Source organism: Petromyzon marinus, chromosome 46 (assembly GCF_048934315.1).
Source record: "Petromyzon marinus isolate PM22_M1 ecotype Great Lakes invasive population chromosome 46, UKy_Petmar_22M1.pri1.0, whole genome shotgun sequence".
In the NCBI taxonomy this organism is placed as follows: domain Eukaryota; kingdom Metazoa; phylum Chordata; class Hyperoartia; order Petromyzontiformes; family Petromyzontidae; genus Petromyzon; species Petromyzon marinus.
Window position 1 is genome coordinate 15,207,835 of NC_133712.1, and position 235,964 is coordinate 15,443,798.

Below are 235,964 nucleotides of genomic sequence, written 5' to 3' on the forward strand. Positions count from 1 at the left end.
AAAAAAACCTTTATTATGAATAACATTGGTCGCGAAAGCCTACGTGTTAAACTAACGTTGGTTATGCAATAGTTGCAGGTGAATAAACGCCGTCGTTTCGCGAACGCGGATGACGCGTGAGGCTGCTGGAACGCCAGCCAGTCAATGTGACCGCATGGACAAGTCCCCCCGTGATTTGTTTACATTGAGGCAGCTCTATGTCTGATGATGTCACACGAAACGGACCCATTCACGTGTTTAGCATCGACGTCGCTCGTTTATAGTATTTGGTTGCTGCTGTGAATTTCCACGCGATGATGATGATGATGTTGAGCTTATCAGTTGTGATAGCCAGGTCGCTTCTGGAAAAAAAGAGCTACATAGCTCTGTGGCGTCTTATTTGGGTAAAATGTGACAAAAAAAATAGTTATATAGCCGTTACAGGTTGAGGAAACGTCATCGTTACGCAACATTTACAATTCGAATACGACGTTTTGCCTGTAACTACAACTGCCACCATCAAGCGGCAGTCAGATTTTCACGAATCTTGTGGGCTTAAATGTTGCGGTTTTACTCTCCAACGCACCGGTGTGCTGCGCTAGTAAACGAATTGGCCACGTTTTGTTCACGTGACAAACCTTACTAATGGGCTGTGTCGGGTGGTGGCGGCGGCTTTAACGACGACACATTTTTATATTTACGCGATCTAACCCCCTAAAAAAACCCCTCTATTATAGATAATATTGGTCACGAAGCCCCTGCTGCTAGGTGTTCAAGCGAGTAGTTTCGACTTCGAGATCTCGACGTCTGATGACGTGCGACGAAGGGTGACCACTTCAACTTGTTCCATGAAGTCACGAGGAACCTGGCAGCGCTTTGATTATTATAATTATTGTTATATTTTTTTTATTGTGCCCTTCCCTTTTTAACGTCAAAACTGAAGCGATGCATCCTCCTGACGTTAAGGGGAAAATCGATACCTTCTGGAAATATATAAGCGTGAGCCGTGAAAGTGTTGTCACGTTGCAACCCGGCATTTAGAAACGTGCGTTGAGGTTATTTTCAGTTTCAGTTGATTTATTTTGGTATAGCCCTGTGAGCCATTCGGCTCTTGAATCGGGTGCAACCACAACAAACAAAAAAACCAAAACACGAACAAGAAAACATCTTAAAGTGACTGTGTGACTGTGCAAACAGAAATCCATGAAAAAATACAGCAAAATATTCCTGAAAAAAAGCACCGTACACCAACGCTGTGTGCAAAAAATCCCAGTGGGATGCAAGTCATACAAGAACAACAACAACAACAACCACAAGAAAACTTAGATTAAGGCCATCAGTCTAACTCCGTACTACAACAACAAACATGTCCAAACCAAAAAACGTTTTCCAAATCACCAAAAAATAAAGCCATAATTGCAACGTAACAGTGATCACAGGGACTGTGACCGAATTTTTACAATAAACTACATAAATAACATGTAACACCAAATCCTAGAGCCATAGCTGGCTGCATGAGTTACTCCACAACAACAGAAGCATCAGTCGGAGTATCACATTTTTATTGTTTTGGTGCTTTGAATGTCCAATCGATGGGCCACTTTGTTGAGCTATCGTTTGCGATTACCAGGTCGCTTTTGAAAAATAAGTTCATACCTCAGTTAGGCTTTGTCTGGTGGGTAGTTTATATTTTGTTTTTTCACATCGATTTATTGTATGGTAGTAGGGTATGTGTTGTTCTTTAGAAACTCCTTCTCTTTTGTTTTCCACATAATACACTAGCTTGATACGCGGTGGTTTGGGCTGTTGCAGTTTATTATTAGAATTTCCCTCCCTTTATTTCTTCTAATCCTACATAATACACGAGCATAATATGGCTTTGAGACCCCCCACCGCCTACACATTCCACAAGGAGTGACTAACCCCATATCTGCATTTGTCATCAATATGCTAAATTCCTCTGTTGATATGTAAACTCCTTTGTCAAGGCGCTCTCCTCCTTCCACTCAGCTTAAAAAAACTCTGCCAAGCTTAGCAGTGTTCATTAGGACACTGTCTTTCCGACAGCTCTGTTTCTTCACCTGAGGACGGCTGCTTGCGTTGTGGCCGAAACGTCGTGAAAATTTTATTATGTTTTATTTTTATTATTTTATTATTTCCCTTCTACGTGACTTTACCGAAAGAACCAAGAATATGATTTGTTTACCTTTCTAGTACTTTGCACTCCTGTGGTGTTTGTGTGCTGTTTGTTGTTGTAACGTTCTTACCCCGTGCACCTACTGGACATCTGTGAACAAAGAGCTTCATAGCTCATCGGATTCATCCTACAGTATAAATATTCTAATCTATATTTGTAGTTGTATAGTCAAGAATGGCACGGGTATTTATAGAGTATTATCTACGTCAAGTGGAATGCGGGATTTCCCGACATTGACTCGTGATGGTAAAACTAATTTATGATCATTGTGGTAGCCAAATAGGTGTGTTTGTTTATTTATTTCTGATTCAATCTGCGGCAACTATAGCACAGGAACGGAGTTTTCCATTGCAAGAGGCTGTCAACCCTGTTTGTGAAGAAACATTTATATCCCGTGAATTTGTGGTCTTTCTCTCCGTGCCAAAATGCTGCAAGCAAATACTTGGCATACGATGTGACAATAGTATAAAAAAATACATCCGAATTATAATATATAACTTATAATATTATAACTATATCATGATAATTAATTAATAAGGTTTTTGGGTTATATCGCGTACGTAGAAATGTGTCGTAACCCTCAACCCCCCGACACAGCCAGTAAGGGATTTGTCACGTAAACAAAACGTGCCAATGAGTGACTACTTCAGCCCACCGGTGTGTTGGAGAGCGAATCCACAACATTTACAATTTGAGAACGACGTTTCGCGAGTAATTACATCCAGCATCATCGGCCGATTTGCCCGATTATTATTATAGCATGCGTGCTTTGGCGCCACGATTAGCGTTCATTGTTATAAAGTGCGATTTTACCAGTTTACATTTGACCGAGGAGGGAAAACCAATAGCGCGTTTAGTCCGGGGGCTTTGTGTGTTGTGACTGTGCACTTTGTTGCTGTGGTTGTCCCACCTGATGACGATTGCTTGTGTTGCGATCGAAACGTAGTGATCTATTATTATTTTTTTCTACCCACGTGACTTTACCGAAAGAACCAAAGAGTATGGATTCCTGCAGTCACGAAAGCTTCAAATCAAGAGTAAACCCAACATTTTGTCCGTTAAAAGCGTTGCAAGGAAATGCGTGCGCAGACACAAACAGACAGAGACAGACAGACAAAAATGACGTTCATAAGGTAAGATTATGAAGCATTATAACATCGTCATATAATTTACATGCAATCTTCTTTCGTATGGCTGATGTAGACGCAGAGCAACAGCTACAATTTCACATCCAGGTAGTCATGCCCAGATAATATGCTATGAGGAAGGGCCATTGCATGTAATGTGACCTTTCATAAATATATATAAAGGCCACACACTCTTATTGATGAACGTATTGAGATTGTATATGACATATGGTGATGATAACATACTGAAATACCTCGCAGTATTTATACTCGGGGCGCCCTGGTGGCATGAAAATGTTATCTCCCTCGCCTGGTGCGCAGGAGGTCGTGGTTTCCATCGCGGACCCGGACGATGCCTGTTGTAAGTTTGGAGTCCACGTGTTCTCTTACTCTCCGTGGTGGTCACGTGGAATTTTTTCTCTCTCTCCGTCCTCCTCTATTGATCCCCTCCACGTTTAGGAATTCGCGCTTAGATTATTTGGCCGCTGCTATAAATTCCCACGCGTGATGATAATGTCAGCCACGGCGATGAGCTATCATCACGTGTGGCCAGGTCGCCTCTGGTAAAAGCGCTCGTAGCTCAGTGGGTAAAATAGAAATACTGCAAATAAAATATAATCATGGTTATGATCATTAATTATGGGGGGGGGGGGGGGGGAGGAGGGACAATGTGGTGATTGTTATAATGGTGCAGAGTGGTTGTTAAAGCGCCGTGAACACGGTGGTGTCAGCTTAATTACCAATGTTGTGGGCTGAAGTAGTAACTAATTGGTGCGTTTTGTTTACGTGACAAACCTTACTGGCTGTGTTGGGTGGTGGAGGGTTACGACACAACATTTGTACTTACGCGATCTATCCCAAAAGCCTTTATTATGGACGGTGATATCTGAACCCGTTATGATGATGCCCTCCCTCTCCAACATTCACCGACCACACTTCACCATCACGGTAAAGCATAGCCGAACAATCCCCATGACCGAAATGGGTCGTGGGGAAGCCTTCATCCAACAGTGAATTGACAAATGGTTGCACATTATACTGATTTAATAATAATAATGATGATGTTGATGTTCATATCAATGAAATACCAAACTCGGAATCGGGCAAGTATTTTTTTATTTATTTGTCTGATTTTGCAGGTAAGGCCCACTGAGCTATGGAGTTCTTTTTGAGAAACGACCTGGCCACAAATAATAGCTCAACGAAATTACTTATCACGTGGAAATGTATAGCAGCAGCCGAATACTCTAAACGCCGTGATGTTGATTCTAAATATGGATGGGAAAACTGGAGGACCCGGAGAAAAATCCACGCGACCATCACGGGGAGAGAGACACGCAAAGTCCAAATATACAGCAGCAGGCGTCAGAGCTGGTATCGAACCCACGACCTCCTGTATACCAGGCGAGGTAGTTAACATCTCCTAGCCACCATGATTATGAGAGAGACACCGCAAACTCCAAATACACAGCAGGCATCGTCAGGGTCGGCATCGAACCCATGACCTCCTGTATACCAGGCGAGGTAGTTAACATCTCCTAGCCATCGTGGTGATGAGAGAGAGACACGCAAACTCCAAATATACGGCAGGCATCGTCAGGGTTGGGATCGAACCCACGACCTCCTGAATACCAGGCGAGGTAGTTAACATCTCCTAGCCACCGTGATGATGAGAGAGAGACACCGCAAACTCCAAATATACAGCAGGCATCGTCAGGGTCGGCATCGAACCCACGACCTTCTGTACACTAGGCGAGGTAGTTAACATCTCCTAGCCACCATGATGAGAGAGAGAGAGACACCGCACACTCCAAATACACAGCAGGCATCGTCAGGGTCGGCATCGAACCCATGACCTCCTGTATACCAGGCGAGGTAGTTAACATCTCCTAGCCATCGTGGTGATGAGAGAGAGACACGCAAACTCCAAATATACGGCAGGCATCGTCAGGGTTGGGATCGAACCCACGACCTCCTGTATACCAGGCGAGGTAGTTAACATCTCCTAGCCACCGTGATGATGAGAGAGAGACACCGCAAACTCCAAATATACAGCAGGCATCGTCAGGGTCGGCATCGAACCCATGATCTCCTGCATACCAGGCGAGGTAGTTAACATCTCCTAGCCACCATGATGAGAGAGAGAGACACGCACACTACAAACATAGAGCAGGCATCGTCAGGGTTGGGATCGAACCCACGACCTCCTGTACACCAGGCGAGGAAGTTAACATCTCATAGCCACCGTGGCGCCTTTGCTCTTCACAAAAAGCATCCCGAGACTCACCAGCGCGTTCCTGGATAAGTAAGCAACCTCACTTACCAACAAGGCTTCATGAACTTACTTCGATTTGGTACACGGGTGGTTTCCGTCTCGCCAGTCACCCGGCTATTTCGCACGGGAGATCCGTGGTGCGTGAGCAGAGCCAGCAGCGTCAAGAAAACAAAAAAAGACAAAATCGTCGAGACATTGCAGAGAATGAGTACAGCAAGGTCCTTAAGGAATATTGCACGGCTAACAAACGATGTATTCGCCTGTTTCTCCATGCGAACCGCACTACATCCTAAAGATGGCCAGCGTCCCCCAAAAAAATCAAGACCTGGCGATGTACACTTTTTTGTAACTGCTTTACGCGTTTAGTGTTATTGTCCTTACCCCCGCACCTCCGATTAGCACGGTTTGCTACGTACGGTGCGAAAGAAGTTCAACGCACATACGTACATACAAAAGGGTGTTTTGTTGTTAAGCACAGTTATGAAATGAGTGAGCACACAAGAAGCCTCCTGAAAATATTTTCAGACGCGTGATCTGCTAATTTATCTTGTACTTTATATTCTCAACAATGATGGAAATTGTTACTATATATTTTTAAAAATCTTATTTTACCAACAATTAAGGCGCGTCGTTATTCAAGCCCGTTGATGTATAACTTTACATGATACATCGCAGGACTGAGAGTGACCATGAAGTTGGTTATTCAGCACTGGATCGACCGTAGTCAATACGATGGCGATCTACAATGGGAATGAAGCATTAATAATAAGTCCTGTTTGGATTTGTTTTTTAAATGTCAGGAAGCGTGTAGTGTATGCCGCATTACCCGCACTGCTGTTCATAAATTCTATATATTTAAGAAAACCCAGCCATCACAATTAGATGGAGTACCGTACTTGCTTTAATGTCATTCTGGTTGAATTTTTAAAATTATATTTCCATTTCCTTAACGAGAATGTAAGTAATCCGCTGCTGTGTGGAACAAAAGTGTGATTGAATACTTTGTGGGATTGACACAGGCACTAATTTGACTCGCCTAGGCCTCAATAAAGCCTCTTGCATTAATAATCCCGCTTAGGGTTTAATGTTACCGAGCACGTCGCTATATTCGTCCTCATCCAGAGTGTGATGGAGCACTCTGTTAGAACAAATGTCATAATTAGAATTCACGGGATTCTATTTTTTGGGGGGGGGATTCTTGTTACTAATGCCACAAAGCCCGGGTGGAAAAAAAGACTCACTCCACCTGGTCCAAGAATAATTACTTACTCTTTGGTTCTTTCGGTAAAGTCACGTAGGTAGAAAATAAAATAAATCACCACGTTTCTGGGGCAACACAAGCGTCCATCATCAGGTGGGAAAGCGATGGTCTGCTGCAACAGTCTGCCTCAGCAGCAGGCTATGGCTTTCCCACCTGATGATGGACGCTTGTGTTGCGCCCGAAACGTCGTGATTTATTTTATTTTACACCTACGTGACTTTACCGAAAGAAGCAAAGAGTATGGATTCCTGCAGTCACGAAAGCTTCAAATCAAGATTGTTACGTTTAATGTTTGCCCATTTACTACCTGGAATGAATTTTTATTCAATTTTAACCAGGTAGTTATTTTTCAGAAGCGACCTCGCCACAAATGATTTCTCAACGAAGAAGAGGCTTATCACGTGGAAATCTATAGTAGCAGGGGCCAAATACTCTGAACGCGTGATGCGTTCAGAGTATTCTAAATGTGGAGGGAATAAACCGGAGGACCCGGAGAAAAGATGACACGCGACCACGGGGAGAGAGAGAGAGAGATACACCCCAAATATACAGCAGCAGGCGTCATGGGTCGCGATCGAACCCACGACCTCCTGTATACCGGGCGAGCTCGTTAACATCTCACCACTGTGGCGCGCGACCTGAAGTGCAGTGCCATGTCATTCGCTCCGTGGTTCTCAACTATCTTGGTTTGGTGAACCCTCAGGGGCCGTCCATAAATGACGAGGGGGGGGGGGGGGTTGAGCACCCCCCCCCCCTTGGGGTGGTCAGACATTTGTGACGAGGGGGGGGGGGGTTGAGAAATGTGACGTCACATCAAAATGCGCAACTTTAAATAAATATAGACAACGCGTTCTACTTAATTAAATATACTTTTTAATAAATGTTTCCTCCTACAACATCAGAGTGCAGCGCCACATTAAATACGCACTACAATGACAATAGTTTAAAGCGATTTGAAGCATGTTTTATTTTCAAAATGGAAATATGGTTTTGGGGGGGGGGCAGAGCTTTGTGACGTCATATTTGAGCGGGGGGGTCTGACTTTTCGTGACGCCGTGTGACAAGGGGGGGGGGGTCAAAAATCGTCCAAAATCGCGTGACGTCATTTATGGACGGCCTCTCAGTCAAGACCCTCACTGATCCCTGCCCACCACTTGCCAAAACCCACAGCCCCCAACGTATCTCTCAATGGGCCCGCGCAAGTTCTCGAACGTATCAATAATAAATGTGCGCTTGAAAAATATTCCTAACGCGCGCGTGTGTGTGTTGTCGCTTCCTATGGCTGCCACGCCAGTGATAAGTGATACCTGAATCGGAACTACCCCACCCCCATCCATTCGACGAAATCCCACTCACCACCGTGGTGAAGTATGGCCGAACATCCACTCACAACTGGCACGGGTCTGGCCCGGGACGGTCTGAAAAAACGGGCAGCTGTTGTGTTCGTTCGGGCGGCGGCATGAGTTGATTTACACCGAGGTGACGTGGCGCAGCACCGGGATTGTGCCAGTGCTGTGTGGCAGCGATGCACTGCACGGCGTTGATAACAGAACCCCCGACGTCTATAACAGAGGGGGGATTTTTTTTTTTGGGGGGGGGGTGGTTAGATCGCGTAAATATATAAATGTTGTGTCGTTAAACCCCGCCACCACCCGACACAGCCAACGAGTGAGGGTTGTCACGTAAGCAGAACGTGGCCAATTCGTCCCGAGAACAGCTCACCGGTGATATTGTCGTTCATGCGAAACTGCATCTCACGACACTGTACAATACAAGAACAAATAGAAATATTGCCCCACACAAAAACAAACATCGCACCCAAACCAAGGTCAACTCAATTGAGTTGACTCATCGACCCAGGGCTTCATAAAAATATATATAGAGAGGGCTGCACCAAATATCACCTCGAATTCAAATCGAAACAACAACAAAAAGCGAATTAATCTCTCACTGGCTTATCTCGTCCTTGTCTCTCTCCTTCCATTCAGCCCCATCCCATGTCTCTCGATCTATACATCTATCCCGTCGTGACATCTCTGTCACCTGTATCTCCCTTCTTCTGTCATCTCTCGACAGTTCGATCTCTCGTTCAGCACTTCCTCTGAATTTCTCTTATCTCGCCAGGATAAAAAAAACAAAGACAAAGATCGCCCGTGTAGCCTTAACATTCTGTTGGGGCAAGTGCTGTTAGCGAGCACCTATGAAGGCCGGCAGGGCACACGAGGGGGGTGGGTGGCCAGCACCAAGCCCGGCCGCCTTTGTCTACCTAGTGACGATATTTACACAACGCACCAGGTACTCATTTGAGGCTGAGTCGACCTAGGGCGAGAGTAGAGGACCCTGACGCCTGTTGTATATTTGGAGTTTGCATCTCTCTCTCTCCGTGGTCTCGTGGATTTTTTTTTCTCCGGGTCCTCCGGTTTTTACTTCCACATTTATAAACATGCATTCAGATTATTTAGATTATTTAGGTGTGACAAATGTTCAAATGATGGGCCACTTTGTTGAGCTATCATGTTTGGACAGGCACGCTTCTGAACAATAAGTTAATACCTCGGTGGGCTTTGCCTGGTAGGATGGTGATATTTCGTTGTATTTGTATGTTGTTTGGGTGATTTGTTTACATCTCTTGTACTTTGCAATACAATCGTTGTTTGTGCACCGTTTGTTGTTGTAACGTTCGTACCCACCCCTTCTGGACACCTGTGGTAAAAAAAAAGCTTTTTAGCTAATCAGATTCCTCCAGTTTAAATATTACGATTCTGAATCTTAAGCGCGTGTTGTTTCTAAATGTGGAGGCGGGGGGGGGACACGTGGAATAGAACTATACAACGGGATATCACCAGGTCCATACTGAGTCCCATGGCAAGCCAGAAATATACAACGGGACATCACCAGGTCCATACTGAGTCCCATGGCAAGCCAGTTAGCATCTCGCCAGCATGGCTTTCGTGGGTAACATCTTTATCATAATCGTTAAGTGGCTCTTCAATCGAGCATGAAATGTAAACCGATTACAATATATCTGCAATTCATATTAAACATAATGTCCACCATCCTTGGCAATAAACACCACCGTGGCATAGGGCGCGCTGAGAACAACCGACTCTTTCATCCAGGATGGGATGGTGGCCGTGCCTTCAGGTGTGTGTTACGCGTCACACCACCGACTTAGCTCCATTGAACAATCCGTATATTTTGTTAAACTTCAGGGTGGTTACGTGGAAAGTCCCACCGCGCGTGGCTCTTCAGGATGATTTTGAAATGTTGCCTGTGAGGGTGGCTCAAGAAATGTAAAGAGTTATTGGGGCAGGGGGGAAAGCAGTGTACAGGGACTCCTCTACTTACAAGCACTCGACTTACGAACTTTCAGAGATACGAACAACCTGGTACGTATGTCCAGTTGCCTTTTTCGGACCCAGAGTCGTGAGTTCAACCGCTCCGCGCAATGGATGGCGGTGGTGGCATCTACATCTGCAGAGCATGAAGAACCGGTGGCATCTACATCTAGATGAGAGTTTACAACTTTTAAAGCCATTCCCCGTGTTTAGTGTGCAAGCTGTACGTGTTTGGAATCGACGGGAGTAAAATTGGGACTTACGGACAAACCGACTTACGAACAGACCTCTGGAACCTAACTCGTTCGTAAGTAGAGGAGTCCCTGTAATTACGTGTTATAATGGGGGTACAAAACTGAAAAATAGACACGGATGGGTAAACTTAGTACGTGAATTACGGAACAAAAAACGAAGGTAAAATAACGATGTTTAAACTAACGTTTAAAATAACAGGCTAGGTCCAGGGGTTGGCAGCAAGAGACATTTTTTTCGAATTATGTAAAAGAAACAAACCCGCGATTTCAAGAGCCCCGATACAGCAGTGGATTGATCATGGCTGGTGAGGATGATGTTGATGGAGACAAACACGACCTTTGCAACTTTAAATATCTCAAGAATTATTAGCATAACAAATGTTTTTTTTTACATTTACAATACGAATGCAACTCGCCACCACAGTTCATTACCTCCCAAGTGCCTGCGACATGGGCCTCGTCTCCACCTTGGTATCTCTCTGCATGCGGACGTGGGGGGCAGAATTACCGTAACCGCCGCTGTCATTTAGCCACTCGGAGGGATGATGATGATGGTGCTGCCACCTGTGGTCAGGATTTTTTTTTTTCAATGCCGTCAGCGAGGCTGGCTCCAGGAGCGATGTTATTTTTTTTTCTAAGGGCCAAGGGAGTCGGCAAATAAAATAATAAGAACCATTTAATTCAATAATTCGGTTTTGAAAGAAAAACCGAAATATTTCGAGAGCCGCAATGAATGTGAACACAGGACGGGTACTTGGTGAAGAACGTCAAACCATTAATTTATTTGTAGTAAATTTTAATAATAACAACGCTAAATTATAACGCGCAAAATGTTCACTTGCCGCCCGAGGCGCGGGGCCCATCCCAGAGAGATCCGCTCAAGTAAAAGTCAAAAAATATTTTTTTAAAAAGATGTAGTGTACTCTTTCGTTCTTTCGGTAAAGTCACGTAGGTAGAAAAATAACAGATGACGACGTTTCGATCGCAACACAAGCAATCGTCATCAGGTGGGACAAACCGCGACAAGAAAAAAGTATGCTGTGGTTGTCCCACCTGATGACGATTGCTTGTGTTGCGATCGAAACGTCGTGATTCATTTTACTTTTCCACCTATGTGACTTTACCGAAATAACCCACGAGTATGGATTCCTGCTGTCACGAAAGCTTCAAATCAAGATTAAAGATGTCGTGTTTGAGAAGGCGCTTCATGGCAGGTTGAATAATCAAACGCTGCGAGTGTGGAGGTGGTGGTGATGGCGGGGTTCCAGGTGGTGGAGGGGTCCGACGCCGTGGTGATCGTGGTCCTTGACTCTCTCTCTCTCTGTGTCTCGGGCGTCGAGATGAAACTCCTGGGCAGAGCTGCAAGGAGTTCTGGGTTTGGTGCGATTTGGGAGCGTTGCAGGAACCACCGTTGGGCTTTTAGACGCTCGCCGTTTGTCGAAAAGAATCAAGAGGCGGCGTCTGTTTTGTTGTTGTGCTGTTGGTCGATGTGCTCACTTTGCAATTCGTATCGTGGCGGGATACACGAAGCGGTCCTTAAAAAGAGAAACGCGTGAGGCTGCAGAGGTCGCAGACTTGCTCGACCCATCGTCTGAAGTCCGAAACAAGTAGCATGATTTGACCCTCGTTCTGTGCCGCAACCCTGGGTTCGATTCCCGTACCAGGCGCCGTTCGGCGTGGGGTTTGCATGTTATACCGCCCGGAATCTGCATGGCTCTCCTTCCATCGCTATACAGTCATACAATGTGAAGTGGTATTGGCCAAACATCCCAAATCCCCACAGCAAATCGCTCAATTCCCTGTCAATCCACTGCTGTATGAAGTCCTTCCCACCAGGGGCGTGGGGGTTAGTTTATATATTTTTAATTAATGAACTTACCTTTCCTATACTTTGCACTTTTGATAGTTTTTTTTGTATTGTTGTTGTAGTACATTTTAGACCCGCCCCTGCTTAGAGACATCTGTGTAAAAAAAAGAGAGCTTCGCAGCCCATTGGATTTCTCCAAGGATACAATAAAGACTGACTTTGGCCGACCCTTCACCAGGACGGCCAAGTGCGAGTTTCGTAAAGGCCGCTCGACGTTGTAGCCTCGCACCCTTCCAATTTATTTGGCTGTACTGCCCTCTGCCGACCAGCCGACTACATCGACACCATCGTCATCAGTCGAGTCGTTTGAACAATTCACAGAAGGCGGTGGGCTCCGCTCTACCGCACGTGGCTTTGCCCCTACTCCAGCGTGTGCGGAGGCAGCAGTCAGGGTTGGTGGATCACGCGAGCGTCGCAACGCGGTTCTCCGTGCCCCTGGCTTTCCATGAGAAATCGGCACGGCGAAGTTGTTACATCGTGGGTTCTCTCCCACATCTGAACACTCGTTCATTGGCCGATAACACCTTCACATATATACATTTTTTCGCGAGATATTAACTACTCCGTCTGGTATACAGGAGGTCGTGGGTTCGTTCCCGACCCTGACACCTGCTGTATTTTTAGAGTTGGCGTCTCTCTCACTCTCCCCGTGGTGGCCGCGTGGATTTTTCTCCGGTTCCTCCGTTTTTTTCCCCCACTCCACATTTAGAATCAGCGCCACGCGTTTTTTTTAAATTATGGTATTTGGCTGCTAAACATTTCCACGCGACGATTAAGCCACTTCGTCGAGCTATCGTTTGTGATAGCCAGGTCGCTTCTGAAAAAAAAGTCTCTCTATATATAGCTCGGTTGGGGGGCCTTACCTGATGAAATACAAGTAGGTGAAAATAAGACTCCAAGAGTTTGGGAAGAATTTGCCACCGGCTAATCCGCCTGGCTTGGTGCATTCACCTTCCGGCTGTCGTTCCCCCGTGCATCGCGAGCCATCCCCTCCTCCGAGTTGAGTGAATGCTGTGCCGACCAACTTGTGGTGAATCAAGCAAGTTGGGGAGGGAGGGAGGGGGGGCTTGGGACGATTGCGATGTGTATGTAAGGCAGCGTACGAATTTGACTCCACGCACACACACACGCACTGATGTTTCAATTGCTACACACACACACTGATGTTTCAATTGCCACACACACACCGGTGTTTCAATTGCCACACACACACACTGATGTTTCAATTGCCACACACACTCGGCAAAGTATTTAAATGGGATTTTTTTCTACCTTTAATACAAAGCCCTAAATGAATTAAAATGTCCAGACAACACAAATGTACTTTTTGTTAACGTGGATAACAAGTCTAAAAAAAAAAAGTATGATTCATTTCAAATCACACCTGGTAGCAGGCCTGCCTTAGCAAATAACACGCAAACCTTTGGGCAGTCAGAATATCTCAAGAGCACGGCAGTCTGCCGTCACCTACATTGATCAACGCAAAGGTGACCAGCGCTGCGCGTATCATCACAGCTCTCGGCCTCGTCCAGACCACCAGCTCAAAAGAACTGCCAACACGCGGCCTTTTTGTCGTTTACGGGCTGCGCTGACGAGGAGCCACATTTTCCGAGCTCCGAGTCGGTGGTTCTCAACGACGACGAGCATGGCCGCAGGTTTTAGTCCTTTGCGAAGCCGGTGGTTTGGACAAGGTCGAGAGATTTGTTCTGTCCGTACACGCAGTGCCACAACACCTTCGCGCGTCGCCAAAAAGTCTCCGTTGCGATGGTGGGGGGGGGGGGGCGGCGTTGTTTCTCATCATTCGCCCTTCCTCCCCACAACGGATTCCGCCTCACGGTGGGAATTGCTTTGCCGCGCCGCGGTCATTTCGTACTCTGCGCCAAACGTCCCGGGTCGAACGAATCTTCACACGGACTGCTACTACTACTACTACCCACGCTGCTACGCTTAGCGAACGCTCTCCGGCTACGTCGACCGAGCGCGGCGTCGTTTGACCGCCCCGCCGCCGCCCCGCTCGCCGCTCTGGCCCTCGCGACCTCGGACGTCGAGCGCCCGCCGACGACGGGGGCTCTGAGAGAATGAAAGGCTCCCGATGAAGCTAGCGGTAATTACTGGCGAAACGTCGTGCTCGGGTTGTAATTGTTGTGGTTTTGCTCTCCAACACACCGGCGCGCTGTACTAGTGACGAATTGGCCACGTTCTGTTTACGTGACAAACCTTACTGGTTGGCTGTGTCGGGCGGTGGTGGCGGGTTTAATGACACATTTTATATATTTACGCGATCTAACCCCCAAAAAAAAAACCTGTATTATGGACAACAACTGGAATAACAAGAAGCGTTGCACAGACCCCAAGCTGTTCTGTGCAACGTAAACCGCTCCCCCAAGGCGATGTTCACGTGCCCGCCCGCCCGCCCACCAGCCGCGGTGTTCGTTCCCGCGGCCGGCAAAACTCGACCATCAACCGCGACGTTGCCTCCTTCCCTGCCACGACACAATTGAGTTTTGCATTCACGGGGAGGACGGGCATTAACTCTCCACGTTGACGCCATCCGTGTGCGCCGTATGCCCCTTAGAAAAAAATTCGTATACAAAAATTGAGTCCGCGGTATTTTTGTTTGTTCCCTGTCGAGCGTTTCACGCGGGACCGGGGATTGGTCGATCGCCGCGCCTTTCCGCACACCGACGAGAACGGTCATTCGGTCGCAAGGCGAGTCACCTCCCTGCCGTGCACGATCAACTTGCCGGGACGGCCGCACGCCGCCTCTGCCCACGATCCCAAAGCGTGAACGGGAAAATGATGAAAACGACAACACGACGAGTGGCGGGGGGGGGGGGATCTCTGGGCGGGGAGAGATCTCCGCGTGAGGCCTCCCCGCCCCCGATGCTCAGAGCCAAGCGAGCGGACAATGGGATGAGCGTGCGACGCTGTGGGGGGGGGGCGGCAGCGCGAGTGGCTGCAGTGATGACCGGCGAGGAGGATGCGGGGAGAGTCTTGCGTAGAATGAGTGCGAGGGTTTGCTAAGAATGCACGTGTGTGTGTGTGCGTGCGTGCATTCCATGTATCCGGTGGGGAGCGGTGGTGTAGCGGATAGCGCGCTGCACTACCGAACCTGGCCACCAGAGTTCGATTCCCGCTCATGGCCAGCACCAGTGACGATTATCCAAACCAATCCTCGGTCGACTCGGCTTCAATTGAGCGCCTCGCACGACGTGTGGACATCGCCACTAGGGAGACAAAGGCGGCCGGGCGTGGTGCTGGCCACCCACCCCCTCGTGTGCCGTGCCGGCCTTCGCAGGTGCTCGCCAACAGCACTTGCCCCAACGGTCTGTTAAGGCTACACTGGGGGATCTTTGTGTGTAGGGTTTGGCCCAGGGCTCAGCAATCGGCGGTTCCAGAGCCGCGTGCGGTGGATCTTTAAAGGGACCGCTTTGTGACGTCATTTATCGAGGGCCGCCAGCGTCTCATGATCACCACCACAGTCGCATTGCGGCTCTTGCAATGTTGAGGGAGTCTTTACCGGATTCGAAAACAAGTGGCTCTTCTTGTTATTTTGTTAAGGCTGTAGGGGGGATCTTAGTCTGTGTGTGTTACGTACAGCGCCATCGGTCTATCAAGGCTATAGGGGGGATCTTTGTGTGTATAGGGTCAGGGGTTATGGAAGAGAATGGGGTTGCCAGTGCTGGGGGGGGGGGCGGGGGGGGGGGTACAGGGCTAGTGGATGATTGGGTTGAGAGGCTCCGCGCGGATGTTGCCCAAGTCCAGCGCCCCGTCTGTGTCGTCATCGATCTCTCCGATCACCGCTCTGCGCACACAGCACGGACGCAACCTCGTTCACTCCCTCGAACGCCCACTCTCACAATCGAACCTGCGTTTGCACAGAACGGGTCACGCGACAAGCTTGAGTGGTGACTGCAGCGGCAAGGATGACACGCCGTGACCTACGGGGAAGTGTTTTTCCAGCCAGCGTGAAAGAATGCTTTAAACTAAATACCCCGAAACGATTTTTTTTTATTTTACCAGGTAAGTTCCCGGACTGAGCTGTGCGGTTCTTTTTCAAGAAGGGACCTGGCCGCAAATGACAGCTCAAACCAAGCGGCTCATCGCGTGCACACTTATAGGCGCAGCCAAATACTCTAAAACGCACGCCGATTCTGAACGTGGAGGGGAAAACCGGAGGACCCGGAGAAAAAAATCCACGTGCCGTTTTAGGATGTTAACATCAATGAATGTTGGGACCATACGTAGCCAACCGTGCTCATCGCGTCGCGTACGTGCGTATTTTTGAAGGCCATTATAACGTCACATCGGTTAATGGCTCATAGCGTCTGATGATGAGTAGTAATCCAATGTTAACATCGCTGCCATTTTTATACAGACAAGCAATTGCCTCCCATTTGCGTGGAATCCACGGCCAGGGAGGGGGGGGGGAGAGGCGTGATGTCATCACGACACGCCAGCCAGCCACAGGCAGCCAACCAGCAAGCCAAAGCTTTCCCTATTATAGCGTGACATCACTTTCTTTTCTCATATTACTGGACACCTGTGACAAAAGAGCTTCATAGCTCATCGGATTTACTCCAGGATAAAGGAGATTCCAATTTTGATGGTACGCAAATTGGTTTCATGGCGGGCGTGTAAAACGGCGCTCTCGCTGGCACGACGTCAAACGGGGAGTGGCGTTGAGAGCAGGGGTCTGCGATTCCCTAGAAACGTTCCCGCTTCCAGCAGCGCCATCTTCTTCGCCACACCCCCCGCCAAAAATAAAAAAAATACATTGACAGCGTATTTTGCAAAACCGTTCAGAATCCCTGGAAGATTTCAGGATAACCTTTGAGAGCGACGAAAAGTTCACAAAATAGCGCTTCCTGCTGTGCCGAACGCGCGCGATGTTGGGCACTGCCGGGGGGGGGGGGGGGGGGTGGCGGGGGGGAGCCTCACCCCAACGCTCGTCACGCGAATCAAACCACCGCCTTTGTCGCAGCGCGACGCCCGTGCTTCTCGCTCGCCGTATAGGGAGTGGCAGCTGTGGGGGGTCGCGTGGCGTAACGACGTTCACTTTGCCTTTGTTTAACCGGGGTGAGAACTCAAGAGATCCTGGGTTAGGAGTCTCGTTTTGCAAGATTGAACCGAGTAAACCGACATGAGAAAATCTTTTTCCGTATTTTTTTTTTGACTAGAAATCAAAACGGTAGCGTAACGTGCGACCGACTCGAGACTTTGTGGAATTAATGTAAACAAAAAACATCAGTTACAGACACTTGGGAAAGAGGGGGGGGGGGGGGGTATTTCACAGTGCCCAATGAACCTGACAACAGGATGTACATTTTGCAATCAACTGCCAATATTGATTTCTGGATGAAGGCTTTCCTTTGTATGGCAGGTGTCCAGATCATCTTCAGATCTCCAATCTGAAACTCCTCCACAAAGGAAAGTAAATGATATGTTCGTTTAACACGTAGGCGTTCGTGTGTGTGTGTGTGTGGCATCGTTTGTGTGTGTATAAAGTGGCATCGTGTGTGTGGGGATCGGTAGTGTAGTGGCTAGCGCGCTGTGCTACGAACCTGACCACCCGGGTTCGATTCCCGCCCACGGTCAACACAAGTGACGATTATATAAACTGGTCCTGGGCCTCCCCTAGGTTGACTCAGCCTCAAATGAGTACCCGGTGCGATGTGTAAACATCGCCACTGGGGAGACAAAGGCAGCGACCGGGCGTGGTGTTGGCCACCCACCCCCTCGTGTGCCGTGCCGGCCTTCATAGGTGCTCGCTAACAGCACTTGCCCCTACAGCCCGTTAAGGCTATACGGGGGATCTTTGTCTTTGTGTGTATAAAAGTGGCTGCGTGTGTGCGCGCGGCGTTGCGGCTACTCACACGTTGTCTCCACGCACGATGTAGAGGCCCAGCACCACCTGCTCCACGCCCTGGCTCGAGCTGAACACGCGTTCGTGGCTCTCGTCCAGGATGAGGTTGATGGTCTGGTCAAAGCCCTTGAGGGTTCCCTGCCGCAGCCGCACACGAGCGCCGGTCGGTCACCCAGCAATCACCGCCCCACACTCACACCCGTCACTCGTGCACCATCGTCGCCGCCACCATCCTCACCCATCACCGCCGTCAGCCGTCCACACGCCGCTCGGCGGCGCTGCCCGGCATCATCGCCATCGCTCACGCACGCCACAATGGCGCCATCACCCAGCACCGCCCATCACCAAAGATCCCCCCCGTTCAGCACGAGCAGACTGTCGGGGCAAGTGCCGTTAGCGAGCACCTATGAAGGCCGGCACGGCACACGAAGGGGAGTTGGGTGGCCAGCACCACACCCGGCCGCATCTGTTTGCCGAGTGGCGATGTTCACACATCGCAAAAGATACTCGTTTAAGGCTGAGTCGACCCGAGGGAGGCCCAGGATCGGTTCAGATAATCGTCGCCGATGTCGGGCCACGAGCGGGAATCGAACTCGGTTCGCCGGGTTCGTAGCGCCACCACTCCCCAACCGTCACCAGCACCATCTGCACACACGCCACTCAGCATCACCACCGTCTTCACGCAAGCCATTCGGCACATCCACTACTACCTACACAGCCTCGTCACTGAGGCAGTGTAAAACACAATGGCCAGCGACAACTGGTGCACACAACACTCAACACGGCCACTAGCTTCAGCATGCACAACCACTCGGCTTACGCACTGCACAACCTATGAACACTCTCTCTCTCTCTTTGGCTTAAGTGCTGCTGCATCTTCCTTTGCTGCTGATCACTTCTCATAATGCATTATCCATTAGTCGCTGGCTTGCGGAATCCCATACAACGGATAGGGCTTTAGAAATGCTGGTGCGCACAGGCAAGGCAACCCCGCTTAGCGACTGTGTGACCATACCCAACGTGACCGCTGCCATCAGGTGAATTGTTTCGTCCATCTCCTCGCGATATCACGCACACCCCCGGCACCACATTATAATCTTCTATACAAGTAATAAAGACTTGAATCTGTATGTACGCTTCAAAAACCTCGAGGGTACTTCCCGACAATGTGGAACGCTGGAAATGTGGCACACACATGTAGCTGTTAGGACACCAACAACAGGAAAGATATGAAAATACAAGGTTTTTACATTTTCACGTCCTCAAATCCTGATTTTCAATGCCCCATGAACATGTTTGTGCACGTGGTGTCATTCAGAAACCGTTCAAAATATAAGATTGCGTTTTGTTTCGTTTGCTAGAGCGTTAAACCATTGTTCTATCTTTTATTGCTTTTCAGATATTTCGGTTTCAGGCGGTTTCAAAATAAAAAAAAAAATCGCATTTTACGATGTTCAAATCTGAATAATTCGAAAACGGTAAAAGATAGGAGAGCTTCCCCTTTTAGACTATTAAGTTGATAAATATGAGTTTTTTTATTATTAAAACGGAATCTAGAAATTGAGTGGTTTCCCATGGGTACGTCTTTAAATATAAGAAGTTAAATCAAGTTATCAACAATTTTTTTTTCTCACGGAAAAACACATTTTTGGAGTAGTTGTTCATGGTCTGATAGTAGATAAAAATTGCCAAAAAATCTTGTTTTTTGAAAACTTTTTGCCCGGCGAAGACAGGCTTTATGAACGAGTAATATATGAGCGATTGTTATACGAATTGGAGGAAACTGTAGCACCCCGAGAAAACCCACGCGCGCGTGCGAGGGGGCAACACTCTATACCCATACAGATGGAAACAGATGGCGATTATTCGACTCGCCGTACCGCCTTCTGCTGGCAAGCCACAATATGGGCTTCTCGACGACCATGGGGAGGGGGAGGGGGGGTTAAGCAACATTTGCGTGATCCACCAACCCTCCCCTCCTCCAGTGCCGGATCACACGCCACGTGCGTAACCACCGCCGCTGCACTCCAGAATTACATTTTAGTCGACGACAAAACTTGAGCACATTTTCATCAGATTTGTGCGCCCGCGCATTCTCCTCAGGCAGCGCAGACTCCTTAGCGGAGCGTTTGACGAGCGAGGTTAAAAAAAAAACAACTCAACGAGCACGAACTCCGCTTACCACGATCATCCTCCCGTCTGCAGTGATGACGGAGACCGTGTCTGTGGGAACCTAGAGTTAAGGACAAACTTGGCCGAGCCAGGGGTAAGTTTGTACATTTTTGACTTGACACCGAAGGGAAACCACGTGTCAACAAGAATGCATCAAGGCAGGACATAAACCGTCAAGCCAACTCCGGTCATCCTCAGCAGCAGCAGCGGCGGCGGCGGCGGCTTTTGGCTGACCATCGAACAAAGGCGGTCGCCGCATCGCGCACTTTCGGATGCGCTTCTGCGGCCGTCTGGAACGCTCTTCCTTCCAGATGTGAGGAAGCCACTGGGAGCTATGTGCTTTTAAATCTACATTGAAAACGAATTTCTTTAGAGCTGCTTTTTGTGTTTGGTTTGGCGTCCATTCCCCCGATTAGCACGGTTGGCTACGTACGGTGCGAAAGAAGTTAAAAATAGGCACGTTACATGAAACTGTGTAATCATACCGCCTATTTATCGTGTCGTGCCAATGCAGTTTCCAATAGCACAACACAATCGTGAAGGGCGGGTGAATAGGTACGGCAAGCCCTCGCTCAACGCCCGGTGTTGGACACAACGCGATTTCGCTACAACGCGGTTATTAAATGAGGGAACAATTTTCGTACAACGCGGAACAGCGCGTCGTTATAACGCGCTCCGTTACACAACGCGTAACGCGCTCCGTTACACAACGCGTAACGCGCTCCGTTACACAACGCGCCTACACAGTACTGAACTTGCTTTGCGCCCTCTTTTTTTCCTCCTGCAATCAAAACCAAGCACGCACACGCGCACACTCACACGGGGAGACCACAGGATCGTCCAACCTGTCCCTCTGCACCGTGCCTCTGCGCTAGATCGGATGATGCCAGGCTTCCTCGTGCCAACGTCCCCAGGGTCTGGAATGCCATTGCCAATAAACTGCAACTTGAATCACTACCTATGAGATCTTCACTCAAAACTGCTCGAGGAGTTGTACAACCCTCGCTGCCACTGCTATTCAGTGGCCTAAAATATGGCTCTAGATTTTGGTGTTATAATTTATTTATGTAGTTTATTGTTAAAAATTCGGTCACAGTCCCTATGATCACTGTTACATTGGATTTATGGCTTTATTTTGATTTCGAAAACGTTTTTTTTTGGCCATGTTTTTGTTTATTGTAGTACGGAGTTAGACTGATGGCCTTAATTTTAGTTGTCTTGTGGTTGTTGTTGTTGTTATTTGACCTGCATCCCACTGGGATTTTTGCACACAGCGTTGGTGTACGGTGCTATTTCAGGAATATTTTGATATTTTTTCCTGTATTTTATGTTTGCACAGTCACATAGTCACTTTAAAGATGTTTTTCTTGTTCATGTTTTTTTGTTTGTTGCGGTTGCACCCGATTCAAGAGCCGAATGGCTCACAGGGCTATACCAAATAAATTAACTATGAACTATGAACGTGGCTTGGCCATCAACCGTTCGCTCTACCGACGCGTCACAGCAAGGACGCTGCAGCGCCTCTGTGCCGGATGAAGATAGTGCGGGGCCTGTAGCACATGTTATAAAGTGGGCCCTAAATTAAAAAAAAACACACATAAATATCAAAACGCGCATTTTTTTTAACTTGCACAGTAAAGTAATTGTTTTTTTTTAACTAGCTATATAGTCAGATAATACGACAAATCGATAACCTTAAACACCCAGTCGTTCGTAAAAGTTTAAGGCAGTATAGTACTATAGTAATAAAGCAAGTGCGGAATCACTGAATCGGAATTGATAGCTTGAAAGCATTTAGCGCGGGGCCCTTGAAAGTGCGGGGCCCGTAGCTACTGCACGTGTAGTAGTAGCTACTACACGTGCTACTACATGTGTAGTAGCTACTACATGTGTAATAGCTATTACACATGTAGTAGCTACTACACATACTACCCGTAGCTACTACACATGTAGTAGTAACTACTACACGTGTAATAGCTATTACATGTATAGTAGCTACATGTGTAGTAGTAGCTACTGCATGTGTAGTAGCTATTACATGTGTACCACAATACACCACAACATACCACACCACAGTACACAACACACCACATCACACAACACAGTATACCACAACACACCACAGCACACCACAACATACCACACCTCAACACAGCATACCACAACACACCACACCACAATATACCACACCACAGCATACCACAACACAGCACACCACAACACACCACAGCTGCCCGACGTTTTTCGCATCCCCCCCGACTGCCAGGCCCACCCAGGTTCGAGCCACGGGACACGGCTGGCTATAGTCGCAGTATTGTTATTAGTATCCCCTCGCCACAACCCCCACCTACCCCCTCGCTGACCCCTGCCCGGTCAGCGAGGGGGTTCACGAATTATTTTGTGATGAACTCCGATGCGACCCGCGTCCTCCATCTCCCCCTCCCCCGTCACCCTCTCCATCCTCCCCGCGTTCCCTGTGGGGTCCCCCCCATGTCCCTCTGTCTCCCGCGTATCCCCTGCGTGGCGTGTTCCTCTAACTCTGTCTCTCTCGTGCGGTCCTGTCCCGTGTGTGACCCAGCCAGTAGCGGGTCTCTCCCGTGCTCCACGTGTCCCCACTCCTCTCCACCCTTGTCCCCCCCCGCCACGTGCACCCCCTGTCTCCCCGCGTGCTCCCTGCAAGAGGAGGGCGAGGAGGAGCAGCAGCAGCGACAAGCAAGAGGATACGGTTTACGTAAGTCTCCAGCGCGGAGGCCATTGTAGCTGCTCCCACCACCACGCGTCTCCCGGCACCGCGACCCCTGCGACCCCACGTGGCGTGACGCGCTGTGACGTCGGCCCGGTCGTGCGACGCACGTGCCGAGCGCCATATTGGTAAGGGATGAGAATTGTTTTTATTTAATTAATCAGAATCTTGTATTGCAGGAGGAATCCGATGAGCTATAAAGCTCTTTGTCACAGATTGTTTAGTAGGGGCACGGGGTGTAAGAACGTTACAACAACAAACATAATGCCATACCAGTCAACCTCCCTTACTAGTGCCCAATCTTATTACAGACCAATTCAGACCTTATTGGTGACCCCGTGCCCCTTATAAATCTCAAAGTTCATCCTACAAAGTCCCATCGCAAGGCAGTAACACAAACAAATACACAAAGATAAAATAAAAATGTTGCCCATATTGAAACGGTGCTTAAATACGCTCAAAACACGAGGAACACTTTATACTGTATTCAAATGTGTATATGGAAAGATAAAATTCTAGTTTTATTTCCATATATATTTTTAAGTGATTTGTCTACCTTTCCTATACTTTGCACTCCTATCGTGTTTTTGTATTGTTTGTTGTTGTTAACGGTCTGACCAACCCCTAACTGGACATCCGTGAAAGAATCTCTTTATAGCTCATCGGATTCTTCCTGCGGTATAAATATTCTGATTCGATATGTAGAACGAGCAGCTGCAATCGGTAGGGTTTGCGGATTCGAATGTTGGTTGGGGGGTTGACTCAGCCCATCATCCCACCGTCCCACGGGGGCGGATAAAATCGGCACCGCTGTGTGAGGAAGTCAAGTGTGGTAGTAGTTATATGGATATTACTGGGGACCGCCGTAGTAAGATGTAAATCCCACTGGCTAAAAAAACATAAAATTCGCGACGGTTTAGGCAATGGCCCTTTTTCAACAGCACATCATCGTGTGCTTTGACGAAGGGCATATTTCCCGAAACGTCGCATTATATTCATAATTTCCTCATAGGGCACGGTGTTATTATTGATGCACGTGGTGATGGTTGACGTTGTTGTTGTGCTTCTGCACGTGGCAGCTGCATCGGCATCACCGACAACTCTCGCGATATGACGTCACCGCGCCGGCGCAGGTTGCAAACAACGCGCGATGACGTCGCCGACATGACGTGAAACAAAAACTCGTGTGATGACGTCACCACGTCGCCGCGGTGCAAACCTCTGGCGTTGACGTCTGCGCGAGTTTTGATTTAAAGCTTTCGTGACTTGCAGGGATTCATATTCTTGGTTCTTTCGAGTGTTCATCACGCGCGATGACGTCATCGCAACCCCTGCGATAGCGACAAACTTCATCGCCGCGATGACGTCACTGCAACCCCCGCGTTAACGACAATCTTCATCGCCGCGGTGACGTCACCGCAACCCTCGTTTTAATGACAAAACCTCATCGCCGTGATGACGTCACCGCAACCCCCGCGTTAAAGACAACAAAACTCATCGCCGCTATGACGTCACCGCAACCACAATAAAACTCATCGCCTCGATGACTTCACCACAACCCCCCCCCCCCCAGCGTTAACGACAACAAAACCCCATCTCCGCCGCCGCCACGATGACGTCATTGCAACGACAACAAAACTTCATAGCCGCCGCGATGACGTCCCGCCGCCACCGCCGCGATGACGTCACCGCCGCGATGTGCAGCGGCGGTTAAGGATTCCCACAGTGCCGCGCGCCGCCCGCTGACATGGCGGAGGGCGCCGCGAGTCTGGTGGAGCGCGCCAAGGCGACGCTGGCGTGGTCCTGGAGCTACCTGTGGGCTCTCTGGTTCCTCATGGTGCTGCTGCTCGTCTACATCCTCAGAGCCCCGCTCAGGATCAACGAGAACATCAACACGGGTGGGTCGGGTGGCTCGTTGCCTCACGCGGTGTCGCTCGCTCGCTCGCTTGTTTCGCGCGTTGTCTTTCTCCGTCTCCTCCACGCGTGAGTGAGCAGAGAGCCGCACAGATAGACAGCCAGAGAGACAGAGAGACGCACAGATAGAGAGACAGAGAGACGCACAGATAGAGAGACAGAGAGATGCACAGATAGAGAGACAGAGAGACACACAGATAGAGAGACAGAGAGCCGCACAGACAGAGAGACGCACAGATAGAGAGACAGAGAGACACACAGATAGAGAGACAGAGAGACGCACAGATAGAGAGACAGAGAGCCGCACAGATAGAGAGACAGAGAGACGCACAGATAGAGAGACAGAGAGCCGCACAGATACAGAGACACGCACAGATAGAGAGACAGAGAGACAGAGACGCACAGATAGAGAGACAGAGAGACGCACAGATAGAGAGACAGAGAGACGCACAGATAGAGAGACGGAGAGACGCACAGATAGAGAGACAGAGAGACACACAGACCGAGAGACAGGGAGCCGCACAGACAGAGAGACAGAGAGCCCCACAGACAGAGAGACAGAGAGCCGCACAGATAGACAGAGAGCCGCACAGATAGACAGAGAGCCGCACAGATAGAGAGACAGAGAGCCGCACAGATAGAGAGACAGAGAGACAGAGACGCACAGATAGAGAGACAGAGAGCCGCACAGATAGAGACAGAGCCCCACAGATAGACAGAGAGCCGCACAGATAGAGAGACAGAGAGCCGCACAGATAGACAGAGAGACGCACAGATAGAGAGACAGAGACGCACAGATAGAGAGACAGAGCCGCACAGATAGAGAGACAGAGAGACACAGAGACAGAGAGCCGCACAGATAGAGAGACAGAGAGACACAGACAGAGAGACACACAGACAGAGAGCCGCACAGATAGCGAGAGAGACGGCGAGCGAGGGAGCGCGCACGAGGAGTTGAGAGACGCGGGCCGGGCAACACGGAGAGCTTGGCACACTCACAATCCCGACTCACTCTCACTCATGCACCACTCTCCCCGGCTCTCGCTCGTACACCGCTCTCCCTGGCTCTCATTCAACTCTCCCTGGCTCTCACTCATTGAACTCTCCCTGGCTCTCACTCATTCAACTCTCCCGGGCTCTCACTCATTCAACTCTGCCTTGCTCTCACTCATGCAACTGTCCCTTGCTCTCATTCAACTCTCCCTGGCTCTCACTCATGCAACTGTCCCTTGCTCTCATTCAACTCTCCCTGGCTCTCACTCATGCAACTGTCCCTTGCTCTCATTCAACTCTCCCTGGCTCTCACTCATGCAACTGTCCCTTGCTCTCATTCAACTCTCCCTGGCTCTCACTCATTCAACTCTCCCTGGCTCTCATTCAACTCTGCCTTGCTCTCACTCATGCACCGCTCTCTTCATGGGTCTCGCTCACGCGCCACTCTCCCTGACTCTCACGCATGCAAAACTTTCCCTGGCTAAAACTCACTCATACACCACTCTCACTGGCTCTAAACTATTCTTGTCATACACTGTCTAGTTCTCTCGCACTCACAACACTCTATCGAGCTCTCGTGTAACTCTCCCTGGCTGTCACTCATTCATACACTCACTCATTCACTCATACCTGCTGTCACTCATTCACCCACTCATTCACTCATACCTGCTCTCATTCCCTCACTCGTGTCTACTGTGACTCATTCACTCATACCCGCTGTCACTCATACACTCATTCATTCATTTACGCAAACTTGCTTCTTGGGGCAGGTGCTGTTAGCGAGCCCCGACTCATTTGAGGTTGGTATTGGCCGTGAGCGGGAATCGAACTCGAGGAGCCGAGGTTCGTAACCGCTGCACTACCGCGCATACAAATACAAAGATCCCCCGTGTAGGCTTTACAGACTGTAGGGGCAAGTGCTGTTAGCGAGCACCTATGAAGGCCGGTACGGCACACGAGGGGTGGGTGGCCAGCACCACGCCCCACCGCCTTTGTCTCCCCAGTGGCGATGTTTACACATCGCACCAGGTACTAATTTGAGGCTGAGTCGACGTAGGGGAGGCCCAGGACCAGAACCCGGGTCGCCAGGTTTGTAGCGCAGCGCGCTAACCGCTACACTACCGCTCCCCATACACATTCTCACACTCACTCTATCTCATATACTGTCACTCACATACTGTCACTCATGCACGACTTCACCCGTGTACCGGCGACTCCACGTGCTTCCTTAAGAGCTTCCACGAGCTTCGTACTCCCTCGGTATTCATTCTCGCTTCGCACGCTGTCATCATCACCACACAGACATCATCCCGCTGTGTATCATGCAAAGGCTGTTGGAGACCCCCCCCGAACTCCTGCTGCTGTATGAGAGAGAAATCCCTCCACGCGTTGTTGGTGTGGCCGCTTAACACGCGGGCGGTGTTATGCAACGCGCACGTTTAGGTCTTATTCGACCTCGGGGAGGTGATCCAGAATTATGCCCTGATCTCACATCCCAGATGTTGTGGGTTTTAAATTTGCTCCCATCACTACTGCCAACGTTTTGCCGTGTTTTTTTTGTTTTTATCCGCCCGGAGCTCTCTGCTCGTTGTTGTGAGCGTCGCTCACGCAATCCACCTTTGCTGCTTGGAGGCCGATTTAGCCTCCCGACTGCCATATGATTTTTTTTTTATGAGCCCGATCTTTGCCGAATACGGCAAAGGCAGCATCGGCATCTAGCAGTGAATAGATCCTGGATGAAGATGCGCTATTAGCGTCAACAATGTATTTGCGTAGTCCAACACTGATTAGCCACAATGCTTTGTGATCATCATTTGTAGTCCCCCCCCCCGTCTAGACCATTATTCACAGCATATATCACTTTAAACAATGCCTGGGGAGGCCATAGAAAGTATTTGAATGATCAGCTGTGAGCTGCACTGGGCGCCTATCTCTCGAGTCTAGGGCCGCCGGCACATTCTTACTTAGATTCAACCATCCATTCCCCCACCTACTCCTTCATTTTCCTCTTCATAGTTCGTCCCCTTGATAATTAAATGCTCGGTGTTTAAGGGGTTACCAGCCCATTAGAGACCCCCCCCCCCTCCCAGGTTTACCACTGCGGTGTTTGCTACGAGGAATAATCAGCCGGGTAACGTCAACCTCCCCCCACACGGCCCCACTCAACGCATCTTGAACCACGAGGGTGTGTGGTGTGGGGGGGTAACCGGTTTGCTGGTTGCCCGCGATAGGCCGACACCCGCGAACGATGAACCCGCGATATTCAAGGGTCTCCCGTAAAGTATATATTTACTTACAGTCAAAACATTCGAACGACCTCTCTCTCTGTCTCTCTCACTCTCTGCAAGACGAGCAGCAGGGACACATAACCCGATTGATGCAGCTAGCCCAGGCACATTGGATGGGGGTGGGTGGGGGGACGACACGTGGAAGCGTATTTGTCAACGAGTGGGAGGATTGAATATAATACATAGAGAGAGGTTTGCGAACGCTGATCACGTACGAAGACTCGAGATGTTTACGCTTCGCAATTGCAGGGCCCAAAACCAGCCAAGAATCCCTTTACTCAAGTAACGAGCAGCCTGCATCGTGGCGTTAAGCCAGCGGTTCTTAAAAGTTTGCTGGAGCCTTGCACCCGTTTTGGTTGTCAATCGTTAAAATGTAAGTTGTTCCGTGCCCGGTGCTTAATTTCCGTTTTCGATTATTTACCTTCAGAAAAATAAATCTGCCCACGTCTCGCACCCCACCCCCCAGAAACGGGCAGATCGCATCCAACCAGTGGGTGCGTGCACCCCAGGTTACGAAGAACCACTGCTTTAAACACTGCGCGTAATGCCGATTGTTTAAAAAAAATAATATCTACAAAATCACCACCCACCACCACCGTCATCTGGAGTTGAGTTGCTATTGTCAATTTCCACGGGAGGGTTTTTATAACGCTCACTACTCAAAGAAGCTGTTCTACTTTCGACTGTGCGACGTGTTTCGACTTTCAACTTGTTCTTGCCTGTTGCTGTATTTGGCACCGTCCGTGCACGTGGTATTGTCCGAGAGAAATGGGGCTAAGTTATAATCACCTCGATCTGGGCCTGCGTTCTGTGCGTTTCCCGCTATAACGAAATGCAATGCAATGTTAACAAAAAAACACTCTTGCTAAATCGTTCATTTACACCACTTGCTGCTTGTAACCCTTGCATCGCGAATACCTAGAAAATAACCTTTTACAGCAGAGGGTGTCTCATTGTTATGATTGTTTACAAATATAACATTTAGTTTTATTGTTTTGCTCAGCTCGAAATGTTACCGGGTTTCTTTTCTTGAGCACAGCTGACTTCTCAATTGAACGTGAGACCGTCCTTAATGCTACTACTCCACATGGGTTCGAATATTAAGCATGCATAATGCCCCTTCACTGCACCAGGAACGCTGCACTGATTGTCTTTCCACGTTTGGTGGACCCTTGCTCACATGAACATGTATGCAGCAGTTCCCTCGTTTAACGCGACAGTAGATGCGTTTCTAAAAAGTGCCGTGTTAAGCGAAAACCTCGTTCAGCGAGGAATTGCTGCGAGTTACTGAATCGCAAGCTTGCACCGTAAACTCGGCCTGCAAGTCAAAACGTGGCTGGGCAATGAACTGAGATGAGGGTAGGCCGCTGCGCTACTGTATCATTCCGCGTTACTGTGTCATTCCGTTCAGCCCCGCAACTCGAGAAAGTAGTTCCGTCGCCGACTGCGCAGAGAGGTCGCGTTATAACGGGATGCCTTCCGCGTTATAACGGGATGCCTTCCGTTACCACCAATGTTGATTCTTGTACAACTTGCGTTTCATTCTATTTACATATGAAGTGTTTGGCATCGACATGTCTTCACGAACAGTACATCTTTGCTATACAGTGAGGGAAAAAGGTATTTGATCCCCTGCTGATTTTGTACGTTTGCCCACTGACAAAGAAATGATCAGTCTATAATTTTAATGGTAGGTTTATTTGAACAGTGACAGACGTAAAAACAACAACAAAAATCCAGAAAAACGCATGTCAAAAATGTTATGAATTGATTTGCATTTTAATGAGGGAAATAAGTATTTTACCCCTCTGCAAAACATTACTTAGTACTTGGTGGCAAAACCCTTGTTGGTAATCACAGAGGTCAGACGTTTCTTGTAGTTGGCCACCAGGTTTGCACACATCTCAGGAGGGATTTTGTCCCACTCCTCTTTGCAGATCTTCTCCAAGTCATTAAGGTTTTGAGGCTGACGTTTGGCAACTCGAACCTTCAGCTCCCTCCACAGATTTTCTATGGGATTAAGGTCTGGAGACTGGCTAGGCCACTCCAGGACCTTAATTTGCTTCTTCTTGAGCTACTCCTTTGTTGCCTTGGCCATGTGTTTTGTGTCATTGTCATGCTGGAATACCCATCCACGACCCATTTTCAATGCCCTGGCTGAGGGAAGGAGGTTCTCACCCAAGATTTGACGGTACATGGCCCCGTCCATCGTCCCTTTGATGCGGTGAAGTTGTCCTGTCCCTTTAGCAGAAAAACACCCCCAAAGCATAATGTTTCCACCTCCATGTTTTGACGGTGGGGATGGTGTTCTTGGGGTCATAGGCAGCATTCCCCCTCCAAACACGGCGAGTTGAGTTGATGCCAAAGAGCTCTATTTTGGTCTCATCTGACCACAACACTTTCACCCAGTTGTCCTCTGAATCATTCAGATGTTCATTGGCAAACTTCATACGGGCATGTATATGTGCTCTCTTGAGCAGGGGGACCTTGCGGGCGCTGCAGGATTTCAGTCCTTCACGGCGTAGTGTGTTACCAATTGTTTTCTTGGTGACTATGGTCCCAGCTGCCTTGAGATCATTGACAAGATCCTCCCATGTAGTTCTGGGTTGATTCCTCACCGTTCTCATGATCATTGCAACTCCACGAGGTGAGATCTTGCATGGAGCCCCAGGCCGAGGGAGATTGACAGTTATTTTGTGTTTATTCCATTTGCGAATAATCGCACCAACTGTTGTCACCTTCTCACCAAGCTGCTTGGCAATGGTCTTGTAGCCCATTCCAGCCTTGTGTAGGTCTACAATCTTGTCCCTGACATCCTTGGAGAGCTCTTTAGTCTTGGCCATGGTGAAGAGTTTGGAATCTGATTGATTGATTGCTTCTGTGGACAGGTGTCTTTTATACAGATAACAAGCTGAGATTAGGAGCACTCTCTTTAAGAGTGTGCTCCTAATCTCAGCTCATTACCTGTATAAAAGACACCTGGGAGCCAGAAATCTTTCTGATTGAGAGGGGGTCAAGTACTTATTTCCCTCATTAAAATGCAAATCAATTTATAACATTTTTGACATGCGTTTTTCTGGATTTTTTGTTGTTATTCTGTCTCTCACTGTTCAAATAAACCTACCACTAATATTATAGACTGATCATTTATTTGTCAGTGGGCAAACGTACAAAATCAGCAGGGGATCAAATACTTTTTTTCCCTCGCTGTACATCTATTAAAACTTTAAAGTGTATTCGTTTGATTGAGCATGCGTCTCCGTTGACAGCTCTAAAACAGAAGTGAAAGTTCCACATTGCCATGGCAGGGCCATTTTATTTGCAAAGCAAACCTGCATCGACTTTCCACAAAAACAGCATACGTCTGTTCGACTGACCATCTCATTCAAGAATCACACCGTTTCGGCTTCGATAACCTTTGCCGTGATAATTTCCCTTGTAAGTACTCCTCTGACAGTCCGCGGAGGTTGGGGTTGAGTAAACATCCGTTGGTGAACTCCCAACGGGGAAAGCGTCCGCTCATCCATGGTGTTGCGGAAAGGAAGCCGTCGCCTCTGCGTGAGCATCTCACGATTGACCTCGCGAGGTCTCCACGCTTCCAGAATTACGTTTAGCGCGCCGGCGCATTGGTGTCGAATCCCCCATATCGTTCCAGGAGCTTGTAGCGCATTGTTGGCGAATGCACGTTGAACCTCTTTCCCACCGTACGTAGCCAACCGTGCTAATCGGAGGTGCATAGATGCCCTTCCACTGATTTAAAGGCCACCGTGCTTGTGATGCTAAGAGGTGGTGACGCCCATTAGAACGTGGCTGGAGCCGTTTCACGTTTCCCTACACGATCCATTCACGGTGCAGAAGGCTAACCAGCGGTCACGCCCGCGCGCCCACAACACTTCAGAAAGCCCCACATCGCAGACCAAAAGGGATTGTATCTCCACAGTTCTTACTACAATCAGCTGACCGAAGGTTGTCAGTCTCACAAGTAAAGAACGTCTGGTGGTCCTGTGCTGACAAGGTCATGTCATAGTAGGTCAGCGGCTCCCTGCCACCCATTGTATACCTGGGAAACGAATGCACAGCTGTGCAGGAAGCTCTACGGTGAAGGTGCTTGCAGACCTGTTTGGGCAGAATCCAGGAAGCAGCTGGGGGGGGGCACGCTACACACGTAGCTTTGTGTGTGTGTGTTTTGCCTGTGAGAGCCTGGAAATCTCTGTGCCATGCGCTCTGCACCAGAGGCATTAGGCTGTGAGAACCTGGCGATCTTTGCGCAATGCGCTCTGCACCAGGGAGGCTTTGGGCTATGATAAACTGGTGGTCTCTGCGCCACGCGCTCTTCACTGGTTAGTTATTGGGCTGTGATAACCTGGTGGTTTGCGCCATGCACTCTTCACCAGAGAGGCATTGGGTTCTGATAACCTGGTGGTCTCTGCACCATGCCCTCAAATACGGGGGAGGCACACGGTGCAGGGGGGGGGGGGTATGGGGAGCGTTTGACCCTTGCCTGTGGCGTGTTGCCGCGTGGTCTCTGCGTTGCTCTGCCCAACCCGTGTCATGAGTACGGGGCCGCGCTGACAGCACTCTTCCGTCCCCTGCCAGGGCTTCACTGTCGGTGTGAGTGCTGCTTCAGAATCGGAATATTTATTTGTTCTTCTCCGGAGGGATCTCGTGAGCTCTAAAGCTCTCGTTCACAGATGTCCAGTAGGGGCAGGTCATAAAGTTAGAACAACAAGCAATGCCAGTTTTTTTTTGATCGGAGTGCAAAATACAGGAAAGGAAAGCAAATCACAAAATATAAATATGTAAAAATAGATAAAGCATATGTTTAAATTGCATAAGTACACCAATTCCCAAGCTTTGGCAAGGCAGCAAATCAACAGCAACAGCGGTCCCAGACCACGCCAACGCAACACGCAGTAGTCACTCAGTAAAATTGCACGTAAAAATGTAACTATCGATACACGGGTAAGGATGAAACTTTACAAATCTCATTTGCAAATGCGGTCGTAATCAAGCAGTGTTAATCTTCTCTTTCAGGATATTTTTTTAAAGGAAGATTTACAATGCTAAGGGAGGACGCGTGGTTGTTCCAAAATGCTGGTGCTGCAACGGCAAAGGCTTTGTCACCCATTCCTATTCTTGTTCTTGGGATAGTAAAAAGGCAATTCGATGGACATCTGAGGTTTCTTGGGTTTGCCAATGGAGTTAATGATTTAGCTAATTCGAGCGCAGCTTTGCCAATAAGGATTTTATAGATGAACAGTGGCCCATGTAGATTTCTTCTTGCATCAAGTGATGTGAGATTGGATTTTAAGTAGAGGTCAAGATTTTAAGTAGAGGTCGCAATGGCAGGTCCTGTATGGTACATCCGCTGCAAATTGTAGAGGAGATGGTCGAAGCGGGTTCAGTTTGTTTAGGGTTTCATTGGTTGCTGATCTGGAAGCAGCGTCACAGTTGTCAAAAGAGTGGTATAATGAGGGGTTGGACAATTTGCAGGCGCAATGGAATGGGGGAAAACCAATGTTTTGTTTCTGTATAAAAATATTTTTTTAATTGATTTGTCTTTGGGGTGTGATCAATATGGGGTTGGCATGCAAGTTTTCACTTTCAGCACTTTAACGGTTCAGCCCTGCCATTTTTTTCTACGAACGTGTGTCCTTGACGTGGTGCATACCGGTTTACTTTTGGTGGCATTCGACCGTGCGAAGAAAGGTACGCGTGGCAGCACGGGCCCGTTATGACATGTCCTCTCACGCGTATGCTAATCGCGCAGGATAGCATAACATTCAATCTTGACTTAAAGCTTTTGTGACTGCAGGAATTAATATCTTTGGGTCTTTCGGTAAAGCCACGTAGATAGAAAAAATAATAAAATTAACCAAAATAATAGCAGTTCGATTGCAACACAAGCCACATGTATTTTCCTGCCTCAGCAGCTCTCCCGCTATATTTTTCACCTGATAACGATTGCTTGTGTTGCGATCGAAACGTCGTGATATTGTTATTATTTTATTAATTTTATAAATGTTCTATCTACGTGGCTTTACCGAAAGACCCAAAGAATAGCATAACATTATTTTTTTTGGAATAATATACGTTTTTGGAACCTATTTACAGGAATCAATGCTGCAAAAATACCAAGGAGGCGACACTGGTCGGCTGTCTGCTGTTTATTTTGTTGTAAATAATTTTTATTGATCCAACCACGGGGAAGGCAGCGGGGGGTATGTACAACTTCCACGACAGGTGATTGGTGCCTAACGGGATAGGCGGCTCGGACAGACAACCAACGCGGACGTGTAAGACCGTAGCGTTATGTGGTACGTGACTGTGTGCTGTTCTAATAGCATTTCGTCTTAAGTATTTTGTAGTTCTAGATTTGAAGCTTTCGTGACTGCAAGGATTCATGCTCTTTGGTTCTATTCGGTAAAGTCACGTAGGTGTTTTATTTTTTTACCTACGTGACTTTACCGAATAGAACCAAAGAGTATTTTGTAGTTATTTGAAAAAAATTGTGTCCTTTGGAAAGTGGTAATTCGTTTGTCTATCGCCTCTGAAAAGGAATCTGGGAAGGAGTTAATTTCGATGAAAATGGGCATAGCCACACAAATGAGCTCAGTACACGGGATTCGGAATTCATTATGTATCGCTGGAGAAATCCGATGAGCTATGAAGATCTTGGTCACAGATCGTCTGGTAAGGGGGGTTGGGGGGGGGCAGGTCAGAAAGTGACAGCAACAAACGATGCACAAAAACACGATAACATTGTGCGGGTGGTTTTTATTTGTGCACAAAGCGAGGAAAAAAAGCGTAAAACTGCACAACAATATGAAACAATGCATCGAATAAGAGCATTAGTTATTAGCCTGGAGGTGCGAGATGCCCTTTCTCTGGGGGTGCGAGACATGGCTAGATTTTTTAAAAAGGTTAATTAATCAGCGAAAAACACAAATTAAGCATGGGCACGTAAGTGACAACTTTGTTTCATCAAACCTACGTAGTTATCTCCATATATATAAAAGGCAATGTTGTGAATGTGTGTTTGTTCAAAATGTTTAGCGTACTTCCCGACATGTAACAAACTTGAAATTTGCTATGTGGGTACTTTCCAGACTGTACACCATGAAAAAATTCTAAAAATATAAATTTGGGGGGGAGGAGCTCAATAATGCATTTTTTTTGCACGGCAAGTGAGCTGTGACGTCAAATCTGTCATGTGACCTGCGCATGTGGAAGTGTAACGCATTGTAGTGTAGTGGTTAGCACGCTGCGCTACGAACCCGGTGACCCGAGTTCGATTCCCGCTCACGGCCACCACCGGTGACGATTATTTTTACCGGTCCTGGGCCTCCCCTAGGTCGACTCAGCATCAAACGAGTAACTGCTCTGCTGTGTGACCATCGCCACTGGGGAGACAAAGGCGGCGGGCGTGGTGAATCCAAGTCCCTGGCGAAGCCGGGTAGTACAGCTAGTTAACATATATTTTTTAACGATTGAGAACCGAAGGGGGGTGCAAGGCTTCAGTAAAGGTTAAGAACCACTAAATAAGAGCAATGGTCCAACCAGAAAGAGACAATGCACCTTCACATATCTGTCCCTGCCATCGGCCACATGGGCTTCTGGGAATGCATAATTTCATCAGCATTGGTTCAACGCACAATCAAGCTCTGAATCGATTTCAACATTCAGCTTCTCGTCTGGAGAGTCGGGCTTTCTTGAACCGATGCTGGTGAACTACCAGACGTTCTGGTTTAAGCAAGGTTGACTCCGCTGATGAGACATTGCATGTCTAAACCGGCCGACGGTTTGCATGCGCGTTGAATCAGTGCTGCAGAAATTATGCACTTTCCAGAAGACCATGTGATGGTGGCGAGATGTTAACTACCTCGCCAGGTATACAGGAGGTCGTGGGTTCGATTCCAATCCCTGACGCCTGCTGTAAATATGGAGTTTGCGTGTTTCTCTCCCTGTGGTCACATGGACTTTTCTCCGGGTCATCCGGTTCTTTCCTCTGCATTTGGCTGCTATAAATGTCCACGTGATGATGAGCCACTTCCTCGAGCTATCATTTGTAATGGCCAGGTCGCTTCTGAAAAAACAGCTCCAGTGGGCCTTACCTGGTAAAAAAAAAGTGCGGCCAATGAGATGTGTAATAGAAAACTCCACCTTCGTGGTGGCACGCTGTATTGTGCAGAACATGTATTGTCGACAGCTGTTTGCTGCACCAAAAGGGAGTCTGTTGACCCGCAACGCCTTGCACAGGACACCGTGTTTTAGGTGCTTGCATTCACCAGATCACCTTGGCAGGTAGCTTCTGTGTGTGTGTGTGGTATTGTGGACAGGATGTTTGGCAGAGCAGTTGGACTGCATTGTTGGATGTACTTCCTCGATCCGATTTTAGGTAGGAGTATAATATATATCACTTCATCTCATCGATTATTAGAGGTGTAAAGAATTGGAGAATGGACAGTTAATCCTCATTGATGGTAAAAGTGTCTTCCTTATCAGGAGAAACTAAAAATGTTTAGTATTACGTTTATCTTCAATGGGAACAGATGAGGAAAACATCAGAAGGTGTGGTGCAAATAGGATTTGCATGATACAGTTGCTGAAGGCCAATCTAACGCAGCACACGAATCTACTGAGGTGCAAATTCACGCCTGTCAACCCGTAGGGTTTACCCCATATTCTTGTACAGGGAAATTGAGTTTTGAGGTCCATATGGTATACAACCGTTTCAATACGGGCAAAAAACAATGTCTATTTGTTGGTGTTTCTCCCTTGTGATGGGTCTTTGTTGGATGAACATTGAGATTTACAAGGGGCACGGGGTGACCAATAAGGTCTGAATTGGTCTGTAATAAGGTAGGCGCTGATAAGGGGTTGACGGGTATGCAAATCCATGTCTCCCGGAGGGAAAAACCACAACACGCACAAATGACGCATTAAGTGGGCAATCCAGGCTCCTTCCCCCTTGTCCATTGGCCACGGCACAGTGCGGCACCCCCAGCCCTCTCCGCTGCCTCGGTTTGCGAATTCTCAGTTGGATAAACGAACCAGGGGGACCGCACACAGAGAGACGCGGACGCAAACACACAAGTAACACTCGCACACGGGCGCGGAGACGCGGACGCACACGAATGCACACGGACACATATGAATGCACACGGACACATATGAATGCACACGGACACATATGAATGCACACGGACACATACGAATGCACACGGACACATACGGACACACACAAGACACACACTCGGGTCGCCGGGTTCGTAGCGCAGCCAGCTAACCGCTTCACTCCCGCTCCCCATCAGTCAGGCTTGCTTGAACGAATGAATGTAGCATTGAGTACGGACACACACAAGCATTTTCCATTAGAACTCCGGTGTTATTCACATCCCCCGAGTTTACTGTATACCCAGAAGTCAGTAATGTTTATCGTTACACGTAAATAAATCAATTATAAAACTTTCACGCGCGTGGCATTGAAATGCCTTCTGTATATACTTAGAACATATTTAAGCAAAACGTGCCGGTGGTGCCTCTCGCCACCTAGCCGGCTTGGCGGTTCAACGGTGGAGCGAGCGGCTCCACATTGGAAAGGTTACGAGTTCACATGCTCCTGAGCCGATGAACGACAGTACATACCTGTCAACCCCTTATCAGTGTCCTACCTTCTTCCAGACCAATTCAGAGCTTATTGGTCACCCCGTGCCCCTTATTAATCTCAACATTCATCCTACAAAGTCCCATCACAAGGGAGAAACACAAGCAGACACATATTCTTGGTTCTTTCGGTAAAGTCACGTAGAAGGGAAATAATAGAATAAAAATAAAACAATAAAATCATCATCAGGTCTAAAAACCCACAGCAAGAAAATGTTCTTGTTTTATTTTTATTTTATTATTTCCCTTCTACGTGACTTACCGAAATAACCAAGAATATGAATACCTGCAGTCACGAAAGCTTTAAATCGAAAATACAAGCAGACACGTTATTGTTTTTTGCCCGTATTGAAACGGCTGTACGCCGTATGGACATGAAAACTCAATTACCCTGCACAAGAATACGGGTAAACTGCATGAGTTGTCAACTAGAACCTTCCTCTTAACGATGGTAATTGGTTCCCACGAAAACTGTCGTTAAGTGATGTTGGTCGTTAAGCGAGTATAGGAAATACACGTTAAAAGCTTAATTCGTTCTGATAGCATGGAAAATTACCCCTTTTTCACCCAAATAACTAACTTTATAATATTTAAATGATGGATATGAATACGTAAAGATACTAACAACATTATAAACACAAACTGTTACAAGAAACACGGTTAATCAATGCATTAATTTATAATTACTGGACAATACAACTCGTCGTTAACAGGGGAATGGTCGGTCAGCGAACACATTGGGCTCTATGGAGGCCCGTTTACTATACACTACACTATACACTACACTATACACTACACACTACTATGCACTACACTCTACTATACACTACTGTACACTACACCAGACATGGCAAAGTACGGCCCCCGGGCCGTATACGGCCCGTTGGGCTTTTTAATCCGGCCCGCCGAACTTTTCCAAATATTAATATTATTGCATAAAATTTTACCTTTCTCCTGTAATGCCCCCATTTCCACATTAGATGGCGCACTTTGACCGGGAGTGTGGTGTATAGGGCTCGAAAGGGCACATGATCTCGCAATGCATTGTGGGCCGTCAGCGCCATTTTCAGGGTTTGTTTACATTGCTGAGTTAGATACAGTGCTCCCTTCACTTTTTCGCTTTGCCCTGTGAGCCCTTCTGTAAAATGAGCGGATCAAGGAAACGAAAAGTGGACAATGAGTGCCGAGTGTTTAACACGGAGTGGACAACAAAATACTTTTTCACTGAAGTCCAATCGAAGGCTGTATGACTGATATGCCGAGAAACTGTCGCAGTTTTCAAGGAGTACAACATCAGCCGTCACTTTGCTACGAAGCATGCTAAATACGCTAGCAAGCAGTCAACGCAAGAACGGGCGGCTACGGCTCAGAGGTTGGCGGCTAATTTACAGACTCGGCAACATTTTTTTCACTGACAAACTGCGATTCAAGAGTCAACTACCAAGGCAAGTTTTTTGGTGGCATTCGAAATGGCAAAGGCTAGCAAGCCTTTCTCCAAAGGCGAGTTTGTAAAAGAATGCATGGTACAGACAGCAGACATCTTGTGTCCGCAGATCAAAAGCAAATTTGAAAAAGTCAGTTTATCACGCAGGACTGTGACTCGCTGTGTGGAACTGATTGATGAAAATATAGCCAGCCAATTAAACAAAAAGTCTGATTCCTTTGAGTTGTATTCACTAGCACTGGATGAAAATACGGACGTAAAAGACACTGCTCAGCTCCTCATTTTTATCCCAGGCATTGACGACAGTTTTGCGATAACAGAGGAGTTCTTCACCATGGAGTCCCTGAATGGAACAACGCGGGGAGAGGACTTGTATAACCGGGTGTCTGCTGTCATCGAAAGAATGAAGCTACCTTGGAGTAAACTTGTCAATGTCACAACCGGATGGATCGCCAAATTTAACTGGAAAAAATGTTGGGCTGCTGAAAAGAATCCAGAATAAAGTGAAAGAGGAAAACCCTGACCAGGATCTTATTTTCCTTCACTGCATCATCCATCAGGAATCCCTGTGTAAGTCTGTATTGCAGCTTAATCATGTCGTGAATCCAGCCATGAAACTTGTTAACTTTATACGAGCAAGGGGACTTCAGCACCGTCAGTTTATTACGTTCCTGGAGGAAACTAATGCGGATCATCAGGACTTGCTGTACTACTCTCGTGTCCGCTGGTTAAGTTTGGGAAAGTGTTACAACGAGTGTGGGAGCTGAAAGAGGACATCATCGCATTTTTGGAGTTGATGGGGAATTCTGACGAATTCCCTGAGCTAAGCGACAAGAACTGGCTTCGTGACTTTGCTTTTGCTGTGGACTTATTTTCACACATGAATGAGCTGAATGTGAAACTGCAGGGGAAAGATCAGTTTGTTCACGACATGTACAAACATGTGAAAGCCTTCAAATCCCAGCTCACTTTGTTCTCCAGACAAATTGCGAACAAATCTTTCGCTCATTTTCCCCCACGCTTGCCATGAGACACCGCGAAACGCAAAAAAAAATACAGCAAATCACTTGAGGACCTGCACGGAGAATTCTTCGGTAGGTTCTCTGATTTCGAAAACATTGAACGGTCACTTCAGCTGGTGTCCTGTCACCTGTCACAAGACTCTGAAACAGCACCACAAGAGCTGCAGTTGGAACTGATAGATCTTTAGTCTGACTCCGTCCTAAAGGAGAAGCTCAACTCTGTTAAACTGAATGACTTTTATGCTTCACTTAACAGAGCCACGTTTCCAAACCTCCGGAGGACTGCACAGAAGATGCTGACTTTGTTTGGCTCGACTTATGTGTGTGAGCAGACATTCAGCGTCATGAACGCCAACAAAGCCCGTCACAGATCAAAGATCTATCCTGAGAATTGCCATAACCAAAATAACTCCAGACTTGGATGCACTGGCAAAAATTGGAGATCAACAACACTTCCCACTGAAACTGAAAGTGATGATGTCTTGTTGCAGCGAGGTTGGAGCCAAATCTCCGACACACAGCCTGCCTGGCTGCTCTAACCTGTTAATGTAGACAATAAAGAAGTTCAAGTGAGGTCATTGGTTTGGGCGCAGGCCTCTGATGTTTTCGTGATGTTTGATCAGTCACATTACGACATGTTTTTGTATTGTTCATGTTCGTGCAATTTGTTAAATTGCCTTGCAAATAAATGCTTTGCTACCTGTTAAAGGCCAAATCCTTTCATGTAATGATTTTTACACGTCATTTATATTAGTTCACACAAACACTCCATCCATCTGTTCCTGGCCCGGCCCCTCTGTCAATTTTAGAACCCATTGTGGCCTGCGAGTCAAAAAATGTGCCCACCCCTGCACTATACACTACTATACACTACACTATACACTACTATACACTACACTATACGCTACTATACATTACACTCTACTATACACTACACTATACACTACACTATACTATACACTACACTATACACTACACTATACATTACACTCTACTATACACTACACAATACGCTACACTATACACTACTATACATTACACTCTACTATACACTACACTATACACTACACTATACACTACACTATACACTACTATACACTACACTACACACAACTATACATTACTATACACTACACTACACACAACTATACATTACACTATACACTACAACTTCTATACACTTCACTACTATATACTACACATTGGGCTCTATGGAAGCCCGTCGTTAAGCAATTAGTCATTAACAGGGGTGGTCGTTCAGAGGGGTTCTATTCTACACTACTATACACTACACTACTCTACACATTGGCCTCTATGGAAGCCCGTCGTTAAGCGATTAGTTGTTAACAGGGGTGGTCGTTGAGCGGGGTTCTACTATACATACCACTTTGTGGGGGAAGTCAACAGGAGTTGTCCTGGAGATAAGATGTAAACCTCACCGTCCACCATAGGACTGTGTAATTCCACCAACTGGCTCAAGTGTTGTAACCGTAAGGTAAGCACCGATTGCTTAATGCTCATTTGAGCAGGAAAATCGCTTGGACTCCGGTGTTTGCAGTTGGTGCGGCTGACGGCAATATTGGCAAAGGAGAGTTGTCCGTTTATTTCTGCCATCGGCAATTCCAGCAAAAGGTTGGTGGATCATTTTTGTTTTCAAGTTGCAGTGAAAAACACGATCACGGACAAAAACGTGGCAAATACACTCACGCGTGCTGTAGTAAATGTGACGTATTCCTCGTTAAACTTTTAATAATAATAACAATAATGTACGTTTGTAGGGCGCGTTTCATCTGTAGATCCCAAATGCGCCCATGCATGGAAAGCATTAAATTAACAGAGTCCCGTGGGTAAACGGGGCCCAGCGCGTGGGGGTTTAAAGGCCAGTTTAAAGAGGGGGAGTTTTCAAGACGCTCTTAAATGTAGCTCTGACGACCCTTGACTTAATTGGCAAGGGCAAAGCTTGGGATACTGCGCAGTGGCGAGAGTGCAATGAGCCCCGGTAGGATGGGGATGGTTTGGTTTTATTTGTATGTGTTTGGGTGATTTGTTTACCTTTCTTGTAATTTTTCACTACTATGACGTGTTGTTGTGCTTTTTGTTGTTGTGGTGTTCTTACCCCGTGCCCCTACTGGATATCTGTGAAAAAGAGCTTCATAGCCCATCGGATTCCTCCAGTCTTGAATCATGATTCTGATTCTCAGAGCTGCATGCGTCTCTGTTAAACTGTCGCGGTAACTCATCGCTGGTGGTCGTCTGATCATCATCGTTGTCGTCACCTCCTTTATCATCCCACTGATTTAGTGGTGCAGTCAAAAAAAAACCCTGAAGCTGGACTCATTAGGGAGCGAGCCTTTCCTGTTATGGGGGATGGGCAACAAAGTGTAAATAATTAAGTAATGTATAAAGCATCATCATCATCGTCAGCAGCAGAAGAAGCAACAGCCGCCACGATTAATCCATTACTGGATGAAGGCCTCGCTAAGCGTTCGTCGCCACCTCGTGATTTTGCGATGCAAAAATATCTATCGAGCGCCTGCGCATGAGCGGATTTCATTGCCTCCATCTGTTGGTGGACTTCCTGCTCCTTTTCTCATTTCTTTGAGGCCATTTTCCCGCAATTGAACACAACCTTGAATTCGGCGTCACGTCGTGAGATTAAAGTGTTTCGTTCGGACCTCTCGCAGTGCAGCGCAACGCTTTCGTGTTGGAGAACGATCCAACAAAGTAGATATCGTAGAGCCACCTCTGAGATCTCTCTTCAAGTGATCTCTGGTCCACACAGGAGAGAGGGGAACCACGTTCCCGCCCACTCTGCATGTGAGAGTGGCGTTCGTCTCTTGGCAGTCAAAGCGGCAGTTCATTTTTAGCGCTGCTATTTAGCCAAATGGCATGCAGAAACACATCTAATGTGATGAAAAATAAGAATGGATACTGGCCAAAAAAGGTCCCAAGGATGTAAATGTAATGTGATGGGTTTTTTTTGTGTGCAGTCATTGCTGACTGAGCTGAGACCATCAACCCAACTACCCTAGTTTAACCACAAGCGGAGAAGATCACGTTTCAGCGAAATGCACTCCTAACGCAAAAGTTGCGGTGGCTCGGTTTGTCTCACTGGGAGACGTATTTGCCGGAGCACTGCTCTACAGCAGCAGAGAACACGCCGGCAAATGGTTCCTGCTGCATTCTCTATAGGTTCTGGGACAGTGTGGTGGAAGGATAATACTTTAGATGATTGGAGAGCTTCACCGATGACCGTGCCCACAATTGACGGAATAATCGACGACGACTCCCAATTTACACGAATTTAATGTAAATGCAATCTGGTCTCGTTAAGATCCCTCCTACAATGCTGTCCGTGCTATGCGACGGGGGCGGTGGGGGTGGCAGTAATTCCAAAGGTGGCCTTGAGCTCGCGACGGAAATTCCACATTCCTGTCACGGCCCAGACCCTTGATAGGACAGCCAACGTTGACTTCACGCAAAGTTGTTTTGCTTTGTTTAATCGGGCGCGAGGACTCGTAGCGACCACGATGGGTTAATTTGTCATTTGCGAAGGGGCGATTGATTGCCACTGTGTGTAATCCCAATGGAGTAATTTGTGGGTAATTTTGCGAATTTTGGCAAAATTTGGACCCTGCCGCCGGCACACAGCGGCACCCCCGCACCCTTGCCAATGACGTCAGACGATGTTTATCGTCTGTGCTGTGAAGGAGACGGCGCGTCGTGGTGTTATCACCGTTATTGCACCGCAGTGTTAACCAGGGGGCAGCCGCTGGATTCGAACCTCTGTGACGAGCGGCGAACGCATCGCCACCGCCGGGGCCGCGTCGCCACCGTTGACTCAGCTGATGTTGAAGAGGCCACACTAGGTTAGGTGCAATGTCGATGAAATTATCTCGTCCTTTAAAATATATATACTGACACGGAATAGCTGTGCAGTGATGTGCTTTAAAAAAAACATATAGAGATTTGTAGTGATTTATACATATTTATACCTGTAATTTTTTTTATTTATTCTGTAATTGTGTACATTTAAATATCCAGTGCATACGTAAATGTCGATGATGCACTGGCGCAGCCGCTAGGCACGTACATCAATCTGATCTTTTTTTTATTTCGCAATTTAGGGTGGCATCAGAGCGATTGTTGGTAACCATGGAGAACCACACGTCAAAGGAAGGAGACCGTGCACCCAATTATTCCTTGCTACCTTTTTCAATCCTTCACCCCATTGGCCCGCGCTTTGTGAATCCAGCAAAAAATAATGATGACGGAAATTTGGATTCGCCAGTGATTAAAATCGCAGGTATTTATAAAATCACGCGGTGTGCCGTCGAGTCCGTAGGAATTATCCCAGCGCGTATAACCTTCAAAACACACGGTGCACGACGCACATGTGGTCATAAAGGAGGAGAAATCAATCTCGGCTGCACAGGCTCTGACGTCACGGCCTCTTTGAGGCACGGCCTCCATTGTGTGGCACCGCACAAACCCTCGGCAGCTGCCGCCGCCGCCGCCGCCGATACTGCCGCTACGCTCGGCGCGGGGGGTGTTCGGGGCGGGGTGGGTGGGTGCCTCCGTCTGCAGCGAGCGGCAACGACCGGCTCCCGGGCGCCGTCGTCGCCAGCACCCGACGCGTGGCACCAGCCGGTTGGAGCGCGGGCGGGTTTTTACTGTGAAGCCGCCGCTGGTCCGTCCGAAGAGGAGCTCTTGGTGGGGTTAAATCGTGGGCGTGTGCGCGCGCTATTCTGCTTTTGGCTGCTTCTTCTTCTTCTTCTGCTGCCGCTGCTGCTGCTGCTGCAGCCATGTTCAGCGCCGACTCGTCACGTCAGTATACTCTATTATTCCTCTCCTCCCGCAACACCCTTTTGTCCACGCCGCCGCCTTTGTCTGCGCCTAATGTGCCTTGCATGCACTCGCACTTTCTAGGTCGCTGCGGAGCGTACGGTGATTTTGTCCCGTTCTTGCGATTACGGAGGGAATATTTCGGTGACATTTTTTTTGCCGTGCCTGCTGCAATAGACCATTGATTATTTTGCTGTTGCAGGCAGTTCGCCGTGCTGCGCTGTCGTACCTTTGACGCCTTAGGAATATGATGTTTTGCTCCACGATGTCGAGCCGCAAGATTAATTTGTGCTGCTTGATTTTCGTATCCCTCGGTTGACGTTAAATTGGGCTTGGTTAAGGACGTGGCACGCGATGACAGCAGCCATGATCTTTTGATTACAAATGACCAAGTGGCTCTGCTATTCTTTGTGCTGTCAATGAAAGGGGCGCGTGCGCCATATTATAAATACTCGGCTGCACTGCTCACCGGTGGCTCCGTATCGTACCGTTGCTTTCTTCGTTTTACCCCTTCAGAGGTGAGTAAATGTCTCGTCAGATTGAACTGGGGCACACACACACACACACTGGCATTTGTGAACAGTCTCATGGTTATTACGCTACCGCACGCATTGGACAGAAATGTACGTGTTACGTGAACTGGACACGAATCTATTGATCATGGTAATATATTATTGATGTATTTGGATGTGATTTAGATGGAGGTGAAAGCAAGGTTCCTCTATGGTATTTTTGTTTTTAATAGAGCACATGGAGTCTGGCGGGGCGGAACAGCAGGTCCCGCTCGCTATTCTGAAGGTTGCAAATTCGAATTTTGGTTGGTGGTTCGACTCGGCTCATCATCATCCGACCGGGGTTGATAAAATAAGCACCACTTGATGAGGAAGCCATGAAGTGGCTGCCCTGTGGATAGACTCACCTCTGCCGTAAGAATGTTGAATTACCACCACCTGGCTCAGGGCTGTAAACAAAGAGCCGAGCTTTTTCCTCGGTGCTCATTCGATCAAGAACTCACTTGATATTTTTTGCTTTAAAACAAAAAAATCTATGGTTAAAAAAATAACACACTAACAGCAACGTTTTTCTACCGAAATATAAATTGTCACCAAAACCTTAATTATAAACTTATTCTGAAGTCCCTCGTTTTATAGCTTATTCTTAGAATAAGCCCATCAAGAGTACTCGAGTGTAGAGGAAAGTAAAGGATTTCACCTGAACAGGCATCCGTTTAGCATCGTATTCTCAAAAGCCATTGATGTGCTGTCGCGTGTTTGTGCATACGGCATCCTTGAAATGAAACCTAGACCACTTTCCCGTATGCAGTTTGAACAAATCAGCCGAGTTGCTGCTCTTACTATAGATGGCCTGGGCCCTTTTATTTCATCATCTTGGGCCACCTCTACGCGCCTCCAGGATGCTCCCTGCGTCTCCTCCGCAGTAACGCCGAAATAAAAACGTTGCCATTTTGTCGCCAGTCACCGTTTTACCAAGGGTCTTCATTTGTTTTAGCGACCACCAGCTTCGCGATCTCCCGGCAAGGTGTACCCCCTCGGCTTACTCCCTCATGACCTGCGGTCCCGTCTCTGGGCCCGGCGGTGTGCACGCTCACTCGCACCTCGCCCCACCCGCTCGCCCTTCCCCACCGGACGGCTAGGAGGGCCCCGACTACCGAGCTTAACGATCGTTGCCAACTGTTAACGGTGCCGGTGGGCGCGCGTTCGTGCTCGCACCCAGTGTGTGCGTTGTCTCACTGTTGGGGGTGCATTCTCAAGTGTTTTTTTTTGTTTGCCTAGCCGGTGGTTCTAGAAACGAGAGTAGTGCGCGCCGTGGTTCTGACGGAGGCTGTGACGGCGCTGCCCGGCTCGGGGATGCGGCACGGCGGGTGACCGCCGTGCCGCCGCTCGTTTGCGAAGGTTTCCGCGGTTCAAATCTGGCACGCCTCCCCCGATGAACACTGCTACGGTGTGCGTTAACCTTAAAAACATGCTCGGTCGGCTTCACAGTGGATGCTCAAAGATGCCGTGACGTAATTCAAAAAGATTAGGCCATTGTGAGATAGCGGTCATGGCCCAGATTTTGACAGATTTGAAAGATCTGCGAATTGCTCAATTGGGGATTGCACGTGGCTAAAACTCGCCCCCTGGTGTCAAAACTACCGCAGACCGTGTCTGTGAAACAGAGCCCTCGTGATAAGCCGTGCGCGTTTTAAGAACGGCACGAATAGCGAATGTCCTGAATTGTTATTCATTATTATGAGTGCGTTGTGGCCTCGTTTGGGTAGGCGTGCTGTGAGTGACACAGGCCAATCTTCCACGTCGGCTTACATTGCATGCAAAGATGTGGTACTCCGCTGACAGGCTCCTTTTTATACCGACGTGAATTCATGTTCTCGTTTGGGATCTCTGGACTCCACAGGGAGGCCTTCATCTACCTTTGATTGTAAATGCTCATTCGGTGCTGTTTTGGAGCATTCGAATAACAATTTACAGATTCAGTGCTCAATAGCAGGCGGCCGGAACTGTGTTGACCGTGTGGTATTGTTTTACTTTACTTTACCCACGATGGCCCGTGTGGGTTTGTGATGTCTGAATCGGTAAAGGTTCAAACACGTATGTATGTTGAGCTTCTTTCGCACCATGCGTAGGCAACCGTGCTAATCGGAGATGTGGGGGAAGAACAACAAACTAAACACAAAAATCGGTTCTAAAGAAATGAGTTTTCAATCTACAGTATTATTAAAGGGTGCATAGCTCCAGTCGCTTCTTAATATCTGAAGGAGCAGGGGCGGAGACAGGGGGGTGACAGGGTAGACAATTGTCACCCCCGAAAAAAAATAAAAAATCGAAAATCTGAAACATTCTGCTGTATAAGTGTACGACACTCGGTCTGGCGGACTCCGTGCAACTGCATTGTCAGAGTGTGTCGCCAACCGATGGCGTGGGGTATAGCCGATTTCTCATTCAATCATTCTTGAAATTAAAATTTGTTGAATGTCACCCCGGGCTGAAAATCCTGGCTCCGCCCCTGGGAAGGAAGAGCGTTCCAGAAGGCCGCAGAAGCGCGCCTGAAAGCGCGCGATGCCGGTGGCCGTCTTTGTTCAACGCCCAGCCAAAAATCCACCGCTGCGAGCATGACCGGATTTTTTGCGTGATGATTTTTACGCTGCTTGACGAGATTAGCAAGGTATTGCGGTTCATTCGTGGCAAGCACTTTGCGTGCAATGAAGCCAACACCAATCTCAGAGGGACAGTGGGGCAGTGTGGTGCTGTGAATGGCGGTAGGGCTTGTACGAGGGCGTGCGTCGGAGTGAGGGCAGCTCCCCCGCCTCCGTGGCTGCCCATCGTAATAGTGGTCGCACCGCACACCGTGGCGTTACCAAGCTAATGTACGGTAGCACCTCGGCATTGTCGCCGATACTTTCGGTCCCGCGGTTGACGGCCAGGCCCACGGCTCTCTCGGCTGCAATTTGTTCATAACCTATCGTACCTAATTTGTTACTCACGATATCGTAGTTTTTTGTCATTTTCTTTGAACCTATCTTCGTGACTTTACCGAAAGACCCAAGAATATGATATATTTTGGTGTTTGTCATGCAATTCATGTTTAATAAAATCAGGTTTATGAAGTTTAACACATAGGTTTTCACGACCAATATTATCCATAATAGAGGGGTTTTTTTGGGGGGTTGTATCGCGTACATATAAATGTGTCGTTAAAACCCCTGCCACCCGACACAGCCAATTAGTAAGGTTTGTCACGTTAACAAAACGTACCAGTTCGTGACTAGTACAGCACACACCCGGTGTGTTGTATTGTAAACCTACAACATTTACAATTCGAGTACAACGTTTCGCCAGTGATTACATGATGATTAAATGACAATGCTAGTTGTAATAACTGGCGAAACGTACTCAAATTGTAAATGTTGTGGGTTTACTCTCCCAAGACACTGGTGTGCTGTACTGGTAACGAATTGGCATGTTTTGTTAACGTTACAAACCTTACGAATTGGCGGTGTCCGGTGGTTATGGGTTTAGCGACACATTTATATTTACGCGATCTAACACAACCTCTTATGAAGATGATATTTGCTTACAGATGCGCTGACAGTGCAGCACAGCAGCGGTGCATCTGCAAAGGTATTTAGGCGTTATCGAAACGGCGACAATACCTTGCGCGCTGTCTGGAGCACCGTTCCAGGGTCTAATTCTCTTACCCACATCCCGGTGATGTAATCAACACATGCGTCTGTACGTTCTGTCGTTAAAATAGCCGGCGCGCAGCTCGTTTGATACGACAGCAGCGGCCCTCCCAGTCGCAGTCGTATGAGCGGAGACGTTGGTAAATGGCAAGCGTGGCTGTAATCTACGCCACGACTTGATGAAGTGGGCCCACTCCGGTGGGAAGTCGACAGTGATTTCCATTTAAAGAGACCGGTGGTAGGCCCCCGTAACAGCAATGCAGGTATTCCACCAATGGCACGCAGCGACCGACTGGGATGAGCATGCGCCGGGTGCTGACAAACATGCTAATTTGTTTGAGAGGAACAGTTATAATGACAGAAAATAAATCTTCTAAAATCTATCGGAAAGAGTCTGTTGTTTTTAGCTGAGTCCGCTGTCCCTCTGAGCTCGTATGCGCCTCTGTGGATATAAAATAAGTGAAAGTATTCACCAAATTTATATATATTTTAAACACGTTTTTTTTAATTAATTGGCATCTTGGCTTTAAAGAGCGGTATTTTCCAGTAAAGCTGCAACCTTGGCACTTTTGTTCAGTCGAATATTAAACCGAGAAGATGGTTTAATATTAAGCAATCATTGGAAAAATGTTCTAAATCATACCAAACATTCAACTAATTTTCAATGGTACAGTATATTTATCTAAGTACTGATATACCAAACTTTCACAGCAGCTTATTTTCCTTCAAAACAACGTTTGTAAACACCCCCCCCCCCCCCCCCCGTGCCGGTCCGTTATGTTGGTGTACGGTCATTACCTCTCACACCATCATTTGTACATTTGTAAACTCCCCTCCCCCGTTTAGGTGCTCTGAGCATTTTATGCTAATTCCTTTTGTCAGAGCGTTTTGTTTCCTCCCACACAGCTTAAAGGACGCATCCTGGTTTGACTTTCTTCATTTCAACGTTGTCCTCGTGACAGTACCTTAACCTGATGAAGGCCACTTGTGTTGTGGCCGAAACGTCGTGATTTTTTTGTTTTATTTGATTTTTTACCTACGTGACTTTACCGAATTGAACCAAAGAGTATTCTTTTTTTATCTGACGACGTGATTTGGTGGCTGGAAGCCATCCTCAAAGAGTGTGGGAATTTGAGGCATTATGTAGCATAACATAATTCGAATATATATTATTTTGCCGGTGTACAGTGAGGGAAAAAAAAGGTATTTGATCCCCTGCTGATTTTGTACGTTTGCCCTCTGACAAAGAAATGATCAGTCAATAATTTTAATGGTAGGTTTATTTGAACAGTGAGAGACAGAATAACAACAACAAAATCCAGAAAAACGCATGTCAAAAATGTAATAAATTGATTTGCATTGAAATGAGGGAAATAAGTATTTGACCCCTCTGCAAAACATGACTTAGTACTTGGTGGCAAAACCCTTGTTGGCAATCACAGAGGTCAGACGTTTCTTGTAGTTGGCCACCAGGTTTGCACACATCTCAGGAGGGATTTTGTCCCACTCCTCTTTGCAGATCTTCTCCAAGTCATTAAGGTTTCGAGGCTGACGTTTGGCAACTCGAACCTTCAGCTCCCTCCACAGATTTTCTATGGGATTAAGGTCTGGAGACTGGCTAGGCCACTCCAGGACCTTAATGTGCTTCTTCTTGAGCCACTCCTTTATTGCCTTGGCCGTGTGTTTTGGGTCATTGTCATGCTGGAATACCCATCCACGACCCATTTTCAATGCCCTAGCTGAGGGAAGGAGGTTCTCACCCAAGATTTAACGGTACATGGCCCCGTCCATCGTCCCTTTGATGCGATGAAGTTGTCCTGTCCCCTTAGCAGAAAAACACCCCCCAAAGCATAATGTTTCCACCTCCATGTTTTGACGGTGGGGATGGTGTTCTTGGGGTCATAGGCAGCATTCCTCCTCCTCCAAACACGGCGAGTTGAGTTGATGCCAAAGAGCTCCATTTTGGTCTCATCTGACCACAACACTTTCACCCAGTTGTCCTCTGAATCATTCAGATGTTCATTGGCAAACTTCAGACGGGCATGTATTTGTGCTTTCTTGAGCAGGGGGACCTTTGCTGGCGCTGCAGGATTTCAGTCCTTCACGGCGTAGTGTATTACCAATTGTTTTCTTGGTGACTGGTCCCAGCTGCCTTGGGATCATTGACAAGATCCTCCCGTGTAGTTTTGGGCTGATTCTTCACCGTTCTCATGATCATTGCAACTCCACGAGGTGAGATCTTGCATGGAGCCTCAGGCCGAGGGAGATTGACCATTATGAGACCTCCTTTGCCAGAAACAAGATATAAGAATAGGTTTTACCCTTTTAACTGGCACAAAAAAAACTGACACCTTTATTCAAGACATCATGTTTGCAATAACCACAACACAAGCAGTCAAAATGCAAACAAAAAAGACAACTCTGATAATAATATGCACTGTCCTTGAATTTGATTGGTCCACACCCGAGACAGCTTTTCTTAGAGCCTAGTCTCCATTGGTGTTGGACCAGAAGACGCCAAAAGACGTTGAATAAAGGTGTCAGTTTTTTTGTGCCAGTTAAAAGGGTAAAACCTATTCTCATGAGATTGACCATTCTTTTGTGTTTCTTCCATTTGCGAATAATCACACCAACTGTTGTCACCTTCTCACCAAGCTGCTTGGCAATGGTCTTGTAGCCCATTCCAGCCCTGTGTAGGTCTACAATCTTGTCCCTGACATCCTTGAAGAGCTCTTTGGTCTTGGCCATGGTGGAGAGTTTGGAATCTGATTGATTGATTGCTTCTGTGGACAGGTGTCTTTTATACAGGTAACAAGCTGAGATTAGGAGCACTCCCTTTAAGAGTGTGCTCCTAATCTCAGCTCGTTACCTGTATAAAAGACACCTGGGAGCCAGAAATCTCTCTGAGAGGGGGTCAATACTTATTTTCCTCATTAAAATGCAAATAAATGTATAACATTTTTGACATGCGTTTTTCTGGATTTTTTTTGTTGTTATTCTTTTTCTCACTGTTCAAATAAACCTACCATTAATATTATAGACTGATCATTTCTTTGTCAGTGGGCAAACGTACAAAATCAGCAGGGGATCAAATACTTTTTTCCCTCGCTGTAGATTCCGTGAAGGCAACAAGGGGGGGGGGGGGGGTGAGGCGGTCCAATGCGCCGACAGATGAAGTCTCTTGTCCATTGTGAGAAAGCTTCCCGATGTTCTAGGTTACCGTCGTTGGGTCAAGTTCCCAGGGGAGTGTACATCTTGTTGGCCCATCGAGTATCGTTTTTACTTCCAGATGCAGTCTTTTGTGACAAATATTACATTTCGAAAATGTGTTTCGGGATCCAATCGTCGTGTTGGTTTAATGTCGGCGTTCAACGGTAACCCTCTAACCACCCCACAGGGCCGATCAAATTAAGTTGTCGCTTGGGCAAACGTGGCAATCGCTTTGGATTCATTAGCACAACCGGAATGTGGAAAAGCGAGCGGAATTTGGCAATTTTGTACGACGATGTATCTCTTCAGATAACTACCGTACCATCGTCGGGTGTTGAAAATAATCCCCGCTGTCGCGCGATAATTTTGGGGCAAAAGCTTTGCTTGGATCTGCAGAAACGATATTTCCAGGCAAGCGCGATGCTGATTTGGACCTGCATCTTCGCTAAGCGAAGATGCAGAAACCCCCCCATGCAGCTGATGGCAATTGGGTTCCTGATGAACACCGCGTTGTGGAAAAATCGCGTTATAATAAATTATCTATAACATCGGGGGCAAAGCACAGTCCGCGATAACATCATGAGATGCGTACACAGGCAGAACAACGACTGAGGCGCGTGAGTAGCATCTGGAAGCAGCCATCAGCGCATCCCGCCTTTGCGTGTTACGACCGCTTATTCCTACTCGCGCTGCGACGTAGTCCCATTCGCCCGATCGCGTTATAAAAAAAAAAATACATCCATCGCGTTGTAACCAATTCACGCCACGAAAAACAACGGGGCGGCGTCACGCGGGAACCAACCGTACGCATGCATGCCGAGCTGCTTCCGTTAGAATACGCGCAGATATATTTGAACGTGGAGGGACGGACGTAAAGGAGGCAGATTGTGTCCTTGCGGCATTTCATGATTCGTTGCGCAAGGCGCTGCGCGGGCATCCAGGAGCACCGAGTCTCCTGGGTGAGTTCCTGGCGGTGAGGCTTTGCACTGTGACGCGCGCACACAGCGTGGTTTGTGTGTGTGTGTGTGCGTCACAGCCCGAGCCTCACCACTCGGGGGAATTGTTTGAATTGCCTACATCTCTCACACACGCTGTGCCCGTTATATACATGTAGGCAATACCCCCCTTCTAATAATTATAAAAAAGACATTGCTGAGAATAACGCATTTTACATTATAGAGATTTTTTTGGGTTAGATCGCGTAAACCCGTCACCACTCGACACAGCCAAAAAGTAAGGTTTGTCACGTAAACAAAACATACCAATGGGTTGCTAGTACAGCACACCGGTGTGTTGAAGAGTAAACCCTCACCATTTACAATTCAGCATGATCATCAGTAGTAACATCAATCGTCATCATAAATATGTATTATCCATAATAGAGGTTTTTTGGGTTGGATCGCATAAATATGTGTCGTTAAACCCGTCACCACCCGACACAGCCAATTAGTAAGGTGTGTCACGCAAACAGAACGTGCCAATTCGTTAGCAGTACAGCACACCGGTGTGTTGGAGAGTAAACCCACAACACTTACAATTCGGCTACGACGTTTCGCCAGGAGTTACAACTTAGCATCATCAGGCGATTAATTTATATCTACGCGATCTAACCCAAAAAAACCTCTTATCGATAATACCTGTCACGAAAGCCTACGTGTTAAAATCACGCATTTGTTTTAACTTCACCTGCTATCTCGGTGAGAGATATGAGGCCAAGCACTCAACATATTTAACATGTTAGAGAGTCCTCTGCATCGGGAGCCTGCGCGGGACATCTGCGGCTGTCTTGTGCCGCGTTGTTGCAGAAGCACAGGGGTCTGATCTTGTGTTGTTTGGGGCCAGACCTAAGCATTGCAGGCTGCGGGTGTGAGTCACATTGAAGCGTCGGCTCTCGGAATTTGCGAAGGGTTACGTTGCCGTTGGGAAACAGCAGAGCCCTGGGCGAGACATCGCAAAGTATGTAAGTGTATGTTGAACTTCTTTCGCACCATACGTAGCCAACCGTGCTTTTTGGAGGTGCGGGTGAATCGGAGGTGCAGTGTGTGTGTGTCAGAGGTGCGGTGCAGTGCGTGTGTGCGTCGAAGGTGCGGGCGAATCGGAGGTGCGGTGCAGTGTGTGTGTCGGAGGTGTGGGTGAGTAGGTGCATTTTGTGTGTGTGTCGGAGGTGCGGTGCAGTGTGTGTGTCGGAGGTGTGGGTGAGTAGGTGCAGTGTGTGTGTGTCGGAGGTGTGGTGCAGTGTGTGTCGGAGGTGTGGTGCAGTGTGTGTCGGAGGTGTGGGTGAATCGGAGATGCGGTGCAGTGTGTGTGTGTCGGAGGTGTGGGTGAGTAGGAGATGCGGTGCAGTGTGTGTGTGTGTATGTCGGAGGTGTGGGTGAATCGGAGGTGTGGTGCAGTGTGTGTGTATGTCGGAGGTGTGGGTGAATCGGAGGTGTGGTGCAGTGTGTGTGTTTTGGAGGTGCGGTGCAGTGTGTGTGTATCGGAGTTGCGGGTGAATCGGAGGTGCGGTGCAGTGTGTGTGTGTCTCGGCGTGAAGCCCCAGTGAGAGATGTGGTGTTTGCGTCAGCACGGTTGGCTACGTACGGGGCGAAATAAGTTCTCCATGCAGGCTGTTCTTCTATAACGCCGCGTGTTGTTTTAATAACACGAATTAGATAACAACGCGACAAATGCATTTGGGGGAAAGTTTATTTTTATCACGTGGATGCGAATTGGACGTAACGTGATCGAGTGAACAGAACTGCGTCGCGCGAGCAAGCGGTTGCGACGGCTACCTCGGCGTAGCATCATGCAGGGCGGGATGCCGCTGGATGCTTCTAGACGTTACCCACGGCGCCTCAGTGTTTGTTCGGCCTGCGTTAAGCATCTCACGTGTTTTCGCGGACCGTGCTTTACCCTCTACATTATTTATCGCAACGCGATTTTTTTTCCCCCCGTAACGTGGTGTCGTGCAGGAATGCGTAAACTTCCACCACGTTTATAGAGGAACAGATACCGTACACCGTACACGCGTACTTGCGGGGAAGTTAACGGAGGGGAGAGAGGGATAGTTTTGCTGGTCTTTTGGCGTGGACTTAACGTTTCCTCCTTTACCTATGACCCCCGTGGCCTTCCTTTAAGGGTCAAGGGGACCCACTCGTTGAGAACCGCCCGGGGGAATGTTGTTTTTACCAGTGTAGTGAATGTCGTGCTTCTGGTAGTCACAGGGGTCATGTGAATTGATTTCAACATACCAATCAAAATAATGTGTTTCTCACAGATACAAGCGGATGCCCGCGTATCACGAGTGCAAGAATGAATGTCATCAATAAATAGATGTCTCACCACATTTCTAATTGACTCCACCCGAGCATGCGGAATCAACTCTCTTGTCGTCGTCCGTGAATGCAGGTTGAGGATAACTATCCATACTTTAATGGGGGCTATCGGAGTGAATTATACGGCATGGTTTTTTTACTGCCCGCTTATTTATTGGCCTACTCGTTTCACTGTGCCTTTATTCACATTGGCCTCACATTTAGCTCTTGCCTTGTACGCGCCGGAATTAAGACCGGGAACTGGAGGACTGCTTCACTATTCTGGCAGATCGCCTGATGAAGCCCCGTTGTCGTGATCACCGGCGAAACGTCACAGTGCTCAAATGGTACATTTTGCAGCGGGTTTACTCTCCAACGCACCGGTGCGCCGAACTAGTAACTAATTGGCACGTTTTGTTTAAGTGACAAACATTACTAATTGGTTTAACACGTAGGCTTTCGCGACCAATATGCATAATAGAGGTTCTTGGGTTAGATGGCGTAAATATATAAATGTGTCGTTGAACCCCCCCACCACCCGACATAGCCAATTAGTAAGATTTGTCACGTAAACAGAACGTGGCAATTCGTTACCAGTACAGCACACCGGTGTGTTGGAGAGTAAATCCACAACATTGACTAATTTACCAACATTTACTACCTACTACTTGACTGTGTCGGGTGGTGGTGGTGGGTTAAAGACGCATTTATATTTACGCGATCTAACCCAATAAAACCTTTGTTATGGAGAGTTAAAGCAAATTGTTGTGTTAGTTTATATATGAATCATTTGCTCATGAAGGTTAAAACAGTCGCGCCGTGGACTAGTACGCAATATATAAAGGCAAGGAAATTACTATGAAATCCGCTGCTTACAGAGTTTTAAAAAGTAACACTGAAAAACATAAGCTTTGAAATTAATAATGATTAGATAATTTTATGTTTAGTTTAAATTTGTTCGGTTATGGAAATTCCTTTAATTTAGTGTTATAAAATTACTAATTCGTAACACTCGGCAATGACCGGTAACCTTTCCATTTGGTGTAATGTACAGTACATCAATTTATATTGTTTTCTGCTTAATCCGGTTACTTGTATTGAGTTTGTATTGATGAAGCATTTCATTTACAAGTGCAATGCATTGCTGCGGCGAATTTAACGTGATCTTTTACATTTGTCACTGTGGTGACCATTAGTCTATTAGCCTATGACAGGCCCATATACAGAGTGAGGGAGGCTTTGGTCTCCTGCGCGTGCTGGTAATGTTTGAAGCTGTCGGTGATTGTGATACTCACGTGGGGCAGCCGTCGGTGAACATGTGGCTGTGAATCGAGAGCATCGGCCATAATGTCTTAGCCACAGCGTCGGAGCAAACTCTGCTCCTTCCAGGACCGATCTTCCTTACACACAAGATGAAAGAACCGCCGCCGTGGAGCCTTAGCAGACTGTTTGGGCAAGTGCTGTTAGCGAGCACATATGAAGGCCGGCACGACACACCAGGGGGTGGGTGGCCCAAGCCCCACGTCCGACCGCCTTTTTTTGCCGAGTGCCGATGTTTACACATTGCACCGGGTACTCATTTGAGGCTGAGACTACCCCGGGGAGGCCCAGGACCGGTTCAGATAATCGTCACTGGTGTTGGCCGAAAGCGGGAATTGAACTCGGGCCTCCGGGTTCGTAGCGAAGCGCCTTAGCCGCTACACTACCAAAGAAAGACACGGAGATGCACGCATTTTCACAATAAGCATAATCCTCCAAGATTTGATGATATGATGCTTAGACTTTCTTTCTCTCTTTGTAGAAACATGAAAATCATAATCTTTATTAATCTTGGAGAAATCTGATGGCGCTTTCAAGCACCTTTTCACAGATGTCCATTAGGGGTTGCCCAGCAAGTTACAACAACAAAAACAATACAAAAAACGATTGGAGTGCATATTTTAGGAAAGGTAAACAAATCACAAAAAATGAAACTAAGCGATTTTTATTTTGAGTCTATAAAGCCCACTGAGCTGTTAGTTATGTTTTTCCGAAGCGACCTGGATGTCACAAATGATAGCTCAACGAAGCGGCTTATCACGTGGAAATTCAAAGCTGCTAAATAAAGAGATTATCTGGCAGCTCCTCACTCGGCTTGCCCGAACTCTGCTCGGCAGGCCGTTAGCCCGGGCTAGGGGCGTTTTGATCCCACCGGGGCCATGTGGCTTCCACCACGGGTGATGCCCCGGGCGCCGCGGTGGCGAGATGTCAACTGCCTCGCCTGGTATACAGGAGGTCGTGGGTTCGATCCCGACCCTGACGCCTGCTGCTGTATATTTGGAGTTTGCCTGTTCTCTCTCCCCCTGTCGTTGTGTGGAATTTTCTCCAGGTCCTCTGATTTTTCCCTGGACATTCAGAATCGTGAGTTTAGAGAATTTGGCTGCGATAAATTTCCAATTGATAAGCCACTTCCTTTGTGGCCAGGTCGCTTCTGAAAAAGAGCTATATAGCTCAGTGGGCCTTACCTGGTAAAAAAAAAAGTTGAGTTTAGAGCAGTGGTTCTTAACCTTGTTGGAGGTACCGAACCCCACCAGTTTCATATGCGCATTCACCGAACCCCTCTTTAGTGAAAAATAAAATGTGATTTTTTTTCAAATTCAAGACATAGATATGTTTTTTACTGGTACACAAAATGAGCCGTGCATGAACATTACCTTGTTCAAAGAATAAAACCAACACAATGCATAAACTCACAACAAATTACATACCTGGAAATCAATGTGACTTCTGCTGTTGCCTTTGAGAGATCAGTTCAGATATGCGTGGCTTCACCTTGGCAAGTGCCACTCTCATGTCATTTTCACAGCAAAGTCTGTTCCTTTTCTTCGTTTTTATGTCCAGCATACTCGAAAAGGATTGCTCACAAAGATATGTTGTAACAAATGGTATAAAAAATCCAGGGCTTTCTTAGCAATAACTGGATACTTGTTCATTTGTCGACACCAAAACGTTGAGAGCGTTGTTGTTTTGAAGAGTTGCTGTTGAACCTGGCTCTGCTGAATTTCAATGATTTCGTCGAGGAATTCATCATTGACATCTGCTGTTTCAACAGCAAACGTGAACGGCTGTCTCACCTATGCTGGATATGACTCTCTTGTAGGGAAATATCCGTCGAGAGACTTTGCAAGCTCATCTAAGTGCGTGGCAATTGTTTGCTTCAGTTCCGTGGATACAGAAATATCTCGGATTCCAGACACATCTTCGATCTTACTTGCACAGTCGTCCAGAAGCGGGAAGTTTGCGAAGTTATTGTTCTCTGTTCGTCGTTTCCATAACGGTAGCTTTTTTTGAAAAGCCTTCAGGTGTTCTTCCGCTTCCATGATATTGACTCCACCACCCTGCATCTGCTGATTGAGATGATTGAGAGCTGCGAATATATCAGCCATGTACGCTAAAATGAGAATGAACTCAGGATTTTTGAAGCAATCTGCATGGCAGTGTTGGTGCTCTTGCAAAAACAGGGCTAATTCCACACGCATGGCAAAAACACGATTCAGCACCTGTCCCCGGGATAACCACCGAATATTAGAATGGAGCAGAAGTACCTCAAATTCAGAGCCCATTTCTTTACACAGCTCACTGAAGATGCGGTGCCTCAGAGCACTTTTTCGCACATAGTTCACACATTCCACCACAGTTTTTAATACTTCTGCCATTTTTGGAGGTAAGGTTTTTGTTGCCAACGCATGCCTGTGCAGAATACAATGCGTCACAATGATGTGTGGTGCATCGGCCTTTACTAGCGCACCAAAACCAGACTTTCTTCCCAGCATAACTGGAGCTCCGTCCGTACAAACTGCAGAAACCATATCCCATGAAAGATTGTTGTCCCTGAAGAAGTCATCCACAAGCTTCTTCACATCGGCTGCCTTCGTTGTTGTTGTAAGAGGCTTACAAAATAAAAACTCTTCTTTTATCATGTCGTCTTTCACATAGCGTACAAAAACAGCAAGCTGGCTTAGATCAGAAACGTCTGTGGTTTCGTCGAGTTGAAGGCTGAATTTTGCCGGGCTTGAAATCAGATCCGCGACTACTTGAGCCAAGATGTCTTTACTCATGTCTTCTATTCTGTCACTGACGGTGTCATTTGAAAGGGGAATTTGGGATAATTTACCTTCGGCCGCTGTTCCGAGTATCAGATTCGCCATCTTTAATGCAGCTGGTTTCACAAGTGTTTCACCAATGGTGTGTGGCTTGCCCTGCTTTGCGATCAGGTAAGCAACTTCGTACGATGCTGTCAGGATCGGTTTGTTAACAGGTACAAATCCAAGAGCAGGCAGAGTGGCCCTTTCATCGAATCTGGCTCTCTTCACCCTGAATTCAGCAAGTGTTGTGTTCTTGTATTCCCCGTCTCCATGCAGCTTCAAGAAGTGTTCCTTTAGTTTTGCCGGTGCAAGACTAGAGTTGCTCAACTTGGCGTTGCAAATCATGCAGATAGGACGCTCACTCCCATCACGTTCCGTGATACATGAGAATCCATGTTGTACATATTCGTCCGACCACTTTCTTCTTTTGCCCGACATAGTTAGTATGGATAAAATATTAAAGAAATCACACGACGTACGACAACAACAGTCACACGTTGACTACTGAGTACGCACTAAATTACCCGCAGCGCTGATTGGCCAAGCAGTGTAGCATGATCATCTGCAGCCAGTGATGGCCAAGCGGGCCGTGTGTCATCACAAATTTACACAATAATTCAAGTATGTCCGGACCTCCGTGGCGGGGGCTCTGCCGAACCCCTGAGATCGACTCACCGAACCCCTGGGGTTCGATCGAACCCAGATTAAGAACCACTGGTTTAGAGGCTCCGTACGAGTTCACCTCGTTGCCACGGTGGGACCCGGATCACGGCCGCCTCTGGCCTGGCAGGCGGTGTCCGGTGTCTCTCATGGGCCAGGTGGTCGGCAACCGAAATAACAAGTAGAGATTATTTGTTTTGAATTCGGTCAAAGGAATTTCAAGAGCCGCAATGCGCGCAAGTGCAAAGAACAAAGGCAGTCGCAGCATCGCGCTTCTGGAACGTTCTTATTTACGATATTAGGAAGTCACTGGAGCTATGCACTTTTAAATAATCTTGATTGAAAACTCATTTCTTCAGAACTGCTTTTAGCGTTTAGATTGTTGCCCTTCCCCCGCACCTCTGATTATATTTTTTTCGGAAGAATTTTGGCTGTAGGCCAGTGTTAGCAAGGTTGGCGACGTACGGTGCGAAATAAGTTCAACATACACACATACACATAACAATAATACCAAGTTTTTTTTATTTAAAGCTTTCGTGACTGCAGGGATTCATATTCTTGGTTCTTTCAGTAAAGTCACGTAGAAGGGAAACAATAAAATAATAAAAATAAAAAACAATAAAATTTTCACGACGTTTCGACTGCAACACAAGCAATCATCATCAGGTGTGAAAACCTTTTTGTTGTTTCCCTTCTACGTGACTTTACCGAAAGAACCAAGAATAATAATACCAAGTGTTCAAACTGTCAAAGGACTTTAATTTGTTATGGAACATGTGAGATATAAATGGGCGAGAGATAATAATGGTGCGGCCGTATGGAACGCTCTTCCTTCCGATGTTAGGAAGCCACTAGAGATATGCACATTTAAATCTAGATTTGAAAGTAATTTCTTTAGAACTGCTTTTTGTGTTTAGTTTGTTGTCCTTCCCCCGCACCTCCGATTATAAATTATCACGGTTGGCTACGTACGGTGCGAAAGAAGTTCCAACATACGTACATACATGCAACACGACAGCGGAGGCAGTGGTGAATCGCCAGGGATCACCTGGGTTCCGCTCACTCATGACGGAAGTCGGGGATGTTCCGCGCTGGCCGGAATCGCCGCAGTAGTCTCTAACGTGACTCGGGTGCCAGCTTGCACGCAGGCATCAGTCTGTCCAGTTTGTTCGGGGGGGGGGGGGTAGCCACATTGCAACACACCCTATTTGTAGGGTGTGTAGGTATATATGCCTACACACCCTACACACAATAAAGTCATTAGTATCCGCACACATTAGGGGGGGGAAGAGGACTTGTGGCAATTTGAAAGGAGCGAATTATTGGTTATGACTGAGATGCGTAACATTGTAAAACTCTCCACTCTCCCATTGTGCAATGTTGTGGTTCTGTACGTATCGCCTGTGGGAATTCACTGCGTGCTCAACTTCAAGTCTGACATTCGAATGCATTGTACGTATTCTCCATGTGACCTCAGAATAGGCAACCAAAGGGCAGGGTTAGGGTCGAGATAGGATGGGGAATTGGAATTTTTGTTGTTGTTGCCAACTTCAAGCTGCCCTGGTGTAAATGGTGAGCGCGCTGCACTCGCAAGCCAAAGGGTTGCCGGTTCGATTCCATCTCCAGGCATGGCAGTTGGAAACAACGGTGCAGATATCAAATCCCACCCTTCACCCCCCCGCCTCTGTCCACCCAGCGGTATAAATAAGTACGACCGCAGCAGTTGGTCAATCGGCAAGTCACGTGTGGTGGGTTAAAATGTGGGCACGCCCATCTCTTCCATCACGTCGAGTCAGTGTGAAAGAGTAGGCCAAATTCCCTCTTTGAGTCCGCTGGAATGGAGGTGATTCCGCCGGTAGCGGCGTCCTATTGTGGTAAATAATATAACAATTATAATAAATTATATTGATATACAACCGCTTTAATTTCATCAAGCTAAGCTCTCGACAGGCTACTTTACTGTCGTTTTATGCTACCCATATTCGGCATTGGGCTGTTGTTGTTCTGCTTTGCGCAAACTATTGGTCAGCAACGAATCATGAATTGTGATTATGGCGGTGGTGGCGCTGCCGATGGTGGCGGCCGTGTTTCTGACGTGTCTTCTTACTTCTGTGTGTGCTGCAGTGGCCATGTTCCTCAATACGCTGACTCCCAAGTTCTACGTGGCTCTGACAGGCACATCCTCGTTAATATCAGGCCTCATCCTGGTGAGTAACTTCCTCCCCCCCCCCCCTCATAACACACATCTCCCATGCACCTCAACGAGTACACTGACTGTAAAAGGTGAAATGTGCAGCCCTGGAATTGCTCGCTCACGCCACGATCGGTGAAAGGGCCTCCACTAAATCGAACTTAGCTTACTCCTCCACGATGTCCAGACGTTGAATGCGGCTGACGTACACCACGCGTGACCTAGCGATCGGCTCAAGACGGTATCTGAATTTACGGGAAAAGAATATATTTTTATTATACCAGGTAAGGCCCACTGAGCTATGTAGGTCTTTTTCAGAGGTGACCTGGCCACAAATGATAGCTCGGCGAAGTTGGCTCATCACGTGGAATTTTATAGCAGCCAAATACTTTAATGTGTGGAGGGAAAAAACCAGAGGACCCAGAAAAAATCCACGCGACCACGGCGTGTGCATGCAAACTCCAAATGTACAGGCATCGTCAGGGTCGGGATGGAACCCACAACCTCCTGCATGCCAGGTGAGGTAGTTAACATCTCATAGCCACCGTGGCGCCATACTGCTGGGTGGACAGAGACTTGGCGGGGGGATTGAGCGTTGTGCTCTTGCCCTCTTGGCCAAGTTTTTCCTCCTTTAGCTCTGACTCTGTTATGAGTCTCGAGCACCAGCCAAGCCCCCACTTACTTTTCTCATCGGTCACCTTGACGCCTTTAGACTGAGCGTGTTCCGCGATGCACGTGTTCCTCTCTCCACGCACGCTTCTCTCCGGAAAAAAGGGTATTGAGACTCGGTGAGGATTTCCTGGGTAAACATGCCTAAGTCTTTAGTAATAACATGTTAATTTAACCTACGTACTGCATGAAACATACTACGCGTAAAGATGTGAGAATAGGCTGCTTTACCCTTTCTTGCAATAAAACAGGTGTTAAGATATTCCAACACCAAACGGATGCCTTTTGCAGGGTATCAAGTCTGCATTAACCGCACACAGTACTTGTGGCAAAACATGCAAACAAGCACGCTCTAATAATACAAGCATTGTCTCCGAAACTGATTGGCCTACACCAGAGACAGCCTTCTTTTTATGGCCTTGTCTGACCAGTGTCAGACCAGAGAACGCCAAAAGACGAACAGTGAAAAGACAATGCAAGTGTCAGAGCATTTATAACACGGGTTGAGCTCCTATATTATCAGAGAATGTTTGCATGTTTTGCCACAAGTCCGTGTGGTTAGTGCAGACTTGATGCCTAGCAAAAGGTGTTTGGTGTTTGAACATCTTGCCAGAAAGGGATAAGACCTATTCTTATATTTTTCATCATTTTGATGCTGGAAAAGCAACGGTCTCATAGATAAACTACACATATCGCATATATATACGCCAGCAAAAGTAGCAAACTCAATATTCTGAGTTCTATTGTCTTTGACTTTCTTACTCCCCCCCCCCCCCCCGGCGTTATCCCACAGATATTTGAGTGGTGGTACTTTCGCAAGTATGGCACTTCGTTCATTGAGCAGGTATCGGTCAACCACTTGGGCCCTCTTCTGGGCGGGGTGGAGAACAACAACTCCCCAGGGTCGTCATCGAGCAGCAACGGGGGCGATGCCGACTCCAGTCGGCAGAACGTGCCAGGTGCGTGCACCTATTGCGAGCGTGCCGTTGTCACGCACCGCACACAGAGAGGGTGGTGGTGGTGGGGGGTGTGTGGGGCCCTGCTGTGCATGTGGAGCCCCGCACCTCCGATTACCGTGGTCGGCTATGCACGATGCTAAAGAAGTTCAACATACATAACACGCGCAGGGTTGGTTGTGGAGCTTGCTTTTACATTCGTGTTTGAGTCTGTCTAAACTAACTAAACTAAAACTATTTTTATTTTACCAGGTAAGGCCCGCTGAGCAACGTAGTTCTTTTTCAGAAGCGACCTGGCTTTCGCAAATGACAGCTCAACGAAGTGGCTTATCATCGTATGAACGCGTGATGTCGTTTCTAAATGTGGAGGGAAAAACCGGAGGGCCCCCGAGAAAAACGCACGCGACCACGGCGAGAGAGACGCGCAAACTCCAAATATGCAGCAGGCGTCAGGGCCAGGATCGATCCCAACTTATCCTGTATACCAGGCGACGTAGTTAATATCTTGCCACCATGGCGCCCCTGATAACAAGTCTGTCGATGGAAGCTCACACTTGTACAACAGTTTTAAACGCATAAACTTGACTTTTTGGTGAGTAATGTCTGAGCCATCCTGGCCACCTTTTTTGCCAGCCCACGCTGACCTGCAACGTGGTGTTTGGGGGGGAGGCCTTCATACAGCAGTGATCGGCAAAATATGTAAATAATTTAATAAACAATTACACTCAATTGGAGTGAAATAATTTCACGCAATGTTTTTTTCTCCTGGTTTCTTTGCAAATAAAATGTCTAACTCGCACCAGAGGCCTGGCTGGTTTTGCCTAGTTAGGTTCGATACGTTCTGTTCAAATCATGTTTTTCTCTCGCATATCTCACTTGTCCGTCTTAACATTGTAACTTTGAAAATATGGTAATATCCTGTAACTGTTCTCTCCATACAATGAGAACAATTGGATAAACTTGAAGGCAGGGATGTGAGCGTCGCTCTTCCGCCCTCCTTTTGTTGCCGGAGGGCGGCTGGCACTAACTGCCCAGTAGCTTCCTTCACGAGCCTCCTCGACAGAAGCCGATTTCCATACTGCTGACTTTTATCACAAGAATGAATAATTTTCACCATTTGCTAATGGCTGTAACCAAAGATATCTACTTCTCTTTATTAACGGGCGCTCAAGCAAGGAGACCACTTTACTCGGCTTATTTTAATCCTGATTTGAAGCTTTCGTGACTGCAGGAATCTATACGTCATCAGGTGGGGCAAACACAGCAAGAAAAAGTACACGAGCAGTTTTTTTCTTGCTGTGGTTGTCCCACCTGATGGCGATTGCTTGTGTTGCGATCGAAACGTCGCGATGTATTCTTATTTTTCTACCTACGTGACATTACCGAAAGAACCAAAGTGTTTGGTTTATTTTCTTGTGGCTTTGTTCGCACGGTGGTCTTAGTAGTTTTCTTTAACAAAAAATCTACTTGTCATTACGTGTGTGTATGTTGAATTTATTTTGCACCGTGCTATTCGATGGTGCGGGGGAAGGACAACAAACTAAACACAAAAAGCAGTTCTAAGGAAATGAGTTTTCAATCTAGATTAAAATGTGCATATCTCTAGCGGCTTCCTAACATCAGAAGGAAGAGCGTTCCATACGGCAGCACTATTATTATCTCTCGCCCATTTATATCTGGCATGTTCCATAACGAAACAAAGTCCTTTGTATTCCAGCTGACCGTTTGAACACCTGGTATTATTGTTACATTTATTTGGCAGTGATTGGCGTATTAGGATGGGAGCACGATGTGTCTCCAGGTATACCTTTCACCATCCATACCTCGAAGGTCTCTCCGCGACCAATTGTCAAAAAAATGAATGAGAACTCTCGCGTAATTGTTTCATGTTTTTATTTCAGAATGCAAGGTCTGGAGAAATCCTCTGAATTTATTTAGAGGTGCAGAATATAACAGGTAAGCATATCGGCAGCGGTGGTTGTCCTGTAGCGTTTTACTGATTCCCCAGGCGTAATAAAATGTGTAATTTGCACCTTCGTTTCGGGGCCACGAACAGCACTGTCGCCACCCTTTCAACGCCGATGGAGCTGGCCCGCTTGCGCAGAGCGGAGGTGGATGCATTTGCCGCGCCATGGCGATGCTACTTAAGTTGACGCCCGATGCCGACTGAGGCCACGTTTCCCCGCCTCTTGCTTTGCGGCCGTGAATTTGCGAGTGTAATTATTTTTGCTCTCTTTGTGTTATTTTAAACTATTGCTGTAATGTGGATTTCTTTTTTTTTTAAGGACCCGAATCGGGCAGCTCGCTCTTTGATACGAGAGCCAAGCTTTCGCTAAAACTCCTGACCCCCTCTCACTGCCGCCCCCCCCCCTCTCACTGCCGCCCCCCCCTCACTGCCGCCCCCCCCCTCTCACTGCCACCCCCCCCTCACTGCCGCCCCCCCCTCTCACTGCCGCCCCCCCTCTCACTGCCGCCCCCCCTCTCACTGCCGCCCCCCCCTTTCACTGCCGCCCCCCCTCTCACTGCCGCCCCCCCTCTCACTGCCGCCCCCCCTCTCACTGCCGCCCCCCCTCTCACTGCCGCCCCCTCCCTCTCGCTGCCGCCCCCCCCTCTCACTGCCGCCCCCCCTCTCACTGCCGCCCCCCCTCTCACTGCCGCCCCCCCTCTCACTGCCGCCCCCCCCTCTCACTGCCGCCCCCCCTCTCACTGCCGCCCCCTCCCTCTCGCTGCCGCCCCCCCCTCTCACTGCCGCCCCCCCCTCTCACTGCCGCCCCCTCCCTCTCACTGCCGCCCCCTTCCTCTCGCTGCCGCCCCCCCCTCTCACTGCCGCCCCCCCCTCTCACTGCCGCCCCCCCCTCTCACTGCCGCCCCCCTTCTCACTGCCCCCCCCCTCTCACTGCCCCCTCCCTCTCACTGCCGCCCCCTCCCTCTCACTGCCGCCCCCCCCTCTCACTGCCGCCCCCCTTCTCACTGCCCCCCCCCTCTCACTGCCGCCCCCCCCTCTCACTGCCGCCCCCCCTCTCACTGCCGCCCCCCCCTCTCACTGCCGCCCCCCCCTCTCACTGCCGCCCCCCCTCTCACTGCCCCCCCCTCTCACTGCCGCCCCCCCCTCTCACTGTCGCCCCCCCCCCTCTCACTGCCGCCCCCCCTCTCACTGCCGCCCCCCCCTCTCACTGCCGCCCCCCCTCTCACTGCCGCCCCCCCTCTCACTTCGGCCCCCCCTCTCACTGCCGCCCCCCCTCTCGTTTCCCAGGTATACGTGGGTGACGGGGCGGGAGCCGCTGACCTACTATGACATGAACTTGTCAGCACAGGACCACCAGACGTTCTTTACCTGTGAGACTGACAACCTTCGGTCAGCCGATTGTAGTAAGTACTGTGGTGAGCATTCTTGATACAATCCCTTTTGGTCTGCGATGTGGGGCTCTTTCAAGTGTTGTGGGCGCGCGAGCGTGACCGCTGGTTTGCCTTCTGCGCCGTGAATGGGTCGTGTAGGGAAACGTGAAACAGCTCTTGGCCACGTTCTAATGGGCGTCGCCTTCGCCCCAGAGTCTCGCACGCATGGTGGCCTTAAATCATCGGATGGACATCTTTGACAATTATGTATTGATTTTAAAGTTCATAACATTGTAAGTATAATTATGTTGGGTAATTATGGTTTTTCGAAGATTTTGATGAAAATTCAAAGGCTTACAAACCGACGTGACGTTATGGTTCAGGGATTTTCTTTGATTTAAAATTTTGCTTTGATCTACAGTTACATCTTTTGAAGCAAGAATTGGGGGTAAGCCAGCATTTCTTACCCTCCAAATTAATAAGCAATTAAATACATATTTCGAAAAAAGGAATGCAATTTGACTGGAGCACACATTATACACCGATAATTAAACTGCCCAAGGTAGGGTGTTGCATTCTGTTGTCAATCCGCGTAGTAGTGAATGTATACGCTAATCATGTGTACAAAATCTGAGACGCGCCTGTCAGCACTCGGAAGTCTGAAAGAGTGTCGCATGCATCGTAATAAACACCAAACAATTGATAAGTGTCTGTGCAGTAGCAATTATAAGACTGCCTACTTGCCTATCGTATGGAATTCGGTGAGCACATGGATATCCCACGCTATGCTCATTATTGCACCTTTAACAAGGCAAACCGTTGCTTGGTGTTTCGCGTATCGACATCGATATTCGTCCAACATGTGTCACAGCAGCATACCTCATGTCCAATAGTGTAGAGTAGAAGCCCCCTCCTCCTCTTGACGACGGTAATTGGTTCCCACGAAACCGGCTGTTGAGCGATTTCATCGCGTTAAGCGAGTGTAGGAAATGCACGCTGAAGGTTTAATTCGTTCAGATAGCAGCGACAGTCACTCCCCTTTTTCACCGAAACAAACGTACTTCATTATATTTAAACAATGCATATTCTTACATAAAGACACTAACAACATTCTAAACACATACTGATTTGAAGCTCTCGTGACTGCAGGAATCCAGGCTCTTTGATTCTTTCGGTAACACATACGATTAAAAGAAAGACGGTTCATCAATGCATCAATTAATATTTGCTGTACCTGCAATATCACGTCTTTAACAGAGGGAACACATTGGGCTGTATGGAGGCCCGTCTACTATACACTACACACTACTATACATTACACATTGGGCTGTATGAAACTCGTTGTTAAGTGATTAGCCATTAACAAGGGTGGTCGTTCAGAAGGGTTCTACTCTACACTACTATACACTACACTACTATATTCTACACATTGGGCTCTATGGAGGCCCGTCGTTAAGTGATTAGTCGTTAACAGGGTTTCTACTGTAATTGTGAAGGCTGTCTGCTTAATTACAGCACAGCTAGTCTCGATGAGGCATCAGCTTGGGCAGGAGTGAGTCTCTAATTTGTAGGGTTGCCCATGATATGCTTGTACGGTGACACATTGCGCAATGTACGATCTGTGAAAAATCATATCGTCTGTCTTGCTAAATATTGCGATATCAAGACTTTAGTGGTTCATTTACTTTGTATGACATTTTCTACTCGCTGACACGTCTAATTAAAGTTGTCCAAGAATGGCACTTTCACCTATTCATTTGATGATTTGTAAAAAAAAAAAGCTAATATACACTGCACTACTATACACTACTACACTATAAACTACTGTACATAGACTTTAGCTCTTCCTGGGAATTCCCAAGCATTCCCAGGCCAGCAGAGCAACATAGTCCTGCCAGCGTGTCCTGTACCGGCCCCGGGGTCTTCGCCCAGTGTTGTAGATTGTAACAATAATAATAACATTTTACATAGCGTCATTCATGCAATTGCAATCCCACAATGCTGCAACATCGATTAGCCAGTCCCGTACACAGATGGTACAAAAACAAACCCGACACTCACTTGAAGTCATTTTTTTTTTAAGATGAATAGATAAATAACAAGGAAATGACGATCGCAGGTCGTAATGAATGGATAGACGGCAGGGGGTTAATGTTGAGTGAGCTCTAGTTGAAGAGATTTTAAGCGGTCTTTATTTGCACGGGGAGGCAGAGAATGGTACAAAAACCGTGCAATAAGCCCGCAATAAACAACAACACCGATACGGGAGACCGACGTTGCGATAATGATCCCGTCGTGAAAATTAATATCGCATCCCATCGATATCGCGTCAACCCTCGTACTTAGAACTCAATCTAGGTATCTTACAGCAGCAGTGGATGTCTCGGATACACCGATGCTGCCTGGTTGTGGCTGCTACTTTACAGAGGCTTTAGCGAACGCCAGATGCTGCTGTGCGTTCTCCCGTGACGGTTGACACCGCGACGCAGCGTTACTCTCCGCGGACGAGAAAACGCTCAGTTTCACGAGCAGAGAGACGCGCACCCCCCTCTACTCACCCCAATACACCACCCCCCTATACTCACCCCAATCCACCACCCCCCTCTACTCACCCCATACCACCACCCCCTCTACTCACCCCAATCCACCACCCCCCTCTACTCACCCCAATCCACCACCCCCCTCTACTCACCCCAATACACCACCCCCCTCTACTCACCCCAATACACCACCCCCCCCACTCACCCCAATCCACCACCCCCTCTACTCACCCCAATCCACCACCCCCCTCTACTCACCCCAATCCACCACCCCCCTCTACTCACCCCATACCACCACCCCCCTCTACTCACCCCATACCATCACCCCCCTCTACTCACCCCAATCCACCACCCCCCTCTACTCACCCCAATACACCCCCCCCACTCACCCCAATACACCACCCCCTCTACTCACCCCAATACACCACCCCCCTCTACTCACCCCAATACACCACCCCCCCCCCCCCACTTACCCCAATCCACCACCCCCTCTACTCACCCCAATCTACCACCCCCCTCTACTCACCCCAATCCACCACCCCCCTCTACTCACCCCAATCCACCACCCCCCTCTACTCACCCCATACCACCACCCCCCTCTACTCACCCCATACCACCACCCCCTTCTACTCACCCAAATACACCACCCCCCTATACTCACCCCAATCCACCACACCCCTCTACTCACCCCATACCACCACCCCCCTCTACTCACCCCAATCCACCACCCCCCTCTACTCACCCCATACCACCACCCCCCTCTACTCACCCCATACCATCACCCCCCTCTACTCACCCCAATCCACCACCCCCCTCTACTCACCCCAATACACCCCCCCCCACTCACCCCAATACACCACCCCCCTCTACTCACCCCAATCCACCCCCCCCCCCCACTCACCCAAATCCACCGCCCCACTCACCCCAATCCACCGCCCCCCCCCCACTCACCCCAATCCACCCCCCCCCCACTCACCTCAATCCACCGCCCCCCCCCACTCAACCCATTCCACTACCCCCCCCACTCACCTCAATCCACCGCGCCCGCCCACTCACTCACCCCAATCCACCCCCCCCCACTCACACACCCCAATCCACCGCCCCCCCCCCCACTCACTCACCCCAATCCACCGCCCCCCCACCACTCACCCCAATCCACCGCTTCTCCACGTGCAGTCCTATGCCTTGCAAACAAAAGAGGTGTGGCTCTCTTTGTTAGTGTTTGTAACAGACACCACCCCCACCCCCCCCCATTCACTTCATAGTGTAAATAAATCGTCTAGGACCACAACGCCACGGTGGCTGGGAGATGTTAGCTCCCTCGCCTGGTATACAGGAGGTCGTGGGTACGAGCACGATCCCGACCCCTGCTGTATATGCTGTAGTTTTCCTGTCTCTCTCCTCGTGGTCACGTGGAGGACTAGGCTGCTGTACATTTCCACGTTATAAGCCACTTCATTGAGCTGTCATTTGTGGCCAGGTCGCTTCTCAAAAGGAACTATATAGCTTAGATGCCTTTACCTGGTAAAATAAAAAAAAAATAGTTTAGTTTTTTGTGGTTCAGTTATACCAACACACGGCATTAAGTTGCCGGGCACAGGCCCGAAAGGCCCAAACTAGGCCCAAAATGTCAAGCGGCCGGCGACAAACGCAAGCGTGACGAAAGTTGCCATGGATACAAGTTGACCACGTGTCTTGAGTTGAGCACGGCAACTGGGAGAGAGCTCGGGAAGAGACGATGGGAGGGAGTTCCCACTCTCGAGCTGCGGCAAGGAGAGGAGGCAGAAGGAGCAGCGTCGATGGCCCACACAGCGTACGCCTGTGGTTGTGGAACACGGTGCGGATGAGACGATTGTCCGTCTGGTAGGCCGAGTACTCTGCATAGCGAGGAGGAGCCAGTGAGTGAAGTGCATTTGGAACGACGGTGACCGTGGTTGTGGCATCGATAGAAGAGTGACAAGGAGGCGACTGCGCATCCAGTGACTGAGTGACTCGGGTGAATTGGTGATCGCTGGATCCGTCGCTCAACCTGATTGCTTAACTTTGAACTCCATTAAATATGGTGAGGTTGGAGCCGAGAGGTCTGTTTATGTAACAGCATGATATGCAAGTAGCTATTTAGGGCAGAAGTCCAGTAAGAGGCATGGAATGCAGAACATGTTGACTGTCTTCAGAGAGAGCTTTTGTGACTTGCGATACCTTGAATACACCGGCAATTACCGACTTGAATTGATATGAGTAGTTCTCTACCGATTCATTTGGTTGCAGTGACAACAACAAAATAAATGCAATAAACATGATTTCAAGCTGCAGCACTGCACTAGATCAAACCACTGTTTTAGTCTTACCAGCCGGGGCCACTCTTCACCCTGCACGTGGTCACAAACAAACACAATCAGCGGTTTGCAAAAATCCTCCGTCTGTTAAGTACCGATCCTTCAGAATCACGTCGGGGGGGGGGGGGGGGGGTGGGGGGATCTTTAACGCCCACCGCTTTGCATTGTCACGGTTAATACACGCCGCAGCATTAATCGGGGCCAACCCGTTGGATGCGAACCTCAAACCTCTGCAGGAGAATCAAACCGTTGTTGTTTCAAAGAGCTTACAACGCGTGACTAGCGCGCATTCGTGATTGACTGGACTCGTAAGAGCGCGCGATGAGAAATGCTCAGACTTATTATACTTTGACGTCTATTTAAAATGTTGAATGTTACACTCTGGTTGTGGACAGCTGCGCTCCCCTCCCCCTTTTTTACACGCCCGTCTTGAACTTTGAACCCATATGTATGACCCTCAGGCTCTGGCAATGGACACAATCATTGTTCCTCGGACGCGAAGTCTTCAGTTGGCAGTTCTACCTCTTCCCCTGTCCCCAAGGGCGATTGGCAAGGTCAGACTGGACACGGCCTCGCTTGACTGCGTCTGGCCCGGATTGGCGATCGCCAGTCAACCACCGTTGTTACTCTCTAGTTGCATATAAACACAGCGCGGCCGGCGTAGACGTTCTGTTCACTCGTCGTTATTGAGCCACGTCCCTTGTTAATAAACATAAATGTCGCCACTGCTATTCGAGCCGTGACCCGCTCGGCCGATGCTTTTAATCAACTTCACTTAATGCCTTTGGGCCGATGGCGTGCCAAAGCACTGCGTTACTCGGTCCACACTTTTTGCGCGCGCACGGCAGTGATTAAGATGCAGAAGTGCGTGGTAAAAAAAACGACAAATCCGAATTAGAGGATTGGACTCTTCAGTGGCTTTTACCGGTGTATATTTGCGAATAGAGAGGAATGTGTCGAGCCTTCCGAGATTCAGATCTCAAAATGTTAGCGCCGTTTAGTATGTACAGTAACTGTGGTTTGCAACAAGGGGTTAGTTGCACACTTAATGTGATGTTTGCAAATCCGTAAGGAAACGAGGAAGTTGCGTTTGCATTCAGTGCACATGCCAATTGTTTTGAAGCATCTACTAGGGCATCTGCCAGTTTAATTGGGGCAGAACACAAATGCGGTTATTTCAATAATGAAACAACTGTAGGGGCATAGACAATTCTAAAAACGAGACCACATACTCCATTCACACTTTTAGTGGAGGTTACCGGTGTACATTTGTGAATATAGAGAAATTTTTCGAACCTTCCGAGATTCGGATCTCAAAATGTTAGCACCGTTTGCAGTGTTACTGTGGTTAGCAATAAGGGTTAGTTGCACGCTTAATGTGATGTTTGCAAATCCGTAAGGAAACGAGGAAGTTAATTTTGCTTTATTTTAGGGCATCTGCCAGTTTAATTTGGGCAGACCACAAATGCAGTTATTTCAGTAATGGAACAACTAAACAGGCATAGGCAATGAACAAAAAATGAGACCGCATGCTGCATTCACACTTTATAACGAAATGTTTTACATTTAAGTTGATAACATTTTTGACCTCCCTTACATAAGGATAACGGGCAAGGTTCATGTTGGCCAGTGGAAAGCCTGGTATAATGTATGAAATGTATTGATGTATATGAAGGATGTTCGAATAAGAAAAGAGAGACGTTTAAAACAAACATGTGTTTGTGGTGGCATGAATGGCAATGGAACGCCGCAAAGCGTTTTCATTTCTTGGGCCCCATTGCCATGACCCTATTAATTTCTGTGCCATGAAAGACAAATATCCCCCCGTATAGCCGAAACAGACAGGTGGGTCAAATGCTGTTCGCAAGCACCTATGAAAGCTCGCACGGCACACGAAGGGGTGGATGGCCAAAACCACGCCTGGCCGCCTTTGTCTCCCCAGTGGCGATGTTTACGCAACGCACCAGGTTTTCATTTGGAGCTCAGTCGACTTAGGGAAAGCCCAGGACCGGTTCAAATAATTGTCAATGGTGTTGGCCTTGAGCGAGAATCGAACTTGGGCTGCCGGGTTCGCAGCTCAGCGCGCGAACCGCTTACGCCACCGCTCCCCACAGGCACAGCATTTGCAACCATTCCACCCGTTCCACCAAGATTCATGCAGATGCCGTGATAGAACGTCATCTTCTATGAATGTCACTTGTATTGGCACGCTAAAAAAACTACGTTCGTGTCAGATTTCCGCACTTGTGGCTGCAAGGCTCGCGTGGTGAGAGACGCTTCTTCTCGCGCAATCTTCGGACTGCTGACCCAGCTCAAATACCGTTGGTGGGGGTCTACACTATTATTCTGGAAGAGGGTGCCCTGGCGAAATAATAGACGGTGTGTGAAGAAAAAAAGAAAGACTTACCAGTTTTTTTCTGGTCATCATCTTGCCTTCTTCTGAAAGTGATTGTGAGATCGGAAATATTGTTCTGGGAACGAGGGGATTCTGGAGAAGCAATTCGTGCCCTTAAGGGGAAACGTCAAAGGGCCTGTTATCAGTCGAGGCCATGGGCTGCTTCTGATGAATTTGACAATCATCTTGCCTGCCTTCTGCCTTTCCCTGATTCTCAAAGCGCAGCAGAAAGACCGAGGGATGTGAATTGGTCATTGTAGACGTTCCCGACAGGGCCCAGGAGCTATTGGATGTCAAACATTTTATTTTTTACCCCTGGTTTTGAGGACCAGCTTTGAGTAATCACCGATTCATTGAAAGTCTACTGACGCGAAAGGCGGGCTGCTTCTCATCTCCAGATAATAACCTGACACTTGAAAGCTTTGGACTTGCAAGGGCGGGTGAGGTGCTTCTTGCGTTTGGATCCAGGAGGCTCTGAGACGTCTTAATCGGAATTTACGCTGGCTCCCAACTTGGCACGTGTGTGTGTGCGTATATAAGGGCTGCTTGGGAGGTTTTTCATTTGTTGTTGTAGTCGTAGTGTGTCGGTAAGTGGATCCTACCCATTCCCCCAGCCCATCCGAAATGATTGAACATCCAGAGCAGGTTTTTTTTGGTTTGGGCGATGGAGCTCCTCCCCGGAGTTTTTATTTCACAACGATGTCGTCAGCAGTTCCCCGGTCCGCACTCATTTGTCTTGCAAGGGGCGGTCTCTTTGCAGATGGCCTCCTCTTTGATCTGTCTTGCCTTGTCCGTGCGATATTCGTCTTTTTTTTGGCTCGTTCCTTTTATGAGGCTCTGGTTTTGCCGTTGCCCGAGTTTTGTAAATGCACAACTCCATGTCGGGGGGTGGTCTCTGTGACTCGCCGAAGCTGTAATCACTTCTGTTATTGACTTGAGGCTAAGCTGTTGAGTCGGCTGCATGGCCACCGTTCGAACACGTTTGGCGAGGACTATTTCTCTCGCTGCGAACGCATGCGGATGCCCGAGGTGATTATCTTCTTTGGAAAGGCAGCTGTGTGTGGCCGCTGTGGCGCATATGGAGTGCGTGGTACCGGCAGCGACGCTAACAACAGCAAGCGCGGAGCGCCGGGCGGCTAAAATGCAGCGACTTGGCACAGCGGGGGAGTACAGGTGGTGCATCTGCCAGTCCATCTCGGTCAGGCGAGCCATAGCACTTGCGTCTCTCCCGTGTCCTCCTGCCAGCGAGGCCTTCCAACACTTTCACATGGCCTCAGTGTGCACCTAGGCTGGCACAAGCTCTATGGTGATGTCACCGCCGCTTAGGGTGGCTGCCGCTGTTTGTCCTGGTAGTGATTTTGTTTCTCTGTGGTCGAATGGGTGCTGCCTAAAGAATCAGAATGTTATTACACGTCGATGGCAGCCCAATAACAATAACAACTCTTTACGAACATATTCGTGGTACTTGAGAGGGGCACTCGACCCACGTGTTGGAACGATTTTGAGTGCATCGTTATGGCATCATGGGCTGCTGACTTTAAAGGTCGCTTTCCCCATGCGATGAAAGGAAAATAAACTTGAGCATACATTGTAATGTTTTTCTGTTTTTTTTGTTATTACAGTGTGTTGAAGTGTGTCACGCTACATTCTGCTGTGAGATTTTTTTTTACACTGACCTAGGACTGTGTGTCCAAATGTGGCTTTGCTTTGGAGATGGGGGCTCGGTGGGCTGCTTTGGCGTAGTTCAATATTGTCAGCATACAGCACAGGAGGTTGTGGGTTCGATCCCGACCTTAATGCCTGTATATTTGGAGTTTGCATGTTCTTCCTGTGGAGGCGTCGATTTTTCTCCTATTTCACCCCCCCCCCCCTGGGTTTTCCCCTCCACATTTAGAATCAACGTCACGCATTTAGACTATTTGCCTGCTTTGAATTTCCGCACGATAATAAAACATGTGGCTACGTCATTACGTGGCCTGATCCAGAAAGCAATTTTGATAACTCTGGGACAAGCTTGAGTTGGAGTCACATGGGGGTAGACTTGACCCGCTCTTTGCGATTGGCATTGGGTGGCGGGTGGATATCATCAACAGGGTTGGTTTGGGCGTTGAGATGATTATGTATGTATATTGAACGTCTTTCGCACACCATGCATAGCTAAACCGTGCTAATCAGAGGTGCGGCACTCCGGCTGCTGTGGCATAAATTCGGGGTGCACACGCCACCAAAATATGTTTATTTTCTTAATTTGTGGGGCTGGCATTATGCATTGTGGGCTAAGACTTATCGTGTATGCGTTTGCGTCATGAGCTTCTTGTTGCATTCTGGAGTGCGCATCATTGTATATAGACAAGCTGTTTGCACGCGGCGATTAAGCTATAGGATTGTCCCGATTATGCCGGGCCTTGCTAATGCAGAAACACCGTGCCCCCCCCACTCCGTCCTCCTCTTCCCCCCGTGTGCTGCAGCCATGCAGAAGGCGTGGCGCGAGAGGAACCCCCAGGCCCGGATTAAAGCCGCTCATCAGGCGCTGGAACTCAATAACGAGTAAGCCACGTGCACGCTCCACCCGCACCATGCCCGCGCTTGTGTAGGTGGGCGCAGGTGGACACACGTGGACACAGGTGTGGGCACAGGTGTGGGCACAGGTGGACGCAGGTGTGGGCACGTGGATGCAGGTGTGGGCACAGGTGGACGCAAGTGGTCGCACGTGGGCACACGTGAGTGCACGTGGGTGCCAAGTTGCTGCGTGCAAGCCAAAGTTTGAGTTTTATTTGGTAGTTCCCGTTTAGCCAGTTGCCCGGCTACGTTAAACAGCAGACCCGTGGCTCCGCGTGAGCAGAGCGGCGACAGCGAAGCCAGCAAAGACAAAAAGACGTCAACGTTTGCAGAGAACGAGTATACGGTACTTGAGGAATATTGGCAGAGATGCGTTAAAGTCACGAGATGGAGATGGGAGTGCGATGAGAGGTCAAGACTCTGGCGAGACATCGTTTGTAACACAAGGGGCCCGATGACAGAGGTGTAGTGAAATTAGAGGATAGAGAGTTATGGTGTGTTTTTATTTGTGCTACCCCGCTGTGAATTTGCCGAACAAACGCCTAAAGTTCTTGACAGCCCCGGGGCAGAAAGGGCTCTTGCCTGGACCGAGATGCCCTTGCCGCGCACGTTGCTTCTGCTAGGCAGCACGCGTGACAACGGTGGAGAGGCGCGCTGCCGGCAAGTGCTTGAGACGTTTGACCATTTCGGCAAAGCACCCTTTTCCCGTTCCAATGACGTACAGTTTTACTTCTGATGACGTACGTGTACGAACCGGAAGAAAAAATAACGTAACTTTATCGGTACCGAGGCTCCCACAAGGCCGTGCGGGACGGCGTGTGGCAGAGTTTGGTGTCAGCTGTCGCAGATTGCGGTAGCGTCGCCACGGTTCTCTGCGGTGAGTACAAGGTCTTTAAAAACAGCTACGCCTCTAAATAAAATGAACAGTGAACTGCTTTGCACGTTGCGAGATTCGGCGAAGAAGGGGACCCACCCACCTTGCAACTTGCAGACGTCTGACATCGGGAGAGGATTTAATGTAGCGGTCGGCAAACCAAAATAACACGAATAGCCATTGTTTTCATTCATCACAAAGCAGCAGTCCTTAAAGAGCCACTGCATGCGGTTTCGGAGCCGCAGGTTGCCGACCCCTGTTAATGTTTAATATTACATTGGTTTTTTTAACATACCTGACACTAGTCTTCAAATATCTTCATGGCCTTGCCTCACCTTATCTCGCCTATCATCTCTTTTCTTGTCTTCTCCTATCGTCCTCTTCATTCCCGATCTTCTCTCTCTCTGTCCCTCCGTCTCCTTGCGCCCCGTTTATGGTTCTTGGAATCCACTTCCCCTGCCCATAGACTCAACACTGCCCATAGACTCAACACTGCACTATAGACTCAACACTGCCCATAGACTCAACACTGCACCATAGACTCAACACTGCCCATAGACTCAACACTGCCCATCGACTCAACACTACACCACAGACTCAACACTGCCCATAGACTAACACTGACCATCGACTCAACACTGCCCATCGACTCAACACTGCCCATCGACTCAACACTGCCCATCGACTCAACACTGCCCATAGACTCAACACTGCCCATAGACTCAACACTGCCCATAGACTCGACACTGCCCATCGACTCAACACTGCCCATAGACTCAACACTGCCCATAGACTCAACACTGCCCCGTCGACTCAACACTGCCCATAGACTCAACACTGCCCATAGACTCAACACTGCCCATAGACTCAACACTGCCCATCGACTCAACACTGCCCATAGACTCAACACTGCACCACAGACTCAACACTGCCCATAGACTAACACTGACCATCGACTCAACACTGCACCATAGACTCAACACTGCCCATAGACTCAACACTGCCCATTGACTCAACACTGCCCATAGACTCAACACTGCACCAAAGACTCAACACTGCCCATAGACTCGACACTGCCCATAGACTCAACACTGCACCATAGACTCAACACTGCACCATAGACTCAACACTGCCCATAGACTCAACACTGCCCATTGACTCAACACTGCCCATAGACTCAACACTGCACTATAGACTCAACACTGCCCATAGACTCAACACTGCCCATAGACTCAACACTGCCCATAGACTCAACACTACCCATAGACTCAACACTGCCCATAGACTCAACACTGCCCATAGACTCAACACTGCCCATAGACTCAACACTGCCCATAGACTCAACACTGCCCATAGACTCAACACTGCCCATAGACTCAACACTGCACTATAGACTCGCCACTACCCATAGACTCAACACTGCCCATAGACTCAACACTGCACCATAGACTGAACACTGCTCATAGACTCAACACTGCCCATCGACTCAGCACTGCCCATAGACTCAACACTGCCCATAGACTCAACACTGCACCATAGACTCAACACTACACCATAGACTCAACACTGCCCATAGACTCAACACTGCACTATAGACTCAACACTGCCCATAGACTCCACTGCCCATAGATTCAACACTGCCCATAGACTTAACACTGCACCATAGACTGAACACTGCTCATAGACTCAACACTGCCCATAGACTCAACACTGCCCATCGACTCAACACTGCCCATAGACTCAACACTGCACCACAGACTCAACACTGCCCATAGACTAACACTGACCATCGACTCAACACTGCACCATAGACTCAACACTGCCCATAGACTCAACACTGCCCATTGACTCAACACTGCCCATAGACTCAACACTGCACCATAGACTCAACACTGCCCATAGACTCGACACTGCCCATAGACTCAACACTGCACCATAGACTCAACACTGCACCATAGACTCAACACTGCCCATAGACTCAACACTGCCCATTGACTCAACACTGCCCATAGACTCAACACTGCACTATAGACTCAACACTGCCCATAGACTCAACACTGCCCATATACTCAACACTGCCCATAGACTCAACACTGCCCATAGACTCAACACTACCCATAGACTCAACACTGCCCATAGACTCAACACTGCCCATAGACTCAACACTGCCCATAGACTCAACACTGCCCATAGACTCAACACTGCCCATAGACTCAACACTGCCCATAGACTCAACACTGCACTATAGACTCGCCACTACCCATAGACTCAACACTGCCCATAGACTCAACACTGCACCATAGACTGAACACTGCTCATAGACTCAACACTGCCCATCGACTCAGCACTGCCCATAGACTCAACACTGCCCATAGACTCAACACTGCACCATAGACTCAACACTACACCATAGACTCAACACTGCCCATAGACTCAACACTGCACTATAGACTCAACACTGCCCATAGACTCCACTGCCCATAGATTCAACACTGCCCATAGACTTAACACTGCACCATAGACTGAACACTGCTCATAGACTCAACACTGCCCATCGACTCAACACTGCCCATAGACTCAACACTGCCCATAGACTCAACACTGCACCATAGACTCAACACTACACCATAGACTCAACACTGCCCATAGACTCAACACTGCACTATAGACTCACCACTACCCATAGACTCAGCACTGCCCATAGATTCAACACTGCACCATAGACTGAACACTGCTCATAGACTCAACACTGCCCATCGACTCAACACTGCCCATAGACTCAACACTGCCCATAGACTCAACACTGCACCATAGATCCAACACTACACCATAGACTCAACACTGCCCATAGACTCAACACTGCACTATAGACTTAACACTGCCCATAGACTCCACTGCCCATAGACTCAACACTGCCCATAGACTCAACACTGCCCATCGACTCAACACTGCCCATAGACTCAACACTGCCCATAGACTCAACATTACCCATAGACTCAACACTGCACCATAGAGTCAACACTGCACCATAGACTCAACACTGCCCATAGACTCAACACTGCCCATAGACTCAACACTGCATCATAGACTCAACACTGCACCATAGACTCAACACTGCCCATAGACTCAACACTGCACTATAGACTCAACACTGCCCATAGACTCCACTGCCCATAGATTCAACACTGCCCATAGACTCTTCACTGCCCATCGACTCTTCACTGCCCATCGACTCAACACTGCACCATAGACTCAACAACACTGCACCATAGACTCAACACTGCCCATCGACTCAACACTGCCCATAGACTCAACACTGCACCATAGACTCAACACTGCACCATAGACTCAACACTGCCCATAGACTCAACACTGCACTATAGACTCAACACTGCCCATAGACTCCACTGCCCATAGATTCAACACTGCCCATAGACTTAACACTGCACCATAGACTGAACACTGCTCATAGACTCAACACTGCCCATCGACTCAACACTGCCCATAGACTCAACACTGCCCATAGACTCAACACTGCACCATAGACTCAACACTACACCATAGACTCAACACTGCCCATAGACTCAACACTGCACTATAGACTCACCACTACCCATAGACTCAGCACTGCCCATAGACTCAACACTGCACCATAGACTGAACACTGCTCATAGACTCAACACTGCCCATCGACTCAACACTGCCCATAGACTCAACACTGCCCATAGACTCAACACTGCACCATAGACTCAACACTACACCATAGACTCAACACTGCCCATAGACTCAACACTGCACTATAGACTTAACACTGCCCATAGACTCCACTGCCCATAGACTCAACACTGCCCATAGACTCAACACTGCCCATCGACTCAACACTGCCCATAGACTCAACACTGCCCATAGACTCAACATTGCCCATAGACTCAACACTGCACCATAGACTCAACACTGCACCATAGACTCAACACTGCCCATAGACTCAACACTGCCCATAGACTCAACACTGCATCATAGACTCAACACTGCACCACAGACTCAACACTGCCCATAGACTCAACACTGCACTATAGACTCAACACTGCCCATAGACTCCACTGCCCATAGATTCAACACTGCCCATAGACTCTTCACTGCCCATCGACTCTTCACTGCCCATCGACTCTTCACTGCCCATCGACTCAACACTGCACCATAGACTCAACAACACTGCACCATAGACTCAACACTGCCCATCGACTCAACACTGCCCATAGACTCACACTGCCCCTGTATATAAAGCAGTCTGCCTCCTTAATCTCCTTTTGTTCCTCCGTTAAAGCCTCACCCTCTTTTCTTTCGCCCATTCTCTTCTTATTCCCTCCCCTCGTCCCTCTGCCCCTTCCCATCCCTCCCCTACCCTTTCATAATCTCTAAGTTACCCCGCTATCTCTCATTCCTCAATCCTAGTTCCTGTCAACTACATAATTCCATTCTGCCATCATTGTGTAAGCTATGTCAAACGCCTTGAGCGCTTTATAAGTTAAAATCTCACGGTGGCGAGATCTTAACTACCTCGCCTGGTATGCAGGAGTACGTGGGTTCGATCCCGACCCCTGTATGTTTGGCATTTGCATGTTCTCCCTGAGGTCGCGTGGAATTTTTTCCTGGGTACTCCAGTATTTCCCTTCACATTTAGAATCAATGTGCGGTTAGGGTGTTTGGCTGCTGTCAAATTCAACATTGATTCGCCACTTTATTCGAGCTCTCTTTTGTGGCCAGGTCGCTTCTGAAGAAGAGCTATATATCTCATTGAGGGCCCTTACCTGGTCAAATACAAAAAAATAGTTAACAGTTAAATTTTGTATTCTTAGCTCTTTTCGGTAAAAATTACCGTTTGTGTTATGGCCGAAACGTCGTGAGAATTTTTTATTGTTTTATATATATTTTATTATTTTATTGTTTCCCTTCAACGTGACTTTACCGAAAGAGCTAAGAATATGAATTACTGCAGTCACGAAAGCTTTAAATCAAAAGTTAAATTTTGATTTAAAGCTTTTGTGACTGCAGGGATTCATATTCTTGGTTCTTTCGGTAAAGTCACGTAGAAGAGAATTTTATTGTTTTATATTTTTATTATTTTATTGTTTCACTTCTACGTGACTTTACCGAAAGAACCAAGAATATGGTTAACGGTTAATAAATATCATTTAGAATCGATTGACCAAAAAAAAATTTTGCGCGACTCTTTTTTTCAGGAGCGTGCCCACCAAGTTTTCACAGCAGGAGGGTTGGGGCCCAATGATCGCCGCTCTGTGTAACCACGATTGAGTGCACTTGCAGGGGGCTGTGTGTGACTCTTTCCAATTTTGTGACCGTGACGGTTTCAGTTTTCGGTTCGAGTTTACTTTGAAGTGTCCGGTGAGCTAAGAAGCTCTTGAGTGCGGGACATCGCCGATTAAAAACCACGCGCCGTTTCCGTGAAAGACGTAACACGTCGGATGAAGAAAACAATGAATTTTCAAAAATCGTATGATTTCAAATGTAAAATGTATCTTTGAAAAGTTTTAGCCAATTAAGGAATACAAAAAAAGTGAAAGGCTTAGACGTAAGAAGTGCCAGTGGTATAAAGCACACCATTGCCATCGAAACAAGTATAAAGTATAAACGTTGCAAATCGCCCGATGGTGCTGGATGTAGTTACCAGCGAAACGTCACGCTACTCAAATTGTAATTGCTGTGGATTTACTCTCCAACACACCGGTGGGCTGAAGTCGTAACTAATCGGCGTTTTGTTTACGTGACAAACCTTACTGGCTGTGTCGGGTGGTGGAGGGTTACAACACAACATTTATACTTAAGCAATCTAATCCAAAACCTTCATGTATAAATGTGACGCCCGACACACAGCCACCGCCGGGAGTGGTTGCTTTGCCCACTTTGCAGGTATTCAACGCTCGTGCGTTGAGCATCATCTCTGAATGGCCTCATTGAGTATCTTTGTCTTAAATTTTGATTTAAAGCTTTCGTGACTGCAGTAATTCATATTCTTAGTTTTTTCGGTAAAGTCACGTTGAAGAGAAACAACGTGACTTTACCGAAAAAAACTAAGAATATATCTTTGTCTTGTTCCACTTGCCATAGATCGGTGGGTGGAACAAAGGCAGCTGCCACTAAAACTGGACCAGAAAACACCAATTGGAGCAGGTAGGTTATTGATCGAGCATGTACACACTGGTAAGGTAAGGTCATGCATGTATGTGGGGCGCCACGGTTGCTAGATTTGAACAACTACGCCTCGTATGCAGGTGGTCGTGGGTTCGATCCAGACCCTGACGCCTGCTGTATATTTGGAGTTTGCGTGTCTCGCTCTCCTTGTGCTCGCGTGGATTTTTCTCCGGGTCCTCCGGTTTTTCCCTCCACATTTTAAAATCAACATGCCTTCAGAATATTTGGCTGCTCCACGTGATGATAAGCCACTACGTTGAGCTGTAATTTGTGGCCAGGTCGCTTCTGCAAAGGAGCTATATAGCTCATTGGGCCTTACCTGGTAAAATAAAACAATAATTTGCAGTTTAGTTTACTCTCAGGAACAAGACAGATAAGACTTCTCTTCCACGCTGGCCCGGACGTCGAGAAAAAGGTGGACGTACCCACACTTTGCCTCACCACACACGATCTGCTGATCGACCGACCGTGGTGTTACTCATTTATGCTGCCCGGTGGACAATGCCCCCTCCAATTGCTTGGATTGCCGCGTCCGGGCGATGAAGTTGGAACCGGCTTGCTCTCGACCGCGAGTGCCGGTGATGCTCTCCCGTTACTCCACTGTGGCAGCATCCTCTCTCAAGGAGAAAAATTGCGGGCTTCGGTTTCGCGTCATCTTCGGCAAGTGTCGGCAGAATGCACGCTGATTGTTGGTAAAGTGGCGCAGGGTCTGAAGCCTTTACCTTGGGCTAGAGTGGTAAAGCCTCTCCAGGAAAGCAAACGTTTGCGTCGTCTTTGCTTCGTCGAGTTAAGCGCTCTCCTGCCAGAAGTGGACGTGGCAATGATCGTAGCGAGATTGTTTGCTCTTGCTTAAGTACAATGATCGATCCACTGCTGGATGAATGCAGCATGCTGTCGGTTTTTGTTTAGATTACCCTCTTACAACTCGTGTGAGATTTTTGACCACATTCTAAAACACACTGAGCGCTTCGTAAACTTATCAGCACATTGTTGCTTCCTGTTCTGCTGCTGTTGCTGCTGAGAAAGCACACACTCGCAATTCCATATTGCAGTGAAACGCCTCTCATCCGTCTCTCCTCTAACCCACGGTTCATTCCCTTGGTCTGCGGATCACCGGGGACTTGCAGATCTTGTCCATGTCAAAGAAAACAGCTTAGCTACCTAGCTCGTTATCAGAGGCAATCTGGCCACACGTGATAGTGCATCATCACACGTGGCAATTTATAGAAGCAGCCAAATTATCTGAACGCGTGCTGCCAAATGTGGAGGAGGGGCAAAACCGCCGTCTTGTTTCCATCCGCATGGGGATCGAGCGTTGTTCCCTCGCGCGCTTTGGTTTTCTCCAGGTCCGTCCATTTTCTCCCACTTGTAAGATAAACGCTCATCATTAATTGTCTTGAAACGTCATCATATACAAAAACCAAACCCCAATGCTGCGTGACCCTACTGAGACAGTCCTGCGACCCGCCGTCACTTTCCTTGGATGACTAAGTAAATTATTGTTCATATTATAAACTAATGACTGCTCGAAGGACATGAGAGCGAGGGTCGCAAAGGCAAAAAGAGCAATGGCAGGATTCAATAGCTTCTGCAAGACTAAACGGAACATCTTAAGAAGGTGCGTGTTCAGTACAGCTTTGCCTGCGAGACTTGGCCGTTAAAAAAGACTGACGGAGATAATCAGAATCAGAATCAGAAAGGGGTTTTATTCGCCATGAAAGTTCACACCGACACGGAATTTACTTTGGCAGGATGATGCATACATTCAACATAAGGAATCTAAAATCTTAAATAAGTTTTAAACAAGTCTTACTATAATAATAAGGATTAAAAGTCTAACTAACACCAAGGGGCTGAAGTATATAAAATTGAATAAATATCGAATATAAAATAAGATATTGGCACTCTAAATGTATCGCTGGAGAAGGATGCTGCATCTAAGCTGGAGCCAAAGAGCGACCAACGTCGAAGTAATAAAATGGCAGCACGTAGCAGAAGACCCCCAATGATGATGATGATGCAGGCAGTGATGAGAAGATACCTGTCACTATTTGGACACACATGTTATTGGATTGACAGCAATGGGAAAATTAAAAGTCTGTCGTTCGGGAAAGATGTAAGGAACCGGAAAGCGAGCGAGACCTCGCAGAGAATGGCTTTGATCTCTTACGACGACATCGCAAGAGATCAGTGCCTGAAAGATGTTGCGCACTTGTTTGGGCATATTGGCGCAGGACGGAGAGGAAAGTGGAAACGAGAAATGTGCATGCATGCTCCATGCATGGATCGTGATGATGATGATGATGACATGAGAGATCCCCCCCCCCCCCCCATAGCCTTAACACTTATAACACATTCCTGCGGAGGGGGCTGTTAGGAAATTTTTAAGTAATTATGTACGGATATTTAAGTCAAACTTCTTAGGGTCGTGCGCAGAAGAAAGCAAAATGAAAAGTGAGCAGAATTATAAAACGACGCCAGAAAGTTGCAGTGTAAAAGAGGTCGCACCAGAAAGTGCAGTGTATCATCCCCTGCCTCCTGTGAATTAATCCCGGTTGGGCTTCCAGTCCATATAAGGGCACCACGGGGTGACCAGCCCCTCCCCACCCAGCCCCACCCAGCCCCTCCCTACCCTCCCCTCCCCTCTCCACCCAGCCCCACCCCTCCGACGTGGACAGACATACACAATTAATCCCCTGCCTCCTGTGAATTAATCCCGGTTGGGCTTCCAGTCCACTACGTTTCCTAGCAGTATTAGAAACACTCATTAATTGGCTTGGATCATCATAATAAAAAAACCCAGTGACTTTCCCGGATGAATAAGTAAATTAATATTACAGGGACTGCTCTACTTACAAACTTGTTAGGTTCCAGAGGTCTGTTCTTAAGTCGATTTGTGCGCGAGTCCAACTTTACCCCCGTCAATTCCAATCATGTTGTATGGCGTGTACACTAAACACAGGGAATGGCTTTAAAAGTTGTATCATCTCTTCTAGATGTAGATGCCACGGGTTCTTCATTGTTCTGCAGATGTAGATGCCACTGGGTCTTCACGATCTGCAGATGTAGATGCCACCACCGGGATCTATTGAGCGGCGGTTGAACTTACGACTCTCAGTTCGTAAGTCGATTGCGCGTAAGTCGAGGATTCCCCGCATGATACACGTGCTCCCACGTGTAGTGAGGCTGTGCTTCACAATGCGCCCACAAGGGGGCGGTGGTGGTCCATGGCAGCACCCGGGGCGGGGGGCGGGGCGGAGGTTGTTGGCAACGCGGCGCTTTCTTTGATATATACGCATCGGACTTTCGTAAGCCTGATTAGGTACTTTGTAAACGGATTAAGCATCCATAATATAGTTTTTTTTGGGGTTAGATCGCGTAAACGTTTACGTGACAACCCCTACTAGTTGGCTGTGTCCGGTGGTGGCGGGTTTTAACGACACATATTTACGCGATCTAACTGAAAATAAACTCTTATTATGTTCATAATAATTTATACATTTTATAAGTAAACGCGATCTAACCCAAAAACCTTTATTATGAATAATATTGGTCGCGAAAGCCTACATGTTAAACAAACTCTATTATGGATGATATTGGTCGCGAAAGCCTACGTGTTAAACGGATTAAGCATTCGTAAACGTTAATAATAAAGGTTTTTTTGGTTTATATTGCGTAAGTATAAATGTGTCGTAACTCTCCGACACAGCCGGTGAGGTTTGTCACGTAAACAAAACGCCCCAAATTAGTGTACTACTTCAGCCCACCGGTGTGTTGGAGAGTAAATCCACAACTTTTACAATTTGAGTAGTATGACGTTTGGCTGGTAATTACATCCAGCATCATCAGGCGATTTGCCCGACAATGCTGTCGGGTGGTTGGGAGGGTTACGACACATTTATACTTACGTGATCTGAATCAAAAACCTTAAATGTGAAAAATATTGGTCGCGAAAGCCGACTCCTTGTTTAATTCGTAAACGTGGTGTTGCTTTCCCGTTCTTCCGCCGTTGCTCGGAAGGCACAAAGGTTGTGTGCAGCTTCAACGTGGATATATTATACTCCAGTTTTGGGCTTACCTATTCATACACTCATACCAGTAACTCAGACGAGTGTCATGTAACGGTGAATCATAATTTGTTGAGTTGTCATTCCGTTAAGCGGGATCGTTTCCACCTATAAATGATATCAGTGGGCCGTTTTGGCTGGCCATCGAACAAAGACGGTCACCCCATCGCGCGCTTTCAAATGTACTTCTGCGGCCGTCTGGAATGCTCTTCCTTCCGATATTAAGAAGCCACTGGAGCGATGCACTTTTAAATCATCTATATTGAAAACGCATTTCTTTAGAACTGCTTTTTGTGTTTAGTTTTGGTGTGTTTCCCCCCACACTTCTGATTAGCAAGGTTGGCTACGAACATTGGGAAAGAAGTTCAACCTACGTACATAGACTACTCGTCCGGAGACCTATAAACTCACACGAGACCCATAGTTTTTTGTCACTCCCCCACACCTCCGATCAGCACGGTTGACTACGTACGACGCGAAAGAAGTCCTACGTAGATGCATTGTAAACGTGACAATCTTGTCAGTGTTGTGGGGGGTTCATGACTAGAATTTTTGGCATGAAACAACTACTATGTGTCCCGACCCAAAAAAACAAATACAATATTTATATCGACCGGAGGAATCCGACGAGCTATGAAGCTCCGTTTTTCGCAGATGTCCAGTTTTGGCGGGTCATGGATGGAGATGAGATTCCACTTAGTCCGAGTCAAACAATAACATCCTGGGTATTGAGGCGGATTCATGGGCACCGCCACACGGGAGTAATCGGTGGTTTTCATGACTCATGCGATTGCAAAACGCCGTTGCAACTTCATGCCAGTGGATGAGCATGGTGCGTTTTGTGAGGTTTGTTATTATTATTATCATTCCACTTTACCCAGCAATGCCTCGCTGAGTCTCTTGACTCTTATTCAGGAGGGTCCTGCCAAGTTTTCACAGTAGGGGGAAGATGATTGCTGTTTTTTTCCCTCCAATGAAGTTGCGGTAGTTTTTTTTTAAATGTAGGATTTTGAAAGTTGTGCCGACGCACAGCAGCCTCCTCTTGCGAATTATTTCCCGGGTTCTTCTTTAATGTCCACTGTAAAGTTGACGGCACGTAGTATTTTCAGGGTTAATCCACCCGCAGCATGAAACAGCGTGGCCTGCTGGATTCTCAACTGAACTTTTTTTTGTTTTACCAGGTAAGTCCCACTGAGCTGTATAGCTTTTTTTCAGAAGTGACCTGGCCACAAATGATAGCCCAACGAAGCGGCTTATCACGGGGACATTTACAGCAGCCCAATACTCTAAAACGCACGTTCATTCGAAATGTGGAGGGAAAAACCGGAGGACCCGGAGAAAAAATCCACGCGACCGCGAGGAGAGAGAGAGGCGCAAATTCAAAATATTACAGACGTCAGGGTTAGGATTGAACCCACGACCTCCTGCATACCAGGCGAGGTATATAACATCTCGTCCGCCGCACCGCCCAATTGGAGCCGCGGACACCTGCAACGAGCGATGGACGTCGCCGCCGCCGCCGCCGCCGCCACGTGACGAGGACGAGGCTCGGGCGTGGCGAATGTGACGGCAGTGGAAGCCCGCGGGTCATCCGAGGCCGTGGCGGGGTGATGGTAGAGGTGCGGTGCGTGGGACGCGGCGTCCCCAGCGCGGCGACGCTCTCTCCCGCTTCGGTCGGACCTTCAAATGCGCCGCGGTGAGGCGCCTTCACAAGGAAGGTGCTCGAGTATCACGAAGGAAGAAATCCCCCGCGTCGCCTGAACAGACTGCCGGGGGGCAAGTGCTGTTCGCGTGTCGCACCTAATTAAGGTGGCCACGGCACGGGAGAGGAGGTGGGTAGCCAGCGCCACGCCCGGCCACCTTTGTCTCCCGAGCGGCGATGTTTGCACACCGCACCAGGTGCTCATTTGAGGCCGAGTCGACCTAGGGTAGGGCCAGGACTGGTTCAGATGTTCGCCACCGTTGTTGGTAGTGAGCGGGAATCGAACTCGGGTCGCCGGGTTCATAGCGCAGCGCGCTAACCGCTTGAGGTGGGCACACAGAGACAAAGATCCCCCATATAGCCTTTGGTAGTAGGCTGCTGGGGCAAGTGCTGTGAGCGAGCACCGATGAAGGCCGGCACGGTACACGGGGTTGGTGGGCAGCACCACGCCCGGGGACCACCCTTGCCTCCTTAGCGGCGACGTTTTACACGCCGCACCAAGTACTAATTTGAGTCCGAGTCGACGTAGGGGAGGCCCAGGGCCGGTTCAGATATTCGTCGACCGGTGAATGGCCGCGAGCGGGAATCGAACTCAGGTCGCCGGGGGTCGTAGCGCGGTTCGCTGGGGTTGGAGGCTCACACACACAGCGCGACGTTGCCGCTCGCTTTGTCTCCACGAGAGTAAACGCCGAGCGCTCGTACGAAGCGAGAGGGGGGTGGCGGCTCTCCCGGTACCCTACACCGACAACCCCCACTCCGGCGATCCGCTGAGTCTTCGCCGCATCAAAGCAAAGTTTAGCGTGCGGGCCAAGTTGGGGGGGGAGTGGTGGGGGCGGGGGCATCAGTCATAAGAGCTCGAACATCCCTTTTGAGGAAGTTAAGTGATTGAGCTTTTGATTTATTTATTTTCAACAAGTACAACTCAAAAGTAGAAGTAACGGGGAGGAGAGCTGCCCGTCTCCCCGACCATGGCGAGCGTGGAGCATCGCCGACAGGGACGAGGCATGAGGTCACCCCAGGGCAATTCCTCCCCCCCCCCCCCTTATTTTTTGTGTGTGTGATGTTTGGATTTTCCAGTTGAGTACCAATACTTCCCGGCTTTGACATGCACCACGTAAGCCTCTGTGTAATATGCAATTACATCGATGCTATCGCTTCTCTCCTGTACACGCTTAAAGAATGTGCGTGCGTGTATGTGTGTTGTATGGGAGCGGTGGCTCAGCGGTTAGCGCGCTGCGCTACGAACCTGGCCATCCGAGTTCGTTCCTGCATCGCGGCCAACACCAGTGACGATTTTACGAACTGGTTCTGGGCCTCCCCTAGGTCGACTCAGCCTCAAATGAGTACCTGGTACGGTGTGTAGCCATCGCCACTCGGGAGAAAAAGGCGGCCGAGCGTGGTGCTGGCTTAACCGAACTTGCCCCAAAAGTTGATTAAGGCTATGGGGGGGGGGGAGGCGGAATCTTTGTCTTCATATATCCACTCCATTGCGCATTTGAAAGCTTGTGCCCTCCTCCACCACCCAACAACAAACCCATATCAATCCTTGATATCTCATTTTTCCATAATAACATTATCCATAATGATAAGAGGTTTTTTTTAGTTAGATCGCGTGAATCTATAAATGTGTCGTTAAACCCGCCACCACCCGACACAGCCAACTAGTAAGGGTTGTCTCGTAAACAGAACGTGGCCAATTCGTCACAAGTACAGCACTAGTGTATAGTGTAGTGTATAGTGTAGTGTATAGTAGTGTATAGTGTAGTATACTAGTACAGCACACCGGTTGTGTGTTGGAGAGCCAAGCCACAACATTTACAATCCGAGTACGACGTTTCGCCAGTAATTACAACTAGCTTCATCAGGCGACAGCCAGATTTGTGGAGAAGTCCTCCACCTGTTTCGTTCCTTATATAGAGGAGGCGTAGATGGGGTGACCACACTTTTCTTAAGTGAAAAATACCGCACTCATTCTTTCCTAAACTTAAAAATTGCATGCCCGAACCCCTGCCATGAAATTCCCACCAGCCTTTGTGTGCACTCAACAGTCTCAGGTGATCCACTTTTTGTTGTTGTTAATACTTCATTATAGCCCATCGTTTTTGGCCCATATTTTGACACCCGTCTCTCCAAAACAAAATCTCCTCCTCGTCTACTCTTCAAACGGTGCCTTTTGTGATGTGCATCAAATACCACGCTGCTACGACCCCGGTAACCGTGAAGCCAAAAGGTTCAATCGCGCTCAAAACCGTTGAGAAATGCCCCAAATGAAAACGCCCGCACAACACAGCGGCACGCGACTAAATCACTTCGGTCAATCGGAAAGCCCCCCCACGTTTTTTTGAGCTTGAAATGCAGAGGGGCGTCTCGGAGGGCCTGAGGCCGATCCTCCTGCCCATCTTATTTTACCGGGTGAGGCCCTGACTGAGCCTGCGTCGCTCTTCTTCAGAAGCGAACCTGGCTGTCACAAATGAGAGCTCGACGCGAGGGTGGCTTATCATCGCGTGGAAACGTACAGCTGCCGTATACTCGAAATGCATTTTGATTGTCAATGTGGGAGGAAGAACCGGAGGACCCCGGAGAAAAATCCACGCCACCACGGGGAGAGAGACACGCAAACTCCAAATATACAGCAGGCGTCAGGCTCGGGATCGAGCGACCTCCTGTGTACCAGGCGAGGGAGTGAACATCTGGCCACCGTGGCGGGATGTATGTTGCACACCTGTTATTTCATCACTGGGATCCAGATCCACCTTCATGGTGACTGCTCTAGGTACCCGTTCTCGGACATGTGTTTTACATTCGTAATCTACAACTCATTACTAGTTGTAGATTAGTAATCTACAACTCATTGCTAATCATAATCCTTGACTGATTACCAATCTATTATATAATTACAATACCCCCCCCTTCGCCTCAAATCACTGCACCTGAATGAGTTAAATGATGACGTCACCCTGCTGCTGCTCTATTTACGACCGGGAGCAAGTGAGGGCTTCACCATTCTGGCGAATTGCCCGATGATGCTGGATGTAATTACCAGCAAAACGTCGTACTCAAACTGAAAATGTTGTGGATTCACTCTTCAACACACCGGTGGGCTAAAGTAGTGAACTATTTGGCTTTTGTCAACGTGATTGGCTGTGTTGGGTGGTGGAGGGTTACGACACATTTATGAATAACGCGATCTAAACCAAAAACGTTTACTCTGAATAATATTGGTCGCGAAAGTCTACGTGTTAAACTGACAGGTGATTTTTGGAGAGCAAATCCTCAACATTCCACAACACAAATCCACAACACGCCGATGTGCTGTACTAGTAACGAATTGCCATATTCTGTTTACGTGACAAACCTTACCAATTGGCTGTGTCGGGTGGTGGCGGGTTGAACGACGCATTTATATTTACACGCTCTAACTCAACAAAACCTATATTATGGATGACATTGGTCGCGAAAGCATACGTGTTAAACTTAAAGAAGGCTGCCGAGCGGAGAGGTGAGCGACGCAAGCCGTGCGGTGGTGCCCATCGTGGCTGCCTGGCAGCTGTGAGCAGCATTGGCCTCCTCTGACCGGAATTCCCCCTGACAGTTGCCATACATACCTGTGCAAACACGCACGTTACCAGGGTCGTTATTTAGCGCACCGTGGCACGCACGGAGAGCTTGCCGCCGCAGAGCGCTGCGCGAGCCTTGTTGAGGGGCGGCTTCTGCGCGTGCACAGCCAGGTGTTGCAAATCCCACGGGCGTATGCGTTCCTGGCTTTCTGGTGTGTTTTGTAAATGATCGCCGTAAACGCGCCGCGTTGTTGGGGAGGAGGTTTCTGCTGCAGAGGCGCCCCATTCCCCCCACGCGGGCTTAAATGTAGCAATTACTGACGCGCGCACGCATTCGTGAGACGTTTGCCGGTGTCTGCGTGCGTGCGCTCGCCCGCTCATCCAACAGAAACGACCAATTATTGACGGCCAAAAAATAAAAATGCCCAACGCGTTCGTCAACAATGCTGTTTGGCCTTCAAAGGAAAAGGTAAACGCTACGAAGGAGGGACCCGTTGCCTCACAAGCGTCACCGATTATATCATTCTCCTTTTGAAGGCCACAGCGTTATTGACGACCGTGCAGAGATCGTATTTAAATTTTATTTTTTTCTTAGCCGTGCTTTGCGCACCACTGCCGAGGCAGCAGCGTCGCCAAGAAACCGCCCCTCATGAATTGGACGTTCCGCAGCTCGGAGAACTTGCTGACATACATGTCACTTGCCATGGCGTTCAAGTCACTGCTATTGTGTCGCAAATATTTCCCTCGCGACGTTCAGTTGGTGGCTCTCACGGTATTTTCAATTAAAGAATGGTACGAATAATATAATAATGATGCTTACTAATAGCAGTAATCTGGTTGGGGCACTCGAACAGTGTCCCGGATAGTTTGAGATTTTAAGTTTATACATTACTTTAAGTTTAATAATGAATCATTATTATTTATAGTCTGTATATGTTGATTTTAAGCTTCGTGACTGCAGGAATCCATGCTCTTTGGTTCTTTCGGTAAAGTCACGTCATCAGGACGCTTGTGTTGTGCCCGAAACGTCGTGATTCATTTTATTTGATACCTACGTGACTTAACGGAAAGAACCAAAGAGTGAAGAGTATGTCTGTATATGTTGTTCGTCTCTTTAGTTGTGATTCTTAAATACGTAATTTGTTAGTGTTCATGTTCGATTACTAATCACTTAGTCTGTGCTCTCCAATTTCCTGCGTGAAAAGTGAGCTAGCTTTTGCCCAATCCTGGCCAGCTGTTTCAAAAACTTGTTGAATTAATGCCCAAAATCTGTGTATAATCAGAAGCCAACTTATACAATACCCGAGGCATTTGTGTTGGGTCACCTCGGTGGCATTTCCTCGACGTTGCACGATGCGGTACGATGCGTAGGAGGCTCCGTAACGGACTACTGGCTTACCCTGCGCACTTATCCTTTACAAATCACTTGTCAGCGTAGGCGAGTGTACCAAAGTATTGTCAACATCGCTTTTATAATTGCCATAATGCTGTTGGATGTGTAAAAACAATTCACATCTTCACAGGGGGAGGGGCGGGCAGGCGGGCGTGTGGGTGGACGAGGGGGTGCGGTTGCAGGGCGTGGGTTGGGAATGACAAATTGAAAATACCGCTGTTACGTGCGGACGTACGTATGTTGAACTTCTTCTGCACCGTACGTAGCCAGCGAACGAATTGGAGGTGCGGGGGAAGGACATCAAACTAAACATAAAAAGCAGTTTTAAGCAATGAGTTTTCAATCTAGCTTATTTAATAGTGCACAGTTCAAGTGGCTTCCTATTATCGGAAGGAAGAGCATTCCAGACGGCCACAGAAGTGCATCTCAAAGCGCGCGACACAGTGACCGTCTTTGTTCGACCAGCCAAAAGCCGCTGCGAGCATGACCGGAGTTCGCTATTTTTTATGCTCCTGGACGAGACCGGAAAGTTATTGTGGTTCATTTGTGGCGAGCGCTTTGTGTGTAATGAGTGCCATCTCGCAAACGTATTCATTCGGCAAACCGTGAGCCAGTGCACACCTGGATCGGAGTGACATTTGCCCCGTATTAGCGCGAGCTTTCACTCGTCTGAGCGTGACACCTCGATCGGCCTTTGGGGCTCGCGTTAAGTAGCGCTGTCTGTCGGAGCCCTGCCTCTTAAGCCGGTGGCGTTGTCACCGTCTCTCATTCCTCCAAATGACTCGTGACCACCGCACCACTCGCAAATAAGCACAGTGGTGGCTAATTTAACTCGTATTTTTTTTATACGTGTCCGTCTATATAAAGAGCGGAAGTGGAGCCGTTTTGCGCGCTGCGATTCAAATCCAGCAATCTGGGTTCGATTTCCGCTCATGGCCAATGCCAATTACGATTATCTAAACCGATCGTGGGCCTCCCCTAGGTCGACTGAACCTCACTTGTGCAGTGTGCAAACATCGTCACTGGGGAGACAGGCAGCCTGGCGTGGTGCTGGCCACCCATTTACTCATGTGCCGTGCCGGCCTTCATAGGTGCTCGCGAACAGCATTTGCCCCTACAGTCTGTTAAGGCTATACAGGGGGTCTTTGTCTTTTTTATATAGTAGATAATTGATTATAATTTCAGTGGCTTTGGGGGAGGGAAGGGGACGCTGGATTTTAAAAAAAGCCGCATAATCACGACATTATTATAAATAGCTTATTTTTTTACACATCTTGTAAGACATGTTTTTAGGTGTTGTGTTTACCAAGTGAATTTGGTATAAATAAACATACAAATAGACAACAATAATCATCCTATTATAAAAAGTTACGGTATTTACTGTACCGTACTTACCACTCCAATCCTGAAGACTCTGCAAGGGGCGATGTCCGTAGCACTTCTACTACGCTCTTGTTTCAACGACATGAGTTTGACGATCGCCGTACTGATGCAGCCTTTAGACTGGTGCTCCGGCGAATGCCAAATTACACAAGGCAACTTTCCCTGGATAGCAGTGTATTTTTTGTTTTTATTACCGTCGTTATTAGTCATGAAAATGTATAAATACGTGCAGTATTTTCATTGTTTGTTGTATGTAGTGTATAATGTACTGATTATAATATTTGACACCCACACGGATCCGATCGCCAGACTGGTTACAGCCTATTCATATTCTTGGTTCTTTCGGTAAAGTCACGTTGAAGGGAAACAATAAAATAATAATATATATTAACAATATGAATCACTGCAGTCACGAAAGCTTTCAATCAAAATGGTTACAGCCTTTGAAGTGATTTTGCCGGTTATGCCGGATAGGCCCAGACCTGCTGGATAATGTCGGAAGCCGGATATATCGCGCGCCGGATAATCGATTGCTCGACCGTAAGTTCGAATTTCTTTGCAACCCCGTGAACGTATCGGAACGTCGTGGCGCCGCGGCCACGGCACGGTTGCGTGTGCGCGCGGGCTACGTGACCCGCCTCCTCATAGCCGCGTTCACTTAAAAAAAAAAACGGCCTTCCCTCGTCCTTCAAGTACAGAGAGCGACGTTGGCAGCCCTCGGCGCGATGCTTCGCCTCGTCCACTGTGTGCGCAGCGTGCGACGCGGACGTGCCGCGGATATGAAACGCGGAGCGGCGTCGTGGTCTCGAAGGGGGAGAACGTGCAACGGGCGACGTTGTGGGCAATGGCCGGCCGGCCGGCCGGCCCTTCTCCGTCGCACGTCACTGGAGAGGCTAGAGAAGGAGTGGACTTCATTCGGAGGCTGCGCTTGTTTACGCCAAGTTTAAGTGGGTTCTGAATTGTTGCTCGTTCTAGAATGGGTTCCCATAATATAGGGGTTTTTTTTGGGGGGGGTTAGATCGCATAAAATAGATCGTGTAAATTTACACGTTCTAACCCAATAAACCTATATGGATGGCATTGGTCGCGAAAGCCTATGTGTTAAACGGAATGGGTTCCGTTGGATTAAATGAAAAATGTATCTACAAGCGTTTTTATTCTCTCATGGTGTATCGCTTCTTCCTGAATGCCACAGAAGGGCCATTGCCCCAAATGTCTTACTGTTTATGTATATTTTATTTTTAAGGTCAAAGCGTTATTGATGTATACAGCACAAGAGTTGTGGGTATCACGGCACAAGTCACGGAGAGGAGTTTGTGTAATTGTTGGATTTTTAATTGGGTTAGGTCGTGTAAAAAAGAAACGTGCGTCGTTAAGCCTCCTCCAACCCGACACGGTTGATTAATAAGCGCCTCGCGTGAATCCAGCGTGGCCAGATTTGTTAGTGCTTCAGCAGCACCCTGCGTTTTTACATGGGTCGGTACGATCTCGAGATCTGAAGCTCCTGTTGTTAACAACCGGAGGATTCTGGATGTAACCTACAGCGAAACATCATTACCCATTTTAAGCGTTTGTGAGATCGCTGTCCAACACCAACAACACCGAGTGCTGCTGAAGCGGACGTACTATTGGCCACGTTTGATTCACGTGTGACACTTTTATTTCGGTGGCCGTGTCGGGTCGGAGGAGGGTATTCCGACACTTTTTTGTTTAGACGACCTAACCAAATGACCAAAAAAAAAATCCCCCATTACGAATCGTAATATTGTTTCGCGAAAGCCTGATATATATATTTTTTTTAAAAATGGTGCGATTTTGTTTTTTCACGTCGTATTACCGGACTTCAACTGGCGAGCTCCACTGAGCTGAGCAGCTCTCTTTACAAGCCGCGTGCTGTCACGAGGCTGCGGGGGTAATTGTTGTGGGACCGCGATCGTTGATGCCCTTTCAGTTGACGGAGTCACGTAAGCAGCGGCGGAGTCGATGTCGGGAAAGCAAACATTCACCTTCTCCCCATGGGAACATTGAAACAGGGGATGGCTTTATTCATAGGGCATTCGACATGCGGTTGCCATTACCGCTGGCACGGTTGCGCGTAGTCCACATGCACATTCTATCCCCGCCAAAACGTTTAAGGTTAATACAAGTTGTCGTCAGAATTGTTATTTATTTTTTACCTTAATTTGACAGAATGGCTTTTGCATGCACAAATTCATCCCGCTGCTCATTCAACTTCATTGTCCACGTTGCGACGATGATTGTTAAACACAAGATAATAGATTTTTACAAAAGACAATAACTAAGTTGGCGCATTCCTTGTCTTTTTTAAGCTCGTTTGGCATGTTAACCATTGCTCTGGTTTTCCTACTTCCATTGGCTGGATCCACGCAATCGTACAGAGACGATGTGGTGCTTGATACTTGGCGATAAGTTGGCTTCGCCTATAATTTATTTTAAATTGCTGAACATATTCCACCGTTTTGTGCGTTTAAAGTTGGCCGTGCGCCGGTTGAACGAGAAGCGTCGAATCGTCGACCCCATCTTTCCCGATGACGTTTCCTCCAACCGCAATGCTCTGTAATGAATTGCTCAGCGGCTCGTACGTGTGACGGAGCGACCAAGGGCGGCACGTATCCTTCGCACGTTTAACCGGCAACACCTCGAGTGTTCGGGCGGAGGCTCCGATGCATGGTTGCCGCGGAGTTACGAAGAGGGCGCATCTCCATTGCAACAGTGTTATAGTGACGTATAGTTCTGTCGGTAACGCATCTTTATTGGAACCATGTTATAGTGACCTATAGTTCTGTCGGTAATGCATCTCCATTGCAACCGTGTTATAGTGACCTATAGTTCTGTCGGTAACGCATCTTTATTGGAACCATGTTATAGTGACCTCCTATAGCGCTGTTTCCTATAGCGCTGTCGGTAATGCATCTCCATTGGAACCATGTTATAGTGACCTATAGCACCGTTTCCTATAGCGCCTTCGGTAATGCATCTCCATTGGAACCATGTTATAGTGACCTATAGCGCTGTTTCCTATAGCATTGTCAGTAACGCATCTCCATTGGAACCATGTTATAGTGACCTATAGCACCGTTTCCTATAGCGCCTTCGGTAATGCATCTCCATTGGAACCATGTTATAGTGACCTATAGCGCTGTTTCCTATAGCGTTGTCAGTAACGCATCTCCATTGGAACCATGTGATAGTGACCTATAGCACCGTTTCCTATAGCGCCTTCGGTAATGCATCTCCATTGGAACCATATTGTAGTGACCTATAGCGCTGTTTCCTATAGCGTTGTCAGTAACGCATCTCCATTGGAACCATATTTTAGTGACCTATAGCGCTGTTTCGTGTAGCGCTCCGTTTACCAAGAGCCCTTCCTGAGCGCTGTAAGAGGGTACGCCTGTAGGTGTAGCTAAACTATTTGGTGATGCTGTTGCTGCTGCTGTGTTGGCATCGGTGCTCAAGCACAAATAGCAACAACTCAACACACTCGTCAATAACAGCGGTGTGTGGCCTTGAAAGGAAAAGGCAGTGCTATTGTAGAATGTGTTCAATAAAATCGCTCCAACATTTTTTAGAAATGGTTCCAGTTTTACTCCCGACTGTTGAACGGTTTTAATCAGCCCCACACTACATGTGACGCGGCCTTCAAGTGATCATCTCCGGCATTTCGAGAAGAAGCGTGCCGCGGTTATTCATTTCGCGCGGGCGGCCGGGCGAGCTGCAGTGCGTGGGTTGGCAATGACAATTGGAAATGGCTGCAATCACTTACGTACGCACGTTGAACTTATTTCGCACCGTACGTAGCCAACCAAACGTTGCTAATCGGAGGTGAGGCGGGAGGGAAGGACCACAAACTAAACACAAAAAGCAGTTAAAAAGAGTGAAGATGAGAAAAGGAGGGAGGTCGGGGGTGGGGGGGTGGTGGCGGTTGGGGTAGGGCGGGACGAAGAGCAAGTGGCGTGGTGAGGTGCGTGGCGTGCTGGTGGGGGTGAGTGGGGTGGTGGTGGGGTGCTTGGCGTGGTGGTGGGGTGCGTGGTGGTGGGGTGCTTGGCGTGGTGGTGGGGTGCTCGGCGTGGTGGTGGGGTGCTTGGCGTGGTAATGGGTTGAGTGGGGGTGGTGGGGGGGGTAATTGTGGATGGTGGTGGGGTGCGTGGCGTGGTGGTGGTGGGGTGCTTGGCGTGGTAAGGGGTTGAGTGGGGGGGTGATAGTGGATGGTGGTGGGGTGCTTGGCGTGGTGGTGGTGGGGTGCTTGGCGTGGTAAGGGGGTGAGTGGGCGTGGTAGGGGGGGTAATTGTGGATGGTGGTGGGGTGCGTGGCGTGGTGGTGGTGGGGTGCGTGCTGTCCGTCTCTCCACGGTGGAGAGAGCCGGTCGTTGCTCTGGCTCAGTGGCTGCGGCGCGCACCAGGTCGTCGAGGCCTCTCGCCGTGGCGGTGGCAGTGAGCTGTGGCAGCCGGCCCCTGGAGCCGTGGCCTGACCACACCGGTACCTCTTTGTTGACTGATTTGGGGGGGGGGGGGGTGCCGGTAAGGATTGGCGTTGGGTTGGGAGTCGGTGAGCGTTTCATAAATGTAGCGCACGCCTATTCTCACGGGAATGTCTCTGTTGTGAAGTCGCCCGGAACAGGAATGAACATTATTCGCCGTTTGTGCCACGTCACGGCGCGGTACCGCGCACGTTGGATCCATTTGGCGTGCCGTGCGCACATTTCCGACGGGGGGGGGGGGGGGCGGGGGGGGGAGTTTTTTGACGACGTTTTTGCGGCCTCCCTCGCGGGATGGGACAGAGACACTTTTGAGTGCTTGTTGCTCTGGAGGCAGATGAGTGTGTGTTATGATTTTCTTGCTCATGGGGCATGCTGGAGATGACAGGTGGGGTATACTGTTTGCTGACAGACAGCACATGCTTTGCGGCGTTCAGGATGTTCCCGGGTGATGCCGCAGAGATGAGAACCTCGCCGACGCCATGTAGAGACATCGCCTCCGCTGGCTACCTTATTTTGTGTCCACGTTGGGAAAACATTGAGTAAGTTTTGTCACATTCGGAAGTGGCTTTATATATACACAATGAGAAACAGAATGTACGCTCGGATCGTCTCTGCATTTTTCTTTCGTTTGAGCCAATGTAAACCATTATTGAACCGGCAACACTTCATTACCCACGTGAACATTAACCGGTAAATCGTTTAAATTTTACCGGTTAAGGCTCACGCGGCTCGATAGCTATTTTTCAGAAGTGACCTGGCCACAAATGATAGCTCGACGTAGTGGCTTATCGCGTGAAAATCTTCTTTCGTACGGCTGATGTAGATGCAGAGCAACGACTACAATGTCACACTTAGGTGGTCAAGCCAGATAACTTCGTCAAGAGCAGCAGAGTCAAACTTAATTTGACGCTTTCGTGACTGCAGGAATTACTCTTTGTTTTTTTCGGTAAAGTCACGTAGAAATAAGAAATAATAAAATTACATAATAGCGTACGACGTTTCGATTGCAACACAAGCAATCATCATCAGGTACAGAAGAGCTAAATTTAAGAGAGAGGAAACACATAACCGCAGATATATAGACGGAGGAGCACACTAAATTGAACAGGGTTTAGCAAAATTTGGAAACCATATAAAGCAACACAGACGGTCGGTCAAAACACAATTAATGCATGGTCTGGTTGATTACGCTATTTCAAAGATTGTTAAATTGCAAGTTAAGTATGAAATTTAAGAGAGTGATAGAATACAGACCGCATACACATATATAGAAGACATCCAAGCAGAACGAGTTAGCACAGAGACACATGAGGAGAGACACGCACACAGTGAAGCAGCATCTCTGTGTCAAGGCCTTAAATAGAGACGGCGGGGCTTGGACTAAGAGACAATCCCCGTATAGTCTGTATATACTTTTGGGACAAGTGCTGTTATCGGGCACCGATGAAAGCCAGCACGGCCCACGAGTGGGAATATATACGAATCGTCTTCTCTGAGCGTTCTTACTCGGCGATGGGTGTTGAAAACAGATCTGGCAGTGCTACCCAGGGCCCCGTCCATTGCGTTGTTCCACCCAGAGCACCGTCCATCGCAACACTGGCAGGCGTAGCCGGAGCAAGGTCACCCGTGCTGCCAACCCTCAGTTCACCTTTGGCCACCCGTTGCCCAGGGCCCTATTATCCAATAGGCCACAGTAGGCACTGTGCCAGGGCCTAGTAAAAAAAAAGTGTTGACCTTGTTTTTTGTATGATATATAAATGTATTTTTATATATATAGCAAGGATAGGCACAATGTATTTCCAAAACGCTTTTTTTTTGTTCATAAGGTGCAAGAAATTAACAACCGGAGATGAACTTTTCGAGATTTGTTTTAACTGCAAAATTAGCAGCAACATCTTCAAACGGTTGCGTGAAGATGGACGACATCTGTCCAGCGGCTGGGCGAAGTTCCGCGTGGGACAAGCGGAGTGACAGCGACGGCGGTAGTGACATGGGGGCGGCAGTCCCAATTGTAGAAAGTTGCCACCTGAAGGCCTCACGAAACAGAAGTGCCTAGGGCCTGCAAGAACCTTAATCCGGGCCCTGTCATTGCCCCGGGTTCTCCGGCGGCTCTGCCAAGTTCCGCGTCGTTGTCCCTGCTGTCAAAAAAACAAAGCGGCGCAAATGTGGCATTTCGGGAAGTTTCCAAAAAAAAAAAGAATTTGTGGGGGGGAGGGGGGAAAAATTTGAATCATGTTTATTCTGTAACACGGAGAAAAAAAATAATAATCCGTGGCACGTTTTAACACGGTTCAAATGTGTTTGTACTTTACGCATTGTTGTGCGTGTTGTGCGCGGTTGGTTTTTGGATCTGACCTTGCTCAGGGTAGTTTTGACTTTTGCGATGCCCTGGCTCCCAGAACAAATGTGCGCCTCGCTTGGCTGCCGATGAGGAATGGATGTAGATAGGCTTGCGCCCTCTTCCCACCTCTTCATTATACCAGAAACGCTGAGGCTTACTTGCACCTGCACCTCACTGGCGCCCGTTGCTCCCACGCGTTTGCGCCACCTCCTTCGACCCGCGTGCGTCGTGTCACCGTTTATAAGACAACAAAAAGCGGCGCTTGCTTGCACCTGCGCCTAACGTTTGCTGGCGCCTCTCGCGATGCCTTTGCGCCGTCTGTATCCGATTCGCTTTCGTCTTGTTTTGCGGCCATTAAATACCTCATTAGTTCGTTGTTACGCAGCCCAGTGTCGCAGGGAATGCTTACAGGGCCCTCAAGGAAGATTGCACAAATGGGATCAACTTAAACCGTTGTTGCTGCCGCAAGCCCTGCGGCCTTCACCTCGTCATCCGTCTCGCGGGTTTCTGGAGGTCCTCGGAGAAGCCGAACGGAGTTGACAATGTCGATCGGTATAAAAGCGAATACATTCGAACAAGTGTCACCGTTTGGAACTCCATCTCCCCGTTTTCTAAATCGGAAACATTTTTCTCCGGACGCCGGAGAAGAGTTTGGAGAAACCGGGAGATGTTGGTCGGGCAAGAGGGAGTAAGGGAGGTTTTTTTTTTGTAACTTGGAGAAAAGTTTCTCGAGCAGGGCAGAGTTGACGTCCGTTCATTAGGGCAGAGGGGCAGAGGGGAAAGGAAGTCTCAATCCTGGACTTGAAAATAATTGAAGAAGCTGGGACTGTGAATCGCCAGAGACGAGGAGTTCCAAACTTTTGGAGGCAGAGGTTGACCGAAGGTTGCCCTGGTTGCTGGGACAGAGGGCATGGAAGGGGACGACTCTAAACACGTGATGTTGATTCTAAATGTGAAATCAAAATTCCACGCGAGCACGAGGAGAGAGACACGCAAACTCCAAATATACAGCAGGCGTCAGGGTCGGGATCGAACCCACGACCTCCTGCATACCAGGCGAGGTAGTCGACATCTCGCCACCGTAATGATGGGCTGAAAAATGTGTACCAGCGATGCGTGGTTGGAGGTCTTCGTGCTGGAGTCGATGGCGTGTGGTTGTGCTGTGATCGCCAGGTGCGCCTCCGCCTACATCCTGTTGGCGGAGGAAGAAGCCACGACCATCGTCGAGGCGGAGCGGCTCTTCAAGCTGGCGCTCAAGGCCGGAGAATCGTGCTACAGGCGCAGCCAGCAACTCCAGCACCACAGCACGCAGCACGAAGCGCAGCACAGTGAGCGCACGCCGCACACAGCGCACCGCACAGAGCACGTGGCACAGAGCACGTGGCACACAGAGCACGTGGCACAGAGCACGTGGCACACAGAGCACGTGGCACACAGAGCACGTGGCACAGAGCACGTGGCACAGAGAGCACGTGGCACACAGAGCACGTGGCACACAGAGCACGTGGCACACAGAGCACGTGGCACACAGAGCACATGGCACAGAGAGTGTGGCACAGAGCACGTGGCACAGAGCACGTGGCACAGAGCACGTGGCACACAGAGCACGTGGCACACAGAGCACGTGGCACAGAGCACGTGGCACAGAGCACGTGGCACAGAGCGCACCGCTCAGAGGGCGTGGTATAGGGTGAACCCCACAGAGGGCGTGGTATAGGGTGAACCCCACAGAGGGCGTGGTATAGGGTGAACCCCACAGAGGGCGTGGTATAGGGTGAACCCCACAGAGGGCGTGGTATAGGGTGAACCCCACAGAGGGCGTGGTATAGGGTGAACCCCACAGAGGGCGTGGTATAGGGTGAACCCCACAGAGGGCGTGGTATAGGGTGAACCCCACAGAGGGCGTGGTATAGGGTGAACCCCACAGAGGGCGTGGTATAGGGTGAACCCCACAGAGGGCGTGGTATAGGGTGAACCCCACAGAGGGTGTCGTATAGGGTGAACCCCACAGAGGGCGTGGTATAGGGTGAACCCCACAGAGGGCGTGGTATAGGGTGAACCCCACAGAGGGCGTGGTATAGGGTGAACCCCACAGAGGGCGTGGTATAGGGTGAACCCCACAGAGAGCGTGGTATAGGGTGAACCCCACAGAGGACGTGGTATAGGGTGAACCCCACAAAGGACGTGGTATAGGGTGAACCCCACAGAGGGCGTGGTATAGGGTGAACCCCACAGAGGGCGTGGTATAGGGTGAACCCCACAGAGGGCGTGGTATAGGGTGAACCCCACAGAGGGCGTGGTATAGGGTGAACCCCACAGAGGACGTGGTATAGGGTGAACCCCACAGAGGGCGTGGTATAGGGTGAACCCCACAGAGAGCGTGGTATAGGGTGAACCCCACAAAGGGCGTGGTATAGGGTGAACCCCACAGAGAGCGTGGTATAGGGTGAACCCCACAGAGGACGTGGTATAGGGTGAACCCCACAAAGGACGTGGTATAGGGTGAACCTCACAGAGGGCGTGGTATAGGGTGAACCCCACAGAGGGCGTGGTATAGGGTGAACCCCACAGAGGGCGTGGTATAGGGTGAACCCCACAGAGGGCGTGGTATAGGGTGAACCCCACAGAAGACGTGATATAGGGTGAACCCCACAGAGGACGTGCTATAGGGTGAACCCCACAGAGAGCGTGGTATAGGGTGAACCCCACAAAGGGCGTGGTATAGGGTGAACCCCACAGAGAGCGTGGTATAGGGTGAACCCCACAGAGGACGTGGTATAGGGTGAACCCCACAAAGGACGTGGTATAGGGTGAACCCCACAGAGGGCGTGGTATAGGGTGAACCCCACAAAGGACGTGGTATAGGGTGAACCCCACAGAGAGCGTGGTATAGGGTGAACCCCACAAAGGGCGTGGTATAGGGTGAACCCCACAGAGGGCGTGGTATAGGGTGAACCACTCAGAGGGCGTGGTATAGGGTGAACCCCACAGAGGGCGTGGTATAGGGTGAACCCCACAGAACGCACCGCACAGCACTCCGCACTGAGCGTGGAGCGGCACAGCGAGCGTGGTGGTTTACCCTCGTTACAAAGGAGGAGCGCTGCCAGGACTACGCAGGGTTGCGCTGCTCCCCGGCTGTCCAGCGCCCTGCACAGCGTTGTTTGCGGTTCTGAGACAAAGGGCCATGTGGTTTGAACCCCACCTCAAGACGCATTGATTCTCTCTCGCTGTCGGTTCTCTTAATTCGCTTCTAAACGTCTTTGTCTTCCCTCCCCTTGGCGGACACGTTTTGGTATTCTTTGTGATGTACAGCGCCGTGAGCAACTTTGTGGAAAGGCACTCTATAAACGCACCTTTATTAGAATAATCAGATTAAATTTGTTTAAGCGGGCGATAGGCGCTGACGATGATTCCCTGTGCGCGCGTGCCGTGGCAGGACGGGACACCAACGTGCTGGTGTACATTAAACGGCGGCTCGCCATGTGCGCTCGCAAGCTGGGCCGCACGAGGGAGGCCGTCAAAATGATGAGAGACGTAAGTGACGCGGGCGGGCGGGCGGGCGCGCGCCTCTTCCTCCGCGCGCGGATGTTCATCGCCGCGTCGCTCGAACCACGCGTCAAATGGACCCACCGACTCCCCCGGCACCTCCGAGTTAGCGCAGTTTAGATGCGTGCGGCGCGAGGAAGAAGTTCGGCGCGAGGCGTGCTTTTGCGAGGCCTTCACCCGGCATCGGTGCGCCTCGCCACGTCGATGCCGTCGATCTCAGTCCTGCGATGCCACATTCAGTCTCCCTCGGCCAGTCGGTCTGCCTCCCGAACTTGTCCATCGTCTCCCATGCGTCGGCCAGTCGGTCCGCCTCCCGGCACGGCGCTCCGGTTCTTAACCTCTGCGTGCATTGCTCGTGATTTCGAAGCACATTTCATTTTTGTCCCGCTATCAAGAAGCGTCTCTCCTGGGGAAAGTCCTGGTGCCGTAATTCAATCAAGTGAAGTGAAAAAAAACAAAAAATCCGTGCCCCCCGCCCCCCCCCCCCCCCCCCCGGCTTCCCCACCAAATATTTCAGGACGACATTTGGGAACTTTTTGTTTTTTGAAACCAGTTCGACAACAGTTTGCATTTGTAGGCTTTTGAAGAGTGCTGAAGCCAAACTTGACTTCGGACTTAACACGTACAGTGTAACCCACCACTCCTCTTAACGAAGGTTATTGGTTAACCACGAAACCAGTCGTTACACGATGTTGCTCGTTACACGAGTTAACGCAATATACACGTTAAAGGATTAATTCTTTCCGATAGCATCGAAAGTTACCTTTTTGGCCCGAAAAACGTACTTAATAATATTTAAACAATGGATATCAAACATTATAAACACAATATTAAAAGAAACATGGTTAATCAATGCATTGATACATATTCACTGGGACTACAACAGCCCTTCGTTAAGAGGGGAATGGTTGGTATGTGAACACATTGGGCTCTATGGAGGCACGACACTACTAGACACTACACTGTACACTACACTATACACTACTAGACACTACACTACTTTACACTACACTATACTACTATACACTACACTACTGTACACTACACTATACACTACACTTGCGTACACTACACATTGGGCTATATGGAGGCACGACACTACTAGATACTACACATCTTTACACTACACTATACACTACACTATACACTACACTACTATACACTACACTACTTTACATTACACTATACACTACACTACTAGACACTACACATTGGACTCCATGGAGGCACGACACGACTATACAATACACTGCTATACACTACACTATCCACGACACTTCTATACACTACACTTCTATCCACGGCACTTCTATACACTTCACGTCTGTACACTACAGATTGGACTGCATGGAGGCCCGTCGTTAAGTGATTAGTCGTGGACAGGGGTGGTCGTTAAAAGGGGTTGTGCTGTATTTTTGAAGCCAATAGGCAGCTAATAGACCTTCCTTTCAGTTACTTTTCAGTTATTGGTGTGTGTGTGTGCGCGTGCTTAGTAGCGGGCAAGGATTATTCAGCATCGCCTTGCCAGGCACGCTGAGGAGAGGCTTGCGGAGCCCCAATGCGGTTTCAGGAAAGGGCGGTCCTGCACAGATGCCATATTTTCTGTCCGTCTGCTACAGCAGAGGTGTAGGGAATTCCAACAAGACCTACATCTCTGCTTTATTGACCTGGTCAAGGCCTATGATACCATCAGTAGGCCTGGGCTCTGGGTCGTTCTTCGTGCTTTTGGAGTACCTGACCCTCTGCTCACGATCATTAAGGACCTTCATGATGGTGAGCGGGCCCGGGTAAAACTACGTGGCCGGGAGTCAGAGCCATTCCCTGTACACCTTGGGGTGCGACAGGGATGTCCTCTGGCTCCCACATTATTTAACATCTATTTTGACCACGTAGTTCGTGAAGCCTTCAATAGCTGTACCGGGGGAATCTCCATATGGTACAGATATAATGGGAGGCTAATCGATGCCCGGGTGCGGTCAAGGGATGGCTCCCTATTGCTCAACCACGTTATGTATGCTGATGACTTGGTAATAGCTGCTCAGTCAGAGGAGGAGTTGGAGACGCTGCTGCTGAGACTGGAGCGTGCCACTAAGAGGTGGGGCCTTACCATCAGCCCCACCAAAACTAAGCACCTGCCTGGGTATTTTGTACCATCGGACACTCCACCCCCACAACTCCCAATCGGTGATGGGGCAGTTGTGGAGAGAGTGGAGAGTTTCCCATACCTGGGCAGTGTGCTTATGACTGGCTCCAGTTTAACAGCAGAGGTCTCACTCCGAATCAGTCGAGCGGCAATATCTTTTCATCGGTTGCGTAACGCTGTGTGGAAGCTACCTGGTCTGTCGCTCCGCACTAAGCTTCAGGTCTTCTCGGCCACGGTCATTCCCTCCCTTCTCTACGCTTGCGAAACGTGGACCCCCCTAATGGAACATCTTCGCCGGTTAGAAACATTTAGGCTGGCCTGCCTACGATCCATCCTGGGTTTAACCAGACTGGATTGTGTGAGGAGCTCACAAATCCTTGAAAGATCTGGGCAGGGTCCCATCGGTGAGCTCCTCCGGCAGGCAAGGCTGCGATGGCTGGGTCATGTAGCCCGCATGCCCAGCCACCGCATGCCGAAACAGCTTTTGTTTGGCCGGATTGAGGGGGCTAAGCGGGCGCGGCACGGGCTAGAGAAGAGATGGAGTGATGTGGTACAGGAGGACGTGGAGCTGAGTGGACTTGCCGATGACTGGTACCAGCGGTGTCAAGATCGGCCTCTGTGGAGGAGGCTCGTGAAGGATGCTACTGGGCAGTTGGAGGCAGTCGCCCTCCAACAACAACGGAGGGCGGAGGAGCGACGCTCACAACAGCGAGCGGAGCGCCGGGTGGCTAAAGCACAGCAGGTTGGCACAGTAGGGGGCACAGGTGGTGCATCAGCCAGTCATCTCAGTCAGTCGACCCGTGGCACCTGGGTCTGCCCCGTGACCTCCTGCCAGCGGGCGTTCGACACTTCACGTGGCCTCAGGGTGCACATAGCCTGGCACAAGCGTCGTGGTGACGTCACCGCCACTTAGTGGCGGATGGCAGTTGTTGTTGTTGTTGTTAGTAGCGGGCACAGGTGGTGCATCAGCCAGTCATCTTAGTCAGTCGACCCGTGGCACCTGGGTCTGCCCCATGACCTCCTGTCAGCGGGCGTTCGACACTTTACGTGGCCTCAAGGTGCACATGTCTTGGCACAAGCGTCGTGGTGACATCACCGCCACTTAGTGGCGAATGGCCGTTGTTGTTATATTCACACGGCAGTGTAGCAGGCAGCACGCTGCGCTTACGAACCCGAGCGACCTCGGCACCAGTGACGATTATTTGAACTGGTCCTGGGCTTCTCCTAGGTCGGTTAAGCCTCAAATTAGTACCCGCTGTGGCGTATAAACATCTCCACTAGGGAGACAAAGGCGGCCTGGCATGGTGCTGGCCACCCACCTGCTCGAGTGCCGTGCCAGCCTTCATAGGTGCTCGCTAACAGCACTTGCCCCTACAGTCTGAAAAGGCTTTACGAGGGATATTTGTCTTTGTATTCACACTGTATATCTGCGTATATATATACAGATATACAGTGTGTGTATATATGTGTATATATGGGGAGCGGTAGTGTAGCGGTTAGCGTGCTGCGCTATGAACCTGGCGACCCGGGTTCGATTCCTGCTCACGGCCAACACCAGTGACGATTATCTGAACCGGTCCCGGGCCTCCCTTAGGTCGACTCAGCCTCAAATGAGTACCTGGTGCGGTGAATAAAAACATTGCCACTAGGGAGACAAAGGCGGTCGGGCGTGGTGCTGGCCACCCACCCCCTCGTGTACCGTTCCGGCCTTCATAGGTGCTCGCTAACAGCACTTGCCCCTACAGTCTGTTAAGGCTATATGGGGGATCTTTATCTTTTTATATATATACACAGGGTATCCATGAAGATCTCATCCATTATTATTAAAGAATCATAATTCGACAGCAGTTTGGAACGGCGTTGGGTGAATGTTGTGGCTTATGTGACGGAAAAGTTTGCCAAGAAATGAGAAGCTTGAGTGATTTTCAAGAGCACGTAACGAGAGGCATTTGAAACGACCGCACGCTCGCGAGGTGTCTGGCGAACACACCTGCGATCGCGTGAAACGTCGATGTCCGCCGCTCGCGCCGCCGGCAGGGCCGCACGACGGCGGGCTCGGAGGAACCAGACTCGCGCGAACAGACAACTGACCGAGCGCGTGAGCCGTGAGCGGGAATCGAACTCGGGTCGCCGGGTTCGTAGCCTGGCAGCGCGCTCACCGCTACGCTCCCACAAGCGAGCGCCTAACAACCAAAGACAAAAGATGCCCCCCCCCCGTACCGCCTGATCTTTTGCCTTTGCTTGTCTGGCGCTCGCGAACAGCACTTGCCCCAACAGTCTGTACGGGGGATCTTTGTCTCTGTTCCATTCCAGTTTTACCGACCGCTCTCTCGTTATAATGCCTGCCTCCTGTAATGGGCTGTACCTTCGCGGACGCCCTGGAACGTCGGCGCAGACACGTTGCATTGTCTACGCCGACTTTGCGTCGTTTACGTTGAACCTGGGAGGGCAGGGTGAGGCTCGTGACCTCATTGCGTGATTGGTAGTTGATTAAATATGCAGTTTGTGTTCATGTCGGGAACTTAACGCCCTATTATATCATTGTTTCTCAGCGTCGTTCCGACGTACGGCACTTTTTCTAGGAGGGTGACCTGACTTCGGTTCGAGGGCCGCCTGTATTACATTACATAGACGGCAAGCAGTTAATGCGTGCACACACTTATTTCTGAGTGCGTGTGCACATCTGCGCTCACCCACAATTGTACACCCGCACAGCCCACACACCCGCACACCCACGACCAGACCGACCGCCCCGTCTCATCCACAGCGCGTTCAGCCACCACACTGCAGCTCACAACAACTCACCCACCCACTCACTCGCCACTCACTCACAACACCGCAGGTCTCGGCAAGACAACGATAAAGATCCCCTCCTGTAGCCTTAACAGACTGTTGGCGCTAGTGCTCGTAGCGAGTAGCACCGCTGAAGGCCGGCACAGCACACGGGTGGGTGGCCAGCACCACGTTCGGCCGCCTTTGTCTCTCCAGGGGCGATGTTTACACACAGCATCAAGGTGCTCATTTGAGGCTCAGTCGACCTAGGGGAGGCCCAGGACTGGTTCGGATAATCGTCACTGGTGTCGACCGTGAGCAGGAATCGAACCCGGGTGGCCGGGTTCGTAGCGCAGCCCACTAACCGCTAGGCTACCGTTCTCAACAACCCACTCACCCACTCAACACACCCACTCCACCACACTGCAGGTCTCAACACTTTCTGCTTCTTCTCCTGCACTGCTCCGCTTCGGAATTCCCTCCCATCTTTCCATCCCCACGCTCGTAGACTAACCTTGCTCAATGTCAAGAAAACAACATTTATTCATGATGTTAAGTTGCTGACCGTTTAACATTCTGGGCCCTTTGGGGTCTGCGTTCGGCAATTGTGTTACACAAAAAGAAACATGCATTACAATAATTGAATAAAACGTTTATAAACAAATGGGAGGTGTTCTTTAACGATCGTTGTTTATAATTTACGTTTCTAATTGCATATTTGCTTCTTTTTTTGCAGCTCATGAAAGAGTTCCCTCTACCAAATGTGTTAAATATTCATGAAAATTTACTGGAAGCTCTCCTGGAGCTACAGGCCTACGCAGATGTGCAAGCCGTGCTGGCCAAGTATGACGGTAATGACGGCTGATGGTGGTGATGCCGGCTGTGATGGTGATGGTGGTGATGGCAGTTGTGATGGTGGTGGTGATGGCGGTTGTGATGGTGATGGTGGTAGGTGGTGATGATGGCTGTGATGGTGGTGGTGGTGGTGATGATGGCTGTGATGGTGATGTTGGTGGTAGTGATGATGCCGGCTGTGATGATGGCTGTGATGGTGATGTTGGTGGTAGTGATGATGCTGGCTGTGATGATGGTGGTGGTGATGCTGGCTGTGATGATGGTGGTGGTGATGATGGCTGTGATGGTGGTGATACCAGCTGTGATGGTGATGGTGGTGATGGCGGCTGTGATGGTGGTGGTGGTGGTGGTGCTGGCTGTGATGGTGATGTTTTGTGGTAGTGATGATGCTGGTTGTGATGATGGTGGTGGTGATGCAGGCTGTGATGGTGGTGGTGATGCTGGCTGTGATGGTAGTGATGATGCTGGCTGTGATGATGATAGTGGTGATGCTGGCTGTGATGGTGATGTTTGGTGGTAGTGATGATGCTGGTTGTTATGATGGTGGTGGTGATGCTGTCTGTGATGGTAGTGGTGATACCGGCTGTGATGGTGATGTTGGTGGTAGTGATGAGGCTGGCTGTGATGGTGGTGGTGGTGATGCTGGCTGTGATGGTGGTGATGATGCTGGCTGTGATGATGATGGTGGTGATGCCGGCTGTGATGGTGATGTTGGTGGTAGTGATGCCAGCTGTGATGATGGTGGTGGTGATGCCGGCTGTGATGATGGTGGTGGTGATGATGCTGGCTGTGATTATGATGGTGGTGATGCCGGCTGTGATGATGGTGATTATGTCGCCTGTGTTAATGCCTGTGCCTCTGCCACCGTGTCGCTCACTCATCTGCCACTGCATCCTCAACCTGAGACTGAGGCCAGTGTGGGCAGCAGTGAGGGTGGCACTGGAACTGAGGGCAGTGAGGGGGTCGCTCACCGGGTGAGGGAGCCGCTCTCCGAGCCCTCACTACCATCTCAGGAATGGTTGCGTGATGGCCGGACCAAGCGTCCACCAACGCCTCTCTCGTCGATTCTCCCTCTTGCCACACGGATCTCTGTCGCACCTTTCGCTATTGAAGGCTTCGCTCGGACTTGCATTGACGCCTAGTTCCCTGGCGGATTCTACCCGGGTTCAGTTTGTGTTTTGAGTAGACTTGACGCTGATACACGATGCAGATCCTTAACGCTGCTGTGTATATATTTATTTTCACATGCAATGTTGTATTTTTTGGTAATTTTTGTGTGTCTGTATTTTTGTATTCTTGTTGCAGACATAAGTTTGCCAAAATCAGCAACAATATGTTACACAGCAGCACTGCTCAAAGCCAGGGCAGTCTGTGACAAGTGAGTAGCCTTGCATGTGATGGTGGTGGTGGTGATGGTGTCGGCTGTTATGGTGGTGGCAATGCCGGCTGTGATGGTGGTGCCAGCAGTTATGGTGGTGGTTATGCTGGCTGTGAATGTCATGCCACCTGTGATGGTGATAGTGGTGGTGGTGGGTGATGACACCGGCTGTGTTGGTGGTGATGCCGGCTGCGATGGCTCCTGTGTCTCACCTGCCATTGTGTGCTCAACCGTGAATGCCTCCATCTTTTGCTGCGAGTGCGGGCAGTACTGGCAGTGAGGGCAGTACTAGGAGCGCGAGAGCACAGTGCTGAACTACGTTGGGCAGTGTTGAACTACATTGGCGCACGCCAAGCGTAGGGCTCACACACAGATCCGCCGTGCCGGTGTCAGTCGGGCGGGCAGGCGGGCTCGTCGGCTCTAGCACTCCATATCTGTAGCCCTGAGTGGATTAAAAACGTCTTCGTTTCTCCCATCTGACTCTCCCGAAATCTGCTTTTTTTATGGAAAAAAAAAATGTCGACAGTTTTTTTGCGAAGTGTAGGAATTAAGATTCGATCGGCCGGTAATGGTGCGGCACTCCTCCCGCGTGCCCCCTACCCCCCCCCCCCCCGTGTGCCCCCCTCCCCCGTGTGCAGATTCTCCCCAGAGACGGCCTCCAAGCGGGGGCTCAGCACAGCAGAGATGAACGCAGTGGAGGCGATTCACAGAGCTGTGGAGTTCAACCCCCATGTGCCCAAGGTGAGCCGATGTCTGGTCGGGGTCTTCACCGCACCGTTGCGCGCTGGGCGTGGCCCTTGCTTCCTATCGCGTCTCATTTAATAAACTATTCAAACGCCACCACCAACTCGCTTTGAGCATGGCGGGCTTCATATTCATGTTACCTCGCCTGGTATGCAAGAGATCCCGACCCTGACGCCTGTATATTTGGAGTGTGTGTGTCTCTCTCCCCGTGGTCGTGTGGATTTGTATCCAGGTCCTCTGGTTTTTCCCTCCGCGTTTAGCGTTTAGAGTCTTTGGCTGCTATAAAGCCACTTCGTTGAGCTATTATTTGTGATGGCCAGGTCACTTCTTCTACATAGCTCAGTGGGCCTTACCTGGTAAAGTAAAATAAAATAAAAATCTTGATTTGAAGCTTCATTTAGGTATTTGGCAAACCACTTTCAGTCAGCGCTCCTCTAAAGCTCCGACGTGGCTTAGTGGTTTGTGATTTTAGGAGAGGGTTTTGGGGGGGGGGGGGCGACAAGGATGACAAAATAGATACGCAGAAACAACGTGCCATGCATATAACTGCATCTCAACAATGTACGTTAAACACGCCGCTCCCGATCGTTACCCCGACCGCGAGAGGGCAGCGGGCCCCGGAGTTCCCCCCGGTCGATCCCGTACTTTAAAGGGATGTATTGAGCCGAGTTTTTGTTACACGTCACTCGCTGGTTTCCACCCTCTTTTTGAAATCTACTTAGTATCCTGGGTTCTTGAATGACAATATGAAAAAAGTTATGTGAAAAAAAGATAATTATTATATAATAGCCCGAAATATATTTTTTTTCAACGTAGAGATTGTTCTGTGTTTTTTCATCTGTGGCCTTGTGTGCGCTAACGCACACTATTCGCTCCTTAAATTGTTCAATATAATAGTAATGTTTTTAGTGCTATAAAGCGTCGCCATCGTTCATTTGAAATCGCCATTGTCACGGTCCCTTGAGGAGCCGCGGACAAGAGGCAGTGGCAGCCAGGGCGGGTTAGCGGGCCATACCGACAGTTGCCCCAAAGCCCTACAACCCTCTGTACACACATTTATTACGATGTACTTCGGGCAACGAACGAGCACGAGTGAGCGGACACCCCCACGTGACGTGGCGACATTCTATCCCGTATAGAAGAGGCGGTTGACGGGGGGGTGGGGTCGGATGATGGGGGGGGGGCCGGGGGTACGGTGGGGGGGGGGGCGGTGAGGGGCAGGAGGATGATGGGGGGGAGGGCCGGGGATAAGGTGGGGGGGGGGACGAGGGGGGGATAGCAGTGGGGGAAAAGAAGTGGTGTTCAGGTGTGGTGGCAATCCATTAATGACCTCTTGACCTCAAGTCCTCAAATAACAAAAAAAAGACATATTCGATCCAAACGTTTTTATTATCCGTTAATTTTTTTACCAAAATGTTATTGCCTTGTTTCTGTAAGCTCTTGAAAGTTCGTTTTTTTTTTTGTACTGTTTGTAAATGTGTTTAAAATGTTGTCTGTCACTTTTACAACAAAGCTTTAAATTATTCGAAAGATCTAAATATTACCCAGAAATTAATGGTGTTTACGGATATAATCCCTCCTGTTTTGGTACAGGTATGGGTAAATCCAGGCCTAGTCAAACACACAGTACATCTTTCCACGTTTTCCCCCCCCTCCCGGCTTGTAAATTGGAGAACAAGCGTTACTCGCGTGTCTTCGCTTGGCCCACGAAATTTTGAGTTGCCCCGTTCTTGATTGGACCTGATATGAAAACACATTTCTTTGGAACTGCTTTTTGTGTTTAGTTTGTTGTCGTTTGCCCGCTCCTTCGATAAGCACGGATGGCTACGTACGTTGCAAAAGGAGTTGAACATACATATATAGACTCACACAGAGACCCATAGTTTGTTGTCCTTCCCCGCACCTCCAATTAGCACGGTTGGCTACAGTGAGGGAAAAAAGTATTTGATCCCCTGCTGATTTTGTACGTTTGCCCACTGACAAGGAAATGATCAGTCGATAATTTTAATGGTAGGTTTATTTGAACAGTGAGAGACAGAACAACAACAAAAAAAATCCAGAAAAACGCATGTCAAAAATTTTATAATTGATTTGCATTTTAATGAGGGAAATAAGTATTTGACCCCTCTGCAAAACATGACTTAGTACTTGGTGGCAAAACCCTTGTTGGCAATCACATAGGTGAGACGTTTCTTGTAGTTGGCCACCAGGTTTGCACACATCTCAGGAGGGATTTTGTCCCACTCCTCTTTGCAGATCTTTTCCAAGTCATTAAGGTTTCGAGGCTGACGTTTGGCAACTCGAACCTTCAGCTCCCTCCACAGATTTTCTATGGGATTAAGGTCTGGAGACTGGCTAGGCCACTCCAGGACCTTAATGTGCTTCTTCTTGAGCCACTCCTTTGTCCCCTTGGCCGTGTGTTTTTGGGTCATTGTCATGCATGAATACCCATCCGCGACCCATTTTCAGTGCCCTGGCTGAGGGAAGGAGGTTCTCACCCAAGATTTGACGGTACATGGCCCTGTCCATCGGTCCCTTTGATGCGGTGGAGTTGTCCTGTCCCACAGAAAAACACCCCCAAAGCATAATGTTTCCACCTCCATGTTTGACGGTGGGGATGGTGTTCTTGGGGTCATAGGCAGCATTCCTCCTCCTCCAAACACGGCGAGTTGAGTTGATGCCAAAAAGCTCCATTTTGGTATCATCTGACCACAACACTTTCACCCAGTTGTCCTCTGAATCATTCAGATGTTCATTGGCAAACCTCAGACGTACATGTATATGTGCTTTCTCGAGCAGGGGGACATTGTGGGCACTGCAGGATTTCAGTCCTTCACGGCGTAGTGTGTTACCAATTGTTTTCTTGGTGACTATGGTCCCAGCTGCCTTGAGATCATTGACAAGATCCTCCCGTGTAGTTCTGGGCTGATTCCTCACCGTTATCATGATCATTGCAACTCCACGAGGTGAGATCTTGCATGGAGCCCCAGGCCGAGGGAGATTGACAGTTCTTTTGTGTTTCTTCCATTTGCGAATAATCGCACCAACTGTTGTCACCTTCTCACCAAGCTGCTTGGCAATGGTCTTGTAGCCCATTCCAGCCTGTGTAGGTCTACAATCTTGTCCCTGACATCCTTGGAGAGCTCTTTGGTCTTGGCCATGGTGGAGAGTTTGGAATCTGATTGATTGCTTCTGTGGACAGGTGTCTTTTATACAGGTAACAAGCTGAGATTAGGAGCACTCCCTTTAAGAGTGTGCTCCTAATCTCAACTCGTTACCTGTATAAAAGACACCTGGGAGCCAGAAATCTTTCTCGATTGAGAGGGGGTCAAATACTTATTTCCCTCATTAAAATGCAAATCAATTTATAACATTTTTGACATGCGTTTTTCTGGATTTTCTTGTTGTTATTCTGTCTCTCACTGTTCAAATAAACCTACCATTAAAATTATAGACTGATCATTTCTTTGTCAGTGGGCAAACATACAAAATCAGCAGGGGATCAAATACTTTTTTCCCTCACTGTACGTACGATGCAAAAGGAGATTTTGCCGGCAGTACCCCCCATCGCCACCCCCTCCCCCCCACTAATGGGATCTGAATATATTTTTTGTAAAGGTATTTTAAAATGGGAAGAAGTGTCCGACTTCCATCGCAGGTCACTGCTAAGTCGTGTTTCACTCAGCTTCTCATTGGCCATTTGTCACGCTGTCTTTGGTACACTCTGTACGATGGCATTTGCACTTCAAAACAACCTCACGGTAGTTTTAAAGGAACGTCTTTTTTCAACGATAAATATTTGTCAGTAACTTATCTCCTGATTTGTTTGTGCACATCTTTTCATGTTTTACTTTGACCTCAGTTTTGTCCTAGTTCCCCTATTGCGTCGGCTATGCCGTAACGGTTATGCATTTTTTCAGAGCACAGTCTTTCTCGTCAAACATTCCGAAGACGAGCCTCTTATGTCAAATGGGAATACCATGTTCCTTCGGCGGTCATTTGTTTGGTCGTATGTCGCAGGCGTGTCGGTGTAAGATGCATATATATTTTTTGCAGATTATAATTTTTTTTGTACATACCAAGGGGTGTAGCAGGAATGCAACGTCGTTACAGTGGAAGTGCCGTGGTTGTATCGGGCCACCTGGTCGGGACATGGGCAGCACGTGACCGTAGCCTTGCATGCAGGCCCCCGCAAGGCTAGTTTATCTTTCTGCTGCTTTATGGGCCATACTTGTGATGAAGAGGGGCTGGGAAGCCGTAAAGCTGTCTTCTTTTAGGGCACTTTCTCTAAACATTTCTGGTCGAGCCTGTTTATGTCGTTTTCACGACCTAACGTTCGTGTGCGTGCGCTTGTGTGGGTGTGCACGCGCGTGTGTCCTCGTCACCACGGGGGGAGCATGCGTGTGTTCACGCCGCGCTGCGCGAGGAAGCTGCCCGGCTTGTTGTTCCCCCCTTGGGGTCTCTCTGGCCGCAGCGATGGCCCTCGTTTCGCGTGTGGAAACTCGGAACTCCCTTTAAGGAGGAGGGGGGAGAACGTACGTACCAGCTTCAGGAACGTTGAGGCTTGGGTCGATGCTGCGTATTGTGTTTATGATACTTCGATTGTGCAAGCGGTTTGAAGGTACAGTACAGGAGAGCTCTTCAGCTAAAATCCCTGTGGCTCCCCCCCGACAGGTGAGACTGCGTTTGGCTGGACCGTGTAGGCCGGCTTGCCAAGCCATTGCATGGCCAAAACGGCTCTTGTGTTCGATTGAAGAAGAGCGGACCGCATAAACAGGTGTGTCATCGACCAATGGGGATTGGACAAATTGTGGTTACCGGGAAACGGCATCTTTGTTGTTCTTGCCGCAGACTGGTTGGTACCAGCGGTGTCGGCTTGGGCGTCTGGCGTAGGCTTGTGGATGACGATATGCCCCTGGGTGGCCTTAGTGGCGGTCGCTCTCGAGCTACAACAGGCGACTGCGGAGCGATGCTCGTAAAAATCCAGCGGAGGCAACTGGTGGTGGTGCGTGAAACAGGGAGAGTTGATATGGGGCGTGCGCAGCTGGTGCGTTGCTCCTCCTCACTCGAGTTAAGCGACCCTTGTGATAGACCCAACGCGGAAGATTCCCGGGTTGCGTGATCTCCCACGAAGATCACGGTCCACCTTAAACGGCATCCGCACGAACCATGGCAGCTGCGGATACCCGATGCGATAACGGAAAGTTGCGAAAACGGAAACTTAAAGAAGGAAGAAGCGACCCATAATACCTGCCTCTGTTCTATGAATCCCTGTCGGCCAGCCTTCACCACCAGTTGAAGTGCTCTCGAAAATGCACCTAGCCTGGCGCAGTCGTCATGGTGACATCACAATAACTTAATAGCAATGGCAGCTGTTGTAGTTTATGTATGAGAGTGCGCTTGAGTGTGTATTTATATTGCCACAGTGGGGTTTTTGAAGTTCTCTAAGTAAACTGGAAGGGACGATAGAACAATGGTGGTGTATGCAGCGTGACCGGCATGGAGAGCTGAGAGCGAGGGTGGGACTGCCGACGGGCCTAGTCGGGAATCGAGCGTGCGTGATTTGCTACAGCTTTCCCGTCCGTGCACGCCGATGTAAACAGCTCTCACAGTTGCTGAGCTGCGGTAAATAATCAACAGGGGGAAGAAAAACCTTGCACGCGCACGGATTCGGTAACACTTTCCGACACGTCATTGTCTTCGGGGGAGGGTATTAAGTTCGTGAGCTTCGGCGCTGCTTGAGTTTAGTTGCTAGTTTCATTCTTCATGCTCTGCTCCATCCCTGGCGGTGGTATCGCGTAGACTGGACACAACGCACAGCGGCCGCGTGTGCCGAGGGCAGGTGCTCAAGGTGGACCTGGATCAATATTATCAAGCAAGGAGAGTGTGGATGAGAGCCTGTCGGAGTTCCTTTTGTAATTCTGCACTCGAATGTTAACCTTGCCAATGTGTTTTAATGAAGAGTTTTTAATTAATGCTATATTGCCTGCGATGTGACCTTTTTGAACTCTTATCTCCCCTGGCCTCTCTATTAATCTGCCATTAAGAAGGGCCATTGCCCAAAACGGTCACCTATTATATATTAACATCGTTTTTTCTTCTTTGGTTCTTCCGGTAAAGTCACGTAGAATGAGAATAAAATTTTATTTTGTTATTTCATTATTTTATTCTCATTCTACGTGACTTTACCGAAAGAACCAAAGAAGATGAATCCTTGCAGTCACGAAAGCTTCAAATCGAAAAATATCGTTTTTTTGAAGGCCCGCAGTGTTATTGACGCGAATATAATTTATTTTGTTGTTTGTCCTTATGCAACGCTGTCAGTGCAGCGTGACCACATTACTTGCCTGGACGTGGAGAGCTGGACATTGAGAGAAATGTAAATTTAACAAAAGCTGAAAAAGTGCGTGCAGAAGCGTGTTAGAGATGCACGCCCGGAATTATACCGAGAGGTAAAGAGAGGAACACGTGGATCAGAACAAGTTTTTTAGAGACTTAATTTTGATCGTAATGCAGCAGTGGATAGAGCATGCGGAATGTGATGAAAGATTGGATAGATGCGTGCTTGGAATTTACACTGGGAGACAGAAAGAGGATGAGGCAGAAAAACGAGACATTGTACTGGTCATCATTCAGAACTGGATAGATAGATCATGGCTCATGATGGTGATGATGACTTGGGCATATCCCAGCCTTGACTAGATTCCCTTGCCCATGGAGTCGCAGGAACCTGGGCAGGCAAAGCAGGCACTCCAGGCCTGTTGCCGGCGACAATAGGCCTCAAGCGCGCGAACGTTTAAAATCGATCAATTATTTCGAAAACATGATCACATCACGCACAATTGTGTCATCAGAAGATTGTGCAGAGCATGCAATTTGTGCGTGATACCTTATTTATGATGTGTGTACTAATTTCACCCGATTAATCGTTTTTGCTCGGTTGTCTGTCGGGAAAGTCCCCTCATAGAAAGGCAGCTTTGCAATCAAATGGAATTCTTGTGGAATCATCATCATAATCATCACGAGAGTTACCATGATTCCCCTGTGCAGACAGAAGTACGGACAGAGAAGGAGGCGGGCAGGGCTAATGCATTTATGATTTTCATAATAATTGTAATTGTATTGTGCTGTACATTATATTCAAAAGAAGCTTTTTTTCTGTCTCAGCGGCCTCTCAGCTGGTTATACATATAACATGTTTGCATTTACTCTGTGGCTAGTTTAATTATATTTATAATTACTGGAGTATAACCTCCCCATATCCACAGGTGGGGCCATTTGGTCTGCCACACTTCGTGTCACAGGTCTGTGGTATTCTTAGTTTTTTCGGTAAAGTCACGTTGAAGAGAAACAACAAAATAACAAAATATATATAAAACAATAAAAAATTCTCACGACGTTTCGACCATAACTCAAACGGTCATCATCAGGTGTGTCGGTTTGCATAAATTTATTTTGAAAACGGCATATTTATTTATATATATAAAAAATAACGTTTGCGTCACGCGCAACGATTGGCTGTTTGCCAGGACTAGTCCATCTATAAAATCCGTGATCTGGTTCCGTCTGTAAAAGATGTGATTCCGGACATACAATACCCTGGTGTCTACAAACTAAGTTGCCTCTGTGGTAGTAGTTACATTGGAGAAACCAAACGCCATATCTCGGACCGCATTCGTGAACATAAAGCAGACCTTAAACACGGTAGGACCAACACCTCGGCCGTAGCAGATCATTGTTCTAATTCAGTAGGCTCACATGCCATTGACTTTTCCAAGACGGAGGTTCTTTGTAAGCCATCTGGCTTCCATGAGAGATTCGTTCATGAGGCTATCCACATATACAAACACAGAGACAATTTCAACCGAGAAGATGGATTCTATCTTAGCAATCATTGGAAAGATTTGATAAATCATTTCAGTTCTTGATTGATTGTTCACGCTTACAGTGCCTTTCAGACAGCATACATAAAAACAAATTTCGTCTCCCCCCTCCTCTTTTCAAAAAATAGATGGACTAGTCCTGGCAAACAGCCAATCGTTGCGCGTGACGCAAACGTTATTTTTTATATATATAAATAAATATGCCGTTTTCAAAATAAATTTATGCAAACCGACACACCTGATGATGACCGTTTGAGTTATGGTCGAAACGTCGTGAGAATTTTTTATTGTTTTATATATATTTTGTTGTTTCTCTTCAACGTGACTTTACCGAAAAAACTAAGAATATGAATTACTGCAGTCACGAAAGCTTTAAATCAAAATTTAGGTCTGTGGTATTTGCAGATTGAAGATAAATGTTATATCCTGTATCCATGCTCCAGCCAGCATTAGGTTGCACCCATGCCTATGTTGGCCGCTCTGATCCATTGGTGGGAAGTCCACATTCCTATCACAAGGACCGGCCTCTCTGTAGCATAGCCACTGTTGACTTCACGCAAACCGCTGTCGATCTTCATCAACCGCCGCAGAGAGATGATGAGCTGAATCGAGCCCTCAACTAGGATTTGGTACGTGCACATAAACCTTCCGGATTGTGGGTCACGTTACCCGCCGCAGTGCCACGCAACCAGACAAAAATGTCAGCTTGTCCGCGTTGTCACGTGCAAATATGTTTTGCATGGCTGCAGAGCTCTGAAGGATATGCAGAGCTTTCACGCAGGTCACTCATTCACCGCGCCGCGCATCATATGCAGATGTCCACGCACTCCATGGTGTCCATGGTAACGTTTTCTAGCACTCTCCTCGTGGATGCGTTATTAACACGAGTCTTAACATGCCCACAGTTCTCCACATGCCTGTCTTCACCCAAGCAGCGCAGCTGAAGTCACCAGTGCCCATTTACAAAAAAACAATTCTGTGGGTGGCCATGGCACAAGTCGTGTGCCTGCTGTGAAGCACTGGCATTTGCAAACGGGCTTTCTCAGGTTGCAGCCCTGGCCGGGTTTGACCTGGACAGTCCCGGGAATTGGCATCTGTGCTGGCTGGCATGATGTATGAACCATAGCTTTAATAGCGCCAAATGAAACTAAACTAATCTTTTTATTTTTACCAGGTAAGGCCCACTGAGCTTTTATGGCTCTCTTTCAGAAGTGAGCTGGCCACAAATGATAGCTCAACAAAGTGGCCTACCATGTGGAAATTTACAGTAGCCAATATACTCTAAACGCTTGATGTTGATTCCTAATGTGGAGGTTAAAACCGGAGGACCCGGATATAAATTCACGCCACTACAGGGAGAGAGACACGCAAACTCCAAATATACAGCAGGCATCAGGGTTCAGGATCGAACCCACGACCTCCTGCATACCAGGCGAGGTAGTTAACATTTCGCCCCGCTTTAGTCCCAAAACGCCTATGGCTTTTACGAAATGACCTCTCGCAGATCCGTGCATTAAAACAAAAAAGGTCACACCTGTTACTTTGATGTTGGGGTGGGGATGTGGGGGGGGTGGTCGGGGTGTGGCGGAGGGGAGTGGAGAGCTTTTGAAGGAGGGTGGAGTTGGTATCTGCCCCGGAATGAAGGTAAACAATGTTCTGTCAGTGGAAACCGCGCTTTCCTTTCTCATCCGAGGAGTTCGCCCGGTGTGTTGCCGTTCAAGGGCAATGACCAGGAGTGGCGGTCGGTCGAAGGAGGTGAACAACACCACCGTTAAGGTCTTCGTTCGGCGCTCGACGTTACGGTTGATCGTTCACGGCCGATGATTGCCATTGGCATTTGCTGGCCTGACGCAAGCATATGCGTGTACAAGTTTGGTCAAGTTGCTCATAAATTAGTTTTATGTTTGCGACCGAGTGTAATGCATTAATAAAGCAGCTATATCCTTTGGCCGTGTAATTTACTACAGTATAAACAGTTCCGTTGTTTGAAACTAAACATTGTATTTACGCTTCAGGCACCAGTAAAATACTCTTTTTTTTTTGTCTACACAGAAACATGCATTGGTGTGACCAGGGTCAAAGATGGACAGAGATTATTACATACGTACGATTTCAAGGTCTAGAGGGTGTAAAAGACCCTCAGTGGGAGCTCGTGATGCCAGGCACGTTGGCGTACGCACGTAGCCCACTCTAAGGGTTGGTGGATCACAGCCGTGTCACATCCGAGCCTGCTGGCGATGTGAGCAAACTTGGAGATGGCAATACTGAGAATGGTGTCAAGTGGCAGTCTCCGAATCTTATCCACTCATCTCTCTGTGGCCTCTCCGCGTGCGTGCTACGGAGAAGAGACAATGCCCTTGATAAGTCGGGAATTGTGTATTTTACCTTTTGAGGCCACGGTGTTATGGACGGACGTGTTGAGTGTTTTTTCGTGTACTATAGTCGAACAAAACTTTTGCTGGATGGCAGGGTGGGATGGCAGGATGGGATGGCAGGAGGGGAGAGGAGGGGTGGGGAGGGGATGGACAGTACAGAAAATGTATCATTAACCAGTCGGGTAGACTTATGAAACGTCCCCTTTATCACATCATCATTATTAGAACTTGTTGAGCAAAGGGTCGTCTTCATCTTCATTTTATCGTTATCTTCATCGCGGCCGTCACTGGCACGGGGTCCGAAAGCGGCGTGTTCACGCGGGAGGCTCTCTCACACTCCTACGCTGCTACCCCTTGCGCACGCAACAGGGAGGGGTTTTTCGGTGGCCCTCCGAAATGCCGCGGAAGATGAATGGTATCAGAGAGGGCGCGCACCGCTGCTTGCACCGCAAACACGTGCGGAGTTGGGTATGAGGGCGTGTGTGCCCGTGACAACATCTCCGGTGTTGTGTGTCAGATTTGCTTCGATAAGAGAGCCCCCGACCCCACGCCAGCTGATCGCGCGGCGGACAATTCTGTGGGTGCATCACGGGACCTTCCGTGCCAGTGTCAAAATTGAAGACTAGGTTTTAACCTTGCTGGCAATAAAACAGTTGTGTTAAGATGCTTAAGCACCAAACTGAAACCTTTGTTCAAGGAATCATGTCTGCATTAACCACATATACTTGTGGTGAACATGCAAGCAAAAAGCATGCTCTGCTTGTATCTGATGCATTGTCTTTGAAACTGAATGGTCCACACCAGATAAAGCTGTCTCTGGGGGGGGGGTGGGGTTCTAGCTGGTTTGTCTTAACGAGTTGCAGGAAACGTCTCCGTGCGAATGCTTGCGATGCGACGGGGGTGGGGGGGTAGGTTGCCTGCACTTGAGAGAGATGCGAGAGTGCTCACGCGGGTTTAGCTGTTGTTCCCGCTATTGCGGTACATCTGAGTTGAGGAAGTGATTCACGGGATTGTCTAGTGGCGCGCTGCGACGGGCCGCGCTCAGCAAATCAGGCGATTTGTCATAACAAAGAGTTATGAGAATATGATTCCAACTGTCGGGTCGGGAACTTTGTGCAAAGCAACAAGAAAAAATGTCACGTATTTCCAAGTTGTGTTTTTTTTTTTTAGAAGAGGAGGATGGTCGCTTTGCTTGTTGGTGGTCTGCGCAAGATGAGGTTTATTACAGTTGGCAAACAGGCGCTGTTTCCCCCGGACCATAACACTGTCAAGCCAGTTTTATGGTTGGAGATTAAGCAGCCCCCCCCCCCCCCCATTAACTTCTGACTTAGGTGAATATTTCGTACCCTTTGCCAAATCTGCCATTAGCGCGGTCACGGACGTTTGTCTGTAAAACTCGGCCAAGGCCTCCGCCCCCCCCACCCCCCAATTTTTCCGGCTGTCCGTTATTTTTTGGGAAACGGCGCGAGACTCCCTCGCTTGGCACGTCCACGTGCGTGGGCAGCGGTGGACGCGTACAGGCAGGCGAATGCGGTCAGAAGCTGCCTCCCTTTATGAAACCAGGCGGAGCAACACGAGGTTTTAGACACGCACAAAGACAAAAGAACCCGCCCCCCGTATAGCCTTAACAGACTGATGGGGCAAGTGCTGTTAGCAAGCACCTATGAAGGCCGGCACGGCACACGAGGGGGGTGGGTGGCCAACACCATGCCCGGCCGCTTTTGTCTCCCTTAGTGGTGATGTTTACACGTCGCACCAGGTACTCATTTGAGGCTGAGTCGACCAGGACCAGTTCAGATAATCGTCACTTTTGTGGCCGTGAATGGGAATCTAACCCGGGTCGCCGGGTTCTGAACACAGCTCGCTAACCGCTACACTACTGCTCCCCAAACACACAAACGCACGTTCATTCTAAGTGTGGAGGGAAATGCCGGAGGACCTGAAGAAAAATCCACACGACCACGGTGAGAGAGACACCGCAAACTTCAAATATACAGCAGGCATCAGGGTCGGGATCGAATCCACGACCTCCTGCACACCAGGCAAGGTAGTTAACATCTCGCCACTGCGGCATCCCCTGCCTTAGGAATAGACTTGGCCCCTGCCTTAGGAATGTTGAATTTCTACCACTGACTCAGGGCCACCACCGGATACGAGCTGGACGCCCAGACTCGGTGGGGCGTGGAGACAATTTGAACGTGCGTTGTTTGTGCATTGGGTTTTGCTTGTTGCAAGTTCCACGGCGACTGGGGTTTGATTTTTATCACGAAACTTGGCGAGTCAGTCTCCACGGTAATTACTTTCCCACCTCCAAGTCACACTCGGACCGGTCCCCCTGCCAGCAATGTAGCGTGTGGCGGTGGCATGTGTTGGTTTTGAAAAACTATACGTCAAAACTAATGCCCATAACACTTTTTGTCTCGGAAAAATGTCACAGCCCTTTCCTTGAACTGTGGGAAACACGACAGCCGATCCTGGCTGTGTCATCGTTAGATATCAATTCCTTCACATTTCATATTGCGCATTTCCTTGCACGTGCAGTGACACAACAACAACAACAATGTGACGACGTTCGGCACAGAAACGTCAGCCCCCGGCTTGCGTGAAGAGAGGGGTTTTAAACAGCGGCCTGGCTAACCGAGCCGAGGTTGAGTTCTCGGTGACCCCTCGAGAAGAAGGTCGCCGTCAGGTTCGGGAGTCGAGGGGTAACGGAGTCAGGGGTATGGTTGCACCTTTGCTCACGACTGCGCAAACAAAATCACCTCGCCGTACGCCTACCCCCCCAGGATCTGGGCCATACTTGTGTGTGTGTGTTTGTCTCTCTGTTCAGTGCATGACCAGCGCAGTAGGCCACCACTCAGCGATTTTTAAAGCGGCACAGCAAAATGCGCACGGCGCGCGGTTTCATAATCCTTGGACTGCGGCAAAACACGTAACTTTTCCACCTGGCAAATTTCCAAAGCGGGGCCTTCCTTCGCCATGGGAATTGATTTCTGCTTGGGCGAAGGGTGGACAAATCATTCCCAAAGTCAAAAGCGTAACAGAGTTCGTGTGGATGCATGGAGGCGTGCTTCTCCCTGTTCCAGTGGTGGAAACTCCACAGTCCCATGACGGGGGGGGGCCCGGCCTATCCACAGGATGAGTACTACTACTATTGGCCCGGTGCCATAATGGGTTGAATCGACCGTCAACCATGGAATTGAACTTGTAAATAGAGTACGGTATTAAACAGAGGAAACAAACCGTTGGTAAAGATCAGTGCAAGGCTGTTTAATTAAAATATTGTTGGGGGAAAAATGTATGTGGATATGTTGAACTTCTTTCGCACCGTATGTAGCCAACCGTGTTAAAATAAAAAAGTAAAGATCATGACAATTTTGAATCCTGTCTGCTTTCCTATTGCTTTCGGAAGCAGCTGACATCGTCATAATTGTGTTTTGAGTCTGGCAATCAATTTGGTTGCACAAGAAGTTGCCTGCTGTATAGGGCATGCTCTTTCTACTCTTTGGTTTTTTCGGTGAAGTCACGTAGATAAAACAAAATAAAAATAAAAGAAAACAACTAAATCAAATCACGACGTTTCGGCGGCAACACACGCTTCCGTCTTCAAGATAGCTGCATCTTCATGCAGCTATCTTGCTGTGACTGTTCCACCTGAAGACGGAAGCTTGTTGCCTCCAAAACGTCGTGATTTGATTTAGTTATTTTATTTTGTTTTATCTACGTGACTTTACCGAAAAAACCAAAGAGTATGAATCCTTGCAGTCACGAAAGCTTCAAATCTAGAATTATGCTGTATAGAATCCCGTGTTACCTCCTGTGTTGGCGACGAATATGGCACACTACACTCATACTGCACTCCACCACACTCATACTACTCCCTTAATACTACACTATACCACACACTAATATACACCACACTGATACAACACTTAACAAATGATTTGGTGATGCTGCTTCATTGGCAGCGGTGCACAAAATCAGCCAACGTAAAAAAAAAACTGAACACGTTCGTCAATAACGCCGCGACTTTAATCGGATGTTCGCCATGAAGAAGGGCCATTGTCCTGAAACATCTGATATTAAAAAAAAGTGTTCTCTTCAAGGCGGCGTTGCAGTTTTTTTGTTCACACTTCACTCACGCCGACACACTAGGCCATTCGATTAGCACAGTCGGCTACGTACGGTGCGAAAGAAGTTCCCACACACGTACGTACATACCTCCTGTGTAGTAATAACTCTACCGTGGGCCGTAGTCGAATATGTGACAGATTGAACCTCACCGTGGTGGCGAGATGTTCACTGCCTCGCCTGGTATGGAGGAGGTCGTGGGTACAATCCCGACCCCGACTCCTGTATATTTGGAGTTTGCGTGTTCTCCCCGTGGCCGTGTGGATTTTTTTTCCCTCCACAGCAAAGAAAACATGCATTTCCAGTGTTTCGCTGCTAGAAATTTTCCGCTTGAAAAGCCACTTCGCTGAACTGTCAATGGTGGGCAGGTCGCTTCTGAATGAGAGCTGTATAGCCCAGTGGGGCCTTACCTGGTAAAATAAAACAATTAAAAAATAGTTTCTAGTTTTACATTCACGACAGGGCGACCGTCATCGCCAGCGTACAGACCCAAGAGCGGCAGGTGATTGAGATTAGCCTTAACCGCTGCAAATTCTGATGAGGCGAGAATGCAGAGGTGAGTTGTTGTAGTAAATGCCGGGAGGTGTTTGGCAGTCGTGAGTGTTAGAACCGCTTTGTGTTTCCCATTCCTCACCCACCTAAATGTCTTCCCCCCCCCCCCCTTAAAAATGAGCGACGCTGTCGTCCGTCTCTTGCTGCCTTGTTTGCACAACGTGCGTGGTGCGAGCCGAGCGGCGTGGGGCCACTTTGTCCTCGCGGTCGTGGCGTGCGTCCGTAACCGGCTCAGTCATTTACCGAGTTTGGTATTTGCGTTAACCGTATCGCGCGGGGCTCTCTCGCTAGCGCGTGCGAAGGAAGGCGCTGTGTTGTAGCCACGCCAGTAGGGGGTGGGGGTGGGGGGAATATTGCTGTGTGTGTCCGTGGGGGGCAATGCTGCTGTGTGTGTGCGTGTGCGTAATTTGTTGCTTAAATTCGCGGACAATTTTTTGTTTTTTTTTACTCGCCAATTCACGCCGCGACGCTGATGGCGCCTCTCCATTTCGGACGACGTTGCGGGGATCGTCTAAACCAGTGGTTCTTCTTCTTCTTAACCTGGGGTGCACGCACCCCCTGGGGGAGCGAGATGCCCTTTCTTGGGGTGCGGGACACGGCCATTTTGTTTAAGGTATATCACGGGCACGTAAGTAACAACTATTTAGTTTCATCAAGCCATGTATTTATTAAGATTATACATATATTTTTTTCACGATTCGGAACCACAGGGGGTGCAAGGCTGCTGTAAAGGTTAAGAACCGCTGATCTAAAACGTCTGCTGCGAAGCGGGCAGACGGGCGGTGTGGGGGCGGGCGGGCGGGCGTGCGTGCCCGCCCGACGGCCGCCGCTACCCGCAGGTGATGACCGGGGGGTGCGCACCTCCGCGGTTTGGAACCACGAACCGCGCCGACGAGCCTGCGAACGCGGCGCGAACCGCCGGGGCCACGCGACACTTCACGCGACCGGGCCCGCCTGGTCTTGACGTTCGCACCGCCGCTCCGTGTCCGGTGCGCAGTATTTGCTGGAGATGAAGAGCCTCATCCTGCCACCGGAGCACATCCTGAAGCGCGGGGACAGTGAGGCCATCGCGTACGCCTTCTTCCACCTGCAGCACTGGAAGCGGGTGGAGGGAGCGCTCAATCTGCTGCACTGCACGTGGGAGGGCAGTGAGTAGCGCTCCTCCGCCACACTCTCTCTCCTCCGCACTCTCTATCTGTCTCTGCCACACTCTCTCCGCCACACTCTCTCTCCTCCGCACACTCTATCTGTCTCTGCCACACTCTCTCCACCACGCTCTCTCTCTGCCAAACTCTCTATCTATCTTTGCCACACTCTCTGTCTCCGCCACACTCTCTATCTGTCTCCGCCACACTCTCTCTGCCACACTCTCTCTCCTCCACACTCTCTATCTGTCTCTGCCACACACTCTCCGCCACGCTCTCTCTCCGCCAAACTCTCTCTATCTTTGCCACACTCTCTGTCTCCGCCACACTCTCTATCTGTCTCCGCCACACTCTCTCTGCCACACTCTCTCTCCTCCACACTCTCTATCTGTCTCTGCCACACACTCTCCGCCACGCTCTCTCTCCGCCAAACTCTCTATCTATCTTTGCCACACTCTCTGTCTCCGCCACACTCTCTATCTGTCTCCGCCACACTCGCTCTCTCTCTGCCACGCTCTCTCTCACCGCCACACTCTCTCACTCTCCGCTAGACTCTCTTTCGCCACCACACTCTCTCTCTCTCTCAGCCCGCAGCGAATGCCGCACCTCCACCAATGCGAGCACTGTCAGTGTGGTGTGAAGGTCAGGTGGTTTGAGCAGCTCAACACATTCGTCAACAACACACCGTGGTCTTAAGACGAAACGATACTCAACAGCCGATGTTTCGGGCAACGGGCCCCTTCGTCCCTAGCGTGCTTGTAAAGAGGAGGTCGCAAGCTCAAATCCCACGTCCGAGGGGCAGCATGCAGCCATCGGTCCGGGGCCGCTCGGTCGGTCGCCCGTATCCCACTGGACGGTTGTGAGGTGGTCATCTCCTTCAGAGGGCCGCGTGTGGATGACGCTCGAGGGCTGTGACGACACGGAACCGCTTCGGCGCAGCATCTCTCCAATCTCCACCGACCCACCCCACCCACCCACTCACGAATAAATAAATAGATGGATCATTCGGCAATATCGAACGGTGGGGGGAGAGGTGTTACTCTTGGGCGGGGGGGGGGGGGGGGGCTTGCCTCTCGTGACGCGTCACCACCCCCCTCCCTTGCAAGCGACGTGGGGTTTTTTGTTTTTTTCGCTGTGACATTCGCAGGAGGCGGTGCAGCTTATTGGCAGTTTTAGATGGTCTGGCTTGGAAGCTGTTGTTGGTGTCAAAAGGAGGTTGCTTGTGGCAGGAGTAACGGCCGTGTGACTGGATGGGCCAGGCAGCCGGACACACCTTGACCTCAACAAAGCAACTATCGTAGCCACTTGGAATTTCACGGCCCGGCAAGTTAAGCGACTTGGGAGTTGAGGATTACAAGGTGGCAATGCAGCAGTGCAGGCATAATTGCACATTGGCAGCGACGGGTGGGACGCCTATGCAAGGGGAGTTTGTGGGGGGGAGGGTGGCGGGGGTGGAGGGGGGGGGGGCAGTCCACCGAGACGGGGGTTGGAGTGGCACCCAAGAGTTCAGTGACCAGGGGGGAAGCCCTCAACCTCAACCGGTGGGAGTCCTGTAGGAGCGACCCTTGGGAGGTGGTCAGGTTGTGGAATGTGGCAGTGGGGGGGGGAGAGAAAGCCGTTGGGTTTGGTTGTAGTGGCATCTGTGACATGAGCCGTGATGACTTCTTAACCTTGACCTTGTTTGTTTTTGCTTGGCCCTGTTGCTGTTGGCGATGTCAAAATGAACGGATCGGTGTTTTCCCGACCTCCGTCGTCCCGTCGCGCTCCCCGGGTTTGGTTGGCCGCTGGCGCTGGGGTCTCGTCCCCTTCGCCCACTCGGCGCGCGGTGGAGCACGACGGACAGCCGGGCGCGAGATCGCTCGATGTGTACGTGTGTGTGTGTGCTGAACTTCTTTCGCACCGTACGTAGCCAACCGTGCTCATCGGAGGTGCGGGGGAAGGACAACAAACTAAAAACAGTTCAAATTTTTTTTAAAAAGCAGCACACTTGCAAGGAAAAAGAAGCGAATAGCTCAGTGGGCTTTACCTGCTAAGATAATAATAGTTTAGTTTTTATCTGTATAGATTGTTAAGTGATTTGCTTACCTTTCCTATACTTTTCCGCCCCTATCGTGTTTTCGTATTGTTTCTGGTTGTAACGTTCTGACCTGCCCCTACTGGGACGTCTGCAAAAGAGAGAGCTTTACGTCTCGTTAGGCAAACCTCACGATTCTGTGTGCTCGGCTGGAGGAGACTCTGGCTCCGTGTGGCGGCAGAGTGCTCTCCGCTTTCCACTGAATTAAGCGTGTCAGTGCGGTGGCCATGCCTCCCTGTTGCCTTCGGTCGGAACGCGAGAGTCCGACAACCCCCTTGTCGTGCATAGCTCCTGTTTCTGACACGGTAAGTCAAACCAACGTACCTACCCGCCCGCGTGCATGTTTACATACTTGAACGCTGACCGGAGAAATTAATTTCGCCGAGCGCAGCCCCTCAGAGGCTGCAGCCGTGTGTAGAGGGGAGGGCTGTTGGTGCCCCGTCGCATGACTCCGGCCGTTGTTTGGCTTTGTCCTGTTGTGAATGTTCACGTAAGGGTGTCGCTCGAGGGCGGATGTGCTCCGCCACGTGCCTCTCCTCGTGATCGTCGATGCCGCCCCCGATCACCATTGCGTGCCCGCGTCTCTGACCCGGTAAAAATAGATTAGCACAAATAGTTTCCATTTTTTTAAAATAATGCATCGCACGAGATAGCTGCCGTCCCGAGTAGCGCGTCTACGCGTATGAGCGAATTCAAACCTCGCGCTCGAGTGAATTTTCGGTAGATGCGCGTACAGCGCGAAATCGCACGAGGCCAATCCGTCGCGAGGACTTGCGCGTACGTCATCGGAACAGAACCGGAAGTAAAAATGCCACGTGGGAGGGCGTGCTCCGGTCGTGTCGCCACGGTCTTCTGCGGTGTGAGTACAACGTCTTTAAAAACAACGGGCGCAACTACGCCTCTCTCGACGAAATTAGCTCCGAGCCGCTTTGCGCGTTCCGACGTTCGGCGATGAACGGGGGGGGGGGGGGGGGGGTGGCACCCACCACCCCGCAACTTGCAGACGTCGTCGGAACGGGGAAAGGCGCGGGGAGGGGGGGGGCGGGTTAAGAGAGCGGCTTGCCCGTGCTGCGCCTCCAGTGAACGCGGCCCGAGCGGGGCGCTTGTGCGCGCGCCCTCTCTCGTGTAGGACACCACCCACATGTCTGAGCTGCCCCATTGCTGCTCGTTGAGTAACCCAGCCGGAGCGGCGGTGCTTTCAAAGGTTACCCTCGACGGCGCTGGCTGCGCGCGTCCCGTTGCTGTTAGGTCGGGGGGTCGGCTTGTGTTGCGTTTTTCGTTCGGGTTATTCTCTGCACCGCCGAATAGCACGGTCGGCATACGTGCGGTGCGAAATAATTTCAACGTGCATCCCTACCTGTCGGGCACTGCTGGGTAGCTGTGTGGCATCTTTCAGGGTCTTGATACTTGCCGTGTGTGTTGTGCAAATTACCATCAAGACTTTCAAATCGTAACTTTTTGGAGACATTTTACGTCATATAATTGACAAATATGTTCATTTTGCCATCGGAATACATTAATTGTGTGATTTTTTTTTTGCATGTGTCTACAATTCATATCGTTGTGTTTGCTATCATCATGTGGTTGACAGACACACACTAAACTCTGCCGTGCACATTTCGAGCTGAAGCAACCGGTTGTATTAGTTCCACTCTTGTGCCGTTTTTGCCCTGCATCCATCGTTGTCGTCATTCCCAGGCAGTAAACCGCAAAATAAGAGCGGCTTTTTTTTTTCTTCCCGCGGCCAAATATTCCGCAGTTAATCAGCCGTGCGGGTGACTGTGCCAGGCGACAGCCGCCCGTCTACATGGTTGGCCTCGCCACTTTGTGTGAGCCAATGTTTTCATTGCGCATTAACCCACTTTGTGGCCGTTGTGGCTTGCTGTGTACGGTCCCTCTACCGCACTCAAGCTCTGGCACCCCCAGGGGTAGGTGGGGCCCCGTTTGAGTTTCACAGCCGATGGTACCGAAAGCTACCGTCGGTGCCCATCTGTCTGTAGCCTCAAGTTTGTAAACTAATAATACCCATAAATCACCTTTTCTTTACACATCACGGCCCAGTTTGTCCTTCATCGCACAAGACTTTGGCAAACATTCCTGGTGGCTCAGCCGCAGGCCATGCATGCCTGCCACAGTGCACATGCCTCCTGAACCCCCCCTCCCATCCCGACTGCCGACACCTGATAAATACACCAGCAGCCCGCGCACTCCATCCCCTCTCCCCTGCCTCCTCACCCACAACTCACCCCGGCCGTGCACACATTACCGAGGTCAGAGTTCGCTGGTGGAGCCGAGCACTTAACACACGCGTGAGAAGTGCGTGCGGGGATGGCGGCCGTCCCAGGTGTTACTACCTGCATTTTGGTTTTTTCGCTCGTTCCCTAAAAAATATGTGACCCCCTACCCCAAGCTGACCCGGCCCGGCGCAGCGCTTGCCAACCAAAACGTGGTGCCCCCCCCCCTACCCTCCGAAGATTGCGTTGCGCTTCAGCGGCGTGGTGATGCAACCCGGTGTGTGGGGGGGGGGTGGGAGTTGAACAGTGACCTCCGGTTCCTCGACACGAACCGCCGTCACCGTGCGCTTCGCGTGATGGACGCGGGCGAGGGTGGCGGCCGGTGCGGTGCTGCCGCCCGCACGTCTCGCAGCGGCGGCAAGAAGCACCCGAGTTTGATTTCCAGACTCGAGCCCCTTTCCCTGTGGGGAGCGTGCGTGCGTGCGTGCGTGCGTGTGTCCTCGCCCAGTTCCGCATTGGTTTCCGTCGGGTTCTTCATTTTCCTCCCGTACGTAAAAAAAAACGACCGGTATTGGCCAGAATATGCCAATGCTGCAAAATGACACGCGAATCATTAAATTTGGGTTACGCACGGCCATGTCGGCCTCCGCCACTGCGGTAAAAACTTGGCAGCCCCCTCCCGAAAATGTCTCAAGTCTCAGCGATGCGTTGCCGGGTAAACAAGCGTAATAACAGTGCGTGTGTGGGCGCCACGGTGGCAAGATGTTAACTCCCTCGCCTGGTATACAGGAGGTCGTGGGCTCGATCCCGACCCTGACGACTGCGTGCCGTTCCAGCTTTCATAGGTGCTACTCGCTAACAGCACTTGCCGCAAAAGTCTGTTAAGGCTACACGGGGGGTCTTTGTCCATGTGACCCATAGCAATTAGTGAGTCGCAGCAGCAGCTCCAAAATTCCTTGAATTGTTTTTTTTTATTTCAATAAAACATCTTGACGTGTTTTTAAACAGAAATGATGCCGAATATTTTTTTTCATCCACATCACAAACTTGAGTTATTCGGTGTAGTGCAGAAAATGGAAAACCACGTAGCCCAATTGTATTGTTGCGCACATAAGTTTATTTTTACTGACAGGTCAAGATGTGCGATTGATTCCAGCTAAGTCACTGGTTTCAGCCAATGCCAAACCAATTTTAATTATTACAAAGGCAGCCAGAAATTTGGGTTCCCATGTGTCTGAGTTTTGAGTATTGGGTGGAGGCATTCAAAGTGATTTAGACCTCACGTAACTGTGGTTACATTAACATGATTATTTTTGAAACGACACAACAATAGAACAAAAAATGAGCATTCACCCCTGGGCTGCCAAGTGATGCTATCCATATTATTGACAAATGTATTGAGCTTGTTTTATTGTATTAATTGTGCCTGTGCACCGCTGCAAATTCACAGCAGCAGCGTCACCCAATGTTAATTCGTCCTGACTCTGTATTATCTGAATGTCTCTTGCAGCATTTCGAATGATTCCTTACCCACTGGAGAAGGGGCATCTTTTCTACCCGTACCCCAGCTGCACTGAGAGTGCAGACCGAGAGCTGTTGCCAGGTAAACACCGCAAGTCCCTCGCACCCGTTGCCATTGCTTCAGCAGCACCACCGGCGAGTTGGAGAGCGATCCAATTTACTCGCACGGCCTGACCCCAAAAATCTATTAAGAAATCGTAATATTGGTCGCGAAAGATACACGCATTGAAAGCCAACCAGCCCTCTATCCACTAAATGTTTCCGTGACCTAATTGTAATTGTGCTCGTAATCAATCCGAACATAATCTGCCCGAGCTGACTTTTACGCTGCAGGGAATGATTTTACTTACCGCTGATTTATGGTTAGTGCAGCATTTTAAATTTCTCATGCGGACGCAGTTTTGTGTTTGCTCCAATTCGTTTCATTGTCGAGCTTTTATTTATTTTGTTTGTTTCTGCTTTAGTCGTTAATGTTGACGCAGGTCAACCTCTGCAAAGTGAGACTCAATCCTGGTCACTTGAGTTTGTCACCTCTGCTTAAACAAATATACTTTAAACTTGACGAAAGGTAACCTTGCAGCATCTGGCGCTGCAAGTTGTCAGGATGTTGCCCGCACCGTTAACCAGAGGAAAATAACCGCCCCTCCTCCCCCCGTCACAATTTGCGTCAAACTGCCACCTACGCGAGCGGAGGGCACGAGACGTCAACGTTGTTATTTGCCCAACCGCCGTGTTCGTTCCGAACAAGGAACAGGTGACCTCCCGTCTTTGGCAAACGGTACAGGGGGAATGTGCGTGGGCACAGGGGGACACGCACGCGCGCGCGTGGCGTTTTCTCCCCATTGGGCTTTGACTGCCATCTTTTACGCGCAAGCAAAATGGCAGGTATCATGGGGCCCTTTTTTTTTGCCAGTATGAAAGTATGCAAAATGAGAATAGGTTTTTTTTTTACCCTTTCTGGCAAGAAAACAGTCCTGTTAAAATGTAAGGCATCAAGTCTGCATTTACCACACGTACTTGTGGTGAACAAACACCCACTGGTAATAGAAGCATTGTCTCTGAAACTGATTGGCCTATGCCAGAGACAACCTTATTTATGGCTCAGTCTCACCAGATCAGAGAACGCCAAAAGGTGAACAGTACGAAGACAATGCAAGTGTCAGAGCATGTATAGCTTGGATTGAACAGCTATAAGTCATGGGGACTTATTTCCTTGCAAAAGGTTTGGTGTTTGAACATCTTAACACCTGTTTTATTGCCAGAAAGGGTCAAACCTCTATTCTTATATTTCTAAATTACAGGTAACTTCCTGTCTTTGACAAACTGTACAGGGGGAATGTGTGTGGGCACAGGGGGAGTTTTCCATTGAGCAGAGACTGTCATCTTTTACACTCAAGCAAAATGTTACACGGTTGCATTGCAGGAGTCTCAGGTTTAAGTTTCCCGGATAGATTCAAGTTCATTTTGGGTGGCCGTGGCTTTGGAAGGTGATGATTCGCGCTGCAGGGAATTATAACATTTAGCAGCGATTTAGCGTGAATATGTTTGAGGTTTCTTCCTTTTTTCGTGTGATTCAGTTTTTTTGTTGTTCTGGTTGCTTTACTTTATTGCCGTACATTGTTTTTGTTTGTTCTTTGCTATCGTCGTTGTGGTGACCCAGGTCAGCTTCTGAAAAAGAGACTCCTGTCCCCTGTCTCCCGAGTCCTTGCCTCGTGAAACAAAATACACTTTAAATCGATGTAAATCACTCGCTAAACAAAATGTGCTTTAAATCGATGTCAATCCACTCGTTAAACCGGCGATGAACTTCAGACCAAGAGCCCGATGTTCAGCTCACCCGCACAGATGCTGACCGCACAATTGCTTCATATCGTGCCTGCTCTGTTGTGCGTGCGTCTGCGCGTAATTCCACGTGTGGCCTCGTACGTTTGCTTGTGTTTTACAGTATCAGTGTGGAGCGGTAGTGTAGCGGTTAGCGCGCCGCGCTACGAACCTGGTGACCCGAGTTCGATTCCCACTCACGGCCAACACCAATGACGATCATCTTAACCGGTCCTTGGCCTCCCCTAGGTCGACTCGGCCTGAAATGAGTAGCTGGTACGGTGTGTAGTAAACATCGCCACTGCAGAGACGAAGCCGGTCGGGCGCGGTGCTGGCCACCCACCCACCCACCCCCTCGTGTGCCGTGCCGGCCTTCATAGGTGCTCGCTAACAGCACTTGCCAAAACAGTGTTAAGGCTACACGGAGGATCTTTGTCCTTGTTTTTTTGTTTACAGTAACATCTAAGCCGGACTAATTGAGGGAGGGTGGAGAATGGTTCAGGCCGTGGGGTAATGTCCAGCACATTGCAGATAATAATAATATTAATAATATTGAAAAAAAAACACAATGTAATTGCTGTTGGCCAAACATCTCTCAGTGCAGGACCCTCGTGAAGAACGAGCGGTTCGGTCCTTCACTGCCGTCGCGTCACGAATGAAGAGGCCAAAAAACCTTCACCATGAACAACGTCGGGCGCGATAACCCTACTGCGCATTAACCGTTACTCTCGAGCGAGCGGACGCACGCCTCCAGACGCGTGGCCCCTGCCGTCGCGAGAAGCGCAATGAAGCGTGTGCGTGTGTGTGTGGGGCGTGCGTTGCTACCCCGCGCCCCCGCGTGTCTTGCAGTGTTCCACGAGGTATCCGTCTACCCGAAGAAGGAGCTGCCGTTCTTCATCCTCTTCACAGCGGGGCTGTGCTCCTTCACCGCCATGCTGGCCCTGCTCACCCACCAGTTTCCTGACCTCATGGGAGTGTTCGCCAAGGCTGTGAGTCCTCCCGGCACGCCACCACCAGCACTCAGGCCCCCCGCGGGTGGCGAGATGTTAGTCGCCTCGCCTGGCATGCAGGAGGTCGTGGGTTCGATCTTAACCCCGATGCCTGTTGTATATTTGGAGTTTGCGTGTTCTCTCTCCATGTGGTCGCGTGGATTTTACTCCGAGTCCTCCGGTGTTTATCCTCCACGTGTACAAACGTGCGTTTAGAGTAATTTGGCTGCTATAAATTTCCACGGGATAAGTCCCCCCACTTCGTTGAGCTACCACTGGTGACAGCCTGGTTGCTTTTGAAAAAAAAAAGAGCATATAACTCAGTGGGCTTTACCAGGTAAAATAAAACTCATTTTAAAGAAAGTTATTTTTTTTGTTTTAGCTCACCGTGCACACGTGCGCCGTCAAACATAACCGCCGTGGTGTTCATTGGCAGAGCAGGCCCACCGTGCATCGTCGTCGTTGTCGTTTAAATTTGCCGAATTAAAAAAAATGACCGCTTGGGTGTGATTACACACGGCGATTGTCGTTGCCCTTCCCCTGCCCCCCCTTACCGGCAGACCAAATGTCCTCTCGCAGGCCGGACGGTGCCGGATTAAGCTAGTGCGCGGGGCCTGTAACGTATGTTATAAAGGGACCCTAAATAAAAACAACACGCAAATATTAAAACACATTTTTACCTTGCATTGTAAAGTAATTGTATTGTTTCATTTGCTATACAGCCAGATAATATGACAAATCGCTAACCTTAAACACCCAGCCGTTCATAAAAGCTGAAGGCAGTATAGTACTATAGTAATAGGGCAAGTGCAGAATCACTGAACCGGAATTGATAGCTTGAAAGTGCGGGGCCCATAGCATGTGTAGCTACTTGTGTAGCTACACAAGTAGCTACATACTTGTGTAGCTACGTATAGATGAGTAACGACACATGTAGCTACTTGTGGAGCTACACATGTAGCTGCTTGTGGAGCTACATATGTAGCTACTTTTGCTCCTAGGATAATCCGGCACTGAGGCCGTTGCCGCGCCATCTTGCGCCGCACAGGGACAACTGCCGCTTGGGGGGGCGGCGTGCCCTTGGAAGTTTTTTTGCGATGAGATGTGACGACCAGTTTTCATTGCATTGCTAAGGCATGTAAGTGCAATTTGAATGCAAAATGTATTATTATTAAGTTCACTCTGGTACTGGAAGCAGTGTCCCCCTGTTGGCGGGGACAGTGGAAGGATTCGGATTGGGTGTGGCCACACACACAAATTCCCGTGATTACTGGAGGCTTTAGCCGATTGAGACATATATATAGATACCATAACTGCGTGATGCAATTAGCAACGCGTTGCACGACATTTTGGCGGCGCTCGTTCCGTGCGTGCTCATTCCCGCGCGCGGTTGCGAAAACGCCCGACGGGACCGCGTGCGTTCGTCTCGTTGCAGTTCTTCAGCACATTATTCGCGCCGTTCAACTTCATGGTGGAGAAGATCGAGAGCTTTCTTCCGTCCAGCCTGTGGCACCACCTCACTCGGATCTGACGACGTAGGCGGGAGGGGGCCGCGTGGGGGTGAAGGGGTCAGGCAGGGGGGCGGCGGTGGGGCGGGGGGCGGCCCTCGGGCCTGAAACCGGCCTGACGACAGCGACCACGGCCAGGACCACACTCCACCCCCCCCCCCCCCCTCCGATCTGTGTGACCGCGCTCGCTTGGGACGCTTTGTGAACGGCCACCACCGACGAGGAGAATTTCTCAACGCAGATGACCAACAACGGCGGCGACCCCCCCCACCCCTTCCTTTCCGTGATGGCGGCACCGGCGAGCAAGCTTGGAACGGAACCGGTGGTGGTGGTGGTGGTGGTCGTCCGGGCATACAGCAGCTTCTCAGACTGGGCTGGCTTGCCACACGTGCCCCCCCCTCCCCCCCCCCACCCCCTCTGACCCCCCCCCCCTCCCCCCCAACCTGCTTCTTCACCTTTGGACAACTTACAACAATAAACAATTAAACACACACATTGGTCACTTCTGAAGTTACCTCTAGCTTGGAAAATGTTGAAATAAAATTTGCTTAAAAAACTGTTTTGAAGATTGTGGTGGCCGGTTTTTTTTTGTATTTTTTTGCTTTGAAACGTGCAGGCTCCACCTGTTGAGAAACTTGAGTTGTCACTTCACTTGTCACGCGGCGATGTTCGTTTTTATCAAGAGCCCTGTAGGAATTCTGAGCAACGTTCCTATCGCACGTTTGATTTCACGTGCGAGTCTCATGGACCACTTTAGCCATCAGATTCACCCAAGGGTCTCATATTTAGTTACATGGCACTGTGGCAGACTACTTTGTCCACCGTTCTCCCGCCCCCCCTCACCTCCCCATCTTACTCTCTGATAGTCGTAAAATGAGTGTACCGCATCCGGCTTGTCAACAACTGTTGACATCCGGTTAGCATGGTTGGCTACGTACGGCGCAAAATAAAAATCAACGCACATGCGCACAGCAGTACCTGCTTGGGCAATCGTCGCACTCCCCTAAGGGGGAGGTTCATGCCCCAAGTCATTCTTGTGAAATCTCTCTCTCTCTGTCGCCTCCAGAGATCTCGTCTGGTGAAACGAAGGGGAAGCTATCTTGAGGGAGCTCTAGCGATGGGACAGTGAGTGGAGAGGCTTCAACTGTGAGGGTAGAGGGGGGTATGAGGCAACTTTAACAAGGATGCATCCTCACAAGTTGTATGAGGCAACTTTAACAATGATGCACCCTCACAACAAGTTGTATGAGGCAACTTTAACAAGGATGCATCCTCACAAGTTGTATGAGGCAACTTTAACAAGGATGCATCCTCACAACAAGTTGCATGAGGCAACTTTAACAAGGATGCATCCTCACAACAAGTTGTATGAGGCAACTTTAACAAGGATGCATCAACAAGTTGTATGAGGCAACTTTAACAAGGATGCATCAACAAGTTGTATGAGGTAACTTTAACAATGATGCCACCTCACAACAAGTTGTATGAGACAACTTTAACAATGATGCATCCTCACAACAAGTTGTATGAGGCAACTTTAACAATGATGCATCCTCAACAAGTTGTATGAGGCAACTTTAACAATGATGCCACCTCACAACAAATTGTATGAGGCAACTTTAACAAGGATGCATCCTCACAACAAGTTGTAGGAGGCAACTTTAACAATGATGCATTTTTACAGCAAGTTGTATGAGGCAACTTTAACAATGATGCACCCTCACAACAAGTTGTATGAGGCAACTTTAACAATGATGCATCAACAAGTTGTATGAGGCAACTTTAACAAGGATGCATCCATCCTCACAGCAAGTTGTATGAGGCAACTTTAACAAGGATGCATCAACAAGTTGTATGAGGCAACTTTAACAAGGATGCATCCTCACAACAAGTTGTATGAGGTAACTTTAACAATGATGCATCAACAAGTTGTATGAGGCAACTTTAACAAGGATGCATCAACAAGTTGTACGAGGCAACTTTAACAAGGATGCATCAACAAGTTGTATGAGGTAACTTTAACAATGATGCCACCTCACAACAAGTTGTATGAGACAACTTTAACAATGATGCATCCTCACAACAAGTTGTATGAGGCAACTTTAACAAGGATGCATCCTCACAACAAGTTGTATGAGGCAACTTTAACAATGATGCATCCTCAACAAGTTGTATGAGGCAACTTTAACAATGATGCCACCTCACAACAAATTGTATGAGGCAACTTTAACAAGGATGCATCCTCAACAAGTTGTATGAGGCAACTTTAACAATGATGCCACCTCACAACAAATTGTATGAGGCAACTTTAACAAGGATGCATCCTCACAACAAGTTGTAGGAGGCAACTTTAACAATGATGCCACCTCACAACAAGTTGTATGAGGCAACTTTAACAAGGATGCATCCTCAACAAGTTGTATGAGGCAACTTTAACAATGATGCCACCTCACAACAAATTGTATGAGGCAACTTTAACAAGGATGCATCCTCACAACAAGTTGTAGGAGGCAACTTTAACAATGATGCATCCTCACAGCAAGTTGTATGAGGCAACTTTAACAATGATGCACCCTCACAACAAGTTGTATGAGGTAACTTTAACAATGATGCATCCTCACAACAAGTTGTATGAGGCAACTTTAACAATGATGCATCCTCACAATAAGTTGTATGAGGCAACTTTAACAATGATGCATCCTCACAACAAGTTGTATGAGGCAACTTTAACAAGGATGCATCAACAAGTTGCATGAGGCAACTTTAACAATGATGCATCCTCACAACAAGTTGTATGAGGCAACTTTAACAATGATGCACCCTCACAACAAGTTGTATGAGGTAACTTTAACAATGATGCATCCTCACAGCAAGTTGTATGAGGCAACTTTAACAATGATGCATCCTCACAACAAGTTGTTTGAGGCAACTTTAACAATGATGCATCCTCACAAGTTGTATGAGGCAACTTTAACAATGATGCACCCTCACAGCAAGTTGTATGAGGCAACTTTAACAAGGATGCATCCTCACAACAAGTTGCATGAGGCAACTTTATCAATTTATTATTTTATTCTCATTCTACGTGACTTTACCGAAAGAACCAAAGAAGATGAATCATTGCAGTCACGAAAGCTTTAAATCGAAATTTAACAATGATGCCACCTCACAACAAGTTGTACGAGGCAACTTTAGCAATGATGCATCCTCACAACAAGTTTTATGAGGCAACTTTAACAAGGATGCATCCTCACAACAAGTTGTAGGAGGCAACTTTAACAATGATGCATCCTCACAACAAGTTTTATGAGGCAACTTTAACAAGGATGCATCCTCACAACAAGTTGTAGGAGGCAACTTTAACAATGATGCATCCTCACAACAAGTTTTATGAGGTAACTTTAACAAGGATGCATCATTCACAACAAGTTGTATGAGGCAACTTTAACAAGGATGCATCCTCACAACAAGTTGTATGAGGCAACTTTAACAAGGATGCATCCTCACAACAAGTTGTACGAGGTAACTTTAACAAGGATGCATCCTCACAACAAGTTCTACGAGGTAACTTTAACAAGGATGCATCCTCACAGCAAGTTGTAGGAGGCAACTTTAACAAGGATGCATCCTCACAGCAAGTTGTATGAGGCAACTTTAACAAGGATGCATCCTCACAACAAGTTGTACGAGGTAACTTTAACAAGGATGCATCCTCACAGCAAGTTGTATGAGGCAACTTTAACAAGGATGCATCCTCACAACAAGTTGCATGAGGCAACTTTAACAAGGATGCATCCTCACAACAAGTTGTAGGAGGCAACTTTAACAAGGATGCATCCTCACAACAAATTGTATGAGGCAACTTTAACAAGGATGCACCCTCACAACAAGTTGTAGGAGGCAACTTTAACAATGATGCATCCTCACAACAAGTTGCATGAGGCAACTTTAACAAGGATGCACCCTCACAACAAGTTGTAGGAGGCAACTTTAACAAGGATGCACCCTCACAACAACTTGTATGAGGTAACTTTAACAATGATGCCACCTCACAACAAGTTGTATGAGGCAACTTTAACAAGGATGTATCCTCACAACAAGTTGCATGAGGCAACTTTAGCAATGATGCACCCTCACAACAAGTTGTAGGAGGCAACTTTAACAAGGATGCATCCTCACAACAAGTTGTATGAGGTAACTTTAACAAGGATGCATCCTCAAAACAAGTTGTATGAGGTAACTTTAACAATGATGCATCCTCACAACAAGTTGTATGAGGCAACTTTAGCAATGATGCACCCTCACAACAAGTTGTATGAGGTAACTTTAACAATGATGCATCCTCACAACAAGTTGTACGAGGCAACTTTAACAAGGATGCATCAACAAGTTGTATGAGGCAACTTTAACAAATTACCAGAAAGAAGAGTCACTGGTTCGGACAAAAAAAAAATTGCTCATTTTTAAAAAAAACTTTTTATATATATTTTTTAAACTTTATATATTTTTGAACTTTATATATATTTTTAAAATGTCTTCGCTTGAGCAACAAGTGACGGCACGGTTGTTGCAAGCAATTACGCAAGAGGCGAGGAAGGGTTTGTGGGTTCGGGTTTAATCTGCCCGGCTTAAAGAGTGAACAGTTGTTCTCCCATTAAAGAGTGGAGGGTTGTTCTCTGCTAAAAAAAAAAGAGGTCGGGGAGAAACCGTGGAGGAACCATGGAGATGGGCTCGGATTCCCAGCGGGGGCGCCGGGAATAACCGCGATCGATCATGCCGGATCGCAGCGACTCACGTCGTTTCAAACCGGGGGCCTTCTTTTCGAAGCGCGTCTTCAGGTCGCAAAGCTTGGGAGTTTCAAGACCCCGGGGGTGTTTCGGGGCCAGGGAGGGGATACGGAGACGGATCTTTTTGGCTTGAACGCTCGCCCGTCGTTAAGTTTTGGGTACATTCGGCTGTCCTCTTAAGCAACCCGCGCTCCGCGCGAGCGGAAAGCCCGGGATCGTCGTGGGCCCTCCCTCGGTGGAATGCGATTGCCCTCGGATGTCACGGCGATGTGGACGAGCGGCTCTGCGCCGAGTGTCGGCCGCGCACGCCACCAGCGCGCACCGCAGTTTGGGCGCGATTCGATGGCAGGAGACGCCGACTGCACGGGACGAGGTGTCGGCTCGTCCCCGTCGGCTGGGGCAAGGGGACGTCAACATGAGCGGCAGCCGAGGAAGGGGGACGTGCCCAAGTGAAATGTGTGCTTTTTGGCGCAGGTTGTTGTGGTTTAGTTTTGGCGTGTTTAGTTCTGTTGCGATTAGCGCGGTCAGGCCGCGTACGGTGCGAAAGAAGTTCAACACGCGCATGCACTACACTATATACTACACTACTATGCACTACTCCACTATTCTACATTGAGAACTGATTTCTTCAGAGCTGCTGTTTGTGTTTAGTTTGTTGTCCTTCCCCCGCACCTCCGATTAGCGCGGGCAGGACACGTACGGCGCGAAAGAAGTTCAACGCGCATGCGTGCGTACGTTACAATTAGGCAGGCGGCGGAACACAACCTGATCTTCATTTGTATTTGCGGGAGCGCTGCCTTCGCTAAAGGTTTGCTCGACAACGTTTTTAAGATTTGGTATATAAAAAAACACCGGGGGGGGGGGGAAATTAGAATAATAAATAAAAACCACGACGTTCGGATCGCAACGCAGGCGGTCGTCATCAGCCTTTTCCTGATGACGACCGCTTGTGTTGCGGTCGAAACGTCGTGGTTTATTTTAATTTTATTTTTAACCATCTACGTGGCTTTACCGAAAGAACCGACGAGTCCCGCAGTCACGAAAGTTTTGAGTGCAAAAAAAAAAGTTGAACGAGTTCAGAAGGGGGAGGGGGACGGAGTTGAGCGCAGGTGCCGAGGAGCGAAATGGCTTTCGTGAAGTGGGTGGGCGAGGAGCCACGGTGCAGGGAACGGCGAGTGGCAACCACTTGGTCGGCATCTATCTTAGGGACGAGGGTTGACCGCTGGTGTCTTCCGTTAAGATGCCGCCCGGAAGGAGACGTGACCACGATTCAGCAAAGCTCGCTGGCACCCCCACTATTAAAAATAAAAAAAAAACCTCTTAAAATCGCGCCCGTAATATAACAATAAGTTTGACCCCTTTCTGGCAATAGAATAAAAATAAAAAAACAGTTGCGTGCGGTTTGCCGTTCTCTGCGTGCGCTGTGTGTGATGTCCCTTTGTGTAGTTGTTCCCTCGCTGTGTGGTTTACGGCGTTTTCACCTGAGGACGAGCGCTTGTGTTGCGTTTGAAACGTCGTGATTTATTTTAATTTTACCGAAAGAACCAATGAGTATAGAAATATTTTTTTTGCAACGAATCCTGTCTGCATTAACCACGCACAGTACTTTTGTGGTGAACATGCAAACAAAAATATACATGCTGTGATAATTATATATGGCATTGTCGCCAGTGTGGACCAATCAGTTTTTTAAAAAATACAGGCTTCGATAATATATGGCATCAGATCATGTTTTTTTTGTTTGCATGTTCACCAACCAGTGCCGTGTGTGGTTCAATTATTCGAGGAACAAAAAAAAGTGAGAACTGTTAAAAATAGTTTTTGTTAATTGTAGTGTTTTTTTTTTAAACCTAGCGATGCTGTAAAATGTACAACAACGAAAACCAAAACAGCGGAGAAAAATAAGCGATTAATTATTTAAAGCGACTTTGGCGCCCCCTGTTTACAATTAGGCATCATAATGAGTGCCGATGATTGGCAGCCTTCTGCATAATGAAACATTTTACGTCTCGCAGCCTTTTCTCGACGTGCCCCCCACCCCACCACCACCACCCCCCCATTCCACGTGCGTGAGCCCCCCCCCCAACCACCACCCTCCATCGCCCCCCCCCCCCCCCGCGAGTGATCGTGAGGAGTCACGAGGGGCCACCGAGAAGGGGGCCCAGGGCCCAGGGAAGTCTCGACCCCCCCCCCGCTGGCCCACGTAGCCGCTGTCGAATTTGTGGAGGGGGGGGGGGTAGATTTAGATTTCTTCTCTCCTCTCACGAATTATTTCAGCCCTGGGTTGGATTAAAAGAAGGGGGAGAGGGTTGTGGGTGGGTGGGGGAAGTAAAAGTGATGTCACCTCGGTCGACCGCTCTATTGCGACAGCTTAATTCATCACCTCGTCGTGAACATCACGATGACGACGATGGTGGTGGTGGTGACATTCCCCTGCTGAGAGGGGCGAGACCGCTGGCATGAACCGGGTGGCCCAGAACCTCTCCACGCATTGATGGAGATTGGGTGGTGGGGGGGCAATCGGCTTCTGCGGAGGAGCTACATGGGGTTACGGACATCGCAGCCTCGTGAGGGATGGCGACAACGAGGAGGGTTGGCCATCCGTTGTGGGGTTTAAATATCTCGTAAACCCTCGTGGTAGAACGATAGTCCATGGGGGGGGGGCGGGGGTTATAACTGTGTCATGAAGCCAGCCGCCACCCGACAGCCAACTAGTAAGGTGTGTCACGTTAACAGAACGTGCCAATTCGTACAGCACACCGGTATGTTGGAGAGCAAAGCCACAACATTTACAATTCGACTATAATATAGGTTTTTTTTGGTGTTAGATCGTGTAAATATATACAGTACATGTGTCGTTAAACCCGCCACCACCCGACACAGCCAATTAGTAAGGTTTGTCACGTAAACAGAACGTGCCAATTCGTCACTAGTACAGCACACCGGTGCGTTGGAGAGCAAAGGCACGACATTTTACAATCCGAGTACGACGTTTCGCCGGTAAATACAACTAGCTTCATCAGGCGACGGCCAGATTTGCGATCTGGCTGTCGCCAAAAAAAAAACTATTGTGGATGATATTGGTCGCGAAAGTCTGCGTGTTAAACGGCACTACAGTCGTTGAGACACTTTTTTTTCACACATTCAGGCGACATCTTCGCGAGCGTGGCTCGCTGTTGGAGCACAAACGTGAGTAAACTTTAACTCGTTGGGAGTGGGTTTTTTTTGTTTGTTTGTTTGAGAGCCTTGGGACACGCGCTGCACACTGCCGATGGAATCCTGAACCCTGTGGTTGCGACTCATGGAGAAACGAACAATCTCCACTCCTCCACGATTTCTACATTTCAACTGACCCTGCTATTTCTGCTGTAACCTGCTGACCCGCCTCTCTACTGGACATCTGTGAAGAGGGCCTTCATAGCTAGGAGGATTTCGCCGGTCGAAATAAAGATTCTGTTCCTGATAACAGAGACTGTTTCCACTCTTCAGCAGCGAGGCTCTTTCCCGTTCCTTCTCAGAATCGGAATATTTATTGGAGGAATCCGATTAGCTATGAAGCTCTTTTTCACATCGCTGACGCCAACCGTATCATACTATAAACTATTTCATTTTGCCAGGTAAGGACCACTGAGCTATATAGCTATTTTTTTCAAAAGCGGTCTAGCCACAAATGATAATTCAACAAAGTGGGGGGCTTATCGTGTGGAAATTTAAAGCAGCCAAATTACTCTGAAAGCACGTTTCTGCATGTGGAGGGAAATATCGGAGGACTCAGAAAAAATCACGCGACCACGGGGAGAGAGAGAGAGACACGCAAACTCGAAATATACAACAGGCATCACGTGGACATTTATAAGCAGCCAAATAGTCTGAAACGTATGTTTTTTTTTAAAGTGGGTGGGAACTGGATGACCCAGATAAACTTCCACGGGACCAAAGGGAGACCATGCAAACTCCAAATATACAAGAATCAGGGTTGGGATCGATCCCACCACCTGTATGTATGTATATATGTTGAACTTCTTTCGCACCGTACATAGCCAACCGTGCTAATCCTGTATGCCCAGGAGAGATAGTTAAAATATCGCCAACCTCAGGCGGGGCCCATCCCAATTTACGCCTCTCAATTCGTTCCTCCGATGCAACAAGCTTGTTTCAGATGAAGTGCGCACTTTGTATGTGGCAAGGGTTGACAACTCCCTTTTCTTTTGGCGTACCTCGAGCACAGCTACAACGCACTCGAATCGTCCAGAGTTAACGCCGCTCGACTCATTTTCAATCTCCGGAAAAATCATGCCCGCAACCGCACGCACTCTATAGAACTATACACCGGCTGCTTGCCGACTGAATACAAATTCAAAATCATCCTATTCACACACAAAAAAGCAATAGACGACCAGGGTTCGACACGGTCCGTCAGAAACCTCATGGAGCTCAAGGATAACAAGAGATTACGCTTCGGTCCTCAACCCCAAACACTCCTCCTCCCACCAAACACACAAACCACGGGGAGTCGGACGGATATTGGAACAACCTCCCAGGGGCAATCTTCTCACTCGACTCCCATCATCGCTACGTTCAGGTCACAACTCATCAACACGAAGACGAAGATTCAGACTGTTGGGGCAAGTGCTGTTAACGAGTAGCACCTATGAAGGCCGGCAGGGCACAACAAGGGGGTTATGGGTGGCCAACACTACGCCCGGCCGCCTTTGTCTCCCCCAGCGGTGATGTTTACAACGCCACACCAGGTACACATCTGAGGCTGAGTCGACCTAGGGGAGGCCAGGGGACATGGTTCAAATAATCGTCACTGGTGTTGGCTGTGAGTGGGAATCGAACTCGGGTCGCCGGGTTCATAGCGCAGCGCGCTACCGCTCCTCACTTGCACACAAACTAACTCACAGCCACAACTTGCTCGTATTCGCATGCTTGTGTGTGTCGTAATGATGTCGTGTTGGCGCTTGGGGTGACAGGAAAGGCGCCACGTGTTAGTGACTCGACTCCGGTTAGCACGGTTGGCTACGTATGGTGCGAAAGAAGCTCAACGTACGTACATTGGGGCCGTCCATAAATGACGTCACGCGATTTTGTACGATTTTTTACCCCCCCCCCTTCGTCACACGGCGTCACAAAAAGTCAGATCCCCCTCAAATATGACGTCATAAAGCTCTGCCCCCCCAAATAAAACATGCTGCAAATCGCTTTAAACTATTGTCATTGTAGTGCGTATTTAATGTGGCGTTGCACTCTGATGTTGTAGAAAACATTTATTTAAAACAGTCTATTTCATTCAGTAGAACGTGGTGTCTATATTTATTTAAAGTTGCGCATGTTGATGTGACGTCACATTTCTCAAACACCCCCTCGTCACAAACGTCTGACCCTCCCCCCTAGGTGCGTGACGTCATTTATGAACGGCCCCATAGACTCACGCAGAGAGCCATAGCCACACAGAGCCATAGTTTGTTGTCCTTCGCCCGCACCTCCGATGAGCACGGTTGGCTACGTACGGTGCGAAAGAAGTTTGACATAAAATTTTGATTTAAAGCTTTCGTGACTGCAGTAATTCATATTCTTAGTTCTTTCGGTAAAGTCACGTTGAAGGGAAACAATAAAATAATAAAATATATATAAAACAATAAAAATTCTCACGACGTTTCGACCATAACACAAACGGTCGTCATCAGGTGTGTCGGTGACGACCGTTTGTGTCATGGTCGAAACGTCGTGAGAATTTTTTTTATTGTTTTATATATTTTTTTTATTGTATTGTTTCCCTTCAAACGTGACTTTACCGAAAGAACTAAGAATAAATTTCGATTTAAAGCTTTCGTGACTGCAATGATTCATCTTCTTTGGTTCTTTCGGTAAAGTCACGTAGAATGAGAATAAAATAATAAATTGATAAAATAAAATAACACAATAATATTCTCACGACGTTTCGGCCACAACACAAGCGGCCTTCATCAGGTGAAGGGAGCGAGACTGTCTGGTAGGACAGCGCTGGAGTGAGAGAGCCACGTTCAGATCACGGCTTTTAAGCTGTGTGAGAGGAACAAAGAGCCTTGACGAAGGAATTAGCATAAAATTTAGCATTGAAAAGGCTGAATGATTAGCTTGTGACTGGTCACAGAAATAGCTATGTTAAAAGTTAAAGCATACACATCCGCAGAGGCACCCATTGTTAAAAGGAATTAGCATAGAATTTAGCATTGAAATAGCTAAATTAAGGCATTCGCTTGTAACTGCTACAGAAATAGTTACGTTGAAGTCAGAGCATACACATTCACCGAGGCACTTAGTACAAATCAAAACAGGAGAATTTAGCATTGAAATAACTAGGCGAATTTAGCATTGAAATAACTGGGTGATTTGCTAGTGACTGGTCACAGAAATGACTACAAATCTGAGCTATTCACAGTACTATATAGTGAACCAATAAAAACTAAAATATAAATTACCTTCATGTTATCAATAAACTCTATATTCTCCAATCAGCTAAGCTACCAACCATAAGTCGTTATATATCACAATGCTATATGGCGAAAAAATGGGTGGATTCTTACCCTCAAATTTCCGTACCACGGATAGCTACGGGCCCCGTTCAGACGGACGAGTTCGTCCATGGTCGGAACAGAGGAGGGGGAGAGAGACAGCTGCGAAGCCCTAGTATACTCCATGTTGTAAACCATACCATTAACCGTGGTGTGAGAGGTATTAAGAGGCAATGCTGGCGAAAGAGCTGCGGTCTGAAGGTCATCGTAGCTTAGCTGATTGGAGAATATAGAGTTTATTGATAACATGAAGGTAATTTATATTTTAGTTTTTATTGGTTCACTATATAGTACTGTGAATAGCTCAGATTTGTAGTCATTTCTGTGACCAGTCACTAGCAAATCACCCAGTTATTTCAATGCTAAATTCGCCTAGTTATTTCAATGCTAAATTCTCCTGTTTTGATTTGTACTAAGTGCCTCGGTGAATGTGTATGCTCTGACTTCAACGTAACTATTTCTGTAGCAGTTACAAGCGAATGCCTTAATTTAGCTATTTCAATGCTAAATTCTATGCTAATTCCTTTTAACAATGGGTGCCTCTGCGGATGTGTATGCTTTAACTTTTAACATAGCTATTTCTGTGACCAGTCACAAGCTAATCATTCAGCCTTTTCAATGCTAAATTTTATGCTAATTCCTTCGTCAAGGCTCTTTGTTCCTCTCACACAGCTTAAAAGCCGTGATCTGAACGTGGCTCTCTCACTCCAGCGCTGTCCTACCAGACAGTCTCGCTCCCTTCACCTGATGAAGGCCGCTTGTGTTGTGGCCGAAACGTCGTGAGAATATTATTGTGTTATTTTATTTTATCAATTTATTATTTTATTCTCATTCTACGTGACTTTACCGAAAGAACCAAAGAAGATGAACTAAGAATAAGTTTGACATACACACTCAACGCAGGAACGTGCCCTGTTCTCACCCCAGTTGTTTAAAACGTCGCTGGCGCGTTCGCCTTCCCTGCGTCACGTCACAAACGGGGGCTGCAAGGGGTGGGGGGAGGGGGGTTCAATGGATAACACTGTGTAACAATTTATTGTTTTTTGTTCCTGGGTAGTAAGTGTTATTTCCTAATTGCTTATGCCTTCAAAGTACAGAAAATGGCTGTTATTCCCCCACAAACTTTGCTTTTGTGACCGGGACAGTTATATTTTGAAATGTACCTACTTTACAGAACATTCCAGATCGTCAGTGCTGAGTAAACTTAAAAGTAACTTCCCTGGGTTCCTGCTGCGCCCACCCCTTGTCAATACCCCACCCAGCGCAATGCATGCCGGGCTCTCAAACGCACGCGCGTGGCTCGATGGATGAAGGGAACGAATTACAAAGATGACGTCACGAGTGGCAAGGGACACGAGGAGCGGCCCATTCGCACACCTGTCAACCCCGCATCAGTGCCCTACCTTGTTACACCGACCAACTCAGACCTTATTGGTCACCCCGTGGTGCCCCTTATACATCCTACAACGTTCATCCTACAAAGTCCCATCGCAGAAGAAGGCCACTTGTGTTGTGGCCGAAACGTCGTGAGAATTTTATTGTTTTATTTTATTATCTTATTCTCATTCTACGTGACTTTACCGAAAGAACCAAAGAAAATTGACAGCATTTTCGTTTTGCCCAATATTGAAACGGCTTGTACGCCGCAATGGACCTGGAAATTCAATTTCCCTGTGCGAGAAAACGGGGTGAGCCGTCCGGGTTGACCGAATGGATATTAAGACGCGTGGCCGCACTAAACTTCACCAGGCTGGTCAAGTGCGGGTTGGTGAAGATAACTCGACAGGCCACGGCGGACAACAACAACAACAACAGTCGACGCTAAGTGGCGGCGACGTCACCACGGCGCCTGTGCCAGGCTAGGTGCACTTTGAGGCCCACGTTAAGGCGTCGTTAGCTCGCCGTTGGCATGTCACGGGACAGACTCAGGTGCCATGGGGTCGACTGGCGTGAGATGGCTTCTCAGATGCACCAGCTGTTGCTCTCGCCGACTGTGCCAACTCGCTGCGCTTTAGCCGCCCGGCGCTCCGCTCGTTGTTGTGAGCGGTCGCTCCTCTGCTCTCTGTTGATGTTGTTGTTGTTGGAGGGCAATGACCGGTACCAGCGGTGTCAAGATCGGCCTCTGTGGAGGAGGCTCGTGAAGGACGCTGCTACTGGGCAGTTGGAGGTAGTCGCCCTCCAACAACAACGGAGGGCAGAGGAGCGACGCTCACAACAACGAGCGGAGCGCCGGGCAGATAAAGCACAGCATGTTGGCACAATAGGGGGCACGGGTGGCGCATCAGCCAGTCATCTCAGTCAATCAACCCACGGCACCCGAGTCTGTCCCGTGACCTCCTGCCAGCGGGGCGTTCGACACTTCAAGTGGCCTTAAAGTGCACTTCGCCTGGCACAAGCGCCGTGGTGACGCCGCCGCCACTGAGTAGCGTATGGCGGTTGTTGCTGTTGTTGTTGTTGGTGGTGGAGGGCGACGATGGCCCTCCAACTGCCCCAGCAGCGTCTTTCACGAGCCTCCTCCTCCTCCTGCCCAGGGAGATCTCACTCCATTAATCACATTCAGGTGAGCACGGACACTTGAGAATTAGCGAGGCACGCCCCGGCGACTGTTCGGTGATTGATGGGTGCCGCCCTGTCAGTTGGGTTACCTGGGGGTAGAATATGGGGGGGCGGGGGCTAGTGAGGGGGAGGGGCTAGTGAGGGGGAGGGGCTAGTGAGGGGGAAGGGGTAGTGAGTGGGGGGTAGTGAGGGGGAGGTAGTGAGTGGGGGTAGTGAGGGGGGCTAGTGAGGGGGGGGGGTAGTGAGGGGGGGTAGTGAGGGAGGGGCTAGTGAGGGGGGGGCTAGTGAGGGGGGGGGCTAGTGAGGGGGGGGTAGTGAGGGGGGGGGTAGTGAGTGGGGGTAGTGAGGGGGGGGGGTAGTGAGTGGGGGTAGTGAGGGGGGGGTAGTGAGGGGGGGGTAGTGAGGGGGGGAGTAGTGAGGGGGGTAGTGAGGGGGGGTATTGAGGGGGGGTAGTGAGGGGGGGTAGTGAGGGGGGGTAGTGAGGGGGCTAGTGAGGGGGGGGTAGTGAGGGGGGGTAGTGAGGGGGGTAGTGAGGGGGCTAGTGAGGGGGGTGGTAGTGAGGGGGGGGTATTCTTGAAGGGTCCCGAGTTATGGACCACTAAGACAGCGGTGGATTCACACAATATTCACACAATATTCACACAATATTCACATAATATTCACACAATATTCACACAATATTCACACAATATTCACACAATATTCACCCAATATTCACATAATATTCACACAATATTCACCCAATATTCACACAATATTCACACAATATTCACACGATATTCACCCAATATTCACGCAATATTCACACAACATTCACACAACATTCACCCAATATTCACAAAATATTCACCCAATATTCACCCAATATTCACACAATATTCACCCAATATTCACACAATATTCACACAATATTCACACAATATTCACACAATATTCGCCACTTGATCGGCTCGACCGGCCCGGCTCCGAGACGAGACAACTCCACATACACCCGCGCTGCGCTCACGTTCACTCGCAACAGTTATTGTGTAATCACAACAGGTATTGTGTAATCACAACAGTTGTTGTGTAATCACAACAGGTATTGTGTAATCTCAACAGTTATTGTGTAATCACAACAGTTATTGTGTAATCGCAACAGTTATTGTGTAATTACAACAGGTATTGTGTAATCACAATAGTTGTAATCACAACAGTCATTGTGTAATCACAACAGTTATTGTGTAATCACAACAGGTATTGTGTAATCGCAACAGTCATTGTGTAATCGCAACAGTTATTGTGTAATCACAACAGTTGTAATCACAACAGTTATTGTGTAATCACAACAGGTATTGTGTAATCGCAACAGTCATTGTGTAATCGCAACAGTTATTGTGTAATCACACCAGTCATTGTGTAATCACAACAGTTGTAATCGCAACAGTCAGTGTGTAATCACAACAGTTATTGTGTAATCACAACAGGTATTGTGTAATCGCAACAGTCATTGTGTAATCACAACAGTTATTGTGTAATCACAACAGTTATTGTGTAATCACAACAGGTATTGTGTAATCACAACAGTTATTGTGTAATCGCAACAGTTATTGTGTAATCACACCAGTCATTGTGTAATCACAACAGTTGTAATCGCAACAGTCAGTGTGTAATCACAACAGCTATTGTGTAATCACAACAGGTATTGTGTAATCGCAACAGTCATTGTGTAATCACAACAGTTGTAATCACAACAGTCATTGTGTAATCGCAACAGTCATTGTGTAATCACCACAGTCATTGTGTAATCACAACAGTTGTAATCACAACAGTCATTGTGTAATCACAACAGTCATTGTGTAATCGCAACAGTCATTGTGTAATCGCAACAGTTATTGTGTAATCGCAACAGTAATTCTGTAATCACAACAGTCATTGTGTAATCACAACAGTCATTGTGTAATCGCAACAGTTATTATGCAATCGCAACAATAATTGTGTAATCACCACAGTCATTGTGTAATCACAACAGTCATTGTGTAATCACAACAGGTGTTGTGTAATCACAACAGTCATTGTGTAATCACAACAGTCAGTGTGTAATCACAACAGTCAGTGTGTAATCGCAACAGTTATTGTGTAATCACAACAGTTGTTGTGTAATCACAATAGTCATTGTGTAATCACAACAGTCATTGTGTAATCACAACAGTTATTGTGTAATCGCAACAGTTATTGTGTAATCGCAACAGTCAGTGTGTAATCACAACAGTCATTGTGTAATCACAACAGTTATTGTGTAATCACAACAGTTATTGTGTAATCACAACAGTCAGTGTGTAATCGCAACAGTAATTGTGTAATCACAACAGTCATTGTGTAATCACAACAGTTGTAATCACAACAGTCATTGTGTAATCACAACAGTCATTGTGTAATCGCAACAGTTATTGTGTAATCGCAACAGTTATTGTGTAATCACAACAGTCATTGTGTAATCACAACAGTCAGTGTGTAATCACAACAGTTATTGTGTAATCACTACAGTCATTGTGTAATCGCAACAGTAATTGTGTAATCACACCAGTCATTGTGTAATCACAACAGTCAGTGTGTAATCGCAACAGTTATTGTGTAATCACAACAGTTACTGTGTAATCACAACAGTCATTGTGTAATCGCAACAGTCAGTGTGTAATCACAACAGTTATTGTGTAATCACAACAGTTATTGTGTAATCACAAGTCATTGTGTAATCACAACAGTCAGTGTGTAATCGCAACAGTAATTGTGTAATCACAACAGTCATTGTGTAATCGCAACAGTCAGTGTGTAATCACAACAGTCATTGTGTAATCACAACAGTCAGTGTGTAATCACAACAGTTATTGTGTAATCGCAACAGTCATTGTGTAATCGCAAGAGTCAGTGTGTAATCGCAACAGTTATTGTGTAACTCTTGCGCTATCGTTGCGGAAGTCAAGTGTCGCAGTCGTTGGTGCCGATAATGGCGCTTTAATGACCTGTAATTAGTGGTGGTGGTGGTGGTGCTGTGAAGGGCGGCGCCTGGCATCAACGTGGCGTTGCCAGTTCTTTAGGCTATCTTCCATCAGCCTTCGGGGCGTCGCAGTAGCGAGATGTTGACTACCTCGCCTGGTCCACAGGAGGTCCTTGGTTCGATCCCCGACGCCTGCTGAATATTTGGAGTTTGCGCGCCTCTCTCTCCCCGTGGAGATTTTTCTCCGGGTTTCCCCTCCACATTTAGAATCAACATCACCCCGCGTTTAGAGTGTTTGGATGATCAAGATGTCCACGTGATGAGCCACTTCGTTGGGGCTATCATTTGTAAGATGAAGTAAGCAGTCAGAGGAAGGGAACTCATCCAAGAGGACGCTGTGGAGATGGAGCGATGTAATCGCCTCGTGTACACAATTTGCAGAAGCGTGAGGGATGGGCAAATGGTGTTATCTGGTCCTTCAATCAGCAGTGGATAAGAACACGGATGATGATGATGATCATCGGGTGTCCTTGATTTGTATCCGTAGTGATTTCACGTTTAATTCAACACGGATATCAGTTCGGCCTTTTAACGCATCACTGAATAAAAAAACCGCATAAGCGCTCGTCAGCATTCGCGGCCTCACGGCCCACACGCGCACCCTGCTCATACCTCTTTCACACCTCGCTCACACCTCGTTGTTTCATCCCCCCTCCACCACAACGCACCATCCTCACCGCCAGCCAGAGGCGGGCTGCGTCATTTCGGTTGCCACTTGGCCGATGGCGCCCCCCGCTTAAATAAAGGATTCTCCTAAAAGTGAACTTGCATTTTTTCGTGTCATGTAATTATTAACTTTTAAAATTGGGTTTAAAAAAATAAACATTTGTTCGTGGCTTATTCTTGGTTCTTTCGGTAAAGTCACGTAGAAGGGAAACAATAAAATAATAAAAATATAAAGCAATAAAATTCTCACGACGTTTCGACTGCAACACAAGCAATCATCATCAGGTGTGAAAACCACAACAAGAAATTTTGAAAAAAAGTGGCGGGTTTTTTTAACGTTAGCACCACGGAGAGCGATTTGACAGTTTGTTCAGATGGACGAGTCCATCTATGTTCGGAAAAGAGGAGGGGGGAGACGAACAAATAATGGATGCGGTCTGAAAGCCACCCCCTCCTCTTTTCCGAACATAGATGGACTCGTCCATCTGAACAAACTGTCAAATCTCTCTCAGTGGTGCTAACGTTAAAAAAAAACGCCACTTTTTTCAAAATTTCTTGCTGTGGTTTTCACACCTGATGATGATTGCTTTTGTTGCAGTCGAAACGTCGTGAGAATTTTATTGTTTTATATTTTTATTATTTTATTGTTTCCCTTCTACGTGACTTTACCGAAAGAACCAAGAATATGAATCCCTGCAGTCACGAAAGCTTTAAACAAAGTTTGTTCGTGGCTTGATAAAAATGTAGAACAAGTGGATAATTTCAAGTCTTTTATTTGTATCCGTTCCGATTAAACCATATGCATACAGCAGTTTCTCGATTATCCTCGCTAATGACGGGATGTCCGTGGATGATCCACAAAAAATCTAATTTTCCTCGGATCTCTATGCCAAAAACCACTGATAGTCGGTATAAATCGTGTTTCGGTTAAGAAAATGTAGTTCGGTTTAAGCACGTGGCTTGTAATACACATTTCGAAGAATAACAATGTAAACTGTTTTCAGATTAAATTATTTGCGTCTTTCGGTAAAGTCACGTAGATGAACCTATCTTCGTGACTTTACCGAAAGACACAAAGAATATTAATCCCTGCAGTCACGAAAGCTTTAAGTCAAGTTTTTCGATTATTAATTTGGGCTCACGGGAAAATCTCCAGTGCGTGGTTGGTCCGCAAATCGGACGAACCTACGCGCAGATGATCGAGTCTACTGTGTATATATAATCCGGGAAGTCCGCGATTTACGAACGGGTTCCGTTCCTGGGACACCTTCTGAAGTCGAACGGTTCGTAAGAGTTGGAACACAATAATGTACCGTGTCTAAGTGCGCATCTTGGTCAGCGTGTACTCACCGGCGTTGGGCTTGACGTGGCATGCTGGGACTCATTACCGCTCACCTCGCGGAGGGTCGCTGCGCCGGAACCAAATAGTTCCGTGAAGATTTTCTAGGCCCCTGGGCTGCAGGCGCCGTGAGGCCCATCGGTAATATTTTCAAAAGTTAAATAAAACTTAAATTGATTTTTACAAGGCTAACAACAAATAAAATTGAGCATTCCAAATGGAAACAGGTCCCTGCAGGGTGGGCTGGTAGGAACATTGGAATTTTTTTTACACCCAACAGCACGAGATTTCACTTCGTTAAAGTATTGAAAGGGGACGGACGGACGGACACATTAATCTATTGCAGGCTGGTACACTCAGTTTACAACTTCGTTCCTACCAGTATAACTTTTCACTTCATCTCTGGAGGTCCTCCAGCTGGCAGAATCCGCCTGGGCTGCAGCCCCTGAAGCCCCCACACGCCTTAATCCGGCCCTGGTTCCACGGTTCGGTTCGCAAGTCGCGTGGCTAACAAGTGTTCGTATCTCACGTCAGTCAGCTCGTTCGCAAGCGCGGACGTTCGTAAGTCGGGGTTACTGCCTGTTAATCGACGGGCGCATTTGCCGCCCCAACGAAGCTCCCACGAGGCCGTGCCGAGCGGGGGCTGCGCGCCAGCTATCGTGGAGTGCCGGCGGTCGTGTCGACAGAGTTCTCTGCGGCGAGTAACAACGTGATAATAGGGTTTTCCCCCCTTTTTTTCTGGCAACGAAACAGCTGTGTTAAGATGTTAAAACACCAAACTGGAACCTTTTACGAGGAATCATGTCTGCATTAACCACAATACTTGTGGTCAGAATGCAAAAAAAACATTCTGATAGTATATGCGTTGTCCTTGAAACTGATTGGTCCACACCAGAGACGGCTTTCTTTTGAGCCTCGTCTCAAACGGTGCTAGACCAGAGGATGCCAAAAGGCGTCACACAGCCCAAAGACAATGCCACTATCAGAGTAATGAGAGCTCGGGGTGAGAATCTACATCACGGCACCTCCTTTGCCAGTACCGAAATATGATAATAGGGTTATCCCCTTTTTTTCTGGCAACAAAACAGGGCTGTGGGGGGGGACGGGGACGCCCACCGCCACCCTGCAGCCTGCGGATGTCTCGGATCGGGGGAAGAGGGCCAATTCAGAACACCGTCAACGAAACATGCAGGGAGACGTTTATTGATCAAACAACGATTCGAGTGAAAACAACCAGGGGGGTGGGGGGCAGCCTGCCCCCCCCCTCCCCACGTGCTTGGCAACTCGGGGTGAGCTCACGTTGACGCGTCCGACCTTTGAACCCCGTATTGTCAGTATAAAAAAAGACATGCCTTGCAAACACACATTAATTAAATACTTTATATTTGTTTTAAATGCTTTGCTGTTATTTATATTAGAAGACCACTTCGTCGCTTATGTACATGAACACTGTGGCAGATATTGACAACGTCTCATCGGCTGCTTCGCGGTTTAGCGCACCGTCTATTGTCCAGCAACTTGCAGTCGTTGACGCAGCAACACAAAGGCAAAGACAAAGATCCCCCGTGTAGCCTGTAACAGACTGTTGGGGCAAGTGCTGTTAGCGAGCACCCGTGAAGGCCGGCACGGTACACGAGGGGGTGGGTGGCCAGCACCGCGCCCGGCCGCCTTTGTCTCCCTGGTGGCGATGTTTACTACACACCGCACCAGGCACTCATTTGAGGTCGAGTCGACCTAGGGGAGGCCCAGGGCCGGTTCAGATAATCGTCACTGTTGTTGGTGGCCGTGAGCAGGAATCGAACTCGGGTCGCCGGGTTCGTAGCGCGGCGTAGTGCTAACCGCTACACTACCGCTCCCCACACACACACACAGTCACACACACACAGTCACACACACAGTAACACACACAGTCACACACACACAGTCACACACACAGTCACACAGTCTCACACACACACAGTCACACACACACAGTCACACACACAGTCACATACACAGTCACACACCCACAAACACATTCACACACACACAGTCACATACACAGTCACACACAGTCACACACACAGTCTCACACACACAGTCGCACACACACACAGTCACACGCACACACAGTCGCACGCACACACAGTCACACACGCACAGTCGCACACACACACAGTCGCACACACACACACAGTCACACACACACAGTCACACACAGAGTCACACACACAGTCACACACAGTCACACACACAGTTACACACACAGTCACACACACACAGTCACATACACAATCACACACAGTCACACACACAGTCACACACACAGTCACACATACACAGTCTCACACACACAGTCGCACACACAGTCACACACACAGTCACACACGCACAGTCACACACACAGTCGCACACACACAGTCACACACACAGTTACACACACAGTCACACACACACAGTCACATACACAATCACACACAGTCACACACAGTCACACACACAGTCACACATACACAGTCTCACACACACAGTCGCACACACAGTCACACACACAGTCACACACGCATAGTCACACACACAGTCGCACACACACAGTCACACACACAGTCACACACGCACAGTCGCACACACACACAGTCACAAACGCACAGTCGCACACACAGTCACACACACAGTTACACACACACACACAGTCACACACAGTTACACACACACACAGTCACACACACACAGTCACACACAGTCACACACAGTCACACACACACACAGTCACACACGCACGCGTAAAGAGATAATTTACTTACAACATTGGAGACGTTTTACCATGCCAATATACAGCTATAAATGACAGAAATTGCATTATTAATAGTTGTTATATCAAAGGAAAACCTGGCCATGTGTGGGTAACATACACATCGGAGAGCTATTCAGAAATAGTTAATGGCATTAAAGTATTTAATAACTTATTGGATAATGTAACAATGTATGCCAACTACATATCCGACTAAGTCTGAAAGCACGCTACGTCTATACGAAGAATATGCACGCTATGGCAAGCGCTTTATGTGCAAATATGTACACAGTATTCCCACGTTATTCACGAACTTGGCTGTCCGCGAATCGCGTCTGGAACTCTCTGCACGACTGCTGTGATCGAGAGTGATGGGATCAAGTGGTGAGAGAGAATGTGATGAGTTCATTCAGAAACTATTTAATACTTTAACATTTATTTACTTTACGTTTATTAACACCGATTGTTATTGGTTTGTGTCGTCATGATCATTCTCGTGTACCCAATAGCTTATTTACGTATCCATTTAAGATAATTATTTTTTATTCCCCGCGGCCCCGATTTGGTCGTCCGCTCAACAATAAAAAAAAACCGCGGCTAAATTCGCGAGCGTCCGCGGAACGTAGCCACCACCCACCCCTCGCCTCGCGAACGACGAGGGAATCGTGCAGAGGAGAAGACTGCTCGTGCGTACGAGAGGGAAGGGCCGCTCACGGAGACGCCGCTCGCCGCTCGCCGGTTGCGGGCGAACAGCGCGCGGGGTATGGGGCGGGTGGATGGGATGGGTGCTGGGAGACAATCACCAAACAGCCGCCAGTAAACTCGTGTCCCCAAGAAGACTCTCACACCACCACCACCACCCCCCCCTCCTCTACACAAGAGCAGGGCAGCTCCAACATCTCGACCCCAGCGTCTCTCTCTCTCTGCGTGTGTGTGTGTCCCGCGCGGGTCGGGTCATTTTCGACGTAATTGCACTTTCAGTTCACGGTCACAAAAGGAAAAGCAAAAACAACAACAACCAACGAAAGACGCCGCTCGGAGCCTCTCGAGCGCCGCACGAGACGCGGGCGAGGCTCAGCGGTGACGTCGAGAGCCGCCGCCGCCGCTCTCCCCGCGAGTTCTTGCAAGGGAGCCGTCGACCGGGCCAAGCCCCCCGCGGTCGTGTCCATCGGCGATTCCGGACGGGTGGAGGGGGGTCATGTCCCGGCTCAAAAGTGGTGGCACTTCCCCGCGCGTCCTCCTCCTCCTCCTCATCTCTCTCTCAGCGTCGCGCAATTCCGGGGCGCGCCCCCGGCAGTGCTGCCACCCTCCCATCCCGACACGGTCCGTCACCTCCGTCGACCCCCCCCCCCACTCCCGAACCCACCGCCGCCATCGCCTCGACGAAGAACCTCGGAGTCCGTCGCACGTCCTGACGCCGCCGCCGCCGCCGCGTCCCAGCCCGGCGTGGCGTGCGCCGCCCAGCGCCCTAAGTCTGGTCCAGCCAGTCGGCCTGCTTGGGCGCCTTGCAGGTGTGCACGTCCAGACTCTCCTGGCACTCCTTGCAGCGCACCGAGCAGCACCAGTGGAACTTGCACTCGCACTTGGCGGTGCGCGTGACCCGCGTCGTGTCGTAGCCGCGGCCGCAGCACATCACCTCGCAGCCGTCAGTGCCGCGCGACGCCCTGTTGCACGCCCGTCCCGCTGTCCCCATCGAGCCTAGGGCGGCCGCGGTGGGGTGGGTGGGATGGGTGGGGTGGGGGGGAAACGAGAGCGAGCGGTTTAGCGGGGAGACAAAGGCGGCCGGGCGCGGTGCTGGCCACCCACCCCCTCGTGTGGCGTGCCGGCCTTCACGGGCGCTCGCGAACGGCACTTGCAGCGACGGTCTGTAAAGTCCACACGGGGGATCTTTGGCTTTGCTTTTTGTGTCGCTGCGCAAGGGGACACGCGCACGGGGACAGGCGCACGGGGACACGCGCACGGGGACAGGCGCGTCTCGAGGACGGGGATCCCGCTGGCTTAGGCGCCCGGCCCTCCTCGCAGGCACCGTCCGGGCTCCTAGGGAAGAGCAAGGAGTCGGCACAGTCGCAGGGGCCCGTGGACGGAGGGAGGGGGGGCTAAGGCCCCTCCCGTCTGTCCCCCCCCCCCCTTAGTGGTGTGTGCCAGCAGGAGGACTCTCCATGTGATCGTCGTTTCTACGTTGATCACTCGGCTGTGGGCTCGAGATGACAATGCAGCGTGCCCCCCTCCCCACCCACAATGCAGTGTGCCCCCCCACCGACAATGCAGTGTGCCCCCCCCCACCCACAATGCAGTGGTGCCCCTCCCCGCCCACAATGCAGTGTGCCCCCCTCCCACAATGCAGTGTGCCCTCCCCCCACCCACAATGCAGTGTGCCCCCCCCCCCCCACCCATAATGCAGTGGTGCCCCCACACCCACAATGCAGTGGTGCCCCCCGCCCATACCCCCCCCCCGCCACAGGCCCCCCTATTCGCACGCCACTGCCCAGCAGCAGCTCCCTGCTTCCCAGCTAACCCTTCTCTCCCCGCTGCAAAAAAACACACAACCAGGTGAGCGCCAAACGCCAGAGGAGCCACCGCAGTGAAATAATCTGGGAAATGCTACGCGCGTGTGCGTACGGGTACATATGTACGTTGAACTTCTTTCGCGCCGTACGTAGCGAATCGTGTTAATCGAAGATGCGGGGGGGGGGGGAGGACAAAAAAACTAAACACAAAAATCTGTTCTAAAGAAATTATTTTCAATGGAAGTGCTTCCTAACATCGGAAGGAAGAGCGTTCCAGACGGAGGCAGAAGCGCATCTGAATGCGCCGCGCGATGCGGTGACCGCCGCCTTTGTTCGATGGCTGAGCCAAAAGCCGCCGCTGCGAGGATGACCGCCGGAGTGCGCGTGATGATGGTTCAAGCTCCTTGACGAGATCAGCGAGGCATTGTGGTTCATTTGTGGCGGGCGCTCTGTGTGTGTGTGACGAGCGCTCTGTGTGTGTGACGAGCGCTCTGTGTGTGTGACGAGCGCTCTGTGTGTGTGACGAGCGCTCTGTGTGTGTGACGAGCGCTCTGTGTGACGAGCGCTCTGTGTGTGTGTGTGACGAGCGCTCTGTGTGTGTGTGACGAGCGCTCTGTGTGACGAGCGCTCTGTGTGTGACGAGCGCTCTGTGTGTGACGAGCGCTCTGTGTGTGACGAGCGCTCTGTGTGTGACGAGCGCTCTGTGTGTGACGAGCGCTCTGTGTGTGACGAGCGCTCTGTGTGTGTGTGACGAGCGCTCTGTGTGTGTGTGACGAGCGCTCTGTGTGTGTGTGACGAGCGCTCCGTGTGTGTGACGAGCGCGTTCGGCAACAGGAAGCCGATGCAGCTCGGCGAGCGCCGCACGGACACGGCCGGACCCCGCGGTGCACGCTGCGGCTTGCCGATGTTTTTGGCAGGCGTCCCGTCGAGCGGTGAGTCGCATTAATCGAGCCGTGGTGGGGGGAGGGGAAGCTGCCACTGTGGTCGCAACGGCGGGCGCGCCGGACTCGCCACCGTCCGTGGGTCGCCGGTTCGAGTTGTCCTCCGCGTCCGCCCAGCAGCGTAATTGGGGCACCAGGCGGTGAGTCGGTCCATCGGCAGGTCGCGTGCGGCGGGGTAGAGTGTGGACAAGCCCACTTCCTTTCAACAGTTTGCTCTAATCGAGGCCCTTACGGCCAGTAGTGGCGTGAGCGAGCAATTGCACTTACACGTACCCGCCTGCACGCCTTGGCAGAAGATAACACGTTTTCAGAGTCCTGGACGCAAATTTTTCTCGCGTGATGACAGCGGCATTAAGGGCCGCCGGCTGGCGCGAACTGGGCAGGGTGGCGGCGCCGAGAGCTAAACGCCTGGACTCGCCGCTCGAGTTTCAGATTCCGATTCGCGATGTCGACTTAGGAGCTCATCGTCCCTGAGGGTCTCGCGAAGGAAGAAACCGGCGTGCGGAAAGCCAGCGAGCGGCAGTCGCCGGTTGCCCCGGCTGGGGAACAGTGGAGTTCGTCCGTGGTGGCCGCGAGCGTCGGTGGGAACGCGGAGGCGGCCCTCTGACATCAGCCGCGCGATTACGCGCCGACAGACGAAGCTTTTAAAGCGAGGCTGACGCGAGGACACCTGCAACTTAATCTGGGATGAAATGTACCTCGCAAAAAAAGCTCAGCCTGCTCCGACGCAGGTCAAAATCCCCTCGTAATTACGATCGCGAGAGAAAAGAGGAGAGGGAAAAAAACACATTTCTAATGAGTCTGTCTTCTCAAAACCATCCCAGGTGCCTTGCCGGCAAAGGTAAAGCCGCAGGGGCTGCTGCAATTGCCAGCTCACAAACCCCACGCAGCTGGCAATATTTGGCCCGCTCTTCGCATTCTTTACCCCGCCGTGCACGCGACCTGCCGATCGACTTGACCCTCTCCCCCGCTCCGAGACGTCTGCAAGCTGCAGGGTGGCGGTGGGCGGGCGTCCCCCACCCCCCCCCCCCCCTCGTTCACCGTCAAATCGCAGGATGCGCAAAGCGACTCGGCATTCGTTTAATTCGGAGAGAGGCGTCGCAGCGTCCCGTCGTTTTTGTTAAAGACGTTGTTGCTCGCCAGCAACAGAGGACCGCAGCGACACGACCGCCGCGCTCTGCAGTAGCTGGGACGACGATTGTTTTATTTTGGTTCTTCCGATTCCATTCCGATGACGTGCACTAATGCACGTCATCGGAATGGGAAAGGGTTTAAACTGCGTTGGCTGAGCCCGTTCATCACTCCGCTGGGCCGACCGAGGCGGGAGATAGGGATGTAAGAAACTTGCGCCGTCGTTTCAAGCGCCGCGCCATCGCGAGGTCGATCCGGCGACCCCTAGGTTGCGAGTCCAGCGCGCTAATCCGCTGGGTAGCGTCGCCAAGTAGCTGTGCAGTACGCGTACCGCCCCTACGGTAAATAGAATCTGGCGTAAAGTCCACAATTCGTTAACAAATATAAATTATCTTATTTGCTGCTGGGGCTGAGATAATGTCCATGTGAAGTCTGAACATTACACACCACAGCAAAGACAAAGATCCCCCGTATAACCTTAACTGTTGGGGCAAAGTGCTGTTTGCGAGCACCTATGAAGGCCGGCACAGCCATGAGGGGGTGGGTGGCCAACACCATGCCTTTGTCTCCCCCAGTGGCGATGTTTATACACCGCGCCAGGTACTCACTTGAGGCTGAGTCGACCTAGGGGGGGGGGAGGCCCAGGACCGGTTCAGACAACCATCACCGGTGTTGGCCGTGAGCGGGAATCGAACTCGGTTCACGAGGTTCGTAGCGCGGCGCGCTGACCGCGATACCGCCGCTCCCCACCCAATACAGACACAGGCGCACCCGTAGCGCGGTGCTCAGTGTCACCGCGCTACGAAACTGCCGACCCGAGTTCAATTCGCGCTCACGAGCCACGATGTCGGTGCCGAACCTCCGAACCGGCGCTGGGCCTCGCCACGAGAGAAACGCAGGCGGCCGGGCGCGGCGTTGCCCGCTCGCCGTGCCGCCTTGCCAAGGCGCTGCTCGTGGACGGCGCCCGTCCTCGCCGCGACCCCAGCAGCGGATCGAGAAACGAAAGGAACAAGAGGAGCCATTTTGTTTTCGAATTCGGTAAACAAAACAAACAAAAAACCGCAAAATTTCGATTTAAAGCTTTCGTGACTGCAATGATTCATCTTCTTTGGTTCTTTCGGTAAAGTCACGTAGAATGATAATAAAATAATAAATTGATAAAATAAAATAACACAATAATATTCAATGTATTATTTTATTATCATTCTACGTGACTTTACCGAAAGAACCAAAGAAGAAAAAACCGCAACTGAGTATTTCGAGAGGCGCAATGCGGCTGTGGTGGTGAACACGAGACGCTGGCGGTACTCGATAAATGACGTCACGAAGCAGTCCCTTTGAAGAGCGGCCACACGCGGCTACAGGAGACCTCAGGTTTGCCGAGCCCTGACCCAGACAGCCTGGGGTTAGTGGCATCTGTGTTTGTGCCGAAGATCTGCTACTGGCAACTTCGCTGCAAAGCAACGCTGCGCAGTTTGAATAAGTTGCGACTGAGGCTTGACTTGAGAAACATCTCCCGGTTTGGTCTGCAGTGGGAAGGGTGGCAACGCAACTGTTCACTCACTCAACTCACCCAACTTTACTCAACAAAAACACACCCATCAGGCTCGCCACTTCGCCAGGCTTGACTCGAGAAAAAGTCCGGGGAGTTTGCGTCTGTGTCCGGGCGATGCCGCCCCGACGTGGCGCGAGAGAGACGCCGTCAAATTTTCAGGCCCCCCCACCTCCCTCCGCCCCCCCAGCGCCCCCCGCGCCCCCCGCGCCCGAGCAGTGGACTCACAATGCCCGCTCTCGAGCTATGGTGTCAAAAGAGTTGAGGATTATATTAGCTTATACGGAAAACGCTAAGCTCATTGGGGTGCACTGGGGCATGTCAACTCATTTCATACACTTGGCAGCACCGCCTTATTAATGCAACAACAGGGGCGGCAAGAAGCCCAAGGATATGCACGCGACGCACGACATCGCTCGCACGCTCATTTCTGGAGGTGAGGAGTTTAGGGTGTCTGTTGTTGTTATTGTTGCGGCTCGTCGTTGTCAGGTGCCGTTGCGGGGGGGTGCCTGTTGTTGTCGCTGTTGTCGGTTTGATGTTGCGGGGGCAGCGGGAGGAGCGGAGCCTCATTGGTTGCGGTGGAGGTTTACGGGAAGATCCCGGCTCCGTCACCACCATTCCACCACGATGGGCTTTGTGGCGTGCGGGTAGCGGTAAGGGGCAGGCGGGCGAGTTGAACGCCAGGTAAATGGGAGCGGGGGGGGGGGTGGGGGGGGGGGCGTGGAGCACGCTCGCAGGACGGTCGCTGACACGAGGAGGAGGAGGAGGAGGCGAAACTGCGAATAACCCAACCAACAAAATACATCCATTGTTAATTACATGACGACAGTTAACCCCCCTCTCTCTGGTCCTCGCACCTGATTGGCTCGCAAGTGACGACGTCACGTTCATCCCCCGTCTATTTAAGACCACGACGGAAGGAGGATTCCTCCACAACTCTGGCTGTCGCCTGATGCGGCCGGTGGTAATTACCAGCGAAACGTCACGGCCCTCGGATTGTAACAAGGTTGTGGGTTTACTCTCCAACACACCGGATAGTGCTGTACTAGTGACGAATGGGCACACTTTGTTAATGTGACAAACCTTACTAATTGGCTGTGTCGGGCGGTGGGGGGTTTTACGACGCATTTATATTTATAATTACGACCCCTACTTTATAAAGCGCCTTTCATATTGAACTATCTGAAAGCGCTGTACGTAAAAAGTAAAACTACACTCACAAATATAGATAATGTGGGCTGTGTCGGATGGTGCCGGGCTTGACGACACATTTCATATTTACTCGATCTAACCCAAAATAACAGGGGTCACGAAAGCCCCGGCTGTTACTACCGCTGCTGCTGCTACTACCGCTGCTGCTCCTACTACCACTGCTACTACCGCTGCTGCTGCTACTACCGCTGCTGCTGCTACTACCGCTGCTGCTGCTACTACCGCTGCTACTACCGCTGCTGCTGCTACCGCTGCCACTGCTGCTGCTACTACCGCTGCTGCTCCTACTACCGCTGCTACTACCGCTGCTGCTGCTACCGCTGCCACTGCTGCTGCTACTACCGCTGCTGCTGCTACTACCGCTGCTGCTGCTACTACCACTGCCGCTGCTGCTACTACCGCTGCTACTACCGCTGCTGCTGCTACTACCACTGCTACTACCGCTGCTGCTGCTACTATCGCTGCTGCTACTACCGCTGCTGCTGCTACTGCCGCTGCTACTACCGCTACTGCTGCTACTATCGCTGCCGCTGCTACTACCGCTGCTGCTGCTACTACTGCTGCCGCTGCTGCTGCCACTGCTGCTGCTGTTTAAGTGTTAAAACTGAGGATGGAGTTCGTGGCGGTGAGAAGGTAAGAAGCAAGTGGAGTGTGGGAGGCTGAGACCTGGGCGGGGGGGGAGGGGTGCGCTGAGAGTTGGCTGCCGGGGTGAATAGGTTGAAGGGGCGGGGTTCTTTAGCAAATAGTTTGAGGAGAACGACGCTCCTCGTGCATTCCCATAACCTGTCTGGGCAGGTCAGATGGATTTTGTCCGCATGAGTTCGCAGGGCACATAACCAGAATTCCTGATCGCCGTGCGCACGTGATGATCGCCGTGATCGCCGGGGTCCCGTGGCGGGAACGCGCTTTCTGGGAAAATCGCCGGTGCCCGCACGTCGAGTAATTTTGGTGTTCTTGACTTAAGTAGGTAAGTTAAGAAATATATTTATAATCGAGCGATTTTATTTTCCTCTTCTCCGAAAATTACAATAAAGCCGCTTAAAGTCAAATAAAAATTATCCGTCGCTTCATTTAACAGGCGAGCGTTGAGTTCACCGGTTGGGTGAAGGCGTCGCTGTTATGGGAACTTTTTTGCCGGTATCAAAGAATGCAAAAATAAAATTTGGTGTTTTACCCGTTCTGTAAATAAAACAGGCGGTGTGTTTAAGATGTCCGAACGCCAAACAGAGACCCTTTCTGCAAGGAATCAACTTGCCGCATTAACCACGCGTGGTACTAAAGCACAAGCTCTGACGATGTGCGGCTTTGTAACTGAAACCGAGTGGCCCACGCCAGCAGCCCTTCCTCGAGGACGTTGTTTTCGCGCGCGGACAGGCGACGGCGTTACCTCTCAAGTGAAAACTCACGTCTTATCCTCCGGCGCGTTGGGCCGAGGGGCCCGACGCTTCCTGCCGCACGCCAAAACGTCGGCCCAACGCGGCGAAGTTTTGCCGAGTGGCCGCGCGTGCGGTCGACGCACGCCTCTGCTGCGGTCACGGCCGGTCGGAGTGTTTACACTTTTAAAGATGATCATGAACGCTGCTGTGCGCCCTGTGTCACCTCGCCACGCGGTTGAAGCCAAGCCCGCCTGCTGTTGGTTTACAAAACGGGATCAATGAACTCACGTGCCAGACCCACTTCTGCCTCTCTGGCCCTCGTTTTTTTTTCACGTGCCATGGGGAAGGGATATCGCCCGAAACGTCATGGATGAGATATAGATTTTTTTGAAAAATCGTTTTTAAGGCCACGGAAGGGTACAAATGTTTAATTAAAATTAGGATGAGAAAAGCGTGCCATGTGTGCGAGTACCACAGCTGTCAACCCGTACGGTTTCCAGGTCCATGCGGCGTACAGCCGTTTCAATACACGCAAAGCAAAAATCGTGTCCATTTGTGTGTTCTCCCTTGTGATGGGACTTTGTTGGATGAACGTTGAGATTTACAAGGGGCACGGGGTAACCAAACAGGTCTGAGTTGGTCTGTAAAAAGTTAGGCAGCACTGAGAAGGGGTTGACAGGTGTGTCGTAAGGCTGTATCATGCTGAATAATAATAATAATGATGATGATCACAGAGTTGTTACGATGACTTCGTGACACCACCGGCAGGGAAAGAAAAATACAGAAAACACAAACGGCAACATTGCGGATATGTAAGGAATTATAAAAGAAACGGATTTTTCTTAGCACTTTCTGCGAAAACTGTCAACAAATGGACACCACGTGCCATCCCATATGAACAAACAACGCGTTTGTGCTTTAAAGGATTTCACCCCCCCCCCCCCTCCACCGCCCCACAAAGTGAAATCATTTGTAAAAGCCGCACGATTGCCTCAACGCTCAGGGCGTCCGTGACATTATCACAACGACTCCGATCGTCGTCGTAATGTTATCAAGAAGGGCACGGCCTCTCTGGTTGACGTGACCCAGCCTGAGCAGAGTGCCTCCGCCGCCAAGTAAATCCCTCATGGAAGACCGACCACAGCCCCGCGTGCCAGGCTAACCACCAAGAGTGCCGCGCCAGCGGCACTCATCTTCGCTGGCCTAAACCCGGGGCGGTAGAGACGAGTTCCCGCGCTTTGGCGCTGCGTTGCTCCACGAATACGGCGACAGGAGCTCCGATTCCCGCTCACGACCAATTAGCAGTGGGGAATATTTGAACCGGCCCTTGTCCGTGCCGGCCTTCATAGGTGCTACTCGCTAACGGCACTTGCCCCGACAGGCTATACGGGGGTTTATTTTTTTAATTTATCTTTGTCTCTATAGCTACTGGAATAAAATGCCCTCCCTTAGGACAGTGCAACGCTGAAAACAAACAACAGGCTGCAGGGTGGCGCAGTGGTGACACTCGCGCCTCGGAGTAAGCAGGGGCCCTGGGTTCGATTCCTGGCTCGGGCAGACTCTCTGCGCGGAGAGGTTTGTATGCTCTTCCTGCTGTTCTGTTCTCCATGGGCTTTCTCGAGGTGTTCCATTTGCACCCATACCAAACAAAACACCCGATACAATGCAACTGCTCTTGGCCACAGTATCTCAAATCTTAGACGGGCCACTCGAATACTGAATGCCAGCAAGGTGTGCCTTTTTAACACAAATAGCAACCCGCACATCATTTGGACGCGGCTGTCTGTCTGTCTGCTACGCCCCCCCGCCCAGCCAGCCAGCCAGCCAGGACGCCGCCCAGCCAGCAAAACTTTTTTCTCATAAACTACGATAGCGTCAGCGTGCCACGCCGCGCCGCCGCACAGCGTTTTGCTCACTCTCGAAGAGGCAGACCGACTGAGAGGCGCGAGGAGGAGCCGCGGCCACGCAAATTTGCTGGCGCTGCCAGCAAATTTGCCACAGCTGTGCGGCCCCCTGCATATTAAAGGCGTTTACCGGGCAACTCAACTAGCAGTTCGCGTTGACCAAAGTGTGCTCCCTCGCCCCCTCTACCGCCGCCCCCACGGACAAAGCTGGTAAGGTAGCCACGCGCAGCGACCCGGCGCCAACAGCAATTGCCCAAGCTCTGCGTTCCGGGGTGCGTGAGGGTGGGGGGGGGGGGGGGTCCCTCACCAGCCTCGCGGTCGAACAGGCAGTAGTCGGGGGACGTGTCGGAGTAGACGAGGTCGCTCTTGGTGGGCTTCTTGAAGTTGCGGTTGGCCACGAGGAAGCCCGTGCCGTCCTGGTTGAGCGCCACCTGGATGGCGGCGTTGTACCTCCGCCGCAGGAAGTCTCCCGTGCGCCTGAAGTCGGACATGGCGAGCCAACAGGTGCGCAGCGTGCAAGAGCCGCTCACGCCGTGGCACTTGCACTCGGGCTTCAGGAAGCGCTTCACCGCCTTGCGCCACCGCCGGGCACGGAGAGGGAGCGCGGGCACACGCACGCACGCACGCACACGCACGCACACATACATACACATGCGCACACACATGCACACACGCACGCACGCACACACACACGCACGCGCACGCACACGCACGCACACATACATACACATGCGCACACACATGCACACACGCGCGCCGGTCAAAGACTAAGATCCCCTCCGTCTAGTCGGTGGTAAACGGGAATCGAACTCGGGTGGCCGGGTTCGCAGCGTAGCGTAGCCCTAACCGCGACACCGCCGCACACACACACGTGTACACACACACACACGTGTACGTGTACACACACTCACACACACGTGTACACACTCACGTGTACACACGTGCACACACACACACGTGTACACACACACACGTGTACACACACGTGTACACACACACACGTGTACACACTCACACACACGTGTACACACACGTGTACACACACACACGTATACACACGTGTACACACACGTGTACACACTCACACACACACGTGTACACACACGTGTACACACACACACGTGTACACACACACACACGTGCACACACTCACACACACACGTGTACACACTCACACACACACGTGTACACACACACACACGTGTACACACACACACGTGTACACACTCACACACACGTGTACACACACACGTGTACACACCTCCACTCTTGCCTCGTGCCAAACAAATACCGAACGGTTGAATGCAAATGGACACGCGCGCACACACAACAAAGATCCCCCGTGTAGCCTTAACAGGCTGTCGGGGCAAGTGCATGTTCGCGAGCACCTATTATGGCTGCGCGAAAACGTGCACACGTGAGAAAAGAGGTCCCCAGCCACTGTGGGCGAGCAGCACCTATGAACGCCCGCATGGCACGCGAGGGGGGTGGGTGGTCAACACCACCACGCCCGACCGCCTTTGTCTCCCCAGTGTGCGATGTTTACACACCGCACCAGGTACTCATTTGAGGCAGAGTCGACCTAGGAGAGGCCCAAACCGGTCGAGATAATCGTCACTGGTGTCAGTGACGGTCAGCGGTTATGGAACTCGAGTCTCGTAGCGCAGTCCGCTAATCTGCTACGCTACCGCTTCCCACAACAGAGACAAAGATCCCCCGTGTAGCCTTAACAGGCTGTTGGGGCAAGTGCTGTTAGCGAGCAACGATTAATGGCCGCGCACACGTGCACACACGACCAACGCGTGACCATTGATTCCGTAAGCATTCACTGCACAACTTTGCTTGGCGATTGTGCATTCGGCAGTGGTGCACAAGGACAAAGGAATCGCAAAACGCACGCGCTCTTCAATGACACCGCTTTGAAATATATAAAAAAAATACATTCGGGACGTTTCGGGCACTTCGAGGGTCATAACAATCCAGCAATAAATGTGTCGCCTCCATTCTGTCCGGTCTCCAGTTGTGTGCGATGAGGAGGGTCGTAGCCTGAAACGTCGAATATTATATATTGTTTTAAAGCCACGAGTGTTGTTAATGACGAACGTGGTTGAGTTTGTTTTTTTGTTATTCATTTGTGCTTTGTGCACCGCTGCCAACTCAGCAGCAGCATCGCCACATAATTGGCGTAATTATTGAGCTTCACACGACGTGGTTCACTTGTCAATGTTGTTGTTTAGTTAAAATATCGAACAAACCTTAAAACATTCCAGGCACAAAATAAAATTATGACTGTCAACAAGTGTATTTTACAACGTGACCGACATAATTGTCCGTGTACGGTGCGAAGGAAGTTCAACATCATATTCTTGGTTCTTTCGGTAAAGTCACGTAGAAGGGAAATAATAAAATAATAAAAATACAAAACAATACTTTTATTTTTTTATTTAAAGCTTTCGTGACTGCAAGGATTCATATTCTTGGTTCTTTCGGTAAAGTCACGTAGAAGGGAAACAATAAAATAATTTAAATATAAAACAATTAAATTCTCAAATTTTCTTGCTGTGGTTTTCACACCTGATGATGATTGCTTGTGTTGCAGTCGAAACGTCGTGAAAATTTTATTGTTTTATATTTTTATTATTCTATTGTTTCCCTTCTACGTGACTTTACCGAAAGAACCAAGAATAAAACTTTTATTGTTTTATATATTTTTTTAAATTACTTTATTATTTCCCTTCTACGTGACTTTACCGAAAGAAACAAGAATATGAATCCCTGCAGTCACGAAAGCTTTAAATCAAAGTTCAACATCCATACGTCCCCTTCGTTTGCACGCATACGCAACTTCGTGCAAGACAACACGCGATCTCCACGGCAGCTAGCTTGCGTGCAGTGCCCATTAAAACGTTACACTTCAAAGTGTAGTATCTTTCCACCAGTGTTCATTTGTCCTCGAGGAAACCCGCGACACCTTTCGGCAAAGCTCCCGAGACCACCCCCTACTCTATAACGGTTAGTAACGGTTAGTAACGACATCCAGTAGGGTACGAGCCGCTCTAAATTAAAGTGTCTTGTCTTCGAGGTCACACCTGCTCGTTCGATTTAGTTTTTTTTTTAAGTTGTTTAGTTTATATTCTTGGTTCTTTCGGTAAAGTCACGTACAGACAAACCTTACTAGTTGGCTGTATCGGGTGGTGGCGGGTTTAATGAAACATATATTTACGCGATCTAAACAAACAAAAAACTGTATTATGGATGATATTGGTCGTGAAAGCCTTCGTGTTAAAGCATTGGGCAGGTATTTTTTTTAGTTAAAGGATAACTGGTTAAACCGGTAACCGTTTTCAGAAGTGGTTACCGGTTTCCCAGAGTCATGAACCTGGTGAGCTTCCCCCCCCCCCTCCCCCCCCCAGCGGAATTTCGGGGCGCCGAGGTGGCGAGATGTTGACTACCTCGCCTGATATACAGGAGGTCGTGGCTTCGACTCTGACCCTGTGATGCCTGCTGCTCCTGCTGTATATTTGGAGTTTGTCTCTTTCCCCATGGTCGCGTGGACTTATCTCCAGGTCCTCGGGTTTTATCCTCCACATTTGGAATCGACGCGCGTTGAGAATTATTTGTCTTCGTTGGGCTTTCATTTGTGGCCAGGTCGCTTCTGATAAATAGCCGCACATCTGAGTGGGGCCTTACCTGGTACAATAAAATAAGAGTTGACGGTTACGTTTCAACGAGGGCGCCGATTCGCCGGCGGCTCGAGTCACCGAATGGTCACTTTAAAACCTCGTTTCTCACGAGGGGGGCTCTAAGAAGTTCCTTGGCCTGCTCGTGCACGCCGGCCTGAAACGACGCGGGAGCACCCCGTGCGTATACTACCCCATCGTGCGCGACCCGCAAGCTCGACCGAACCGGCGTCGACATGGAATTGACCGCTGAACGTAGCTGCGGGCTGCTCATCGTCAATTGCCACGTAGGGGGTTCGTCCGTCGTGTGTGCCACATCTACACCGCTGGGTGGACACAGATCCCCTGCTGCTGGGGGGGGGGGGGGGGGGAACGGTGAAGGTAGCAGCTCCACCACCCCCCCACCTTTTCAGTTTTCAATTCGCATGGTGAACGCGTTACCGGCAGAGATATCTGCACGAGCTCTAAAATCCGTTGCCCAGGAAAATTACAATTTAACGACGCCGTTTTTATTTTTTCACGCGGGGCGGGGGGGGGGCTAGGGCGAACGATCGCGCTCCGAATGCGTGGTGCCCCGCTCGCCGTGAGATGGATTGTTTCATAAGAAGCCCCGTGAGATGGATCGTTTAATAGACAGGAAGTTGTGCCCAGAATGAATTGGACCTTGGCCACAGCAGAATGGGGTGGGGGGGGGGGGGGGGCTCGAAATTAGCTGCAAGCCCCTCGGCGTCTGGGAGCGTCCCGGGTGCCATTCACATGCAAACTCGGGCCGACGCTGATCCTAGCTGGGAACTGCCATCACACGGTGCCAACAAAACCCTCTTGCGTGAGGAGGAGGAGGGGGGGTGGTTAATCAGGGTTTGCCTTTGTCATAATCACACTTCAGAGCTGGCCTGGCAGGACGTAACGATGTTTTTTTTTACTCACGGGCAAACAAACAGAGAGCACAACTCAGCAATGTCTTTCTTTTTGTCCTCGAACCGTCATCATCATCATCATCATCCTCCTCCACCGCCCCTTTTCTGACGCAGTGAATCGTGAAAGATGAGGAAAAATAGCGAACTGTTACAAGGGCCTGGAAGAAAGGGGGACTTGAGATCATTTGATCAAAAAGCTGCTTACACGGCTCGGCATTAATGCGGCGGATTAGAGTCCTAATCCCAACACTTCATCACCTCAGCGGGGAGTGAATGGGTGAGGTGGGAGGGGGGTGGGAGGCCAGCGACTGGCATGGCGGGCTGGGTGGGTGAGGTGGGGATTTTGGTGGGTGGAGAAATATTCCAGGAGGAAGAAAGCAAACGAGCAAAGGGGAGAGGGGGGGGCGACAGAAGGAATCTGAACTGGCAGACTTACAGACCAAAGGGAAGGGGATTCGGGACAAAGGCATCAAGAGACCTGGGATGAGAGGGAGGCAATTAAAAAAGAGGAGGATTAAACTATGAGGGAATAATCAGCAACACGGCGGCGGGCGCATGTGACCATAAGTACGTGTCCCTGATGGCCCTTGCTTTCGGGAATGCAGCAGACTTGATTGAGTTTACCGTTGGGGGGGTGGCGGTCGGTTTTATTTCTTAAAATTTGTGGTAAAGCACAAGACGGTAAAACACAAGACGGTAAAACACAAGACGGTAAAACACAAGACGGTAAAACACAAGACGGTAAAACAAAAGACGGTAAAACACAAGACGGTAAAACACAAGACGGTAAAACACAAGACGGTAAAACACAAGACGGTAAAACACAAGACGGTAAGACACAAGACGGTAAAACACAACACGGTAAAACACAACACGATAAAACACAAGACGGTAAAACACAACAAGGTAAAACACAAGACGGTAAAACACAACACGGTAAAACACAACACGGTAAAACACAAGACGGTAAAACACAAGACGGTAGAACACAAGACGGTAAAACACAATACGGTAAAACACAACACGGTAAAACACAAGACGGTAAAGCACAAGACAGTAAAGCACAAGATGGTAAAACACAAGACGGTAAAACACAAGACGGTAAAACACAAGACGGTAAAGCAGAAGACGGTAAAACACAAGATGGTAAACACAAGACGGTAAAGCAGAAGACGGTAAAACACAAGACGGTAAACACAAGACGGTAAAGCACAAGACGGTAAAGCACAAGACGGTAAAGCAGAAGACGGTAAAACACAAGACGGTAAAACACAAGATGGTAAACACAAGACGGTAAAACACAAGATGGTAAAGCACAAGACGGTAAAGCAGAAGACGGTAAAACACAAGACGGTAAAACACAAGATGGTAAAACACAAGACGGTAAAACACAAGACGGTAAAACACAAGACGGTAAAACACAAGACGGTAAAACACAAGACGGTAAAACACAAGACGGTAAAACACAAGACGGTAAAACACAAGACGGTAAAACACAAGACGGTAAAGCAGAAGACGGTAAAACACAAGACGGTAAAGCACAAGACGGTAAAGCACAAGACGGTAAAGCAGAAGACGGTAAAACACAAGACGGTAAAACACAAGACGGTAAAACACAAGACGGTAAAACACAAGACGGTAAAACACAAGACGGTAAAACACAAGACGGTAAAACACAAGACGGTAAAACACAAGACGGTAAAACACAAGACGGTAAAACACAAGACGGTAAAACACAAGACGGTAAAACACAAGACGGTAAAACACAAGACGGTAAAGCAGAAGACGGTAAAACACAAGACGGTAAAGCACAAGACGGTAAAGCACAAGATGGTAAAGCAGAAGACGGTAAAACACAAGACGGTAAAACACAAGACGGTAAAACACAAGATGGTAAAACACAAGACGGTAAAACACAAGACGGTAAAACACAAGACGGTAAAACACAAGACGGTAAAACACAAGACGGTAAAACACAAGACGGTAAAACACAAGATGGTAAAACACAAGACGGTAAAACACAAGACGGTAAAACACAAGGCGGTAAAACACAAGACGGTAAAACACAAGACGGTAAAACACAAGACGGTAAAACACAAGACGGTAAAACACAAGACGGTAAAACACAAGACGCGCTGCTGCCATGCATCTCGGCCTCCGCTGTCCTGACACAAGCGAGGGGTGCCGGAGTGTCAAGACGGAAAGATGTGGGGGGGGGGGGGGGGGATGAGGGGGTGATAACAGCGCCGCACGCTGTGTCGACAGAAGGACACGGGGGGGGGGTGGTGGGGGGTGTTAGCGGGCACCCGTCTGTACCGAGCGTTTCCCGCGGTTTCACCACCGAGGTGGAGGTGCAGCGGCCGTGCCGAGGCGAGTCCACCGAGGGACAGCGAAGAGGAACCCTGTCCATGTGTTTGTAAATTAAAAAACAAACTCTCCCGCTCTCGCCTCGTCTTTCGGGTGAGCAGCTTCTATTCACGACTAAACAAAAACACAGTCTTGCCTTAATTAGCTGTCGCCTGATGAGGCTGGTTGTAATTAGCGGCAAAACGTCAAGGTACCCCAAATGTAAATGTTGTTGTGGGTTCACTCTCCAACACACAACCGGTGTGTGCGGTGCGAGTAACGAATTGGCGGTGTTGGGTTTAACGACACATTTATAATAATAATGACCTCTCTTTTATTAAGCGCTTTTCATGTTGAAGTTTCTCAAAGCGGTGTACGTAAAAGAGCTAAACTCCACCCACAAATCTAGATAAAATCTAAGCGAAACAGAAAGGTGATCATAACAACATCAACGACCACCCTCGAAATTCCAACAAACTGAAGAACTATGACAAAAGCAAATCATAATAATAATTGCAGCGTTAATCAGGCAACAGAAGAGTTAGTTTATTTTATTTTATATACACGATCTTACCCCCCCCCCCCAAAAAAAAACAAACCCACCCCTCCATCGTGGAATAGCTGCAGCCCCGTTCACGTGGGCACGAATGACGATCGCCGGAGGAATACATCACGGAAGGTGGTGAGTTAACGGACGCAAAGGTCAACCGGCGATCGTTTTGTTCTCACGACATTGTAAAAAAAACGTGATGGGGTAAAAAAAAAAAAGGGGCGCAGCTCTGCAACCGCCCGCTGGCGCCACGTCCGGCAGGATCGACCTGCCCCCTGTCCAACCGGGAGCTCCGGAGAGAGAGAAAGAGCCCCTCCCCTGACAGAGAGAGTTTATTTTGGGCCCCCTCGCCGACACGTCTCGGAAGACGCGGAGGAGTGCCTCGCGGCTTTACCCCGCCGCACACGTGAACCCCCCCCGCCCCGCCAAGTCGACCGTCTGCGGTTGAAGCCATTTGACGCTGCTGGGCTTGGACAAAGGCGGCGGAGGTGGTGATAATTAATTAATTAATTGGTTGTGAGACCGCCCGGTGCGCCGTGGGACTGAAGCAGCCACCTTAGGATTTGCAAGTCCAGCGTCCCGAGCCATTACATTGCGACAGCGTAACTGTAGCTTCTCGTTGTAAGTGTGCTACACTATAATGTTATTATACTTATTATTATTATTATTTCCCACTGTGCTGGGCATCTCATTGATTTTCGACAACATTTTTCACCCAACGGTAAGTGCGGTTCGTAGAATTTGAGATGAATTGATATCGCAGAATAAAACAAATGTTGTGGCTATACCAGTGTAGTGACTGACTCAGAGATACCAAGAGTAAGAGGCACTCTGTTTATTAACAGTCTTCACAGTTCACACTCAGCAACTACAGCAGCTCCCAGTCAGGACAGCTGGCAGACTGCCTGAGTGGCGACGCCGAGACGGAGGCGGCAACGAAGACTCCAGCAGCAGCACGACGGGGTCCCACTCCACACGACAGCCCCGAGCTCCCGCTCGGGGCCCCCTTTTATGCTCCCAGCGTGGCCTCGCTCCACCCCGGCCACGCCCCCTCTCTAGAACCTACCAGCGGGTTCCCGGGCTTCCCCCACGTGCCCCTTCTGTAACCTTTCCCCTACATCCCTCTCTCTGGCGTATCACGTGGCCTGCTGTCAGTCAGGGCTGCTGTAACTGCAGATCCCCTTCCCTGCTAGCAACAAGCACTATGCTGCTAAGCGACCGATTCTATGTCACTACACCAGTATCAATAATAATAATAAACAACAATATTTGGCGCTATAATGTTCCCAAAAGTAGATTCGTGAGGGAAACGTTAGAGTTGCGACGTTTCTGGACATGGCCCTTCCTCAGAGAAGATGTTTCCATAGCGACCCAGACGGCTGTTATATTTATTTTAAGAGGAGGAAGAAGAAGAAGAGGAACAAGAAGAAGAGAAAGAAGAAATATATTATTAATGATAATATAATATATAAAATATTAACGTAAAGAATACACTATTTACATAGTTGTAATGTCAGTGATAAAATTGATCAAATAACCCTATGTGCCCTGACTTTTTGGACCAGCCTGTTGTACACATTTCATTATACGGCTACACAGCGATGTCAACGACGAACGCGACCGACTTTGTGTTGTCAAGTACGAAACACGAGAGATTGGTCCTCGCTCTGCGGTGTCGAGAGATTCGCGCCAAGACAGAGGTGGGCACTATTTCCTTTTGACACTTTTTGCCCCGAAAGCCCCCTTTGAGTGCAGCCGCGGTCACGTGCACGGGTCACGCCACGAGGTCGCGACAACGGGTGACCCAACAGGGTCATGTCCACGGGTGACCCAACCCACTCACGTCCATGGGTGAGGTTATGAGGTCATGTCCATGGGTGATGCCACGAGGTCATGTCCATGGGTGACGCCACGAGGTCATGTCCACGGGTGAGGTTATGAGGTCATGTCCACGGGTGAGGCTACGAGGTCATGTCCACGGGTGAGGCTACGAGGTCATGTCCACGGGTGAGGCTACGAGGTCACGAGGTCAATGTCCACGCACTCTCTCACCTTGGCATCACTGCCGCCGGGGCCCTAAAGCACTCTCCGCTTCAACGTTGCTCAGCCGACACGGAATAAAACGACACAAATACGCAACACTCACGCATTGCACGGAGCCGTTGACACCTTTTCCACTGCTTTTTGTTATTTTAGTTTTGTTGTCCTTCCCCCTCCCCGCACCTCCGATTAACACGGTCGGCTACGTACGGTGCAAAACAATTTTAATGTACGTACGTACAGACCAAACCGGGACGCGTGTCTCCGTCAGCGCCGGTCTATTATCGACACCGTGCAGTATCCTGGAACAAAGTGAAAGTAAAAACGGTGCCGGATCCCGATACAAGTCCACGCCTGCCACCCCGAACACTGACGCCAAACAATCTCGGGACTGTCCACGTCAAACCCAAACACGCGGTGACCCTATTTCACACGCAGGGCAGCTAGGCCATACCCACCCACATTGACCGCTGGCAGTTCACCAGCAAGCCTGACGCTCCTGACGAGACGCTATGATGTCGAAACCGGGCCAGAGTTTGCTTGCGTTGAACGAATGCAGCTGAAATTATGCACTCCCAGGATGCCCTGTGGTTGACAGGAAGTGGGGAGGCTCCTGGCTCTCCACTGGTCACGCCCCCAACCCACGTCCACGTGACAGAGCCAACACAATCGAGCATTTGCATGATTTCTGCAACGCGCATTTGTCCTGAGAATCATTGCTTTGTCCGCATGGATGTTGAACTTCTTTCGCACCATACGTAGCCAACCGTACTATTCGGAGGTGCAGGGGAAGGACAACACACTCAACAACAAAAAAACAGTTTTAAAGAAATGAGTTTTCAACCTAGATGATGTAAAAGTGCATAGCTCCAGTGGCTTCCTAACATCGGAAGGAAGAGCGTTCCAGACGGCCGCAGGAGTGCATCTGAAAGCACGCGATGCGGTGACCATCTTTGTTCGATGCTTTGATGAACGCTGCAACAGGGATCATTGGTACGGACATGAATGAAGATGGAGCGATGAATGAAGATGGAGCGATGAATGGAGGAGGATCGATGAATGGAGGAGGAGCGATGAATGGAGGAGGAGCGATGAATGAAGAAGGAGCGATGAATGGAGGAGAAGCAATGAATGAAGATGGAGCGATGAATGGAGGAGGAGCGATGAATGGAGGAGGAGTGATGAATGGAGGAGGAGCGATGAATGAAGATGGAGCGATGAATGGAGGAGGAGTGATGAATGGAGGAGGAGCGATGAATGAAGATGGAGCGATGAATGAAGAAGGAGCGATGAATGGAGGAGGAGCGATGAATGAAGATGGAGCGATGAATGGAGGAGGAGCGATGAATGAAGAAGGAGCGATGAATGGAGGAGGAGCGATGAATGAAGATGGAGCGATGAATGGAGGAGGAGCGATGAATGAAGATGGAGCGATGAATGAAGAAGGAGCGATGAATGCGGCTCGTGCGCAGGTGCTGGGTGGATTGTTACATCACAGGAGGACTCGACCACGATCACGACCACGATCACGACCACGACGACGATGACGATGATGATGAAAAACGTCAGCTTCTGGGCCACATATTGAATGACGTCACACGGCCAATCATGCGATGTCATGGGATGACGTCACAAGACGCAATCACGTAATTGGGTGACGCGCGCACGGAGAGTGATGTCACTGCCACGGGTGAGAAAATGCTTTTCCATTTCACGCTCAGTTTTTTAGAGTAACACCTCAAACAATTTGCCCCACATTCTATGGGGTAAGTACCTAATACTCAAATTACTTTAAAATCAAATTGTATTTGTGCTGGATCATCTTCACGGGCGCTATCTTTGATCCCTAATAGAGACAGGGGCATGTACATTGAACTTCTTTCGCACCGTACGGAGCCAACCGTGCTAATCGGAGTGCAGATGAATCGACACACAGACAAAGCAAGCAGAGTGTGCCTAGAGTTAGCGGAGTGCGCCTATGTCTAGCGGAGCGTGCCTACAGGTGTATGTCTAGCGGAGCGTCCCTACAGGTGTATGTCTAGCGGAGCGTGCCTACAGGTGTATGTCTAGCGGAGCATGCCTACAGGTGTATGTCTAGCGGAGCGTGCCTACAGGTGTATGTCTAGTGGAGCGTGCCTACAGGTGTATGTCTAGTGGAGCGTGCCTACAGGTGTATGTCTAGCGGAGCGTGCCTACAGGTGTATGTCTAGCGGAGCATGCCTACAGGTGTATGTCTAGTGGAGCGTGCCTACAGGTGTATGTCTAGCGGAGCATGCCTACAGGTGTATGTCTAGCGGAGCGTGCCTACAGGTGTATGTCTAGTGGAGCGTGCCTACAGGTGTATGTCTAGTGGAGCGTGCCTACAGGTGTATGTCTAGCGGAGCGTGCCTACAGGTGTATGTCTAGTGGAGCGTGCCTACAGGTGTATGTCTAGTGGAGCGTGCCTACAGGTGTATGTCTAGCGGAGCGTGCCTACAGGTGTATGTCTAGCGGAGCATGCCTACAGGTGTATGTCTAGTGGAGCGTGCCTACAGGTGTATGTCTAGCGGAGCATGCCTACAGGTGTATGTCTAGCGGAGCGTGCCTACAGGTGTATGTCTAGTGGAGCGTGCCTACAGGTGTATGTCTAGTGGAGCGTGCCTACAGGTGTATGTCTAGCGGAGCGTGCCTACAGGTGTATGTCTAGTGGAGCGTGCCTACAGGTGTATGTCTAGCGGAGCGTGCCTACAGGTGTATGTCTAATGGAGCGTGCCTACAGGTGTATGTCTAGCGGAGCGTGCCTACAGGTGTATGTCTAGCGGAGCGTGCCTACAGGTGTATGTCTAGCGGAGCGTGCCTACAGGTGTATGTCTAGTGGAGCGTGCCTACAGGTGTATGTCTAGCGGAGCGTGCCTACAGGTGTATGTCTAGCGGAGCGTGCCTACAGGTGTATGTCTAGTGGAGTGCGCCTGGAGCCAGAGCGAGAGGAGGAGGAGGCGCAGGAGGAGGAGGTGCAGGAGGAGGCGCAGGAGGAGGAGGCGCAGGAGGAGGAGGCGCAGGAGGAGGAGGCGCAGGAGGAGGAGGTGCAGGAGGAGGAGGTGCAGGAGGAGGATGCGCAGGAGGAGGAGGCGCAGGAGGAGGAGGCGCAGGAGGAGGTGCATCAAGGGTGGGGTGGCACCTTGCGCCCCGAGCGGTTGTTGTGCAGGTTGATGAGCGCCCGCGCGTCCTTCTCCTTCTTCTCCTTGGCGTCTACGAAGCCCCTGGCGAAGCGGATGCCGTACGCCACGTTGTCGCTGCAGCCGCCCCAGTCGAACTCGCCGCGCGCGTCCCTCCACTTGCCCTTCTTGCGGGGGTCGCAGGAGCACGAGGTGAGCTCGCCCTGGCTGCAGGCGCGCGTGATGGCGTGCACCACCCCGGCCGACGAGATGGCGTACACGAACGCCGCCTCTCGGCTACCTGGGCGCGCACGGGAGGACGGACGCGGAGGCAAAAGGAGGGGGGTGTGCCCCCCCACACCCACCCCCCCCCACCAGACCACCCACCCCCCCACCCCCCCCCCAATCCCCCACCCACCCACCATGGAACACAGGAGTGGAGTTACCAGCGATGCGCCATGGAATTGAAAATTCACCAAAACTTAATTCAAATTCAGCAAATAATTTTTGAGTGTTACAGAATAACCAATGTTAAATCAATGCACGCCTCTCATCTCACTCTACTCCCCTCCACGCACTCTCCTACCTCTCCCCTCTCATCTCACTCTACTCCCCTCCACGCACTCTCCTACCTCTCCCCTCCCATCTCACTCTACTCCCCTTCACGCACTCAAATAAAAGCCCACCGAGTATGTACAGCATCGTGAGATGTGCTCGCCCACAGATCATCAATGTATAGTAATTGTAGATTATCAATGTATTGTAATTGTAGATCATCAATGTATAGTAATTGTAGATCCTCAATGTATTGTAATTGTATTGTAATTTGGTTGCATTATCTGAATCCCAATAAGCTTACAAAAAAACACATACAAATTATATTTTTTAACACTCAAATATTTTTTTTCCCCGCTCACTCACAATCAGTTTAACATCGCCACTTTGTAAATCAACTAGCGAGCAGTGTGGCGAAGTGGTCTACAATAGCCTCCAATTAAACCATTAAAGAATCCAGACTCAGGTGTCCAGTCTGCCCCGTGCTTCGTTCTCGATCGCAATGTCGTACTCTGTGGTCTAAACTTTACTCACAGGGCTTGCATCACGGTGTTAGACGCCTTTTGGCGTCCTCTGGTCTAACACCGCCCTTTGAGACGAGGCTCCAAAGAAAGCTGTCTCTGGTGTTGACCAATCAGTTTAAAAGACAATGCGTATATTATCAGAGTATGTTTTCTGTTTGCATTGTCACTTTCATCACGCCAGGCGCTCAGGTGCCAAGCATTAATACACCGAACATTCACTGCACAGGGCCGTGTTGGTAACGCTCTTGTCTCGCTTTGAGCATTCGCGTGATTTGTCGCAGCCACATGGCGCCCACGACGTTTACACGTGTGCGTGTTTCAACTTGTGTACCTGCACGGTATCCACGCGCCCAGCCTGCGTACCCTTGAGTGCGCGCGCCCGATTGCATAGATGTCAACCCATTCGGCTCACCCCGTATTCTTGTACAGGGAAATTGAGTTTTCAGGTCCATACGGCGTACAGCCGTTTCAATACGGACACAAAAATCGTGTCAATTTGTTCGTGTTTCTCCCCTTGTGATGGGACTTTGTAGGATGAACGTTGAGATTTAAAAGGGGCACGGGGTGACCAGTAAGGTCTGAATTGGTCTGTAATAAGATAGGGCACTGATAAGGGGTTGACAGGTATGCAGATGCCCAGTATCCAACCGTGACCCTGCCGTGACACCGCCAATTTCCCGTCAATGTCACTTTGGTATCATTATATATTTTTATTAACTCTCTCTCTCTGCTGTCCTCAATATTTTTAAACGCAGCTCGTAAAGAAAAAAAAACTATTTCTACTCATGGGCTTTTCCCGCAGCCTGTTTGTGTAAACTTGTTATTGTTACCGGAAGCGAGAGGAATCATCTAGACTCGGAGATTGATTTCCCCATTGAGCTTCGTCAAGGGCTTCTTCAAGGGGACGATTCGGCCAGCAGCCGACATCAAATTACGAACGACAGCCTACCTCCAAAGCTCACCACGAGCACCGTCACTATTTAACACACACACACACATACGGACACAAAGACAAAGGTCGCCCATATAGCCTTAACATAATTTTAGGGCAAGTGCTGTTAGCGAAGGCCGGCACGGCACACGAGGGGGTGGGGTGGCCAGCAACACGCCCGGCCGCCTTTGTCTCCCCAGTGACGATGTTTACACACCGCACCGGGTACTAGTTTGAGGCTGAGTCGACTTAGGGGAGGCACAGGACCGGTTCACGTAATCGTCACTGGTGTTGGCAGCGTGCAAACCGCTACGCCACCACTCCCAAATACGAATGATGGCCTCCCTCTAAGACTCGCTATGATCACCGTCACTATTTAACACACACAAAGACAAAGATCCCCCATATAGCCTTAACAGACTGTAGGGGCAAGTGCTGTTAGCGAGCACCTATGAAGGCCGGAACGGTACACGAGGGGGTGGGTGGCCAGCACCACGCCCGACTGCCTTTGTCTCCCCAGTGGCGATGTTTACACACCGCACCAGGTACTCATTTGAGGCTGAGTCGACCTAGGGGAGGCCCGGGACCGGTTCAGATAATCGTCACTGATGTTGGCCGTGAGCGGGAATCGAACCCGGGTCGCCAGGTTCATAACACACACACATATACACACGCACGTGGCCTGCCACGCACGCCATCTCGCAAGTTCGTATATGCAGATGACACGTAGCCCTCGCTGCGCAGGGCAAAACCCCCAAGAACGTTGCCACTACAGGGACTCCTCTACTTACGAGCACTCGACTTACGAACTTTCAGAGACACGAATAAACCTGTCCGTAGGGTCCAGTCCCCCGTTCGGACCGAGAGTCGTAAGTTCAACCGCCGTGGTGGCATCTACATCTGCAGGACGTGAAGAACCAGTGGCATCTACGTCTACAGGATATGACACAACTCTTAAAGCCATTCCCCGTGTTTAGTGTGCACGCCGTACAGCGTGTTTGGAATCGACAGGAGTAAAGTTGGACTTACGAACACATCGACTTGAGAACAAACCGTTGGAACCTAACTCGTTCGTAAGTCGAGGAGTTACCTGTATTTGCATCGGCTCAGGGTCAAGCATTTTTTGTTGGCCGCATCGCAACTCTGGCCACACGATGCTCGAGCGACACCGACACGCCGATGAAGTCACCGATGGCAGGGGGGAGCGATTGGCATGCAAAAGCCATCAAGCCTGGCAGGACACGAAAGTCTCAGAAGGTTTACGTTGTGGCGACCGCCCTAAAGTACAGGCTCGCAAGCTAACGGTGCCCAGCTGAAACAGGGTTAGCAGGATAAATGAGTCAAAGAGCTTCTGCCTAGGTACGCGTGTGTGCGTGCGTGTGTGTTGTATGGGGAGCGGTAGTGTAGCGGTTAGTGCGCTGCGCTATGAACCTGGCGACCCGGGTTCGATTCCCGCTCACGGCCAACACCAGTGACGATTATCTGAACCGGTCCCGGGCCTCTCCTAGGTCGACTCAGCCTCAAATGAGTACCTGGTGCGGTGTGTAAACATTGCCACTAGGGAGACAAAGGCGGTCGGGCGTGGTGCTGGCCACCCACCCCTCGTGTACCATTCCGGCCTTCATAGGTGCTCGCTAACAGCACTTACCCCTACAGTCTGTTAAGGCTATACGGGGGATCTTTGTCTTTGTTGTAGCATGTCCGTTGAACTTCTTTCGCGCTGTACGTAGCCATCCGCGCCAATTGGAGGTGCGGTTGAAAGGCAACGAAATCGAAGTGGATACGCACATGAAGCCTTCTTTTGCGAACAGACACTTGGACATTGAAGGCTACGCATTCCCGTGTTGGGGGGTAATGCGGCTTTACAGATTACAATGGGTTTCCAGAGACGCTGGTTGTACGTTAGCGTCGCCCCTTCGACTCGCGTACGTACCGCCGCAAATATCCAGCGCTCGTTTGCGTGGCCTTGCCAAAGGGAATGGCTCCATCGCTAATCTGACCACGGAGGCATCAAAGCCGCTTCGATTTACTTTCCATGCCAAAGCGCCCTTTTTGACTCTGAGCAATGATTAATGCTGCTGCTGTACGAAGACAAAATTCAGCCGGAATTCGAAACCTATCGTCACATCTGGGGGTTGAGCACCCAGCTCCCACCTAGAAAACTGAATCAACAAGTTGCTGATGAGTAGCTGAAGGGAGCAATAATTAATCATCGTCTGTTTATTTTGCCCTCTCTGCGAGGTGAGTTCAAAGGCGAATTCGACCAGGGAGCCAGGTCTCACAGTTTGCGGCATTTTCATTAGAGCATCGGCGGAACGTATCTCATACGTTCCGCCAGGGTTCAGTAAAAATCCAACTGGTGCTCATTAAGCACTGACATGTTGTCCCGCGTGTGATTGAGCGGACGTTCTACGGACGTAGGACGCCGATGGAGGCTATCGAAAAAAACCTCACTGCAAATCCCTTCCGAGCTTCATTCACCGACGGAGCGGACGTGCGAGGCGTCGACGTCGGCTTAAAACGCTCACTTAAACTTGACGAGTCCATTTTGTGAGGCGTCATCATCGCCTCCGACGGCTCGAAGAAGCTCAACGCGTGCGCGGAAGGAGAGCGAGGCAGGCTAACGGTGATCCGAGGGACAGCCGCGGAAATTGCGGAGGAATCCGAGAATGCTTCGGAGTTTTCCGCACCGCTTTATTCAGCTCGGGGGATCATTCGAGAACCAACCCAACCCAACCCATCCACCCTACGGCTAAGGCCACAATTTAAATAAGCGAGAGGCCGCACGGTGATGTGAACTTGGTCTCGAAGGTTTTTCGAGAGCCTGACAGAGAAGGATGTCAACTTGTGACACCGCACCGCCGCTGCACAGCGTTCGCCCGCTCGCTAAGAGAGAGAGAGAGAGAACGGGAGGGCCGACGACTCAGGAGTAGCGGGAAGGCAGCAACAGCAGCCAGGCGGTGAGGAGCCAGCACCAAATTTTCCCCCGACCCCTTCCCCAAGCTCCGCACTCCTCTATATATTAAAGTCTTAATTGACGATTGCACGTGGAAGAAACCCGGTGTGGCCGGAGAAGGCCGTCGCGTGCGAGGGGGCAACACACTATCCCGTACGGATGGAATGGGCGGAGTCCTCACTTATTGCCGCCCCTTCTCCTTCTCCTGCATGGCGAGCCGCAGAGGGGGGAGGGGGGGGGGTACGGCGCCCTCCTCGACGCTCACGGCAAGGGAGTTTGACAACATCCGTTGCGGTGATCCACCAACCCTCGCCGTTGCCTCCACGCCGCTGCTGGATTGCAGGCAGCCGCGTGCACCGCCGCGCAAGTAAAACGTCCAAGATAACCGAAAGGCATCCGCTATGTCCGACGAGGTGGCAGTGATGGATGGGCGGGCCGTGAGCAGACCTAAAACCCAACAGCTTGGAGTTTACGTTGAGATTCAAGATAAGGGACAATATTATCATCAGGAGTACGATGAACGATTAAGAAGAGGCGGGGGCGAGCGCCCCTTTTGCGTAATAACCGACGAGGCGGAGCGAGTGCCGGAACCGCGGAGGGATTCGCTTTGAGGTTCACCACAAAAGGGCAAGGCAGCTCCGATACGTACGGTACGCACGAAGTTCAACATACACACGCACATTGCGTTAGCAACGTTCTGCTGTGCCTATGGAGCACTAACAACAAGGCAGCTGTGTTTGTATTTATTAGTTCAAACCAGCGTGGGTGTGAGTCTTTTGTAGGGAAATTTGGGGCGAGTCTGTCGTAGCGATTACGTGTTACTTGCTGTACTGCACTCACAGATGCGAGTTGTAACCACGTGGGGAAGCTCCCAATTTGATTCGCGGCTGCGGTTTAAAACAGACGACTGAGCCATTTGGAAGAGAGAGAGAGAGAGGAGAGAGGTGAGAGAGAGGTGAGAGAGAGGTGAGAGAGAGGTGAGAGACAGTTAAACGTGGAACATTGGGCCAAAAACGTTAATCGGACGTTCCACCACACGCACACTCACGGGCCACCCACAACGGTTCCAATCTGCTTTGGCCCTGCGCTGACTGGGCGGGAACGTCTTCTGCGTTGCATTCCAGGCCAGAGAGAACGCGACTTAAACGACGACAACAACAACGACAACAAGGACGTGCAATCCAGTGCCGGCGAGCGTGATGCCGTCGCACGTGATCCGTGGTTTTTTTTTTACGCGTCCGCCGTGCCGACAGCCGAATTTTCAGTGCCCTTTGTGACGTCAACGTTTACCGTCATAAATGTTCGACTTGGCCGAGTTCACGAGGACATGAAATGAAGGGGTCTACAAACATTACATTGGTGACACACAGAGAGATAGTAACGGGCACGCGCCTATTTGCCCGCGCTCCATCAAGTTACTGAGGGGTTGCGCAATCAGAGGGGAGGCTGAGCCTGTGGCTGCCTCACCTCTCGTCTCTCCCTGCATTTGCAGCGGAGCTCCGCAAATTTGGCGATCTTGACTATAAAAATGTTTGGAATCGTACAGAAATGACATTCATAACACGGATCAGTGGGAAAAATCTTAAAATTTATTTTATTATTTTTTTTAAATTAATTTAATTTTTACTTTTCGTAACAGCTATCTTCATTGGAGTATAACAGGTGAAGCTCTACCTCCCCTAGCCTCCCCTGACCGCACGTCCCTGTTTGATACGTACGTTTGTGCGTACGTACGCCGAACTTCTAGCGCACCGCACGTAGCCACCCGCGCGAAGTGGCCATCGTCACGCGAGAGGAGAGACAAGTGAGTATCGTCACGGGGAGACAAGTGAGTATCGTCACCCGAGAGGAGAGACAAGTGAGTATCGTCACGGGGAGACAAGTGAGTATCGTCACCCGAGAGGAGAGACAAGTGAGTATCGTCACGGGGAGACAAGTGAGTATCGTCACGCGAGAGGAGAGACAAATGAGTATCGTCACGGGGAGACAAGTGAGTATCGTCACCCGAGAGGAGAGACAAGTGAGTATCGTCACGGGGAGACAAGTGAGTATCGTCACGGGGAGACAAGTGAGTATCGTCACGCGAGAGGAGAGACAAATGAGTATCGTCACGGGGAGACAAGTGAGTATCGTCACCCGAGAGGAGAGACAAGTGAGTATCGTCACGGGGAGACAAGTGAGTATCGTCACGGGGAGACAAGTGAGTATCGTCACGCGAGAGGAGAGACAAATGAGTATCGTCACCCACGGTCTTCACAGCGCTGTGCCCACAGGGGCCGTGAATGTGCTGCCCCCTCCAAGCGGGCACGAGTCACTGTGATGACGCTGTGCGCTGTGCCGGAGTGGTGGTGGTGGGTAGTGGTGGCTAGTGGTGGGTGGTGGTGGGTGGTGGTGGGTGGTGGTGGGTGGTGGTGGTGGGTAGTGGTGGTGGTGGGTAGTGGTGGTGGTGGTGGTGGGTAGTGGTGGCTAATGGTGGGTGGTGGCGGGTGGTGGTGGCGGGTGGTGGTGGTGGGTGGTGGTGGTGGTGGGTGGTGGTGGGTAGTGGTGGTGGTGGGTGGTGGGTGGTGGGTAGTGGTGGTGGTGGCCGCGGCGAGTGGGGCAGCTACGGCAATGGAGACCTTTTTAAGGGTGCGGTGGTGAATGCCACCTCGGCGCACATTGTTGGGGTTTTTGTGTGTGTGTGTGCGTGTTTTTACTCCAGATATTAAACCGCTACCGACGGGGCGTCGAGCGGCCCGGGAGTGCGCGCCGACGACAGAGCGGCGTACGCGCCAAACCCCGGGTGAAAGGTTTCCCACGATAAATCACGAAGGAAAAAAAAACGTAAACGTGGAAACCCTCGGGCCTCAACGTTGGCCCGCGGGTCCCACGACGTCGCGCCGCCAACGTCGTGGGAACGTCGGGCCAGCGTTGCACCGACGGCGAAGGCGACGTCGCCCCTTTTGCTAGGCGCTCCGCGCGACACGTGGCACCTTTTCATTATTTTATCGGCAATTTCACCTCGTTTTGTCGGTGGGGGTTCATTTTCTGTTTGTTGAACGACCGTAACGCGATCACGACGGCGGCGGCTGTGGCCCCTCGTGCGGGAGTGGCGGTGCCATGCCCGGCGCCACGATTTGGTTTCCCTCTCCGGCGTGAGCGCCACCGATTCAGCCGTGAGCCGTCAGATGCGACAGGGGCCCTGTCCCTGTTGAAGGTGCGGGTTCTCGAGTGCTGACCCCGTCGTCAAGTAGCCCCCCCCCCCCCCCACCAACGATCCACACAGCCTGGCCACGACACTCGTGCAGCGAGGGGATTTATAGCGCTGGGCAGCAACAACGCACCGTCACAATTGTCTTGGAGAAAATGCTCGCCACTCATCCAAGAGGAGCGGTGGCTCTCGGAGTGCGGTCCCCGGTTCCACATCAGGGGTCCCCGGCGGTCCTGCAGAAGGTCCCACAGGGCTCGGATGCCAAGCGCCGCTTGATCCGCACAACAATCACGACGCTTGTTCGGGGACATTAATATTCATGTTTTACTTATGTTCCATTTAAAAATAAAGTTAGGTAACCTACCCAGACTTAAACTACCCTTAACCTCTAAGATCTAAATGCCCCACCCCCTCCTCCCCATAAAAAAAGACTTATAGCTCCGTTAAAAATGTATTCTTATATTCCGGTAATATTAATAATTTATATGATTTGGCTCTTTCGGTAAAGCCACGTAGATAGGTTATTTCCTTTGAACCTATCTACGTGACTTTACCGAAACACCCAAATGATATGAATTCCTGCAGTCACGAAAGCTTTAAGTCAAGATGAATAATTTAGCTCGACTGGTACATTGAGAGAGATGAGTGGATGCGTTCTCATGTCACGAGGGGTGGGGTGGGGGCCCGTGGCTGGGCGATCCGCACGGAAACGTTTTGCATCGGCCGAAGTCCGTCCTCACATAAAGTTCGAGAAACGCCGCCGTAGATTCGACTCCTCTCGCCCCCTGACCACCTCCCCCCCCCCCCGCGTGCACGGCGATAGCGAAATCGGCGTCGCCCACTGGGCCCAGCTGAGTCGGCAGACAGGGGTCGTCCCACGCGCCTCGAGGGGTCCACTGGGGGCACCCGCCCCCCTCCCCCCCCAATGACGCCGTGTGCCAACAACAACGCGATCGATGTCGCCGTGTGTCAACAACAACAACAACACAATCAATGTCGCCGTGTGTCAACAACAACAACGCGATTGATGTCGCGGGTATTCGCGCGAGAGATTCTTGCTCGTTTCAACGTGGGTGGTGGTGGGGGGGTGTGTTGGGGGGTGTGGTGGTGGTGGGGGGGTGTGGTGGTGGTGGGGGGGGGTGTGGTGGTGGGTAGTGGTCGGTAGTGGTGGGGGGATGTAGTGGTGGTGGGTGGGGTGTGGTGGTGGTGGGGAGTTAGTGGTGGGGTGGTGGTGGAGGGTGTGGTGGTGGGGGGGTGTAGTGGGGGAGTGTGGTGGGGGTAGTGGGGGGGTGTGTTGGTGGTGGGGAGTTAGTGGTGGGTGGTGGGTGTGGTGGTGGTGAGTGTGGTGGTGGTGGTGGTTGGGGTGTTTGCGATCCCATCTGTGCAGACTGAGCAGCAGTCGCTCGCTCTCACCGTCCGCACCCTGACCCACTCCTCGCCCTGCAATCACACTCACCACACGCCTCGCTCTCCTGTCGCCACACACTCACCACACGCCTCGCTCTCCTGTCGCCACACACTCACCACACGCCTCGCTCTCCTGTCGCCACACACTCACCACACGCCTCGCTCTCCTGTCGCCACACACTCACCACACGCCTCGCTCTCCTGTCGCCACACACTCACCGGATCTCCACAATCACCGGGCCACCACACCCTCACCGGATCGGCACGCACTCACCGGCTCATCTCATGGCAGCCGCTGCCCTGCTCACTGCCCGCACTGGCCACAACCCCACCACGAAGTGCCGGGTGTCTACAACACCCACCGCCCGGGGCAATACCGCCACCTCGGACGCGAGGTATTCGCAAGCGGCTCCGCCCCGGTTTCGAGGTTGCCAGCAAGTACTCGAGCCGGTCTCTAGCTGTAGCCGTATTCAACGGTAGCTCGAGCAAGTAACAATGGGTTTTGGGAATGCAGGCTGCCCACCATCAGCACGTGTGTGTGTGTGTGACACACTTGGTAGAGTCATCTCGCCCGCGTGCCCAAACAGCTTCCGTTTGGCCAGATAGAGAGAGGGGGCTGAACGGGCACGGCACGGGGCTGGAAGAAGAGATGGAGCCGATGGGATATGGGAGGACGTGGAGCTGGGTGGACTTGCCTAGGACTGGTACCAGCGGTGTCAAGATCGGCCTCTGTGGAGGAGGAGGCTCGTGAAGGACGCTGCTGCTGCTGCTACTGGGCAGTTGGAGGCAGTCGCCCTCCGGTCACAAAAGGGTGCAGAGACGCGACGCTCACAACAACGAGCAGAGCGCCGGGTGGCTAAAATACAGCGAGTTGGCACAGTAGGGGGCACAGGTGGTGCATCAGCCAGTCATCTCAGTCATCACAGTAAGTCGACCCGTGGCACCTGGGTCTGCCCCGTGATCTCCTGCCAGCGGGGCGTTCGACACTTCACGTGGCCTCAACGTGCACCTAGCCTGGCACAAGCGCCGTGGTGATGTCACCGCCACTTAGTGGCGAAAAACGTTTTTGTTTTGTTATGTAGCGGCGGTGCAAGGGTTAATGCGCCCTGCACTTACGAACCCAGCCACCCAAGTTCGATTTCCGCTCACGACCAGCAACAGTGGCGAATATTTGAACCGGTCCTGTGCCTCGCCTAGGTCGACTCAGCCTCAAACGAGCGCCTGGTGCGGTGTGTAAACGTCGGCAGTGGGGAGACAAAGGCGTCCGGGCGTGGTGCTGGCCACCCACCCCCTCGAGTGGCGTGCCGGCCTTCACAGGTGCTCGCGAACAGCACTCGCCCCTACAGTCACTTAAGGCAAAGCGGGGAGATCTCTCTCTTTCTCTCTCGTGATACGTCTAAAACACAACGTTGCCAAGAAACTCAACGCGCCCGACAATAGAACCGTGGGCCTCGAGAAAACAAAAACGACGTTTCGGGCCATGGTCGTTCTTCACGGCACATCGAGAGGCCGCTCAACCTCTTAGGCTATGATGCCTGAAACGTCGCCTGTCACACACACACACACATAGCCGTCAACCCGTACGGTTTCGCCCTGTGTTCTTGTGCAGGGAAATTGAGTTTTCTGGTCCATACGGCGTACAGCCGTTTCAATACGGGCAAAAGCAAAAATCGCGTCTATTCGTTTGTGTTTCTCCCTTGTGATGATGGGACTTTGTAGGATGAACGCTGAGATTTTTAAGGGGTACCACGGGGTGACCAATAAGCTCTGAGTTGGTCTGTAACACGGTAGGGCTCTGATAGGGGTTCACGCACCGTCTATTTTATTTCTCCTTTATAGGCCACAGTGCTGCTGTTGTTCACAAAGTAGCGGCGGTACACCGGTGCAGCCTCACGCACCGCTCCTCTACAATCAACATGTGAACCGACATCCGTCCTCTAACTGCTTAGACATCGCATGAACCAATTTTTAGATTATGACGCACCACCAACCACCACCACCATCACCACCATCATCATCACCACCACCACCATCACCACCACCACCATCACCACCAACCACCATCACCACCACCATCATCATCACCACCACCACGAACCACCACCACCATCACCACCATCATCATCATCACCACCACCACCATCACCACCACCATCACCACCACCAACCACCACCACCATCACCACCACCACCATCACCACCACCAACCACCACCATCACCACCATCATCACCACCATCACCACCACCACCATCACCACCACCAACCACCACCACCAACCACCACCACCATCACCACCATCATCACCACCACCATCACCACCACCATCATCACCACCACCACCACCGCCACCATCACCGCCACCATCACCGCCACCACCATCACCACCATCATCACCACCATCACCACCCCCATCACCACCACCATCACCACCACCAACCACCACCACCATCACCACCATCACCACCACCACCATCACCACCACCACCATCACCATCACCACCATCACCACCACCATCACCACCAACCACCACCATCACCACCACCAACCACCATCACCACCACCATCACCACCAACCACCACCATCATCACCACCATCACCACCACTATCATCACCACCAACCACCATCACCACCACCATCACTACCACCACCACCATCACCACCAACCACCACCATCACCACCACCACCAACCACCACCACCATCACCACCATCACCACCACCACCACCATCACCACCACCACCATCACCACCATCACCACCACCATCACCACCATCACCACCATCACCACCACCAACCACCACCACCATCACCACCACCACCACCAACCACCACCACCATCACCACCACCACCACCATCACCACCACCATCACCACCAACCACCACCATCACCACCACCATCACCACCACCAACCACCACCACCATCACCACCACCATCACCACCACCATCACCACCAACCACCACCACCACTATCATCACCACCAACCACCATCACCATCACTACCACCACCACCATCACCACCAACCACCACCATCACCACCACCACCAACCACCACCACCATCACCACCATCACCACCACCATCACCACCACCACCACCATCACCACCACCATCACCACCACCATCACCACCACCAACCACCACCACCATCACCACCACCATCACCACCACCATCACCACCAACCATCACCATCACCACCACCACCATCACCACCACCATCACCACCACCACCATCACCACCACCACCATCACCACCACCATCACCACCATCACCACCACCATCACCACCAACCACCATCACCACCACCATCTCCACCACCAACCACCATCACCATCACCACCACCATCACCACCAACCACCACCAACCACCACCACCAACCACCACCACCATCACCACCACCATCACGTGTTGTTTTCGGACTGTTTTCGATACCGCTCTCCGCCACACCCGGGGTATGGGAGTAGGGAGATGGCTGATAGCGACAACAACAACAACAACAGAAGGTAACATCGCGTCCTGCCATCATCGCGCCTTGAAACAACTCAAGCCAATCTCCCCCCTTGCTATCGCCACCGACGAACTTCACCCATCTGACCACACGCGCCCAGCGGCTTTGTTACCCCCCTCCCACCTCCTCCTCCACCTCCTCCAGTTCAAAGGGTTTGGGAGACTTGTCGAAGTCGACGCAGATGGCCATCTCTCCGTGTCACAACACCCCGATCTGGAGATCTCCGGGCGGCGCTTTTGAATCTCGTGCGGGTCTCATGCTGCTGCTGCTGATGCTTCTGCTGATGCTGCTGCTGCTGATGATGCTGCTGCTGCTGCTGCGCTTTTCTCTGAAGCGCCCCTACACATCCACCGCCCCGCCGACAGCGCCTTCATCCATTGATTACCGCCGCGGCGACAATGTCCAACAACCCCTCGGGCAAGCCCTCGGGGTAGAAATGTGAAGGGGACCGCCATCGCTCCATCCTGGCTTCGGAGATCAGCGTCACCCTGCCCCTGGTGACTTCAAACGCCTCGCTCGCTCGTGGCCCCGCTGCCACTCACGCTGGCCGTGAAGCCGCATGGGGTTTGGGTTTTTATTTTATTTTGATGGTATTTGCCAATTCATAAAGCTGCGCCGTAGTCGCGCACCTGCACGCTTCGGTGCGCCGCACTCGTTTGTATCGCGAGCTGAGAGCACGGGGTGTTGGTGTTGGTGTTGCTGGTGGTGGGCGGGGGGATTTAATGATGTAATAAATAATCGTAATAATATTCTTGGTTCTTTTGTGACCTTACCGAAAGAACGAAGAATATGAATCCCTGCAGTCACGAAAGCTTTAAATCAAAAATTTAATCGTAATAACTCAAACGTATAATGCGCTTTTCCATCCAGGGATTCCCAGTGCTCGACGCATGAACAGCAGGAAACAAAAACAGAACCAGCAGAGAAACCGACCAAACTACAGAGGGAAGGCCACTTTAAAGAGATGAGGTTGTCAAAGCAGACTTTTGTATGAATATCTACCGACTCTGATTGCCCTGATTTCAAGTGGTCGATGCCCGTTCCCCGGATACTTCACCTCCGCTGTTTATATTCCCAACAAAACAATGACTGCTCGCAACCGCCACCGCTGCTGCTGTACAAAGCACAGATTTGGCCAAAGTTGGAACCCTGCTGGTGTCGTATCTGGGTTGAAGAACCCAGCCAGGGTGATCGATGACCCCGCACTGATTCGCTACAATCGCTCGCACGCTCGCCAGCGGTCAGCCGCCTCCTTATCACTCTTCTATCGCGACTATTACGGCGACTGTTGCCACGAACTTCGCTGCTCAATTCCTCCTCTCATGCCGAGGTCATGGACGAGCAGACACTGACCGTTTCCTTCACACTGCGTTCAACCACTCACCACCACACTGCAGCTCACAACACTTCACTCACCCACCCACTCACTCACCACACCGCAGCCCACAACAACCCACTCACCCACCCACTCACCACACTGCAAGTAACAACAACACACTCACCCACCCACTCACCACACTGCAGGTCACAACAACCCACTCACCCACCCACTCACCACACTGCAGGTCACAACAACCCACTCACCCACCCACTCACCACACTGCAGGTCACAACAACACACTCACCCACCCACTCACCACACTGCAGGTCACAACAACCCACTCACCCACCCACTCACCACACTGCAGGTCACAACAACCCACTCACCCACCCACTCACCACACTGCAGGTCACAACGACCCACTCACCCACCCACTCACCACACTGCAGGTCACCACAACCCACTCACACACCCACTCACCACACTGCAGCTCACAACTACCCACTCACCCACTCACCACACTGCAGGTCACAACAACCCACTCACCCACCCACTCACCACACTGCAGGTCACAACAACACACTCACCCACCCACTCACCACACTGCAAGTCACAACAACCTACTCACCCACCCACTCACCACACTGCAGGTCACAACAACCCACTCACCCACCCACTCACCACACTGCAGGTCACCACAACCCACTCACCCACCCACTCACCACACTGCAGGTCACAACAACCCACTCACCCACCCACTCACCACACTGCAAGTCACAACAACCCACTCACCCACCCACTCACCACACTGCAAGTCACAACAACCCACTCACCCACCCACTCACCACACTGCAAGTCACAACAACCCACTCACCCACGCACTCACCACACTGCAGCCCACAACAACCCACTCACCCACCCACTCACCACACTGCAAGTCACAACAACCCACTCACCCACCCACTCACCACACTGCAGCCCACAATGCTTTTCTTTCTGCGCTCCGCTCGCATGGCTCAGCTTTGAAAATGCCCTCCCCCATTTGCCTCTTTTCTCAAGTTCTTATCATCATGCTCGATGTAACAAACGTATTAACTCTCATTTAGTACACATTCAAGAGTGCAGTTGGTTGCTACCCGCTTAAGTGATTTGGGCATTTGGGCATGTGCTCTGACAAGCCTGATAACAAAATATCATGATTTCCCCCACAAAGCTCATTTGGGTATCCGTAGATCTCTACAAATATCGGGTGACAGAAAGATGTGGCCACTACTGAAGCATTTTGGCACAAGACAGAGGAAAGTGGAGACAAATGACAAAATGTCAAGTGCCCATGGTACGTGATGATGATGATTAGGCCAACGTTTCTCTAGAGAGAGAGGGGGGGGGCTAAATGGGCACGACACGGGGCTGGAGAAGAGATGGAGCTGATGCGGTACGGGAGGATGTCGAGCTGAGTGGACTTGCCGACGAGCGGTACCAGCGGTGTCAGGATCGGCCTCTGTGGAGGAGGAGGCTCGTGAAGGGCGCTGCTGCTACTGTACAGTTGGAGGCAGTCGCCCTCCAGCAACAACGGAGGCCAGAGGAGCGATGCTCACAACAACGGGCGGAGCGCCGGGCAGCTAAAACACAGCAAGCCGGCACGGTAAGGAGCCACAGCTGGTGCTTTTCTGCCGGTCATCTCAAGTCAGTCACCACCGTGGCACCTGTGTTTTGTCCCGCCCGTGACGTCCCTGTCAGCGAGCCTTCGACACCGCACGTGGCCTCAAAGTGGGCCCCGCCAGTCTCTTTGGTATTCGTGACCCAATCACACGCGCGCATCTCCACGCATCAGCGGCCCACGCCAGTGGCTCTGGGCGGCTGAATTCAGATTTCACCGCACTCTTAAATGTGTCAGGTTGAAGGCAAAATTAAATGAAAGTGAGTGAAGTAGGGTGGTGGTGAGGTATTTGCATTTTCATCTCCATTCTATACCCAGTGGCAACGCAGGCCGTGGCAATTTCATTTTAAGTGGCTACAAATGATTTAGCGAGTTCAAAAAAAGAAATCGGCCCTCCCGTCTTTTTTCAAGCGGCCGAGTTGAAAATCAGCTGACAAAGCCTCCCCCAGCCACAGATAGGCATCTGGCGGCGGCGCTATTGTTACCTGGACACACGCACACGTACAAAAAAAAACACTTAAGCATTCAACAAAAAGTTTCACAACAGCAGCTGGAATGGACAGCCCCACGGAAACCCGCAGAACTGGAGTTTCAAAGTTTTCACTCTCCTCCACACCGGGCATCAAGACCCTGCGTGTGTCCGTGCCCGTGCCTGATCGTGCGCCTTCACAGCATCGAGCCCCTGGGTTTGATCCCCGACCCCGGTCGCCCCTTTCTCTGTGTGGGTTTTCCTCCGGGTTCTCTGTTTTTTTGCTTAACGATAAAAATGCCCGTGGCGTGGTACTGCATTGGCCAAACGTCCGAAAATTCTGTAAAAAAAAGTCCCCGTTTGGGATCTCACACGCAGGAGCAGCAGCAGCAGCAGCATCGCCTCCCTCCTGCGAAGACAAACTTGACGGGAACCATCTTATGAAAGAAATATCGAGACCCGTCGAGGGCTTTCGCTGGGCGAACAAGCGACATGGCCCATGCGGATTGTTCGTGTCCCGCAGAGCACGCACGCCGCCGCGTGCTGTAACATCAATCACACTCGCAAACTCTGTAGCGGTGGCGAGGGCGGATGGAGTAGAGTCAAGGATGTTAACGCTCGGACACAGAGAGAGAGAACGGGATGAGAGGGAAGATAATGAGTAGGGGGGGGATACGAGAAGGGATGGGAAAGGAATGAAGAATTGGGAGCACGGGGGGGGGGGGGGTCATGAGAGACGCGGATAGGCGAGAGGTTACATCGGGGCCTCGACACTGCTCCACACGGGGGCGAGAGCAGGGGTGCAGAGTGGAGGAGGCACGTGGTTTACGTTAGGAACGTGGTTTACGGGAGGCACGTGGTTTACGTTAGGCACGTGGTTTACGTTAGGCACGTGGTTCACGGGAGGCACGTGGTTTACGTTAGGCACGTGGTTTACGTTAGGCACGTGGTTTACGTTAGGAACGTGGTTTACGGGAGGCACGTGGTTTACGTTAGGCACGTGGTTTACGTTAGGCACGTGGTTTACGCGAGGCACGTGGTTTACGTTAGGCACGTGGTTTACGTTAGGCACGTGGTTTACGTTAGGAACGTGGTTTACGGGAGGCACGTGGTTTACGTTAGGCACGTGGTTTACGTTAGGCACGTGGTTTACGGGAGGCACGTGGTTTACGTTAGGCACGTGATTTACGTTAGGCACGTGGTTTACGTTAGGAACGTGGTTTACGGGAGGCACGTGGTTTACGGGAGGCACGTAGTTTATGGGAGGCACGTGGTTTATGTTAGGAACGTGGTTCACGGAAGGCACGTGGTTTACGGGAGGCACGTGGTTTACGTTAGGCACGTGATTTACGTTAGGCACGTGGTTTACATTAGGAACGTGGTTTACGGGAGGCACGTGGTTTACGGGAGGCACGTGGTTTACGGGAGGCACGTGGTTTATGTTAGGAACGTGGTTCACGGAAGGCACGTGGTTTACGGGAGGCACCTGGTTTACGAGAAGCACTTGGTTTACGGGAGGCACGTGGTTCACGGAAGGCACGTGGTTCACGGGAGGCACGTGGTTTACGGGAGGCACGTGGTTTACGAGAAGCACGTGGTTCACGGGAGGCACGTGGTTTACGGGAGGCTCGAGCCGATTTCGAAGAGAGACAGAGAGGTTGGTGGCCGAGGATTGCCACCTTTTCCTCGAGTCTGAATAAAGATTCTGATTATATTCCACCGTGGACCAAACCCGGACGTGTGTCCCAGTCAGCGCTGGGTCTATATTATAACAACAACAACAAAACTGGACACTTTAACTGTAATAACGTTCAACAAAGCAACACCGCCACCAGAGATTCCCCGGCGCCGAACGATACCTGCCACCTCCAACGCGGACACCGGGCGACCCGACCTGCCTCTCTGTGTGCCTCCTGTGAGAGAATTACGTTGGAGTGCAACTCTCAACCTCCACATGGTCCACGGGCACCAACCCCAGGTGGTACACCCCCCGATTTACATTTAGAATGAGAGTGAATTGTTTGATATCACATTCGGTGGCGAGATGCTAACCACCTCGCCTGGTATGCACCTCCGATTTGCACGGTTGGCTACGTAGATACATAAGTCGAGAGTTTGATCCCGACCCTGACGCCTGCTCTAAATTCGGAGTCTGCGTGTCTCTCTCCTCGTGGTCGCGTGGACACATTCATCTTTACGCGATCTATATTATGGGTGACATTGGTCGCCAAAGCCCGCCACGTGTTAAACACACATGCCTTTGATGATAATCGTACACCGGAGTCAAAGCCACGTCGCTCGCCGCCTCGTCTCCTGCACCGGCGCTAGACCGGAGAACGACGCCCGAGAGGCGAACGGGCGGCGCAGAAGGTGACGCGGGACATCCCAGCATGCAACGGGCCCCCCCCCCCCCCCTTGTTTGACGCCTCGTGGCGTGCCATTTCACTTCGTGAGTTCCGGTCGGGTGGTCCAGGACGAGACGCCTCGCGCTCGCCACCGCCGCCGCCGCTATAATTTAAGAGGCGCGGCAGCCATACGTGGCCGCCGTCGCAACGTCACAGGGCCATCCCCGTGACGAATCCGGTGGTGCCCCGCCCACCCCCCAACCCCATTAAGACTTCACTGCGATGCTGACAACACGCCCCGTCGTCGTCGACAGCCCACGGAGGAAAGCGCTGCGATCGCCACTTGGGTCGCGTTCCACGGCCGAATTTCTTTTGATTGTCGGTAAGACTGCTCGCTGTCCGAGAGCGAGTGAGAACCAAAAAGCTGGTTTGATGAACCCCTCTCAGCCCGGATCTCTGTCGGGGTCTCACCTAGGCACGGTCTGTCCTAGGCATGGTCTCACCTAGACACGGTCTCACCTAGGCATGGTCTCACCTAGACACGGTCTCACCTAGGCACGGTCTGTCCTAGGCACGGTCTCACCTAGGGATGGTCTCACCTAGACACGGTCTCACCTAGACACGGTCTCACCTAGGCACGGTCTGTCCTAGGCACGGTCTCACCTAGGCATGGTCTCACCTAGACACGGTCTCTCCTAGACACGGTCTCACCTAGGCACGGTCTCACCTAGGCACGGTCTCACCTAGACACGGTCTCACCTAGGCATGGTCTCACCTAGACACGGTCTCACCTAGACACGGTCTCACCTAGGCACGGTCTCACCTAGGCATGGTCTCACCTAGACACGGTCTCACCTAGGCACGGACTCTCCTAGACACGGGCTCACCTAGACACGGTCTCTCCTAGGCACGGTCTCACCTAGGCACGGTCTCACCTAGGCATGGTCTCACCTAGACACGGTCTCACCTAGACACGGTCTCTCCTAGACACGGTCTCACCTAGACACGGTCTCACCTAGGCATGGTCTCACCTAGACACGGTCTCACCTAGACACGGTCTCTCCTAGACACGGTCTCACCTAGACACGGTCTCACCTAGACACGGTCTCACCTAGGCACGGTCTCACCTAGACACGGTCTCTCCTAGACACAGTCTCACCTAGGCATGGTCTCACCTAGGCACGGTCTCACCTAGACACGGTTTCACCTAGACACAGTCTCACCTAGATACGGTCTCACCTAGACACGGTCTCTCCTAGGCACGGTCTCACCTAGACACGGTCTCACCTAGGCACGGTCTCACCTAGACACGGTCTCACCTAGGCACGGTCTCACCTAGACACGGTCTCACCTAGGCACGGTCTCACCTAGGCACGGTCTCACCTAGGCACGGTCTCACCTAGACACGGTCTCACCTAGGCACGGTCTCACCTAGACACGGTCTCACCTAGACACGGTCTCACCTAGACACGGTCTCACCTAGACACGGTCTCACCTAGGCACGGTCTCCCCTAGACACGGTCTCACCTAGGCATGGTCTCACCTAGACACGGTCTCACCTAGACACGGTCTCACCTAGGCACGGTCTCACCTAGAGACGGTCTCACCTAGGCACGGTCTCTCCTAGGCACGGTCTCACCTAGACACGGTCTCACCTAGACACGGTCTCACCTAGACACGGTCTCACCTAGACACGGCCTCACCTAGGCACGGTCTCTACTAGACACGGTCTCACCTAGGCACGGTCTCTCCTAGGTACGGTCTCACCTAGACACGGTCTCACCTAGACACGGTCTCACCTAGACACGGCCTCACCTAGACACGGCCTCACCTAGACACGGTCTCGCCTAGGCATGGTCTCACCTAGGCACGGTCTCACCTAGACACGGTCTCACCTAGGCACGGTCTCACCTAGACACGGTCTCACCTAGGCATGGTCTCACCTAGACATGGTCTCACCTAGACACGATCTCACCTAGACACGGTCTCACCTAGACACGGTCTCACCTAGGCACGGTCTCACCTAGACACGGTCTCACCTAGGCATGGTCTCACCTAGACACGGTCTCACCTAGACACGGTCTCACCTAGGCACGGTCTCTCCTAGGCATGGTCTCTCCTAGGCATGGTCTCACCTAGACACGGTCTCACCTAGACACGGTCTCACCTAGGCACGGTCTCTCCTAGGCATGGTCTCTCCTAGGCATGGTCTCACCTAGACACGGTCTCACCTAGACACGGTCTCACCTAGGCACGGTCTCTCCTAGGCATGGTCTCTCCTAGGCATGGTCTCACCTAGACATGGTCTCTCCTAGGCATGGTCTCACCTAGACACGGTCTCACCTAGACACGGTCTCACCTAGACACGGTCTCACCTAGACACGGTCTCACCTAGGCACGGTCTCTCCTAGGCATGGTCTCTCCTAGGCATGGTCTCTCCTAGGCATGGTCTCACCTAGGCATGGTCTCTCCTAGGCATGGTCTCTCCTAGGCACGGTCTCTCCTAGGTACGCTCTTGCCGAAATTCTCACCATTGGAAAGGTTACATCGCGGCACCTATGCGGGCATCTGGTTTCTCACCTACACTTGAGTACAGAGGGCACTTACGACACCTCGCACAGAGAGAAAAAAAAAGAACCTTCAAATCAAGTTGGGTTTCTTTTCCGGACAGAAATCACGCGTCCAAATGTCCACCCGTCACCGGCTTTGTCACTCGCACATCCGCGCCTCTAATCAGGGTGACGTGACTTCTAAGAAATCCTCCTGTAAACAACGCAGCCGTGTTGCTTTGCAGACCCCCTTCCCTTCGCACGGACGCGGATCGAGCGGCGACCATAGATCGACGGCCACGTTGTGAATCCAGCAGCTACTGCTGCCGCTATCGCTGGCTTGAGAACACGGCGAGTGCGAGCCGGCATGCACCCACACACGCACGCACCCACACACGCGCCCACGCACACACGCACGCACACACGCACGCACCCACGCACCCACACACGCGCCCACGCACACACGCACGCAACCTCCGGAGGAGGTCGCGCGCAGTGGACACGCGTTCACTCGGGAGTGCCCCCGTCGACTCCGCTCGGCGAGCCTCAGGCGCGACCACCGATTTGTAGACAGCGCCGGGAGTGCCCGCGAGCGACGTGCCGCAGGCGCCTGTCGAGCCCCAAATCAAATAAAAAAACTCCCGCTTAGACTCGCGGCGCCTTTCTGGCGCAAATGTCGCCAACTCAATGCGCTGTCGGTGCCGCGGCATCCCCGGCTCTACCCCCCCCCCCCGCCAACGCGATTGTTCTTCACGGCTCGAACCCAGCCGGCCGCCCCGGTTAACACTGTGCGGGACGTGCGAGTCGTACAAAGGTAGGTGCCTTGGTCGTCGGTGGGATCCCGCGACGCCGTGTGCGGGGGAAAGGCGCACTGCGTGCTTCCGGCGTCGGGGACCCAACATTTTGGTAGATTTTGAAACACCGCTCGGCAAATTATTCCATTGGAATTATAACATCGCAGTCAAAGAACAACCCCCCTCCCTGCTCTCCCCTCAACTGCGAAACACTTGGCAGGACCCTCCTTGAAGAGGAGTCGTGAGACTGCTGGTTTAACAGGCGTGCTGGTAGTAATAATCATAATAATAGCAACAAGGCTTACAGCTGACGTGAACGGAAAGTGAAGAATGCTTTAATAAGCCCACGATGATCGGTTCAACATTTCCGTGCCAAGTGTGAGCCCCGGGGACACGAACAGATCAAAGTCATGATGACGACAGTAACAACAACAAACAACAACGAAAACCCACAGCTGTTATTCATGGAGAATGTCGGTAGCCGTGAGACGAAGCAGACATCGTTGACCCGAGATCAGGACCCAACCGTACCATCTCGCGGTGTAGCGCGGAGACAAAAGTCGTGCAAGCGGCGCGAGATGTCTCGTAGACACGTGTATCCATCTTTTTGTTTTATTCATTCATGAATATCTATCGTGTCCGCTCAATACTCGGCAGAGCAAGTAGATGGGGTTGGGTGGGTGGGCCGGTGTGGACGTCGAGGGCCTGGGCTGTTCGCGGCACCACCGCCGTCGGCCTGCAGGACTCACCGAGGCCCCCACCGCCACCGCCGCCGCAGGTCTCGCTCGGTCAAAGGCACCACCACCACAAGCCCCCGTCGCCTTCCAACTCGCCTGATTAAAGGCAGCCACCAGCATGCCGAGGCGGCAACACATCACTGGGCTGCAAGTCACCCGTCGCGACCCGGCGAAAAGATGATCTCCCCGCGATATGCGAAACACTCCAGTCGCACCCCCCCCCTCCACCCCCCACCGCCTTCCCGCTGTCATCGCGGAGTGATGGCGAGAGAGAGAGAGAGCGAGAGGGCCTTTCTACTGTACCCGATGCTGTACGCAAGAGGGGGGGGGGGCAGAATTCCCTTCACCCCCCCCACTCCCTCCCGGGGACTGCGGGTGTGAGACAAGCTTCTGGCCCGGCTTTGATGATCTTTCGCGAGTCTTGTAGTGCAGGGCGCGCAACGCCCAAACCCGTTAGTACACGAGTGCGGGGTTGCTCCCACGTCTTTCTTTGCAGGGCGTCTGGCCGCCGTGGAAGAGTAGGTCGAGGGTCCTGCTTAGAGCCCCCGTCCTCTCGAGAAAGGAGGGATGCAATTTCACCGTTCGGGGCCGCCAGCGAATCGATGCCCTTGGTTGAAGCTATTCTATTTTACTTTTTACCAGGTAAGGCCTCACTGAGCTATGCAGCTTTTTATTTGATTTCCAGAAGCGACCTGGCCGTCACACAAATGAGAGCCCAACGAAGTGGCTTGTGGGTCGCGTGGACATTATTTTGTAGAAGCCAAATATGCTCAACGCACGTTTAGAAAAACCGGAGGACCTGGAGAAAAATCCACGCGACCACACAGAGAGAGAGACACGCAAACTCCAAATATACAGCAGCAGGCGTTAGGGTGGACATCGAATCCACAACCTCCTGTACACCTAGCGAGGTAGTTAACATCTCCTACCCACCGTGATGATAATGAGAGAGAGACACGCAAACTTTAAATATACAGCAGCAGGCGTTAGGGTGGACATCGAATTCACAGCCTCTTGGGCACCAGGCGAGGTAGTTAACATTTCCTACCCACCGTGATGATGATGAGAGAGAGAGACACGCAAACTCCAAATATACAGCAGGCGTCAGGGTAGGGATCGAACCCACGACCTCCTGTACACCAGGCGAGGTAGTTATCATCTCCTAGCCACCGTGATGATGATGATGAGAGAGAGAGACACCGCAAACTCCAAATATACAGCAGGCGTCAGGGTAGGGATCGAACCCACGACCTTCTGTAGACCAGGCTAGGTAGTTATCATCTCCTAGCCACCGTGATGACGATGATGAGAGAGAGAGACACCGTAAACTCCAAATATACAGTAGGCGTCAGGGTCGGGATCGAATCCACGACCTCCTGTATACCAGGCGAGGTAGTTAACATCTCTTTGTCACCGCAGCACCCCACTGCACAAACCACTGCAGCAGCTGATGCGGGCACTTGACGCACAAATGTAAAATAAAAAATAAAACTCTCCGGTGAGTGAGCAGAGGGACTGTGGTCACCGCCCAGAACAGAACCAGGGAACGAGGACCGGCGCGGTGTCCGATTCACAAATACGCAAAGAGGAGGCACGATGACTAAAGCGATGCACCACTCCGCTACTTCTCATGCGATTATCTGGATCAATCATCGCAATGCAAAGTTAGAGTTGTTGCTCGAAAATCAACATCGGTCATACAAGGAAGACAAAGATTTGTAGACTCACGCGGAGACCCCGAGACTCGCATAGAGACCCTGTGACTCACACAGAGACCCTGAGACTCCCATAGAGACCCTGTGACTCACATAGAGACCCTGAGACTCACATAGAGACCCTGAGACTACATAGAGATCCTGAGACTCACATAGAGACCCTGAGACTCACACAGAGACCCTGAGACTCACATAGAGACCCTGAAACTCGCATAGAGACCTTGAGACTCACATAGAGACCCTGAGACTCGCATAGAGACCCTGTGACTCACATAGAGACCCTGAGACTCACATAGAGACCCTGAGACTCACACAGAGACCCTGAGACTCGCATAGAGACCCTGAGACTCAGAGACCCTGAGACTCGCATAGAGACCCTGAGACTCACACAGAGACCCTGTGACTCGCATAGAGACTCTCAGCCTCACACAGAGACCCTTAGACTCACACCGAGACGCTGAGACTCACACAGAGGCCCTGAGACTCACACAGAGACAGTGAGACTCACATAGAAACCCTGTGACTCACACAGAGACCCTGAGACTCACACAGAGACCCTGAGACTCACATAGAGACCCTGAGACTCACACAGAGACCCTGAGACTCACATAGAGACCCTGAGACTCACATAGAGACCCTGAGACTCACACAGAGACCCTGTGACTCACACAGAGACAGTGAAACTCACACAGAGACCCTGTGACTCACACAGAGACCCTGATACTCACACAGAGACCCTTTGACTTACATAGAGACAGTGAAATTCACACAGATACCCTGAGACTCACTCAGAGACCCTGTGACTCACACAGATACCCTCAGCCTCACACAGAGACCCTTAGACTCACACCGAGACGCTAAGACTCACACAGAGACCCTTAGACTCACACAGAGACCCTGAGACTTGCATAGAGACCCTGAGACTCACACAGAGACCCTGAGACTCACATAGAGACCCTGTGACTCACATAGAGACCCTGAGACTCACACAGAGTTCCTGAGACTCACACAGAGACCCTTAGACTCACACAGAGACCCTGACACTCACACAGAGACCCTGAGACTCGCATAGAGACCCTGAGACTCGCATAGAGACCCTGAGACTCGCATAGAGACCCTGCGACTCACACAGAGACCCTGAGACTCACACAGAGACCCTGAGACTCGCATAGAGACCCTGAGACTCGCATAGAGACCCTGAGACTCGCATAGAGACCCTGTGACTCACATAGAGACTCTCAGCCTCACACAGAGACCCTTAGACTCACACCGAGACGCTGAGACTCACACAGAGACAGTGGAACTCACATAGAGACCCTGTGACTCACACAGAGACCCTGAGACTCACACAGAGACCCTGTGACTCACACAGAGACAGTGAAACTCACACAGAGACCCTGTGACTCACACAGAGACCCTGATACTCACACAGAGACCCTGTGACTTACATAGAGACAGTGAAACTCACACAGATACCCTGAGACTCACTCAGAGACCCTGTGACTCACACAGAGACCCTCAGCCTCACACAGAGACCCTTAGACTCACACCGAGACGCTAAGACTCACACAGAGACCCTTAGACTCACACAGAGACCCTGAGACTTGCATAGAGACCCTGAGACTCACACAGAGACCCTGAGACTCACATAGAGACCCTGTGACTCACATAGAGACCCTGAGACTCACACAGAGATCCTGAGACTCACACAGAGACCCTTAGACTCACACAGATACCCTGAGACTCACACAGAGACCCTGAGACTCGCATAGAGACCCTGAGACTCGCATAGAGACCCTGAGACTCGCATAGAGACCCTGAGACTCACACAGAGACCCTGAGACTCACACAGAGACCCTGAGACTCGCATAGAGACCCTGAGACTCGCATAGAGACCCTGAGACTCGCATAGAGACCCTGTGACTCACATAGAGACTCTCAGCCTCACACAGAGACCCTTAGACTCACACCGAGACGCTGAGACTCACACAGAGACAGTGAGACTCACATAGAGACTCTGTGACTCACACAGAGACCATGAGACTTACACAGAGACCCTGTGACTCACACAGAGACCCTGAGACTCACACAGAGACAGTGAAACTCACACAGAGACCCTGATACTCACACAGAGACTCTGTGGCTAACACAGAGACCCTGTGACTCACATAGAGACCATGTGACTCACACAGAGACCCTGTGACTCACACAGAGACCCTGTGACTCACACAGAGACCCTGAAACTCGCATAGAGACTCTGAGACTCACACAGAGACCATGAGACTTACACAGAGACCCTGCGACTCACACAGAGACCCTGAAACTCGCATAGAGACTCTGAGACTCACACAGAGATCCCGATACTCACATAGATATCCTGAGATTCATACAGAGACCCTGTGACTCACACAGAGACCCTGAGACTCACACAGAGACCCTGAGACTCACATAGATATCCTGAGACTCACACAGAGACCCACACAAACTGGTGTCATCTTTCCTTCACCAGAGTGTATCGTAATTTCCGTAACGCAATTTTAAATTGGACGATGATCAGCCTAAAAATGTATCTGCCCAAGCCGATTTGTGTGAGAGGGAATGTATATTATTGAACCATGAGTTCTGTTGATGCAACATATTCCATTCATCATGCGAAGCAGCGTTGTTTAACCTCCGATTTCTCTTTGCTCCATTGGTGTTACTTAACTTCATTCGTTATTCTCTTTGTTGTTTTGACGACCCAGGTCACTCCTGGAAATTAAGGACTCCTATCGTATGCAATGTACGTTGGACTTCTTTCGCACCGTACGTAGCCAACCCGTGCTCATCAGAGGTGCGGGGGAAGAACAACCAACTACGTAAAAACAATCTACTTGCAACTGAAACTTGTCGTGGTAGTCCTCCAATGTGCTTACATCCCTTCTCACGATGCTGTGTGACGGTGGTGAGATGTTGACTACCTCGCCTGGTATGCAGGAGGTTCGTCGGTTCGATCCCGACCCTGATGCCTGCTGTATATTTGGAGTTTGCTGTGCGTCTCTCTCTCTCTCCCTCCCCGTGGTCGCGTGGATTTTTCCCCGGGGTCCTCCAACTTTTCCCTCCACACTTAGAAATCAACGTCACTGACTTCAGAGTATTTGCGTACCGCTATAAGTGTCCACACGGGTGGCAAGCCACTTCGTTGAGCTGTCCTGTTCGTTACGGCCAAGGTCGCCTCTGAAAAAGAGCTATACAGCTCAATTGGGCCTCAGCTGGTAACAAAAATATCTATTCCTGCACAAGTCCAACAACGCTCGCTAACAATCGGTGAAATATAGCATGGGCCCTTTTTTTTTAAAGTATCAAAGTAATAAAAATAACAATGTGTTTACCCTTTCTGACAATGAAACAGGAGCTGTATTAAGATGTTCAACCTTGAGCACGGAACGAAGTCACTGCATTAACCACACACACAGAGACTACTTGCGGTGAACATGAACAAAGATGCTCTGATGAAAAAAAATCCCTCTACTTAGATTAATGCTCTGATGACTCGATTTGGTGCTTTCGTGACTGCGGGAATTAATCTTTGTTTTTTTTTTGGTAGAGTCACGTAGAAATAAGACAAAATAAAATTACATAATATACGACGTTTCGATTGCAACACAAGCAATCATCATCAGGTAGAGGAAACACGTAACCGTCTCTCTGTATCCCCTGGAATATCTGTGTTAATTCCCTCTACTTAAGGTATGTATATATATCTGCGGTTATGTGTTTCCTCTACCTGATGATGATTGCTTGTGTTGCAATCGAAACGTCGTATATTATGTCATTTTTTTTTCTTATTTCTACGTGACTTTACCGAAAAAAACAAAGATTATGCTCTGATGATTATCAGAGCATGCTTGGTTCATGCGGACTTTTACTCCCCAAACTGTGCCTTCAGCAACTGCCCCAGTACCCCGGTAAAATGTTTGCAAAATGTGTCCTTCAAATAATTATTATAATAATGTCACTTTGCATCGCAAACTTACTGTGCACGACCCTTGATTTGTTCGTATCAACCTTGAGTGCGAAATGCGAATTTTGTTCGTCTCCAGAGAATTTGCAAGCGATTCTACTCAGGGTGCTTTTTTTGCCCACTTCATCAGAGCGGCTGCCGCACTGGCCCCTGCCACAGGAACGTGGAATGTTGTTGCCGTGAGCGGCTTCCTTGCGCCCCGTGCGCCGAACGATGTGGCTTCAAGCCAGCATCGCCCCTCGGCCGGCAACACGCGTCACACGTCTGCAATGGGCGAGGCAGGTTGATGGGGGTCACGGGGCCCGGGCCGACGTGACGCGGGTGAGGCCTTGAAGCCGAGCAATTGGTCAGTGAGTCACGGGCGAGGAGCGTGGAGCGGCTTGCCCCGTATTTCAATTCCTCCGTTCACAATCGCGGCTGACCCGCGGCTGACCTGGTTAACCTGTCCAGGGAGTATCACTGCGTACCCCGAGTCGAGTCAAAGTCTCTCAACCGCGTTGGTGTCGAAATATCATCGCGTTCGGACGTCGTCGCGCGGCCCGGGTCCGCTCGTCGCTCGCCGCGAGGGGAAGATGACCGGTCGCACGCCGGCCGACGATCGCGAAACCAAGCGGTGGCGCCACCGGAAGCGGCCCAACGGCGCTCGACCAATGCCGCCGAGCGGCCGAAGGTGACTCGCGCGCCGGGCTACGTGTGGGTGCAAAATAAGTTCGACGCACGTGCATGGACATCAAGAACCCGGGCGTTGATCGGCAAGGGTTCGTCTTCTCTCTCTCCGGCACGCCACGCGAGCGAAAGACGCTCGCGCGGTCACCGCGGCCGGTGCCGTCGATGGCACGACGGCACCGCATCACCGCTGGGCCGTCGCGAGCTGGTCACCGATTTTCCGGCGGTGGCTTTACGGAACGATCTACGGAAGTCGGGGGAAAACCCTGCCTCTCTGTGGGGGGGGGGGGGGGGGGTGGGGGCGCCGAGGAGATGTCACAGCACTTCGCACCGTCCGCAGCCGAACCGCGCCCGTCGGTAGGCGCCACGACTTCGTGCTCACCAGGCAACGGCGGTTACAGCCAGTGGAGTAAACTCCACCCGTTCACGCATGCGTGGGATACCGCGTTGCCCCCTCGCGCGCGTGGGTTTCCTCTGCTCGCGCCCGTTTCCGCCCACGCGTACATAAACACTCGCACGAGGCTGTCAGGCAGGGGTAGCCCGTAGTTTTTTTTTTGGCGCAGAGGGCAGCATGGTTGTTATTATTATAATTTTTTTTTACGTTTACGCTTGCTCGCCCACGAAAGCCTCGCCGAGTCCGAAGACTCCTCTTTTTTCGGGAGGGTGGTGCCGGAGTTTGGCGCAGTGGGCAGCGATGTCCTCCCCCCCCACCCCTGCGGGTAAACTTTGGACGTCGGCAAGATTTGCGAACCGATGGCCCCAGCCCTCGCCGACGGCGGCACGGGAATCTTCGCTGTCCACCGCATTTGGCGCGAGGTGCAATCGCAAAATGAGGGGGATTTGCACGTCGCCGATTTATTTCATTTATTTTTCATTCTACGGCACTGGAATGTTGTACGATGCTTTAGCTGCGGTGGTGGGGGGGGCGAGGGAGGTGGGGAGATCAGAGAAACTGGAGGAGACCAACCCATGCAGAACAGGAGGCGAATATTCAAAACTCCACGCGGAAAGGCATCCCTAGTCGTGGATTGAACCCGGGAACCTTGTTGCTGTGAGGCACGGGCGTCGCCATTCTGCCACGCTGCCGGAAAAGATCGAATCGAACTGGCGACCCCCCCCTGGATTTCGGCATCCCCACATAGCCCGAGAGACTTACACGCAAACGCCGGAGACGCGCGCATTAATCACGAGGCATTGGTAACATTGGAGAGCGATGAATGGAGACCCATTCGGGCGAGATTGAAGATACGGAGGGGAGATATTTTCAGATAAGTTGGAAGTTAAGAGAGCGGACAGGTGGACGACTCAGAAGGGGTATAAGCCGGAGAGATGACAGATGCATTCGGCAGGGATATGAGCGAGACAGGCACGAAGTATATACACAGAAGAGATGGACGAGCGATGAGAGATGCAAAGATATAACAGCAATGTGTTTACAGCAGCACCTACCGAGGGTGCTATTGGTTTCACCCACCCCCCTCTCCCTTCCCACACATCACGCGACTGCAGAAGCCACGCCACCCTGCCACACGGCAACCGGGGTTCCAGTGGTGCTGGAGGGGACCGCGCTGTGACACAGAGGCTCGCTGAGGCTCGCTGAGGCTCGCTTGCGCCCTGCGCTCGACCAGATCATGGGCCGCTGTTCGTCCGCGCGGGCCGCACGCACTGTACGCACTGTACGTCGAACTTCCTTCGCACCGTACGTGGCCAACCGTGCTACTCAGAGGTGCCCGGCGGTCGCGCGCGCCTCTTTCATTGAAGGTGACGCTGCCCCAATGGCCGTGAATAATAATGAGAGTTAAAAAAACAATAATGAGAGTTAAAAAAACAATAATGAGAGTTAAAAAACAATAACGAGAGTTAAAAAAGAAAGATGGTGCGTACCATCCAGCGGCAGAATTGCGCTCACTCCGGCGGGCGGTTCGACGTTCAAAGCGAGGACCGGCGACCGCTCAAAGGGATGGCGGCGCCCCCCCGGTCAACACCCCCCCACCCTCCCCCCCCCCCCCCACCAGTGATCCGTGGATCGAACAAATCAACCAGAGACGTCGTCGCAAGGGGTCACGCGCTTGGCGCAATAGCCCCCGGTGGCCTGTGCGTGATGAATGAAGGAAGCCGGGGAGGGCCACGCCGAGCTGTAGGGCACGCTTTCCAGGAGGGAGTCCTTGACCCCTGTGCAAGGTGTAAAATGACGAGCCGCCTTTGTGGTACCACGCGGCTGGTGGAAACCGGAGCGCCCGCATTGAGTTGCCAGGGCGGCACGGCGGGGTATAGCACTTGTCGCGAGGCGAGGGGGCAATGCTATATCCCCCTTCCCCCCGTACAGATGGAAACGGACGGCGATTAGTCCACACTTGGCTGTACCGCCTTCCCCCTGGCGAGCCTGGAGTGCGGCTCCAACCCTCGCTGCCGCCTCAACGGTGCTGGGTTACAGTCAGCCGCGTGCAACAGCGTAGCCACCACAGATGTCGCCTGGCGAATTTCAACAAACTTTTTGTTTTCTACTTTGCTCGGTAAGACCCACACTGAGCTATGTAGCTCGTTTTCAGAAGCGACGTGACCACAAACGATAGCTAAACAAAGTGGGCTAATCGTCACGTGGAAATGTATGGCAGTCAAATGCTCTAAGCGCGTGATGTCGCTTCTAAATGTGGAGAGAAAAAGCGGAGGACCCGGAGACAAATCCACGCGTCCACGGGGAGAGAGAGAGAGAGAGACACCGCAAACTCCAAATATACAACAGCAGGCATCAGGGTTTGGGATCGAACCCACGTGCCTCCTATGTACCAGGCGAGGTAGTTAACATCTCCTAGCCACCGTAACGATGATGATGAGAGAGAGAGACGTGCACACTCCAAATATACAGCAGCAGCAGGCGTCAGGGTTTGGGATCGAACCCACGACATCCTGCATACCAGGCGAGGTAGTTAACATCTCCTAGCCGCCGTTATGATGATGATGATGAGAAAGAGAGACACGCAAATTCCAAATATACAGCAGCAGCAGCAGGTGTCAGGGTTTGGGATCGAACCCACGACCTCCTGCATACCAGGCGAGGTAGTTAACATCTCCACCGCCGCTCTGAACGCGTTGCTTGCAAGCGCCCAAGTAAGCCAAGGACACGCACGCTCGAGAATCAAAGAGGCTGTACAGAGGAATCGCAGTGGGATGGTCGCGAGTTCAATACTTGCGTTGGGTGGTGGTGCGGAGTTTGACGAATCTCATTGAACCTCCGCAGATCGATAAAATCGAGAGTGGTTATACTGTAGACAGGCCCAGTCTCGCCATAAGAACGTGGAATGTCCACCATTGGCTCTGGACCGTCAAGAGGAGATAAGCAACTGCACTCGATGCAACTAAAATCCTTCACCGACGCGGACGTCCCGCTTTTTTGGGACTCCGCAGACGACGGATTCCAAGCGCGGAAATAAAAAAAATATCGACGCCAAGCGGTGTTGTTTGGCGCACAAACAACACGTACGGATTTAGTTTGGCTATGTCGGGCACCCCCAAGTCTCAGCAGTGGCATACATGCCATCCCATGCCAGTTGTGCTGGAAACATGCCCAATCAAGGGTCGTTGTCCCCGGTTCGCTTGGTGTTGAGCTTCAGATGCCGGCAGTACCACACGCACAGGCACATATGCACGCAAAGACAAAGATCCCCCACCCCCGATAGCCTTAGCAGGCTGCTGGGGCAAGTGCTGTTGGCGAGTAGCACCTATGAAGGCCGGCACGGCACAAGAAGGGGTGGGTTGGCCAACGCCACGCCCGGCCGCCTTTGTCTCTCCAGTGCTGATGCGTACAAACTGCACCAGCTCATTGAAAGGCTGAGTCGACCTAGGGCACGTCCGGGACCGTTTCAGCAATTGGCCACTGGTGTTAGCCACTGGTGTTAGCCTTTGTGTGCAAGATAGGAGAGATGACCGGAGGAGATAGGCACCGTCCAGACGAGACGGACGAGGCTTCTACAGAGGAGTAGAGGGACACTGCGAGGCGATGTGGACAAGACCCGAGTTACCACTGCACCCAGCCGCCGTGGCAGCGCCGCGAACGCCAAAACTCAAAACCATTTTTTTTTATTTCACCAGGTGAGGTCCCACAGAGCTCTATAGGCCTTTTTAACGCGTAGGCTTTCGCGACCAATATTATTCATAATCAAGGTTTTTTGGGTTAGATCGCGTAGGTATTCATTTGTCGAAACCCTTCACCACCCGACACAGACAATTAGTAAGAGATTCGTTGCGTAAACAAAGTGCCGATTAGTGGCCACTTCAGCCCACCGGAGTGTTGGAGAGTAAATCCACAGCATTTACAATCTGAGTGCCGTGACGTTTCGCCCGTAATCACGTCCAGCATCATCGGGCGATTTGCCAGAACAGTGAAGCGATCCACCTGCTTCCCGTCTTAAATCGTGCAGCAGGACGACGCCATCGCCCTAGCCCAGCTCTGCAGTACGGTGTTGGCTTTGCCCTGCGTGGCGGGCACGCGCGAGGCGCGACACCCGCACGGCACGCCCAGCGAGAGGCGTTCTGGAAAACGCCGGCAACGTCGCCTCGCACATGGCACGAACTGGAAGACGGGGTCCCTTCCTGAAGCAGCAACAGCAGCAGCATTCTCACGCAAATACAAAGATCCCCCAAGCGCACCGTGTAGCCTTAACAGGCTGTTGGGGCAAGTGCCGTTAGCGAGCGCCTACGAAGAAGGCTACCGGCACGGCACACGGTGGAGGTGGCTGGCCAGCACCACGCCCGGCCACGCTTTGTCTCCCGAGTGGCGGTGCGCACGCACCACTGCGGCAGGCGCTCGTTTGGAGGCTGAGTCGACCGATCGAACGAAGCCCAGGACCGGTTCAGATAATCGTCACCGGTGTTGGTCGCCGGTTTCGTAGGCCAGCGCGCTCACCGCTACAACCACCGCTCCGCCCCCCCCCCCCCACCACACATTCTAGCACGAACCTCGCGTCGCCTGCACAGAGCGGGCGAGCGACTGGCGGGACGAGATCAGCAACCACGTGCCAGGTGGGGAGGTGGGGGGGCAACCTCCATCCTCCTCATCATCATCATCATCTCGTCGTCGTCGGCAGGATTTTGTTCATGCCGGGGTCGGCGGCCTGTAGACATTCTCCTCTGTCCCACTGATGAGTGGATGATGATGCGGCGATGATCCAGCCCGCAGCCTCCTGCCGGTCCCCCCCTTCAAGCCTCGGCCTCTTCTCCCTCGCCCGTGAGTGAGAATCGGGAATGTTTATTTATGCTCCAGGAGGAATCCGATGAGCTATGAAGCTCTTTGTTCTCAGATGTCCAGTAGGTGCACGGGGTAAGAACGTCACAACAGCAAACAAAACTACGATCGTGGTGCAAAGTACAAGAAAGGTAAACACATCACACAAACAACAAACAACAATAAACCATCCCCATCCTACCAGCAAAGCCCACCGTGGTATGAACTTATTTTCCACAAGCGACCTGGCCACAAATGATAGCTCAACAAAGTGGCACATCATTTGGACATTCACAGCACCAAAATAACCTAAGTAATCTCAATGTATGATTGTAAATGTGGAGGGAAACACCCGGAGAATAAAATCCACGCGACCACGGGGAGAGAGAAACGCAAACTCCAAATATACAGCAGCAGGCGTCATGGTCGGGATCGAACCCCCGACCTCCTGTACACCAGGCGAGGTAGTTAACATCTCCTAGCCACAGTGATGATGATGATGAGGGAGACACGCAAACTCCAAATATACAGCAGCAGGTGTCTTGGTCGGGATCGAACCCCCGACCTCCTGTACGCCAGGCGAGGTAGTTAACATCTCACCATCCTCTTCCCTCCGCTCGCCCCTCCACCCCTTCCCGGCCCGCCCCTCTCGTCCTTTCGTGACCCCTACGCGACCCCTCTATCGCGGACACCTATTCCTCAATCCCAGGGCGCTCCCGCCATCTATAAATCATTCAATTTCGCCACCGTTTTGTTGAACTATGGCAAGCGCCTTGGGTGAAGGGAGGCGCTCTATATAAGTAAAAAGTTGTCGGCATGCGCATTGTCCAACGGGCAACACGGGAGGCTAAGCCCTTGGGCAACACGCAAACAACAACAACGGCGCCCGCTACACGCCAGTAAGTAGCGGTGACGTCACCACGGCGCTTGTGCCAGGCCAAGTGCACGTTGACGCCGCGTGAAGTGTGGAAGGTTCGCTGTTGACAGGTCACGGGACAGACCCAGGTGCCATGGGTTGACTGACTGTGATGGCTCGCTGATGCATCACCTGTGCCCTCTACTGTGTCAACTCGATGGATTTGAGCCACCCGACGCTCCGCTCGTTGTTGTGAGCGTCGCTCCTCCGCCCTCCGTTGTTGTTGGAGGGCGACTGCCTCCAACTGCCCAGTAGCAGCGTCCTTCACGAGCCTCCTCCACAGAGGCCGATCTTGACACCGCTGGTACCAGTCATCGGCAAGTCCACTCAGCTCCACGTCCTCCTGTACCACATCACTCCATCTCTTCTCCAGCCTGTGTCGCGCCCGTTTAGCCCCCTCGATCCGGCCGAACAAAAGCTGTTTCGGCATGCGTTGGCTGGGTCATGTAGCCCGTATGCCCTTGCCTGCCGGAGGAGCTCACCGATGGGACCTTGCCCAGATCTTTCAAGGATTTGTGAGCTCCTCACACAATACAGCCTAGTTAAACCCAAGATGGATCGTAGGCAGGCCAGCCTGAATGTCTATAACAGGTACAGATGTTCCATTGGGGGACTCCAAGTTTCACAAACATAGATAAGGGAGGGCATGGCGGTGGCCGAGAAGACCCGAAGCTTCGTGTAGAGCGACAGACCAGGTAGCTTCCACACAACAGTATTACGCAGCCGATGAAAAGATAATGCCGCCTGACTAATTCGGAGTGGGACCTCTGCTGTCAAACCGGAGCTGGTCAGAGCAGCTCACACTTTAAAAAACAAAGACACAGACAAAGATCCTCGTATAGTCTGTTAAGACTATACGAGTCTGTTAAGACTATACGAGGCCGGCACGGCACACGAGGGGGTGGGTGGACAACACCACGCCCGGCCACCATTATCACCGCGCCAGGTACTCATTTGAGGCTGAGTCGACCTAGGGGATGCCCAGGACCAGTTCAGATAATCGCCACTGGTGGTGTTGGTGGCCGTGAGCGAGAATCGAACTCAGGTCGCCGGGTTCGTAGCACAGCGTAGCGCTAACCGCTACGCCACCGCTCCCTCCCCCCGTCACACACGCACGCTCACACACGCGTGAAGCGGAGAGCGAGTTTCGACTCCGAGTTTACATCGCGGCCGCTGTTGTTGTGAAGCAATGGTTCGCGTTACGCGTCCGTAAAGTGAATTCATGGCGTGTGTACACAGCGGGCCCCTCCCTCCGGTCGGGGGCGGCTCCGTTATTTACGATTTCACCCCCCCCCCCCGCCGGCGAAGACCGCTCACTCCGCGCGGGGGGTCTCACGCGATGGCCTATGCGTCGTGGGGGGGCGGGGGGGCGTGGGGGGGTGGCGAGGGGGGGTGAGCCAGGTTGAGAGGCCACACCAACAGGGTCGGAGCTCGCGCGTCAAATCGTTTCGAGTTAAGGCCCCGCGTGACGGTGCTTGGAAGTTAAGGCCCCGCGTGACGGTGCTTGGAAGAGTTACCGACCGGCAGGGTACAACCGCCTCTGCGTGTTGCCGGTGACGGAACGTCGTCTCGTTTGTCAGGGCGTCCAGGCTGGAGGGGGGACAAAGACAAAGATCCCCCGTGTAGCCTTGACAGGCCATAGGGGCAAGTGCTGTTAGCGAGCACCTATGAAGGCCGGAACGGTACACGAGGGGATGGGTGGCCAGCACCACGCCCGACCGCCTTTGTCTCCCCAGTGGCGATGTTTACAACACCGCACCAGATACTCATTTCAGGCTGAGTTGACCTAGGGGAGGCCCAGGACCGGTTCGGATAATCGTCACTGGGTGTTGGCCGTGAGCGGGAATCGAACCCGGGTCGCCAGGTTGGTAGCGCAGCGCGCTAGCCGCTACACTACCGCTCCCCACGGAGGACACACACACACACGTGCATAGCAAAGCACGTGGCGACACGTGGAAACAACGAATATGAAACCGACGCGAACCTGCACGCAGCGCGTGACGTACGAATGCATCCGCACGTTCGTAAGCGTGACGGTGGTGACGGTGGGCACGAAAAGTCGCGCCGTTCGGTTCGTGAGTCACGAGCGAACGAGATGGTTACAATTCATGAACGCGTCGCGGGCGCTTCGTTCGTAAGTGCGGGATGTTCGTTAGGTCGGACGTTCGCATGTCGGGAAATTCCCTTGGACTGCAGGGCAGTTTTGTGCCCGGTCATTGCAGAGTGAAGTTGACATCGCCGTGGCCGCAGGGGTGGCCAATGGCCACTGCACATCGCGACCCTCCGACAACGCCATCTCTGGAGGTGGCGCAACAGCGGAACACACAGCGTGTGTCTGCGTGACACACAGCGTGTGTCTGCGTGGTACACAGCGTGTGTCTGCGTGGCACACGCGTGTCTGCGTGGCACACGCGTGCGTCATGCACGCACACGCGTGTGCGTGCGTGACGCACGCTACGTTGGGATCGAACGCGTTCCTCGTACGATCAGCCCATTTTTACCGTCGTCTCGACGGGTCACCACCACCACTGGATGAACATTTTGCCATGCACGCAAATCGCTCGTCAAAACGTCATTTGACACCAAATATTCCCTGCATTAATCAGTGACGTAATCATCACCATCGTCATTAGGAGGAGCATTCTCTCAATCGCCTTCTTGGTTGGCGTGAGTTAAGCGCCTAACGGCAACCACGTCTAGTCAACGTTTTTATTTGCATCATCCATGATTAATCCACTGCTGTATGCACGTACGTTGAACCTCTTTCCGCACCGTACGTAGCGAATCGTGCGAATCGGAGGTACGGGGGGTGGGGAAGGACAACAAACTAAACACAAAAAGCAGTTTTAAAGAAACGAGTTTTAAATCTCGATGTAAAAGTGCATCATAGCTCCCAGTGGCTTCCTAATGTCGGTAGGAAGAGCGTTCCAGACGGCCGCAGAAGCGCGTCTGAAAGCGCCGCGCCAAACGCGGCGGCGACCGCCTCTTTGTTCGACGGTTAGTCCAAAGGGGCGGCATCCTGGATGAAGGCCTCGCGTCGCTATCGGCCATCTCATCGTTGGCCATGGCAAGAAGCCACCCAGCAACCAACCCGGCCGTCTCGCCTCTCCGGCCAACCCCGGTGTTCGTAAGTGCGGGTGTTCGTAACTACGGGTGTTCGTAAGTCGAGTGTTCGTAAGTGCGGGTGTTCGTAAGTGCGGGTGTTCGTAAGTGCGGGTGTTCGTAACTACGGGTGTTCGTAAGTGCGGGTGTTCGTAACTACGGGTGTTCGTAAGTCGAGTGTTCGTATGTGCGGGTGTTCGTAAGTGCGGGTGTTCGTAAGTGCGGGTGTTCGTAAGTGCGGGTGTTCGTAAGTGCGGGTGTTCGTAAGTGCGGGTGTTCGTAATTGCGGGTGTCCGTAAGTTGGGTGTTGGCTGGAATCCTCCGGATCCATCTGGAGGATTCTCTACCCAGGACGACGGCCGCCGGCGAACTCATCACCTCTCGCCCACCCCCTCCTCCCCCCTCCACACCCCCTCTCCTCCCCCATCTCCCACCCCCTCTCCTCCCCCATCTCCCACCCCCTCTCCTCCCCCATCTCCCACCACCTCGCCCCCCAACCCCTCTCCTCGCCTCTCTCCTCCCCCCTCTCCCACCCCCTCTCGAACCCATGCCTTCCTGTACAGCAGGCGAGGGAGTTAACATCTCATAGCCACCGTGATTATGATGAGAGAGACGCGCAAACTCTAAATATACAGCAGCAGGCATCGTCAGGGTCGGGATTGAACCCACGACCTCCTGTACAGCAGGCGAGGGAGTTAACATCTCATAGCCACCGTGATGATGAGAGAGAGAGAGAGACACCGCAAACTCTAAATATACAGCAGGCATCGTCAGGGGTCGGGATTGAACCCACGACCTCCTGTACACCAGGCGAGGGAGTTAACATCTTATAGCCACCGTGATTATGATAAGAGAGAGAGAGAGACCGCAAACTCTAAATATACAGCAGCAGGCATCGTCAGGGTCGAGATTGAACCCACGACCTCCTGCACACCAGGCGAAGGAGTTAACATCTCATAGCCACCGTGATGATGATGAGAGAGAGAGAGATGCGCAAACTCTAAATATACAGCAGCAGGCATTGTCAGGGTCGGGATTGAACCCACGACCTCCTGTACACCAAGCGAGGGAGTTAATATCACACAGCCACCCCGGTTCCGTTCCTCTACAGGGGTAGCCCCCCCGCCTCCACACCCCCCCCCTCTCCCCAGGAGGCACTCACTGCGCTGCATGGCCCTGCCGAACACGGAGTGGTCGCGCTCCAGCGTGCTGCAGTTCCAGCGGTGGTGGCGGAACTGGTGCTGACACTCGTGGATCCAGTCGAGGGCACCCTCGGCCAGGCTGCGCATCACGTCGGGCTGCTTCTGGCAGATCTGCCGCTGCTTGCCCACGAGGCCCGGGATGTTGTCGCAGATGACGCGGGCGCCCAGGGCACCGATGAACCTGTGACGCGGGAGGGGGGGGAGTGGGAGAGAGTGGGAGAGAGAGAGTGAGAGAGAGTGACAGCGTGAGAGAGAGAGAGAGTGTGTGAGAGAGAGTGAGAGAGTGAGAGAGTGTGAGAGAGAGAGTGTGAGAGGGTGTGAGAGAGAGAGAGTGAGAGAGAAAGAGAGTGTGAGAGAGAGTGAGAGAGTGAGAGAGTGTGAGAGAGTGTGAGAGAGTGTGAGAGAGTGTGAGAGAGTGTGAGAGAGAGAGTGTGAGAGAGTGTGAGAGAGAGTGTGAGAGAGTGTGAGAGAGAGTGTGAGAGAGTGTGAGAGAGAGAGTGTGAGAGAGACTTTTGACTTTTTAAACCAATTTTATTGCTGCCAGCGGCACCAGCTCTGGTGCCACTTTCGATGCGGGGTCACCAACATCGAGTACAGCGACGTCGCCATTGCGCAATCGGCACGTGCACCACACCGCCACGTGCACCACACCGCCACGAGCGCCACACCGCCACGTGATCCACACCGCCACGAGCGCCACACCGCCACGTGCGCCACACCGCCACGTGATCCACACCGCCACGTGATCCACACCGCCACGTGATCCACCCCGCCACGTAATCCACACCGCCACGTGCGCCACACCGCCACGTGATCCACACCGCCACGTGATCCACACCGCCACGTGCGCCACACCGCCACGTGATCCACACCGCCACGTGCGCCACACCGCCACGTGCGCCACACCGTCACGTGATCCACACCGCCACGTGCGCCACACCGCCACGTGCGCCACACCGCCACGTGATCCACACCGCCACGTGCGCCACACCGCCACGTGCGCCACACCGCCACGTGATCCACACCGCCACGTGCGCCACACCGCCACGTGATCCACACCGCCACGTGATCCACACCGCCACGTGCGCCACACCGCGGCACGTGCAACGCGAGCGCCGCGTCGTCACGCACCATCGCCCGCTTAAAGTCGACCGGTCAAAACGTGAAAGTCAGTGCACCGTTTGTGTTGGTGCAGAGGGCCTGACCGCCCCCCCCCCCCCCCAACGTTCAAGGAGATTGTGAGAGAGAGAGAGTGTGAGAGAGAGAGTGTGAGAGAGTGTGGGTGTGAGAGAGAGACAGCGTGAGAGGGAGTGGGAGAGAGAGAGTGTGAGAGAGTGTGGGTGTGAGAGAGAGAGAGTGTGAGAGAGTGTGGGTGTGAGAGAGAGAGAGAGACCGCGTGAGAGGGAGTGGGAGAGAGAGTGTGTGAGAGAAAGAGTGTGAGAGAGATAATGTGAGAGAGTGAGAGAGAGTGTGAGAGAGAGAGTGAGAGTGTGGGTGTGAGAAGGAGAGAGACAGCGTGAGAGGGAGTGGGAGAGAGAGATAGTGTGAGAGAGAGTGTGTGAGAGAGATAATGTGAGAGAGTGAGAGAGAGTGTGAGAGAGTGTGAGTGAGAGTGTGAGAGAGAGTGTGATAGTGAGAGTGTGAGAGAGAGAGTTTGAGAGTGTGAGTGAGAGTGTGAGTGACAATGCGAGTGACAGTGTGAGTGAGAGTGTGTCCGGAATTTGGCGAACGCGGAGACGGGAACAATCGCTTCCTCTGCCACCTCCACGTGCGTTGTGTTGACAACACTAGCCCCCCCCCCCCCCCCCACTCGCTCACCCCTGGTTGTTGTGTAAACATCACCACTCGGAAAGACAAAGGCGGTCAGGCGTGGTCTGACCACACCACCCCCATAATGTGCCGTGACGGCCTTCATAGTTGCTCGCTAACAGCACTTGCCCCAAATGTCTGTGAAGGCTACACCGGGGATCTTTGTATTTGTGTGTGTGGATGTGTGTGTGTGGATGTGTGTGTGGATGTGTGTGGATGTGTGTATGTGGATGTGTGTGTGGATGTGTGTATGTGGATGTGTGTATGTGGATGTGTGTGTGGATGTGTGTGTGGATGTGTGTGGATGTGTGTGTGTGTGGATGTGTGTGTGTGGATGTGCCCGAGTTGGTCATGATGCTGGCACCTGGTCTGGAGTGATTGGAGGGCATGGGCCAGATCAGCTCAATAACAACGGTAGGAGGCTGTAGATTTTTGTGCAGCCCATGGGCTTGTAATTACCAACACGCTGTTCCGGCATCGGCGCATCCACACAACATCATGGATGCATGCCGGGTCCAAGCAAGAACATCTGCTGGACTACATAGTGACGGACCAGCGGATGCGAGCCCATGTCCTTGACACGAGGACCTAACGTGGAGCTGATCTGCCCTCTGACCATCTACTAGTCATCTGTAAGATGCGCCTGCCATTCTTCAACTCCGGTATAGACCCAGGACCCCATTCCAACCTCAAGTGGCCTGGTCTCAGTTATCTGATGAAAGTTGCAAGCGAGAATTTCATCATCGCTTGCGGCTGGCATTGGCATCGTCCCCGACTCCTCCTGATGTCGAGAGTAAATGGGCGAGGTTTAGGACTGACTCATGCAGCTGCAATGGCTGCTTTGGGTACGCGGTCCAGACCTCCCCAGAGATCCTGGCTGACAGAGGAGGTGTTCAGGATGGTTGAGAAAAAGCGACAGGCCCACTGTCATCGGCTACAGAATCCCACGTCAGAGAATGAGGAGGCTTACCGCAGCCTTCGCTCGGAGGTTCGGAGAGCCGTGAGGCACTGCAAGGATGGGTGGTGGTCGCGGGTTGCCGAGGAGATGGAGTTTGCCTCAGTAGCCCGCGATCACAAATCTCTATTTAACTCCATAAAAAAAGTAACCTGCAGCGCCACACCTATTACCATCATGAGGGGAAAAAACGGTGATCCAATCTCCAACCCCCAGGAACAGGTTTGAAGATTTGCTGAGCATTTCTCTGAGGTCCTGGGGGAGTAAAAATCCCTCAGCCAGGAAAACATCGTGGCACAAAGTGAGGCTGACCCTGCTGAGGCTGCGGTGCCTCAAATATTGGAAGAAGTCACCCCTTGTGAGTGGCTGGCTGAGGTGCCATCTGTTGAGGAAGTACTGAAGGCGATCCGGAGTCTGAGACCAGGAAAGGCAGCGGGCAGAGATGATCTCCTAAGCTAAGTGCTGAGGGAGGGTGGCGTTTGTGCACAGACTGCCCTATATGACATCATAAAAACAGTCTGGACCACTGGACGGGTTCCACAGGATTGGATGGATGCCCTGGTGGTCCCCCTCTTTAAGAAGGGGGACCGCACAGAATGTAACAACTACAGGGGCATCTCACTCCTCAGTGCGCCGGGAAAGGTCCTGGCAAGGATTATTCAACATCGCCTTGCCAGGCACGCTGAGGAGAGGCTTGCGGAGCCCCAATGCGGTTTCAGGAAAGGGCGGTCCTGCACAGATGCCATATTTTCTGTCCGTCTGCTACAGTAGAGGTGTAGGGAATTCCAGCAAGACCTACATCTCTGCTTTATTGACCTCTTTAAGGCCTATGATACCATCAGTAGGTCTGGGCTCTGGGTTGTTCTTCGTGCTTTTGGAGTACCTGACCCTCTGCTCACGATCATTAAGGACATTCATGATGGTGAGCGGGCCCGGGTATAACTACGTGGCCGGGAGTCAGAGCCATTCCCTGTACACCTTGGGGTGCGACAGGGATGTCCTCTGGCTCCCACATTATTTAACATCTATTTTGACCACGTAGTTCGTGAAGCCTTCAATAGCTGTACCGGGGGAATCTCCATATGGTACAGATATAATGGGAGGCTGATCGATGCCCGGGTGCGGTCAAGGGATGGCTCCCTATTGCTCAACCACGTTATGTATGCCGATGATTTGGTAATAGCCGCTCATTCAAAGGAGGAGTTGGAGACGCTGCTGCTGAGACTGAAACGTGCCACTAAGAGATGTTGTTGTCGTTGTTGTTGTTGTCGTTGTTGTTGTTGTCGAACTTCCTTCGCGCCCGTAAGGACTTCAAGGGCGACCATGATGGAAGCCTGCAGTGACGCACGCCGCTCGTCACTGCCAACGCGCTTGGAGGCTTCGAGAGCCTCGACGTTTTTCAGTGGTGGAAATTCCACGTTCCTATGACGGCTGGTGGGGGGGCGGGGGTCGGTGTGCGAGTCGAACAACCACTGCTGGTTGACTTCCCTACAAATCGAAACGATTGTTTTTGTTGGTATTTGACCAAATAAGGCCCAGTGAGCTGTATAGCTTTTTTTTCAGAAGCGACCTCACCGCAATTGATAGCTCAACGACACGAGGGGGGGGGGGGGGGGGGGCTTATCGTCATCGTGTGGACATTTCATAGATAGCAGACAAATTCTCTAAACGCCTGATGTTGGTTGTGAATGTGGATCCGGAGAAAAATCCACGCGACCACGGGGAGAGTGAGAGACACCGCAAAGCATGCGTCAGGGATCGGGATCGAACCCACGACCCCTGTATACCGGGCGAGGTAGTTAACATCTCCTAGCCACCGTGGTGATGATGAGAGAGAGAGAGACACACAACACTAACACTCACTCCTTCAACACTAACACTCACTCCTGCAACACTCACTCCCTCAACACTCACACACACTCCTTCATCACTCACACTCAACACTCACACTCACTCACACTCACTCACTCACACTCACTCCTTCATCACTCACACTCAACACTCACACTCACTCCTTAAACACTCACTCCTGCAACACTCACTCCCTCAACACTCACATACACTCCTTCAACACTCACTCCTTTAACACTCACACACACTCCTTCAACACTCACTCCTTCATCACTCACTCCTTCAACACTCACTCCTTAAAGACTCACACACACTCCTTAAACACTCACACTCACTCCTTCAACACTCACTCCCTCAACACTCACATACACTCCTTCAACACTCACACTCACTCCTTCAACACTCACACTCACTCCTTCAACACTCACACACACTCCTTCAATACTCACACACACTCCTTCATCACTCACACTCACTCCTTTAACACTCACACTCACTCCTTTAACACTCACTCCTTCATCACTCACACTCACTCCTTCAACACTCACACTCGGTCAATCTTGATTTGAAGCTTTCGGTAAAGTCACGTAGGTAGAAACACACGCTCCTTCAACACTCACAAAGAGAGAGAGAGAGACACGGCAGTGAGACTCAGTCAGGATCAAGTGGAGGAGTCGCACGTGTAGTAGGGACGGCTTTGTCAGCGCGCTCGCGTGCCGTGTTGAGAACCACGTCACCTCAAACACGTGCCCAGTGTCACCGCTTCCACCCCCCCACCACCTCCACACAAACAAAGACAAAGATCCCCCGTGTAGCTTTAACAGGCTTGTGGAGGAAAGTGCAAATTAGCGAGTAGCACCTATGAAGGCCGGCAGCGATGTTTACACACCGCACCAGGTACTCATTTGTCAACTTAGGGGAGGCCCAGGACCGGTTCAGGTAATCGTCACTGGCCTTATCCGTGAGTAGGAATCGAACTCGGGTCGCCGGGTTCGTAGCGCAGCGCGCTAACCACTACACTACCGCTCCCAGCTACGGCTCCCCACAAACACACACACACATAGACACACACACCCACACACACCCACAGACACACGCACCCACAGACACACACACCCACAGACACACGCACCCACAGACACACGCACCCACAAGTCACCCACAGACACACGCACCCACAGACACACGCACCCACAGACACACACACCCACACACATCCACAAACACACCCACAGACACACACAGACACGCACACCCACAGACACACCCACAAGACACACACACCCACAGACACACGCAGAGACACACCCACAGACACGCACACCCACAGACACACCCACAAGACACACACACCCACAGACACATCCACAGACACACCCACACCCACAAGACACACATCCACAGACACACCCACAGACACACACACACCCACAGACACATACACACAACAACAACCGCCATTCGCCACTAAGTAGCAGTGACGTCACCACGACGCTTGTGCCAGGCCATGTGCGCCTTGAGGCCACGTGAAGTGTCGAACGCCCGCTGGCAGGAGGTCACGGGGCAGACCCAGGTGCCACGGGTCGACTGACTGAGATGACTGGCTGATGCACCACCTGTGCCCCCTACTGTGCCAACCTGCTGTGCCCTAGCCACCCGGCGCTCCGCTCGTTGTTGTGAGCGTCGCTCCTCCGCCCTCCGTTGTTGTTGGAGGGCGACTACCTCCAATTGCCCAGTAGCGTCCTTCACGAGCCTCCTCCACAGAGGCCGATCTTGACACTGCTGGTACCAGTCATCGGCAAGTCCACTCAGCTCCACGTCCTCCTGTACCACATCACTCCATCTCTTCTCTAGCCCGTGCCGCGCCCTTTTAGCCCCCTCGATCCTTACGAACAAAAGCTGTTTCGGCATGCGGTGGTTGGGCATGCGGGCTACATGACCCAGCCATCGCAGCCTTGCCCGCCGGAGGAGCTCACCGATGGGACCTTGCCCAGATCTTTCAAGGATTTGTGAGCTCCTCACACAATCCAGTCTGGTTAAACCCAGGATGGATCGTAGGCAGGCCAGCCTAAATATTTCTAACCGGCGAAGATGTTCCATTAGGGGGGTCCACGTTTCGCAAGCGTAGAGAAGGGAGCGAATGGCCGTGGCCGAGAAGACCTGAAGCTTAGTGCGGAGCGGCAGACCAGGTAGCTTCCACACAGCGTTACACAGCCGATGGAAAGATATTGCCGCTCGACTGATTCGGAGTGAGATCTCTGCTGTTAAACTGGAGCCGGTCATAAGCACACTGCCCAGGTATGGGAAACTCTCCACTCGCTCCACAACTGCCCCATCACCGATTGGGAGTTGTGGGGGTGGAGTGACCGATGGTACAAAATACCCAGGCAGGTGCTTAGTTTTGGTGGGGCTGATGGCAAGGCCCCACCTCTTAGTGGCACGCTCCACTCTCAGCAGCAGCGTCTCCAACTCCTCTGAATGAGCAGCTATTACCAAATCATCGGCATACATAACGTGGTTGAGCAATAGGGAGCCATCTCTTGACCGCACCCGGGCATCGATCAGCCTCCCATTATATCTGTGCCATATGGAGATTCCCCCGGTACAGCTATTGAAGGCTTCACGAACTACGTGGTCAAAATAGATGCTAAATAATGTGGGAGCCAGAGGACATCCCTGTCGCACCCCAAGGTGTACAGGGAATGGCTCGGACTCCCGGCCACATAGTTTTATCCGGGCCCGCTCACCATCATGAAGGTTCTTAATGATCGTGAGCAGAGGGTCAGGTACTCCAAAAGCACGAAGAACAACCCAGAGCCCAGGCCTACTGATGGTATCATAGGCCTTGACCAGGTCAATAAAGCAGAGATGAAGGTCTTGCTGGAATTCCCTACACCTCTGCTGTAGCAGACAGACAGAAAATATGACATCTGTGCAGGACCGCCCTTTCCTGAAACCGCATTGGGGCTCCGCAAGCCTCTCCTCAGCGTGCCTGGCAAGGCGATGTTGAATAATCCTTGCCAGGACCTTTCCCGGCACACTGAGGAGTGAGATGCCCCTGTAGTTGTTACAGTCTGTGCGGTCCCCCTTCTTAAAGAGGGGGACCACCAGGGCATCCTTCCAATCCTGCGGAACCCATCCAGTGGTCCAGATTGCTGTTATGATGTCATATAGGGCAGTCTGTGCACAAACGCCACCCTCAGCATTTCGCTTGGGAGATCATCTCTGCCGCTGCCACTCACAGGCGGTGACTTCTTCCAATATTTGAGGCAGCAATGGAACTTTCTACAAACAAACTGAGGGCACCCCAATGGGCTCCCCCCTATCTCCAGTTGTATCCAACATTTTCATGGAGAAATTTGAGACTGACGCCATACAGACTGCCACCTTGCGCCCAACCTTATAGAAGAGATACGTGGATGACACTTTGTCATTTGGCCACATGGCCGGCCTGCTCTAGACCAATTCCTCGACCACATCAATTCCATACACCCAGCCATCAGATTTATCATGGAAGTCGAAAAAGATGGCAAGCTACCTTTTTGGGATGCCCTAATAAAAAAGAAACCTGATGGTTCAATGAGCCACTCTGTCTACAGGAAAGCTACCCATACGGATGCTTACCTGAAATCAGATTCCCACCACCATCCATCCGAGAAGAATTCCCTCATCAAGACTCTGCACCATAGAGCCCAATGCATATCCGACTAGGAACACAGAGCCAGTGAACTCAAGCACGTACACCAAGCTCTTAAGGCTAATGGTTACTCCGACTACACAATCCACAAAGCTATCACTCAAACCATGAAGAAGGACCCTCTTGAGGAGCCTTTCAAAACCATCACTTACCCTACATTGCGGGGATCACAAAAAAGATCTCCAAAATCTTGAATAAACACAAGATCCAGGTCCGTTTCAACACATTACATAAAATCCGTGATCTGGTTCCGTCTGTAAAATATGTAATTCCGGACATACAGTACCCTGGCGTCTACAAACTAAGTTGCTGCTGTGGTAGTAGTTACATTGGATAAACCAAACAACATGTCTCGGACCGCATTCGTGAACACAAAGCAGACCTAAAACACGGTAGTACCAACACCTCGGCCGTGGCAGATCACTGTTATAATTCAGTAGGCTCACATGACATTGACTTCTCCAAGACAGCGGTTATTTGCAAGCCATCTGGCTACCATGAGAGATTCGTTCATGAGGCTATCCACATATACAAACACAGAGACAATTTCCACCGAGAAGATGGATTCTGGCTTAGCAATCATTGGAAGGATTTGATAAACCATTTCGGGTATTAATTGATTGTTCACACTTAGGGTGGCTTTCAGACCGCATCCATTATTTTCGTCTCCTCCCTCCTCTTTTCCGAACATATATGGACTCGTCCATCTGAATAACTGCCAAATCGCTCTCCGTGGTGCTAACATAAAAAAACGCCACTTTTTTCAAATTTTCTTGCTGTGGTTTTCACACCTGATGATGATTGCTTGTGTTGCAATCGAAACGTCGTGAGAATTTTATTGTTTTATATTTTTATTATTTTATTGTTTCCCTTCTACGTGACTTTACCAAAAGAACCGAGAATATGAATCCCTGCAGTCACGAAAGCTTTAAATCAAAATTTACCCAGCTTGTGTTTACATTTCATGAATTCATATTGCTTTTTAAGATTTAAAATAATTATTGTTGAGGGATTGGCACGCTGTTGTACAATTATTTACATTGCGTTAAGCTGTGCAAACTGCCAAATAGATATGGGGGTGAGCAGCTAAAACCGCATTCTTATATTTCATACTGTGATACTGGCAAAAAAGGTATCCCCATCATATAGCTGCTGCTCACTCCGAGCTGTAAATGCTCTGATGCGTGCATTGCCCTTGTACTGTTCGCCTTTTAGCGTCGTTCTCTGGTCTGACACCGGTGGTGAGACTGGGCCATGAACATCACAATTATCAGCGCGTGTTTTTGTTTGCATGTTCACCGCAGGTACCGTGTGTGGTTAACGCAGTGACTCGATTCATTGCAAAAGGTGTCTATCGTAACGCCAAAACACCTATGATTATTTTTCATAGTCGCCATCTGTTTCCTATCTGTGCGGGGATAGAGCGTTGCCCCCTCGCACGCGTGGGGGCCTT

The 235,964-nt window shown here is 50.4% G+C and overlaps 3 protein-coding genes across 14 annotated transcripts in view; 1 reads left to right on the plus strand and 2 right to left on the minus strand.

Annotated features, from left to right (window-relative positions):
• Window positions 1–13,548: 13,548 nt before the first annotated feature.
• Window positions 13,549–23,173, minus strand: LSM8 (LSM8 homolog, U6 small nuclear RNA associated). The gene is made up of 4 exons (XM_032971456.2): window positions 23,061–23,173; window positions 20,347–20,387; window positions 18,175–18,302; window positions 13,549–16,103 (listed from the first exon to the last, which is right to left on the minus strand). The coding sequence occupies exons 1-4, from the start codon at window positions 23,089–23,091 to the stop codon at window positions 16,013–16,015; spliced, it is 291 nt and encodes a 96-aa protein (XP_032827347.1). The 5' UTR covers window positions 23,092–23,173; the 3' UTR covers window positions 13,549–16,012.
• A 1,579-nt stretch (window positions 23,174–24,752) lies between these two features.
• ST7 (suppression of tumorigenicity 7) lies at window positions 24,753–141,977 on the plus strand. 12 transcript variants are annotated; one of them, XM_076074244.1, is made up of 18 exons: window positions 24,761–24,977; window positions 62,864–62,946; window positions 64,393–64,558; window positions 66,457–66,511; window positions 67,809–67,936; window positions 68,313–68,339; window positions 73,229–73,321; window positions 77,631–77,709; window positions 84,722–84,784; window positions 104,920–105,074; window positions 107,183–107,280; window positions 112,944–113,058; window positions 114,368–114,440; window positions 115,079–115,181; window positions 131,123–131,273; window positions 137,089–137,181; window positions 139,770–139,909; window positions 141,345–141,977. In XM_076074244.1, the coding sequence occupies exons 1-18, from the start codon at window positions 24,827–24,829 to the stop codon at window positions 141,438–141,440; spliced, it is 1,869 nt and encodes a 622-aa protein (XP_075930359.1). In that variant the 5' UTR covers window positions 24,761–24,826; the 3' UTR covers window positions 141,441–141,977. The 12 variants fall into 12 exon arrangements, with proteins under 12 accessions (XP_075930369.1, XP_075930363.1, XP_075930367.1 ...); XM_076074245.1 differs by having other exon boundaries at window positions 67,809–67,924; XM_076074250.1 differs by lacking the exon at window positions 24,761–24,977 and adding an exon at window positions 44,975–45,233.
• Window positions 141,978–159,777: 17,800 nt separating this feature from the next.
• LOC116952268 (protein Wnt-2b-like) overlaps window positions 159,778–235,964 on the minus strand; it is a 105,751-nt gene continuing 29,564 nt past the window's right edge. The window contains exons 2-5 of the mRNA XM_032971462.2: window positions 226,160–226,380; window positions 186,443–186,720; window positions 174,060–174,324; window positions 159,778–164,827 (exon numbers count right to left, since the gene is read on the minus strand). Coding sequence (XP_032827353.2) covers window positions 164,598–164,827; window positions 174,060–174,324; window positions 186,443–186,720; window positions 226,160–226,380 — 994 coding nt within the window. The 3' untranslated portion in view covers window positions 159,778–164,597. The remainder of the gene's footprint in view (window positions 164,828–174,059; window positions 174,325–186,442; window positions 186,721–226,159; window positions 226,381–235,964) is intronic.

Excerpts from the sequence above, each read along its gene's own strand:
- LSM8 (XM_032971456.2), bottom strand. The coding sequence starts at position 23,091 with ATGGCCTCCGCGCTGGAGACTTACGTAAACC. Across the intron at positions 18,303-20,346 it reads CAGACGGGAGGATGATCGTG|GGAACCCTCAAGGGCTTTGA; the intron begins GTAAGCGGAGTT and ends CGGCTGCGGCAG. Across the intron at positions 16,104-18,174 it reads ATCGTGCGTGGAGACAACGT|AGCGGTGATCGGAGAGATCG; the intron begins GTGAGTAGCCGC and ends CTGTGTGCGCAG.
- ST7 (XM_076074244.1), top strand. The coding sequence starts at position 24,827 with ATGGCGGAGGGCGCCGCGAGTCTGGTGGAGCGCGCCAAGGCGACGCTG. Across the intron at positions 84,785-104,919 it reads GAAAACACCAATTGGAGCAG|GTGCGCCTCCGCCTACATCC; the intron begins GTAGGTTATTGA and ends TGTGATCGCCAG. Across the intron at positions 139,910-141,344 it reads TGGGAGTGTTCGCCAAGGCT|TTCTTCAGCACATTATTCGC; the intron begins GTGAGTCCTCCC and ends GTCTCGTTGCAG.